Source organism: Myotis myotis, unplaced genomic scaffold, assembly GCF_014108235.1.
Source record: "Myotis myotis isolate mMyoMyo1 unplaced genomic scaffold, mMyoMyo1.p scaffold_m19_p_5, whole genome shotgun sequence".
Classification (NCBI taxonomy): Eukaryota; Metazoa; Chordata; class Mammalia; order Chiroptera; family Vespertilionidae; genus Myotis; species Myotis myotis.
Window position 1 is genome coordinate 39,803,424 of NW_023416357.1, and position 280,097 is coordinate 40,083,520.

The 280,097-nt window shown below is 41.9% G+C and overlaps 6 protein-coding genes and 1 long non-coding RNA gene across 28 annotated transcripts; 3 read left to right on the forward strand and 4 right to left on the reverse strand.

Moving 5' to 3' along the window:
* Nucleotides 1–53,051: 53,051 nt before the first annotated feature.
* On the reverse strand, nt 53,052–65,551 carry ENC1 (ectodermal-neural cortex 1). Of its 6 annotated transcripts, none has more exons than XM_036309559.1 (3): nt 65,106–65,551; nt 59,647–61,461; nt 53,052–55,634 (listed from the first exon to the last, which is right to left on the reverse strand). In XM_036309559.1, the coding sequence occupies exon 2, from the start codon at nt 61,446–61,448 to the stop codon at nt 59,679–59,681; it is 1,770 nt and encodes a 589-aa protein (XP_036165452.1). In that variant the 5' UTR covers nt 61,449–61,461; nt 65,106–65,551; the 3' UTR covers nt 53,052–55,634; nt 59,647–59,678. The 6 variants fall into 6 exon arrangements, with proteins under 6 accessions (XP_036165452.1, XP_036165451.1, XP_036165453.1 ...); XM_036309558.1 differs by lacking the exon at nt 65,106–65,551 and adding an exon at nt 64,662–64,733; XM_036309560.1 differs by lacking the exon at nt 65,106–65,551 and adding an exon at nt 64,407–64,597.
* Nucleotides 65,552–80,399: 14,848 nt separating this feature from the next.
* LOC118657081 lies at nt 80,400–88,616 on the forward strand. The gene is made up of 3 exons (XR_004967838.1): nt 80,400–80,487; nt 82,994–83,090; nt 88,537–88,616. It is a non-coding gene; the product is annotated as an uncharacterized LOC118657081 (long non-coding RNA).
* A 17,073-nt stretch (nt 88,617–105,689) lies between these two features.
* HEXB (hexosaminidase subunit beta) lies at nt 105,690–133,831 on the forward strand. 5 transcript variants are annotated; one of them, XM_036310927.1, is made up of 14 exons: nt 105,690–106,007; nt 109,855–110,000; nt 113,557–113,622; nt 117,405–117,451; nt 117,714–117,824; nt 123,880–123,981; nt 126,917–127,046; nt 128,594–128,771; nt 129,331–129,417; nt 130,798–130,870; nt 131,659–131,833; nt 132,639–132,729; nt 133,115–133,219; nt 133,563–133,831. In XM_036310927.1, the coding sequence occupies exons 1-14, from the start codon at nt 105,769–105,771 to the stop codon at nt 133,618–133,620; spliced, it is 1,608 nt and encodes a 535-aa protein (XP_036166820.1). In that variant the 5' UTR covers nt 105,690–105,768; the 3' UTR covers nt 133,621–133,831. The 5 variants fall into 5 exon arrangements, with proteins under 5 accessions (XP_036166820.1, XP_036166821.1, XP_036166819.1 ...); XM_036310926.1 differs by lacking the exon at nt 105,690–106,007 and adding an exon at nt 108,929–109,609; XM_036310928.1 differs by lacking the exons at nt 105,690–106,007; nt 131,659–131,833; nt 132,639–132,729; nt 133,115–133,219; nt 133,563–133,831 and adding exons at nt 108,863–109,609; nt 131,060–131,655.
* GFM2 (GTP dependent ribosome recycling factor mitochondrial 2) lies at nt 116,587–177,809 on the reverse strand. Of its 12 annotated transcripts, none has more exons than XM_036310913.1 (23): nt 177,607–177,809; nt 174,911–174,997; nt 173,407–173,491; nt 170,532–170,589; nt 170,017–170,114; nt 166,009–166,134; nt 165,247–165,335; nt 161,153–161,241; nt 159,582–159,642; nt 159,144–159,323; nt 156,163–156,243; nt 152,589–152,737; nt 151,156–151,296; nt 150,973–151,072; nt 149,409–149,598; nt 146,505–146,581; nt 143,316–143,454; nt 138,567–138,746; nt 136,127–136,242; nt 134,815–134,997; nt 134,047–134,228; nt 117,121–117,218; nt 116,587–117,042 (listed from the first exon to the last, which is right to left on the reverse strand). In XM_036310913.1, exons 2-21 carry the CDS (start codon nt 174,971–174,973, stop codon nt 134,100–134,102), a joined length of 2,334 nt encoding a protein of 777 aa, XP_036166806.1. In that variant the 5' UTR covers nt 174,974–174,997; nt 177,607–177,809; the 3' UTR covers nt 116,587–117,042; nt 117,121–117,218; nt 134,047–134,099. The 12 variants fall into 12 exon arrangements, with proteins under 12 accessions (XP_036166806.1, XP_036166807.1, XP_036166808.1 ...); XM_036310911.1 differs by lacking the exons at nt 116,587–117,042; nt 117,121–117,218 and adding exons at nt 128,769–128,903; nt 132,005–132,119; XM_036310914.1 differs by lacking the exon at nt 117,121–117,218.
* A 79-nt stretch (nt 177,810–177,888) lies between these two features.
* Nucleotides 177,889–184,478, forward strand: NSA2 (NSA2 ribosome biogenesis factor). The gene is made up of 6 exons (XM_036310932.1): nt 177,889–178,039; nt 179,410–179,597; nt 179,684–179,834; nt 181,468–181,647; nt 183,312–183,504; nt 184,242–184,478. The coding sequence occupies exons 1-6, from the start codon at nt 178,037–178,039 to the stop codon at nt 184,307–184,309; spliced, it is 783 nt and encodes a 260-aa protein (XP_036166825.1). The 5' UTR covers nt 177,889–178,036; the 3' UTR covers nt 184,310–184,478.
* A 2,849-nt stretch (nt 184,479–187,327) lies between these two features.
* Nucleotides 187,328–243,512, reverse strand: FAM169A (family with sequence similarity 169 member A). 2 transcript variants are annotated; one of them, XM_036310924.1, is made up of 13 exons: nt 243,246–243,512; nt 224,620–224,754; nt 223,019–223,118; nt 222,619–222,704; nt 220,297–220,468; nt 214,309–214,488; nt 211,697–211,825; nt 209,217–209,329; nt 204,684–204,723; nt 203,908–204,058; nt 200,619–200,775; nt 190,573–190,776; nt 187,328–189,435 (listed from the first exon to the last, which is right to left on the reverse strand). In XM_036310924.1, the coding sequence occupies exons 2-13, from the start codon at nt 224,749–224,751 to the stop codon at nt 188,887–188,889; spliced, it is 2,013 nt and encodes a 670-aa protein (XP_036166817.1). In that variant the 5' UTR covers nt 224,752–224,754; nt 243,246–243,512; the 3' UTR covers nt 187,328–188,886. The 2 variants fall into 2 exon arrangements, with proteins under 2 accessions (XP_036166817.1, XP_036166818.1); XM_036310925.1 differs by lacking the exons at nt 220,297–220,468; nt 224,620–224,754; nt 243,246–243,512 and having other exon boundaries at nt 223,019–223,068.
* Nucleotides 193,509–196,492, reverse strand: LOC118657025 (SH2B adapter protein 1-like). The gene is given in 5 exon segments (XM_036310923.1): nt 193,509–194,282; nt 194,285–194,425; nt 194,428–195,744; nt 195,747–195,862; nt 195,864–196,492. Coding segments are annotated over 5 exon segments (2,043 nt in total). The 5' UTR covers nt 195,959–196,492; the 3' UTR covers nt 193,509–193,908.
* Nucleotides 243,513–280,097: the final 36,585 nt, after the last annotated feature.

A 280,097-nucleotide genomic window follows, 5' to 3' on the forward strand; every position in this document is an offset into this window, starting at 1 on the left:
ATATTTCAATTTAAAAAGAAAGGAAAAAATTACTGTGGAGACGGACACCAAGGAAAATGAAGTCGTGATTGAGGAAGCATCATTCAAAAATCCGACACTGGCTGTAAGGATGGTAATGGAGGGCTGCATTTAGCTCCGGAAATGAACCAGCCAGCCTCAGGACGCTCTCTTCCTGCTGACACTGCGAATCTAATCGCCTGCGGGAAGCTGCCTAACCCAGCCGATGTCTTTGCAACACCTTGCATGGCAGAGTAGAACCCAGAAATGAGGTCTATACAAAAGGGTGAATATTGCATTTGACTCTGGGGTTTAACAAAAATTGTAGAGGGAAATCCTAAAGGGATTTTTTCCCATCTTATCACCCCATATGTTTGACAAGAACACATCATCATCATCATCAACAACAACAACATCAGCATAAGCCAGGCACTGTGCTAGGCACGGTAGGTATATAGACAAGTTAAAACAGAGTTGTTGCCCTCACAGAAGTTCTAGTCTAGAGGGGAGGGAGATTTTAATATTAAAAAATCACAAATATGAGCATTAATTGCATTAGTAAATTCTAAATATTTTACTCATTGACTTGTTTGACTCCATAACCCTGGGAGGTAGATAGAATTATCCTTAGTATTATCCTCATTTTATGGATTAGTACATTGGGATTCAGAGCAGTTAAACACCTAGCCTAAGGTTCCATGGAACTGGGATTTGACCTACTAGTTGATCTAAATTCAGAGCCACCCCACTGCATTCTAGCTCCACTGAAAAGAAGGACCTAAGATGAGCCTTTTAAAGTTGGATTATGCGATGTTAAGGCATGTTAGTGATCGTGGGAGACAGGGGAGTGATTGCTTATCCACTGAGCCTCATAGAGCCTTTTTGGGGACCCCTTACAGTTTCTGCCATCACATTCCACCAGGTTGTGAATATGAGCAACTTTTGGATTTTCTTATCCTGAGTTCTCCCTTTTTTTTTTTTTTTCTTTCTTTTAAGGAAGGGTCTTTATTTCACATAGAGGAAGAAGGAAAAAACAAACGAACACCAACACAATTTGCAGGGCTCTGTATAGCAGAGCTCCCCGAACTTTTTCTGTGAACAATCAGATAACAAATTTTTTAGGGTCCTCTATCTCTGCTGCAATTATTCTGCCTCTATTGCAACTATGAATTTGTATCATGAAAGCAGTCATTGGCAGTAAGGGAATGGAGGGCATCACATCATTCAAGTAAAATTTTATTTATGGCTACTAAAATCCGAATTTTATTTCACTTTATTTTTAGTTACAAAGTAGTATCCTAAGTTCTCCTTCAAAAAGGGATGCTTTTACAACCACTTTGATTATTCCCTTGTTTATTTGATTTTTATCCTTCTTTACTTGATTTTTTTCTTGATTATTGTCAACCAGGAAATGACCAAGAGTCTTAACATGACAAGTCCCATATGACCTGACCACTAGCATCCTCTCCAGCTCCCAAGATGAGCACACCATCCTTTCAAGACCATATCCTTACATTTAACTGCCTGGGGAATTTTTTTTTTAAGCTTAAAAGCTTTCCCTGCCTACTTCAGGCATTTCCTTTGTGTTCTGGCCTTTATTAAAACTCTTATCACCAGGTGAATCCTGAGTTTCTCCAGGTAAGAACTGAGTCACAGCCACCTGCAATTCTAGCACCTAAGAACAGGCACACAGTAGGCACTGGATAAATGCTCTGTGGATGAATATATGAATGAGTGAAGGAATGATTGAATACCCTGTGAGTCAGGGCTCTGGCATTCCTGGCAGGCACAATTTCTAAATTCCTCCTAAGCCATTTCACTTAAGCGGCTCAATAAGTAGCACCACAGAATATCAGCTCTGCCATGTTTCTGAAATACACTCTTCCAACACTTATATTTTACAGATCAGGAATGGAGGTTTATTGCCTATGGTCACTTCTACATTACTCTCCACTTACTCCTGAGTCACTCTTGGTTCAGATGGTTCATTCTTCTAACTGCGAGCTCAATGCAATCCCAAGACATTTTTCAAATTAAAATTAATGACTGATCTACAAAGAAGCCTATTAGTGTCACAATTACCCGGGGGGCACTTGAGAGACACTCTGGCGGGTGGAGGGAGGCAGAGGCAATGAGGTCATCGTGGTGTCTGTGTTTATCAATGGGGATCTCAGTTCCTTCCCTCCATGAAGACTCTCTGCACTTAATGGGGGATTTTTAAAGCCTGTGGTTTGCAACAAGATCCATCACTGTTGCTTCAGTTGAGTCTATTATTCCTTGCTGCTCATTGCAAGAACAAAGTGGAACTTGAATAAATGTAGGATGATACTGAATAAATATACATATGGTGTAGGTAACACAATTAACCCAAGCATAGATGATGCAACTAATACTCAACCATGTGTTGTAGTCAAGAATTTGGCAAAGCCTCGCCCCAAAAAGTTCTTATATTGTTGAATTCTTTACAAAGAGGTTTTACCTAAAAATAATAATGTGAAAGGTGTAAGTCTGCTTACCAATCAACAAGCAGACAGATCTCACTGGCTGTCCACGGCTGTTTGGCTGTTTTTCTTCCCTTTAGAAAGAAAGGGTTTTCAAAACAGGATTCATCTCTTTACATCTTGTATCCCCAGTGCCTCAAACATAGTAGGAGCTCCATAGATGTTTGGTGAAATAATAAGTCAACAAATAAAAGAATGAGCGTTTGCCTACTGTAGTCATTAAGATTAGGTTCAGTTGTACATGAGTGAAAACAAAATGAGAGGTTCGAACAAGATTAGGGTCTCTATCTCTTTTACACAAAAGAAAGGTAAGAAAGCCTGATTAACATGAGAGTTCCACAGCCAGCAGAGACCCAGGCTCATTTTATCTTTTTGCCTCCTCCTTCTACGCTCGAGGTTGCCTCAAGATCAAAGGTGGATGCCATAGCATTAATCAAGTCAGTGATGAAGGCAGCCAGAAGAGGGGGAAATGCACCCCACCTAGTCAAGAAGATTTTTTTTTAAGCTTAAGTAATTTTTAAATATTTTTTCTCTTTTTAAATTGTGGTAAGATATAAATAAATAGATTAGATGTAGACATAAATACCTCATAAAGTTTGCCATCTTAACCATTTTTTTTTAATATATTTTATTGATTTTCCACAGAGAGGAAGGGAAAGAGATAGAGAGTTAGAAACATCGATGAGAGAGAAACATCGATCAGCTGCCTCCTGCACATCCCCCACTGGGGACGTGCCCGCAACCCAGGTACATGCCCTTGACCGGAATCGAACCTGGGACCTTTCAGTCCGCAGGCCGACGCTCTATCCACTGAGCCAAACCGGTTTTGGCATTAACCATTTTTATGTGTATAGTTTAATGGTACTAAATACAATTATAATGTACAACCATCATCTCATCCGTCTCCAGAACACGCTTGATCTTATAAAACTGAAACTCCGTGCTCATTAAACCCTGACTCTCCATTCCCCTTCCCCCTTGTCCCTGGCAACCACCATCCTAACTTCTCTGTAAACTTGACTACTCCAGGTACCTCATGTAAGTGGAATCATACAGTATTTGTCCTTTTGTGACTGGTTTATTTCACTTAGCATAATGTCTTCAAGATTCATCCATGCTGAAACCGGTTTGGCTCAGTGGATAGAGCGTCGGCCTGCGGACCGAGGGGTCCCAGGTTCAATTCCGGTCAAGGGCATGTGCCTGGGTTGCGGGCATATCCCCAGTGGGGGATGTGCAGGAGGCAAATGATCAATGTTTCTCTCTCATCGATGTTTCTAGCTCTCTATCTCTCTCCCTTCCTCTCTGTAAAAAATCAATAAAATATATTTTTTTAAAAAAAGATTCATCCATGTTGTAGCATGTGTCGGTATTGCCTTCCTTTAATTTTTTTATTTTCACTGTTGACGCTATTACAGATGTGCCCTACTTCCCCCCTCTTTGCACAGCTCCTCCTCCTTTCTTTTTTATATTCCATTGTATGTATATGCCATATTTTGTTTAGCCATTCATATCAATGAACATTTGGGTTGTTTTTATTTTGGGCTATCAAGAATAATGCTGCGATGAACACAGGTATATCAACTAGATCTCTTTTAAAGAGCTTGACTGGCCATCCTTAACTATAAGAGAGTTTAAGGAAAGTGGCCTTTATGTGGACACATTTGCCATCCAAATAATGTATTTCCCTAGTAAAAAGAGAGAGAGGATATTGGGTGGGCAGCTAGCAGACCATGCCACTCTGCTGCAAAGTGACTGCTTTTCTCAGAATAATCCCATCTGCTCCCATGTCTGAACAGTTTGTCTGTGGGTTAAAGGAAAGCTCCAGAAATCCTCTCCCTGGGAAAGAGTGGCATGTTCAGCTCGAATAATAATTCTGCTGAACCATTTTCCGAGCATTTTCAATATCTATGCTCTCATCTCCAGACCCACACACAGTTGCAAAGACCTATTTAAGCTGGAAATTCACTGGCATTTCACTCAACAGATCAGGAAGGGTAATTATCCTCCCATTGCCCACCAGCCAAGCAGCTCTCCCTTCTCACTTCTCTTTTCAACTCAAACAGGTGTTCTTCCTGTAACCATTAAGAATTTTTAACGTGATCATTTGTATTGTGGCGCTCCAAAGGAGAGGTATAGACCAGAGCACTTGCAAATGTGTTTGTCCTTGGAACTCTTTCCGTCTTTTACGGAACAACTCCAGATAAGGGTACTGAGCAACATATAATGGGAAAGAGCCGGGAAGCCTGGACACTTATAAACACCTTCAGGTCCCTCTTACCTTTGCCGCTCTCCAAGTCATCTCAGTTCTGCCTCACGAAGTCTCTCATCTCTCCTTTCCTTCCCTTCTCGCCTGTTAAATTAATTAAACAAGGACGTCATTAGACTGAGGTGGTTCTAGTAAGTTTGTTAGCAGCTATGACATAAGCAATCCAAAACCTAAGCCTGTAAATGCCTCAAGGTTAGGAAACAGAAAACTATGGCCAACCAATCACAGTCAAGTAGGCCTTCCCCAATAGGCAAACGCCTAAGCTATAGCCAATCAAATGAGTTTCTTGCTTTGCCTCCTTCCCTTTTTACTTTATAAAAGCCTCTCTCCCCCAGCTCCTGTCCTTGGACTGCTCCTAACCACTTTTGGTTCCTCATACCTAACTGCAGACCTTGCATTTAGTAGAAGATGTCCATTAAGTTTGCTGAATTGATTTGCATTAGATGACAGTGGCTATGCCTAAAAATTGTAAAAAAATAAACAAATGAACCCACAAATAATGGTCTAAAGAACTTTTTGACTAATTGCTATAGTTCAGAACACTCCATATGGACCATCAAACAACAGTCATAGTGATCAACATCTCTTGTAAAGACTGGAAGTGAAAAATTATTTCATCCCACTCATCTTCTGTCAGAGATGCTGAAGAAAGTTCTAGACTCAGGGGTCAATCGTTGCCTTATTTTTTTCATTGCTGAAGCAATTCTATGCCAGACACAAAAGCCTCCTTGTCTTAACTTGTTGCCCCTTCACTCTAAGAAACACTAGTGTTCTTTTCACGTCTTAGCCACTGACCCCACACCATACTTAAAACCCAATCTGAAATTTTCCCAGAGTTCAATGACTCTCACCTAAGTGATAGACTTAGATATATAAAAATATTTCCTTTAAAACACAACAATGCCATCAATATCTGTGAGGGTTTGATGAGAGAGCAGGGGAACAGAGATGGTTTGGGAGAATTACAAAATAGTAACTGATCACGGAGATAACAAAAGGAAAAGAGGATGCCTGAGGGAAATTGCTAAATCAGGGCTTTTTCTTTTTTGCTTTTTCTCTTGCTCTGCATTTTCATTAATTGCTGTCTGGATTAGAAAAGGTCATAGGCCTAATTATACCTGTGGACACCACATAATAGAGGCATTAACATGGTGCCCAATGACCCGCCAAGAGCACCTCCCCGCCAGCCTGAAAGTTCCCTAACCAGTCAAATTAAAAAGTCCATGAAATGTAGATGACATTTGAGATGTTTTAGGTATGAGGATGATATGTTTTAAAAAGACAAAAAGAGAGAAAGCCCATAGCTCTCAGAGATACACATTGAAATATTTACAAATAAAAATATGATGTCAGACCTTCATCAAGCTACTTCTGTGGGGGGGAGGGGGGCAGTAGGGGAGAAGGAATAAATGAAGCACAATTGCCCCTTTACTAATAATAGCTGGCTCCGGGTGATGGGAGAATGGGGTCCGTATACAATGCTCTCCTTGTGCATGTGTGTTTGAAATTTTCTATAATAAGAAGTTTCTAAAATACCATGGGTGTCTTCTTTTTTAGAGACCCCCTAAGAAAGCCAGACTTTTGATACCCAGAAACCTCCTCCTTGAGGCCAGGAAACCAATATAAGTATGTTGGTATTATCACACGCTCTTTGTTTCTAAAACATTAAATGTTGAACTCTTTATCTCCAGAGAAAGAGAAGCTAGGAGTGAGGTGGAGAACCTCTTTCACACCATAAAAACATTAATCACATCAATGTTTTTTCCTCACTTCTAATCATGTACCCCATGGCCTGCCAGATGTTAGCCAACTGATTAGTTTCAGAAGAATTTGTAAAAGTTTACTACTGTTATCATCAGCACAAGGCCCTGTGGGCAATGCATTCTAAATAGGAACAGACTGAGATCTGGTTATAATTCTATGTTCAAAATAGCTTCTTCTCAGTCACATCCACAGGCTTCCTAGGAAACGTCCCTGTTTGGGGTTTAAGGATTTCCTTGTCCAGGAATCTGGCTCTTGAGGTTCCCTTAGTTGGCTCACTTCTCAGCCCTTTTTGTCTTCTTTCACAGCAAGCAGGGGAAATTACTCTTCTGGAAATTTCCTCCAACCCTTCTGGTTTCTCCTTCCTTTCTAGAGCAGCACAAGACACTGTCCTTAGAGTCTCCTGCTATGCCCACTAGTCAAGTAGGGCACTCATCCCCTGTCAATCAGGAGTTCTTGCCAATCAAATCGAGTAAGATTAAAAGGTATCGGTGTGGCACTTTCTGTGCACCCAGAACTTTCCTATGTCCTGGAAAAAAAGGAGAGAGAAGAATGAGCTATAGACAAAGGGGTCGTGGTGGGGAGTGAAGGGAAGAGAAAGGAAGGAAAAGGAAGAGAAGAGGATAAGGAGAGAACAGAGGGAGAGGAAGGAAGGAAGAAAGAGAAAAAGGAAAAAATGACCTCCTAATTAACTATGTTCCATAACTTTTAGACATGAGAACATGTTTTTTCCAGAAACTACTTCCTCAGATTCACTAACACAGAACTTCAAGAGAGAAAGAACTAAGCATAGTTTTCAAACTATGCTTTGTGGGGTTTTGGTTTTTTTTTCTTTTCACCTTCAGTCACCTTGAGTTCAGAAGGCTGCTGCTGTAAGTTGGACTGTTGGTGGAGGCAGCATCCACATTTGATGATTCAATTGACTCAGTGGGTGACTAGATAGTTTTAAAAGCCCTTTGTGTCAGCACAGGTCATTTGTATATATCAGATGCAGAAGGAAACTCTGCAGCCTCCTCAGACCAGCCTCGAATGCTCTCCCAAATGGACAGAATGCTGTGATTTGTTAAGAAAATTTGAACATTACCTGGTAAAGTTCTTCCTGAATAATGGGTCTGGATGTCGGTTTGAAAAATGTCCCATGTGCTTGTTTCATTTTAAAGTGTGTGGTTAAGAGACTTTGGCATGATTTATTTGTTGGTTGGGCGTGTGGTGGAGTAGAGGGAAGGGGGCAGAAATTATATGACAATTTAAAACATAACAGATTTTGTTTGGCACTCCTTGGTGGGAACTTGAAATTGAATACAGTAGCAAAGTCATCTGTCAAGGGCAGCTTGCTCTGATGTCCAAGAGAACCTCCTTAAAAACTTATACGTCATCAATGTAAGAAATAAATGACATTTTCATTCCTTCCATTCTTCATGTCTTGGGGATATGAGATGCAAGGAATGAGATCTTGGATTGTAAATCATGGTGACTGGCTGTTAAATCTGAGACCAGGCCCATCGGTTAGTCTGCATGTTCAGCATTGTTCATTTCCAGCTCCCTCTTCCCACCCTCTCTCAGCTCCCAGCCTACCTCCACCCGAGGCTTGTTATTCACCTTCATTTATCTTGGTAAGAATGACATAATGGGAAATTGTTAAAGCTTGAAGGAATTGCAAAGAAATGGTCAACCCAAAGAGCCAACATGGTCCTGCCCCCTTTTGGGGACTTGTGATAAAACCAAATGATAAATGAGGGAGAGGAGGAGGAATTGAATTAAACCAGCAAGTTTCTTGCACATACTGGGAAAAAATAGATATTTTTTCACAAATCTGACTGTACACTGGCAACTACTTGAAAGATCTTAAATAACCTGCTGCTCAACTAAGATGAATTCCAGCCTATGTCTGTCCGTTCCCCACCCGTAAAAGAAGTCAAGATTATAAAGGCATACCTAGGTTATGGAAGAAAAATAAAGTTGCTTTATTTTACATAACACCAGCATAAATGTGGTCTTGAGTCCTATTTAGAGAAGTGTGTGTATGTGTGTGTGGGAGAATGTAAGGAGAGGAATAAGTTGGGTCACCCTGGCCTTTTCCAATATGTGCAGCTGGAGCCCTTTTCCAGCTGCCGGGGTCTCTGCTCCACTCAGTCCTGGACACGGTCAAGCTCAGAACCCAGGAAGGGCAGTGGTAGGAGGAGGAGCCATTATCTCTTTCTACAGTGTCAGAGGGCACATTGCTAGTACACCTCCCCAGGGCACAAGCAGGGTGGGGCTGACTCCTCTGAAACCTCTTTGCAGACAGAAAACAAAGTTATTTCAGTGAAGAAACTGACACTGACTTACATTGGTTCCGGCAGGAAACTGACAGGAGAGTCAGTTTTTACAAATGAACAGTGGGTGCTGTGGCCCTTGAAATGGCCTGGAGCCATCAGTCATTCACAACCTCCGCATCTGAATGTGACATCTCCGTGAGCAGGAGCTTTGCAGAAGTTTTATTTTTACATGTGATTTTTCAGCTACTCTGAGAATAGCAAGAGGTCAAAGGAACTCAAAATAATGGGTGGAAAGAAATGACAATAAATTAAAATACACATGAAACTGAAGCACAGCTGGTAGATGATTGTGGAGTCACTCTCCAAGTCCAGTCCACAGAATCAGAGTCCTCAAAAGTCCCCAAGAAGCTGAGCAGCCCCCAGACCCACCAACAGCCTGTTCTCAAGACCAGGAAGACTCCAGCTACAGGAGTCTTCACGCCAAAGAAAAAGCACATTTCTCTACAACCCATTATTCCATCTCTCCTTGTTCTGGATGCTCACCTTGTCATGTCACCAAAATCATAAGAGATTGTCCAACCATCCAAAATTCTAGTTTATTCCTTTAGGGATAAACATAATGGCCAAGATAACTGGACTTCTCATGTCAACCTCTTAGAACCTTCTGTTCTCAGCAGGAAAATCAAAATAACAGCAAAAAAGCCTATTGGTGAGTATAATCATCACCAAGAGAGTTGAACTTAAGGAATATTTTTATCAAGATATTACAACTTCCAGCATCACCTTTTTCCTTTAAAGGAATTTATCTGATACTTGGACTAGAATTGGTCTTCCTTCCTTTGAGTTAACAGCCAAGAGAATTGTGGTTAGTATACCCCAGATCATCAAGCTGAGAAGAGTCAGGGATTTGGAACAGACAATCAATCTATATAGCCAAAAAATTTCTCTCAGAAGACCAAGTGAGAACAATGTACAATGTGAGTGTAATCACGATTATCATTAAGAGTTCACTCTCTGGATGCAAATCCAGGCTCCACCACTTACCCAGCTGTTCATAAGTTTCTTTACCTATAAAATGGGATATTAAGGTTGCTGGGGAGGTTCAATGAGCTATAAAACAGCAGCACACAATGCCTGGCCCACTGTAAGTGTTCAATACATGTGAGCTAATATAACCATCATCATTTGCCATCTTGATTTTGCCATTTTCACCTTATACACTCTCCAGCTTGCTTTGGCTTTCTCTCTTTTATGAAACTATTCCCTCGATTTAAAAATATAGGTCCTACTGACTCATTACACTACCTAAAATTTTCTTATAAAATATAAAAATAATTAAAATAATCAATTGGAAAGGAGAGGAGAAGAGACATTTTCCAGCACCGTTGGCTGGTGCCATGAGGCGTGGGTGTTTCACCCAGTGGCGTGGAGGAAATCAAAAACCATCCTCTGAGTAAGGTCTCCATGCTTCCCGGGAGCCAGGGAGTGCAACCTGCCTGCCATCACGTAGGCCTGATTAGCTCCTAAGATTATACCTGACTTGGTCTTATCATGGCTTCATCCTCAGTCGCCTCTGCAACTCAAAGCGGAGAGAAACATTCTCTGGCTTTCTCCAAGTCGGGGGTAATTTTATTCAAAGGATCTTTGTTTCCATAGGAACCACTCTTGGGTGTCCCTGTATGTTGCTTGGTGTCTTTACTCTTGAGTGTCCAAGACCCTGTAACCCATATGCTCCTGGGATAAAATTATTTTGAGTAGTGATGTGCTTCAGGTGCTGATGAGTACAAGAATAGCCCCGGGGGGGACTCGGGAAGGATTCTGAAAACAGAAATGGGAACCAGAATCTCTTTTACCGCAAACAAAATAGATAGTCATCGCCATAGCCATCAAGTACTTATTACTACCTTTACCTTTGCCTCTAAAATAAAAATCTCCATACCTGTCTATGCAAAATGTCCACTTACGAATTTGGCATGTATAAGGATATTCAGTGTGGTATTGTTTCTAATGAGAAAAAATTGGAAGAAGTCTGAGTAAATTATAATCAACTATTATACAACCATATTTTAGAATACCATCTAGCAGTTTAAAAGAATGACATAGAGCTTCACATAGTGACTTGGAAAGATGTTTAAAACATGTAAGAAGAAAAGCAAGTTACTGAGCAAATATAACCCCATTTGTGTTAAAATATGTATACACATACACCAAACAAAAACAAACATATTTTATGTGCGCATATCCTATATAATAAAAGGCTAATATGCAAATTGTCCCCTCGACCGGGCGTTCAACTGGGAGTTCTACCAGGGGCGAGGCAGGCCGGCCAACCACTACCCCCCCTCCCAGGTTGGCCCCGCCTGCAGCCCCTTCCCCCAGCTGGCCCAGGCCCACCTGATCAGGGCAGACCAGCTGGACCTCACCTGTGCACAAATTCGTGCACTGGGCCTCTAGTATACACATAAATATAAATGCATAGAGATAGGAGGGAAAGGGAGTCTGATTCATTGGAAAGAGAAGAATGGTACAATTTGGCAGGAGGGCTTTGATTTTCCTGTATTATTTGATTATTTTACATAAGAATGTATTTAAATATGGATTTATTCTCAAGTAGTTGTTAAGGAAATTTAATTAAATATATAATCTCAGTTGGATAAAAATACTATGTATAGTCTCAATGTCATTTACAGCAGGAGAATTCTCCTGGCATTTACCAGCCCTTTTACAACCAAGAGTCCATTGTGTTTGGCATAGGAGAAAAGCCTGAGGCAAAGATTTACAGGAAGGGAATCGGAGGATCACATATTTTAAGGAAATAAGGTTTAACCATCTGGTCAAATTATAGATAACCCATCACCTGTTGAGAGTCACAAATTATTTACTAAATATGAATCTACCTACCATGCAGGCAAAGATTAATTTGCCAATCCCAGAAGTGGTTCAACCCCCGTCACTGCTCTCCCACTAACAATGCCTTTATTGAGTAGCTTTCCTGTTCTCTTAATGTTTATCAAATGGAAGCGAGGAGCATAAGTCATATCTCACACAGCAGGGTAGCCAGCAGGCAGTAGGGAAGATGAACAATTCACATAAGGTTTTCATAAACTGAGAACGGTTCATTCAATATCCTGTTGTGGAATACAATAAAGAGATGATTGAGGCTGTAAACACAGAACTAACTGTTGTTAGATTGTAACATTTATATTGATTAGCTTATTTTTTAGGCCATTCAGCTGCAAAATCTCAAATATTTTCAAAGATAACTCTTCTTGATAAAGTGTTAAAGAGACATTCTGTATAGAGTTCACACTAACGTCTGAAGGATACAAATGTAAGCCTTTCCACCCCACACACCCCCAAACAAAGAAAGCAGGGAGTGAAGAAACATCACTTCCATGGTGAGTAGCAAGCTTCTGAAGCTCATTAACCCAGGATGCTGTCAAGAAAAGTCTGAATAAACCCTAAGGACACAATGGGCATAATTGCTTTCATTATTTCCAAAGTATTTTAACATTTTCTGTTGTTGATATAACAACCCTATGGGATAAGCAAGCAAATGATAGTGTTCCTATTGCACAGATGCAGAAATTGTGATAGATTGAAAGCCCAGTATCTTATGGCTAAACTGACAGGGCCAGAGTTAGAATCCAACTAAGTGCATTGACTCCCAAGCAAGGTCTTGAAAATTACTTAAGTAAAATATCAATTTCCTAATTGGAAAGGGATGCTTATCCTCCAAAAACAATGTGACTGGTCATTTAGTCAAGTCCTGTAAAAATGACCTCCTGCTTAGCGTGAGCCTTCAGACGCCCTTAAAGAGAAATGGACCCAAAGCCCCATTCTGGGCATGCGCTTGTTGGGCAGGTCCATGCTGCAGCTTCAAGTTGTTTCAATGAGTTCCAGCAAACAATGGTCACAGCCCATGATGTTTCCACGCAAGTCATTTCAAGGTCAGGACATGTGGGCACCAGAAGCACATCACACAGTGGGTACTGCCTGCTTTCTCATTGTAGGACCCCTGGGCTGCTCACAGGCTCTCCAATAAATCTCAGACTAAGAGCTACGGACTGTACTGATTAACCTTTCAAACTTTTCCACCAAGATGACACTCCACATCCTATTAGTCATGTTTATCTAACTCTCTAGACCTTAGAAATGCCCACTTCCTGGCTTTGGAGAGGACTAGGGTTATCTAGTGACATCACCCTTCCCCCTGTTCAGGAAAGCTTTCCTTCCTGGGAGAAATGACTGGAGGTTGTTATTGCAGGATCAATGACCTGAATATAGGGGAGCAAAACTCCCTGAGAGAATTAGATTCAAGAGACTTGAAGCTTCCCAGGAATCTGAAAGAAATGGCATTTAGGTTTTCATGGCCCACTAGAGCTGGCTAAAAGGTCAGAAATAAAAGGTTATTGACCTGGGAGATTTTTTTGAGAGGAGGAGGCCCCTGGGTCCCTCCAACTTGGGGATCATAAAGGAGCTTGCAGGTCACTGACCCTGGAGAAAATAAAATGAGAAAATGACAGGAAAATCTACTCTACATTTTATTTTTATTAAAGTAAGTTACTAGGTGATGCAGAATATACTAGCTTTAATTTTCATGTAACTATGGAGAAATGGAGACCTCACTATGCATATGCCACTGAATAATACAGCATCTTCATGCCCATTATTTTCTTTCATTCTCTGGGATTATTTCCTCAGGATAAATTCCCAGAAGTGGAATTTACTATGTCAAAAGTATTAACATTATTTTTTATTCTGGGTACAGAACATTCTATTGTTTTACTAAAGAGTTTATCAATGGTAAGTGCACACACACACACACACACACACACACACGTATGCACACACACATATATATGTACTAGCTTCAGAATAAGTTGTTGTATTGATTTGTCTTGGGTCTTATGTTCAATTTAATAACTTTTTCATTGGTACTTCCTGAGGTCCACACAATTCAGTTCCTGGTCTCCAAGTAAGTAAAGAATTGTATATTTGGCTGATTCTCTGTTAGCTCCTAACATTATCCCATTGTCTCACAACCAGGAAACAGCAAACATAAAATTCTCCTTAGCTTTGATCAAGACAAAGTGCCAGTCATCTGAAACTGCATTTGACAGAGTGGATGTACAATAGGAAGTGAACTAGTAAACTGGGTCATGAAATTGGAGAAAAGGAAAAAAGAAAAAGTTCACTGATCAAAAAGCCGTCACAGCAAGTAAGATTAAACGTCTCCAGACATGACACTGGACACCCTTTCCGAAAGATTAGTCTTGCGGAAAGTGTAGTTGTATATTCCCCTAGAACGTCTGAAAGTCCTCCAGCTCAGAATAATCAGGAGGCTGTGAAAATGCCACTTTCCCTCTGAATCCCCAACAACCTGGAAAAGCCCTGTTCTTGACAATTTATTACACCCAGCCTGGGCCATTAACATGCAGCTTCACACACTTCTTGGAGTTTGACACTGGTTGAACTTGTTTTTCTGGTCCCCTGGGGCAAAAACAAGCAATAGCCAACAGTAATTTCACATTGTAAAATGTCCTTTCCTCTCCCAACGTCTCCCCCAACCACCAGGCGATACCTGAGCTCATATTCCGAAGAGGAATGGGAAAGGGGATTTAACACAGCTCAGCAGCCAACACTTCCCAGTCAAACAATGGGGCCATTGGTCATGGACAGTTGACCACCAATAACCGGACAGAGACCAACAAATAACTTTGCACAGACCTCTGAGCAACTGTTCTGGGGAAATGACTTGGGGCTGAGTTAAGCTTCAATCAAGTGACTTGTTAAGGCATCTTGGTCAGCCACCATTCTCAAACCTGTGCCTTTTGATGGTTTCTGATCACTGCTGAGTCCAAATTCAAGTTCTCCCTTCAGCACGTTAGAAATGCCAAGGGGCAAAAGGTAAATATACTTCATGTAGCATTATACAAACAACCTATCCGCCATGCAGGTATCGTTTCTGCAGCAGCCCATCCAGGAAACTTGGTGAGACAAAGTCATTATGTGTTTGTTCACAGAATCCTTTTCTTTCCTAGGGGCTTAAAAAGAAGTGGTCTTTGCTCACCCAGCTCTGGTCTCTGTGCTTTTATGATGCAGAATGAGGGAAATCCATAGAGAACTAGAGGGAAGAAGGAATGGAAGAGACAGGAAACAAAAAGGATGTGGGAGTTTTTTTGTTTTGTTTTGTTTTTTTAAATATATTTTATTGATTTTTCACAGAGAGGAAGGGAGAGGGATAGAGAGTTAGAAACATCGATGAGAGAGAAACATCGATCAGCTGCCTCCTGCACACCTCCCACTGGGGATGTGCCCGCAACCAAGGTACATGCCCTTGACTGGAATCGAACCTGAGACCTTTCAGTTCGCAGGCCGGCGCTCCATCCACTGAGCCAAACCGGTTAGGGCAGGTGTGGGAGTTTTTGCTTGTTGGTGTTTGGGGGTATTTTGTGTTTGGGGAGTGTTTTGTTTGTTTTCTTGGCCTGGGAATTAAGACTCAGGGAGAGAGATGGGGAAGGACCACTCCTTTCTGCAAAGATTGCTGTAAGTGTGGATGAAAGGAAAAGACAAGACTTTGAAGATATTTAGCATAAATTAAGAGTATATTTCCCTGTGTACTTTTGCAGTTGCTCTAGATATAAGTTAAACATGAAGTTGCTATTGGTTATATTTTTCTGTTGAATGACTGTTTCTTTAAACCACCCTTGAGACTGGGCCACATGGGGCCCCTGTTATAATCAAGTTATCCTTGAAACCAGTAGTGGCAAAGCAAAGCTCAAATAGGATCCTACAGTCATGACTAATCAGAGCCCAATTCAGTACAGAGACCTATATTTTCCAACATTGCTCACTATTATCTATTCTTTTTTTAAAATATGTTTGTATTGATTTTTAGAGAGAGAAGAGGGGAGAGGAAGAGCGAAAAACATTGATTAGCTGCCTCCTTCACCTCCTGCATGCCCCCTAATGGGAATGGAGCCTGCAACCTGGGCATGTGCCCTGACCTGGAACTGAACCAGCGACCTCTCGGTGCACAGGACAATGCTCAACCAACGGAGACACACCAGCCAGGGCCATTCTACTGATAAGAAGGACACCTGCATTATTGCTATCCCTTGATGTACTTGGAAGATAAAATTATGCCAGCCTGACATTGACCATATCATTATGCTGATAAAAGTGTTCAATCAACCAGCTGTCTGCCTTGGAGTAAACAGAAGATCAAGATGATTAACTGGAATTTTCTTTTCATCTGGACATTTGCTGTGAGGGGTCACTGACCTTTCAAGTGTGAAAACCCTAGTAGGTTAGATATAAGGCATGCTGGTACCTCAGTAGGAAAATATGCTAAAACTAAAAGGACTAAGAAAGAGAGATGATGGGATGGGTCCCTTGGGGGAAAAGATGGCCTACTGTCCAAATCCGTGCTCCCGAAGCACTGTGAGCTCAGACTCAGTGTTGTATCTGGAGTATTTGACGTCCTGACTGAATCATTTTTAACACCTTCCCTCTTCTCCAAACAACAAAATTATATTTAGTAATAATTATTAAATAAATCAAATAACAATAGCCATAAGAGAGTAAGCATATGTCTGCAAACATAGAAAATAGTAAAATACATTAAAGTATATAAAAGGGAAAAATTAATGTGTTAATACTTTCTAGTGTATTTCTATTTCTAATTTCAATGTTGTTTTTTTTGAGAAAATAAAAAAAGTTCATATTGATCTGTTACAGTAATGAATCTTGCAGTTTGCACTATTTTATTGGTTAAAATTTTAAACACTAATTTAAAATTCCAAGTGATCATGTTCCTTCATGTTTACAATCACTATGCTATCATTTTTATTTTGAATCTACTGTTTAAATGTAGGAATATATGGTACCACAGGGGTTAACTTGTGCCCTAAGGGAGCTCAAATGACTCTGAATCATTGCAAATTTGGGAAACAAACATATGTCTGATTCCAACTGTGTTGTGGGCCAATTGTATAACTAGGAGTCCTCAGAATTAAATTCCATTTTCATGGAATGCATATTAAGGACAATAATAAGATGTGTATTACAATTGTATTGAATTACAGTGTGTATTAAAGGACAATGATGAAAATGTGCCCATTTGACACTTACATAAGATTATTAAATGTCTATTGTTTAGAATTTACTTTTTGCACCCTGGGGGAATTGCTCCCAGTGGCCTCCCCTTAAATTGCAGTGTGCAGGCTCAATTCGGTGCTAACATTGTCTGTTTTGATGACAGGAGCACAGCTACAGAAATCTCCAGATTGTTTCAAGGTGAGGGATGCAGAGTCTAAATCAGAAAGTGGACACACATGATGGGAGGGGGAAGGCTGCAGTTCACCAGGCACTCAGGACTGACTCCACTCCTTTCCTGCTCACAGGAATAGAACGTTTATATGAAAAGATGAGCATTGTCACTAATTATCCAAGAAATGCAAGTTAAAATCACAATGAGACACCAACTCACACCTGTCAGAATGGCAATCATCAATAAATGAGCAAACAATGTGTTGGCAAGGAGGTGGAGAATGCTGGTGCAACACTGGTGGGAATGGAGATTGCTGCAGCCTCTACAGAAAACAATATGGAGGTTTCTCAAAAAATTAAAAATGTAACTGCCTTATGACCCAGCGATTCCACTGCTGGGAATATATCTAAAGAAGCGCAAAACAGTAATTCGAAAGAATATATGCACCCCTGTGTTCATTGGAGGATTATTTACAATAGGCAAGAGGTGGAAGCAATTCAAGGACCCATCAATAGACGTGTGGATAAAAAAGTGATGGTGCATATATTCAGTGGAGTATTCTTACCATTAAAAAAATCTTACCATTTGCAACAGCATGGATGGATCTAAAGAGTATTATGCTATGTGAAATAAGTCAGAGAAAGACAAATATCATATGATTTCATTTATATGTGGAATCTAAAGGACAAGATAAATGAACAAACACAATTGAAACAAAGTCATAGATACAAAGTGCAGACTGATGGTTGCCAGAGGGGAGGGGGTTGGGGGATTGGGTGAGAAAAAGTGAAGGGATTGCCCTGGCCAGGGTGGCTCAGTTGGTTGGAGTGTCATCCTGTGCACAAAAAGGTGGTGGGTTCGATTCCCGATCAGGGCACATGCCCAGGTTGTGGGTTTGATCCCCAGTTTGGGTGCATGTGGGAGGCAACTGATCAATGTTTCTCTCTCTCTCTCTCTCTCTCTCTCTCTCTCTCTCTCTCTCTCATCTTCATCTAAAATCAATTTTCTTTAAATGAAGGGATTAAGAAATACAAATTGGTAGTTACAATAGTCATGGGGATATAAAGTACAGCATAGAAAATATAGTCAATAATATTCTAATAACTCTGCATGGTGCCAGGAGGTACTGGAAATACTGGGGAACACTCTGTAAAGTGCTTGTCTAACCACTATGCTGGACACTTGAAACTAACACAAAATAATATTGAATGTAAACTGTAATTGAAAAATAAAATTAAAAAAGAAAAAGAATTGGGTATTTAATTTTCTGCTAAGTTTGATCCAAACAGCTCAGGACCACGTGGGTGGGGCCTGCCTCTGGGGAAAGTCCTTTGACCTGATGTCCTTGGAATGTCCTTCAGGCGGGTCATTAATGCCTGGTGATCAGTGGAAGCCTGTGGAAGTCCTCCCAACCTTGCAAGGGTGTTCACATGGTCACTCTAAAGTTGGGTTATTTAGAAAGTGAATGTTAATTTGGGGAAGTCCTTATCTGCCTTTTTCAGGGAAGAATTGAAGAAGTGAAAAGATGCTGTGGCTCACCATTTCCTTGGCTGCTTTGCCTTGGGTTTCTGATGTGGCCACTTTTGAAAAGTTTGCACGCATTTCCCAAGTTATTATGTGACTGTAGTGCTTCAAAGATCACCTGCTCAGCAGGTTCCGGAGCAAACCTTGAATTTTAATTAGTATAACCACCATTTATTGGGCACTAACTATATTCTAGGCCCTATGTTAAGCTATAGCTATAAAAGTAATAGTAATAATTGTTCTTTTCGGTGCAGATTTACAAAGAGAGAGTTCCCCGTCACAAATAAGAACAGAAAATAGCTTAAAGGAATTAGTCATCATCCCAGCTGATAGATATAATCATACCAAACTATGTCGGAGTCAGGAAGTACCACAATGTTAAGAAGATTACAAAGGACAAAGATGACTATAATTACTAACATTAAGTATAATTGAATCGCATAATTCATTCTCATTACTTAAGTTCCTGGCTAGGAATGGGATGCTACTAGAATCAGGAATGGCCTATTGACTCCACTCTTTCCCAGTCAAAGATCATTTGGGAGCCAGGGGGCGTGACATTCAATGTGGCAAATAAGACTCTCCTGCATCCCCGCTCCCCCCACTTCCCCCGGCCCCACTCCCACCCACCCACCCCCACCCCCGCCAGAATTCTGGGACAAAGGAAGACTCTGACATTATAAACTACAATAGACTTCTCCTGGGTGAGAAGAATTGTAGGAAACAGCTAGAAAAGCAATCATCTGTATGAAGATGCACTTAAGCAAGGCTGTGTGTTAGGAAGAATGTAGGATCCAGCAATAGATCTGAATTTGAGTCTCCATTCAGACCTAACCGGTTTTGGCCCTTAGCAAGGTCACAGCCTCACAGATTCCTGTCTGTGGGATAGTGATAAGGACACTGTCCGGCTAGCTTGCAGTTCACATGTGAGGATTCTGAGATGATGCCTGTGAGCGGCAGGCCATGGAGTCGGTGCATTCTGCCTGCCACCCCAAGTGCAGGTTCATGACCACAGTTTTTTGAGCAATAGATAATATCAAATTCAAAATACACTTTATTATAACAATTATTTCAACCAATGCAATCTGCTTCATTTTTTAATTGTCTTTATGAGAACTGGTTTAGTCATTTCGCTGTCATGCAATCTGCTTTTAATCTTGCTAAGATATTCCACTGGGCCGAACACAGACGCTAGAAGGCAGGCAAGCAGTGGGAGGCTGGACAGACCCCGGTGCCGCTTCAGTCCCACAGGACTCTGAGAATGAGGCAGTAGGGTAGAGGGGGCGGGGGTGGAGGACAGTGAGGGGGAACAGGAAGGGATTTCCAGCTCTGAAAATACCCCTGGCCAGGACAGAAAGCCTCAGGGCCTTGGATACCAGCAGAAAGGCATCGATTCAGTGTCAGGTGGAGCCCACCACCAACTCAGCCCCCAGCTCTCTGCTCTTTCCCAGGAGGCCAGTGGGAAAACCCACCTTTTGGGCCATCGGACGTGGTGCATTTTGCTGCAGCCCAAGGCCTGGAGAGCAGTGTCAACACCAGAAGAGCATGTTTACTTAGGTCGTGGCAAAGCTGGCTTCACCACAGAGCTGATATTTGCTTAAGCCTCAAAGCTTATTAGATAGATTGGGAGGCAATTCGCTTGCCCTGTTTACCACTAGGCTGTCATTGTTTTGGTGTCTGTGTGCCTTGTTGTCTTCTCATTTGTTTGTGTGGCCAAAGGGAGATGTAGAGCATGTGTGTGGGAGGGGTTTCTCAATCAATTATTTAAGAATGGATCATTTCAGCCCTCACTGGTTGCCCAGTGGTTAGAGCATCAGCCCACACACAAGGGCATGTACCTGGTTGCAGGTTCCATCCCTAACTCTGGTCAGGAGGCAACCAATCAATGTGTGTCTCTCACATTGGTGTTTCTCTCTCTCTCTCTCTCCCCTCCCTCCCTCCCTTCTACTCTCTCTAAAAATCAATGTGAAAATATATCCTTGGATGAGGATTTAAAGAAAAAAGAATTGATCATTTCAAATAATCTATCCTATATAATAAAAGGGTAATATGCAAATTGACCGAACAACCAGTCACTATGACACACACTGACCACCAGGAGCAGACACTCAACACAGGAGCTGTCCCCTGGTGGTCAGTGCACTCCCATAGGGGGAACACCGCTCAGCCAGAAGCTGGGCTCACAGCTGGCCGGGCACAGCAGCAGTGGCAGTCGGACACCCCCAAGGGCTCCCAGACTGCACCAGGCCTCTAGTTGTTAATATAAAAACAAACCTTTGTTTTGAAGGAATAGGCCATTAGCTAAATTGTATTTCTGGTTCTAGCACATCGCAGCTTCTGAGAATTTCAACCACATTCATATTTTCTGATTTCCATTTTGCTTTGATTCCGTTGAAAGGAAAAGTCAGCCAGGAGATCACTGGACTTTGATTATTCATCCAATACTATGTGCTCAACACAGGTATCCTAGGAGCTCAACAGAGGCATTGGATTTGGTGGCCCCCACGTTTTGGGGAAGCCCCACTGTGATCAGCTACCTGAGCATGGTCATCTCTAAGAGCCTTCTCGGGGGCTGGGACTGAGGAGAGAGCCTGGAGGGCTGAGGACACTCTCACTTTCATGCTATTAATCAAGCTCCAATGAAACACAGGCTCTGTCTGCAGCATGGAACCACGGTCATTTCCCAAAAATGTGTAAGGCACAGTCCCAATCTCAGGGAGACTGAAGTCTCCTTGTGGGCTACAAAAGAAATACCTATAATTGAGAGAGAGAGAGAGAGAGAGAGAGAGAGAGAGAGAGAGAGAGAGAGAGACCATGTGGTAGGAGGCTTATCACACTCTAAGTCAGAATGTTTTATAAAGGCCAGTTGCCATATGAGCCATAGAGCATAAAAAGCTTCCAGGAAAAGGTGGGGCTTGAGCTCGGATTGTTTTATGTGTCCCTGTAACTACTGTCCTCCTCAAAGTTCACTTTCTTCTACCCACCACCTTAATCCACTAGAATCCGCCTCTCAAATATTGTCTTAGCAACCGTTTACTGATTAACACCAAACAGGCTGACATGAATGCTGCCGCCAGAATGCACGCCTCTGGCTCTGGACTGCTCTTACACCATCACAGAGTTGTAAGGTCAGAAGAGTCTATAGAGGTCACCTCGTCGAAACTCTTCCATTGCTCGGGAAGGAGACATCTGGGGACAGGTTCTTCAACTCCTAGAAGCGTAGACCGGTGCCTGAGGAAGTCTGGCCAGCACATCAGCCCTGTGCCCGTGAACAGGCAGGGATGCTAGGACACAAAGCACACCTGAGCAGTCTCTCTGGTGCGAGCAGAACACAATCACCGCAAAGATTTAGGCTGTGCTAATGCCAAATTGTGTTACTACGGCCAGACATCGAATTATCCCTCCACCAGACCAGCCACACTATAGTCTGCAAGCCTAATGCTCAAATTCAGTGTGGAGGTTCGGTAGTTCTTACCCAAGCCAGTTCCAGCCCAACTCAGAACTCAGGGGCAAAGATTGAGCCTCATTCATGTGTGCATCTCTGGGCCTAAGACAACACCTGACACTCTATACACAGCTCCTGTGGCTCCGGTGAACTGAACTGAGTTGCATGAACTAAACTGAACTGAGTGATACAGAATGAGGTATCCTGAGTGAGAGTAACGTCAGCGACAGGAAATGTGACAATGGCTGGAGGAGAGAAAAAGATGAGTAAACCAATTCCCCTCCTCGGGATCTCTCCCTCCAGAGAGAAATATCCATTCAGAGATATGGTGAGATAAAGATATTGATTTCATCTGGAAATAATCATCTCAATATAAAATAATAATATTAGAACAATTAAGTTACAACCAGTAAGTTTAGAAATGAGATTTGATTTTTTTTTTTTTGGAAGAAGTAGAAATTGAGCTGGTTTCAAAGGATGGATAAGACTTTGCAATCAATACATGGGTAGAAAAAGCAGGGAGCAGTGTGAGGGGACACTGCCAGAGGGGGAGGAAGAGGGTCAGGCCAGGGCAATATCACCGCACTGAGAGGAGATGGGTTTCCAACACATAAATAGAAGAATGTTGATGGCAGCAGACTAAAAAAATTAAATAAGGGCTGACTTTTTATTAAATTTTCTTTTCTTTTTTTTAAATATAGTTTCTATTTATTTCAGAGAGGAAGGGAGATGGGGAGAGAGATAGAAACATCGATGATGAGAGAGAATGATTGATTGGCTGCCTCCTGCACGCCCCACACTGGGGATTGAGCCCCACAACCTGGGCATATGGCCCGACCAGGAATCAAACTGTGACCTCCTAGTTCGTAGGTCAACACTCAACCACAGAGCCACGCCGGCCGGGCCTCATTGAATTTTCAATAAGGAGGCCAGAGCTGACCATAGCAGGGGAAATATAAGTGGAGTAGTTGGATCGAGTCCAGACTGCAGTGGGTGGAACAGGAGCGGGGTCAGAGTTGCCCAGAGGAGACCTGCTTTTAGGTCACTTGGTGCAAGTAGCCTGAATCATCCTACGGAGGAGGAGGGGCGTGGAGCAGAATGAAGGAGGGTTCTCTCCCGTAAGAGAGCGTTGAGTTCCTTCACAGGTGGCACAGCAAGAGCCAGTTCAGTGGGAGAGGTTGGGGATGCAAGAGGAAGAGGGACGATTTGTCTTCGGAAAAAAAGAGGAACAAACCTATAGCAGCACATCCTGCACCTCAGCAATCATCCTCTAACCACATCCCACACATCGATTTTCAGGAAAAGAATTAGTTTTGTATTTTTGCCGTTCAAAGAATGTCAAGACAAGAAAACTCACACTTAGTGAGTGGGTATTGTGCGTCAGGCTTTGTACCAGGAACTTTAACACTTAGTGGATCATTTAAATGTCTCAGATGCTCCGCTGGCTACAGGGGGTGAGCTGCCAGCTGGGCGACATCTGGTCCCAGCTCTGTGAAGCTGGAGTTCAGGGCATCAGAAATGCTTGCACAGAAGGGTCCTGATGGAGCAGGCAGCACACTGCCATCTGCCCACTGAACTTTCTAAGATGGTAAAGAAAGAATAATCAAGTCCCTGGCATTCCCCCAGGAACTTCCTTCTCCAGTTGTCAACTTCTGTTAGACACCTTGACCACAAATAGTATCTTCCTTTCTTTCATGTTGTAGAAGAAAGTAAAATACCCTAGGTATTCACAACTTGCTTATTCATTGAACGCTTATTAAGCACCTATTATATGCCAGGCTGCATCCAGCTTGCTTTTGCTGCATCCCAGTTCACCCCAAAACAACAAGCACACATCATTTCTCACAACTCTGCACGCCCAGCTACAAATCACGGATTCTGATGAAGATGGTGGTGGCACAGAGCCAGGAGAGGCCTTCCACTTGGGGAGCTCAGGAGAGGGTCTGAAAAGAGAAGCACTTGGTGGAGGTCTCAAACCTCAAGGGGAAGATGTTCATCAGGCAAAGCGGGGGAGGGGGGGGGCACTTAAAGAAAGGGAAACAGCAATGTGAAACAATGGGGTGATTTAGGGGAACTGCCTAAAACTAGTGAGACAAAGTACAGGGTGAGGTGAGGCTGGAAAAGTCAGATCTTGAAGGATAATAAGCAAGGCAGGGCTGTCTTTGCAAACTAAGGGAAAGACAGTGGAGGAGAGAAAACATCTTTGAGAGCTATTCTGAAATAGGAGAGAGGGAGAGGGAGGGAGGGAGGGAGGAAGGGAGAGAGAGAGAACAAGAAAGAGAGAGAGAGAGAGAGAGAGAGAGAACAAGAAAGAGAGAGAGAGAGAGAGAGAGAGAGAGAGAGAGACCCAGGTTTTGGCCTGATACAGTACCACTAGTCGGGATGGGGGATGTAATCAGAGAACAGGAGTAACAGTGATGGATTTGTGGTGCATCCTGGAATGGCTGTTCAGTGGGTGGTTGCACACTTTGGTTTGGAGCACAAAGGGAAAGTTCTGGGCTGGAGAACTCAACTTGCAAGCTGTCGGCATAGGCAGTGCTTTAGGGATATTAAAAAGAATAGAGATCTTAAATCATGGATCATCCCAGCTGGTAAAAAAAAATTTAAGTCATTTATTTTTTAAAACAAACATCATTTTCAAATTCTTTTCTCTCCCAACAAAGGAATTAGCCAAGGGTTTGTTTCAAGACCAAACAAACGGGGAAGCCATTGGCTTTCTTCATGAATGCAATGGGCAATTCCTGGGGCTCTGAAAAATACAGCTGCCGTTTTGCCAATAATTTCCTGTGCCTGTGTAAACAGTGCCATATTCTCTGAAGCCCTTTCCCCTTTCAAAAAGGTAAACTTTGCTTTGCCAATAAGTGGGGGGCAGAACAATGTACTCAGCCTGCACATTCTTTCTGGGTAAGACCAGGGTCTTCTAGCAGCCTTCAGAGAGTAAATGAATTGGTTACTTATTCGCTGGAGAACTGGGTTAGAAACATGTTAAGTACAAGCGGCCAAACATAATTAGCTGTTATTACTGATGTAGCTAATGAAGACTGAGGAGGGGAAGGCAGATGGATCCTCGCCACCGAGTTCTCACTGTAGCATTTCCCTACGTTGGCGAGACTGTTCGCTACTACTGCTTCAGGCACATTCTGCGACTCCACGAAAAGGGAAAACAGAAGCAGTAGCTGGCCACTGAGCGGACGCTGAGTCTGCCACCCCACGAAGTGCCTTTTAGGGATTTTGATTATTTTAAGCTGGTTCTTTTTAAGAAACAAAAGACTCAAAAAGAAAAGTTTGACCTTCCCTGTTACCTGCCAAAAGGAATTTAGGTAGAAAACCCGCTCAAAGGAAGGGAGCTATCACCTCAGCATAACCTGAACCAGTGGTGCAGACAGGAAGGAACCCAGCAGCTGTTTGGTAGACTCCGCCTCTGTGCCCATTGTTTCCCAGTGGCCCCAGCAAGAGTTTGTTTACCAAACATCTGCTCTTTCTCTCTCTCCGTGAACGGTCTACTTCCCCTTTGAAGTCCCAGACTCCTGCCTCCCTCTCCTCAGTCCAGAACAGTGTATAAGCCTCAACTGCCCAGTTTGCCCGGGTCCTGTAATCTTATGGAACCCCTGCATGCACATGTGTAATAAGTTTGGTTATTTTCTTCTATTGATCTGTCTCGTATTCATTTGATTATTAGACCATGCAAAAGAAGTTAGAAGGGTAGATGGAAAATTATTTTTCCTTCGTGACACCAAAAAAGTTTGGAGAATACTGAAAATTAACCCCCTTTTAGGGAATCACAGTAGTAAAGAACCTTATTTAACTTTATTTAAATCAGTGTTTCCCCACATTTATTTGACCGAGGAAACTTCGCTTCATAGCGTTCTAATTATGATCTTATGGTCTTATGAAAAACCAAAATGCATTTGGGGAAACACCGTCTTCTGGGCTTTTGGATACCGCTCTGCGGAGTTACTAGAGCCTCCTTCTTGGCATTTCTCTCAGGGCTCCCTTGGGTTTGTAAAAAGAGGCAGTGCATTCTCCCATCCCCACAGACCTGGAGAGAAGATAGCAACTCCGGGCCGTCCTTCCCAATGTAAATTCTGAATGTGAGTGGTCAAAAGCAGCTGCCTCTCCTCCCCCCGGACTTGCCCTGCTCCGGGAGAGGTTCCTATTGAGGAGGAAATCCACCATTTCCTGCCCAAGCAGTGCTTTCGGTGAAGTGGGCCTTTGACCTACTGAATTGGGGGTCTGTCTTTGGAATTATTCCAGGACCCAAGAGAAACTCCTCTCAGAAAAGATTCTTTGTCTTTGAGTAGTATCCCTCCCGGGAAAAATAAAAAAACAAACGCAGTCAGATTTTTGTAGCCTTATTTTCTATTCTATTCTGTATATTAGATCAAGAGGAAACACTCTTTAAAAAAACACACACACACACACAAGCCAGTTCAGGAAAAGTAAAAATGTTTATGGCAGTTTTTTGCTCTTAGATATTACATCGCATTTTAATTCAGGAAATGCAACATCTGCGTCTGCTCTTAAGGATTCTCTTTTTATTTCCTCATCACCAAAGTTTTTGAGGCGGGGGGGGGCGGGGGGGGCGGGGGGGGGGGGCGGGGCGGGGGGGGCGGCTAAAATGTCAGGCATAAATTTGCTTGTACCTTGGAACTAACGTTGTGTAAGATGAGACCAGGTGCTAAGGGAAAGTGCTTAAGAAAAATGAAACTGTGAGGGGAACCGAGAAGGGAGTGTCAGTTAGATCAAAGTTCAGCCGTAACAAATAAACAAACAAGAAAATAAATCATCACAATGACTGAATCGGGAGCCCAGGTGCTGGAGAAGTAGGAAGAGGAGAGGGAAAGAGGGGTATCTGAGTGAATCGGAGATGGGCCTGTGATGCGGGGAGGTGACAAACACTATATGAAGAGCTGACCTTTCATTTTCACTCACCACATGTAAGATAGATGGCAACATTCTTATTGCATCACTTACCCATGTGTGTAGGGGAGGCTGGGAAGTCATCTTTACTCTTTCTTCTTGGGCCTTTGACTTGTTGCTTCAACTCACGCGATATCATCCTCCCTGTGCTCACTTTCCAGACCTGCTTGGATGTCCCGACCCACGGGAGACCCAGGTGCCACAGCGGAGGAAGGTTGATTGGGTTACTCAACTCAGGAAGGCCTTTCTCAAAGCACATACAAGTGTATAGGGTTTATAGTGAGTGGTTACAATTGCTCTCAGCTACAAGTAACCAATAAAGCAGTTTAAATAGACAGGAAGAAGTCTAGAGCAGCAGGTTCTCAACCTTGGCTGCACATTAGAATCATCTGGGAATCTTTTTAAAATCTTGATTTCTGGGCCTCATCCTCTGGAAATTCTGTTTCTTTGTTACTAATGTTGTGGCCCCACCCAAGAGGTTCTGGGTTGGCTGGAGGTGCTCACTCTTACACCCCTGTCCTTGGTAGCTTGCTTGCCTGCTGCTGCCATTGTGGCCCCACCCCATAACAAAGAAACAGAATTTCCGGAGGATGAGGCCCAGAAATCAGGATTTTAAAAAGATTCCCAGGTGATTCTAATGTGCAGCCAAGATTGAGAACCACTGGTCTAGAGAGAGGCAATTGTTGGTTTGGTTCAATACCTGACCCAAGTGAGCTTGATGCCTTCAATTGTTATAGGCTTTCCCAATGTAGACCTCATATCTACATTCAATCTTTCGTTTAGGGTCTAAGAAGAAGGAAAAGGACATAGGTGCAGAGGTGTCTTTCCCTTTGATCAGAAAAGAGAAGTGTTTTCCAGAAGCCGCCAGCAAGCTTTGACTTAGCATTCATTGGCCAAAACCACGGGACATAGACATGTCTACCTTGAAGGAAGGCTGGAAACAAGGGTGAAGTCTTTTCAGCTTAAAAAATGGAGGCAACAAGAAGATTGGGTAGGTCTATTGGTTGAGCCAATGATAAGCATCTGCCACAGAATTATTATCCATTAATTTTATTTTCACTGGAATCTCATTCCTGAAATTAGATAGAGGGCCCCCTCCCGAGGCTAGTAAAGCCACATTCTGCTCATCACTACACTTGACCACTTACAGTTTAGTGATGTGTTTGTGAGTCAGTGGTATACACTAACTTTGTTCCCACTTAAAATAAAAAACCTTTAAATTAGTTTAATTTTTTAGGCCCACTCATGTGCTCCAAAAACCCTCAAGTTTCTTTGGTTTACATCAAAGTCCCATCTAATTTGCTCCCAAGAGGAAACCTACCACAATAGTGAAGTTGTATATTTCCACAGGGATTTTCCCTAAACAGTTAATGAGTTGTGACTTCCTTATATGTACATGCAGGCGAGACTGGTGCACTCCACGCAGGTAGACAGAATTCGAACCAGATGGTTCAAGGAAAGGAAACTGGATTAGCAGATCATTTCAAACACCTCCACGTGTTGACTGAAACCCATAAGGGGAATGACAAAACATGTAGCTTATTTTCTCAACAAACTGTGCACCATATTGAATGTTGAACATTAAATTGAGGGAGGGGTAGAGCAAGCCCTGGTTTTTCTTTCCTTGAAAAGAAAAGAAACCATAAGCCTAGTTTTGCCTGATTCATGTATCCAGAGGGGGACAAAAAAGAAATAAAGAAACGCATGGCTGATTCATAAACTCATACCACTGAGGGACCCTGTGGTAATCCTATAGCAATGGCATTTGAATGAATCAGAGGTGGCAGGGGTGTGTCTAATTTCCATGAGTTCCTGTATGGAAAGCAAATCCTATTTTGCCTGATTTTCCAGTTTAAACAATAAACCATAGGAGTCTCTCATCCTCACCCTTAAGCCAACTTCATTGAAAGGGGTGGAGGGGGGTGATGCAAATTGAGGCACTTTTCAGTACTTCAGCCCCCCAACCCCAGTTTAATTAAAGCCCAATTTGGTTGAGGAGTAAACTAGTATTTAAAAATCAGGAGAAAATCTAGTTCCAGTAATTAAAGGGATTTTCTAAATCTTGTCCTCCATGTTAGAACACCCATTTTAATAGTTAATTAAAGACTCCTTAACCATCCTTTGAAGGAAATTTGAAAAAGAAAAGATTAGGGACCCGCCACAAAGACATCACTGACAACGGGGACTGAAATTCTTTGTTAGGCCCTGTAGGGAAAACCAGGTCTTCCTTCATTCACCTAAAATACTTTGGGCATGCAGACCTTTTTTTTCTTTTAACAAAAAGACGTACTTATTTGCCATTGTGTTGCTGTGGGTAGCCTCGAAAATGTCACTGCTGTTCCACAAATATAAGCCAGCTGGCAAGTCACCCGTCTACCCCTGCCATTGCAGTTAGGGTAGCACACTTGTTTCTTTGGTTTCCCAAGTGGTGGCTGGTGCCAAAATGTCAAACTCCTTATGCAGTCTCCCTGCTTCCCTCCCCGCCCCCTCACCCCCACCAAGTACGGAGAAGAGCAACAGTCCCCTTGCAGATTCCACATGCCTCTCATATACTAAATGGGTTTTAACTGGTTAGATCAGTGGTTCTCAACCTTGGCTGCACATTAGAATCACCTGGGAATCTTTTTTAAAATCCTGATTCCTGGGCCTCATCCTCCGGAAATTCTGTATCTTTGTTATGGCCCAATTTGTTATGGGGTGGGGCCACAAAATTAGTAACAAAGAAACAGAGGTCTTCAAACAGAGGTCCTCACACCCTGTGGATCCACCAAGACTTTCCAGAACGTAAATATGCTAAATGGGTCATTGGAGGGAATCAATTTCTGGATCCTCAGCTTCTTTCTATATGTGTGTCCTTTTTTCTAAAGCTGCCTGATAAACCAAATCACACTTGGAAAACAAAGCCATCCCTTCACCCTTGCCAAATCTTTCTATGGTGGGTTATTGATTCATCAAGCATCTTAGACATGTGGGTTTCGTCTTTGCTTGGTGTCTTGGTTCCTTCTGTTAAGAATGAAACTTGATCTTTGAGGGAGGTTCTGAATTCAGAATAATCAATGCAGTATAAATTATGACCCTTGGATGTTCCCTAGAATTGCCAACTTTCATAAGATAAAGCCCAGAATAAAGAATTCTATTTAAATTCTTTCTGATTCAAACAGCATTTCAGGAAGTCACTTAAAACCTATTTGAATCGGGCAAAAAGGAGACATATATAAAACCTTAGAAAATAAATAAATAAATAAACAAACAAATAAACAAATAAATAAAAAAAATATTTGAGCCAGGCCTGTGTGGCTCAGTGGTTGAGCATCGATCTAAGAACTAGAAGGTCACAGTTCAATTCCATTCAGGGCACAGGCCCGGGTTGTGGCTCAATCCCCAGTGCCGGGTGTGCAGGAGGCAGCTGAACAATGACTCTCATCATTGATGTTTCTCTCTCTCCCTTTCCCTCTCTCAAATCAATAAAAATGTATTTTTAAAATAAATCTATCATATTTATTTTAACTACAGCCAATTCTCATCTTATTTCAAACTATAACATGCATGATATTTCTACCTCCTATTAACAAAGAATAAACTACTTTAAATCCAGAATAAAATATTTTAGATGTCTGTTTCACTTGGTGTATCTTTCCAACATAATTCAGAATGCTTACAAGTTTTGTCTTTGCTCTTCTTGAATAAGATTCTAAAAGTATACTTTGTCTGTATAATGCCCTGAAACACCTCTAATTTAGTTAATTCTCTGAATAAAAAGATGTCTTTTCAATTCCAAAATTAATAAAATTTCTTGCTTGATATAATTTTAACAAGTAACCTATTGATTGACTGAATCTTTGACTTCTCAATTGCATAGTTTGCCTTTCTGCCTGATGATGCCATGTGTCATTGTGCAGAATGGAGAGGCCATCTGGCAAGAGCTGTCCGGGTAGATAAGGAAGAATGCCGGTATTCTTACAGCAGCGATGCTCGATATTGAGTTATGTTGAACGCTGTAAAAATGAAAGCTTCTCCAACAACAAAAACAGTCTCCTTCAGATGCAAGTTTCATATCTCCCTGTCACATCTGTGCCGTCTCTGCACGATGGCGAGTGATTCTGACATAGCCTTCCTTTGCCCTCGGAGTCCTCCCGGAGCTGAGTAAGGGACGTGGATAATTCTCTAATGCAGGGTAAGCAACATATAATTTCAGAAATGAACTGGAAGCCCCTTTTCAAACGACAGCACAATTGTCTATGAGCTTTCTTTTATTACAACACATCATTACATTATTTTGTAATTACATCTTTTCCAAGCCTTCTGTTTTGTCTGCTTGGCTAAGAGCTCCTCAAAGGCATGGGCCGTGTGGGCCTTATTTATCGTCATATCCCCAACAGCCAGCACAGAGACCGACACAAAGCGGGCGCTTAGTATACATTTGTTCAATGAATGAATGGAAAACTGACTGAATGAATAATGAAAGAAGGAAAGAATTCAAGATTTGAATCCCTATCTTCTTCTGGACAAGGGAGTCTGGTAAATCTAAGAACCATCCTAACATCATCTCTCGGTCCCACTGGTTATCATGACCTGTCTGCACCCCAGCGTGACAGGCAACGACTGGTATTTCTAGGTCTTAGACATTTGCTCTGCCCGGTATTTTCTGAAGAGTTGAACTAAACTTTATAGCACATTCAATATTGAGCTTAGTTTCACTTTTTATACTTTGATGTTTAACATCCCCTTCTTCCAAAGACTAAATATTTTCCTTCTGGTGTGATGACCTTCCTTAAATGTGCATTTTTTCCCCTACTTCTCTTTGCTGTCACTTTTAAAACACACCAATACTTCTGGTCTTTACTGCACACTATAGTTCTAATTAAATTTCACTTTTAAAAAGTACATATATTTATTTGTTTCTTTTTTTCTCTCTCTCTCCCTCTATAAATTTTTTCCAAGACTTCAGGTCTAAAAGCTGTCCTTGACCCCTAAATCTACACTGAGTCCCCATGCCACTTCCTCAGCTGGCCTGCCTTCCACTATCTTTAAAACATTCCTCGAATTGCTCCTTGCTGAGATAGATACCCACTCACACACCTTAATCTTGACTTATCTTGACAGTTGCAATTTTCCCATATATGGTCCACATACCTCCCTATTGTCTGAAGGTCTACAGATGTAAGTCCTGTCTGTTCCACATCCAAGACGTGCGCAGATCACTTCCTTGTTGTCCTTATCTCCTCTGACATTTGGGACTTCTCCAGCCCAGCTTCTTTCTTCAAATCTGAGGTGGCTCTTCCAGTGGTTTCATTCGAGCCAGTGACACGTGTGGAGACTTGTGTTTTGTTTTGTTTTTCCCCTGGCTCTGCTACTGACATGATAAAACGCTGGAGAGAAGGTATTGAAGTTGATTCTCTCCGTGAGTATAAAGCAAGGATTTAAAATACTTGGCATTCATCCACTTTGGAGCATAGCTCGAAGGATGAATGCGTCCGTCTATAACCATAGTAAAGAATTTATTATTATGGCTCTCTTTTAGCAGTACTATAATTTTACTGATGATGTTAATGAAGCTTATAATAATATAAAGAAATACATTAGCTCAGAAAGGCTCCATTATCATGGTCTTTAAGAACTATCTGCCTGGTACGCTCCCTACCTTCTCTAAATCCTACGGGACTTTTTTTTAAGCAAGTATCAAACTGCCCAGCAATTAAGTTTTCTCTTACTCCCTGTGAGTTCGCTCAGGCCAATGAGACTGTAAGACCCTTGGAAACAAGGCTCATGCTTGCTCCTCCTCCTGAACCTCCGCAGCACCAGCTCGGAGACACTCAGGTTGGTTCCCAGCAACACTTCTGCAGTATTTCATTCGCATGGTTCTCTTTATCGTTGTGAATAAAGGATGTCTTATGACTTTAATGAGATTGCACTGTCGAAAAATTATTAAGTTTAATCCCCTTTTTTGTGGATCTCTGGATATACAAAAGTTACCCCAAGCCCTCCGAAGACCTTGAGCTCAGTTCCCAACAATCCCTGTGTATCCCGTGGGATTTCCCGAGATTTCCCTGCACCTGCCCGGCTCCTGCTCTCAGGTGTGGGTGCCCCCGGAGCAGGTCTCTTTTCCACTCACCTACGTTTCCTGGCCACATTCCTCGCCACCCTTCTCACTTGTGTAGGTCAACCGTGAACGGGCCACATTTATCTGAGACGATAGGCACTAGGACACCCCCACCCACCGCCGCAGGCCGCAGGACCGCCGCGGGGTCGCACTCCTCTCGCTGCCTCCCACCCTCTTGCTCCTTCTCTCACACGAAGGTAGGCAGGTCGGGGAAGTAAATGTGTAGCCACCGGAGTGGCGGAGTGGCGGAGGGAGCCCTGATTAGTAGCGGTGGCTGATCTTCGCGGTGTCATCAGCACCACCAGGGCCCGGTTCAGGTTGGTCACTGAGCGGTGAAAAGAGGTGTGTGCAATCCGCTCCTGCGAGCAGGGTGAGGCTGGCCCCGGTTTGGGGTAAACATAGGCAACTCAGAACTCTCCCAACGCTTCTGTGAAAACAACTCATGCAAAATAAACATAGATTGGGCATTTTTTATTTACGTATTTATTTATTTTTGCATCTCACTTTAAAATTTTGACTTGGCTCCCTGGCTATATACATGAAGGACCAACTATCTCCCTCAAAGGGTAGCAGAAGGTCCCTTTCCGAAGACGGTCTGGCTCCGCTTGTGAGAGCATTTTTCTCCAGTTTCTTCCATGCAAAGCATGTGGGGTGGTTTTAATGAAAGGCGCTTCATAAAAAAATAAATAGTACCTTCAGACCATTCATGCAGGCGACTTCCTGGCAATCCCTGGAAGTGTGGACTGGCCCATAAGCTAATTATCCTGTAAATTTCCTTTTCTTCCCAGTGTGGAGGTGAGATCTAATTTGAAAGATTAAAATCTTTGCATGATTACAGTATATAGTAATTGTTAAGCTCTGTAGTTACATGCTCAATAGCTACTAAGTACAAAGAATTACAAGGTGATTTGTGCCTGTAAGATAAATTCCAAGAATTTTGCTTTTATAAAAGGCAAGGAAGTGGAGGTGGCAGACCTACAGATGTGCTAAGTGAAGCAACTGATCCTGAATTTCAGGAAAGAGGGACTTAGGGGGCGGGGGTCTCTCAATTCACAGACAGGCCAAGTGGCAGAATGCCTTCCGGTGCATTTCTTAGGTTGTGCTAAACGTTATTTACATAAAAGCACTGCTCAAGTGGGTGAAGTTATCTAAGGAGTTTTTAGCCTAAATTCCTGGAGGGTTTCCAGATGTCTGCTATTCTCAAAGCAGAGAACCAAACTATGAGTTCATCACTTTCAAACACACAAAAAAGCACAAAAAGCCAAGTCTGATAAACACGACAGCAGTAATATGAGATTATATATCTGTAAAAAAAAAAAAAAAAAAAAATTAAAGGACTGAAGAAATAATAAAGCTTCCAGTATCTATGTTTCCAACTCCACTACTATTTGGTTTTGTGCCAGCCATTCTTTCTCTACCTTAGTAGATCACACCGGAAAATCCACTCATTAAACAAATATTTATTCAGCACCCAGTGCATACCACGCTCCTGTTCTTGGCACTGGGGACATGACGATAAATAAAACGGATAAGGCCTTTGCTCTCATGGACTCAGAGTCCAGCAGGAAATAAAGATTACTAATACTTTCAAGTATGAATTATGATTACTAATACCAGCACTACTTACAAGTCCTGGGAAAGAGAGTGGCAGCACACCATGGAGTGTGTGAGCATGTGGGGTCTATCGTAGCTCAGGAGTCAGCATCTGTGAGGAAGTAACGCTCAATTGGAGACCTGAGACCTTAAGTATGAGTAGGCATTAATAGCTCAGAGACGGCGGGGGGGGGGGGGGGGGGGGGGGAGCAGTCTTTTCTCCAGGCAAACAATACAAAAGGAGTCTCCAAAGATATTGCCTTTTAATGCCTTTCTCCCTCCAAACCATGAAGATCCCCACATCAGTTAATTTGTTGTAGCTAAGATTTCTTTATTTTTCTGGTTATAATGTTACTGGTAGCTGCAGGTATAATTCTAAGAGAACAAGAAATATCAGACCTGATAAAACTGGGCCTAACTGAGTCACTAGAAGGAAAATGCAGAATGGCCTGGGAGTGGCTGTTCCAGCCTCCATTCTGTGGAGGCGTCCAGGAGCCTGGCTTCCCTGGTAAAGAGAAGGAGACACGTGGGCAGGCCAAAGAAGGCGGGCTGGTGGACTGAGGCAAACTGAGCTCACATTGCTTTAGACTCCTCAACTGAAATTGCCTTCAGAATTGGTTTCTGAGTCTCCTTCGTTTTTACTGCAAATGACCTTACCCAGGTTGATTAAGAATCTTATTCACCTATTTGAAGAGCGTTCCAATGATAAAGTTTCTCTCACCTCAAGGACTAAAGGATTGCCACATGCATCTGTCCATATCAGTCTGTATTCCCAAGACTTTAAGACTCAAAACCAAAGTAGAAAGGAGTTTTGGGGTAATAGAACATTCTTGGGAGAATTATAGGGCATTTAGGCCCGACCAGTGTGGCTCAGTGGTTGAGCGCCGACCTATGAGCCAGGAGGTCACAGTTCCATTCCCAGTCAGGGCACATGCCTAGGTTGCAGGCTTGATCTGCAGTGGAGAGCATGCAGGAGCCAGCCGGTCAATGATCCTCTTTCATCGTTGATGTTTCCATCTCTCTCTCCGTCTCCCTTCCTCTCTGAAACCAATAAAAACATCTTTTTAAAAAATAAGGCATTTCGAGGGGCCTGCTTTGACAGAGTCCAGGTGCATCTGCATACGTTGGTTCTGGTGGGGGTCCCTGTGAGCAGGTGTGCCCTCCACAACCAGGACCACCGAATTCGATGGCCCTGCTTCTCAAATGTGCATTTGAAAGTCCATTTGGAGCCCTTACTTGAAATTCAAATACCCAGAATTGCTTTTATTTTTTTAAACAACTAAGAAAAAGTTGCATAAAATCAAGGTTAAACTAAAATTACTGAGGCTGTGCCATATGAGCTTTAACAAAGTTTTGTCATAATTAACTATGTGCGCACAATTTTGAGCACTGCTTTTTCTGATAAAATGTGAACTAGTCAAATCTACAAAGATGTTCTACCACTATTTAGAAAATTACCACACTGTGATCCTTTGAGTATAGAATAGCGCTTATATCAACATACATTTGTTCAGAAATTCCTAAGGTGCTCATTTTCTGAGGTAGAATCATGATTAATAGTTCATTTAAAAAAAAAAACACTTGGGCATCTCAGCAACAATGAACTAATGTCTTTGGTAGATCAATAATTTTTCTAATCACAAGAAAGCCAGTGCATCAGAAAAGTCGTCAGCAAAAGCATGAAAAGATATATGCCAGCTGTTTCTGGCAGCCCCTTACAGAGGGGACAGAAGAAAACAATAAGAAATCTTTGCCATATGTTGGGAGATGAGTGGTAATGGAAAATATTCATAAACAAATGACTAACACTTGTCTGTATGTTATTCAGGTGCACAGCTAAAACACATCCATCTCCTTAGCATCGACTTTTCTGGATGCAAATTACTCTAAGGCGCAGGCAGCCATTTCTAGTCTTGTCATTCCTTATGCAGGCTGGACTGTCATTGATGTCAGCAGTTTTGCTGTATAAGCACTTTAAGATAAAATCTGAACATCTGAATTAGCATAAAACATTCTGTACAAAGTAATTTACATTAGAGGCTTTCCTTGTCGATTTCCAAAATGGCGTTGCTGTTGTCTTGTATTTGGAATCAGCTTAGAGCTCTTTCCCCTTCTCTCTAATCCCATTTCCTTGGTCCTTGGCCTGGCATTGATCACCATCCCCATCAGGCCGGCTATTTCTGCTGTGCTTTCAAAGGTCCAGTGTTAGGTCTGATCAAATAATTGAGTTGATATATCCTCCCCTGGGAACTGACCTTTAGACCACTTCCCAACCAACATTCCCTTTCGCTTAGTCCACATTCCACTTGCTGAGACCATTATCTTTCCCCTCCAGACTTTCCCAGGATCCTGACCTGCCCAGAGAGTTCCCTGCTGAAAAAGCCCGCCTGGAGTCCTTTAAAGCCTCTGGCTCCCCACCCCTGGGGGCCGGTGCCATTTTGAGGCTCAGCCCATCTGGTCTCCAGATGACCTAATAAACTTATACTCCCTAACCACCTTGACCTTGTGCATTCCTCCCTCGGCCATCCTAACACCCACTGTTTGATGCAGGAGGAAAGGGATCACAAAGTCTGACCCCCCCAAGGGTCAAATCAATCTCATGAAGAAATAACCATTTCTTTTGCTTGTATTTACACAGGTATGATAGATTTATTTCCCCCAGGAATTCACTGTCTTCTCCAGAAATTCAGTTTTACCAGAGCAAGAAGCAGCTGAGCAGACACAGTGGGCAATAAAAACCCTGGTAGGTAAAGAGAGCTCAAGATGCACACAGCCCTTCCTGGATGTGAGTCAGGGTGGAAGTTAGTCAGCCACAAACCACACTGTGGCTTTCACAATCTGGTCGGGGTTCAAACACCTGAGGGAGACATCCCAGGCCTTCTGGGTGAGCCAGGGGGGCCCACATTCGCGGTGGTGGGATCCCAGGTGTGACTCTGGGTTTTGCCCATGTGTGCAGGTAGCCATAGCTGTGCAGGCTCTTTAATTTGTGCTGCTTCGCTGAATAGGGACCTAACACAGCTTGCCACATCTCTTGCTTTTAAAAAAGTTTTTTTTTTTTTCTTTTTTTATTAAGCTAAATAACTGAAGCCCTCAACAATGTCTATAACTAGGTTTGTGGTTCACGAGGCCACAGCACTGTGATTGAGAGTTTGGCTGGCTTTTGTCTGTAGGCCAGCCTTAAAAACTTGTCACCCAGATGTTTCTTTTTTTTAAATTGAGTTTATTGGGGTGTTAACATTGGTTAACAAAACCATACAGGTTTTAAGTGTACAACTCAACAAAACATCATCAGCACACTACATCGCGTGCTCATTACCCCAAGCAAAGTCTCTTTCCGTCCCCATTACCCCATCTTTGCCTACCTCCAACCTCCAATCTTGAGGTGAGACAGCAGTTCTGTTTAGGTTAGCAGAGAATTGACAACTCAGTTCTCAGAGGAAGGGATATGACCCACTGGGGAAGTATGGAAATTTATGGGAGTATTTTTGATTGTTGCTCTGACTGGGAAGCACCATTAGCATTTAGAGGGGAAGCCCTCTGCAGAGTGTGGGGTATGGTCCCCCTGACAAAGGATTTTCCCACATCCTGCTCTGATTTTAAATGAATGCCCAACTGCATAAGTGAAAAACTTGATAAAATTATTTGAGCCTTATATCTAACTCCATTTAACTTATAAGCACAAATTATTTTTTGACAGCTTTAATATACATTGAATTTTTCAAGAATAAAATTACTGTGTGTAAATACTTGTTTTGTTTGGAATTTTACCAAGAATTAATCAACTTTCTGGTAGACCTCTGATGACAATGTATCAGTCTGCATATGTAACTGTCACATTCAAGTTTAGATAAATACACTTACCTAGCCCTTATTTCTTTTTTCTTAAAAATATTGGGGTTTTTTTTGTTGATTTCAGAGAGAGAAAATGAGAGGAAGAGAAAGTTCAATGATGAGAGAGAATCATTGATCAGCTGCCTCCTGAACGCCCCCTACTGGGGATTGAGCCTGCAACCCTGGCATGTGCCCTGACCAGAATCAAACCACGACCTCCTGGTTCATCGGTCAACGCTCAACCACTGAGCCACACCAGCCGGGCCACACTCTTTTGTCATAAACTAGAGGCCCAGTGCACAAAATTCACACACGGGTGGGGTCCCTAGGCTTGGCCAGTGATCAGGACCGATCGGGGCCAGTCCAATCAGGGCCGGGCCGGAGAGGAGGCGACAGTCGCCGGGCCAGGTGCAGAAGGAATGGACACTGGATGCCGCCACCATCATCAGCACCCCACCACCACAGGGTTCCTTGCCTCCCCCACTCCTCCTTCCCTCGCTACCACCCCACTACCATCGCAGCTGGGCAGCGGGCCGATCGGGGCCTGCCAGCCAGGGGGAGGAACAGAGCACAGGGGCTGGCTGCTGGCCCCAAGGAGGGAGCCAGCCCTCGGCCCCCCTAGGAAAGGGGCTGCATCTGCGGCCACCCCCTCCCCCCCCCCCGGTTCCCCATCCCAGCCTGGGGGCTGGCCCCGATCAGGCAATGGGGGCCTGCTGGCTGGGGGAGGGACCGCGAGAGATTGGCCCCTCAGGGGAGGTTGCTGTGGGAGCACACTGACCACCAGGGGGCAGCTCCTGTGTTGAGCCACTGCCCCCAGGTGGCCAGTGCACATCATAGTGATCAGTCATTCGGGTCATTCTGGTCACTTAGGCTTTTATATAGAGAGATTATTTTCCTTTCTATTATAGTTTGTACTGGATCCCATGTGCCCCACCCAGATCCCCACTGCAGGGATCCCCAGATGCTAGAGTGTTGACAGCTGACAGCCCACAGCTGAGTGCCAGCAGCCGGTCCCAACACTCCCTCTGGTCCCACGTCATGGCCGTCCCTAGGAGCTGTCTGCATCCACTGACTGGTCACCGGGGGGTCCTAAGGCTCTGATTGGGCACGATTCTGCAGGATCACCCCAACTCCAGAGCGCCTGTGGGATCTTGGAGTCCTTTGTGGGACTGCTCAAAAGCACAGCCCAACCTCTTCTCTGCCCAGTCCTGCTTCCCTCCCACAGTGTGGATCCTGAAAGCAAGGTCAGTCTCCTTCTGCCCCCCTGATGCCACCATAGTGCTTTTTCCTAGGGTGGCTGGCCCAATTAGAGTTTTGAACATTGGGTGGTATATTATCTGGGGATTTTAATTTAGGATAGTAAAAAGGGAAAGTATAGAATATTTGTAATTAACAAAAGAGACAGTGTATCTGATGGGCATGAGAACCTGTGTGCTAGGTGATCCCTTCAAGGCCCCTCCACTTCAAGACCTTCCCCTTTAGGGCAGACACGCTGCTTGCCCCCAATGGGCTGCAAATAGCTCGAAATGACACTTGATGCAACTGTTTCTCATGCACTTGACTAAAAAAATAAAAAGAAAAAGCGGTCCTGTACAGTATCACTTCATATCAGCACTTTTTTCCGTATCACCCACCCACCGTGCCATGTACTCCTCATAAGTACTTGCTGTATGTGAAGCGACCAGCAAACCCAGCAGTGTGTGCCTGTTGTACATTCCTGAGGCCTTACTTGCAAACGGCCATGTGCATCCTTAGCTCTGAGAGACCATAATAAGCCGGCTCCACGGCACCAGGCGCTTTGTCCTTGGAGATTTTTTAGATGAAATACAGTTTTAATTTAATCCTTAATATCATAGAATTGCAGTTCTTCTTCAACTGAAAAAGATTCGCAAAGCTGGAGGGTATGTGCATGTGGGGGGTGTGTGTTTGTCTGTCTGTCTGTCTGCGGGTGCCCTGTGTGTCTGTGTAGGAGAGGGTGCTTGCTGGGACCATAGAGGGGGACAATCCAAAAGCAAGAGCAGTGAGTACTTCTGTCCCTCTGGTCTAACCTTCTACACAGGCCGCTGTAAAGCGATGATTCAAAATGCTCTGAAAGGACTTAATTTCCCCTCATGCCAAGAAAGTGTTTTTTATACTCAAAAAAGCAGAATGAGACTTGCAGTAGCCCCCCCTTCTCCATGATTTTGCTTTCCAAGGTTTCAATTAACCACGGTCATCCGTGGTCTAAAAATATTAAATGGAAAATTCCAGAAATAAACAATTCATCAGTTTTAAATTGCTTGCCGTTCTGAGTAGCATGATGAAATCGCAAGCTGTCCTGTTCTGTTCTGCCGGGGTGTGAATCAACCTTTTGTCCAGGTACCCACGCTGCATACGCTCCCACCCATTAGTCACTTAGTGGCCGTCTAGGTTATCAGATCAACGGCTGAGACGGGGCAGTGCTTGTGTTCAAGTAGCCCTTATTGCACTCAATAATGGCTCCCAAGAGTGCTGATGCTGGCAATTCGGATATCCCAAAGAGAAGCTGTAAAGCGCTTCCTTTAAGTGAAAAGGTAAGCACAGTACAATAAGGTAGATTTTTAAAAGAAGAGGGACCACATTTACATAATTTGCAGTATGTCATTATAACTTCCTATTTTATTACTAGTCATTATTGTTCATCTCTTACTGTGCTTAACTTACAAATTAAACTTTACCACCAGTATGAATGTGTAGGGAAAAAACATAGTGTATATAGGGTTTGGTACTATTTAGGATTTCAGCCACCCATCCACTGGAGTTCTTGGGGGCCAGGATAACAAGGGACTACTGTATTTAGCTGGTTCTGTGACTCCATTCAAATCAATTATTGATATACTTCAGTGTGCCGAAGTGTCATTAACTATCTTTTTTAAATATATTTTTAGTGATTTTTTAGAGAGAGAGGAAGGGAGAAGGATAGAGAGATAGAAACATCATCGATCAGCTGCCTCTGCACACCCCCCACAGGGGACCAAGCCCAAAACCCAGGCATGTGCCCTGACTGGGAATCAAACCAGTGACCTCTTGGTTCCTGGGTCGACGCTCAACCGCTGAGCTACACCGGCCAGGCGTCATCAACTATCTTAGTCACTGGACATTCAGCACAAAAATACAGATCAGTGTCTGGAAGTTTGAGCCCACTCCTTACTACTGGCATGCTGCCTCCAGGCTGCCCAAGTGGTAGAGGCCGCCGAGACACTCAGTGTCTCTTCTTTAACTTCTTCACCTGTAATACTGGGATACGGGCCAGAGTTTCCACCTCTGTTCCTCCTAGGGGTGTGGTGATAATTAAAGCAATAATGTTTTTCAACTACAGAGACATTCCAGATTAAAGACACTACATAATTGAACACATTCTGCTTCTAGTGACATAGCTTGATATAATTGCAAGCTAGGAAAATAAGATTAAGCCAGGTGTCCCTATTACAGGAGTACAGTAATGCCATATGCCTCACTCTCCCTGACTTAAGGCCTGCTGCCTCGGTGTAAAAAGCAGCCCCAGTGCTCAGGAAAGAAGGCATCAGGTTGAGAAAGAAATGCTTTCATCCATTCAATTTCCATTTTATCGACCAATGTGTATAATTCTATTCAAGATTTAAAGATAAATGACACAGCTATTTGCTCATCATGTCACTTGTACTTTGAGAGAGCATTTATAAAAATATTCATGTTGCTATTAAAGAAAGACAGGAAGACTATGTAAGGTCCACCAGTTAACCAGCTAAATGCTATCTGTGTTCATTTTCTTCCCTCCCATGTATTATTGACACATATATAATTGGTGACACTTCTGTTCTGCTGACCACCACATCAGCTCTTAACTGAACATCTTACATCTGACATGGATCCCAGCACATCGCTGCGAGAGGTTTAGCAGTGCCAAAGCTACAAACCGCAATGGTGGTATCAAATACATTGCAAAAGATATCGAGAAAAATAGTTTGGAGGTCTGAGCTCTTTGCGAGCAGAATGTACTTCTGTTAAAAAAAAAAAAATACTTATGAGAGATTATATTAAGATGTTCTATTCATTGCCAAGCCACTGAGAATATGTTTTCTGATTTCATCCATTCAAATGTGTTTGGAGTTCCAGGTCTAAACTGGCAAAGGAACCAAAAAAGGCAGTGAGAAGTGAAGTCAAGTGTCTATTAGGCAGCTTGGATTCAAGAGGCTAACAGAATGTGAAACAGGAAAGAACAAGGACTGGTCCTGGTTGGCTATATCTGCTGAGTGAGTGATACGTAAGCGTGGTCAGGGTGCCTACTCCATGCCTAACATCCAGCTCCCTTCCAGAGAAAAAGAGAACACAATTAGAAAAATATTCACATGGCGAGAACTCAATGACATAGGAAGAGAAAAATGCAAGTTTCAGATTAACAGGTGGAGTACGCTTAATCCTCCTTGCTTCAGCCTATGACCAAATTCATCAGAAACCAAGCAAGTATGGCATTGTGGATCAGCTACGTTTGGACCACAAAAATGTAGAGGCCATCACAGGAACGTCGCTCATCAAGAATAACACCCTCTCTGCGGAAGATGTCTCCCAAATTTCAAACAATTCTTGCTTAATAGCTCTTAAGCATAAGTCATTCTTAAAGGCTTTCAAAAATTTGGTCCATTATAAATGGCTTAACTGTGAAGCTACCTTGATCGTTACTTTCCAAAAGCTGGGTAGTTTAAAAAATTACCTTCCAGTAGGGAGTTAACATGTTCTCATCATTTTTCATTTGGGCCTTTGGCACATTTCTGGGGGACCTTCTACCCTAAGTCCCCCATGATGATCCAAACCTCATCTCCAAAAATGCTTCTTCAAATTCCCTACAAAATATTCTCATCCAGAACTGTGACTACTAGGTTAAATAACAAGTTGAATATTTATTACTATTTTAATCAATCTAGTTTTACCATCGCACTATAAAAGGAACAGCCCAGTTACTTAGATATTTTAATTTCAGTGAAAAGAAGTTTGAAATTATTTTTATCAAGCTGAAACATGAAAACTCTCCAGTCAACTTTTTCTGGATTTAAAAAAAAAACCTTTTTCTTCATCATCTGTCATTTCCCCTGCACTTAAATTCTAAGGATGAATTTGCAAGAGGCATGAGGCTGTCAGTGGTTCTATTTTAGCTCTTCAGTAACATTTCAAGTGGATGAAGGACAGCACAGTGATAAGGTTTTACTTCATCTCCTGCTGTTAACATTTCCACAGAAGGGGCTCTTCGTCATTTAATAACTCTCAATCACAAATAACTTTATGACATAAACAAGGAGGCTTCAAACTTTTTTTTTCCTGTGACTAATATGGTTTCTTCTCCTCCTTCCTTAAGACCTTTCAGTGAATCACAGAGACGAGCTAAAGGCTGAAAATAATGCGTCAGCTTTTTAATAAGCTTTTATTGTCACCACAGAAAATTAAGCATAGGTTGAGAGTCAGGATTCCAGGTCAGCTGTAAAGCCCTGACTGGTAATAGTTCTGATCCCATGATATTGTGAGAGCTTTGTGTTCAGGCTAGAGCAGTGGTTCTCAACCTTCCTAATGCCTCGACCCTTTAATACAGTTCCTCATGTTGTGGTGACCCCCAACCATAAAATTATTTTCGTTGCTACTTCATAACTGTAATTTTGCTACTGTTATGAATCGTAATGCAAATATCTGATATGCACGATGTATTTAGGCGACCCCTGTGAAAGGGTCATTCGACCCCCAAAGGGGTTGTGACCCACAGGTTGAGAACCGCTGGGCTAGAGGGAGAGTTCACAGAAAACCTGTGTCTAGCACTGACCGGGAACCTTCCACTTCTCGGTTGTCCCCCGTTGAGACTATTTTCAGTCATTTCCTGCCCTCTTCTAATTGGGTTGAGGGACCTGCAGGCAGGATGGAAGCTGTGTAGCCTGCAAAGCTGGTCCGACGGAAGGTATCAAGATATTGGCATCTATTAGTGGTCTTTTCCAAAGCAGTGTCCTGTGGTCGTCTTCCAAAAGTATATACCGGAAGCAGAAAGCTGGCCTTAAAGAAAGGCATCGCTAGGGAATCAGGATATTAATAAACCAAAAGTGACCCGTGTGGGTTTCCTGCTGCTTCCAAAGCAGGAAGTTGCTTGCAGATACATTCAATCAGCATACTTTCCCTGAGTAACATTATAGCAGATGGGGGGGGGGGGATCGGGGGGGGGGGAATTGGAGAAAAAATAACTGTAGAAATCAGGTGCTTCATATTTACTTCATAACAATGCTCAAAGCCCTCCTTTGGGCAGCCTTGAATAGATGCAACAGCCATGTTTGTTCAAATGATCAGAAAGGACGGGCCCTGGTGCTATTACGGAACCACGTTATTTTAAAATGCACGTTAAATGGCTCCCAAATCCTTTTATTGAAAATCCGCAGATAAAAGAACTAATTTCTTCTTAAAGAAACCAAGACTCCTTTCTCCTCAGAGAATAAGCTATTAGAGCTGGTAAAACATTAGCAAACAGCCCATTCGAGCTACAAAGAGAAGTAATGGTTTGGTGTTGTTAGCATGGAGAAGTGCCATTACCTTTAAGGCTTTGTTATGGAAAGCTGCAGGATGCGTGCTGTTGCTATTAACCGGAGGGTTCTAATTGGATATTGGCTCATTTATGAGGCAGAGTCAGGAAGAGCTGTTGCCCAGGTGACTTGTAACAAAATGAAATAAGCAGATGCAATGCGTCCTGAAATTACCACCAAGTTTTCCTGAGCTGTTCGAGGCTGAGATGCTCTGAAAATTCCGCCTAAAATTGCAGCTTTGTTGTGAACGGAGCAATCATATCCCTATGCTCCTGGAGATTGTTGCCAAATACTAAGGAGTTTTCAAAAACACATAGTCATCTCCCCAAATATAAAAAGGAAAGCGAAGAAACTAGCCATCTGAAACGGAGATGCTAAAAGCTGGGCCCTGGGGTGATCGCTTCCCTTCTAAACCCTTCCTGCCAGCTGTACCTACCTGCCTTGCCCACATGAAATCATAGGGCCATCCAGTGAGCTGATAAGCGGGGGTAATTTCCATCTTAGTCTTCAACTGTCATCCTAATGAGTTAGTTTGGATTCTCCAGGAACAGATATCAGTAGAGGATTAGACAAGCAAGAGGTGCTCGGGGAGAAGGGCCCTGAAGACTAAGTGGAGAGGGCCAGAGAAGGGGGCGAGCATTCAGCCCACAGTGCGGGTCTGAGCCTTATGCAGGAAGGGAGGAAGGATAGAACACACTTTTCTAAACACGTTTCCCATTGGTAGTGAGGCTCCTGCGTTGGGCATGAGCTGCTCCATCTACTCACCTGTCTCGCCTCACCTTTCCTGTAGGCTCTATCCAGGTTAGTGTCAGAGACCCTCTCATGCCTCTCTAGGCCCACCTGTAAACAAGGGTGTCTGTGTGTACGCCAAACCCAGAGAGAGGAGAGATGGGCAGATCTCCTCCTTTCTCTGGCTCTAATTTCCCTCTTTCTGCTCCCCACCTGGTCCCTACTTTCCAGGTGCAATTACAGCAGCCCCTCCCACCCTCCTTTCCTCTGGTTCCAAGAAAGCACCTACATCTCAGAGACGCAGAGGGAGGAGTCATTCGGAACTCACCCAATGTTGAACATCAGAGCATGAGCAGTGCCATGCTCTGCTTTTGAATGTGGTTTTGGGGGGATATTCAAAGATTGCACAGGTAGTCACTGCCCTAGACCCCTCCTCCTAACAGCCTTCGTTCTAGTTTGCTGGGTAGCACAGAGCAGCCAGCAACATGTACCCTCATGCCCACCCTCATTGTGCTTCTGTACCCCCGGCTTCTCCACCCTTAGGAGTCCCAAAGGTGAAAGGTGCCTCTTCACAGAAAATTCGAGGAGCGCCCTGACTGGTTTGGCTCAGTGGATAGAGCATTGGCCTGCGGACTCAAGGGTCCCGGGTTCAATTCTGGTCAAGGGCATGTACCTTGGTTGTGGGCACATCCCCAGTAGGGAATGTACAGGAGGCAGCTGATCGATGTTTCTCTCTCATCGATGTTTCTGGCTCTCTATCCCTCTCCCTTCCTCTCTGTAAAAAATCAATAAAATATATTAAAAAAAAAAGAAAAAGAAAATTCGAGGAGCCCTGCCTCAGCCCAGACAAGCAAGGCCATCCTTCTGTCACCTAAGAGGAATGTTCCTCCCCCCAGCTCCCTTTCATCGGCTCTAGGAGAACATTTTGAAAGACCCGTTGTTCTTCCCAGATTGTTGGGTTTATCTCTTTAAACATTTCCACTTTACACCTGGGATTATTACCCCTTCCCTAATTTTTTTTTTTCTAGCAAGTAAACCAATGAATGAAGAAATGAATTTCTAGCCACATATGGGCATTTCTACACCCACGCTGCCATTTATAAAGTAAGCTTTCTGCTCAGAGAAATCCCTGGAAAGGAAAATAAAAATATATTAAATTTTGAATGCTAAGTACTGTGGAGGAAAAAAATTTGCAGACATAAAAATCTCTGAGTCAGCACTTACACTGTGAGTGCAGATAATCATGGGTAGGTATTTGCCAAGATCCAGACTGTCATTAAGTTATGAATGATTTGTTTCTGACAGTGTGAGTAGTAAGTTGGTGGTTTGGAATGTGGGACATACATCCTCCTAGTGACGATGTTTTAATTGGTGGTTGGGTTCCCCTGTTAGCCATCATGACTCCACTACCCGAGCCTTCACTGGTGCTCGCCTGGTTCCAGGTCCTGGGACAATGAATGCAGGAGTGGGAGGAAGTCTCTCTTTCCAGCACACGTCCATCCATGATAACATTTAAAATATATATATACACACACACACACACACACACACACACACACTAGTGACCTGGTGCATGAAATTCATGCATGGGGGTGGTGTCCCTCAGCCCAGCCTGCACCCTCTACAATCTGGGACCACTTGGGGATGTCTGACTGCCGGTTTAGGCCCGATCCCTGTGGGATTAGGCCTAAACCGGCAGTCAGACATCCCTCTCACAATCCAGGACCACTGGCTCCTAACCGCTGGCTCCTAACCGCTCATCTGCCTGCCTGCCTGATCACCCCTAACCACTCTGCCTGCCATCCTGCTCACCCCCAAGTGCCCCCCCACCAGCCTTCTCACCCCCAACTGCACCCCCCACCAGCCTGATCACCCCTAACTGCCCCCCTGCCAGCCTGCTTGCCCCCAACTCCCCCCTACCCCCGCTGGCCTGCTCGCCTCCTACTGCTCCCCCCACTGGCCTGCTCAGCCCCAATTGCCCCCCCCCACCAGCCTGCTTGCCCCCAACTGCCCCCACCCTCCGCCAGCATGCTTGCCCCAAACTGCCCTCCCCTCCTGGCCTGATCACCCGTAGCTCCATTCCTTGGTCGCTGGGCTGACCCAGGAAGCCAAGTCTTCCCACCTCCTCTCCCGCTCTCTGGCCAGGCTTGGCTTCCCGGGTCACCCACTCTCCCGCTCTCCGGCTGGCTCTGCCATCTTTATCACATCAATTTTCATATTCCCTCCTTATTGGCTGTGGGCAAAGTGACGGTTAATTTGCACATTATTCTTTTATTAGCTAGGATATGTATTTATATATACACTGTATGCTTTATTAAAGAATTTATTTGAGCCCTGGCTGGTGTGGCTCCATTGGTTGGGCGTTGACCCATGCACTGAAAGGTTCCGGTTAAATTCCTGGTCAGGGCATATGCCCTGGTTGTGGGTTCAATCCCGGGTAGGGGGTGCAGGAGGCAGCCAATCAATGTTTTGCTCTCACATCAATATTTCTCTCTCTTCCTTTCTCTCTAAAAAAAAAAAAAATCAATTAAAAAATATTTTTAAAAAACGTATGTGATATCCCAAAGAAACTTATTTTTAATGTAATTGGGAGTTGGGGCATTTAATAGACATTTTTAAGGAGCAGTTTTAAGTCACAGCAAAAATGAGAACAAAGTACAGTTTCCCCTCATCCCCCACCCACCCCCTGCCACACACACACACACACACACACAGCCTCCCCATCTGCCAACACCCTGCACAGTGGTGAATTGACACATCACTATCACCCGAAGTCCCTAGTTTACATGAGGGTTCACAAATGTATGGGATTACAAATGTATGACATGTACCTTCCGTTACAGGGACACAGAGAACAGTTTCATGCCCTAAAAGTCTTCTGTTCTCTACATATTCATCATTCCCTCCTCAACCATAATATTTTGAAGTAAAATTTTGCCTTTCTCGTTCTTCTTCCACTTGCTACGACCCACCCACAGGCCCTCTAACCCCTGGGGTTCCCCTGAGTGTGCCTCAGCGTCCCTCAGTGTGCCTCAGGTTCCCCCAGGGTCCCTGATGAAGCTTATCAGCATTCCCAGCCCCACCCACCCTTCAGAGTGGCCCGATGATGTGGATGTGTGCATGACCAACAGCCCCCCAATGGGGCTCAGGTATTTCCATTTTGAAAAAGAGGTGGTTGAACCCCCAGCAACCCTTGCACAGGTGCACTCTCAGGAAGTCCCAGGAACGGATGTGAGGTGAGCCCCCCAAAATACCAGACACATCTCCCTGAGGGTATCTTCGGCCGGCCTTCCTTCCTTCCTTCCCTTCCGAGTATGCAAAGGATTTCAAAATTCCAAGATTTGTTCTCTCAGAATGGTCCTCCTCCTCGCAGCAATGCCTTGGCTAGAATGTATGTGGGTGGCTGAGTGGAACAGGGCTGTTTGCCACTTAGAGGTGATGTACATGTTGGACCCTCAGAGAGAGACATTTTAGTTCTCACTTTGCAGGTGCCTAGTGTATGACTACCAAGAGGCTGATTTCATCTGCCTTGTGGTTACAATGTCAGCGTATCTTGTGGGGGAAAGATCCTCTCAGCCTTGCTAGGGTGTCTGATACACACTCCCAGCACCGTCTAAAAAGTGGGTGCAAAATAACTTCCCATAACAAAACAAATCATCTGATAACACAAGAAGGATTAGAGACTTTGCTGAAATTCCAACTGCCTTTCCGCGATGCAGTCCCGCATCTTTGTGCAGATAAAGATTATGGTTGCCAAGGAAACAGACGAGAGAGAAAGGCAGAAACTTTGTCTCGTTTGGTTTCCCCCAGACTCACAAAGCAAGACCGGCTGTAAGCAGAGCTGCATGAGATTATGGTAGATTTATAATTTACTTAGTCAAATTGCTTTTAATTCATAGTCAGGCCTCCTTGTACATGTTTTTTTTCTCTGAAAGTTAGGTCCTGCGCATAGTTGTCCAATATCTGACAAATAACAGAGCTTTAGCATTCATTGTCTATGATTAAACTCAAATGCAGGACAGATGGCTTGTCTGAGTATGTGTCAGACAGGCAAAGCACCTAAGATTTGTGACAAGCAAGACCAGGAATTAACTGCTACGTTTTTGCATTTATTCATACAATCATGTGCGCCATGAATATGGCTGTAAAACTTATTTAAGTGTTCTCACTTTATTCAAAATATTCCCAAACAAAGCAACTGCTCTCCTTTTGGCAAACCAGATGCCCTAATCTCAACCCCATTAACTCAAAATCCATTTTTCTCATACTATATGTATTGTGTATATTTCATTTACTCTGACATTTGACATGAAAACAGTATCCTCTGAAAACCCAGCTTACCCAGAGCCCACAATGTTGGTCCCCGTTTCATTTTAATTAAAATAATTTAAAATAATTATTTTATTCAACAAACATTTGTGGAAGTAAAGACCAAACGAATGAGAACGGGCAAAGGCAATAGTAAGAGTCAGCCAATGTCACTTGTGTTTTGGCCAGAGACTCAGTGTCAAGCAGAGGGATGGGGAAGCTTTATGGTGGGGGGAAGAAGGGGCAAGCTCCAGGTGTGCCCTGATTGGAGGTGGGCTAAGGGGGGCTCCTATGATGGCCAGGGGTGCATATTTAGTTATTAATCAAGTCCTGGCTGTTTCGTGCTCATTGTTTGGGGGGTTATTGTGTGGCTTGCTGGACCAGTTGTTAGAGACAGTGGTCCGACTTTCTGCGCGTCTGGCTGGTAGATCGCAGGCTGACTTCCTGGGCTGGTTTCTGCATGTTGTGGGTCAGATTTCTATTTTTATTAGGGTCTGTCCAGTGTGCATTTGCATATTCAATCTCTTAGCCCATAGTCATTCTACATACAAAAAAATTACACGAAGCATCAGTGTACAGTTCAATGAACGATTGAGGGTAACAACCACTCAGGGGCCCGCATTCATTTTTAAATTCTGCACATTCTTTTCTTCAGAAACCCGTGGTCAGGGAGCATTTTGAGTTGCTGAATGGACTCTTCCCATGTGCTTCTTTAATCCTGGTGTCCGGGTGGGGCTCACCAGCTGCAGGCCTCCTTGGACCGTCTCAATGACGTCCAGTCTTCCCAGACACAGCGGACGGCAGCCCAGTTCCCACAGTCAGCCCCTGCCCCGTGAATCACCTTCCTCCACATTCCTGGACCGAGAGGGGCAAGTCAGAGGGCATGCCTGGAAATCCAGTTCCACCACTCTCTTTGGGCAACAATAATCTCCCAAAATCTGTTCCTTCATCTACAAAATGGGGCTAAGACTCATGCCAGCTCTCCGAGGGTTGCCGTGAGGATGAAGTAAGGCAATGGGCATACAAACTTTTAACACAATCCCTCTCACAGAATAAACACTCAGATTTAGCTATATTGGGGGTATTTCTCCCCATGTTTAAAAATGACAGCTGAAAATTATTGAAAGCCCATGATGTGCCAGGCACTGAGTTTGGTGCTTTCTCTTAAATTTATGATATTATTAAATCTTTCTATTAGAGAATATTAATCATCCTTATTTTACAGAAGCTGAGGCTCAGAGATGCTAAGAAACTTCTCTATCCTCACCTCCATTGGTTGTGAGAATTAAATGGGATTGTAAAGCATGTCCTTAGTATAGTCCAGAGCACTCCGTACTCACTCTGTCAACAGGGCTATTATTGAAAATGGCCCTTTGGTTATCCACCATCACAGACCCCATGCAGCAGTTGCCCATCCAACATCTGTTCTCCCTTTCATCCTTACAAAATCAGTTTCGTGTGAGTTGGCAATGGGCCCCATTTTCCTCAGTCTCCCTTATTTCTTTGGAAGTTCATGTGGCCTAGTTCTGGCCAATGAGAGATAATGGGAAGTCTCCTAAGTGGGCCTTTTGGGAAAACTATTATTGTCCCCCCAAAAATGGACTTCATCTGGCACATGCCTTTTCCCTTCTGTCTCCATCCTCGCTGCCTGGAAAGTATAAGGACACCACCAAGTAGAGCTGCCATCCTGCAGGCAATGAAGACCAAAGGCCCATGTCCAGGAGGGCAAAGTGGAAAGAAGATCCCAAGCCCCAAATGGCCCACTCGGGGTCCTGCCCCAGCCCTGGATCACCAGCCTCCAAACGGTTTCCCCACTGTGCTTAAGCCACCATGGCCAGCTTTCTACTACGTGCAGCTGAAGGCAATCCAAACTAATACAGGCACTGTTTGGGTGATCTGTCTGAATTAAATAAAATTTCCAAATGAATGGAAATTAAGAATTTGAAGTATCTTCTTTCCTTCAACCTGTGTACACGTTTCAATGGAGATGACAAAGAACTCCAGAGAATGAAAGGTTGGTTCCCAATGGTCTCTACATGAATCGTTCTCAGTCCTTCTGAGAAATAACATCAAAGCTTTTCCTGAACATCTGAGGGTCCGATTCCCATTTGCACTCTCCCTTCTTCCCCGTCACACGGTGTCATACATGGTGTCACCAACAGGGTTCCCATGGGTCCTCAGCATTATGCACTTGTGGTCTGAGGACACGTGTTCCCAAAGCTTGGCTCCAGGCCAGCCTTACCCAACACGGAACTCAGCAATGCTTCCGTAAAATCTGAGGCATCTGTCTGTCTGGCATCTTGGTCAAAGTTCAAAGGCCTTACTTGCACTTAGCCTACTTGTGAGCTCTCCCCAAGTTCTAATTAGGTAGTTTCTTTTCTACCCAAAAAAGATTATGCCCAGCATTACTCTGCATGTTAGAACAGCCAGGGATCTGACCCAAGTGATAAAGGAGCATCTCACTGTGACACAGTGATCACAAGGTGGGGGCTGAGGCTTCATCAGCTTTAGGCTGAGCCAACTGGGATGGCGGCTTTCAACTTGGAGGAAGCTAAGTGTACCAACGGGGTTAAACTGGTGGTTCTGTGCTGTTATGGGGAAATAATATGTCCACATTTCCACTTACTTTAAATGATTTCTAAGGCAAGGTCAGATGAAGAGGATTGAACTCCAGTCAAAATATAATCCACGAGGAAGACAAAAACTAAATTCCTTCTAACATAAAGTAGGCTGCCTTGATACTGCATGGTACATGACTTTTTATATTCTAAGCTATGAATAACCCATATTTTGCCCTGCTTAAAGAAATATCCTAAATGGCGAAAGTGTTTCATTATTTAACGTGTAAAATTGCTTTACTAAAAGTATGTGACTTGATGGTGAAATAAAGGACACTCAAAAATATTTGAAATAATCCTTCTTTCGATTAAACTAGAAAAGGTGCACATTTTCAATGGCTACAATTATATCATATTCAAATAACGATACACACACACAATGAAGAGAAAATCTCTAATAATTTATTTGACCTTCGGTTTCACATTGTGAAAAAAAAATAACAGTTTTACAAAACCTCAAAAATGTAGTAGCAAGAAACAAGTACATATGAACGTGAACACTTCACTTCTTCAACTTACACAGAGTTTTGTACGTGAACCACATACTCAATAGCCGCGAGAGGGATATTATTCAGCTCTAATCACTCTTATTCAGACAGGTGTCAGGCCCAGAGAAAAGGGGGCTACACAATTATACCAGAAGTGGAAGGCTGCCCTTTGTTATCTGTTTCCACAGCAACCCGTCCACAGAATGAGAAGAACCTTCTCTGTCTTATGCCAAGGTTTTTGTGTGCACTGTGCTGTGAATTGTATTTGCTTCAAAGTGTGGGACGTTTCACAGGGCGAGAATGGTCAAGTAGTGAGCCCAATGCGTACATCAATCCAAAGAGCAGGAGTCCAGAAAGTTCCCTGCGGGCTGGGGGCCCACCCCGACCACGGCTCCCTCTGGCTCACACACAGTAATTAATAGAGGATTCAAGGACAGACCACAACTCTGAAACAGCTGTAGAAAATTCATCCTGCTTTCAGAAGCCATGCAGCGCCACACATCTCAGCCTATTTGCATCATAAACTACAGAGCTGTAACTGCTACATGCATGCCGCCATTGTACAATTAGACATTTGCATTGCTTACAACACATCTAGGAGCGAAAGACCGCCTGCCGGAAAGTACTGTGATGCTTTTATTCCAACGGCTCATTTATTTTGGTCCAACGATAGCCCACGTACTCATGGCATGGACGGACATGTACAATTAGTCTAAAGTTTTCAGGTGCAGAGAAATGTTAAGGATTTATCTGTCATTAGACAATGCAAACACACAATGTAAAGGGTTGTTATCAGTCTTAAACCTTATTTTCTAAAGTACAGTAACGTGAGATACATCAGTGAAAGCAGTGCCAGAGTTACAAGCTCCGGCCTTCCCCAGACACCTGAGGAAGTGCCTCTTGGAGTCTAATACTAACACCTATCACAGCACATGTTTAGTTTAGTAAACAAGCCCACAAACTAGCAAAGAATGTATTCACAACCAATTCCCAACTATCCCGGAAAACCTCACCAGCGGCTACTGCTCACAATCGTGTGGTGTTTTGTGACCAAATGTGTCACTTTTGCGCACCAGAGTTCTTTCAGAGACTTACCTGCAGGTGAGCACTAGGGCATACATTGTACCAATGTTCACATTTGTCTTGGAGAACTTGTCACCCTTGCTGAATTGTTCAGCAAGAATAACAACGAATCCAGGTCCAGCAAATCGGGGGACTGAATTAACTTACGTCGGTGACAATGCAGTGTTTCCCCCGTTAACTGTGGTTATGGCAAGGCCTTCTCGCAGGGTAATAAATAAATAAATATATAAACTTTGGACTATGTCTTTACCTGTGCCCTATATACAGAACTATTCCATAGAATTTTCCAGGATTTCAGGATATTACACAAAGGAAAAAAAAAGAAAAAAAAAAAACCTGCGAAGCGATTTGGTCCTTTCCAAATTTCAGTAGCCGAGACTGAAAGAGGTGACGCAGGTGGGAAGAGAGGGGATGGAAAGAAGCCTTCCATCGCCCCAGGAGCCATCAGCATGCCCAGAGCCCATGAGACCCCATGAAAAGTTGGCGAGTCTAAGAAATGTGACCTCCATGCCTTCCCTACCTCTGGGGTGTAATTTAAGTTTCTGTTTTGTAATCCTTCCCTGTCTTGATATCTACAAAACCCCTCCCCTTCCCATCCCACCCTCCAGTTATATTGCAAACTGTAACTCCAAAGTTTTCCTTTTTGTGCAGCAGAGCACATCACAACAGCCACGAAAATTGTGCAAAACATACAACCATCACACACGTCCATACACGTGAACACAACTGTAAGCACTGTTTCAGCATGCAGGCATCACACAATAAATAGCTAAATCTAGAACACACTCCTTACCAGCCTGGGGAAGGTTTAAAGTCACTTATAAATAGAAGAGATCGTCTACCAACAGCTACCAACAACGCCCCCATTGTTCGGAACCTTCCCGGGGAGCACAACCCCTGGGAGACTGGCGGAGCCCAGGGCTCCTCTCTGCAGCCAGCGCCAGCTTCCCTCCCGGCCCTACAGCTGGCTTTCAATCTCCAACAGCAGCTGGCGAGGAGGCTTCAAGCTTGCTTCTCAGAGAGAGGTGACAACCATTTCAAATTTTACACATAAATGGTGGAGCCCATGGAAATCAAATGCTGAATATGGTACAGCACGGGAAAGGGCCCGGCTTTTCTCTCCCTTTGAGGGGTTGATTAATGCTGACATTAATCCACAATTACAAGACAAGGACTAGATCACAGGTTCATTCATTCATAGTTAAACCATGTGCTACTTGCACTGAAAATCCCACCCCTCCCCCAGCCCCTTCCTTCATGTCCAGTTAGAGCATTTACAAGGTGCAGCCAATCATACAATCCAGGTCTTGTAGCAACTTCTTTTCCTTTTTGTTTTCTTTTTCTTTCTCTTCATTAAATTTGGCCTCTCCAAAACAGAAATCATTTCTTGAGCTAAAACAGAGGGAAAAGATTTTTGTTAGTAACCTCAAAATCTAAAAAAAAAAAAAAAATTAATTAAATTAAAACTCAGGACAGAGCTGGCCAATATTGCTTCTAAAGGTCTTAATTACATGTTCAGTAGGAACTGTGCAAAGATATGTGAGGTGCTTGTCATAAATGCACACACACATGCATGCATGCATGCAGATGACTGGCCCAACAGACACAATGGTGTCAAAGAAGGGCCCCTACTTCTGTCCTAAACATGTATGTTCAAATTCAAACCTATACGTCCAGGTGCTGCTATCCGTTGCCATCTTCTGCTTCCAACACCTGCAATTCCTCTCCATGGCAAAAGAGAGCCACCGTGCAGCAATCGCCAGAGGGTCAAGATTCCTGTGCAAACCCTCCTTTGCCCATTTACCGTAAAGAATTCCAAATTCAATTTATTCACCATATAGACGGCAGACGTATTAATCCTCTCATTTAAATGCATCTCTGCTATTCATTATGGCAGAAATCAGTCTCGCTTCTTTTCGTATGACAACATCCCTGGCTTCAATAGCCCAAGGCTGGCGTTTATTCTCAAAATGCATCAGTCCACACTTGGGAGGCACCAGCTCTGGTATGCAGTGTTATTACCTATGGAATCTACCAACGTCAAGTGTGAATACAATCAAGGTGCCACAACCAGGAAGCCTGCACTTTCATGGGAGCTGGCGTTTCCTCGCACCACCCACCCTCCCCATTCGTTCATGTCTAATTTGATACAGGGGAATTTTACAGGTGGTGCGTCTTTCACAGGCTCACCCTCATGAAGCCCATTTCCAGCCCTGGCATGAATCTGCATCCCGACTGCTATCACTCTATTGACAAAGGGAACTCAGGAGGGGCCACTCATTACTTGCATTAAATTCTTCTTGCTTTTGTGTGTTTAGGGCTCTGATTCATCTCTTTAGCTGTTTCTTTAGGCAGTTTCATAACAGTGATTCAAGCTTTCAAGGCATTCTTTAGACTACGGTGTCATGCCCCTACCCCCACCTCCTTATAATCTATATATCAACATCAGGCCAAAAGAATGTATCTTGAAATAATATAAAATTTCAAGATGTTGCCTACGGGGGGGGGGGGGGGGACTTAGGGTGGGGGAGGAAATAACAAAAGAAAAGGAAAACTCTAAAAAGGGAAGAAACAAAACAAAGCAAAATCTAAATGCTCTCAGGTTGGGGCCACACAGCACCATGAAAATGCAGACTAATCAAAAGTAATTTCCTCTTTGTCCATCCCACCCGCTGTCAGAGCAGCAGGAGTCAGTTAAAATCTCCTTGATGGATGAGCTTTTAGACCAGGGCAAACTTTCTGTTAACACTGTATTAATTCCTTTAACACCCCCATTTGGAGAGCAAAGAAATGTCCGGAAGTTTTTGCGGCTTAGGACTGGTACCTACACAGCACCTCTTCTCACTCCGTGTACCCTAAGTGGTTTAACACTGCCTGCCTGCAGTAACCTTTAGCAATTTAAACCAACGCCCTCCCTGTGGGAAACTGCAAGGGTGGCTCTGATCAGGCCCAAAGGCGACCCCCTGGCCCTGTCACATTTCGTTGTTATATGCTGGACTCTGGCTGGTAGCACCAAGGGTGAAGAAGATATTATTTCGCCTAGAACCTAACACTCTATTTGCTCCGTTTCTCTGGGACCAGAAGTGTGTGACAGGGTTCGAATGTTCGGGACAGGAAGAATTCAAGCGTCTGCATACTCTGGGCTGAGAAAAACAAGGCACCAAAAATGAAGTCTAAAGAGAACAAGAATATAATAGTCAAAGACACCTCATCTTCCCACCACACACCAAGCTAATTCCATTGCCAGCTGAGGTCTAAATGGATGGGAGGAAAGAAACCTAAGACTATTGACTTGGACACTGAATATATGCCAGGCACTGGGCTAGGTATTTTCGGGTCCCCCACCCTGTTTAGCAATTTACCCAAGCCTGAACTGGGAACAGATCTTAGGGGAAGTATAATGCAAACCACTCATTTGACAAAGGAGCCCAATCCAGTAAGGTCCAGACTCCAGCGCAGAACCAGAACCAGAATGCACCTGTGATCTCTTTCTGCCTCAGCTTCCTTACCTTGCTCCAAGGGTGCCAACCATTCCACCAGTTACCATTTTTAAGTACCGCCACCGCTGGCAATTTTTATGGCTCCCCTGTGCAAACAGAATCGGTTCTGGACTAACACCCAACTTAGTGCGCTGTTAATTGATGCTTTACCCTCGGAGGTTCTTTAAAACCAGCTTTAGAGGTGAGTCATGCATTCGTATCACAAATGAAATAACCACTTTCAGAGCATTTGTTTATTCAGGATTACTGAGATGCCAGCACGGCTGCAAAAACCAGTTTGGTGTGGGACGCTGTTAGCCAAGTCGCTCCCCAGAGAGGCTCCTGACCGTCTCTGCGCCTCTGAAGGAGTTTCATTCCGAGGAAACATTACATTGCTAAGAACTCTACTAACTGGAATAGGCTGGAGGAGATAACTGCAGAAATGAAATAAATAGAAAGATTAAGTGTGAAAGCGAGGCCAGTTTTCACAGTGTTTTTAAATGAGCGGTGAGAGATGAGGAAAGGAAAGACAAATGAGTCAAAACCCCACTTTGCTTAGCTTGCCACGACCCCTAGCTTCTTCTTTTTTCCTTTTGAAAGTTCCCTTCAAAGGTGTGAAACCTGCTAGAGAAAACAGAGCCAAAAGTTTCCAAGTAAGGAGTTAGTTTTCTGTTGTAGTCCCGCCGAAGCAGAGTTTTAATTTTATTCTATTATTAGTAATTGTAATGAATGAGCCCATGAATCACCAAAACAAATCAACACAGTGTGTGCTCTGTGCTGCCCGTAGACCTGCCAAAGTCATTCCTGGGGCTGATCCTAAGGCTGCCTAACAGCAGCAACACGGCCATTAGCTTGCGAACACTGAACTGTGTAGGCCTATTAATTATTTGAGCCAAGAGTATTATATACTCTTAAGTACACAAGACAACCATTATGTACTCAGATATATGACACAGAAACACAACTTTTGTTGGCGCTGACAATAGGGTCAGCCTGTCTGATTAACTCTGAAAGGCTGCTGCAAGAGCAGTTTAGATGGCTCAGAGTGTCCACACATCAGACCAGCGCATACAATGCAGGTGCAGCCTTTTACAAGGGCAGACCTAAATTTCCCTCCAGAGTTAACAAATTTGAGAAAAAATTAAATAACCTAATAAATACTTTTGGAACTAAGAATAAATTTAAACATTGCATTTTTCTTAAACCATATTTCATTCCAGAAAGGGTTTGAGGAAGTAAAACTTACATCAACAAGTATCTCCTGGGGTGACACCGATATGGAGTCAAGTTTATGAAGTGGCAGATCAGCATGATGCTCGCGTACATACACTCTGGAGTCAGGCTGCCTGGGTGCGTTTCTGGACCAAGTCTTGCGCCTACTAAACTCTATGACCTTGGACTCTAATGACTTAACCTCTGTGCATGAGGTGTTTTCATCTATGAAGGGCTCTAGTAATATCTCACAAGGTTGCTTTGAGGATTAAATGAAACGATCCATGTGAACACAGCCCAGCTCCAGACACACAGCGAGGGCTCCCTAGATACTAGTTGGCATCATAAGCATAGGTCAGGGTTTCTCAAACTGGTGCACATTGGAATCACTGGAAACTTTCTAAAATGCTGATCCCTGGGCTCCACTCAGATCACATGAAACCAAGTCTCTAGGCTGGGCAGCTTTTGCAAAGCTCTTTGGGAGATGCTGAGGCGCAGTAAAGGCTGAGAACCACTGGCTTACGTATGTTAGAGTAGGAAGCTGGGTGCAGCTGTGGCCAATACAAGTGTTTAAGTTGTAGGATACAAGTTCTTCTATTTTTATAGTTTTTGGAGTACTTCTATAGGATAGGCTATATGGACCATGCTTCACTCCACATGCAAACTTGCCAGCTCGCTTAATTATACGCATACTTACAACTTAACTGGCTTACCTCGTGCTCACTTTCTGTAAGATGTACTGCGCTTAAGAAGGCAGGTGCTTCCAGGTGCTGACAAACGCGGTCGGTATCAGGGAGTATGGGACTGTGGTTATGCTGTTCCACACATCCAACGTTGGATCGTAGCAGTCCAAAGTTTTGCATCGCTGAATGCCAAAGTATCCTCCCACCACGTAGAGTTTGTTTCCGGAGGCCACAGCGTGACAGCTCATGCGCTTTGCTGTCACGTCTCCCACCTTGGTCCACTGGTAAGTCTCACTGTTGAATTTATAAGCAGAGCAGGCGGAGAACTCTGTATCTCCCCCCATAATAAAAATCTGGTTACCCAGCACAGCTGCTGCCGTGTAACGCCAGGGCTGGGGACAGGTGGCCGGCACCGTCCACCTGTTTTCACATTGATCATAACACTGGACCTTGGGGAGCTTGTCATGACTGACGCTGGTACCTCCGAAAGCAAACAGCTTGAGCTTAGCGCTCACTACTGCTGCATTGCTGACGCCTTCTCGGAGTGGGGCCACCATGGTCCATTTGTTGGTCGTGGGGTCGTAATGTTCCACTTGCTTCAGAGAGACTGAGGGGGAGGCTGGGAGGCAGCCGGTTGCGGCTGTGTGCCCCCCGACCACATATAAGCAGTGCTTCAGTTCAGCAGAGCCATGGCCAAACCTGGCTACCAGCATGGGGGCGGCTTTGGACCACTCCTCGTGCAGGGTGTCATAAACCCAGACATCTTTCGAGACTCCGTTTTCAGACCCCCGACCCCCAGTAATGTACACTTTGCAGCCAATGGCGCACGCACTGAACTCTTTTCTTGGGCTGGGGATGTCGGCCTTAGGGATGATCTCTTTGGCCTTCTGGTCTACTAGGTACAGCTTGTCACACATGAAAGTCTGCCCTCCCAAGAGGAAGAGGGCATGGCCGGTCTTCCGAGGCCGGGCACAGAGGCTGGTCACCACGCCGTCGTTCTGCAGGATCTTCAGCTTGCACCTGATGGCCTCCTCCACAATCTCCTTGCTCTTCCTCTGCTTGGTGATGAGTTCCTCCATGGCCACGTTCTCCATGAGATAGATGGCTGGCAGGAGAGCCAGCCTCACCGTCTGCAGCAGCTCCGGGAGGTAGCAGTAGCGCTTCTTCAGGTCGTAGCTGATCCAGTTGATTGCAGACTCGTACACGAGCCTTTCATCTTCCGTCTCCAGCTCTTCGCTGGACAAGAGCTGCACTACCATGTCCTGGGGCAGCTGGAGGAAGTCTTCATTCTTCCGGATGGTTTGGAAATTGCTGAGACACATTCTCCAGGAGAGCTCGTAGAGCTTGGTGCACTGGTGCGCGTCGGACAGCAGCAGCATGCCCAGGCAGTTGGTGGGATGCAGGTTCTTTTCCAGGAACTCGGCACAGGCATCCCGGATGTCTTGAAACTCCAGCATGTCGCCAGCTTCCAGGAGCGACTCTGCGTTTTCTTCATTGATGATGACCCGGGAGGAGTACGCATAGTCGAGAAGCAGCTCCAAGACTTCTGGGTGGATGGAGTTGTCGAAGTTGACTTCACTGTCCTGGCTCTCCTTCAGGCCGCCACTGAACATGGCTTCAAAGTAGCGGCTGCAGGCAGCCAGCACGGCCCGGTGACAGGGGAAGGTCCTATTTCCCGCATGGAGAAGGACATCGGTGAAGAGGCGCTGCTGCCGAAGAAGGTTCAGGTGAGTGAGGACGCTGTCGGCGTAGGAAGACTTGTGGAACAGGTAGATGTTGATGGAGCCGCTGCTGGCCCTGGACTTGCGGTTCTCATGCACACTGACTGACATTTTGTTTCCACTCCTGGAAAACAAAACAAAACCACTGAGGGGTGCTCCCCACGTGTAAAACAGCAGAACAAAGTAGCGATCCTTTTGGACAAAGAAAACAGAACTGTTTTGCTGTTAGCTCTGCTGCCTCCTGTTCTGAATCATGGATGGCCATTCCTGTACCAAGTCAGAGACAACTACCTATAAGGAGAGGCATTCACGGCCATACTGTTGAGCTATTTGAACTATACACTGTTTAAAAAAAAAAATCACTGCTTGAAAGCAGGTTCATCTTGGAAAACCTGACTGCCAACTTTCAGGATATTGAAGTCCTTGAGAACTGTGTGTCAGCATAAGCCAGGAGGAGCAAGGTCTCATTCTCCCAGCTCCCTGTCCCTGTCCAGCTGATTCACTGCGGGCCGCTTCAAATGCCAGGCCTCCAGCTCTCGTAATGCCAGGAGAGGCACCAGCTATAATGCCCTATGCAACATAAAGCCATGTGTAAAACAAATACCTGCTAATTAATTCCATTAAGAATTCCTTTGGTAAGATCCGGTCTCCCTGCAATATACAATAAGTAGGAAATGTAGTAACATTAAAGTCACAGGCTTAGGCAACTTCCCCAATGATAGGATCCCTATTTAAAGTTACAGATCATTTCCAACCAGACAGCTTTACCAAGACAGAATGCTAAAGGTGGCCTAGTAGACACATTACCATATATTGATCAGCAGGCTTTAGTGAAAACACAGCATAGATTCCGACCACAATCACCACCCATCTTTCTTGCTCTGGACAGCTTCCAAAATGAGGGTATAAAATGAAGAATATTTTTTAGCATACTCATGAGTGCTGTTTTTCTGTTCTTCCTGCTTTGTATCAATTCTTGGAAAACCAGTTGCAAGAACAAAGGAACTATCTGCCCCTCTCCTTTTCTGTTTGTTTGTTTTTGTTTTTTGATTTGGTAGTGCATCACCAGGACCATTCTTATGTATCTGCTAATGCGGCATCTGCAAATAGGGATTTCGAGATGCAAACATTGCCTTATCTAAATCAAAAATACACACATACACACACACACACACGTGTGCGTGTATGGACTATGCACGTGTATTTTGCCAACCATTGTTAATTTGGGCCACCCTAGAATTTATTTGCTGACTAAAGTGCTCTTTTCCTCAGTATCTAAATTGAAAAGATAGCAGAATCTAATGCTATCTTTGGCTTACCGCAGTAAGTAAATTGCAGGCTAAAGATATAGGAAATCCCTATCACCAATCTTCAAAAATTGAACCACATGCTTAAAACACACACACACACACACACACACACACACACACACACACCACTGTACCTCTCTTTCACTTCAAAGGAATAAAGGCTTTAAGCACCTGCCTGTCAAAGGATTCCTAAGGAAGCTGTTTATTCCAGGAGAGTAAACTGGGTGGTTACAGTATCTATTCCAAGCTCAGAACAGCCAGTCCTTATAGCACAGCTGAAACCCACGGCCTGCTTATTTCCTTCAACCATGCAGATATTTATGTTTAATTTATATCCCAGGAATTATGAATAAATGCAAATGAGTAACTTACCCAGACACTAAGCTGCCACTTCCCTGACCAGCTGTGTCACAGAAAACAAAAGCAGGTGCCTAACTTGCCCTTAACACACAGGCCACATACCACGAGGTGATGCAACTTGTTTTCCTTTATTTGCAGCATGTAACTTTTCATTATGAGAAACACGGGCTCGGTGGGAGAAAAGCAGCAACCAAGTCCCGGGCTCTGGTGTTACAAAGACTTTACAAACACCCATTAGTCTCCTATTAGTCTCCTAGATATAACAAATGGTAAGGAGCCAAGTTTCACCCCCACCTCAAGCCAAGCCTCTACAAGTCTAGTCCTTTTTCTCACCAGTGTTCAATGCTGCAGAGAACAACCGGTATGATCCTATGTGAATGCACCAGGTTTCCAAAGAGTTAAAACATCTACGAATTAGTATCACTGAAGCTCTACCACTGCAGCTTGTCATTTGAATTAGCACATTCCATCTGAAGCACGTTGAGGAAGATTTTAAGATCAAAAGATGCTATAAAAACTTACAAAAATTCCAAATGAGTAGCTATAGCTTTGGTGTTTTTAAGCAAGTGCTTCCAAAGCAACCTCAAAAGCTGTCTCCATTCAGGCTAAGAGCAAATGCAGAGAATGAGGGACCTATACACAAGGTGCATAAACACCAGAAGCACATGGGGCAGGAATCCCAGGAGCCCAGAACACGTTTCCCTGAGCATTAAATACCTGATCATGTCGAACACGACTCACAACCAGGCCCACACTTAAGAAAACTGAAGAAGACCTTAGGATCTGCATCTTTATGCATCCCGTGCTGATGCACCTGCATTGTACAGGTTGGCCCATAAAGCCAGAGGAAGATAACATCCAGATGGAGAAGCATGTCACAATCAAAACCTAATATCCTTGCAGCAATATTTGATTAAAATAAAAAGTATACCTGAAGACCCACGGGGAAAGTTGCTTTCTGGTTTAAAATTAGCAAAGACCCAAATATCATCAGGAATCATTTATATAGTCACTAAGCACACCTTCAACATAAAATGAATCATCCTTCCGGCATTTTCTAAGCCCCCAGAGAAATATTTGCATGCCAACTAAGTGTCCAAAAAATGCACACATATATTTAACCTGCACCTACAAAGACGATGAGAAAAGGGCTGCCATTACCCTGAACATCAAAAGGGCTTCTAGGTGCAGGAACTTCAGTTCACTTAAAGCTCCTGACCCGTGTTCTCTGCCTCCAATTCTGTGTCCGTCCTCCGCCGCCAACCCCGCCAGCACATCTCTTTTGGTTTTGAACCTGATCTCAACGCAATCAAAGGGGAAACTAAGCAGATTTTGGGGGCATTTACGTTATTGGAAACAACATTATGAAAAGATCTTGTTAACAAGAAAAGCATCTCACCATGCAGTCCCCTAAAACACTCGCAATGCTCTTTTTCACAGGCTGGCCGGGTTTCAGAGCGACAGCAAACTACAAGCGGAACAAGTTCAATGGTTCACCTCCACCCCGCCCACCAACTCCTGTCCTTTGGAACTAATAATGGTACACTAATGGCCAAATACTGTACTTGCATGAGAAGAAATTAATTTTTCAGGAAAAAAAAATCCAGTTTTCATTCATTTCCTAGACATTTCGCGAAAGTGAACGTGTCCTCACTTCATGTCTGCGCGTGGCCCCAATGTTCCCTCTGCCGGGGAGGGCGCAACGTGGGCCAACAATTCCGCACGCTCGGCCCTGGAGACTGTGAAGTGCGAGGCAGCGGGAAATCCACCCCCAGGGAAGCACCGCTTCCGAAGGCGGGGGGCGGGGGGCGGGGGGAGTTATCATTCCCAGGCCGCGCTCCTTGATCCCCCACCGGCTCTCCCGGGCGCTGTGCCGCCAAGAGCAGGCCCTTCCGGCGGTGCCTGGCTTCTGCTTGTTGTGGGAGGGCATCGGAAAACACGGAGGTCTCCACCCCAACAAGAGCGCCCCATCTCCGCCTGAGTCGGAGCTCCGAACTCGGGGAGTACGCACACCCCTCGCGAACACACCCCCACGGGCCAAGCGCGTCCTGAAACCCGCGGAGCCCGCAACAGGTCCGGGGCAGTGGGGGAAACTTACAGCAGTGGCGACCGGCCTCAGGGAACAACTAGCTGGGTTCTGGCCTCGGCCACCGGACGGGGAGGCGACGAAGCGGACGTCTCAGCCCCGGGGAGCGGGAGCGACTGCCCGGGCGAAAGGTCTGCGTACCGGGCGCCGGCCGTGGAGGGGAACGCGCCCGGGGCGCTGGCTCGGGCCGGCGACCGCTGGCGGTTCGCCTCGGCCTCGCGATCCCCACGCCGCGGACTCTGTGTCCGCGACCCGCGGAGCGTCTCCCGAGCGAGTCCCGGGAGGGGAGAGCAAGCCCGCGGCTGCAGGCGCCGCGGAAGGAGGCGGGCTGTGCGCGGGGGGAGGGAGCTAGAGAGCGCCGAGCGCGCCGGCAGCCGCCTGGCGTCTGGACTGGTCTCCGCACCGCACGGCCGCCCGCCTCCCCGGCTGCCCGAGCAGTGTGCGCCGGCCGCGGTGCGCCGGCTATAAGTGGGGCGGCGCGGAGGGGCGGGGAGGGGCGAGGGTGGGTGTGCTGTGAGTGACACCAGGAGAGGGAGGGAGGAAGCGCTGGGAGGCAGCCTTCGGAGGTGGAAGAGGAGGAGGAGGAGGAGGAGGAGGTGGAGGAGGTGGAGGAGAGAGCTGGAGAAGAGCGTGTCGGGGGAGTTAATCGAGAAAGGAAGCGGGGGTGGGGCACTGCGGAGAGTGGAGACAAAGCGGACGCCGTATCTCAGCCATTAGCGAGCAGCTGCAGCCCTCGGGGCCCGCGAGTGAAAAGTTTTCCCGGGTCGGAGTGTCTGAGCCACCTCGGCCCAGCCGGGTGAATGGAGAGACCCTCGCAGGGGAGCGCAGCCCCGGGCTGTGCGTTCCGCGCTGCTGGAGCCCCCGAGATGCTCTAGAAAGGGTGGCGAGGAGCGAGCGGGGGCCCGCGGCACGCGCCCTGGGCGCGCACAGCCCGCGCGCCGGAGGGGACACCCGGAGGGAGGGCAGTGGCGTGAGAAGGGGCACAAGTTTGGACTCTCCGGAGACCCTGTAGGTGGGCAAAGCCGGCGGTAGAGTTTCTCGCTGGCGGCAGGGCCAGACAGACCCGTGCCCCAGGCGTTTCCCCGGCTCCCCCCCCCCCCCTCCCCCGGCTCTACCCCTGACCCGTGGGGCAGCCACAGGCGGACTCTGCCCCACGCGGCCCGGGGCCCGGCGCGGTCCGGGGGGCGTGCCCACGCGCTTCGCAGCCAATCGCCGAGGCCGCTTGATTCAAAGCGAACGGCTCAAAGGAGCCGCGGCGCCGCCCCCTCTCACTAGCGAGGAAGCCGGCATCGCCCTCTCGGGCTGGACCCTTCCTGTCTCCTATGGCTCAGTTATGTTAGTTTGGAGTTCAGCAAACAAGTGACCCGGCACACACGTGTCTGAAGCGCCGCGGGCCAGGAGAAAAGAAGGCTTGTCTTTCCACTGGGAGCTTAAAAAATCCCTTTAAAAAATTAGGATTTGGAATTAAATCTCTAAGTGAATGGTAGAGGTGACCAGTCCAGCCCCCTTGTTTTACAGGTTAGGAAGCGGAGGCCCAGGTAAATGGAAATCGTCCAACCCGAGACAGCACAGCCACTCGGCGGGGGCCCAGCCCTGCAGCTCAGGCTCCCACACCCCCACCTCCCAGCTTCCTTTCCGATGCGAGGCGCAGAAATGAGCCCTACAGGCTACGGCGGCACCGCCCGGCTCGCCCAGAGCCCAGAAGCTGCTGAAACCCAAACTGTCGGTTCTTGATTCTAACCCCACTTTTCTTTCCCCGCGGTTTCTCCTGGTATTCGCGCTGAGAAATTTCGCTCCTTGCAAACAAAGAAAGACAGTGCCCTCTGAAGTCCTTTGTTAGCAATAAGTCAGCAGCCTCACCGTGAGCCTTTACAAATCTGTTTCGTATTTTAAATGTGTACGTAGAGTCGCAGCTCGAGGCTGCTTCACAAAGCCAGCGGCTGCTGGATCAGCTCGCTGTGAGAACCACGTGCGCAGACCCTGCTCCTGACGGAGCCGTGGATAAAATCCATGGAGACCAAAAGAATGGAAACGCTGTGGACTCCGGAGATAGGTGCTGGAAAGGCGGGAGGTGGAGATGAGCAGCTATTGCACAGGTCTTTTAGAAGCTTGCTTCTGTGGCCTGCGGCAAGGTGTGGGAGAAGCAGATCAGGGTGGCCTCAAGGCGCTCTATAGGAAAGTATTGTCTTCCTAGGACTCAGTGATGGCGAACCTATGACACGCGTGTCAGAGGTGACACGCGAACTCATTTTTTCGGTTGATTTTTCTTTGTTAAATGGCATTTAAATATATAAAATAAATATCAAAAATATAAATCTTTGTTTTACTATGGTTGCAAATATCAAAAAATTTCTATATGTGACACGGCACCAGAGTTAAGTTAGGGTTTTTCAAAATGCTGACACGCCGAGCTCAAAAGGTTCGCCATCACTGGAGGTGGTAGGTCAAAAGCAAGCCAAATGTTATCGTCTTCGTTTGGGAGGAAATATTCTGTTTAAATTAAGAGATTAACATTTTCTCTCTGTAAGAAATATTTCCTTCTACTGCAGTCTGGTACCATATCTACCTAGAACTTCATTCACCGTCCTAAGGTGACCCTGCCTAGAAATAAACGCAGCTCAGGCCTGGCTGGTGTGGGTCAGTGATTGAGTGTGGACCTATGAATGAGGAGGTCAGGGTTTCATTCCCCAGCAGGGCACATGGCCGGGTTCTGCCCCCTCCTCAGTAGGGGGCATGCAGGAGGCAGCCTATCAATGATTCTCTTTCATCTTGATGTCTCTCTCTCCCTCTCCCTCTCCCTCTCCCTCTCCCTCTCCCTCTCCCTCTCCCTCTCCCTCTCCCTCTCCCTCTCCCTTTCCCTCTTTTTTCCCTCTCCCTTCCTCTCTGAATCAATAAAGATATATTTAAAAAAAAAACAAAACAGCCCAGCCAGTGTGGCTCAGTGGTTGGGTGTTGACCTGTGAACCAGGAGGTCACAGGTTGATTCCTGGTCAGGGCACATACCAGGGTTGTGGGTTCTATTACCAGTTTGGGATGTACAGGAGGCAGCCAGTCAATGATTCTCTCTCATCATTGAAGTTTCTATCTCTCTTTCCCTCTCCCTTCCTCATCTCTGAAATAAATAAAAATATATTTAAAACACACACACACACACACACACACACACACACAGCACACAGCGCAGGTGGTGGAGTGGGGATTTTGTCAGAGGAGGCCACTGAGCTAGGAACAGGCCAATCTCTGTTGCATCTGCACCACCTGGGCACAAAGTGTCTTTAACCAAGGAGACCACAAAGTTTGCTTCTCTTTGAAAATAGCTATGCCTTGTGTCATCATCCACGGATGCCAGTTTCCTGTGTCTACTTCTACCTAATGTTGCTACCTCTCTGTGCTTCAAGGAAAGAGAAGGAAAAAAGTTGTAACCTGGAACATCTTGAAATGTACTCAGTGACCATATACATTTGCTTCATCTGCCTCGGGGAGATAAGCAACATGAGGCAGGGAAAAGAAATTAGTGTAAGTAGGTTTTAAAATGGGAAAACATTTTCCCGCTGAAACACACAGGAACTAAACTTGCATTTGGGGGAAAACGTGTTTGCTGCCAATGACCTCCGACAAAGGGCACACTGGTTGGCTTGAACCAACGTGTGAAAAGTTTTCAGCCAGGATGCGGGGGCTAATGTTTATTTCCCAGCTGAAAGTGATTTGCAATTTAGCATATTTATGACCACAGCAACAAAACCTGTGTGATTTCTCCAGCATTTCTCAGCCAATCCTAAAAGGTAATTTTTGTCACTTCAGCCACAAGGAAGAAAAAATGAGCACGTCTTATATCTGCGAGAGAAGACCTCTCTAGACAGGCCTGTGGTCAAACTGGATGGCGGTAGTCATAGCAGATAGCTGAGTCACAAACAACTCAGGAAATGCTACAGACATCCGTGCTATTCAATGGCCACCACCTCACGCAAGATGTTAGGCCAGTCCTGTACGCCCCTGGGAGCTGGTCTTCGGCTCTGCCTTGTGACACCAAACCAATGTCTCATTTTTAATGCTATTAAGAAGCTGTGCCCAAGGCTTTGGCCTTGTTATCTCCCCTAACAACGTTATTTTGTTAGGCTGCAAAATAAGCAGCATGGGGTTAAATGTATTAGCTGCCTTCAAACCTAATTTATCTTCATTCTTTCCTAATTTACACTCGGGCTGAATTAATGAGAATGATTTAATTAACATGGTGCGACCATGGTACCAGGGACAGACAGCCCGAAGAGTGGGCTGAGCAGCTGCCGTCCTGCCTCCCTGGGTCTCCTGAAGCCCCACCCGAATTTCCAACGTGCTCCCTGCCCGTCTTCCAAGCGCGTCCCTCTTTGTTCTCCGATCAGCTTCCGGCATCTGTGCGAGGAAGGTGGCACAGCTTTCCTTCCTTCCTTGTGTTATTGGTGAGATGGGCTTCAAGGCCGCGGCCCATGGAGTCGGTGTGGCCGAGGGGCCAACTGCCCGCACAGATCTGTGTTCTTCTCCCAATGAGGAGGCTAACCCCTATTTTGTAAAACTACTGTTTGGAATTCTCTGCTATTTTTTACACGGCCTCTTATTCTTAAAAAATAACTTTGCTTTCTAGCCTGCTTTAGCCTGCTTGAATAATGAGGAAGATAAACGTAGCTGTCTGACCTTGTAGGCCAGAGACTAGATACGCCCATACTCTCCATGCCATGCCAGGTGCATTTTTTAATTGGATAGAACTGTGTAGTTTTCAAGGCCACCAGCCAGATAACCACTAAGCACACAAAGGGCTGGATCTTTCATAAAAAGGGAAGTTCTGCTTGTAGCTCTGCTTAGAATTTGAATTCGTTTTCTCTAAGCCCACCGCGGTGAATAAAGTGTGACTCCAAACTCTCTGAGCATTGCTTGATTTATTCCGGTTCTCTGTAACACCTCGAGTCGGGTTCGTGCTGGGAAGTGGACACCCAGCCAGGGCCGACATCCCTCCGGCTGCACTTACGTCCTGGGATCCACACGTGTGGAAGGAGAGGGAGGGGAGGAGGACGGGCAGAAGGAGGAGCCGAGCCCGGGTCAGTCTCAGCCAGGTGGGACTGACCCTGCAGAGTGTCCCCAGAGCAGGCGAGGCCAGGTTCCTAGGGCAGTGGTCCCAGTTTCTGAATGCAGGCCGCCCAGGAGAGGGACAACCTTCAGAGGCGGTTCTAGAGAGGGCAGACAGCTGGGTGTCTCCCGCTGCCAGCACCCCCAGCAGCTGGGGGAAGAAGCCCTTCTTTCTCACAGGAATACAGGTCTGGGGGCCCAGCGGAGGACCCACTGCCACACCTCACCCTAGCACAGATGCACAAATGTGGGGAAATGAGACCTCCGTTCCTATCAGCAAACCCCTGACTTTCAAAAAGAGGGGATTTTTTTAAAGATAAGGATAAGGGGGAAAGTAAGATAATTGATACAAGAAGTCATGAGCAGTGTGTAAGTCAGTTACTTTTCTCTCTGGGGACAAACAGGGGAGCTTAACTGATAGTTTTCTAAATTTTAGTTTTCCACCTTCGGTATTTATGCCTTTTTAACTGTACTTGTGTGAAATATCTGTTATGATACACCTCGAGAGTATTCTTACACCTGTATCCAAATGGGCTTGGTCAGATTTAAATTTTTCAGTTGCTTCCTACATCCTTTACATGCATTGTGTTAATTAAATTGGATTATGGCATGACTTTTAAATTTCAAATTCCAGTTGTTCAGTGCTGATAGCGTATACAATGCACTTCTCTATCGTGACTTTTAATGGAAAGTTTTGTGTATTTGTGCCCTGTCTTTGCTAAGCTCCACCGTTGTATGGAACTCCTCTGTTCAGAGCTGTTGGGGCTGGAAAACCCACTCTTCCTTTGAGACTGTGTCACCTTTCACAGTCCCAGGTGGCCTGGCAAGGGGTGGGCAGGTTACTGGCTGCTCACAGGACTGCAGAGGGACACACTGAGTCGCTTTCCCTCAGTGACTATTTACTCTGTGAAGTCTGGCCATTAGTAAATCAGTCCAGGCTGCTTATGTCATTTCTACCCCAGGACCCTCAAGACAATGATCTTCACAGCCTGTCGTAAGTTTTAGACTTTAGGGTCAGGATTTTAAAGCACCACGTATTATTTTCTCTCTAATTACAAAAGCAATGTGTGGTGCAAATTTGGAGTAAACAGAAAAGTAAAGGGAAAAAAATGAACCATGAGCCCATCACTTGGAGAGAATGACACTTAACATTTAAACTCTAGTCTTTCTGTGTCCACGTAGTATTTTTATTTTTAGCATCTACGTGGTTAAGGGCAGAGTCTCTAAAACCAAGCCAGAAATCCTGCTTTTACAGTTACTAGCGGGGTGTTTGGGAGCAGGTATTGTTATCTCTTGGTGCCTCAGTTTGCCAGATTGTAATATGAGACAATGACAGTATCAGGCTCAGAGGATTGCTTTTCAGGTGAAATAAATTAGCATATGTACAGCACATAGAGCAGTGCCTGGCTTGTGCTAAGTGCTATATGATGCTTGCTTCTATGATTCCTTAGTAAGCTGTTTAAGGAGAAGGATCCTACAATCCCATAACTATTTCCTAGTAACTCCTAAATAAAAACGACTTGAGCCCTGGCCTGTGTGGCTCAGTTTAGTTGAGCATTATCCAATTCCTGGCAACCAATCGATATTTCTCTCTCTCTCTCTCTCTCTCTCTCTCTCTCTCTCTCTCTCCATATATATATATAACTGGAGTCCTTTTCAAAGTTCCCCTTCCCATATCTGCCCAGTAGCACTGAGTAAGGGGCACGTCCTGCCCTGAATGATTTTACACTCTGGGAGTGTGTATTTGAGAGGCTCTTCTTGCACACCCATGAGCCTGACAGCCTGTGCAGTAACTGTTCAGATTCATGCAATTAGCCTTTGTTTCCTTCCATCTCTCACGGATACCGTCTTCATGGTTTGTCCTGGGGCCTTGGGTCTTCAATTGATGATGGAGAAACGACTCTTCATTCTTCATTACCTTACAAAACCAAGCTGCTGCGGAGGGGAAAGCATTTCAGAAATCGTGCATTTACAAAGGAAGGCGCCACCAAGGCAGGGCCTGCCAAGACACAGACATGGGCCTGTTTCCTGCCCGATGTCTTGTAGGGCGCTCTTGGTAAAAGCTCACTCACATCCATCCGAATCGTACCAGGGGTGTGGCCTTTCACAGCCCTGGGGCATCTTAAACCATCTCCCCACTCCCCCATTTTCCATAATCTTTTGGGTGCCTGGAGGCTCCTGGATCTAAACTCTTAATTTGCTCTGAGTAATTACATTAAGAATTGACCCTTGTTCCGAGCAGTGAAAATGAAGGTTTTGTTTGGCCTATGTGCTTTGCTTCCAGGGCAAGATGCCAAGTCTCTGAGCATGTCTGGGCATGAAGAAGGGACCAGAAGAAGGGACCTTTGTGGTCCAAGAGCTGGTACCTTTGAATGAATATTAAAAGGATTTTATGGCACTCTGGGAGCACAGATTTGACTCGCTGCACACAGTTCAGCTCCGACGGGAGTCTGAAAAACAACCTTAGGAAGCTGCCCATTAACATTAGCAGAATGAAGAGAATGAGAAAGAGGGGTGCTGATGTGTGTGTGTTGCCTTAAAGTTCCCAGGACTGTTTCTCCTCATCATTTTGAAAATATAGCATGAGCAAGGATAGACTCACATACACAAGAGTTCACAAAATTCCCTCAGCCTCGTGAGTAATTTTAGAAAGCATTCACTATAAAATCCCAAATAAAGACTGGCTATTTCTGTATCCGAGGATATTTGGAAATATTAGGAGGAAATGGTAACATTTCTCAAAATTATGTATATTCAAATAGTTATAAATCAGTTTTTCTACCCATAATTATCTGAAAAGTTGTGGTTTTATTCATTCATTCGCTCAGCCAATCAATCAGTCATTCACCGAGCAAATATTTATTTATTGGTATCGTATTAATACTTGGTGCCGGGGTCTTCCCCAGTTCCTTTAGGTTTCTTGCAGCCTTTCGCTGTGATTTTACAATGTGCAGGCTTGGCGAGCCATCAGCACACATGTATTTGCATTTCAAATGTGTCTCCTTCCAACTCTGAAACCATGGAAAGAAGTCATATATAGGGAAACTTGAGAGGAATGAGGAGAAGAAAAAAACATAAACATAGGGGAGAAAAAGAGCTCCATGTCTGTCACCCTCCTTACACTGTTCGTCTAGAAGAGGACCAGGAGAATGAACGCAGACCGCCTGGGTGGTGAATTGGTCTTCAGTTGCCAGGTTTCACCCAAGGATTATAAATGAAGCCATTATTGCCTTATTAAAAACGTGCCTGTTAAAAATGGCACCGTGGCTCATAAGGACGTTGGCCAAGAAAGGAAAAGGTAAACCTCACGGGCAGGAGTAGGGGGTGAGTGTCAGCATTCCACCCTCCTTCTCCTTCACAAGCACTTAAGCTTTCACCACGGTCTGCACTTTGTGACTGTGGGGGAAGCATCCCAGGGTTCTCAACACTGTGGCAATTTCTTCGGTGTCTTTTTAACAGGAACACCAAGTTACACTCTAATCCAGCAGTTCTCAACCTATGGGTCGCGACCCCTTTGGCGGTCGAACGACCCTTTCACAGGGGTCGCCTAAGACCATCCTGCATATCAGATATTTACATTACGATTCATAACAGTAGCAACATTACAGTTATGAAGTAGCAACAAAAATAATTTTATGGTTGGGTCACAACATGAGGAACTGTATTTAAAGGGCCAGAAGGTTGAGAACCACTGCTCTAATCTTTCAGAAGGTGGCTTTCCAGGCAGGTCCTTGATCAATTTTGGCAGAATGCCTTTCAATTTCAGCAGAATGCCTTTTCTCTGTCTCAGCTGCATATTTCAGAATTCCGTGCACAATTTTGCATAACTTAAAAAAATATAAAACATTTCTCAAGTCTCAATATTTTTGTATATGTCCTGCCACAGACAAAAGGTTTTCTTGCTTGTTTTTTTTCTGTTTTTTCCCTTGCTGATTACTAAAAAGTGAAACCGCTGCCTTCAACAAAGCCAGAAATAGGACACTTGAGCATAGGACCCAGATACAGGGTTCTACAGGCCACAGTGCAGAATTTGGGTGAAGCAACAGTGCCCTCTTCTGGCTACAAGAACCAATTACAGAAGAATTTGACAAAATTCAACGTAAGTCCGAGATCTGTATATTGTGTGCTTAAAAATTTGCCACGAGGGTAGGTCGTATACTGTGTTCTTATCACAATAATAATAGTAAATAAAAATGTCAGGAGAAAACTTAGAGATGATGGATATGTTTATGGCATAGGTTGTGCTGATGGTCCCACAGATACATGCTTATCCCCACACTCATAAGTTGTATACATTAAATCTATACAGATTTTGAATGTCAATCATACCTCAATAAAGTGGTTTTTTTTTTAAAGTAAAAAGGTAAAAAATAAATGCAACCTATTGAAAACGAAAGAACATGGTGTATAAAGCCCTATGGAGTCTTTTGAGTCATTATACCGCCTAAAGGCTATGTTTCAGATGAGCAATGTCAAGTGTAATCTTGGGTCTAGCCCAGTGATGGCGAACCTTTTGAGCTCGGCGTGTCAGCATTTTGAAAAACCCTAACTTAACTCTGGTGCTGTGTCACATATAGAAATTTTTTTGATATTTGCAACGATAGTAAAACAAAGACATTTTTGATATTTATTTTATATATTTAAATGTCATTTAACAAAGAAAAATCAACCCAAAAAAAATGAGTTTGCGTGTCACCTCTGACACGCGTGCCATAGGGTCGCCATCACTGGTCTAGCCAGTCTGCAACAATGTGATGCCACTCCTTTGCTCCACAGACTGGCAAGCAGAGGGCACACCTGGACCATCTGTCTCAGCACAGATGGGTCCATCCCAACCGGCTGATCCAGTGCCAGGCCTCTTCTGCATACGATGCTAATACAAGTTGTCCTCCAGGGCTGCTGGACAAGACTCATTTGTCCACCAGGATAGTCTTGGAGCTATTAAAAATGACTAGAATCCCTAATATTTATGTAGTCTGATCATGTGCTGATTTCATTTAATCCCCACAGAACCCATAGTGGTTTTTATTTCACTAGAGTTGAGATTCTAACCACTGACATACACTGCCTCCTCTCTTTTCCTGATTAGCTATGGCCTCTGTCTCTCTGTCCCCTGGAATGCCCGCTTTGGACACCTGGCACCTATGTAGTGAATTTACAAGAGGAGAAGCTATGAATTGCTTGGTTTATTTTGCTTCACGCTGACAGGTCTGATAAAAGTGTGACAAATGAGAAGCTGGAATTAACTAACTAAAATTAGGAGAGTTTTTTTTGTTTTGTTTGTTTGCTGGCAATTAACTGTTTTGTTTTTAAGGTCAACAAGACTTTTTTTCTAAGCATTAGTGCTAACACTTACCTTCTAAATACTGCTTTAGCTGCATTCATACCAATGTATTGTCTTTATTTTCATTCAATTGAAAATACTTTCTAATTTCCTTTTTTAAAAATAGGTTTTGGTTGATTTGAGAGAAAGAGAGTAAGGGAGAGGGAGAGAGAAACATCGCTGAGAGAAGAAAACTATCGATCGGTTGCCTCCTAGGGATCGAGCCCAAAACCCAGGCATGTGCCCTGACCAGAGTCCAACAGGCGACCTCTCGGTGCATGGGCTGAAACTCAACTAACAGCCATGCCGGCTGGGGCTCTCGCAAAGCATTTTAAACAGATTTTCAACTTGAGTAAAGTCCAGATGATTTGGTTTACATAACCTGGAAATCCCCGTTTCCAGAATATTTTGCTTAATCAGAATTTCTCTGGATGCCTCACGAAGTAGAACCGCATTGAGAGCCATGGATTAGAAGAAAGTTTCCCCAAATCTCCACACAAGGAGAGCCATCAGAACATGATGAATGAAGCTTTTGCAAGCAGCTTGGGTCTCCTTGGAAGCAAGGACCATTCCATTTGTGAACGAACCAGCATCTCTGTGCTTTTCCTCTCGAGATAAGAAGTGTTAAGTTACCTCCAAACCAAGTCACCCAAAGGTGAGTTCATTTATTCCTGCTCCTTGGTGATTAATTGGTCTGTGTTGCTTGGTCCTGGAAATAATGAGACTTAGGTAACGGGAAACCAGAGGCTGTCTCCCAGTGGGAAGGGTCATGGTCGGCAGTGGGTTGCTCATTCTTACCGGCCGGCACAAGTCCTCCTGGCCTGTGATTGGGTTGGCAAGTCTGTTCCCCAGCTTATGTAAAACTACCCTTATGCCATAAAACTTAGGCACTTTCTAAAAAGTCTAACCTTAGCCCTAACCGGTTTGGCTCAGTGGGTAGAGTGTCAGCCTGTGGACTCAAGGGTCCCAGGTTCGATTCCAGTTAAAGGCATGTACCTTGGTTGCAGACACATGCCCAGTAGGGAGTGTGCAGGAGGCAGCTGATCAATGTTTCTCTCTCATCGATGTTTCTAGCTCTCCATCCCTCTCCCTTCCTCTCTGTGAGAAATCAATAAAATATATTAAATTAAAAAAATAAAAAAAAGACTAACCTTAAATTATTTTGCTTGGTCTAATACTTAAGTCTGGAGTAAGGAGTCTACACAGAAATTAAATGAATGCTCACTTTTATGTCCACAGTTAATACGTGTACATGAATCAGCTATAAATAATAATTAATGTCCATTTATAATCACTCTGTGGCTTCCGGAGTGTGTTGAATCCTCTTGATCATGCTGTGAGGTGGATTCTATCATTATCCTGTTTTCTTAATGAGGAAACAGGGGTAACAATGTACTGTCACTTGCCCGAGAGCCCACAGTGGGCGGCAAACTCCAAACCACAGGCTTTCTGATTCAGAACCTGCTTCCTTCCTCGTTTGTGGGCCTACTGATCAGGAAACCCACATGGGCACAAGCAAGCAGCTCCCGTGGGCAGAATGGCTGCTGGCCTCCATGTGTTTTCTCAGTCGAAGGATATTAACTTTAGAGCAGCTCAGGTTAGGGGAGAGCCTGCACACTGTTTTGCATTGAAGGGGGTCCTTCCACTTGGTAGTGATTATGAAGCTTAGGACACGAACTTAGAAATGTGAGAAAAGCAATTCTATTTTTCTAGAATAAGAACTTCATCCTATATAATAAAAGGGTAATATGCAAACTGACCCTAACAGCAGAACGACTGGGAATGACTGGTCACTATGGCATACACTGACCACCAGGGGGCAGACGCTCAATGCAGGAGCTTCCCCCTGGTGGTCAATGCGCTCCCACAGGGGGAGCTCTGCTCAGCCACAAGCCAGGCTGACGGCTGCCAGTACAGCGGTGGTGGCAGGAGCCTCTCCCGCCGCCTCAGCAGCGCTAAGGATGTCCGACTGCAGCTTAGGCCTGCTCCCTGCTGGCAAGTGGACATCCCCTGAGGGCTGCCGGGCTGCCAGAGGGATGTCTGACTGCCAGCTTGGGCCCAATCCCCCAGGGAGCAGGCCTAAGCCAGTAGGTGGACATCCTCCGAGGGGTCCCAGACTGCAAGAGGGCATAGGCCGGGCTGAGGGACCTTCTGAGTGCACAAATTTTTGTGCACCGGGCCTCTAGTTTTTATTATAAGCCCCTAATCCACTGGTTGGTGGAAACTTAATTTGCAACCTCCCTTTCTCCTCCCCCTACTTTTCCATGAGGTTGTGTGCAGATTCCAAAGTGCTCTGAGGAGCCAAAAGGTCAAGGACGGAGGCCAAAGTGGTCCTCTTCATCATATGATCCACGATGGCACCCCCACCACGACACCCGTCACCCCTTCTGACTTCACTGGATGGTTACTGAGCTGTCCCAACCTCCCTGCCCCTCGGTGTCACCGTGCTGTCCTGCTCCATGGCAGGGGGCTCTGCTGGGCTGTCTAAGGCCTTTCAGCCTGAGCACACCGCACAGCGCTCTCCCTCTGAGGTCTGGCCTCAGCGCCGGGCCCGTCCCGTTAGGAACAAGGGGGAAAGCCTCCTTCTCAGGAAACGACCCACCTCTACCCCAGGGACACAATGTCCCTTTTTCCGTCAATCATTTCTAATGCCCACTTTGCTTTCCTGAAGTGGAACTTATAGCTAACATAGTCTACTCTATTGAATATAACTTCACCACGCTCAATAAAATCTCTTAACTGGAATATAAAGGAGAAAAAAATGGAAAATTGTAATAGAATCCTATGCCCTTAAATGTGTAAATGTCCTAGCAGGGCTACACTAAAAAGCATTCCAAAGGAGCCAGGTGGTTGCACACGTATGAAGAGTCATTGTGAACGTGCATTCCCAACTGTAGACTGGAACTGGGTGATGCACTGGCCACTCAAGTACCGCGACTCACATTGCATCGGCATCATCATTTTACACCGTGATGAGAATTCTTGCTAAGGTCCCAACAAAACACAGAAGAGCTGTCCCTCAATTTTAATAGTAGCCCCACTCCTGGGTAATTCAGTGAGTACTGAGACACCATAAAAATACTGTGTGTTTATAGATAAAGTGGGAAACCTCCACTCCTGGCCAGGACAGAGTAAAAGGGGCCAGATTCACCTTCCCTCCTGAAATAGCTAAAACCAGACAAAGTATATGAAACAAGGGTCTTCAAGACATTGGGTCATTAGGCAACAGAAGCCAACCCAGCAGGCCAATATCCAACCTCCCAGCAGGACTATTCCTATAGGACTTCCATCTAAAACATTAGGTACATCCTTTCTCTTTGCTTGAAAGTCCAGGTATATATTTACAATGTACTGAGTGAAGCTTCCCAGGAGTTGTAGTAATGTTGATGTTGATCTTGTAGATACTTTTGGCTAAAACAGCGGTTCTCAACCTGTGGGTTGCGACCCCTTTGGCGGTCGAACAACCCTTTCACAGGGGTCGCCTAAGACCATCCTGCATATCAGATATTTACATTACGATTTATAACAGTAGCAACATTACAGTTATGAGGTAGCACCGAAAATATTTTTATGGTTGGGTCACATTATGAGGAACTGTATTTAAAGGGCCAGAAGGTTGAGAACCACTGGTCTAAAAGAAATAACTTTAAGTGCTGATAAAGTTCCTGGAATTCTGTCATGATTAAGTTGTCCTGTTAAAATTGGTGGGATTACACACTGTGCTGACCTGGGAGGCATGGGAAAGCACACTATACATCACCTAAGCCAAAGTCCGACCATAAACATTTATTGAGCACCTGCCATGTGTCTGGTTATGGACGGTCAACAGGACACACCTTCAGGGAGCTCAGAGAGTAGGAGGGGGTGCTCTAGTCTAAGGGTTCTTAATCAGCAATAAGACCACCCCAGCCGAAACCGGTTTGGCTCAGTGGATAGAGCGTCAGCCTGCGGACTGAGGGGTCCCAGGTTCGATTCCGGCCAAGGGCATGTACCTGGGTTGCGGGCACATCCCCAGTAGGAGATGTGCAGGAGGCAGCTGATCGATGCTTCTCTCTCATCGATATTTCTAACTCTCTATCCCTCTCCCTTCCTCTCTGTAAAAAATCAATAAAATATATTTTTTTAAAAAAACTTTTTTTTAAAAAAAAAAGACCATCCCGTGCCGAACATCTCAATTTCCTCTGAGACAAAAGATGGAGCCCTAACCAGTTTGGCTCAGTGGATACAGCGTTGGCCTGCAGACTGAAGGGTCGGTCCCAGGTTCAATTCCGGTCAAGGGCATGTACCTTGGTTGCGGGCACATTCCCAGTGGGGAGTGTGCAGGAGGCAGCTGATCGATGCTTCTCTCTCATCGATATTTCTAACTCTCTATCCCTCTCCCTTCCTCTCTGTAAAAAATCAATAAAATACATTTAAAAAAGAAAAGATAGAGATGTCACATCCTGTGGACACCCGCCTGGATGGCTCCAGGGAGTAGAGGGTGAGCTCCCCCTGGGTCCACACTCAGGCACATGCTTGTGGACCCAGGTGTCGCCAACTCACACTGGAGCCGGGAACTGAAGGTGAGGAGCCAAGACACCTCCGGAATCAGGCCCATTAAACACCTCTGTCCCCAGGAAGCAACAGGGTTTTATACTTTGTATTTTAACTCTTGATATCAATAACCCTTACACCAATGCTTCTTAAGCTTACATATGCACACAAACTATTTGGGGATCTTGTTAAAGTGCGGATTCTGACTCAGAGGTGTGGGGCGGGAACAGAGATTTGCATTTCTAACAAGCTCCCGGGTGTTGCCCTGCTGCTGAGCTGCAGGCCATACCTGAGTAGTGAGTGTGGCCTTTCAAGATACAGTATTAGCGAGGCCATTGGTAGCCACAGAATCACAAAGATGCTGCCATGAGTTACAGGAACAGCTCTTTCCTCTCCTGGGACTGTGGCTCCTTGGAGAGAAGGTTAGCTCTCCTTCCTTAGGTAAGGGGATCAAGGGGTAGATAAGTGCATTGCATAGACTGTAAGAGAATGATAGGCTCTCTAGGGAGGTCAGGGAAGGCTTGGGGGGGGGGGGGTGACTTCTGAGCTGGGGGTGTCAAGAGTTCAGAGGGTGGAGCGGAGGAAGACACAGGAGGTGAGTCGCTCACGCACAGCACGGCCCACGCTTAAAGGTGAACTGGAAAGACATGACTGAGCATATATTTTAGACGGAGTCCTCTGGCTGCTGCGTGGGGAATCAGCTAGAGGAGGAGGGCCAGGGAGACAGCTGAGTCCAAAGCAGTGGTTCTCAACCTTCTGGCCCTTTAAATACAGTTCCTCATGTTGTGACCCAACCATAACATTGTTTTCGTTGCTACTTCATAACTGTCATGTTGCTACTGTTATGAATCGTCATGTAAATATCTGATATGCAGGATGGTCTTAGGCGACCCCTGTGAAAGGGTCGTTCGACCGCCCAAGGGGTCGCGACCCACAGGTTGAGAACCGCTGCAGTGGAAGAGACAGTGAGGGTCTGGGCTAAGCAGAGAGCAGAAAGCAGGATACCCATGACCTGTGGATGCGGTGCCTCATGCCCTTGATGGACAGTCGCGGGAGGGGGAGATAAGAACATCGCCATGCAGGTGCGAGGCTGGGTGGGGTTGATGTCTTAGAGGTGGGCACCAGTGATCTGAAGCTGGAGTTTGACCTGGATGATGGATCTGGATCCCACATGTGAGTGCGGGGGAGGGGAGGAGGAAGTGGGGGGTCCTCCCAGGAAGGCTGGAGGTACAGTGGCACTGGATGCCCTTTTAAATCAGCACCAGCACCAAATATCTGTTAACGTAAGGACATAAAATCACAGTTGTTTATGCCAGGCACTAATAAGGGCTGTGATGAGAACATCAAGCTTTTAAGAAGGTTCTAACCAACATCCAGATAAGCGTTGGAGATACAACCGTTAAAGCGCTGGAATTTTTTAAACTTTGAATAGAGTGTTAGGTGATTGACCATTGATTTCTCTGAATCAATAAAAATCTGCATTCATTATTGTGTAGCAAAGCCAGCTAGAACTAGTCAGCAATCAGACTTTATGCTAATTCACACAATTAGGCACTGCACTGTTATTAAATGCAAGTGACTTGAAGCAATGAAAAACAAAATCAGAGTTTTAAAGGGGCCGAATTTCCTTTCCACAGCAAAGCCAGCTTGTACAATGATTACTCTTGTGGCTTTGTGTGTTATTTTCCAGAACTCCTACCTAATAGATTGTTTTTTTGTTTTGTTTTTTAAATATATTTTATTAATTTTTTACAGAGAGGAAGGGAGAGAAATAGAGAGTTAGAAACATCAATGGGAGAGAAACATCGATCAGCTGCCTCCTGCACACTCCCCACTGGGGATGTGCCCGCAACCCAGGTACATACCCTTGACCGGAATCGAACCCGGGACCCTTCAGTCCGCAGGCCGACGCTCTATCCACTGAGCCAAACCGGTTTCGGCAAATAATAGATTGTTTTTTCATGGAAGTACATATCACACTGATGGCTTTCTTGTTGTTGTTGTTGTTGTTGTTATAATTTCAATAACTACTCTGTAACTTGAGATATGCTATAGTTTGGAAGAATTTATTTTGAATATTAATAAGGGAAACGTCCTCAAGGCTGCATGCATACTCTGAAATAAGAAAGAGAAGCAACACTTCCTGTCTATCTTGACTCATGTAGGATAAGATATTCCAGCGATGTAATCACAGTTACTGCACTCTGATGTGTACATTCTGTCTCTTCTGGTCAAATGCATCATCTACTGAACTTATGAGCAGCTAAGTTGATGTTTTATGGAAGCATTCATTTTAATGATTTCTTAAATTCATTCCACATATATGTAGTGAGAACATGTTCATATCCAAATTGGTAACTAAAAGAAAAATGATCAGTTAAAATGATGACTGTCATTTGCATTATTTTTACATGCACAGTGTCATTTAATTCTCAAAATTCTGTGTAGAGCCCGGCCAGTGTGGCAGGAGGTCACAGTTCAATTCTGAGTCATATGCCCAGGTTGTGGGCTCAATATCCAGTAGAGGGCGTGCAAGAGGCAGCCAATCAATGATTCTCATCGATTTTTCTGTCTCTCCCTCTCCCTTAGTCTCTGAAATATATATATATTTTAAAAGAGCAAGTGAAACAGTTGCCACTTATAGATTTCAATCTTCTATTTGCTTTTAAAAAAATTATGTGTAGAAAAACAAATTTTTTTTTATCTCCATTTACATTCCTGCCCCTGTAAATGGGGTCACTGGTTCTATTCCCAGTCAGGGCACATGCCTGAGTTTTAGGCTCAATCCCCAGTAGGGGGCGTGCAGGAAGCAGCCCATCAATGTTTCTCACATTAATGTTCTTCTCTCTCTCTCTCTACCTCTCTCCCTTCCTCTCTCTCTCAAATCAATAAAACAAATTTTTTTAAATCAACACCCAAATCATTAACAAAATATCTCCATTTACAGATCAGACCACTGGAGCTTAGAAAGATCAAGTGACTTACCTGAGACAACGTAGCTGTCAACAGCAAATTTGAGACTCCAGCTGGTTGCCTGCTGCATGGTGACAATTGCATAAATATTCTAGGGTTAAACAGAGGGTTGTTTTTAACTGTTCAAAGAAAAACATATTTAGAGATAGATGACTAGAAAAAGCTACTCAATAGCTAGTTCATTAATCACTTCATGGATTCTGCAAATAGAAATGAAGCCTGAGTGAAGCTGGGCCACCTCCGGGCTGGTCTGGACAGAGTATTGTATGCAAAAGAAACAAGAAACCAACCAACTCCAAAAACGCCTCGCAACTTAACGCAGGAAGTCTCTCAGAGAAGCAGCCAGGGGGGCCACACTGATGACACACGGTGGAACATTCTAAAGTCTTTCCCAAAGTTGCCCTCACCTCAATAGCTGCTCCCTGACATTGCTCTTCCCCCAAAGACCCCTCAGCACCCCTCTCTCAGCCCCACTGCCCCTTTGCTGGCCACCCCACCTCCAGTGCCTTCCAGGGTTCACTTCTTGCCACGGTCACTGCACATCCCTCTACTCCGAGTCGCGTTAGCCTCGCTCCCTCTAAGGCTTTTCACAGTTACCCCTGGTCAGGACAGTGATGGGACCAGGGGCAACACAGACCTCAGGCTGATGTGGGGGGAGCGGATGCATGGACTTTTGTTGTCCTTGTCACATAAACTTATTTTATGTCCCCCAGTGGCTTCCGTCTCCTTTCCACATCCACATGCCCTGTTTATCCAGCCTCATCTCCGCTCTAGCCACTTAGCTGCCTTGTTCATCATCAGCCAATCCCCAGCCTCAGGCCCTTTGCACGCCCTCTCTTGCATACAATCCGTACTTTTCCATAGATAGCCACACTACCAGGCCTCTCCTTTTATTCAAATCTCAGGGTGAATGAGGCTCCTCTTCCTGAGCTCCTAGTCTAAGATAGCAGCTTCTCTCTCTCCATCCCTTCCCCCCCCCACTCACCACCTTACACTGTTGGTTGGATTATTTATTATTTATATCTCCCATTAGGAAGCAAATTTTGGGAGCAGAGGGACTTTGTTTGGCTCTCTGTGAATCCTCAGCGCCTAGAATGTTGCAGGGGACATGCTAAATTCTCAGTAAACATTTGTTAAATGGATGGGTAGCAATTATTCATCAAAAATGTTTTAGAAGGCTAATAAACCCTCCAGGTAATGAAGACTATATTGGCCTTTTCAAACTTGACTAATTATTTGTGTAGTCACCTGTTTCCTAAGGAATCTCGGTGCCTATGGGCACCTTCGGCTGCTCTGGCCACTGCCTGCGCCTCACCTGTGCTGTGGTGCCTTCGCCCCCAGCCTTCCTCTCCACGTGTTGCATCTGAAATCCAGCTCTTTCTGTCCAGTCTCCAGCGCAAGCTGCTCGGTCTCTTTGAACCTTTTCTCCCTGAAATCTTTAATTCAGATATTTACAGACTGTCTACTTAGCTGATGGCAGGTCCTTAGTTTCCAGAAATGTCAACTGTCTGTGAGCCTCCAGGGCCTGGTGCCCTGAAACACAGAGGACCCCAGGGCCCTGGCCAGCATCTCCAATATCTGTGAGCAGCGGGACCTGCTGCACTGGGGGCTTTGGTACAGGCGCCCCCAGTATCGTTAGGGCATTTTTGTGAGCGAGAAAATGGGCCCCCAAGGAACTGTGTTTAATGCCAGCATTCACAAGCGAATTGCTCCTCCAGAGTGTCCCTGATGCCTCTCCCACTTGTACTTTCCTGGGGGCAGCGCCACCTATATCAGTAATGTACGAGAAGCAAAGCATCCTGTGTGGTAGGGAATTTGGCCTTGCCCTTGCCCTTGTCCTGAGGTCATCTGTGTCACTCTGGAGAGAAGGGAGCCTTCCTGTTGCACTCCGTGTGCTTGGTCACACATCCATGTCAGGGTGGGAACGCCTCCCAAGGAAGACGGAGCTCTGTTTCCGGAGCCCTCCCAGGCTCGTCTCTTCCTCTGGCTGATTTTAATCCGAATCCTTGTCCTTGACATACCATAACCATGAGCGTGTCACAGCTGTCTGTGGGCTCTGGCAGTCCTTCCTTCTAGGGAATTATCAAAACAGAGGGCGGCTTCAGGAAACCCCTCCCACAAACTTGCAGTTAGTGTCAGAAGTGAGGGCAGTCCCGGGGACTGTGCCTTCCAGCCCTGCAGTGTGCCACCTCTGGGTACACTCGCGCCTGGCGAAGACTGGGATCTGCTCCATGCTGTTCCAAGTCAGTGCAACATGCATCCTTCTTTGTCCATTTAACTTTTAAAAAATACTTGTTTATTCTCTTAATTTTTCAATTATAGTTGACATATATTGTATTAGTTTCAGGTGTACAACATAGTGATTAGACAGTTGTATACCTTCTGAAGTGATCACCCTGATAAGTCTAGTACCCACCTGACACCACGCATAGTTATTACAATATTATTGTTTATATTCCCTGTGCTGTACACTACTGTTCTTATCATTGTAATCTTAATCCCTTCACCTTTTTTTACCCATCTCCCCCAACCCCACAACCATCAATTTGTTCTCTGAATCTTGTTTCTGTTTTGTTTGTTCCTTTATTTTGTTCTTTAGATTCCATATATAAATTATATTATCTGGTATTTGTCCTTCTCTGTCTGGCTTCATTTACTTAGCATAATACCTTCTAGGTCTATCCATATTGTCACAAATGGCAAGATTTCTTTTTTATGGCCAAGTAATATTCCATTGTATATTACACTTCTTCTTTATCCATTTGTCTACCAATGAACACTTAGGTTGCTTCCATATCATGGCTATTGTAAATAATTTTGCAATGAACATAGGGGTGCATATATATTGTGGATTTCTTTGGATAAATACCCAGAAGTGGAATTTCTGGATCATGTGGTAGTTCTATTTTTAATAGTTTTTAAAATATATTTTTATTTATTTCAGAGAGGAAGGGAGAGGGAGATATATATAGAAACAGCAATGATGAGAGAGAATCATTGCCTGCTGTCTCTTGCACACCCCCTACTGGGGATCGAGCCCGCAGCCCAGGCATGTGCCCTGATCGGGAATTGAACCATGACCTCCTGGTTCATAGGTTGACACTCAACCACTGAGCCACATTGGCTAGGCTATTTTTATTTTATTTTATTTTATTTTAATATATTTTATTGAATTTTTACAGAGAGGAAGGGAGAGAGATAGAAAGTTAGAAACATCCATGAGAGAGAAACATCGATCAGCTGCCTCCTGCACATCTCCTACTGGGGATGTGCCCGCAACCAAGGTACATGGCCCTGACCGGAATCGAACCTGGGACCTTTCAGTCCGCAAGCCGACGCTCTATCCACTGAGCCAAACCGGTTTCGGCTAGGCTATTTTTAATATTTTGAGGAACCTCCATATTGTTTTCCATAGTGACTGCACCAATTTACAATCCCACCAACAGTGTACAAGGGTTCCCTTTTTTCCAAATGCTTGCCAGCATTTGTTTGTTGATTTATTGATGATAGCCATTCTGACAGGTGTGAGGTGGTATCTCATTGTGGTTTTAATTTGCATTTCCCAGAGGATTAGTGATGCTGAGTATCTTTTTATATGTCTGTTGGCCATCTGTAGGTCCTCTTTGGAAAAATGACCATTCAGGTCCTCCACCCATTTTTTAGTCAATTGTTCTTTTAGTGTTAAGTTGTATGTTAATATTTCTTTATATCATATTTAAAAGCTTTCATGGATGAAAGCTACTTTTAGAACAGGAGGAAAGTATGTCTTTGGTACTTATGTAATATTTATGTAAATCCCAAGGTACTTGAGAAATATTGAATTTCAAAATGATTTCCTAGCACAGTATTAATTTTGTCAGCATAATTAAGTCACCTGCTAAGACCTCACAAAGTTCATAGCAAAAGTAGGAACAGAACATGCAATGCCTGATTTCTCCCTCTGCCCACTTAGCCATGGTCAGGGCTAGGGGCACATTAATCCTAGAACACACTGGAAAGCACATGGTCCCCAGAAGGAGCAGGTGGAGGGGCTGAGCCAGGAAGGAACAAAGGAACTTGTCTGTCTCAGGAAAATTACAGAAATGACAAAGGGGGTGCCCCAGGCAAGTCTGAACTCAAAGGGATCACAAGGTGCAATATGAGGTCCTGGCCAGCAGGAGATGAGAAGCACAAAGAAGAAAGCAAGGGTGAGGAAAGACACTGAGGCCCTTAGTAAATGTAAATACAGAGAAAAAGTGCGGGCGGGGATCCTAGCAGTGAGGTATAAGCGTCTGAGAACTGTGGAATAAGCCCAGCTCACTCCTGCTCTGGGAAAAACCAAGATTGGTACTAAATCCTTTTCTTCCTTATCTTTTCAATCAGCCAACACTTAACACTCAAGACCTTGACCAAAAGCCAGCATTGCCTCATTGTCATCTGAGCATGAACAGCTCTTCCTCAGCCCAGGAAATTGCATTTTGATGAGAATAAGTGAAATCTAAACCTTAAAAGCTTGATAAATATCTGGAATTTAGTATCATACCTCCAAAGTCAAAGAAGGCTCTTATCTTAGGAATAATGTTCTTTTGCCCCCTACGGTGAAGGGTGGGGTGGGGGGCAATGCCCAGTAATTTTCTGAGCATGATTGATGGAATGGAGAAAAAGGTGAGAGCCCAAAGGCAGAGAGGAAATTGCCACAATGCAGAAGCAAAGGGAGAGGAGAGGCTCTGATCTTTGTCAAAGAAACCAGGGTCATTTGAGACGGAAGCAAGAGGAAAGGGCACGTGTGGTACAGAGGCCTTCACCTAGCTGGGCCCACACTTCCCCAACAGCCATTAAGACTGGATTTTTGTCCTGGCCAGTGTGGCTCAGTTAGTTGAGTGTTGTCCCATGCACCAGAGGTCGACGACTCAACTCCCATTCAGGGCACATGCCCAGGTTTCAGGCTCAGTCTTTAGTAGGGAGCTATAAAGGAGGCAGTCATTGGTGTTTCTCTCTCATCAATGTTTTTCTCTCTCTCTCCCTCTCTCTATTTAAAAAAATCAATAAAAGTATATTTTTAAAAAGCCCTGGATTTTGCCCTAGCTGGTCTAGCACAGTGGCTAGAGCGTCGGCCTGCAGACTGAAGGGTCCTGGGTTTGATTCCTGGTCAGGACACATGCCCAGGTTGCGGGGCTCAATCCCCAGTGGAGGGCGCGATGTTTCTATCTCTCTCTTCCTCTCCCGTCCTCTCTAAAATCCATAAAAATATGTGTGTTTTTTTAAAAAAAGACCTGGATTTTATTCCAAATGGTGTGTACAGCCCCAAGTAATGAGTTGTGATCAGTCGAAGCCAATCATAGCTACTCTGTTCTTTTTACCAAGCAGTTGATTTCCCAGCCCCCTTCTTAAATAGGGTAGCTATGTGACTCAGTTGGTGCCAATGGAATGTAGAAGGAGGCCTGCTAAGAGGTTTCTGGGAAATGTTTTTCTTTTCTGTTCAAAGAGACCAATATGACTGATGCCAGCCCCCTCTTTCCCTCCTCTTCCTGCCTCCAGCACAGACCTTGATGCTGAAGCTGCTGCTCCGAGGGACAAGACCAGAGAGTCGCAGAGACACCAACTCTGACCTCATAAAGCCCTGAGTTGAGCCAGCAGCTGCCATCTCCAGGCTTCGTGCATGGTAGGTGAGAAAAAGTAGAACTTGTAGCTCAAGCTACCTAGGTTGTGTCTGCTCTCCCTAGCAGCCACTGAATGCAGCCTTAATGCAAAAGTCTTTTTCCAAGAACATGTCTTTTAATCTGAATTATTGCCTCTATCACTGGTAAAATCATATTTTACATTATCACTGAAAAAACACCACAAACAATTAGTTTCATTGTCTTAGAGCTTATGGATCCTATCAGAGAGGTCTCTGATCCCCCAGGCTCCATGAACTCCAGTGTGGGAACTGAACGAAGCTAGAGATGCAATCACAGCCAGGGCAAGCATGACGAGGCATTGCCTGGAAGAAAAGGGCCACCTCAAGAAAGCAAGACCATGGGAAGCGGAAAGGCAGCTGGGCAAAACCAACATCCCTTTAGCAGCGGGAAAATGGTGGCGAGAAATCCATTTCTGCTCGGCCTCCACCCTTCATGCCAGGCAGCGGCAGACTGAGCTCGGGTAGCCATGTCTGTTGGTGCTGATGGAGTAATCGGTCCCCTCTCTGGCTCTCAGCATGGCAAGCCCAGGGCTTTAGTAGAAGCCAATTGCACTTGTAATAATACCGTTAGGTTCCCATGGTCTCCTGGAAGCTGAAACTGAAGGCCAGTTCTTGACCCCAAGAGGTATCCTCTGAATGGGAATGAGAATGGGGGGACATGAGCAGGGGTGCACAGGGGTGGAGGAGCAAAGCCGGGAAGGGCCAGTGCTAGACACACCAGCTGAGGACTCGGGTCTCCCTCTACCTTAGCAAGTTTTTTCTCTTTGAGTTCTGAACCCCATGACATATTTTGAAACTGACCTCTAGTTAAAGGAAATTCAACACATAGAAATCCAAGCCTACAACACAAATGGGAAGATCATGCACATTGTAGATGGAGAGTTCATTTTACATACAGCAGGGTTTCTTCATAACATGAGCTGTCTTGGTACCTTTACTCCAAGATTTGAATTCAGCAGAATTTTTCAGCCACATGTCCGTGGGCAATCATAATACTTTGCATGCATGTAAATCACTTCATACCTTACAAAACATGTCCACACATGTTGGCCCTCAAGACAACGCTACTTAGTCCTTACAACAACCCTATGATCTAAAGGAATAGACATTCCTTTCATCATCATATATTTTTGTTGGAAGAATAAATACTCACTTCAAGAATAGTTTTACTCTTAGCTGAGTATAAAATTGATATATATTTATTGCAGAAAATTAGAAAATACAGAAAAATAGAAAGAAGTGGGAAAATTTTGAAGCCCCCCAAAAATATAATTTTAAGCTTCCCTTTTTAAAAAATAATTTTTAAGTTGAAATATAATTGACATAAAACATTATATTAGCTTCAGGTATACAACATGATTTGATACTTATATATATTGCAAAATGATCACCACAATGTCTAGTTAACATCCATCACCATACATAGTTACACATTTTTTCTTGTGTTAAAAAATTTTTTTTAAATATATTTTTATTTATTCAGAGAGGAATGGAGAATGAGAGAGAGACAGAAACATCAATGATGAGAGATAATCATAGATTAGCTTCCTCCTGCACACCCCACGCTGGGGATCGAGTCTGCAACCCCGGGCATGTGCCCAGACTGGTACATAGGTCAATGCTCAACCACTGAGCCATGCCAGCCAGGCTTGTGTTGAAAACTTTTAAGATCTACTCTCTTAACAACTTTAAAATATACAATATAATATTATTAACTTGCCGAAACCGGTTTGGCTCAGTGGATAGAGCGTCGGCCTGCGGACTGAAAGGTCCCAGGTTCGATTCCGGTCAAGGGCATGTACCTGGGTTGCGGGCACATCCCCAGTAGGAGATGTGCAGGAGGCAGCTGATTGATGTTTCTCTCTCATTGATGTTTCTAACTCTCTATCTCTCTCCCTTTCTCTCTGTAAAAAATTAATAAAATATATTAAAAAAATATATATTATTAACTATAGTCACCATGCTGTACATTACATATCCATAAACTTTTTTTCTAGTCTTTGTACTGTGCATGCTATTTTTACACTAGAAGCCCAGTGCACGAATTCGTGCATGGGTGGGGTCCAGCCGGCCTGCCCCTATTGGGGCCAATCGGGTCAGGCCGGCAGGAGGGGGAGGGCCACGGGCGATTGGTGGGCGGGCCCCATCCCTTATGGGGTGGAAAGGGTCGATCAGTAGCAGGGCTGGCCAGGGGGAGGGGCCATGGTTGGTTGGCTGGCCAGCCCCAACCCCTGGTTGAACTCCCTGTAGAACTCCTGGTTGAGGGGACAATTTACATATTAGCCTTTTATTATATAGGATATAGATGATAATACTGATTAGACAATTTATTTTCTGGGTTTTTTTCACTTAACATAAATATTTTCTCAGAATATTGTTGCTCTTACTAAATGTTATTTCCTGTTATTTCCTCTAGAGTCCTCACTTAGCCATTCTAGTCTCTCTGTAACTTTGGCTAGTTTTTCCCCCCTTGTGAGTAAAATGAGGCCTTTTCTGACATAGGACCAAATCATTCAGAAATAAATCTATGAGCGTAAACACATTTAAGGAAGACCTACGTAGAGAAATAACACACCTTTGCTTTTAAATGTAAAAGTTGGATTATTTAAAAATGCAATATTGAATAAATGGTGCTGACACAATCTGTTAACCATTTGGTAAAGAATAAGAGAGAATACCCATGTCAAGAAATAGGCCAAAATCAGTTCTGGATAGATTTGTGTTAAATAAAAAAATAAAACCATTAAAGAACTAGGAAAACACAAATGTAAGTAAAGCCAAAATCCAGAATCTGATTTCAAGCTGGGAAAACTTAAAAGCCGAAGAGGACTCCATAAACAAACAGACTGAGAGAAACGGATTTTAAAACTTCTTTTTAAAAAAATGGGGAGGGGAAAAGAAAACTTGGCAAAACAACTGAAATTTTCCAGCTCATCATCCAAGTTAAAAGGTAAACATCAAACTAGGGAACAATGCAACTTGGACGCAGGCAGAGGGTTCTTTGCTCTGGAACTGTTACTAATGAGAGAACCCAGCGTGCATGGAAGCCAAGACGCTTACATCTTCATGGTGGGAGTGTACGACATACACCATTACACCCTTTTTGAAGAACACTGGGGACAGTATGTATTAAAGTCTTAAAAATAGCCTGGCTGGCGTGGCTCAGTGGTTGAGTGTTGGCCTATGGACCAGGAGGACACGGTTCGATTCCTGAAGAGGGCACATGCCCGGGGTTGTGGGCTCAGTCCCCAGTGTCGGGCATGCAGAGGCAGCTGATCAATGGTTCTCTCTCATCATTGATGTTTCTGTCTCTCTCTCCCTCTCCCTTCCTCTATGAAACCAATAAAAATATTTTTTTAAAAAATATATATTTTATTGATTTCTTACAGAGCGGAAGGGAGAGGGAGAGAGAGTTAGAAACATCAATCAGCTGCCTCCTGCACCCCCGTACTGGGGATGTGCCCACAACCAAGGTACATGCCCCTGACCGGAATCGAACCTGGGACCCTTGAGTCTTCAGGCCGACGCTCTATCCACTGAGCCAAACCGGTCAGGGCAATAAAAATATTTTTTAAAAAATAAAATAAAATCTTAAAAACAAAAGCTCATGTGCTTTTATCCGGTAATTTTACTGCTAGAAAAGAATCAGAAACCTATAAAACGATTTTTACTTAAAATTTATCATATTTATAGTGGTAAACATTTCTGAAAGTTTTAAATGTCCCAAAGTAAACTAGTTCAGTAAACATGGTCTATCCATCAAGACATATTTTAAATAAATATTTAATAAAAGGGAAAATGTTTCTGGTATTTGAAGTGACAACAGTATATATATAGAGCAGGATTGTAATTTTATGCAATCAAAAGTACATACATAAACAGTGGTAATAACTGAATATAGTTACAGATGTTTTTAGGTTGCTGTTTTTTTGTACTTTTCTGTGCTTTCCAAACTTTATTTAAAAAATTGTGTGTGTGTGTGTTTGTGTGTGTGTGTGTCTGTGTCTTTGTGTGTGTTTGATGTGGTGTTTGGGAAGATTTGTAGAATAGTAGCCCAGTGGACTATGTTCTAGATCTCCATCAACCCCTCCCACCCCACTCCTCCCGACACACATGTTAAAAACATCGTGTGGGAACCCCACAAAGGACTATAAAATGGAGACTACACAGGTGGGTTACTAGCTAAGCTTTCTCAATGGAAATTGGGAAGAAGTGAATAGCCAGTCTGATGAAATCATTTCTTCAGAAAGCCATAAATATTACAGAAAGAGATAAGGACATAAATGACCACAAGATCAAAGGCCCCGTGGAACAAACCCACTAGCAAAGAAGGGGAAATTTATAGTCTGAATTCTGGTTCCTAAGCCAGTTCCCTGTGAGTGTCCAGTGTAATGGCTGTTTAAATTATATCTGCAATTTTCTGAGCGGTTCACTTACTTTTCAAGTTTGTAAACCAACACATCAACATTTCCCAGTCAATGGGATAGCGTTCTCCAGGGAGCTATGAAAATATACCTTGCATTTTAAATGCAATAAAAAGCATGACAAAACATGCCTCTGTTCTTCATAGCAGTGAAGTACCACATCTGCTCATAAAAAAAAATGCATTATACAGAGTTGTAAGGATGCCAGATACTTATTACAGAGGACTGTTTTATTCATTTAGCCCAATTTTCCAGATGTTTTATTACTTGGAGACAGGAGAATTGCTGAAACTGATGATTGAAGCCCATTTATTTCAAGGAGCTTGTCTGCAAGCCATAGGAAACATTTGAGGGACAAGTGATTTATGACAGGCCACGGGGCAATGCTGAAGGGAGCTGTCTTCTAATCAGGTCACAAATAATCCCAACAAAGGACAAAATGCCCAATTTCAGTAACACCCAGCTTTATTTACAAAAATTGCCTCTGAGGCAAGTGCTTAGTTGTCATTTCACATGCAAATGTTATGGTCGTAATTGGAGCAATTTCCATAATAGTGGGTCAAGTTGGCAGTGACAATGAACATGGCCCAGGTTGGCTGTGATTGGATGCCTAGTTCTCATTGTCTACAGGGAGGAAAATTCTCCCTTGGACCAGTTGGAATGCTTGTCCTCATAAAGACAAGATCAGGGTCAGCAGGAGCAGGTGTCGCTTCCCCTACCCTTTCCCCAACAATATCCTCCCTCCTCCACCACACACAATAGCCCTGGGGCATGAGGGTAGCTGGCCCTCACAGCCACAGTCATTGCAGCTAACTAGAAGGCACCTCACTGTGGCCAATTCTCTCCTCCTATCAATCAAAGTGGGGATCTGAGCGGGGAGTGGAATTTTTAGCTTCCCATCTCTGAAATCAGCATCTCTGTCTTTGCTTCACACATACATGTAGGAAAAAGCTCTCAGGGCATCCTGGAGATGGGCTCTCAGGCCAAATGGGCCACCTTGGCAACTGACCTAAGCCATGGGTCCACATGAGAGTGTCACATAATGTGTGGTTGCTGTTGTTCCTCCTAAATGACGGCACTCTGGGCAGTAGAGACAGTGGGGTCCGTACATCATCTCCATGACAACCTTGCTACCAGGTTTATTGCAGTAAAAGAGAGTCTGAGACCAAATTCTAGCAAATATGCCCGTGTGTGTGAAAAGGCAGATGTAAGCATGATCATACAGTTCATTCTTGTGAGTTGGGGAAAGGCCCCATCCCTTTCAGGCATTCCAGCCGGCTCTTGGCTCGAGAGTCCCTCCGAGGAGGAACAGTACTTTCAGGGCAGGACTAACCACCTTTCTAGTCGGGTCAGGAAGCAGAGGCCCTGGGGAGGAGGAAGAACCCAGGTCAAGTGGGCGTCTGGGGGTCCAGTGCGGCCCCAGAGGCTTCGGGCTGGGCTTGTCGGTTCTCACACTTGTGTGGGGAGGGCAGCAGGGCCCGGAAGGTCTGTCTAGTTCTAGCCAGCCACAGGGTTCAACTCTGCACTTCACCAGTGGGGAATCATGCTGGTCATTCCCTCTGCTAGTTAATAGCCCTCTGTTGTTAGATTGCAAAACCAGTATCGACATCCCTAGTTTTGGGGGGGTATCTTTTCGATGGGGGTACTTCAGAGGCTCACAGTCATCCCTGAAGGGGGGAGTCCTCCTTAGGAGTCCTCAAATACTAACTGCCCCCACACGTGTCACTCTGGTTAGTGGCCACAGGTTACAGGACATCCACTGTCCACAAGGGGTGGGCTGGGAAGGGACAAAGGCCCGCGGAGGACAGACAACCCTCCCGGTGCTCCACGAAGGGGTGGAGCCTGGCGTTTAGGTATCCAGCTGTAAATGCCTTGACGTGACCTGTTGGGAGGCTGGGGAAACAATCACCTGGAGGTGGTGTGTGTGTTTGGGCCCGGGGGTGGGGGTGAGGGTGGGGGTGGGGGGGTAGGGGGCCGGGGGGGGGGCAATCCCAAGAGCTGTAGGGATGTGCCTCTTCCAGCAGCTACTTTTGGTTTTCTCTGAACTTTGTCCTTTGGATTCTGCTTTTTCCTTCTGGGTCCTTATTCTGCTTTCTTATAGCTTCTTGCTCACCTTTCTTCTGGGTTGGGGGTTAGGGAGGGAGGGGAAGGGGAAGGGGAAGCAGCTCTCTCAGATTCAGGCCTACAGTAGTAGCCGTCTCCTTTGCCGGATGAGAGAATTTCACAGAGGCAGCCTGCCCTGGTGGGATGAGAACAGAATGTGTCGTTAGGCCAAGCGGAGTTTAAATCCTGGCTGTCGGACTTCCTGGCCGTGCCTTTCTGAGCCTCACTCTCCTCATCTGTGAAATAAGACCAACTCTATGTGCCTTGCAAGGCTGTCATAATGGTTGCAGAACCTGTGTGTAAGGCGGGGTGAGGTGGTATATAGCAGGGCTTTTAAAAGGATAGCTCCTCTCAGCCCTCAGGAGCCGCCTGCTGTAAGCAGAGTGCCTGCAGAGACACAATACACACAAGTCATGAGCAAGCATAGGCAACTATAGTGTCAGTCATTAGATGTTCAAATTGTTTTTAATCTTGAGTAATTTAATCAACAAAGGGTCATGTCTCATTTCTTTTTCATTGTACACATATTTGAGTGCAGAAAATAAGGTTGAGCTTTTGTCCATATGTTCATTAACCAACTGCATCTCCTTATTTGGACACATCCTCTGGCAATTTTTCTATAAAATGTTTATTGGTCTATATGAGCACTTTATATAGGAAATACCAGTATATTATGCCATTACTAACTGTATTTGCCAAAATATTGTTTTAAAGTTCAAAGAGTACATTTTAATTTGGGTTACTTTTTTGACGTGCAAAAGTATAATAGATTTTTTAAAACTACTGACTTTTTCTTTTTATGAGCATCACCCAAATCTAAGCTGAGAGGGAGACAGTGTCCTCTGCAGAAATTTAATAACATTCACTTTTGATTTCTTCTAGGTTTCTAAAACTTACCTCATTAATAAATCTGGAATTCATTTTGGAAGGGCTGAGATAATTATCTGAATTGATTTTTCCCAAAGGAGCTCATCTATTGTTCCTGTGTCATTTATTGACTATCCTTCTCTTCTGCCCCATCCTGTGGTGCCTCCTCCAGCGTGTATTAAATTCTTCTATCAACTAGGTCTGTATCAAGCTATCAATTCTATGGCATCGACCTGTTTGCCTCTTCCTGGACCAGCACCATGCTGACTGTCTAGTGTTGATAAGCAGAGTTGGGGGATGGAGAGTGCCAAGGGAGCTGGCAGAGAAGAGCGGGAAGGACTTTCAGGATAGGCAGTGGGGTCTGAACAAAAACAGGATAAAGGGGAAGTTCTAGGCCTCATACAAGGGTCACAAGTAACTAATTTGGAGTCTGGGGAAATGAGTAAGGGACTGAGGAAAAGAAGAATGAGCAGGTGGTGGGGGATGCAGAGTGTGATGGGCTGGAGGCCCAAGTAACAAGAACTTACCTCTGCAGTGCTGGGCGGGATCTACAGCTGTGGAGGTGTTTATTACTGTCCCCAAGGGCTCGGGCAGCACACGGACTCGCTGATGGTAAATGCCAACTGTAAGAAGGGATGACAGTGCCACGAGAGCTTCACCAACCGAGTGCGCCAGGGCCAGTCGGAATAATAAGTGTTTCCTCATTCATCCTGCCCAGATGGGACTTCACCTCTGTGACCCCCTGGAGGACTGGCAATAGCCCAAAGGTCCATCCAGTGGTAAATGAATAAACACATTGTGGTATATCCATACAATGGAGTACTAGTCAGCAATAAATAGGAATGAACTATTGATACATGCTGCAACACCATGAACCTCAAAATGATTATGCTAAGCAAAAGAGCAAGACCAACGTAGAGAATGTATGATTCCATTTCTATAAAATTCTTGAAAATGCAAACTAATCTTTGTTGATAGAAAGAAGTAGGCAGTTGGCTGACGAGGAGGTGAGGTGGGGTGAGATGGGGATGGGAAGGGCAGGGACAGGAGGAAGGGGCAGAAGAAACATTTAGAGATGAGGGAAATGTCCCTTTTCTTGCTTGTAGTGATTGTTCCACGGTTACTTAAAACTTACCAAACTGTACAATTTAAATATATGCAGTTTATTGTATGTCAATTGAGCTCAACAAAATTGTAGGAAAAAAAAAATCACCCTTCTCTTACACTTGCTGATTCTTATTGAATGATCTGGGTCAGCACACAACCATCGGTGTTTTCCCTAAGCTCCCAAGGTGAGCCTGATACAGAATGAGGTGAGAACCCCTGGACCTGGTCATATCAGAGCTGCTTCTTGGTTCTCAGAGTCCTTCAAGGGGTTGACCAGAGGGCTATCTAGAGAGCTAGTGTTTGTCCAGATGTGTATCCAGGCAACAACACAGGACTGGAAAGTTCAAAAAGTTTAAGTCCCAGGCTAGTTAGAGCAAGAACAGAATCTTTCCTCATGCCCCAACCTTCATAAGGTTGACTAAAGTGACTCCATTTTATATGGTCCCTAACTCCACTCACTCCACACAGCCTTACCTTAACTATGCACAAAAAGCAGTATCACCTGGAGTAAAGCATGCAACTCAAAAACAAACCAGTAAAAGGATTAGAATAAAAGGAGAATTTTTATTGTATTTGAATACTAATCAAGATAATTTTTGAAGCCATAAAAGGAAGATTGACAAGTTAGATCTCAAAAGAAGTTAAAATTACTGTAAGACAAAATATCTACACTAATAAAAGAGAAACATGCAAATTGGTGTCACTCCGCTACACCCACCAGCCAATCAGATGAGTATGCAAATTAACCCAACAAAGATGGTGGTTAATTTGCATATGCAGGCACGGAACGAAGACTGAAGACTCCAGCTGGAGTGAAGACTGAAGACTGAAGACTGAAGAGGTTTGGCTTCTCCGCTGCGGCCAGACCAAAGGCCTGGGTCCTGGGTGCTGGAGAAAAACCGGTGCTGGCAGTCAGGGGAAGGAAGGCCTATTGAGCGAATCTTCGTGCAATGGGCTTCTAGTCATATAAATAAAGATAAAAGAAAATTGATGGCCCAAGAGGAAATATTTTCAATATATAAGACAGATTAATATCTATAATTTTAAAATCACCCATACAAATTATTAGAGAAAGTAAACAACCCAAAAGATACAAAGAGGCTCTTACTGGAAGATACAAAGTAGTTATTTTATTCAAGCTGACAAGTAATTAAGTACAAATTAAAACAGCCTATAGGGGTAGTGAACACACAATACAATATACAGATGGTATATTAAAAAATTGTACACCTGAAAACCTATTTAATTTTATTAACCAATCTCATTTCAATAAATTTAATGACGAATATGTTAAAGTCACAAAAAAATAAATAAATAAATAAATAAATCCTATATAATGAAAGGCTAATATACAAATAGACCAAATGGTGGAACAACCAAACAACTGAACAACTGGTCACTATGATGTGCGCTGACCACCAGGGGGCGTGTGTGGAACATGGTGGGTCAGGGGAAGGAAGGCCTATTGCGCGAATTAGGCAAATCGGCCATGGAAGGTGGTGGAGCAGGTGAGCCAGGGTGCCAGACCAAGGCAGGGCACCGGTCACTGTCATCAGGGCAAGCCTCTGGTGGTTACTGAAAATTCTTTGCTGCTGCGTGCCACACTCCCACCTGGTGCTCGCACCTGCTGCCAGCGCTGGCCCCACTGGCACCTGCAGCCAGTGCCGGCGCCACTGCTCGCACCTGCTTCAGTGCCCAGCACTGGTCCCGATCACTCGGCACCATCAGTGGGTGTGAGTGGTGGCTGCTGGCCCTGATCACCCCTGAAGGTTTCTCCAGCTCCCCCTGCTCCTGAGGGGCGATCGGGGCAGCAGCCACTGCTCGCACCTGCTGCTGATGCTGGCCCCAATTGCTCTGCACCGGCCTGGCGCATTCAGCATGTGGAAGTGGTGGCAGCGGGAGCAGGGCTGCCAGCAGACAGGGGACAGGGGAGGGGGGGCCGTGGTGGGAGGGGCCAGGCAGGGGAGTGTGTGGAGGGGGGGCAGAGACATCCTCTCCATGCCTTGAGGCCCCAGTTCCTTTCCAGGTGCACGGATTCATGCACTGGGCCCCTAGTAAATAAATAAAGTACTTAAAAAGCAGCCTGCTAAATTGAAACAGAGTAATAATATTGTGAGATGAGGTTGTGGAAAATGGACAGTCTTACACTTTCACTTGTTTTGGAGGGAAATTTGGCACTAACTATCAAAATTTTAATTGTATACATCCTTTAAGTGTTTGTAATTTGTTGCACAGCAATAGATAATAAATACCAATTTTGATACCTGGAAGTGGGGTGCTGCCATAGCAAACACCTAAAATGTGATGACTTTGGAATTAGACAATAGAGGCTGGAGTGATTCTGAAGACAGGATTGGGGAAGCACAGAGTACCTTGAGAAATGCAGAAGCATGGACTCAAGGAAGCTCACCTAAAGAAGAAGAGTGAGGAAAGCCTTACTGGAAACTGGAGCACATGAGATCCTGTTCTTTCTGTCATGGAGGAAATATGAGCAACACAATGGCCTGCAGCAATGCGTAAAGTACAAGCTGTGCATTTGTGTCTAAGATTTCCAGCTAGAGTGTTCAAGGTGCCTCCTAACTTCATCTGTCTGCTCTACTAAAATGTGAAAGAAGCAAGGTAAGCAAACATAAAGGAGCCATGACTTGATTTTTTTTTTTTTTAATTTCCAGACTCTCTAGGCAGCCAATGAAATGAAGATGTAGTCTTCAGGCGAAGACCAAGTTCAGGTGCTCTCAGGAAAACCTGGTCTAAACTGAGGTTGTGATTGTAAAATCACTTAAGACCTCAGTGTGAGTGTGAGAACAAGAAAAAAAGGCCTTTCTTTTTCTTTGTTGCAGCCTTCCACAATTTATGGGAAGCATCTGGTAATTAAGCCCCAAGATTGTTACCTCCTCTGGTTCAAACAGCCCCTCTATTCAAACTGCAAAAGACAAGATAAACTACTTTCAGGCTACATTCTTGTATACATACCCCTCCTCCCTGCTGGTTTTACAACTCAGGGATAATTAGTAGAACGTTCCCTTCTCCCCACCCCTTCAAATAGGCCTCTTTCAAACTCTTTGTAACTTTCACTCCAAGAATGTTTTGGCTTGTGAAGATACTGATAAAGACACCTCCCTAGGACATCTGCCTGGACTGAAAAAGCAAATAAACTTTTCAAAGACAACCCCTCTGATGTCTGTTCAATATCAGCCCCCAACCCCCCTCCCTCCCTTGTCACCTAGCAACAGCAGCCAAGGTTTTAAAAGGGGGAGCAGCTTTTGTTCTTTGCTCTTGTATTGATTAGCAATGCACTGGCCCCTTCCCTTGGGGAAAGTAAAAATAAACTTCCTCTCTGCATCTATTTCTTCTCTCAGTTGTGAATTCTTTCACAGCCTGGCCAGGAGCCAAAACACCCTAACACTCCAGAAGCTCTATGGTGGTGCCTCAGAGAATCTGTCAATGAGACAAGTCATCTAAATATTTTAAGGGTATGCCTGACAGATTCTTTCATCTAAAGGGTTTCTAAGGATGCTATCCCTCAGCAGAAGCTCAAGGTAGAGAAGGGCATACCCTGAAGATATTGGTGGGTGTAGTTTTTGTCCAGAGGCCTGAACGTCAGTGAGATGCACAGGGAATCAACAGTTTTTAACAGAATGATATCAGCAGAAACACTGCTAGTTTGAACTGAAAGGGATAGGAATAGTACCAAATGAAAAAAGGTCTTTGCATCCCCAAAATTCACAAGTAGAAGACAGACTGAGAAATCTCAGCTGCAAACACATACTACTTTTCATGAAAAAGGAAAGATGAATCAGAAGGCAGAACCAAAAGCCCAGAGAATGGGGTCAAGAGCCATAGAGATTATTTCCAGGCTTTGTAACCTAATCAAGGAACTTCCAACATTTGCCTGGCTGGATTCTGGAATTGCTACAGACCCCTTGACGCCTCTGTTGAGCGGAACTGTCTGTCGTGGTTATCATCTGTCTGTCCCATGTCGTATTTTACATGCATGGGGGGCAAATAACTTGTCTCTTTAGTTCACAGGTCTTCAGATTAAGAGAACTTTACTGGAGGATAGTTGATACATCCAAGGAGACTTATCCATACCAAGAGCTAAGCTAGAAGCCAACATTCTGGACTTGAAGCCAAGGTTCTGCAGGGATGAGACGTTGGGGGTTCTTGAGAAGGGAATGTGGTTTGCATGTGGGGGGAATATAAATAATTTGTGGTCAAAGAATGGACTCCTCACTTGAAGGTGAAGCCTAATTTCCCTCCCCTGAATGCAGGCTGTGCTTAGTAACTCGTTTCTAAGAGATAGAAGGTGGAAGAAGTGCCACTAATGATATTAAGTCTTCCTCTATTCTTTCTCTCTCTCTCTCTCTCTCTCTCTCTCTCTCTCTCTCTCTCTCTCTCTCTCTCTCTCTCTCTCTCTCTCTCTCCCAGAAGCCAGTTGCATGTTCTGAGTATCCACAAGAAGCCCTATGGAGAGACACATGTGGCAAGTAACTGAGGCCTTCAGCCAACAACCAGGAAAATAAAAAAAATAAAAAAAACAGGTCTCTTGCCAACAGGCATGGAAGTTAGCCTAGAATCAGACCCTCCAGCACCAGCCAAGCTTTCAAAGAAAATCCTTCAGATGACTGCAACCTTTGGAGAGTTTCTGAGCCAGAGTCACCCAGCTAAGACTCCCGAATCCCTGATCCACAAAAACTGTGAGATATTGATCATCTTATAATTTATTATTTGTTATTGTTTTAAGCTCCTAAGTTTTGGAGTCATTTCTTCCACAGCAATAAGTAACTGATGCGCAGGGTAAAATAATTTAACATATGGTAATTTCATATGAATTGGAGATTGAATCTTGGAAATGTGGGAGGCAGTTAGACAGACATAAGCAGAGCAAGTGTTACCGGGAAACCCCCTGGTGGGCCCCGACTGCCTGTCGCAATGTCCAATAACGATCATATAAGGCGTTAATTGAGCAGGCCAGCCAACCAAGAAGACAGGGAGCTTACAAGCACCCAAAACCTGTTCTACAGTAAGGTGCAAGGGACAGGATATAGGAAAAATGGGGCTGGGAACAGAATGCAAATGCATGCAGTCCTGGACGTCAGCAGGCGTCGGCCATTGCTCTTGGTTGTCAGACAATGAGATGACAGCTTGGCTCCTGGTGGGGTCGGCCTGGTCATGCTTTACAGTTCTGCTTGCGTGTTGGGTACCGTATCCATTGTCCGCAGTTGAATCACCTCCTCCATCACATTGTTTAGGATCAAAGGGAGTACAGTGGGGCCTTGACTTACGAGTGTCCCAACTAATGAGTTTTTCGAGATACAAGCCGTCTCTCGGCCGATTTTTTGCTTTGAGTTGCGAGCTAAAATTCGGGTTACGAGCCAGCTTCAGATACCCCACCACTAGTTGGCGCAGTGAACGTCACAGTGAACGCCACAACATCAGCCCAGCATCGTGTGTCTCACTCGTTCACTTTTGACTTGACATACGAGTAATTTGAGTTACGAGCTCCGACACGGAACAAATTAAACTCGTAAGTCAAGGCCCCACTGTACGAAGGTGCACTGGCCTGAGAAATGAAACTTAGGGGGAAAAAACTTAACCCTCTGTTCCCACACAGATATGTATTCCAGAATTTCAAACTGATGTGATTATCCTTTAGATTAACTCAGAGGCTCTATCTATTAGATTATGAGTCCCCCCTATCACCCGGAGGATGGGTCAGGTACAGAAGGTCACCAGGGTGGAAAGTCCCAGGTGCCTAGCAAAGGACAATTGGACAGGGGACCTCACCCCCAGCGTGACTTTTCCTCCCCTAGCATATGGCTGGGCATTCCGCGTGGACCCCCTGACCTGTCCTCCCTGGAGATAACATCTAGGCCTCAGTTGTTTTCAGGTCCAGAAAAGCAACAAAACCAGACCAGTGACCCCATGGCTGACCTCCGGACCAGCTGTATTGAATAATGACCCCAGCCCTGATGCTGACCAATCAAATCAGTGGAGATCTAGACCCTGAAAGGACACATCTGGAAAACTGCTGAATATTCTATTGAGATCTTCCCCTGGGACCTCCCCTAAAATCTCCATCTTAAAACCCTTAGGATGGAGGACACCTGAGCCTTTTCCTCCCTCCCCTCCCCCAGGTGAATTACCATTACCTTTCTCACTCCCAAGTTCCTAGGGCCCCTCCTTTGGCTCTATAACTTGTTTTCTCAGCCCATCTCTTCCATGAACTACTTATTCTACCTCTGTAATTTATAAATAAACTAGAGGCCCAGTGCACAAATTCATGCACAGGAGGGGTCCCTCGGCCTGGCTGGCGATTGGGCTGATCAGGGCCATCTCGCCTAGTCCCGATAGGGGCTGGCCTGGGGGAGGGGCCACGGAGGTTGGCCAGCTGTGGGAGGTTGGCTGTGGGAGTGCACTGACCACCAGGGGGCAGCTCCTGCATTGAGCATCTGCCTCCTGGTGGTCAGTGTGCATCATAGCAACCAGTCAACCAGTCGTTTGGTTGACTGGTCGTAACGGTCACTTAGGCTTTTATATATATAGATGTTCTCTTATAGTTGGAGTCTTGGCTCTGAATTCTTTCCTAGCCAGAACTCAAGTACCAAGGTTGCTGAACCCAGGTCTAGTCCAACCCCATGGTCTAACACCTGGTGCTGTTTCTGCCACCTACTAAGAAACACTATGCTGGGTTAGCTTCCAGCTAACAGTAAAAATTGGCAGTAAATGGTTCTGCAAATAAAATATATGAAAAGGGAAACAGAGTGTGACATGAAGCCTTGCTTTTATAAAACTTTAAGCATGCCCCATAAAGTTTATTCGAAGTCTTTTCTTACAGTTTTTCCTCAACATTTCAAAATACGTGCTAACAGTAGTAGATCTGTTGTTTTGGCCTAAGATCAGTTTCTTTCTCTTGAGAAACAAAATACCTCTTCTCCTGTTGGGGAAGTTGGGATCTCTAGTTCATATTGGTCATGTGACTCCACTAGCTCTGCCTTGGGGTGGGAGTGAAATCAAGCTTGGCATTTGGGATCCTTTACCAGGACCAATATGGTTGAATGCGGGACATAAGCTTTCTGGAGGGGTTGTACTTGATACCCAAGGAAGAAAGAGCCTGTAGGAGAATTAAGCCAATGCAGGAAAACTGAGTTGAAAAGTAAAGGAATATAAGGAGAGGAAATGAAAGGAAAGGGGTTGGCTGGGGAATGAGGGTGAGGGAAGACTGGAATAGAGGAAAGAGGGAAAGAAATTTTTTATCCCTGCCACATTGGATTCAATTACATTGTTTCTGCGTGCTCTAAATATGCTGCTTTATCTCCAAATATTATATACTAGAGGCCCAGATCATGCAAGTTCATGCACTTGGACGGGGGGAGTGGTCCCTCAGCCTGACCTGCACCCCTCTTGCAGTCCAGGACCCCTCTGGGGATGTCCACCTGCTGTTCTTGGCCTGATCCCCCATGGAGTGGGCCTAAGCTGGCAGTCAGACATTCCAGCCCAGGAGCCCTCAGGGAATGTTCAACAGTCTGCATCCTTAGTGCTCCTTAGTGCTGCTGTGGAGGCTGGAGAGGCTCCCACCACCACTGCTGCGCCTGCAGCCCTCAGCCCAGTTTGTGGCTGAGCAGAGCTCCCTGGTGGGAGTGCACTGACCACCAGGGGGCAGCTCCTGTGTTGAGCATCTGCCCCCTGGTGGTCAGTGCGTGTCATAGTGACCAGTCGTTCCTGGTTAGGGTCAATTTGCATATTACCCTTTTATTATATAGGATAGAGACCTGTCTGAAATACATACTTACCTTGCTCTTGGGAATTTATTATAAACAATTTCTTTTTTTCTGGAGTGGGGATGGGAGTGCCCAGTTTCAGACACATAGGGCTGAGTCACTATGAAACTACCCAATTTTAAAACTATTTTGCTTTATTAAATCGCCTTTAAACCAGGCATCATTATAATAACTGACTAATTAATGAGTTGAATAAAATATTTGACACATTTTCATTCTGTTGTGTAATAGAGTCATGGTCATAACTTTTTTTGAAAATTATACTGACAATATGAGTCCCTCATTACAAATATATTCCCTCTTTGTATCATCTATTAACTTGGTCCACGGTGTCCTTCTGAAGTTTTAAAAAGTCTTCTACCCTCACCCCCAAGATACTCTCTCCCGGAATACCTTCGGCATCGTTTTCAGCCTCCCACCTGTTCAAAACGCTGCCCTGGGGAGTTCTGGTGGGAGGCTTTAATGAATGCGTATGGCAAAGCCTGGGCTTATGAACAAGTACATGAAAGCACCGCCGCAGGGACCTGCTGCTCGCGGTGGGGTACCCGGGGCGGGGGGTGATCGCGGCTTGGGCGCTGCAGGTTCAGGGAGGACCTGACCGCAGGCGCAGGGTCCGGGCTCCGGCTGCGAGGAGGTGGAGCGCGGGCGGCGGCCTCCCGGGTCCCACCCTCGGGGGCGGAGTCGGGGCGGGGCGCGCGGTCAGCTGACCCGGTGACGCCCGCGCCGCGCTTCCTCCTCGGGGCTGGGCCGGGCTTAAGGTGCGGCTGGGGCCGAGCCCGGCGGACCCCGGGGAGATCTGCCGAGCGCCATGGAGCTGTGCGGGCTGGCGCTTCCGAGGCTGCCCGGGCTGCTGGCGGCGCTGGCGCTGCTGGCGGCGCAGGTCCCCCGCGCCTTCGCCACGCGGGGTCCGGCGCTGTGGCCCCTGCCGCTGTCGGTGCAGATGGCCCCGCGCGTGCTGCACCTCTCCCCCGACGACTTCCACATCGCCAACGACCCCTCTTCCAAGGCCAGCTCCTCCTGCACCATCCTGCAGGAGGCCTTTCGGCGGTGAGTGCCCCTGCCCCGCGCCCAGCGGCCGGGGCGCCCGGGACCGTGCGCGCCACCTTGGGGCGCTGTGCTGGGCGCGGGCGGGGGCGACACGGGCGCCTCTCAGCACCTGCACAGGCGCCGAGCCCCGAAGGCGCTCTTGGCCCCATTTCACAGATGAAGAAACGGTCTCCGAGCCGGTGAGACTTGACCAAAGTCTACTCTAGCAGGTGCAGAGCCAGCTCGGAACCGGAACGACGCCCAAGCTCTTCCCCACCCCCCCCCCTGCCTTCGCCGGGTCAGCCTGGTGCCCGGGGACCCTGGTTCGCGTGTGGGACACTCAGTGGAGCAGGTTGCTCAGAGTCTGTGACCATGTTCCCCTCGGAGGGAAGGAAAGGGTGGATGGAGGCGGGGAGAGGGTGAGAGGAAGGGGAAACGGCAGCTTCGTATCTGAAGCGAGTTCAAGAGGAAGAGGAGTGCTTAAAGCCTGGGGACCCGGGTTCCTCAAAGTTGGTTGTTATTTATAGGCGGCTCCCCAGCCACCCCCAGTCTGGTAACAGTTGGGATGGCGGAAAGCGCTTAGGTCGGAGCGCACTGCCTAGTACACCCCTTCCCTTCCCTTCCCAAAGCCCTGTTCCAAGACGCTTGATGTTCGCACCTAATGACTTTGGTCAGCGCGCTGCGGCATCTGACTTTTTGTTTCCCAGCAGCTGTCACGTGCTCCCAGCTGCCGCGTCCTCCTTTAGCAGCTCCCAGGCCGGGTGAATGGTGTAAAGGGGAGGCCGCCCACAGCCTAGCTTTGCTAACAGCACACAAAGCAGATTGCATTTGGGGAGATGGTTCATGCCACATGCTGTCTCCTCACTGCGGGGGTGTGTGTAGGTGAGTTAGTGCCCTGAAGGGTTGTAACCACATCCTCTAGGTACTGTCCCCACCCCCCCTCACCCCCCACCCCCGCATTTTGTGTCTGTTTCCAGTGGGTATTGTAGCCGAATTGTACCTGCAGGACACCAAACAGTTGGTGGAAAAACGCAAAACTAGCTTAAGAACACCTGCTGGCCCCAGATGCTGATAGCAGAGGGGCCTCATTCTCTCCTTCAGTTTCGTACAACTGGATGGTATTGTTACCTTCATTCTAGGCACACCCTAATGAGCCTTTACGGTCATAGTGGCTAGAGACCAGGTGAAGAAGTAAAAACCAGGTGGTTGGTTGCCTTGGGGGGTATTGAGACGGAAAAGAACCTGAAGGTCATCTAAAGGAAGATCACGGCTGGGCACACATCCTCATACTGGCTTTGGGACTTGGTTTTTAAGGTTGGAGTTTCCTCTGGGCCATACCACTAGTCAAACAAGAACTTGGTGATAGGCTGAAGTGAGGTGAGCATGCAAGAAAGCATGGGTGACAAGTCAGCAATGGTGAGGTGACCCGGACTTGAATCAGCTGTGAGATGGTGTAAAAACAAGGCTTGGCATTCAGAGGCAGGGCAGGAGTTTGCCTAACTCGTCGTGCCCTGGGTGTGAAGCAGCTGTTAATTATACCCTGCCTTGTTAGGAAGCAGCTTGTAAAACAGCCCTGTGGCTAAGACTTGCAAGCATTCAGGTGAGCGTTCTAGGAACTCAGGAGGGGCAGTGTCTGTTTCAGAGGAAAAGCATGATGGGTTGGAAAGATTTAGAGGAAGTGATCCAGAGCTTCCAGCCGTCAGGAACACACACAGCCTGGCCCCAGATTGTTCAGAATCCCGTGGCTCCTGTCTCTGCAAGCCTGACTTCTGTAACAGACACTGCTTTGGAGCAGTCTGCCGGCAGAAAGCTTGGTGCTTGCTCAGCTTCTGGAACCAGGTCCGTCACATGCTAGTTGTTTTTTAAAGATATATTTTTTAATTGATTTCAGAGAGGAAGAGAGAGGGAGATATAGAAACATCAACAATGAGAGAGAATTATTGATTGGCTGCCTCCTGCATGCCCCCCACTGGGGATCGAGTTTGCAACCCCGGCATGTGCCCTGATTGTGAACTGAACCCTGACCAGGAATGGAACCCTTACTTCCTGCTTCATAGGTTGATGCAAAACCATTGAGAACCACTGGCCAGGCCTAGTCATTTTTTAAATGAACAAATAGCTTCACTCTCAGTTCCTAAAAGGCTGGATTAACCCACATACAGGCACACCTCAGAGATACTGCAGGTTCAGTTCCAGCCACAGAAATAAAGCCAGCCTTGCAATAAAATGAGTTGTAATCTGTATGCCTTCAATTTGTAAAAAACAAACAAAAATGAGGTATGCCTATACCTTGGATGCCACTGCTTCTGAGCCCTCTGAGTTTGCTGCTAGAGTTTTAATACCCAGGGCCAGTATTTTCCTTATCTGGGACAAGCCAACACCTAATTTGGTAAAATATACATAAGATTACCATTTTAACCATTTTTAAGTATAGATCAGTGATCTCAGTTTCCTTTTGAATCTGTCCAAGCCTTTCTATGAAAAGGGCCCTCAGCGCCTTCTCCATTCCCTTCGCACTGGTTACCTTCCATACACTTCCAAATTCATCGGAACTTTCCTGCCTCTCCTCACTTTTGAAAAACACAAGACGTTCTTACACATAGATAGCATACACAGCCTTCTGGCTTATCAGCACCTATACAATATTTAGCCCTGGCCAGTGTGGCTCAGTTGGTTGGGTGTCATCCCATTCACCAAAAGGTTGCTGGTTCGATCCCTGGTCAGGGCACATGCCCAGGTTTCATGCTCAATCCCCAGTCGGGGCCGTGCAGAAGGCAGTCCATGGATGATTCTCTCTCATCATTGCTGTTTCTATCTACTCCCTTCATCTCTCTGAAATCAACAGAAGCATTTTTTTAAAAGCGAGATGCCCTTAAAAAAAAAGCCACAACAAATACTTAAACAATCTAATCTTTTATCATAGTTAAGTGTTTATTTAATATCCTCTTTCTCTGATACTTAGTAATAGCATATGTTACATTTTCAAGGCCCTAGTGAGCATTCTGTGGTCTGGCGATGTTTCTTGGAGGTTTATGCATTTGCATACTTTTGTTGGATGATAACAGGACCCTGACTCAGTCTGGCTTAGCAAGAAGAAAGCCTATTATCTCACACATCAGGAAGTCCAGAGGCAGGGAGGATTTCAGGCACAGCTAACTGGCCCACCAGGATCCTTAGGAAATCAGTATTCTTTCCACCTGTGCTCTGCCGTCTTTAGTGTGGGTGCAACTGGTCCAGGTATCACATACAAAGTTTTCTTCTTGTGGCTCACAGAGGAGAGGAAACTTCCTACTATACCTCCTCCCCACCCCATTACTGGTCAGAACTGGCTTGTTCATGCCAGTTTGGATTACCATCACTGGTTTGATAATTGGCTCTTATTGGGGACTTCTCATGAGTCACCTGGGAGTGTGGGGAACTCTGCAAATTCCCATGCCTGGATCCTACTCTCCCAAGACCCTGATTCTGAAGGTCTGGACATCAGTATTTTCAAAAAGCTTCCTCGGTGATTCCAATGTGCAGTTTGGGATGAGGGCCTCTAGTTCAGGGGTGGGGAACATCTGGCCCGCTGGCCATCAAAGGCCCTCGAAGCTGTTTGGTCTGGCCCTGCCAAGGCATTATAGGTGAGTTAATTAAATGTTTGTCCAAATATAGCAGGCTAATTTTTAAGTTGGTAATTTTGTGTGGCCTGAGAATGGTGAAATAAATATCCAAATGGCCCTTGGCCGAAAAAAGTTTCCCCACCCCTGCTGTACTTGGACTAATAAGGAGTAGCGTGGATTTGAGGGGTCAATGACAATGTCTGCTACCACATATGTATTTAAAGCTTCAGTGGTTTACAGTTTGTTTGAATTTATTTCTCACACAGATATCATAACTATATTTTTGGAGACCACCTGTTGTATCACCTCCCTGCTAAATTTCACGTTAAAGCGGACATACAGCAACTTCTCGTCTCAGTTGTCCGTGACTCAGAATGTGAGATGTATCCCAGTGTTTCTTCAGATGAGTCCTGTGAGTACCTGTGTAATGTGAATGTGCATTTAAAGCTGTTACAGATTTAAGTGCCAAAAGCAGTCTTCATGCCATGAACTATTGTGAGTTATTGGTTAGTGCACTTATAATTCCTATTTTTAAAATTACCATTAAAATCTGATGATAAAAGTGCTGTAAATGGAGGAAATAAATCCCGCATAACTCCAGCACTCAGTTTACCACTGTTATTTCAAATTTTGTAAAAAAACAGTTAAACATTTTACAAATACATAAACATGTTAATGATATGAAAATGGATTTTGTACATGTGATTTTTGTATTTTGCTTTTTTTATATAACATTATAAACATGTATTTTACTAATGTTTTTCTATTTCTGAGACATCGTTTTTAATGGCTAAGTAATGTCCTGTTACTGGATGTGCCATAACTAACTTGGTTAATCCCTTATTTTTGGACATCTAATTTCTTAACTTTTATTTTGAAGACAGATCTATGCTTATATTCATGATCTCTATTTATAATATAATTTGACACAAAGATAATGCAGAACTCTGGGAGAGGGGAAGTATTTCCTTTGCTCAATAATATAATCAATATGTAGCTACATGATTTTTTAAAAATCATGTTGTTAATCCTCACCCAAGGATATTTTTCCATTGATTTTTAGAGAGAATGGAAGGGAAGGGAATAGAGAGAAAAAAGAAATCAACGAGAGAGAGACATATTGATTGGTTGCCTCCCACAGGAGCCCTGACCAGGGCCCGGGATCAAGTCTCAACTGAGGTACGTGCCCTGGACCAGAATCAGAACCTGAAATCCTTCAGTTCGCGGGCTGACACTATCCACTGAACCAAACCGGCTAGGGCTAGCTACGTTATTTTTTTGTTGCCTAAAATATTCTCTATGGCTTTTCCGTAATTGTTTTAGAAGCAATTGTGCAGACCTTTCCCGTAGGGTGTGCTGAATGGGAATAGTGTGGAATTATATCAAGGAATCAAAGAGGAGCAATATGAGGACGTGGGTGACACAGATTAGTGCAGAGAGAGCAGACTGGTGAGCTGGGTATAAAAATAGAAAGGATACTGTATATGAGAAAAGAGTGACTCCTCTGTCCTTAGACTGCCCCATCCTCATGGTATAGATTTCTTAATACATTTCTCTTCAATGCTGCAGCCGTTCTTGGAAGAGATAAAGGTAATTTGCCAACATTAGCCATGTGATTTCATTTAACAGACAGCACTCAGACACTATATATGAATTAGGTTTTGCAATCTGAAGAAGATAGAAATGGTCATTAAATTATCAAGGAATCTTTGCTGACTGTTAGTAATACAAGGACATACATTCCAGAAAATAGAGACTGGAGAGTTACAGCTTATCTTCCATTCAGTTTTGCAAACCCTTTTGATTCTGAAAAGGGAGTTTCTTGAGACAAGCTGGTTATGAAATTTCCTCATGGAAGGATAAACTAGTTTTAAGTTTAAACAAGGTGATGATGATGATAAAAGTAACACACACAAACGGAAATAAGTTATCAGTGGTTGTTCCAGTGTGAGGAAATGTCAAAGGAAGTGACAAGTGTTACGGCATTCTCTCCTAGTAAACACTGCACTCCCTCAGAAACAGAAGTGGACTAGTTTCTACTGTAGAGAAATATTTACATATATCAAGGGTGTTTGATACAATTTACTTGTGTGTTTATGTGTCAGTAGGAACACACATTAGAGCAGTCCTATATTTTCATGTTATAGGTATTAAAATGCCTATGAAAAGCCTGATGTTTCTTCTGAGGACAATAGAGGGAGTTGAGTGGGCATCTCAAAGGAGACCTATAACATTTCAGAGTTTTTAAAGGAGAATATATTGATGTTCTTTGTATGTACGCCCTTTAAAACCAAAGTGCAAAAGTACAGGAAAGGGCCCTGGCTGGTGTGGCTCTTTTGGTTGAGCGTCTTCCTGTGCACCAAAAGGTTACTGGTTTGATTCTGGTTAGAGCACATGGCCAGGTTTCAGATTCGGTCCCTAGTTGGGGTGTGTGGGGGAGGCAACTGATCAATATTTCTCCCTCTATCTCCCAAAAAAATTAATAAATACATATATTTTTAAAAAGTACAGGAAGGGATAACTGAAGAGTCAAAGATGCCCCTCCCATTTCAAATCAGGGAGGTAATCATTGTTAAAACTAAAAATTTGGTTTTGAAATAAATATTGAAATTCTGTAGCTTATGTGTTCATTTAGAAAACAGTTTCTCCTTCTGCTTTATAATTGTGGTTTTTGCATTGAGTTGAATCAAAATCCTTTTTAATATCAGCCAGTCCTCAATTTATTGGAAAATAATTGGCATCAAGTACATGCAACATGATAATGTTTTTAGATGACTGTGCTATTTCTGGGAGATCTCAAACTATACATAACATGGCAAAACATGTTTGTTTTTTAACACAGTGACCAATGGAACTGTGAGCTCTAGGTCAAGATTTGATATAGCTGGAGAGGAATCAAGATTAGATTGTAGTCATAATAGTGGTACTGTACTTAGCTTGGACTTTAGCTAACTCATCACTTGGTCTTCTGATAGAAAAGGCTACCTTGTCAGAAGACTGTCACCTGAAAGGGTCACATGATTATTGGCTGTTGATAAGCCTCTTTTGGTACCTGCAGCCAACTATCTCGTCTTTGTCTGGATGGTGGTGGTGGAGGAAGCGGAGGGTGAGGATGTAGCCCAGATACAATATTGAGTCATTAACCTGCAGCCCTGGAGTTCTTTACTGTTTGCATCAGTCACCCTTTAGTTTTTTGTGCTGTCTGGTGCTTTACTTTACCTGCGGGGGCTCCACCCCAAACTGTAAAAACTATGATGACCATTGGGGCCACCTTTGGCAAAGTATGATTTCAAGGACTGAAAGATTTAGGCCCCTCTTCCCCGCCCCCAGGCCTAGTAGCAGCCAATTGGAGCCCCTAGATGAGTGTGAGCTTTTTATTGTGTGGGACAAAGCTGAATTGAGCTAACCTTAGTTAGGAAGTGAGTCTTAAGGCAGATTTAGGGTGTTATTTGGGAAAGGTCAGTGCAGGGCAAGCAGAGAAGCAGAAGGAAAGGAGTAGAGATAAGTCTGGTCTTGTGGGGAGTGGAAGATTTGAGTGATACCAGAGGCTGCACAAAGGAATTATGGGTATTGAGGAACGTTTGCACTTTTGACAAAGTCTCAGCTTAACCATAAACCCTACTTGGTTGACGGGCAGTTGGAGGTAATAACTCTCCTGGAGGGAAAAATGAGGAATCATGGAGATAACACCCAAGATCCCAACCTGAACAACTCAGCTGGCAAGGGTGGGTGCTGTGGAGACAGGCTGGTGGAGTGTGTGGAGCAGGACCGAGGGAAGAATTCAGTTTGGGGCATGTGGCGTCAAAGGAATCTAGGAGACATCTAAGTGACAATGTATGCAAGGCAGCTGGAGAAACAGGTCTGGAGCTCAGGAGAAAAGATTGGTTAGAAATACCAGTTACTTGTTTAGAAAGTTACTTGTGTGTCTTTGAGGGATTAATAAACTTGTTTTTTAATTCCCAATACAGATTCTTTAGTTGTAAAAGAACCAGTGGCTTTGCTCAAGGCCAACAGAGTCTGGGGAGTATTACGAGGTAAGATCTATGTAGTTTCATTGTTACTTTCCAGTAAAGAAAGATTTTCAGTTGGTGCTTTGGGAAAGTAAGCACAGCAAAACTTTGCTTCCTTAGACACTTGAAGGAATGGCTTGTTGAATATTTCCAAAGTGATTTCAATTTGACCTTTTAAAAAAGCTTGAGGATTATTACATGCAGTGCTGTAATTCATTGATGCTATCAGAGCTGGAATGTTCCGGGGTTATACATGGCCCCAACCTGATCTGATTAGGGGACTTTGTTTCACTGTCACTTCTTGCTGCCTTTCCCCTCCAATTTTATTTTTGGTTGTTTACTAAAATAAAAGTTCTCCTATATTTATTACTGAACCAACCTACTAGTACAGTAGCATACAAAGAGAAAACCATATTCCCAATAAAAATATGTCCAACTGTCCATATAGTGGTGATGTTTTCAGCTTGATATGGTAAGATGCTAAAGATTCTGACACAGCATGAATACATGTGCCATCTCACGTGGGAGTCCTTATAGCTCAGCCGGGTTCTTCTCCAGTGTCTTCTCTTGGGAGTCATATCTGATCTTATTACCAATGTTTATCTGAATGCCCTGGGGAATGGGACAGTGCTGCTTCTCTCTCTTAGCCAGGAATCACTTGATTCTGAGGGTCTTGTGAGAAAACATGGTAAGGAAGAGTCACTGGCACACACCAGGAGCCACACAGGCTGGGCCCAAATAGTAAGTTTTAAAAAGGATCATTGTCTTTAACGTGAGCTAACCAACCAAAGTTACAGTACTTAAAAATAAAGGCAGCTTTGGGTTTGACTCAGGTTGAGCATTATCTCAAATACAATAATCACATATAAATAATCAAATAATCATCATGTTTTATAGTCATAATAAAAATGGCATGATCATCTTACTTCAAAATAGAACATAAATATATCAGTATATACTTACTATAAATGTAACTGCAATCATTACCATCTAGATCAGTGGTTCTCAACCTGTGGGTCGTGACCCTTTCACAGGGGTCGCCTAAGACCATCGGAAAACACATAATTACATGTTGTTTTTGTGATTAATCACTATGCTTTAATTATGTTCAATTTGTAACAGTGAAATTGGGGGTCACCACAACATGAGGAACTGTATTAAAGGGTCACGGCATTAGGAAGGTTGAGAACCACTGAAGATCATATATATATATATATACTAGAGGCCTGGTGCACAAAAATTTGTGCACTTGGGGGGGAAGGGGGGGCCCCTCAGCCTGGCCTGTGCCCTCTCGCAGTCTGGGACCCCTCGGGAGATAACGCCCTGCTGGCTTAGGCCTGCTCCCGGGTGGCAGAGGGCAGGCCCAATCCCTAGGTGCAGCCCCTGGTCAGGCTCAGAGCAGGGCTGATTGGGGAGTTGGGGCACCGCCCCCTGTCATGCACAGAGCAGGGCCGATTGGGGAGTTGGGGCGCCGCCCCCTGTCATGCACAGAGCAAGGCGGATCGGGAGGTTGCGATGCCACCCTCAGTCACGCTCAGGGTAGGGCCGATTGGGGGTTGGGGCACCGCCCCCTGTCACACTCAAGGCAGGGTCGATGGGGAGGTTGTGGCACCATCCCCTGTCACACACAGAGCAGGGCCCGTGGGAGGGGTGGGGGTTGTGGCGCCGCCCTCTATCACCCACAGAGCAGGGCCGATCAGGGGGTTGGGGCGCCGCCACTCTCACACTCAGGGCAGGGCCGATGGGGAGGTTATGTCTCTACCCTGTCACAGAGCAGGGCCCGTGGGGTTGGGGGGGTTGGGGCGCCGCACCCTGTCACACACACAGCCGCAGGGCAATCAGAGGTTGGGGAGCTCCCCTGTATCAGGCACAGAGCAGGGCTGATCAGGAGGTTGGGGCGCATTCCCGTCACGAACAGAGCAGGGCGGATAGGGAGGTTGTGGCCCCACCCCCTGTCACACACACAGCCGCAGGGCGATCAGGGGGTTTGGGTGTTGCCCCCTGTCACGCTGATCCCGGTGCCGGGAGGCCTCTCGGCTCTGCTGATCCCGGTGCCGGGAGGCATATTACCCTTTTACTATATAGGGTAGAGGCCTGGTGCATGGGTGGGGCTGGCTGGTTTGCCCTGAAGGGTGTTCTGGATCAGGGTGGGGGTCCCCACTGGGGTGCCTGGCCAGCCTGGGTGAGGGGATGATGGCTGTTTGCAGCTGGTCACACACCCTTCAGGGTTGGGGTCCCCACTGGGGTGCCTGGCCAGCCTGGGTGAGGGGCTGAGGGCTGTTTGCAGCTGGTCACACACCCTTCAGGGTTGGGGTCCCCACTGGGGTGCCTGGCCAGCCTGGGTGAGGGGCTGAGGGCTGTTTGCAGCTGGTCACACACCCTTCAGGGTTGGGGTCCCCACTGGGGTGCCTGGCCAGCCTGGGTGAGGGGCTGAGGGCCGTTTTCAGGCTGACGGGTGACGGAAGCTCCCAACCGCTCCTTTTTTTCTTTTCTTTTTTTAATTCTGGGCCAGCTTTAGCTCTGAGGCTCCAGCTCTTAGGCCTCTGCTGCTGAAAGTAGGTAATCGAAACAGTGTATAACTCCAGCTCTGACTCCAGCTCTGAGATCCCAGCTCGCTGAAAGCTGGTTTCTGGGTTTTTTTTTTCGCTTCTATATTTGTTAAAATGTTTCAAACTGCAGGCTCAGAGCTGGGCAACGCAGGCGGGGAATGTTGGAATCCTCCGTCACTGAAGCAAGCAAGCCTCATGTTAGTTTCAAACTGCCTGGCTGCCGGCCGCCATCTTGGCTGACAGTTAATTTGCATATTGCCCTGATTAGCCAATGGGAAGGGTAGCGGTCATATGCCAATTACCATGTTTCTCTTTTATTAGATTAGATATATGTAGTGGAACTTTGGTTCTTGAACTTAATTTGTTCCGGAAGGCTTTTGAGAAGCTATTTGTTTGAAAACTGAATCATTTTTTCCCATTACAAATAATGTAAATGGAATTAACAATGAAATAAAACTTTATTTATAGCAACAGGATTTTTTAAAAAAATTGAGCTTTGATTTTAGAAAATATGTAGAGGGTAAAGGTATAACACTATATACAGGGTGTCCCCAAAATGTACACACATGTTGAATGATTATAAAGTGTTTGTTAACATACAGTTCATTTTCAAAATTTAAAAGAATCTACAGAAAAGAATAATGTTTTTGGTCAACGCCTGTTTTCAAACTGATGACCGTTCTGGTCCAGGCACTGCTGATAATTCAAAGCAATGGAATCGCAAATAATCAAGAATTATTTCATTTGGTATTTGTGTGCCCTCAGTTCGTCCACTGTTGCTGTTTTTGTGCCATAAATGTTATCTTTTATGTATCCCCACAAAAAAGTCTAGTGGATAAATTTTCTTTGTTCAAAGTTTAGTCTGGCTTCGTCCATTATTTCAAATCAGTTAAACCTGAAAAGGAATGAAAATTCAGTGAGTTATCATCTGTTAAAGTGTGTGTATTGTGTCCCCCCCAAAATGTATACACACTTTGAATAACTATAAAGGCCTTATTTGCGCTTCAACTGGATTTTCAAACTTTCAGTAGCATTTTAGGATGAATTTCCTTTGTTCAAAGCTTAGCCTGGCTGAAAAGAAAGAAACATAAATTGAACTAGCAGCTGTAAAGTGTGTATACATGTTTTGGGACACCCTGTATTTAATTTTATTTGCTTTACCTGGTCATGGTTCTGTGTTTGGATAATACAACTTTTATTATTTCAATTTGTTATTTTGTAAATTATGCAATAAATTATAAATTTTACTTTCCCTAGGTTTAGAGACCTTTAGCCAGTTAATATATCAAGATGCATATGGGACTGTAAGTATGATTATCATATGTTAACATTTTTGGATAGACAGATTACTACAAGAAAAATGCAAGCTTTTTAGCTATTTATTACCTCTTGAAGATTTCTTCTCCCCAAATATTTATGTTAGCTGGTAAATGTAAATTTCACACTTTTTGGGGGGCTTTAAATTAATATATTTTATCCAATACTTGCATAGATAGATGTAGTCTTTTTTGAGCTCATGTCAAGAGAAATTTCTGAAAATAAGTCAAAATTTATTTTGTCTTACAGTTCACCGTCAATGAATCCACCATTAGTGATTCTCCAAGGTTTCCTCATAGAGGAATTTTAATTGATACAGCCAGACACTTTCTGTCAGTTAAGACCATTCTTAGAACTCTGGTAGGTAATTCTTTTAATCCATTGTGCATTCTGAAGATGTGTCCTTTTATGTTGTTACTTTATGTCGGTTATGCTATTATGTAGGCTGCAGTGGGGGATTCATTTTTTATGTACTAAGTGTAAGCACGGGGCTCTCCTCTCTCTCCCTTGTGAAGTATATTTCCTCAGCTGAAGTAGAGACTCCCCTAGGGAATCACCCTATTGTTTTTATGGGGGGAGAGTAGGAGGAGGAGAAAAACTCCCCAAGTTTAGCCAGGATTAAGAGAAAGACAGTTTTAATACTGCCCGTTGGCTCTCTTTGTGTACTCCCATTTGTCAAACCGTGGGTCCAGACTTCTGGTTAGGAATATGTAGTTACTACCATTTTGTGACCTCCACTGACTCTTTTTATAGTGACATAGAAGTCTGGGAACTGCATTGTACCCAGGGAAATGTTCCAAAGCAATACGGAACCTCGGGTGGTCAGAGCTGGGTGCCAGGCTGACAATAACTGTTTTCTCCTGTGGACTTTTTATTGGTTCATCCCTGTCATCACTGCCAATTTGTAGCAGTGGGAGGATTTCCTCCCACGTTTTTCTGCACCTTCTCTTGATCATTTACAAACACACCATATTATTATTATTTGTAAATATATTTTTATTGATTTCAGAGAGGAAGGGAGGGGGAGAGAGAGAAACATCAATGATGAGAGCGAATCATTGATTGGCTGCCTCCTGCACGCCCCCTACTGGGGATCAAGCCTGCAACCCCGGGCATGTGCCCTTGACTGGAATGGAACCTGAGACCCTCTAGTCTGCAGGCCGACGCTCCATCCACTAAGCCAAACCAGCTAGGGCCACATACATATTATTAAAAAGTTATTTTTACATTTATATTAATACCCTGATTTTTTTCCTCCAAAAGGCATTAGTCACTTTTTTAAAAAATATATATTTTACTGATTTTTTACAGAGAAGAAGGGAGAGGGATAGAGAGTTAGAAACATCGATGAGAGAGAAGCATCGATCAGCTGCCTCCTGCACACTCCCCACTGGGCATGTGCCCGCAACCCAGGTACAACATGCCTTTGACCGGAATCGAACCTGAGACCCTTGAGTCCGCAGGCGGACGCTCTATCCACTGAGCCAAACCGGTTAGGGCATTAGTCACTTTTATGGGAAAAAACAGTGCAGTATAAAAACTTCACCCAATATAGATATTAATAAGATAAGTAGTAATCCCATAATTTACCAAAGATCAACGTTAAGTTTTCATGTCTCATTTATCTCATTTTAGACTTAAAAAATATACTAACAAATAATGTGACTTTTTAAAAAACTTAAATGGGATTATACTTTGCTATCTTTAAAATACAGTTATGGACATCTTTCAATGAAAGAATATATAAGATCTATATCAGCGGTTCTCAACCTGTGGGTCGCGACCCCTTTGGGGGTCGAACGACCCTTTCACAGGAGTCGCCTAAGACCATCGGAAAACACATATGTAATTACATATTGTTTTTGTGATTAATCACTATGCTTTAATTATGTTCAATTTGTAACAGTGAAATTGGGGGGTCACCACAACATGAGGAACTGTATTAAAGGGTCGCGGTATTAGGAAGGTTGAGAACCACTGATCTATATCATCTTTTTAAACAGTTGAATGTTCCATTTTATATACTGTGATATGTGCATTTAGTCTCCTGATGGACATCTAGGTTAATTTATTATTATCACAAAGAGCACTGCAGAGTAAGTGTTCCTATATTTGTATACTCATCAGGATTATTTCTAAGAATGTGAATCTCTGGGCTTAAAGACTATACATTTTATATTTGGTACGTCAGACTGCCTTCTAGAGAGGTCGTACCACTGTATGCTTGGCCAACACTGGGACACACCTTTGCTACATTCTTTGCTAATCTGGTGATGAAGTCTATCTCCTTGTTTGAATTTGCACTTCTTTGATTTTTAGTTATTATAAGCCTCTTTTACTTACTAGCTATTTGTACTTTTTGCATTGCAAACAAGTCAATTTTCAATGCCTGTTTTGTCTTTTAGAACATTAATTCCTTGTTGATTTAAAAGCTCTTTAATGTTATATTTGTTTATAGATATGTCAATGGTACTTTTATATACTTGCTTATATTTTAATATTTTTATCCATCATATATTGTTAAGTTTTCTAAATTTGTTTTTTAAATTATGTTAATAGTATAGTGTCTTTTGCTTGTAAGAAGTTTTAATTTTTTATGAAGTATTACCTTTCAATCTTGTCTTTATGTTTTTGACCTTGGGAGGCATTCTAAAAAAAGCCTCCAAAACAAGGGTATAAATATAAAAAACAATTTCTTTTAATATTATATTTTTTCCTTATTAAGTTTTTGATTCAGTTAGAATCTAGTGTATTATGGGTGATTATTTTATTTTCATTCCCCCTCTCCCCCCAATGGTTACCCTGTAGTCCCAACATCATTTTTGAACAATCTACAGTTTCCCCACTGCCTTCAATATCATGACGAGCAAATACTAAATTTCATAAATGCACAAATCATTTTCTGAACTCTCAGTCTGTCCTACTTACCAGTTTATCTTCTTAGGCCAGTATAAATGGTTTTAATTTCTATAACTTTAGAAGTTTTTTTCTTTTTGACATAATTTTAAACTTACAGAAAAGTTGTGAGAAGAGCGCAAAGGACTCCCATATACTGTTTACCCGGACAACTCAATTTAAAAATTGTATCAGATTTGCCTTATTCCAAGTTGCATAGAAGATGCCCCAGTACCCTTTAATATTTGTTTGGATTCCCTAAAAAATAGCACTTATCTCAATAACAACAGTACAACCATCAAAAACCAGGAAACTGACATAGTACTACCATCTAATCCCCAGGCCCCATTCCCATTCCATCAGTTGTTCCAATAATCCTTTATCAGTTCAGCATCCAATGCAGGGTCAGGGATTGCATTTATTGGTCATGTCTCTTTAGCCACCTTTAATTTAGAACCATTTATCTATCCTTGTATTTCCAGACCATGACATTTTTTTAAGAGTATAGGACAATTACATTGTAGAATATACTTCAGTTTGTCTGTTTTCCACATATTAGATTCAGGCTGTGCAATTTTTAGCAGGAATAAGGCAGAAGTGATACTCTGTTCTTCTCCCTGCATGTCATTTATTCCATTACTGGTAATGTTAACTCTTATAACTTGACTAAGATGTCATCTGCCAGGTTTCTCCAGGGAAAGTTAATTAAAAGGTATTTTGTATTTATTAATAAGTAATTTAGTATCTTGTGGAACAGTATATATTTTTTAAAGCTTATAACTTTAAGAACAGAGAATATTTTTTTAAAAATATATTTTATTGATTTTTTGCAGAGAGGAAGGTAGAGGGATAGAGAGTTAGAAACATCGATGAGAGAGAAACATCGATCAGCTGCCTCCTGCACACTCCCTACTGGGGATGTGCCCGCAACCAAGGTACATGCCCTTGACTGGAATCGAACCTGGGACCCTTGAGTCCGCAGGCTGACGCTCTATCCACTGAGCCAAACCGGTTAGGGCTGTGGAACAATATTTTGAGAGTACAAAAAATTCCTGTTCTTCAACCAGCATTTACCCACTAGTTTTAGCACCCAGATGATTCTTGCCTAAATTAGTTATTACTAAGTTGGCTGCCAGGTGGAGATTTTCTAAATTCCATCATTCCTCTATGTTTATTAGTTGGCCTGGCATCTATATATATAAAAGCCTAAGCGACTGGCCGACTGGCCGTTGGCTATGACGCACACTGACCACGTGGGGCAGAGACTCAACGCAGGAGCTGCTGAGTGACAGCAACTTTGCAGAGTGCTCTCTTGCACTCCGGGACCCCCAGGGGTATGTCAGACTGCTGATGTTAAACTGCTGGTTTTGGCCCGATCTCCACAGACCAGGTCAAGGGACCCTACTGGTGCAGAATCTGTGCACTGGGCCTCTAGTTTTACTGTAAGATAGAGTTTCTCTAAAAGTATTCATTTTTAAGTCAATCTGTACTCAGGGATTACTGTGTTGTTGTTTTTTGAAGGGACTGGAGTCTGTTACTATCCCCATTTAATAGTCAAGTTGTCTCAGTGTTGGCCAGCAGGAATCCTAACTGGTTCCTGTAGCCTAATGGCATGTCTTCTTCAATCTTTGAGCAATTTCTTACTTTTTAGCACATAATATCCCAGGCTTACCTTTTCTCTTTCCCAGTTCTGGACTCAGACTTTTCTCTAAGCAATACTTTGTGAATGTATTTTGAAACCAAGACCTGAGCTGTAGGTGTATTCATTGCTTCTAGGCCCTCTCAGCAGACAGAGCTATAAAACATATGTGTGTATGTTTATGTTCATTTATGCGAACAAATACATCTTTACCTATTTATATACTATATCAGAGGCTGACAAACTATAGCCCAAGGACCAAATCCAGCTAGTCACCTATTTTTGCAAATGAAGTTGTACCGGAATAGAGCCATGTCCATTTGTTTATATATTGTCTTGCCTTACAACTGCAGGATAAGTGGCTCCAAAATAATATTTACTATCTGGCCCTTCATGTAAAATGTTTGCCATCTCCTGATCTTTATTAAAAACCACAAGGAACTCCCTTCTGACAATGCAAATCCTGCCATTACTCTCAACATATTCCTTTGTATAATTCCCTTGTACGTGAGCTATTTCCCAGATCCACCAGCAAATCCCTTCGGCCCTGATGAAGGAGAAGGCAATCTTTAAATTTGATTATCTGACAGGGCAAATATCCCACTTTATTGTTTTTTACCTTTTTAAAATAATCTATTTGCCCTGGCTGGTTTGGCTCACTGGATAGAGCAGTGATGGCGAACCTTTTGAGCTCGGCGTGCCAGCATTTTGAAAAACCCTAACTTAACTCTGGTCCTGTGTCACATAGAGAAATTTTTTGATATTTGCAACCATAGTAAAACAAAGATTTATATTTTTGATATTTATTTTATGAAATTAAATGCCATTTAACAAAGAAAAATCAACCAAAAAAATGAGTTTGCCTCTCACCTCTGACATACATGTCATAGGTTCGCCATCACTGGGATAGGGCGTTGGCCTGGGGACTGAAGGGTCCTAGGTCCAATTCCGGTCAAGGGCATGTACCTTGGTTGCGGGCACATCCCCAGTAGGGGGTGTGCAGGAGGCAGCTGATCGATGCTTCTCTCTCATTGATGTTGCTAACTCTCTATCCTTCTCCCTTCCTCTCTGTAAAAAATCAATATTAAAAAATAATAATAATCTACTTATATTTTATATAAACACTATAGACCTGGTGCACGAAATTCGGGGGTGGGGGGTGTCCCTCAGCCCGGCCTGCAATGACGCCAGCATCCCGCGCCCCGGCCGGCCACTGGCCAGAAGCCCGCCCAACCTCCCTCCCTCCATGGGCCGGGGTGCATGGGAGGCTGGGGCTCATCGCCGGGGTGATGCTGGCAGCGTCCAGCACCCCGGCCACTATGGACACGGCCATATTTGTGATGGAGTGATGGTTAATTTGCATATTACCCTTTTATTAGATAGGATTATTAATTCCTCCAGAGTAAATATGTCAGTTTCCCCTAAAACTTCTGAGATTTTGATTAGAAGTGTATTGCATTTGTACCATATTTCTCTTATTTCTAAGGAATGGTTTGGCACTCAAATCTTAGAATGGTGGGTATTACAAGCTTGGAACTTGAATGAATGCCTCCTTTTTCTTCATAGCAGTAGGAGCAGCCAAGAAGTATTTCCATTCTTGGCTGATCCCCAAATACTTATTGGGAATGTATAAGCTTGCTCCCTTCTCATAGAGCTCACTATTTAGAATGAATACAGATTCCATATTGGCTTTTCTATTTGAAATATGGCATGCCACATAAAGTATATAAGAAATAGGGTTTATACTGCTTCCACACTCTTTCTTCACTGAAAATTTTAAAAGGAAGCAGACACATTGGGAACAGTCCTGAGTGGAGATATATAAATTGGATTGTGTGTTATATCTGTGATATATAATTTTTTAACCTTTTTTTTTTGCAGGATGCCATGGCTTTTAATAAGTTTAATGTTCTCCACTGGCACATAGTCGATGACCAGTCTTTCCCTTATCAAAGCACCACTTTTCCAGAGTTAAGCAACAAAGTGAGTAATTTATGTTGTAGTCTGTTTACAAAAAGTTTTGGTAGCTTCATTAGAAATTTGTAGCTTTAATGTTTCTGATGGATAGAATTAAAGTGTAAAAGTTAGATATTTGTGGTTTTAAATGTTTTTTTACTAGGCTGTGACTTAGCATTTTATTTTTTAATTTTTATTTATTTTAAAAATATGTTTATTGAGTTCAGAGAAGAAGGGGAGGGAGAGAGAGAAACATCAATGATGAGAATCACTGATCAGCTGCCTCCTGAATGCCCCCTACCGGGGAGCAAGCCCACAACCTAGGTATCTGCCCTTGACTGGAATTGAACCCAGGACCCTTCAGTCTACAGGCCAATGCTCTATCCACTGAGCCAAACTGGCTAGGGCTGACTTAGCATTTTAGATCTATAAAACTGTTCCATTTTTATAATAGTTATTATAAATGTAAACAATCTGAAGGGGCTATATAAATAAAATTTTAAAACCTTAATGAATATAGGAAACCTTGACACATTTCATGATTCTCATACGGTTAAGAAATTATATTTATCAGGTAGTCCAACTGTTTATTTGTTTTAAACAATTATTTTGAATTCTCTAAATGACTTTCTTTTTCTCTCTGAAAAACTACCAGAAGTAGAAAATTGTAGAAATCAGAACGCCTTCTTAGAAAATAATGGTAGTCTCAGAGTGTTCAAACTGATTGTATTATAGACGAGTGGAGATGGGAATGAGCTTCAGTATCATCTACTTTAATCCCATATAATCCAAAAACAGTAACTGAGAAGCTATATGCCTTTGTCCCAAATTGTAGTTAGGAAAGGGCAGAACCAAGACTCAAAATTTCATTCTCTGTCCCTAATTCCAAAGCTTTCTCCAATGTTACAACACAGTATAGGCTGAAATGCTAGCAGCACTCCTGTTTGTGTTTGCTTTTGTCTTACGTTTTATTATGGAAATTTTTAAACATCCACAGAAGTAGAATTTAATGAATTTCCATGTCCTCATCACCCAGCTTCAATAGTCAGTACAAGCCAGTCTTCTATCACCTGTACTTCCCCCGCCAGTATTCTGAAGCAAATCTAAGACATCCTATCTCATTTGTGCAGGGGCTGTTTAAAAGCAACAACAAAAAACACCAAAACATTATTGCAGCTAAAAAAAATTAAAAATCTAGACAGCCATTTCCCAAAGCCCTTTTTCTTAAAAAGAAAAAAAAAAATTGCATTGAGGTACAAGTAAGGTCCATACATTGTGGTCAGTTCATATAGAAAGGAGAACAGGAGTGGGATTGGGGTGGGGTGGGAAAGAGAGAGAGAGGCTGGTTGCCTCCTGCATGAGCCCTGATGGGGAGCAGGGAGCAAACCACAACCCAGGTACAAACCCTTGACCAGAAATTGAATCCACGACCTTTTAGTAAGTTCAAGGGCTGATGTTCTAACTGCTGAGCAATACCAGCCAGAGTCTATCTCTCTCTCTTTTTTTAAATATATATTTATTTTTATTGATTTCAGAGCGGGAGAGAGATAGAAACATCAATGATGAGAGAGAATCATTGATTGGCTGCCTCCTGCATGACCCATACTGGGGATTAAGACTATAACCTGGGCATGTGCCTTGACCAGGAATAAACCATGACCCCCTGGTTCATAGGTCAGTACTCAACCACTGAGCCACCCCAGTTGGGCTTTTTTCCCTTAGAATTTATTTTTTGATGAAGAAATTAATTTGTCCAAATAGTTTCCCATAGTCTGGGTTTTGCTAATTGCATTCCCATATTGTCAGTTAACATGTTCTTCAGTATTTACTTTAAACTGGTGGACTAGATATTAGATCTAATCTTGATTAGACACAAATTTGATTTGGGGGACGGGGCAAGGCTAATTTTAGGAGTTGAGCATTTATATTTATATATTACATATACATTTATATATTACTAGAGGCCCGGTGCACGAATTCGTGCACCAGTGAGGTCCCTGGGCCTGGCCTGCAGGATTGGGCTGAAACCGGCTCTCCAACATCCCCGGAGGGGTCCCAGATTGCAAGAGGGTATAGGCCAGACTGAGGAACCCTAGTGGTGCACGGAGGGATGCGGGAGGTTGGCCAACCTGGGAGGGACCTTGGGAGAGCTCCAGGATGTGTCCAGCCCATCTCACTCAGTCCCGATTGGCCGGACCCCAGCAGCAAGCTAACCTACCAATCAGAGCGTCTGCTCCCTGGTGGTCAGTGCATGTCATAGCGAGTGGTTGAGTGGCCTTAGTATATTATTGGCACATTACACTTTGATTGGTTGAACAGATGACTGGACACTTAGCATATTAGGCTTTTATTATATAGGAGGATATTTATACCTTGAGAAATGTGCTACAGTAATACCTTTAATGGACCTTTATCTTTAGTTACAACCAGTGTTGAGTTCTAGTTTTTCAAGTGACCTATAAAGAAACTGAGGGTAACCTTAAAGAAATAGCTGGTCACTTACCAGAGTGTTTCTGGGGGAATTTTTAAAGCTGATAGCAATTAAAGTGACTTTAAGAGAAATAGTTATGCTTTGTAGTAACCTGTAAACTTTTATTCTAAGTTGCCAAGGGCAGTGTATTTCATTTTCAGAGGTTTCACTTTGGAATCAAACATTTTATTTCTGTCTTGTATGGGTTACATGAGATTGACACAGAATAATGGAAGACATTCCTGAAACAAGAGGGGTTGTTTTAGATAGATCTATTAGTAAATGTGGAATTAATCTAAAGTATGCTGAAAGCTTATGGAGATAAGATATGGTAAGTAATTTAAATGAGTCATGCAAAGTCACATGGAACTATTTAATACATTGTGATACTGAAAAAAATCAGCTATGAGATATCAAATTGCAATCAGGACTGTTAACAGTTTTCAGGATGCATTTCATACATTTAAATTTTAATCAACGTGGTTTTTACAGGGAAGCTATTCTCTCTCTCATGTTTATACACCAAATGAAGTTCGTGAGGTGATTGAATATGCCCGATTACGGGGGATTCGAGTCATACCAGAATTTGATAGCCCCGGACATACACAGTCTTGGGGAAAAGGTACGTGTTTTATGAGTTGCAAAAAGTGAACATTTGAGGTCCTGCATCTCTTATTTTATGACTTGGTGTTGGCTCATTTTGTTCTTAGTTGTGATTTACACAAAAAGTAGCACTATTGACAAATAACAATTCAGTAACTATTATGTGTCTGTTGTGAGCAAGTTCCTGTTATCTAGGCATTGCCCACAGTATAAAAACAGGATAAAGGAAAACACATAAAGTGACTATGACAAGTAGAAGTAAGTGAATTCAAGAAATGGTTTATCACCCTAGCCAGTTTGCCTTAATGGATAGAGCGTCGGCCTGCAGACTGACGGGTCCTGGGTTTGATTCTGGTGAAGGGCACATGCCTGGGTTGCAGGCTCAATCCCCAGTAGAGGGCGTGCAGGAGGCAGCCAATCAATGATTCTCTCTCATCGTTGTTTCTCTCCCCCCCCCCCCCCCCCTCCCTTCCTCTCTGAAATCAATAAAATACACACACACACACATACACACACACACACAAAGAAATGGTTTTATGGATGAGCTAACACTTACAATGCTTCTGAGAGATTAAAGAATATATTTGTGTTTCTGGTGGAGGGAATCACATGAGAAAAGGCAGAGTAGGAGGAATTTTTATTACAGGGTGGTTAAGAACGGGCTCTGGAGCCAGACTGCCTGGGCTTGAATCCTGCTTCTGCTGCTTATAACTGAGTGACCTTGGACAAATTACAGAACATCTCATCCTCAGTTTCCCCATCTCTAGAATGGGAATGTTAGCAGTCCTTACCATGTAACTTTTTGAGGATTAAATAATGAATGTAAAGCACACAGTACAGCCACTAACATTTATAACTGTTCAATAAATACTATTAGGGTAGACATGGAGTAGACATGGAGAATAGTGGAAAATAAATCTGGAAAAGTGCAATGGAGAGGTCTTGCCTGAGGAATGTGGTCTCTTCAGGATACGTAGAAACCAGTGAAAGTAATAAAGCAGAAGAGTGACACGAGGGAGCCACACTTCAGGAAAACCGAAGTGAAAGTGACAGATTGGAAGGGGAAAGATACTGAAGTCCTAATGGAAAATAATGTACAGAACTGGGAGACATTTTGGAAAAATAATCCATAGAATTTGGCAACTTACTGACTTTAGGAGGAAGGGGAAGAGTTACAGACTGGGAGGATGGTGGTGCCCTTACCAGAATACAAAGATCAAGAGAAGCTCCTGAAGGAGCTTAGGGAACATAAATTTAGTTTTTGTTGGATTGTATTTGAAGTGCAGATAGGATAGTGAAGTTGAACTTTTAATTGTGTTGAGCAAGGAATCTGAAATATGGATGGAAGCCCAAGAAAGAGTTGGGGTAAGCTGAAGATTTGGGAATCATTAGTCAAGATAATATGTGAAGTGGGTAAAATCTCAGAGGCTGATGCAAAGGAAACAGAGGTACCGGGATAGGATTCGGGAAACAGTTCTCCAACAAAAGAAAGTATGGTCATGTGCTAAGCCATATCTTTGTAATCAAATTACTTTTTAAGGAAAGAATCTTCTTGTTTTTCCCCAGGCCAGGAAGGTCTCCTGACTCCATGTTATAGGTCCTATCAGCCTGAAGTTTCTGGACCTATAAACCCTACTTTGAATACAACTTACAGTTTCCTGTATAAGCTCTTCAAAGAAATCAGTTGGGTTTTTCCAGATCAGTTCATTCATTTGGGAGGAGATGAAGTGGAATATGATTGTTGGTATGACGATTCTTTAAAACCCTTATTTTCTTTAACCGTTGCATTTGAAGTAGGTTTAAAGGCCTCCACATGGAAAGGAAAGATTTGGGATATCATCTCTGCTTGCACGGTTTTCATTTGGCAACACAACTCCTGAGATGGTGAATTTGGGGTGGTATGAGAAAACAAAAGCTTTTAGGAAGGAGAATCAAAATGCAGAAGAGAATGGAGACTTAACAAAAAAAGACTATAGTGAATGAAAACAGCTTTAGTGAAAGAGGGCAGTAAGTGAGGGGGATTTTTCAAATAAAAAATCCTCTTTGCGAATAGCCATAAATGGAGGAGAGAGGCAGGAGGTAGGGAAAGCCATTTTTACAAGAAATCAGCTTCTGGAAAAAATTATTTGTTGTGGAAAACAAAGATAACTCATAACTAAGTTTTTAAGCTTATTTTTACTCTACAACTTTAACAGTTTTAAATTGGCACAAATGATGGTAAGATGTACGCTGCTTTAAATAGATTGGGCATATCAAACTAATGAAATTTTAATTGTTCTTTTTTTTTTTTTTTTTTTTTTAAGGGAGTCCAATCCAAATATCCAGACTTTCATGAAGCAGAAAGGCTTTGGCACTGATTTTAGTAAACTAGAATCTTTCTATATTCAAAAGTAAGTTACTTGAAAGCCTACTTCAATCAATGCCTTTTGTAAAAGTTTTAGCTATGACTAGTACTGCTTTATTTTCTCTCCACCCCTTGCTAAAGTGTAAATGTTGTATACTTTGCATGAAAAATCATAAAGAAGGAAGCATGATCCACTGCTTTCTTCAAATCAGTTAACATGGTAACTCTAAGCCTTTTGCAGTAACGATAGGACAGCAGTCATGTGTTCTAGGAACTCCACTGAAAGCCCTTGGCTACCCTATGAAGTCCTCACCACCATCCAGCCCCTGTAATTCATTTCCAGGACCATTTCTTTTTACTTTATATCTGTCCAGTACGGTAGCCATGGTCGCATGTGGCTATTTGCATTTAAAGAAATTAAAAATTCAGATCCTTAGTCACATTAGCCACATTTCAAGTGTCCGATAGCTGGATGGGGTTAGTTAGTGGCTCCCATATGGGAAGGTACACAGACAAGAACCCTTCCACCACTGCAGAAAGGTCTACTGGGCAGTGCTGTTCTATACGAGGGACCAGTACACTTTTCTGTAAAGGCCAGAAAGTAAATATGTTAGGCTTTGTGGGCCACATCTGGTTGCACTTTTTTTTAAAATTTTGAATACTTTACAAATGTAAAAACCATTCTTGGCTCATGAGCCACACAAAAACAGGCTGTAGTTTGCCTGCACTGGGCAAGCCCATATTCTAGTCTTTTCCTATTTAGCTTTTTGTATGATACATTCTATTTTTTTTTTTTATCCTGCAGAGTTCATGGCATTGTCTAAATATCAGGAAATACTTATGGACTGATTGTCAGCAACTGTTAAGTGTTATTTAGGTGACATTATAGTCTAGATCAGTGGTTCTCAACCTTCTGGCCCTTTAAATACAGTTCCTCATGTTGTGACCCAACCATAAAATTATTTTCGTTGCTACTGTTATGAATCGAAATGTAAATATCTGATATGCAGGATGGTCTTAGGCGACCCCTGTGAAAGGGTCGTTCAACCCCCAAAGGGGTCACGACCCATAGGTTGAGAACCGCTGGTCTAGATCATAGTTTCTAAGATACCCATGAAATTACTAAAGATTGTTGTTTGTACATTTCCCTGTTAGCTTCCCTGTCTTCCTGTTTTGGGCGCATACTTATTAGCTCATTTATTCAGCAAATGACTGTTAAACCCCTCTGCTGTGTCAGCTTCTGAGCCATGTTCTAGGAAGGAGGAGCCACATGGCTTACCACCAAATTTAGCAGGTTCTGCTATAAAGCTGTGCTATATTGAAAGGTACCTCTCAGTGTTTCAGTCCTTGGTAGAAAATATGCATGCTTTCAACATATTGTTAAGCTTGTGATCTGAAATAACTTTTTTCCCTCCCACAATGGCAGGCTTTTGAATATTATTTCAACTCTAAAGAAGGGATCCATAGTCTGGCAAGAGGTTTTTGATAATAACGCAAAGGTGAGAAGTATGAAAACTACATTTGACTCTGATACTATGACAGGCTTCATGTTCTAATATCTCCATTCCCCAACACTATAGGGAAATTAGCTTCCTGTTCCATTTAAACTTTTATTAGGCAGTAGCTGTGCACTGAGGCCAATATTAATGGTGTTTGTTTCTTTTCTTCCATTTACTTCACTCTTTCAGGCCTCCTCCTCCTCTTTTCCCTCATCCCCTGCCATCTCATTAATCACAAATGGGAGTACTTTGAAGCTCCTTTTTTTTTTCCCTCAGGAAAGGGCAGAACAAACAGATAAGAACAAATGAGTCTTCACTGCTATTAAGGTAGTTTTAGGTAAAATTGCCAACGTACACTTTTTATTTTACATGGCATCTCTCTAATTCTTAGTCAGAATTCTTTATTTTCCTTTGGGGCAACTGAGAATTTGCAACTCCAGCAATTAGTATGAACTTTCCCGAGGGCTGTTGGCAACCTCACAGTTTGACAGTAAGTAAAACAATAGTGTGGTAGGATGGGACTAAAGCCTTGGTTCATTACACCTGTATGGTGTCATAAATAGGCAAAAGTTAAGTATCCAACCTGAAGGTTAATGCAACTTCTAAATTTAAGTCTCTATAAGAAATAGCATTTGACACTAACTGAAGAGGAAGGGTAAAGATGACAATGTTTTAAGTTTTTCAAGGATCTTAAAGTTAGTTTTCTAGTTACAAGTCTTGGACTTTAAATATCACCTACTGAATTTGCTAGACCTAATAATATATATTGCAATTTTTAACTTTAATAGCTTCAGTCAGGCACTGTAGTTCAAGTATGGAAAGAGCAAAATTATGCTAAGGAACTGAGTTCAATCACAGCAGCTGGCTTCCCTGTGATCATCTCTGCTCCGTGGTACTTGGACAGGATCAGTTATGGACAAGACTGGAGACTATACTATGCAGTGGAACCTCTCAATTTTAGTGGTAAGTGAAGCAACATCATTACCCCTCTTCACTACCCTCCCCTCTAGGAAATCCTTACCTCGGTATTACCTACTAACTCTCCTCCCTTTTATGTTTGATCCTTGGTTTTGTGTTTACTTAAAAAGGAAGGCCTCAGTATTATTTGAAATGTGAAATAAACCAAATCCTTACCTAAATAAAAGAACTTCAAAAGTGGATTCCCTTAGATTTTATCTCAATTTTCACGGATGAGTCTTGTTACTCTCTACCCACATTTTTTCAGTCCTCACCTGAGGATATGTTATTACTGTTATTGTGAGGGAGGAAGAGAGAGAAACAGCGATCAGTTGCCTCCCGTACACACCCTGACTGGGGATCAAACCCACAAACTAGGTATGTGCCCTGATTGGGATTCGGTGTTAGGTAGTTGGTCTTGTTTTTACTACCAAGAGACAGATCCCAAAGACAGGAGTGGTGGTCACTAGTATTCCAATTTGTGCTCCCTGGTACACTATTCATAGGCAACCAGGGGAAAAAATGTTTCTGGTGCCCAAATCAGTTTGCAGAAAACCAGTATAAAATGGTATCTTTAATACTGGCCACCACATAGTTGGCACTTGCTAAAAAGCACTGTGTGAACCACAGGGTCGGGGGCAGGAATAAAGTTTGCCAAGTGCCACTACCATGAAATCTCCCAAGATTCTGCTGACACAGGAGAAAAATGCAGCCCCAGGATAAAGATAGAGGCAATACTGACTTATCCTTCTGTTTCTAAGCCTTAAGCTGCAACTGCTAACGTACATCAATCCAATGATTTTTAACGTAGGTACTCAGGAACAGAAACAACTTGTCATTGGTGGAGAAGCTTGTCTGTGGGGAGAATACGTGGATGCAACTAACCTCTCTCCGAGACTATGGTATGGAATTTAAGTGATCACATTTGAATTAAGGTGCCTTAGTTTTTCTTCTCCATCCAAGTCGGAAAGCATTAGGAATCCCCCCTCACCCCCCCCACCCCCCCGGCCACATAAGACTTAGATCAGGGGTCCTCAAACTACGGCCCACATGCAAATACAAATATTGTGTTTATTCCCGTTTTGTTTTTTTCAAAATAAGATATGTGCAGTGTGCATAGGAATTTCAGTTTTTTTTTTTTGAACTATAGTCCGGCCCTCCAACGGTCTGAGGGACAGTGAACTTGCCCCCTGTTTAAAAAGTCTGAGGACCCCTGACTTAGATACTCACTTCTTTAAGAATGAATGAATTTAAAATGCTTTGGGAGACATATGGTTTACATTTTAGGCCTCGGGCAAGTGCTATCGGCGAGAGACTCTGGAGTCGGCAAGATGTCAGAAGTTTAGATGATGCCTACAGAAGACTAACAGTTCACCGCTGCAGAATGGTCCGGTAAGTCTGCTTTTCAAGCTGGGATATTATTAAGTCCAGGGTGACTTTTAACCTTATACACTGTTAGTTTGTTTCTTGGGTATTTTTGCTATAAATAGAAATGTATATAATCTAAGAAGTAGTGACTTAATTAGGGAATAATACCTATAAGAAGAAGATATATTTGGACTTATATATATAGCTATGTTAAATTTGGACCTCCATCTTGAATCACTTTTAACAATCTTTTAAAAATAATGAATGCTGTGGTTGGTGATTCTGATTTAAACTACTAAGTTTTTAAGATGGAAATGAGTGATATCAATCTAAAACATCTTTTATTTATTCTCTATCTGTTCTACAGACGCGGAATAGCTGCAGAACCTCTTTTTACTGGATATTGTGACAATGTATTGAAATGATTTGAAACTAGGAGGGGAAAAGGCCCAGAGCTGTCTACTACAATCAACTTGGTTTGGAAATCATGTAAAATTAAGATCTGGTACACTGTGTATAAATAAAATATCTTTGTATTGATTGAAATGCTATCTTACACATTACATATACAAGGCTGGCATATTTTTGTGAGAGAAGCTTAAAAAAATAAAAATATAACTTGGTGATATTACTCAATATATTCCAAAGGGCTGTGTCTTTACTGACAGTAATGACCTCGGTGTAGTTCAGGTACATTAACTCTCAACATCAAAGCACATTTCTCATGACATAAAGTAGAATGGCAGCTATGATGCCACTGTCAATTTTAAGTAAGATTTTTTCAGTCACTTAAAGAATGTACTGAAACAATTTATTTGCCCAATAAAAAAAGCAATAAAAATTGTTCTTACTAAAAACGAATAGGTAGGTGCTCCTGAACTTCTCCCCAAGGACCTCGAAGCACTTAGGTCAAGCCACTTCTTCGGTTGAGCAGCGTGCTTTGGTCTTGAGGATTCATGGCTTGGTAATTAGAGAGTTCTAAGGTAAACGTAGCTGAGCCTGATGTTAGCGTTCGAAGCACAGTTGAATAACCCTAATCAAAACAATTTAAATCAGTTACTTCTTCTAATTTAAGCCTCAAATTTCTCTTCCTGCCACTTATCTTTTGACCATTACCAGAAAAGGTGATTAAGTAACTTAACCATATCATTTCTTCAAATGGTCATTGAATAATTTCTCAGGAAAAATTTGAAACATGGACAGAAAACACTGGTGTGTTTCAGGTGTCTTCCCTGGTTCCGGCATCTGGTAAGATGCCTGCCAGCACTCAGTTGCTTGTTCTGGAGCAGAGAGGCTGGTGGTGGGAGAATTGACACTTGCCTAAAAACTGGCAATTGAAGAAACAGGGTAAGAACTTGGAAGGGGCAAAATGGTAGGCTGGTGCCATGTTTTGGTTCAACACACATCTACTACCGTGGAGGACTGGAAAGGACCCCCATGCTGCTTGAATCTCCTACAATTTAAATTCAAAGTCCTAATAGTTCCCGATGGCTGAAACGGGACATGCAACCTCTACCTCAAAGCCCTGATGCTTCTTTCAGATGTCACTGATTCTCTTTTTGCTCAGCCTATCTGTTCCTTAATGAAGAACATGTACTTTTCAGTGACACGGTACCTACCATGGTCTCTGCTAAAGGAACAAACCCAACAACAACTCTGTTGTCCTGACGAGTCTGGATCTCCTGGATGCTCCCTCTTCTCTGTGCCAGATCTGCCAGGACAGCGCTGAGGTGGTCTCTAGTCACGGTGACCTCCAGGTTCATCAAGGGCTCCAAAATTTGCTTATCAGCGGTCTTCAGAGCCTAAAAATATTAAAGAATGCCAATCCATTTCTAAATTGGAAGTCAAATTTCTGTTTAAAAGTTTCCTTAGCTCAGCCTGGTGTGGCTCAGTGGTTGAGCGTAGACCCAGGAACTAAGGGGTCACCGGTTTGATTCCCAGTCCAGGCATATACCCAGATTGCAGACTTTGTCCCCAATAGGGGATGTGTAGGAGGCAGCTAATCCATAATTCTCTCTCACATTGATGTTTCTTTGTCTCTCTCCCTCCCTTCCATTCTCTCTGAAAATCAATGGAAAACTATCCTCACGTGGGGGTTAACAACAACAAAGTCTGAATTTTAACTTCTAGAGTAGAGATAATAAGTTCAGCCTTCTTAAGTCAGGAGCTTGGGGTTAATTTATAATTACGGATTCAAATAAGTTAATTTTATAATTATGGATTCAAATAAGACTATAGAAAACCAGGTCTCACAGTGTAAAATATTAGAAGATGGTTATAAAAGCAAGTATTTTAATGCAAAATCAGTCACCTACGAGGCTAAAGCATCCCCACACTGAGGAATGCATGGAGCCGTTTCTTGGCATATCAGGACCCTTGGGGTTCATCCGGCCCCGGTAGGTATTGGGTAACCATGCCAAGACGACCAGATTGCTTGATGCTTTGAGAAGGGAAGATGCTTATCCTGAATCTATTATGCAGCAATTCTTGATTAAAGTAATCTTACTTGAATAAATAGGAACTCCAATATTGGAACCAATATTAGATCCTCAATGTCCTTTAGATTATAGTTCACCTTTGGCCAAGCTGACCCTGGAAATGTCTTCCACTCAAACCTACCATGGCTGTTTCTACCGGCTATGTGTCTGAGGTAGGGAAAGCAGAGCTGCCACTTAAGGAAACTTGACTATTTGTCAAAACCAAGGGATATTTCATAGCTAACTATGTTAAACAGTGATTCCTTAGATCCTCTTGCAAATAAAACCCAGTGATTAAAAAAATCAAAAATTCTCCATGGTAAAAACTCTCACTGACTACAAGGCTCAGGAAGCAAAGACAAGGCTGGCACTACAAGTACAGCTGCCGCGGATCAGAGTCCACTACTGTCAGAAGAGTCACCTTAAAGCAAAAAGGATTAGGGTAGTTATATACCTTCTGTACACATCTTGAGACACAGGCAGAAATCATAGTTGAGGAGGTACCAGGATGAATCATCAGTGAATGTAAAGTAATTGCCACATCTTGAATTGGGGATCCAAGCAATGGTCCTAGGCAAGGGGGAACATTTGTATTAGGACTCAATATGCAGTGAGGAGTAACTGAGAAATGCAAAGAAACAGGGAGAGGCCCTAACCGGTTTGGCTCAGTAGATACAGAGCGTCGGCCTGCGGACTGAAGGGTCCCAGGTTCGGTTCCGGTCAAGGGCATGTACCTTGGTTGCGGGCACATCTCCAGTGGGGAGTGTGCAGGAGGCAGCTGATCAATGTTTCTCTCTCATCGATGTTTCTAACTATCCCTCTCCCTTCCTCTCTGTAAAAAAATCAATAAAATATATTAAAAAAAAAGAAAAAGAAAGAAACAGGGAGAGGACGTCCAGTTTAGCACATAAAGAGCTTCCTTGGAAGTCACCACTCTGTCCTAACAACAAGTAGAAGGAAACCAGCCTGACAAATCAACAGCTCTTCTTGGATCTACAAGGTGGGAGGACAAAGGACAAACTCCTGCTCCCAAGAATGGAGCGAGGGCAAATGCAGAGGGTCATGGCTTCCTGGAGCAAAGACTTACTAGAGAAAACGCCCCAGGAACCAGCACCAGGGTAAGAAAAACGGAGCTGTCATTGACAAGTGGCTGGAGGCTTGGTGTGGACAAGCCTGGGGGGAGCTGTCATGAAGGGGACACAATTCTGTGAGGTCTGCCTCTAGGAGCTCAAGCACGTTCTCACAGCAACTATCAGAGAAAAGCCTCCTGGTGCTTCGTGGGGGAAGAAGAAAAATAATTTTGAAATACAGTTGACCCTTGAAAATGCAAGGAATTTAGGGGAACCGACCCCCAATCAGACAAAAACCTGTGTGTAGTTCTTGACTCCTTCAAAACTTAGAGTTGGCCCCGTCCCCTTTGCATCCTTGGATTCCACCAACTACAAATCAGAACAGTGCTTCAGGCCCTGGCTGTGTGGCTCAGCTGGTTGGAGTGTTGTCCTATACACTGAAAGGTTGCAGGTTCAATTCCCGGTCAAGGCACATACTACGTTGCAGGTTCGATCCTCAGTTGGGGCATGTGTGGGAGGCATCCAATCAATGTTTCTCTCACATCGATGTTTCTCTCTCTAAAATCAATTTTAAAAAATCCTTGGGTGAGGATTGAAAAAATAACAGTACTTTAGACTTCAGAGCACTCTTTTCATTTCTAATTTATTGATTTTGAGAGAGAGGGAGAGAAAAGGAGAGAGGGAGAGAAGAAAGGAGGGAGGGAAAGAGAGAAACATCGAATTGTTGTTCCACTTAATGCATCAATAAGTTGACTCTCGTACTAGTATGTGCCCTGACTGGGGATCAAACCTGCCACCTTGGTGTAGCCAGACAATGCTCTAACGAACTGAGCTAACTGACAAGGGCCAGAGCGCTCTGTTCCTAACAAGGTCTGCACTCAGGGGGACCTGGTTAACCAAAGCCTAACCTGCAAGCGTATCATCATCATCAGAGCCTGATGGGCGAAGTGCCCTATTCCAGTGCACTCCAGCCATCCTGTCCCACTTGAGCGGAGTGAAAAAAACGAAAACACGTGTGCAGCTGACAGTCCAGAGGCACAGGATCACTAAAGGACGGAGACCTAATCCTAGGACTGTAGAAGGCTGCCCATCCCCATACCTCACTACATCACTACTAGTAAATGCCTGTTTACAGCAGTTCCTTTTACCCAGTATACCATGACTGGCTATCAAAAAATTACAAGGCATATTAAAAGGCAAAAAGCACAATTTAAATAAAATAAGCATCAGAACCAGACACAGCAGGGATATTGGAATGATCAGACCTGGAATGTAAGTCAACTATGACTAATGTGCTAAGAGCTCTGACAGATAAGGCTGACAGCATGTAAGAATGGATGGGCATGAGAGCAGAGATAGAGGGAAGTCCTGATTAAGACCCGAACAAATGCTGGAGCTCAAAAGCACCATCACAGAAATAGGGATACCTCTGATGGGCTTACAAGTAAGTAGACAGGATAGGCTGAGGAAACTAGTCTCCGAGTCAGCCCTAGCCAGGTGGCTCAGTTGGTTAGAGAATCGTCCTGTACACCAGTTTGATCCCCAGTCGGGACGCGTATGGGAGGCCACTGATCGATGCGTCTGTCTGTCTGTCTCTCTCAACCCCTATTTCTGAGTTATATATCAGCAGAAGCCTCCAAAACTGGAAAAGCATACTGAACATAAGACTAAAAAAACAACAACACAGAACAGAATATTCAAGGACGATGGGATAATTATAAAAGGCATAACATACACATGATGGGAAGAGAGACTGAAATAATCGGTAATATTGGGAGTGACTGATTGTGATATTCATGCTTACTCTTATCCAAGATACCTTACCTTGGAGGCATGCACTGTGAATTCCATTTTCAATGGCCTCTTGGGAGCCCTTCAAAATGTCTTCACTAATACTTGCAGCATACTCAATAACTGGCACAACAGATGATGTTTCAGTTGGCTTTGCTTCCAGTTCAACAGTCACAAGGTGCCGTTTATCTCCTAAAGTTCTATCTAAGGTATCTGTAAACGAATATACAGAGATTTGTTCTGAAAAGGTGTCAAGGTGCCACAACTGGGAAAACTGCAATCAACAAGTTCAAACTCTCATGGAAGACAAAGTGCGAGAAAATACTAACAATGGCACTAAATGCAGTATAAACATGTCAAAGTACTCGTAAGTAGTTCCACCAAGAAAATACCTGCTTTCACGTTTATCAATGCTATAAGCCTGCTCTGAATCACCAACTAATACTGTTTTAGTTAAGATGCTCTGAGGCAGATGATCACACAAATTTTGATATGCAGATTACTCAAACTTTTTGAAACATCTCTTATGTGACTGAAATTCTAATCACAAAAGTTTTATTTAAAAAGTCATCTAATGAAAATTAAAAGGGCATTAACCCTGATAAAACGTACAGTTAAATTTCATATATTCTTCTAATAATATAATATGTATTTGAAGTTTATGCTTCCCCCCCCCAAACTAGTGAAATGTCTTTTTGTAAAACTGAAAATTTCAGAGATACTAAAAATATTATCTCTCATTAGCTAACAACCAATAGCTGTCACTAATCTGCAGTATTTTATTAAACAAAACTGATATATTTATATGACTATGTAATGCAGTGATTCATGGTCCAAATTCAAAACAAGTAATTATAGTATACAATTCCTCTTCTTAATTCCTTTTTTTTAAAAAATTCTCACCCAAGGGTATTTTTCCATTTATTTTTAGAGAGAGTGGAAGAGAAAGAAATATTAATCTGAGAGAAGCACATGATTGATTGCCTCCTGCGTGAGCCCTGAACAGGGCCCCGGGCCAGGAAGAAGCCTGCAACCGAAGTACAGGCTCTTGACTGGAACCGAACCTGGGAACCTTTGGTCCGCAGGCCAATGCTCTATCCACTGAGCCAAATTGGCTAGGGCCATAATTCCTTTCTAAGCTAACTTTTATATTGTGAATTATTTTATACTTACAGATATGTGCATAAGCTAAAAATAAAATGAACATTCAAAAAACCTATAATTACTAAAGAGAACATTACCAGTAACCTAGAAACCTTCTGAAGCAACCACTATCATGACATCATATTTAATCATTACTATGATTTTTTTAGAGTTTATTTCTGCTTCATTCTGAACTTGTTTGTTATGTATACTGCAACTTGCTTTTTTTTGGCTTCACATTAGTGGGTCATACAGGCTGATATGTGTTGATAGAGCCCATTATTTTTTATTGATATATAATATTTCATTGTCTGATCATGGTACCATTTATTTATCTATTCTTCTGTCCACAAATAGTTGGGCTATTTTTTCACTTACCTTTTTTTTTAAAAAATATTATTATAGCGCTATTGTGAAGATTTTTATGTCTTTCCATGCACATGTATAAGCATTTCTCTAGGGTACATACCTAGGAGTAGAACTGCTGAATAGTATGGTATGAACAGGGTCAACTCACAAGAAGGTTGCCAAATTGTTTGCGTGGTGGTTATACAATTTAGACTCCCATAGGAATTTCCAAAGCACAACATCTCACCACTTTGCATTGTCAGATTTTAATTCCTCCCAATTTTGTTGATATAAAATGGTGTCTCATATTCTTGCATGATCCTAATCATTACTGAGATTGAGAATCTTTTATTTAATATGTTCATGGGCCTTTTGGGTATCATCTTTTGTGAAATATCTGTGCAATATTTTTTGCTCACTTTTCTACTTTGTTGTCAGGTTTTTCTGATCTTTAGAAATTCTTTATACATTTTGGAAACTAATCTTTTATTAATTTATATGACGCAAATATCTTCCCTTAGCTTTTGGTATATCTTTTTGCTTTATCATCTATTCTAATAAACAAATTATTAATTTTAATAACATCAAATTTAGTAAACTTTACTTCAACATTTCAATGTTTGGTATTATGTAAGTCCAACCCTATCTTGGTTAGTAAAGTTATTCCCCTATATTTTCTTCCCAAAATTTGAAGGTTTGCCTATAATAAAGTTTATGGCTTTTAATTTTATTTTGGTATATATTAGCACTTATTTCCTTTATATTTTGTGCTCTGAGGGATATTTTGCAGCTCTTCTTTCATATTTAGGTTTTTACACTCATTTGGAATTGACTTTTGTGAATGGTATTAAGTAGGAATCAAGTCTTTTTCCATATGGATAATTATCCCAGGACATTACTGAATAGTCAGTCCATCCTTTCCCATTGAGCTGCAATATTACTCTGACATAAACCCAATTCCCACATTATGTATGAGTCTGTTTCTAGGCTTTCTGGATTTGTTCTACTGGTCGATTTATAGCTTGATTAGTATCATGAACTATTGGCTTTATAATAAGTATTAATGTCGGATATATTTCTTTGGGTAGAATTGATAGCATCATGGTATTTAGTCTCCTTGTCTATGAACAGTATGATTTTCCATTTTCTGGATGTACACAATGCCCAACTGCCCTTCATTATCAATAGTAATTTGATCATCAGTCAAGGTGTGGTCCGATTGTGCAGCATCCAGTTACTTTTTTTTTAACCTTGTAACTAATAAGCAATCTGTGGGTATTTTAAAACCATGCAAATATGCTACTCAACCATGTACCCAACATTAAGCATTCACAATAGTCGCAAAATGACTATTTTCCTGCCTCCTTGACAACTAACAGCACTTGGCATTCCAGTATAAGGAAGAACCCTCTCTTCTTCCCCACGTATTTATGACTAGAGATTCCTGAATTCCTACTTTTCCTCAGTGGTCTATAATTACTGTATTTAATTATTCTGGTATTCAAATTAACCCAGATTTGGCCAATGGAGCCTCTACACGTTGGTTCCTGTGTCCTTATGACATGCCCTCATAATTTTTTGAGCATTTCCTTTCCTTCTTACACAAGATGATGTTCCATTGCCTGTTTATTTTTTATAATGTCTTGTTCCTTATCAATACTTTCCTTTCACTTTTATTTCTTCAAAAAACAATATACTTATTTTATATTCTGCATCTGATAATTCCAATTTTAGAGGCCTTTGCTGGTCTGACGAATGTTTGTTGCTTCAATTGCCTTTTTGCTCATTGTGCCTTTTCTCATGATTTTATGATTTTAAAACTGTGACTTCATATTTGTTTTTCTGTGGAATTTTCTTTGAGGCCTGGGCTGAAGATACATTTATGTAGAGAAGTCCTTTGTTTGTTGTCACCAGGTTCCTGGGAATATTGCCAACCCATGAGAGCACTATACACTAAATTCTTCTTGGTTTGGAGGTTTTCAGGTCATTTTGATTCTATAAATTTAGGCTGAAAGCCCCATCAGAAGCCTATGGTTACACATTCTTAGAAATTCTGTCCCTTGCCTCCAGAGCCAGTTAGACAAGTTTTCTTTTATGAAGGAGATTTTCCTTGTTAATTATTTCCATGAGGACGTGGCCCTCATATCTAGTGGCGTTGGTGCTAACTTATTTTCCAAGGTTCCTGCTTCAGTTTCCTTTCAACCTTGGAAATTTCCACTAAGTTCTAACCAGCTCAGACATTAATTTTAAAGGTGTTATTTATATTTCCCAGCATTTTTAGTTTTTCCAGGTATTAAGTTCAGAAACAGAAATACATGTGTCATTTGCTCCTTTATTCTATTCATTTAGTTTTTAAAGTTTTTGTGAAAAGTAATCATTTGCTCTTTTTAGAAATCACTGAGTGGCTAAAAGCACCTGGTATATTAAACATCTTTTCTGTATATATTTTTTAACAAACATGTCCATGTTTTCTCCTAGGAAGAACAGCAATAATGTCACGTTCTTTTGCTTAAGGGAAACCAAATTAAAACTATGAATCATGAATTCTTTCATTCTGGGACAGAAATATAAAAACTGCATTTTCGCCCTAACCGGTTCGGCTCAGTGGATAGAGCGTCAGCCTGTGGACTCAAGGGTCCCAGGTTTGATTCCGGACAAGGGCATGTACCTTGGTTGCGGACACATCCCCAGTAGGGAGTGTGCAGGAGGCAGCTGATCGATGTTTCTCTCTCATCGATGTTTCTAACTTTCTATCCCTCTCCCTTCCTCTCTGTAAAAAATCAATAAAATATATTTTTTTAAAAAAACCCTGCATTTTCATCAGTATAGGATTACCATATTTATTAAATAGTGAAAATTATTTTCCACTCACTTTATAGAGTAAAAATAACACATCAACTTCACTCTTCTATTTCCTCCTTTTTTAAGCTATGTGCTTCAGTTCTGGGTTTTGGGTGTGTGGTTACCATTAGGTTTATGCAAAAGAAAGCTTCATCTATACAGTAGTCCCTTTCCTTTGGAATGCATCTGATCCAACTACTCATTTTGGAAGTGAGGACTAGGATAAGCCACCAACTTCCATGGCTCATTCTATTCCATGACACTGAAAATCACATCTGCTTGATGAGTCACTTATCCAGTAGATGTAGTGAGTGATAATGGAATAGGGCTGTTTAAAAAAACCTGTCATACTAGTGACTGTGAATCCTGCTTACAACTAAACAAGAGATTCAGAAGACAGATCCTGGAGAGAAAGAGATAAACAAAAACAGAAGATGTTTTATTTTTTACCTGTAGCACGAACTGAATTTAGGATGGTCTCTCGGTATGCCACCTGAAGAGGTCCTAGATAGGTTTCCAGTCCATATTCCCTCTTGATTCGGTCATGAATAATATCAATATGTAACTCCCCCATTCCACATAAGACAGTCTTGTTTTAAAAAAAGAAAAACAAACATCAAGAAAAAATGTTTACCACAAAATACTATATAAAGGTATATCAGTCTAAGTTATTTTTTCATTAATTACAAACTGAGTTTCTTCTGCAATTTTTTTTTTTTTGCTCCTACATCAAAACACTGTTTTTAACTTTTCTGATTAGAACTATTAATTAAAAGTGAATTACTAGGCCATTCTCTTCCATTATATTACCATTCCATGACACTTATCAGCTGAGCAAGTGGCATCTAGCGAGGCCTACATTTCTCAACCATAGAGCTAAGCTCTGGCCCAGGGGTCCTCAAACTTTTTAAACAGGGGGCCAGTTCGCTGTCCCTCAGACCGTTGGAGGGCCGGACTGTAGTTTGAAAAAAAACTATGAACAAATTCCTATGCACACTGCACATATCTTGTTTTGAAGTGAAAAACCAAAACGGGAACAAATACAGTATCTGTATTTGCATGTGGCCCGCGGGCCGTAGTTTGAGGACCCCTGCTCTGGCCAATGGGATCTGAGTGTAACTGATGTTGGCAACTTCTGGGCTGTGCTTTTAAGGAAAGAAAAAATTCTCTTAAGAAAAAGGTAGGAAACTGTCTTGAATGTGGATGAGGGCAACATCTTATAAAATGGGGAAATACCCTTTCTCCCAAACATCCCCAACCATCCCGGCCATCTTACAGCTTATTGGGCAGTCCAAACTTCCAGACTAGTTTCGGCCTTTATGTGACAGAAATTGACTTTTATTTTCTATGAACCAATGTTATTTTGAGCCCTTGCTAGAACAGCCAAATTTGTATCAAAAGCAATCAAGACATGCATTTTTTTTTTTTTTTTTAGCAACAATGGCTATTCCTAAAGAAGGTTGCAAGAAGCCCATATTTGCTCCATTTTATTCATTTGCCATCTCTGTAGTGAAGAATTTACCCAAAGAGAGATCTGGCCGTTGCCCTCAGTGACTGAGAGATTATCTCTAGGTCAAGATACTACCTGATAGAAATATCTTTTCCTGTTAGGGGGCTCTGTCTACCAGCTAGTCAAACTGTGATTTACAGACAGTCCTCGGGTTACGTCAGACTCGACGTACATCGTTTCATGGTTACGTCGCCATCTCCCACTTATTTATTAAAAAAAAAAAAGTTCCTCATCTCGACATATGTACATATGTGCTTTATGTTTTTTATTATTTATTTACCATATGTAAAGGTCAGGAATTGTCTTTCTTTTAATTTTTTTTTTACTGTTTCACTTCATTACTGCTGTGTATGTGCTCCATGTGAGTGACGTAGGTGCTTATGTAGGTGGGTTCCGACTTACGGCGAAAATCGCATTACGTCAAGCCGTAGGAACGGATCTCCGAAGTAACCTGAGGACCTACTGTATAATGCAGGTTTTGTAATAGCCTATCAGTTTCAACCTGGAGAGTAAAGGTACCAACCCAAACCTACAGGAGGTGCTGTAGACTAAAGGTCAACACACAGGTAGTATGTGATTGAGCCAATCAGAAAGAATACATGCATCCCTATGTTCACAGCAACACAATTTACAATAGCTAAGATTTGGAAACAGCCCATCAGCAGACGAGTGGATTAAAAAACTGTGGTACATCCACAAAATAGAATATTAAAAAAGAAAGAACTCTTACTATTTGCAACATTATGGATGGACCTGAAGAACATTATGCTAGGTGAAATAAGCCAGTCAGAGAAAGCTAAGTATCACATGACCTCACTCATATGTGGAATCTAATGAACAACATAAACTGATGAAAAAAAATAGATCCAGAGACATAGAATCATCGAACAGACTATCAAACTTCAGAGGGAAGGCAGGGGAGGGTAGGTGGATGGGAAGAGATCAACCAGTGAACTTGTATGCATATATACATAACCCATGGACACAGACAATAAATAGAGTGAAGGCCTAGGGTAGGGGGTGGGGGAAGGCTGGGACAGGTCAATGGGGGGAAAAGGGGACTTTCAACAATAAAGACTTTAAATGAATGAATGAATGAATGAATGAATGAATGAATAAATAAATAAATAATAAAAGCTAATAGCTAATGTAAGAGAAGAAAAGAAAAAAAAAGAACTGTCCCAGACTTTGCATCTCTTCCTTTAGTTGATTCTAATTTGTATCCTTTTGCTGTAATAAAACTACAATGGTAAGGAACAACAACAAAAACGACAGTATGTGATTATTATACTTTAATGTAAAGTTAAAGAGGTAAATTATTTGGAAAAAAGCAAGTTGTAGAATAATACAAATAGAATGACTTGTTATATATATATGTACATATATATTTAGAAAAAATATACTGTGCTTTATAAAACAGAACCAAAGGATGTTTAAAAAAGTGTGAAAGGCTATACAGGTATTCATCAAGTTTTTAATGGTTACCTGTGCAGAACAGGATTGAGAGACAGGAAAACTTTAATTCTTTAACCTGTATACTTGTGTGTCATTTGATATTTTTAAAATATATGTATCGGCATTTTTTATCTTTTTAAGCAACTTTTTCTAAAATCTTATGTAAACTTTACCTTGCCCACCTAAAAAGATACGGAATAAACATCTGTTCTTCTCCAGATACAGCCCAATTCTGTACCTACTTTAGAACTCTATTTCCTCCCACATTGCTGGGTTGAAATATATCACTTCTCACCCATCTGTGTCATTATCATTAAGAGACCCTTTGTACCCTCCCTTTACTTTGCTGCTTCTATAAGCCTTAGTATATGAGATTCAAGGCTTTGTCTTGGGGTTGAACCTCATTTGAAAATTTCACAAAAGGCTCTCTTCTGGATGGTCTAAACGTTGCAAAGTAGTTTATACAAGTGAGGTATAATTATTTTAAGGAATTAAGGAGAACTTATCTATTTAGATTGGTAGTCAACATAATAATTACAAGTTTATTATTATGAAAACCAAAAAAGAAAGTTTCTTTTTCAGGGGCATAGACCTATCAATGTTTCAGATATACTTACTTCAACACGCATGCTACATTACTGACAGATATCGGGATTAAGCAACAATACACCTACCTGTCCAGAGTCAGGATCAAGCCTGACTTTTAAACTGGGATCTTCACGTTGAAGGCATTTCAATGCATGATCCAAATCTGGTGGATAAAAACAACATGGTTGTCTTTATGTTTCATTTTCTAGATAATGAAATATCTAGTGAGGAAACATTATAGTGAGGAAAACATATGAACAAGCAAACAAATTTTGAAAAAAGAAAATTTCCAACAGCCATACATGCTTTGTAGAGAGTAAAATAAGGTGGTAAGATAGAGATGGGAGGTTACTTGAGATTGGGTGATCTGGGAAGGCCTCTCCAGGATGATTTGGGTAAAGACATATAAAAAAAAAAGCAACCTTATTAAAAAATGGTGAAAAAGAATCCCAGACAGAGGAAATGGCTGTGCAAGGAATAACTGGCTTTTGGAAAAACAACAAGGAGGCCAGTGTGTAGTGTGACACTGGTGAGCAGCTGGAGGCCATGGTGAAGAGTTTGGATTTGCAATAAGAAGCCAGCCACTGAAGGGTGTAAGTGGACAGTAGCATCATCTGATTATACTCTGCAAAGATCAATCAAAGAGCTGACAAAAAAAGCAAAATACCTTCAGAAAAATAGGCAATAATGAGAATCAGATAAAAGGAAGCTAAATTAGATAATGAATAAAGACATGGTAATGTAATCACTCTATGATAATCACAGCCAAAGAGATGAAATAAGAACGTATTATTTTCATTAAATACACGATCAAAAGTGATACTTTAGTTCGGGCGCCATATGCTGGGGTCGAGCCCCAGCAGGTCCAGGGGTCCCCAAAGGTGTGGATGGAATTAGTGAAGAAGGAATGACACGGAGAGGGCGTTCAGATGATCATCATAGCGAGGTTCTCTAGCTAAGTTCTGGTTAGGATCTCCAGAGAGGTTCTTCTTAGGATCACCAGGTTCTAGTCTGGATCTCCAGCAAAGTTCTGCTTAGGATCTCCAGCCAGGTTCTGTGTCCATGTTCTCTTGCTAGGTTCTCCAGGTTCTCCAGCCAGGTTCTCCAGCCAAGTTCAGTCACCAGGTTCTAGTCAGGTTCTCTTGCCAATTTCTGTAGTCAGGTTCAGTCCAGGATCTTTTGCCTGTTCTCTCCAGCGAAGTTCTTCTGTCTCTAGAGAACGTTCTGTGTAGGTTCTGTGCCTAGGTTCTGTCTCTCTTGGTTCTGTATTCTAAGTTCTGTGTTCTAAGTTCTCTGTTCTTACATCTGTATTTATACCAGTTGATTCCAATCCTATCAATCTCTATTACAAAGGTTAGGGCGTTTCTTATCTCCACTCCAGGGAGTAAAGATTATGTAGCTTAAGCATGATTGTTCATAGTTAAAGTGATTAGTTACCTGCCTGGCACTTAGTTAAGAGGTTTTATTCCCTCCCTAACTTCAGGGGAAAATCCCTACCTGGTGAAACAACCTTTCTCAGAGACCTTGGTTAAAACACATAGTGCCAAGAAGGTGAGCAAACATATTAAGAACAGTATGCCATATATGCCAGGTCCCTTGAAACAGCAAGGATGGACCGGCTCCCGGCACTTTAATACAATCATTAAATGATGCATATATCCTACCTCTTTATAAAAGATGTTAGAAGTTCTACAAAGTGTAGCTGAAGTGAAGAGCTGAGCAATGGATTCATGAACTACCTTATTCCACACATTTAAACTGTTATTCTGTTTTTATTTTTGTTTGGGTGAAAGATGAGGGTTCAGAACAAAGGAGGAAGATCCAAGAAATGAGGCCAGGCAAGAAAGGTTCCAAGTAACCTCCACTCTATGCTGCTGCCAAGCTAAAAGATTGCGTTTACCAGACTCCTTTGCAACTGGGTAGCCATATATCTAAGTGATGGCCAATGACGTATAAATCTTAAAAGGGCCCTAGCCAGTTTGGCACAATAGATAGAGCATCGGTCTGTGGACTGAAGCTTCAGGTCCCGGTTCGATGCGGGTCAAGGACACATGCCCGGGTTGCGGGCTCGATCCCCAGTAGGGAGCACACAGGAGGCAGCTCATCCATGATTCTCTTATCATGGATGTTTCTTCCTCTCTGTGTGAAATCAATAAAATTATACTTTAAAAAAAAAGAAAGAAATCTTAAAAGAGAAAGGGGCACATCTTCTTCCTCCCTATTCCTCCTTTCTGCTGCCGGGAACTCCATGATGCCCAAGGCTCCAGCAGCCATCCTGAGATGACTAAGGACAGGAGTGATGCACTCAGAAGCCAAGACAAAAGACTGGAGGCTGGGTGCCCACTGTGGACTCTAAGCCTGAGGCAACCAACTCAAGGCATATTTCACTACAGAGAGAAACAAACTTTTGTCATTAAAGCAACTGTTATTTGGGGATTTTCTGCTATATTCAACCAAATCTAATTGAAAGTGACATAACTGGAATAATGAGCTAGATATATCATACCAAAGAGTTTAGGTTTCTGCTTTAAGTAATGAAAAGCCACTGAAGAATTCTGAGCAAATATGCTAAAAAACAAAGTATATAACGATCAGAAAGGTCAACTGACATTAACAAAGTTATAAATATCTTCACTGACTTTCAAAGGTTGATCAAGAAAAAGTAGCAATTTTATAAATGGAGTTGAGAAACTGAGCCAGTTATGAATTGGCTACTAACTAATTTAATACACTGGAAGGGCAGTCCTGAGGTCATAGAGTCCCATAGGTAGCACTATAAGAACAAGACTAAGGACTAAGAATATGATATGAAAAAAATGGCCAAGATATAAGAAAAGAAAAAATAGAAGGAGTTTGTAAAAATCAAAACATCTTAAATAAAAAGCTAGGCCAATCACAAGAAATACTTACCAATGAATGCTGATAAAATTAAACTATTTTATCTAAATTACCAGGGCATTCATTAATTAATACACCAACACTATTTGTACCTGGCTGCTTAGCTACCGAAGGGGGTTCTATGGTACAGAAGAAAACAGGTTCTGGAATCTCCACCCCAGCCAATAAAAGTCTCTCTGTTTCACTGTTGTGTCTCTGCTTCTTTTCTCCCTCCCTTTCAGCTCGACGAGTTGCAGCTAGTGCGCTGGACTTGGATGAGACAATGGTATCTCCAGTGGCCGTCTGCAAACAAAGAAGATGCCTTGGAATAAAACAGGCTGTAAGCAAGCACTCAGCTTCCACCAAGATTCACGAAATAAGAAAAAATTTAATGTGGCACTTTATTTTCATCAGTACTTAAAAGAGAGACAAATTCCTAAAACTCATTATAACTTTGCACAGGTAAATCTAATTTAACCTGTATAAGAATTCTATCCAAAACACTGCTGTAAAAAGTCTAACAATAACACAACACACCCACAATATATATCCAAAATTCATTTGACAAAACAAATGTACCTTCCTAAATTTTCAATCATATGTAGACAAGTGAGGTAGAAGTCCATTACTGTGTTTTACCACCAGTAAAAATGTTTCTATTTTACAAAATCCTTTAGTTAATTCTTTATTAACTAAAGTATGCAATTAAACAGAGTACCCTTGACCATGCAAAAGTGACAGTAGCTTCCTTATAGACTTCAGTTCTTTTTTTAAACTATAATTTTACTTTTAAACTTACCTATTTGGGAGTTCTGTGCCGGTTTTTGTCTCTGTAAAGATATTCCTACTGAACACTAGCCCAGATTTCTGTAACTCTCTCAAATACATACAAGTTCTGCCTTCAGATAGACAGAGAAGCCACTGTGATGCTAGAAGTCCAATTTCCGGACCATGGGAATTTTCTGTAAAGGATTTTACATCTTGCAATTTCATAAAGAGTTTAAAATGTTAAAAGTAGCAATGTTTATCCTAAGTGCCAAATATACCAAAGTTTCATGAGTAACTGCACTTGATTTAATACATATAAAAGTGAAATGTCCTTAGTTTTAACCCATATAGACAGCATATATAGACAGCATCACATATTTTCATCCTATAAAAGTCATGGAGTGCCTAAATTCACTGGTCTAAGGACTAAGAACAGAGAAAAAGACAAAAATCCTTGCCCTCATGGAGACTTCATTGTCAAAATATCCTAAGTTAATACCTCACCAGTTATAAGGTTAGATGAAATTGTGTGCAGTGATCAAAATAAGAAAAAAATCCAATAGCAATAACAATGTTTTATATAATCTTAAAATATATGTATGCATACATGGATAGTATATTATTTTACTTGGATTTGAACTTTATATGAATACAATCCATACCGTTAATAGTTTTCTACAATTTCCTTTCTTTCTATTAAATGTATAAGAGTCAACCATTTAATAACTATGCTACACAATATTTATTATTCCACTACTACTGATGGACATTTAGATTTATGGGGGTTTTGCTATTATAAAATGCCTACTTTCAAAAATCTTTATTGCTGAGAACATTACAGATGTCTGCCCCGCTTCCCCCTATAGTCCCCCTCCACCCAATTCCCAGAGAAAGCATTTCATCACTTACATGTTTAAGTCCAACAGTCAAAGCAATGTTACCAGCAGTCAGTGAAGGGATTTCTACATGTTGGTCAGCAAATGGCAAAAGCAGACGACTTATTCTCTCCCTGTAAAACCATGATTTATATTAGTAGAAGTATTTTTAAAGAAACAAGTACAGTTTTAGAAAATAATCTAAGCTTCTACTTACGTGCAGTTTCCATTAATATTATGGACGGCCAACTGGGGTTTTATCATGCCTGAGTAAATGCGCATGAACACCAGCGGTCCCCGCTGCTTGTCATGGAGAACTTTAAATGCCAGTGCACACAAGTCACCCTTATACCACTGCCTGTAAAAGTTAAGGAGACATTCCAAAAAGCCTTTAAAATACACTTCCAATATATTTATCCAGATCAGATCATAGTCGCTGCACAAACTTAATCTTGCTGTCCTCCAAAGAGCCTTCACATCTTCTAATTTAGCTGCCCAGACTGACTAAACAATGTCAGTTCCCCACTTCCTCCAATGAATTATTAATTCCTCAAAACTAAAAACAATGGGGTCTCTTCCAAATATTACCTCAATTTGCAAATAATTCCATAACCAAGAGTTCCCTCCTCAAAAAAATATTCCGAGGAACATCACAGCACTTTCTCAAAAAACCTGTACAGAGTAAATAGATAAGGACTTTCCAATTGCTGTTTGTACACTCTCCTCCCCCTTTCTCTCCAGTCACATAACCATATAAACATATACTGCAAATCTGAACTTGTTTATAAGCCAACATTCTTACAGAATAATGTCCTTAAGTTGGTGCTCATTGATAAGATTTTGTGTACATTTTTCTTAGGAAAAGCTCTCTATTTTCATTACTTTCAAAGGAGTCCGTGGCTCAAAGTAGGTTAGACATTTCTATTACAGAAATTCTCCAATACGATTCCTCCAGTTTGTAACTTTATTCAATAAATCCTTATATAGAAAGCTTACACTAGGCACTGTTCCATGTACTTTTTAAACATTGACTCATTTGATTCTTGTAACAATCCTCTGAGATAGGCCCTACTCTCTGCATTTCACAGATAAGAGGTTAAGCAACTTGGAAGAGGTGGAATTTAAATCCAGGTAGAACACAGTCCACGCTCACAATCTCTTCGTTGTAATGCCTCTCCAACGGAGAGATATGAAAAGTGGTTAATTTCCTAGTTAAACGTATTAAAGTCCAGTTTCACCTGCCATTTTACACAACACTCAGATTTTAGAGGATTTATTAGTAAGTACAAAGTTGTTAGTGGCAACAGGAGTCAAACAATGATCTTCTTTATAGCCACAAAGTATTTTGAGCTTTTGAAAAATCTTGAAATCTAGAATAGATATAAAATATATTTATCAGACGTTCCCAGTATACTACCTTTTTTTTAAAAACTCAGTTGGCAGGGCCAACATATGTTTACACAGCAATAACTCCACATTCTTAGCTCCACCTGTAAATGCAGCAGGTTACAAGAGATAACAAATGTCCCTTCCAAGTGAAAATTACTATGACACTATTATTATATGATTTACAATGATATTTTTCACCAATGTTATTAAAAAATGGTGATTCGAGGCTATACATTTTAACCTATATACCTGCATACTTACAGAAATTCATAGTTGCGCTCTTCAGGTGAAGGCAAGTACATAGTAATAGCATCTAACAAGGGCTGGACCCCTTTGTTTTTCAGGGCACTTCCACAAAGCACAGGTACTGCTGTCTGAGCAAGTGTTACTCTGTGTATTGCAGTCTGTAGCTAGAAAGCAAAGGTATAAATAAGTATTTTATGTGACCATAAGATGGTCACATATATGCAGTATACTTGTCTCAACCAAAATATCTCAGAATTAGATGTTTTTCCTAACCAACCACATAAAACATACTTCCATCATTCTTTATGGCCTTATTCTTTGTTTTTCTTTATAATATTAATTACTACCTGGTATATTAGATACATATTTATTAGTGTATTGTCCATCTCCCCTTCTATTAAGTGTAAAATTTATAAGAATTATAGTAAGGTTCAATGAAAAAACTGCTAAATCCCAGAAACTAGAAAAGTGCTTAAAACAAAGTAGGTATTTAAAAATATTTATTGAAGTGAAAGGAGAGAGGAGAACCAAGATGGCGGCATAGGTTAACGCCGGAGTTTGCTGCTTTGAACAACTACTTCAAAAGTGAAACCAAAAAACGGAAGGGACATCACCCAGAACCACAGGAATGCTGGCTGAGTGGAAGTCCTACAACTAGGAGGAAAGAGAAACGCATACGGACACTCAGAGGCGGCACAGTGCTGAAGTCAAATTCTGAGGTGCGGAGTGCGCGGAGCGGGCTGGCAGCGGAGGGCGCGGTTGGCGTTTTCAATCGGGAGGGAGTCGCAGAATCTGAGCTCCAGATCCCGGCGAGTCTTTAGGGACCCAGACTCAAACGGGAGAAGCGGGACTGTCTGGCTTCGGTCAGAGCGAGTGCAGCTTTCTCTCTGAGCTTTGCAGCGGGTGCTGGGACTCAGAGAGGCAGAGCCCCTGGGGACAGGACTGAGAGCCGCCATAACTGCTCTCTCCGGCCCACCCTGTTGATCCTGTGCGACCCGCCCCGCCCAAGCCCTGCACACAGGCATTTGCCGGATAGCCTCAGGCAAAGGCTAGATTAGCACCTCCCTAGAGGACAGAAGTTCTCTCACTGCAGACACAGCTGATTCTCATAGCCACTTGGCCTGGAGGTCAAACCCTCCCTGGAATTAGCTACAACAATCAAGATTTAACTATAAGACTTCGAACAAAGACCACTAGGGGGTGCACCAAGGAAGCATAACAAAATGCGGAGACAAAGAAACAGGACAAAATTGTCAATGGAAGATATAGAGTTCAGAACCACACTTTTAAGGTCTCTCAAGAACTGTTTAGAAGCCGCCGATAAACTTAATGAGATCTACAAGAAAACTAATGAGACCCTCGATCTTATATTGGGGAACCAACTAGAAATTAAGCATACACGGACTGAAATAACGAATATTATACAGACTCCCGACAGCAGACCAGAGGAGCGCAAGAATCAAGTCAATGATTTGAAATGCGAGGAAGCAAAAAACACCCAACCGGAAAAGCAAAATGAAAAAAGAATCCAAAAATGCGAGGATAGTGTAAGGAGCCTCTGGGACAGCTTCAAGTGTACCAACATCAGAATTATAGGGGTGCCAGAAGATGAGAGAGAGCAAGATATTGAAAACCTATTTGAAGAAATAATGACAGAAAACTTCCCCCACCTGGTGAAAGAAATGGACTTACAGGTCCAAGAAGCACGGAGAACCCCAAACAAAAGGAATCCAAAGAGGACCACACCAAGACACATCATAATTAAAATGCCAAGAGCAAAAGATAAAGAGAGAATCTTAAAAACAGCAAGAGAAAGAAACTCAGTTACCTACAAGGAAATACCCATACGACTGTCAGCTGATTTCTCAACAGAAACTTTGCAGGCCAGAAAGGAGTGGCAAGAAATATTCAAAGTGATGAATACCAAGAACCTACAACCAAGATTACTTTATCCAGCAAAGCTATCATTCAGAATTGAAGGTCAGATAAAGAGCTTCACAGATAAGGAAAAGCTAAAGGAGTTCATCACCACCAAACCAGGATTATATGAAATGCTGAAAGGTATCCTTTAAGAAGAGGAAGAGGAAGAAAAAGGTAAAGATACAAATTATGAACAACAAATATGCATCTATCAACAAGTGAATCTAAGAATCAAGTGAATAAATAATCTGATGAACAGAATGAACTGTTGATTATAATAGAATCAGGGACATAGAAAGGGAATGGACTGACTATTCCTGGGGGGGGAAAGGGGTGTGGGAGATTCGGGAAGAGACTGGACAAAAATCGTGCACCTATGGATGAGGACAGTGGGTGGGGAGTGAGGGCGGAGGGTGGGGCGGGAACTGGGAGGAGGGGAGTTATGGGGGGGAAAAAAAGAGGAACAAATGTAATAATCTGAACAATAAAGATTTAATTAAAAAAAAAGAAAAAAAAATAAAAATATTTATTGAATAGATGAGTTCATATATTTGTGATTTTACCTTGATAATCTAATAAGCTGGTAAGAAATTAAAAATATAAACATGAGTAACAATTTTTTCAAATGAAATAGATCCATATTAAATAAAATCCAAAAGAAAATGAGAAATCAAAGTAGAAAGAAAATTTTGAAAGACCTCAAAAACCAAGAAAAGCTTGGGTGTACCTGCAAGCTACTGATAAGAGAAATGGTGGGTCAATTCTACTTTAGACTGTAAACTCTTTGAAAACAGAAGTCATGTTATGTGACTGTAGGGCAAAATAACACACTTAAGCACTCAAATACTACACAATAAAATATGTCAAAATTATGCCATTTCATTCAAAAGAAAAATATTTTTTTCTACCTCAAGTAATTTCAAATGGCTCAAAATTAATCTATAGATCTTGTGTTTTTCTTTAATTCTTTTTGGGGGAAATAAGTGAATTTGCTGGGCTCATCTTGGATCCCACTATACATATTACCACTTAAAAACACTTTCTTTAGTAACTCTTATGTTTCATCAAGGAAAATAACGAGCAAGTTTGCCAAATTCATGGGGGAAGATTCCTGGCAGGAAAAAGAAACAAACACAAAAAAACAGGAATGCCTTAAAGAAATCTGTCATAATTCAATTATTATCTGTACTTTACTTGCCTAGTCTCTGGTTTAATGTTTTTCAAAACAAAACAAAAGACCTGCAATGAGTTTCCACTAAAAATTAAAAGAGATTCAGAAAAAAATATTCTGATTAAAATGATTATTGTAGATTGAAAAACCAGGAAATTTTAAATAAAAAATTTCAACCTCTGATTTCCCTAAAAATACTTATTAAATGGTTACAATGAAGAGAAAAGGTTGAGAATTAACAATTAACTTCTCCTGAATCAATACAAGTAAAAAAGATTCCACTTCTAATTTTGTAAAATATAACCAAAAATAGTTAATCATGCCATTATTAAGTAGCTGTGTTAGTGGCTTTATCTCCATGATCTTCTAATTTTTGTTTAAGTCAGCATAGTTTCCAATGCTATTCAAAGTTAGAAAAACAAAAACAACACAAACACAGAAAGCGAAGTGCATCCAATTAGTAAAACTTGGTCAAAGTAAATGAAAAATAAAATTTACCTTTTCAGCTGGGAGCAAATCAAAATTTTCACTAAATTCTCCTAAAACCAAGTCAGCAAATTCATCATCCAAATCTGCAACCTATAAAGAAAGGCTTTAGTTCTATGACTTGTATTTGTTGTCCAACTATTAACTTAAGCCAAATACTCTAAATATACATTATCCAAATATTTCAAGACAGTTCCATGGTCTAACTTATCCACGCCAAGGACGTCTTCCTATCTTCTAAAAGAGAGTTTTCTTTCAAAGGAAAGGAAACTGAAAATTGAAGACATGCTATTATGAATTTCCTAAATTCATGGGAAGCCTGAGCCAGATTAAGCATAACATTAAATTGCTATCTACTCAGAGTGTTCAAAAGAAAATGCACAATTTGTAGTCAATGATAACATATACAATGGGTTGCTATTTTTAGCTAAATTTGGGGGTCTTAGTTCATAACAAAGTTTTATTTGAAACTCCTCTAATATTCTGAATGCTCATAAGATCTGAGAAAGTCAAACAAAAAAGACTAATCTTATTATAACTAATCCTGTGCTGAGGAAATATATTTAAGTTGGGATAGTAGACATATTTCAATAATAAAAATGTATTTATCTAATTCATGTCCTTTTCATAATAATTTGCCATTATAAAACAGAATTCAGCTGACAATAAAATAAAACAGTTTCAAAAGATTATAATAGTATAAAGGAATAAAACTTGCAAATTTGAGAAAAGCAGCCTGTTAATAGCCAACTACTGTAAAAATGTACCAAACTACTAGAGCTATCTCATATAAATGGAATCATACAGTATTTGTCCTTCTGTGATTGGCTTATTTCAAATAGCAAGTTTAATGTCCTCAAGGTTCATTAATAATGTATCATGTCAGAATTTCCTTCCATTATAACACTGACTACTACCCTATTGTGTGTATATACCACATTTTATTTATCCATCCATCTGTTGATAAATACCTTCCACCTTTTGGCTGTTATAAATAATGCTGCTATGTACAAGGATGTACAAATATCTCTTTGAAACCTTGCTTTCAATTCTTTCGGATATAAACCCAGAAGTGGAATTGCTAGATCATATGTTAATTCTATTTTCAATTTTCTGAGGAACCACTATACTGTTTTTCACAATGGCGGCACCATTTTCATTCCCACCAGCAATGCCTGGGGTTACAACTTCTCCACATCCTTACAACAGTTATTTTGTTTTTTGATAGAAGCCATCCTAACAGGTGTGATGTGGTGGTACTCTCTAATTCTACACACACGTATGTATTCCTTACAATTAGCTCTTCATTACCTATTGATAGAAAATTTGAGCCTTTAATGTCCTAGAGCATATGCAAGTTTATGTTGGTATCTCAATGAGATTATAAAATCCTCCTTAGGTTTATTCTGATAGCCCTTTTGTATAAAACAAAATAAAACCTCAAAGGAGAACCAATTATGTACCCAATTATTGATTAATAAATGTTAATTCCACTTTTATCCTTTTTATGTGCTCCCCCACCTCCCCCATTAGAGAAGCAGTATGAGCTCCAGCTCTAAACAGACAGATTTGGGTTCAGATCCCAGCTCTGCTATTTATTAGCTATATGACAACTTATTTTACCATTATAAGCCTGTTTCCTCATCTGTAAAATGGGGATAATATACACTGTTCGGAGGGTTAAATAATATATGTAAAGCACTTAAGTTAGATCATAAGTCTTCAATAAATATTATCCATTAATAAAATTAACAATGACCATTATCATGTTCATAATAAAGTTGAAAATTACTATATGATGGAAAAGAATTACTTCAAAAATAACTTCATACAAAAGATGAATGAAAATAATTAATTATAATTTTGACCAGTTTAATTTAGAAGTAAGGAAATCAAAGAGTTCAGACTCAAATGTTCGTCTTTACCATAAAATTCAGGGAGTTTATTTAAGATATGTTTTACTTACTGTTTTTTAAACTAACAATATCATATAAATATTACAAATAATAACATTACTATTTTCTTTTAAATTTTGAGGGTGACATGAGGTCTAAAATTATATATCAACTATAAAATGATGGTTTTAAAATTTTCTAAATAATTTGACATCTGGTCAAGTAAAAGACGGACATACACTTTGACCTGGCAATTCCACTCCTAGGTTTCACTCTAAACAAATTCTTACATATGTGCACAAGGACATACATACAAAAATGTTCACAGCAACACTGTTTGTAACAGCAAAAAAAAAAAAAAGAGGTAACCACCTCAAAGTTTATCCACAGGAAAACAGACAATAAATTATGGTATAATCATATATTGGCACACTACTAAAGACTGAAAACGAGTGAAGTATAATCACACGTAACTACATGGAAGTATCTCCAACACAATGTTGAACAATGTAATAAAATACAAAAAGTATCATTCTATTTATATAGAGTTCAAAACCATGAAAAACTATGTTCTTCTGTTTTATATTTTTTTTGATTTCAGAGAGGAAGGGAGAGGGATAGAGATAAAAGCATCAATGATGAGAGAAAATCATTGATTGGCTGCCTCCTGCACACCCCCTACTTGGGGATGGAGCCCACACCTGGGCATGTGCCCTGACTGGGAATCAAACTGTGACCTCCTGATCATAGTTCAACACTCAACCACTAAACTACACCAGCTGGGTGAAAAACTACGTTCTTTAAGGATATATACATTTGTGGTAAACTATTAAAAAAAGCAAATGAAAGATAAACTCTACAGTCAATACAGTGGTTGGGAAAATAGATAATTAGTGGAAGGGGGAGAGACGAACAGGAAGTGGCACATGGAGATTCAAGAGTATTGCTAATATTCTAATTCTTAAGCCAGGTGGTGTTCATCTCATTATTCTTGTATCTTATATTTTCCAAATGTAATTTTATATTACATTTCACAATAAATTATTTTTTAGAGTTTATAAATATTTATGCAACTTTAAACTCAAAGGATTATTTTACTTGTTCAATTAAGGCATTCCTTGCTTCAGTAGCCTCCTTCAGCAATTTAGGATCACTCTTTTCCAAGAGGGGTTTTCTCTCAAAGTCTTTTCCATCATCTGAATTGGGATTCCAGAGAAGTTTTTCTTTATTTACTACATCCACCACTCCTTTGAAAGTTTTGGCTTCACCAATTGGTAACTATAAATCAGAGTAAAATTAACATTATTAAATGATTACTCAATTAGAATGGCATTGGAGATAAATCTTATCTTTCCCCACTTCCCCCCAAATGTCCATTATTATTACCACAATCTTACCTATTTTTTAAATTTATATTCCAACTTCTTCCAAAAATGATTTGAAGTAGCTTCAGAAATGTGTATGTCACAATAAAACAAACTGATGAGGAAACTGAGGAGTTGTTACTATTGATTAACCAAATATTAATCAACCAACCTGTAAAAGCAAAGGTTTTGCCTTCAACTTCTCTCTGATGCTTTCAACTGCATAATTAAAACTGTAGAAAACAAAATAATTAAACAGTAGTTAAAAATGTTAAAGTTTTAAAAACAAGTTTAAGAATGTTCTCTAAAAGTATAACCCTTTCCATGGCTTTTAATGTTCATCACTTCAGTTTCCATAAGACATTTTGAAAAAAATTTTAATGTCAATTCCAGATAAATAGTAATTGAATATCTACCAGAATCCTGCCACATGGGTATTTAAGGTATTATTTTTGTTAACTTCACCTTAACTAAAATTTGAGGTTAAGGTTACCTGAATTGATCAAGTTCACAGATAATAAATTTCAGTTTGGATTCAAATGCAAGATTTGTTATTACAAGTCAAGGATTCTTCTAATAACTGCATTTGCTATTACACACGGCTACCAGCTTTCTTCCAAAAGCCAGCCTTTCTATACTTTTATCTCAGGTATTCTTAATGTTAGCTGCTATGCTGTTCATTTCTGTGCTAACAGTGGGTTGGCTACCTATGGCACATGTCATCTTTGGCACATGCGCTGACGTATTCTGGTCCCAATGTCTTTGACAACCAGCCTAGTATCCACTCACTTTCCTCCCTGTCATCACAGGTGCTATAAGTCAGGAAAGGCATCTACCTCAAGGACCTCCAAACAGAAAAGGGTCAGAGCTTAAGCCTCACACATTTTGAAGGTTGTACTTTTACTAATCGAGACAAAAGTTCTTTAAACCAACAGCCTTTAGAAATCCTTCAAGAGTTACATAAACAGAGCATACGGTGTGGTTTTAGGAAGAAATAGTTTGTTTTGTTTCTGCCACTCTCACACCACAGACCAGCATCTCCCTGTCAGATTTCCCTAGAATCCCTTATATTCTTGATTGTCTCCCTTTTACAATTTCTCCAAATCCTTCATATATTCTTGATTCTCTGAATTCTGAATTCTGTTCTCAGAATAATGTATCATTTTGGATTACCACCCTGTAAGTCTCCGAGCATTATCACAACATTTCAGCATTCACTCTTTGCACTATATGCAGGTCTTAAACATCTAATTCTCCTCTCCCAGTTCCCTTCAATGGAGAGCATTTTACCCAGTAGGAGCCAAAGAAAATCAGGGGACAAGGAAGAACGCTGTTCTCTGAGGCAACTACAAGAAACAATTTGCCAACCTCTACCTTTAGCAAAGACAGGGAACACCATAACTTTCAGCAGAGTACATACAGGGACTACACCATACAGCTCTAAATAGAACCAATGGAATCAGAAGACATCACTGTCAGGATCCTAGAAAGTACAGTCTCCCTACATTAGAATCAGGATGGTTCATCATCTATGAGCTCTGTATTAATCTCACAGTATTCCTTAACCTAGGAATTAGCGGCTTTCACTTCTTTTTAAGGGGACTGAATAGATTTCATGGAATATTTATACTCTATAAGGAATAGGTATTTCAAAATTTAAGTTACAGTCCATCAGAAGCTCAAATTGAATTCTTACTTTAATAAGCCAAAGAAATACACTTTAAACAAATTTTAAACAAATACCTTGCTCCAGTTTTGTCCATCTTGTTTAAAAAACAGATTCGAGGTATTTTGTGTTTATCAGCTTGCCTCCATACTGTGAGGGTTTGTGCCTAAAGCAAAGAGCACATGTGGGAAAAAATAACTGTTACTACACATGGAAGAAAGAGATCCAAGACTCTATTATAACATGGAAATGGGCCTTATTCTAGCATGGAATTACTGCCACTGCACTTATACTTCGAGACTCCTATCAGGTTAACATAGCTAAGAATGTAAGGAAGTGTGATGAAAAAAAGTAAGCTTCAAACTTAGAATAATGCTTTAGGTGACCTAGGTTACCACACAAAGAGAATTAATGCCTGGAAGTTAACGAGTGAGAGAGAGAGCGCGCAAGAGAGAATGGGAGCTGAACCATGAGAGCAAGTTGTAGATATCATGGCACTTAATTTCCAATACTTTAGCATACATTTCCTAAGGTAAGACATTCTCAGGAGAACCAAGATGGCGGCATAGGTAAACACAGGAAATTTCTGCCTCCCACAACAACTTCAAAAATACAACTAAAAGATAAAACAGACATCGTCCAGAACTACAGGAAGGCTGGCTGAGTGGAAATTCTACAACTAGAAGGAAAGAGAAAAGCACACTGAGACTCAGAGGAGGTGCGGTGCAGAAGTAAAGTGCAGAGGTACGGAGGCGCATGCAGCAAGGGCTGGCAACTGAGGACGCAGCTGTCTTTTTGAATCGGGAGGGAGTCACAAGCTCCCAACTGCTCTGAACTCCAGTTCCGGGAAGTCTCTGGGGACCCAGACTCATACGGGGATAAACTGGACTGTGTGGCAGTGGGCAGAACTCGGAACTCGAGGGCGGCTTTCTCTCAAAGGTGCTTGCAGCGATTACCGGGATGCTGAGACGCGGGATCAGCCATAGCTGCTTGCTCCGCCCTGTTGATTCCTTGAGATCCTGCCCCACTCAGGCTGCGGCAGAGGCTTTTGCATATGAATGCCCTGGCCCTTTGCAATCTGAAAATTACCTAACAAACTGCAGCTGGGCCAGACAGACCCAGAACTTCCAATAGAAGGCCCAAGGTCCCACAGCAGCTTGCATTGCTTCACAGTTGGGCCTCATCTGGGCACCTCCAAACCCCAAACAAGGAAGGGGAATCTGCAGATCTCTTTGTAGCTCCTTCTAGGTAACCTCAGGCAGAGATTAAATTAGCACCTCCTTAGATCCAAGAGCTAGTGTACCCAGTGGTCAGAGGGGGACCATCCAGACTACAACTCCTCAGATCCATAAGGGACACACTCAGGGGGCAGACTCAAGTGAGCACCAAAGCCCCACTGAAGCAAGTTTTGCCCCAGAAGGGTGTCTTTAGCACAGAAGTTCTCCCACTGTAGACACAGCTGATTCTCACAGCCAATTGGCCTGGAGGTCAATTCCTCCCAGTGATACCTACAACAATCAAGGCTTATCTACAACCAGACTGTGCACAAAGCCCACAAAGGGGTGCACCAAGAGTGTCCACCTCAGGTAATTGGGGAGGCTGAGCCACTGGGCCCTATAGGACACCTAGGACACAAAGCCACTCTACCAACACAGAGAAGCATAAAAAATGCAGAGACAAAGAAACAGGTCACAAATGACAGAAATGGAGGAAAGCAAACAACTGGATATAGAGTTCAAAACCATAGTTATAAGGTTTTTCAAGAATTTTCTAGAAGCTGCCGATAAATACAGTGAGACCCTGGAGGATATGAAAAAAGACCAACTAGAAATTAAGCATATACTGACTGAAATAAAGAATAATATACAGAGATCCAACAGCGGACAAGAGGATCGCAAGAATCAAGTCAAAGATTTGAAATACGAAGAAGCAAAAAAAAATACCCAACCAGAGAAGCAAAAAGAAAAAAGAATCCAAAAATATGAAGATAGTATAAGGAGCCTCTGGGACAACTTCAAGCGCACCAACATCCGAATTATAGGGGTGCCAGAAGAAGAGAGAGGGCAAGATATTGAAAACCTATTTGAAGAAATAATGACAGAAAACTTCCCCTACCTGGTGAAAGAAATAGACTTACAAGTCCAGGAAGCGCAGAGAACCCCAAACAAAAGGAATCCAAAGAAGACCATACCAAGACACATCATAATTAAAATGCAAGGGCAAAAGACAAAGAGAGAATCTTAAAAGCAGCAAGAGAAAAACAATCACCTACAAGGGAATACCCATACGACTGTCAGCTGATTTCTCAACAGAAACTATGCAGGCCAGAACGGAGTGGCAAGAAATATTCAAAGTGATGAATAGCAAGAACCTACAACCAAGATTACTTTACCCAGCAAAGCTATCATTCAGAATTGAAGGTCAGATAAAGAGCTTCACAGATAAGAAGTTCATCACCACGAAACCAGTATTATATGAAATGCTGAAAGGTATTCTTTATGAAGAGGAAGAAGAAAAACGTAAAGATAAAAATTATGAACAGCAAATACATATCTATCAACAAGTAAATCTAAAAATCAAGTGAAAAAATCTGATGAACAGAGTAAACTGGTGAATATAATAGAACCAGGGGCATAGAAAGGCAGTGGACTGACAATTCTTGGGGGGAAAGGGGTGTGGGGGTGCAGGAAGAGACTGGACAAAAATCGTACACCTATGGATGAGGACAGTGGGAGGAGTAAGGGCAGAGGGTGAGGTGGGATCTGAGTGGAGGAGAGCTATGGGGGGAAAAAAGAGGAACAACTGTAATAATCTGAACAATAAAGATTTAATTAAAAAAAAAAGACATTCTCTAACATAACCAATTATAATGATCACATTCAGAAGAATTTAAGTTGACACAATACATATACTCCATATTCAAATTTCTAAACGATATCCTTTGTAACTTTTTTGGGGGGTAGGGGGGCATCCAGGATCAAGCTGAAGATTAAGCTCTCTCCTTGGTGTCAATTTGTCCAATTTTTAAAAATATATATATTTTTTTTATTTCAGAGAGGTAGGGAGAGGGAGAGAGAGATAGAAATATCAATGATGTGAGAGGATCATTGATTGGCTGCCTCCTGTATGCCCCACACAGGGGAATGATCCTGCAACCCAGGTATGTGCCCTGACTGGGAATCGAACCCTGACCTCCTGGTTTATAGGTTGACACTCAGTCACTGAGCTATGCTGGCCGGGCAATTTGTCCGATTTTTAGGGATGTTAATTTTGATCACTTCATTGATACTATTTTTAGTAATTTTAAGATTAGAAAAAACAATGTGAGTTCTATATTCAACATATAACCGTTCTTGACATTACAAGACAAATGAGGTACCAGCTAAAGATAGCATAACTGATCCCAATAGCAGTAATTTAAGTCCATTTTCAAGGTTTATTCAAGAAGTTTTATATTAACTTTTGGGAGACAATTCTTCATGGGCCTCTCACATTTCTGCATGTTTTGTTCCGAACGGCACTGACGGTTTTTGTTCTAAACTAGATTTTCAAGGATGTTTGTATAACGAACATTAGAAAGATAGAAACAGTGTCTCCCACCAAAGCAAAAGGCAGGTTTGCTTACAACCCTGGAAGGAATGTCTCTCTTCAGCTAAGAGCAGGCGTGCTTACTGCCCACGGTAATATAGCTGCATTTTCTAAGCATGGGTTCCTCTGTGGTGCAGCTATCACCTTACTCCCTTTGGTCACTCGCTGGGACTAAGGGCTTGGGGTAACAGCACAAGAAAGTGCTGGAAGAAATAGCTGCAATGGCTATTACTATTTCTGTGACTAATAAAGTCTTTTGTCTCTAACTCAGGAGTCTTGTATATTCTGCCAAAATCCATAAAACTATGGCAAGCTAACTTGTTAGCATAAAAATAAGGTAGAATCTCAGACCTTTCACAATTCAACACTAGCTTTGATATTTCTTATGGAAAAGCAAACATACTTTCCTTTGTATAAAACAGCTGAGGTCACATCTCAATATTAAATTCCAACTTCCTTTAATTATAATTTGATTTACATCAGCTTACCAAATAAAGGGTTATACTAAACTAAATCTGACACCTTCTACTTTTTAAAAAAATCATGCTGTTCCATTTTTATTTTACTTTGGCATACTTTTTACCTCTACACCGGCTGAGGCATCAAACACAGCCACTGCACCATCGAGCACCCTCAGGCAGCGCTCAACCTCCAAGGTAAAGTCCACATGACCTAAGAAAGAGATGGAAAATATAACACTTAAAACCTTAAAACAAACAAACAAATGTGTTACTCAGCAATCCCACTTTGGGGATATATCTAAAAGAATTGAAAGGAGAGTATAACAAAGATATCTGCACACCTATGTTCATAGCAACACTATTCACGATAGCCAAGAGGTGGCAGCAATCTTTATGTCCACTGATGGATAAATGGTACAGATACAAAATTTTGTATATATATAAAATGTGTTATCTATATACAATGGAATACTATGCAGCCTTAAAAAGAAAGGAAATACTATCATATGCCACAGCATAAATGAACCTTGAAGGACTTTATGCTAAGTGACGTCAGCCAGTCACAAAACAACAAATATTGTATGATTCTACTAATATGAGGTATGTAGTCAATTCCATAGCTATAGAATTAGAATGGTGGTTACCAGGAGTGGTAGGAGACAAAAAGAATAATTGTTGAAAGGGTACAGAGTTTCAGGTCTACAAGATGAAAAAGTTGTGAAGATATGTTTCACAATAATACCAATACACTTAACACTACTTAATTGTACACTTAAAAATGGTTAAGATGATAAGTTTTATAGGTTTTTTATCACAATTTAAGAAAACACATACACAAACAAAACCCTGAAATGATACAGCATCACTGCTAGAACAGCACCTACCTGGTGTATCAATGAGATTGACTCTGTACCCCTTCCAATCAAATGTAACAGCAGCTGATTGAATAGTAATGCCTCTTTCTCGCTCTTGAGCCATGAAATCTGTCACTGTGTCTCCGTCATCAACATCTAACCAGGAAAAAGATGACATACTTAAGCTTAACCACAAGAGCATTTTCTTGGTATCTGATGTCTACCTAACAATTTAATTTTGCTTTAAAAAATTGTTCATAAAACATTTGGTTTAATATTTAGAGTCCTTAATCCTTCTCTAAACAAATCCTTATTTTAGAAAAAGCTCTTTCAGCATGATTAGCAATTTTCCCATAAAAATAATTTTTCTGTAACAATTGGGTTTAAAATATACTAAATATTTTAATTTTACTGAACCATATACTTCTTTCATTTTTTCCTAGTTTATTTTTTAACTTTTTATTTTTTAACATTATTTAACTTTTAACTTCTAGCTCAGTAAGTGTTAAATGGAACACTGTAGAGAAAAATTCCTCCCAAGTGATCCTTTTTAAACCCTTCTTATTACTAAATTTTCTAAAAAGGGGGGTGGGGTTGGGTAGGAGGAATTTATTTTTACAAATCCAAATAAAGTCTTGGTAGAACTTCTATAGCATAAAGTCATGAATAAAGTTCATCCTGATAATCGAAAAGTAATCTGCAGTATAATAAATTAATAAATTAAAAATAAATTATAATTTATTTTTTAAATTACAGTTATATTCAATATTATTTTTGTATTGGTTTCAGGTGTACAGCATAGTGATTAGACAATCATATACTTCACAAAGTGTGCCCCTCGTTATTTCCAGTACCACCTGGCACCACACACAGTCATTACAATATTACTGCTATATTCCCTGTGCTGTACTTTACATCCTGTGACTATTTTGTAAGTACCAATTTGTACTTCTTAATCCCCTCACCTTTTTCACCCAGCACCTCAAACCCCTCCCCTAAAATTCTTAACATAATGTATTTTATCCTCATTGAATTTATACAGTAAAATAAATGAAAAAAGGACTTCCAGTCAAGATGGCAGAGTAGGTAAATACTGTTTGCCTCTTTCCATGACGTCAAAATTACAATTAAATTCTAGAACAACCATCATTGAGAAGCACCTGAAGACTAGCTAAACAGAAGCCCTATAACTAAGGATATAAAGCCATGTTGAGACGAGTGGGTGGGGAAAGACACAGAATGGGCAGGTCCCACACCCGAAGTGGTTCCCCTGAGGAGCAAGGAGTCCCAGCTGAACACGACTCCCTAGCCCAGGGCTCCAGTGCCAGCAATAGGAGTCCCATCAGAACAGCTGTGAAAACCAGCAGGGACTGGGTCCGAGTGAGGAGGACAGCTGGAGACCTAGGCGTCCTCTTGAAGGGCCCACTTCCACTCACTCACTCAAACTCATCTGCCCTGGGCTCCAACACAGGGGCAGCAGCTGGAAAAGCATCAGGAACGCCTGGGAGGAACTGAATTGGCTAGCTTTAGGGTCAGGGCTGAAGGAGCTGGGGTCTGTCTGGAAAGCTCTTGGAGATGCAAGCGCTGGCAGGCGCACTGTTTCTTTGTTGAGCCCACCCCCAACCAGCAGGTATAGCGCAGGCAGGAACCGTATCTGTGCTCTCCATTAACCTGGCTAACACCGCTTGCCCTGCCCTGGTGATTACCTGAGACCTGCCTCACCCAACTGGTGCACCCAACCAAACCTCTTCCAGCGGCTTTTTTAAACGAGTGGTTCTGCCTTGGTTCGACCTGCAGACTTTCCTAAAATCTCTCGAAGGTCCAAAACCCCAAACAAGCAGCAGCTGGCCTTGGTGTGCCTTAAACCTCTGGCTAAGTGGCCCCAAGCCCGGCTTAAATGGTGCCTCTCAGCTTGCTCTGTAGCTCCCATCCGGTGACCACAGTCTGGCATAAACAGTGACCAGTCTTGCTTTGGAACACAGCTCCACTAAATGACCACAGCCCAGCACAAGGGGCAGCTGGCCTCAGCTCACAGCGTAGTGCCACCTAAGGGCCCCACGCCCAGACGTAAGCCCAGACTATGGCAGACAGCCTAGGTTCACAGCACAGCCTCTCCAAAATGCCTCTAAGCCCAGCACAAATGCCAACCAACCACAGATTAGTTTGTAGCTCCTACCAGGTAGATCCAACCTGGGCACAAACTGCAGCTGACCTTGTCCAGCACCAAAGTCTCTCCCAAGAGCTTCAAGAACCAGCACATCTGGTGGCCAGCTTCAGAACACACCAGAGCACTACTCACCCCGCTCCACAAACAACACACAAGAATGGTGGGCTCGGCCATCACCAGAGCCCCACTAACATTTCACCTAAAAGAACTAAAAAAGAACAACAAAGCCCAATGTAAAAAAAAAAAAAAAAAAAAAAAAAAAAAAAAAAGCCCAATGTCAGAAGGAAGAAATAATAAAAACTAGAGAAGTAAATGAAACAGAGAACAAAAAGATAATAGAAATACTAATGCAGTAGAGAGCTGGTTCTTTGAAAAGATGAATAAAATTAACAAGCCACCCTGACCAGTTTGGCTCAGTGGGAAAAGAACACTGAGGAGGACTGGAATCTTCCTTTGAAATGCACTCTGAGAGAAGATTACAAGAATCCAGAGAAATGGTTCTCAATACAGTGTACTTCAAAATCACTGCAGAGCTTTGGAAAAAGGTACTCATTTCCACTTCTGGTATTAGAGACCTGATGACCTCCATTGTAAATTTCAAAACAAACTGTTTTACCAGTAATAAAGAAAGGCACTTCATAATGATAACAGGGTTGATTCATCAGAGAAACGTAACAATCATAAATGTGTATGAGCCAAATACACCATCCAAGCATCGTACCTCAGACTTGCTGAACATCCAGGCCATACCAGACTTGTTGAAGCTTAATTTCCAGAGTGGGCATGGTTATTTAAAAACAAAAAAAGCTACATGGGGTTTGAAATGTGAATGCCTGATCAAGAACAACAGTTGTTTTTTTTTTGCCCAACCGGTTTGGCTTAGTGGATAGAGCATCGGCCTGCGGCCTGGAGGGTCCCAGGGTCCCAGGCTCGATTCCAGTCAAGGGCATGTACTTTGGTTGTGGGCACATCCCCAGTAGGAGGTGTGCAAGAGGCAGCTGATCGATGTTTCTCTCTCATCGATATTTCTAACTCTCTATCCCTCTCCCTTCCTCTCTGTAATAAATCAATAAAATATATTAAAAAAAAAAAAGAACAACAGTTTTCGACATGTTATAATTAAAAAATAAATCCAAAACTTAGGTAAAGACTACTACTACTGTGGAGGGAAAATTAACAAAACCCTTTATTTCTCGGCACGATCATTTGACCTCTGGTTAACTTTTTGGTTCTTTTCTTCTAGAAAACAGAAGTATGTCAACTACGTAGCTAGGCACACAACTTTTAGGAGAAATTTTGATTGGTAAGCTACACCTGAATTAGAGGAACTATAAATGGATTATATATACCTGATGGAGATACATAGCTTTAGGTTTCCCTGAGTAGGCCATGGCATGTCCCTTGTGGGAAACCCTGAAGGTAGTCCAGGGAGCTGTAAGAAGAGAGATTCATTTCTAGAGGGCATAAGTCTTCTAAGCCAGAGTGGCTCCTATAAATCTTGTTACCTTGCAATTAAGCAATCACTGTTGGCCAAAGACGACAGTTCCCAGATATCCATGTAGGCTGCTTTTAGAACTCCTACAAAAGAAACACCTTTTGCTGGTCTGCTGGTAAGTTATGGTTTCTGCCCTACAGCTTGAATAGACCAGTAGCCCACATTGTGGCCTAAGACAGTCTCATGAGTCTGAATATTTAGTTGAACCTAGAAAGACCCTTTTGTGGGTGTAGCAACTACCTTATTTGTATGTTGTGGTTTAGATAATAGTGCCTCCATGCCATACTCAAGATCTCTGGGTTGACTTCTTAATCAAAATATTTTCCAATAATGTTTTTGCTAATGGGGGATAGGGAGAGGAGGAATCCATTCTAACCTCCCAGTGATCTTGTGTATCCAGAATAGTACAATATTCTTTCTGTGGTGGTAGTTTTGCCTGCATCAATATGAGCCATAATTCCAATATTACGGATTCTGTTTAAAAGGGAGAAAAAAAAGACATGTGTTATCAGGTGGACATTACTAAAACTGTAAAACCCAAATATGCTGTGCAAATTTTGAAGCTGGTATAAATACTAGAAAAATAGAAAATATATCACGACCACAGTATTCTGACAAAATGAGTGTCAAAAGAACTAACTACAATCTTATAAATATCTTATATTTATTTCTATGAAAAGTGTGCTCTTCCTACATTAAAATTTTTTTCTTTCAATTGTGAAAATAGCTTCTAAGATACATAACATGTACTTATAATAAGGTAGGGCAAAAGTAACAGAAATGAGAGCATTTACTAACAATGCTGATTAATGATTAAACCCATGAGAGAAACCTGTAACTTTTCATGGTAGCCTATGTAAAAGACAATATCAACGAAAAGACAATACTTACTTAGCTATAGGAGGGCTGATGATGGAACGAAGAGATTTGATATCATTTCCTATTAAACCTAATGAAAAAAAGGTTTAAAATTAAACTGTTTAGGAAATTTTCCTTTAATTTACAGATGAAAGAAATTAAAGTAATTTTAAGCAAATACTGTAATTCTAATTAAAGTAAAATCTAAGCTAAATAGAAGTCTCATTTACCTAAAAATTATTTTCCTGAAATTTCTAAAGGCTATATATGCAATAAAACAACGTAAAGTTTTTAAACATCAATTTCTAAATCACATCCTTCGAAAAATATAGATTTACCCCAATCTCTGCCACACCTACAATTCCATAATAGAGCTTCAGATTAAGAATTAATGCTCATAAAAATTATCTTAAGGCAGTATATCTTGAACTAAAGAAAAATATAAAATGCAGTCCTATAAGCCTGCATTGTCAAGAGTTGAAAAGATAAGCACTCCTCATAACAGCTGATGATGAATTTCTATACAACTTGGAACTACCTTCCTTCAGCAATCCCAAGGACAAAATACCTTTAGAGTCAGGCTGGGAGGTGCTACTGAACAGAAGCTACTATAATAATCTAACACTTCTAAAAGGCCAAGTAGCATTTCTGGAATAAACAAGTCCATAATGACTTACTCTGTTTAACTCTATGTTAACCAGAAATGCACTAGAAAATCAATTTACAAAGTATTATATTTTATTGATAACATTAAAACAACAATGCACTTACATTTATAAATTTAATCTAGACCTTCCTGCTGTTTAAACCAGTTTTCCCAAATTTCTATAGTAAGAATTGTATTATATTTTGGAAACCCCATGGAGATTTGAAGCTGGAAAGATAATCTGTATTGCTACAGATAATTTTGCATGAGCAAAATACAGCAACTTAGATTCACATCAATAATGCAGGCCATTAAATTCACATGCCCTTAGAAGTAACAAAGACAGCCGAAACCGGTTTGGCTCAGTGGATAGAGCGTCGGCCTGCGGACTGAGGGGTCCCAGGTTCGATTCCGGTCGGGGGCATGTGCCTGGGTTGCGGGCACATCCCCAGTGGGGGATGTGCAGGAGGCAGCTGATCGATGTTTCTCTCTCATCGATGTTTCTAACTCTCTGTCTCTCTCCCTTCCTCTCTGTAAAAAATCAATAAAATATATTTAAAAAAAAAAAAAAAAAAAAAGAAGTAACAAAGACAATCAGTATTTTTACTCTATTTTTCTCACGTGACAAAGATGGGTAATGAGAAGAACAAAAGAATGAAACTAGTTTCATCAAGTCTCCCATATGCTTGCTTACTTCAAGCATAAGAAGAACTTTCAGAATTGGGAGCAGTCAGTTCCTCGGGCTCCCAGCTTTTATTTTTTCTATTTTTTATATTTTTCATAGAATTTTTATTTTATTTTCAATATACAAAATATATCTATTACCACATTGTAGATACAAAATAATTAGCCATTTACATGCAATAAACATTAATATTTCAAGAAAAATGATTTTAAATATTACTGAGACTATACACACAGTATAATATCACGAAAGTTGTAGGCAATATTAAAAATCTGCAAATAACAGGATTACTTCTATTATATTCTAAAATATTTTTTTCTCTGGCTCTATTTTTGTTCATCAGTTTATGTTGTTCATTATATTCCACAAATGAGTGAAATCATGTGATATTTATCTTTCTCTGACTGGCTTATTTCACTTAGCATAATGCTCTCCAGGTCCATCCATGCTACTGCAAATGGTAAGAGTTCCTTCTTTTTTTTACAGCAGCATAGTATTCCATTGTGATGTACCAGTTTTTAATCCACTCATCTGCTGATAGGCATTTAGGCTGTTTCCAAATCTTAGCTATTGTAAATTGTGCTGCTATGAACATAGGGGTGCATATATCCTTTCTGCTTGGTGTTTCTGATTTCTTGGGATATATTCTTAGAAGTGGGATTATTGGGTCAAATGGGAGTTCCATTTTTAACTTTTTGAGGAATCTCCATACTGTTTTCCACAGTAGCTGCACTAGTCTGCATTCCCACCAGCAGTGCACAAGTGTTCCTTTTTCTCTACATCCTTTCCAGCACTTGTCGTTTGTTGATTTGTTGATGATAGCCATTCTGACAGGGGTGAGATGTTGTTTTGATTTGCATTTCTCAGATGATTAGTGACTTTGAGCATGTTCTCATATGTTTCTTGGCCTCTTTCAAAAAGTGTCTTTTTAGGTCCTTTGCCCTTTTTTGAATGGATTGTTTAATCTTCCTTTTGTTAAGTTGTATCAGGCTCCCAGCTTTTAATAGCCTATTAGCTACCCTAAACTATCCCAGATAGAGAGTTAACCAAACTACTTCTCAAGAACCTTCAAAATAAATTATTCTGGTAAAGCTCTATTGACAGAAAACACTTTTGTATAAAAACTAGAAATGTACTAGAAAATCAATTTTCAGCAAGAGCACTCTACAAGTAGACTCACCTGCTAAACTTTTGAGCCAGCTACTAAAGCTGACTCAACCCTTCCCTTCATTCGGCTTATTAGGATGACCAGCAGATGAGGAGCATGAAGAAGTCTATTGGTGTTCCCTCCTGACATCTATCAGAATACTCCCTACTCCTGATAATCTCAAGGAAATAGCCAAGAAGTAAAAGGAGCCACTATTTCCAAAATGGTTGGAGCCCCTGAATAAGGGAGACGCTTACAAATGAGAGAGAGACTGAGGAAGGGGAGGAGAAAGGAGGAGAAGGGAGAGGAGGAAAGGGAGAGAGGACGAGGAGGGGTCAATGAGAGAAGGAGGGAGGAAAGGAGACGAAGAGGGAAGAGGTAGAGAGAAGCAAGCAATGTAAGTAAAATGAGAAGAATCTAACAGTATTACCTGGCAGGGAACTGTAACTTCTTCCAAGAGGCACAAGTGGCTTTATTCGTTTTAAACTTGCTCTCATTCTAGAGCAATACATATTCTAGTGAGGAGAAAAAGAAACGACATTAACTTTGTCAGCATGACTCATTACAGTAGTTTTAACATCGTAACTATGCTTTGTCAGAGGACAAAATACTTTAAATCTCCTTAAAGCAGTCCCAATTTATTAACTCCAATTCTTTTTAAAAGTGACAACCCAAATTATACTACAGGAAAGACAAAGAATAAAATTAAGACTAGTTTGCTATTTTAAGCTGACCTTAGATGCCAGTTCTCCTAGACCTGCAGCATTTATCATCACAGAGAACTTGATAGAAAGACAAGCTCTCAGGACCCACTCCAAACAACGGAACCAGATGCTGTGGAGATGGGGCAGAACAATCGGTGTTATAACAAGCTCTCCAGGTGATGCTGATAGCTACAGTTTGAGAACCAAGATCCTGAAGTTTCCAGAGACTCATTAATATTAAAAAGGTCTCTCACTGGCTACTCCTTCAACTGCAAAGAGATGGTGGGGGTCATGAACTCTAAAACTATTGGATGTTTTCAGGATTTAAAAGAGTGCCTACAGATTAGAATCACCTGGAAAGCTTTTAAAAAACATTTGGGCCCTAGGTTTCGTTCAGTGGATAGAGCGTCTGCCTGTGGACTGAAGGGTCCCAGGTTCGATTCCGGTCAAGGGCACATGCCCGGGTTGCAGGCTCCATCACTAGTTGTGGGGGAGTGTGCAGGATCCTCTCTCATCATTGAGATTTCTATCACTCCCTCTCCCTTCCTCTCTGAAATCAATTAAAAAACAAACAAACAAAAAAACATTGGGGTGGGGGAAGCAGGGGCTGGCATTTTAAAAAGTTGCCCAGGAATCTTCGAATGGTCCCACGTAGATACTGAATATTCTCCATCCCAATTTATACTTGGACCACTAGATACACATTTAATGGCTGACAATGTATTTGGAATTGTTACAGTTAAGAGTATGTAATGATTTGGGGCTGCCACAAACTGCCTTTTATATCATCATGGAATATAAAAGCTTGTGCCTTCTATATTATTTCTTCATTAGTTACCAAGTTTCTAGCAATAAAGCACTATTATCCTAGGAAAATATTTTAAAAGTAAAGAAGAAACTCAAAGCTATTAAAATTTTCACCAAGGTAATGATCAAGGTAAGACAGTGTGTGTAGTCTAAAAGCATTAGCAATGAAAACACTAGAGAAAAACTGTAATTGTTTGGGCCACTAATGACCTCAAAATGGAATACAGAAATAGATATTCTTCAAAATGCTGCAAAGGTGGTTTTAAAGCAGTAAAATGAATTTATAAACTAATGATAAGGCATGCTTCTTCTTGGTTACAGGTTCTCCCATACCTGTAAAAAAGATATATATATATCTATCTATCTATCTCCTTTGGGAAATAAAGTAAATGAAGTATATTTAATTTTACAAGAAAAACTTACACAAATGTGCAAGCTGGATATTTTCTTATGATTCACTGCAAATATCCTCAAGTTGGACAACATCTTGGCCCTCTAAACTGTTATCCTCTGAAAAAGAAATATACAAGATTATAAAACTAAGTTTACATATTCCATGTCAGTAATACATATGTAAGGCGTATGTAGATATGTGGTGAAAATGTATTACTTTTAAAAAGTAGGAACAATATTTTTAGCTATCAAAAACAATGCATTTTTCAGAAAATGGAAATTCTGACTAAACATGAGGAATACAGTTCCAAGCTTAAAGTGTTCCTTGTTCTTTTCAACATGCTTTTAATTCTTCAAAAAAATATACAAAGATAGTATAGAAAAAGATTTATTTAAATTATAAAAATATATCATACCAACCAAAATTTTTATGTAAAATGTATAGAATTAAGTATAGAAAGGTTAAACATCTACCTACATGTCGGTAATTTTTCATTGGTAATATAACTTTTTTAATTATCCGTATATTCTGATTTTTTCTACCATAAATATGTAAAAAAATATACAAAAGCAAGTCCTCTTCTATAATTATAGAAACTAAGCATCTTTAGTTTTAAAACATTTACTAAATATGTTAGTAAATGTTCTCTATGTTTCGAGTACACTAACAAAGCTATGAGAAATGCATGGAAGCATTTGATTGGATGGAGAGACAAAAACAGATAGGGTTAAACCAGTGTGCCCAATATTATGTAAGAAGCCATGTCAAAAGATTATTATTCCTCTTAAATTTGCTTTTTTCTGTATCTTAAGACAGAAATATTCACTATCCATATTCAGGAAGTCACCAAATCCTTTTGATTTTACTTCCTAAATATATCTTGAATCCACTCCCTCTTCATTTCTAACGCCAAAGTGCAGGATGTTTGCAAAATCATGCACGTTAGATCTCTTCTAAAATAGAACAATGGATTCTAACATAACAGAACAGAAAAAGTTCACTAGTATGATTTGCTTTCCCATGGCAACTAACCTTTAAGAAACTATCACTAGTCAAAGCCTACTACAGCGTCCACAATTTTCTGAAAAGATAATTAAAATAATCTTTCCTTTCCCAATCATAAATACATGTATGTATAAGGCTGAATCTTCTTACACTTCAACCAAAAAATTTTTAAAAAGATATATAGTAACAAATACAGAAGCAGGAATGAGATGCCAGCTGTTTTCTACTACATCAGACATTAAAGCAGTGGTTGTCAACCTTGGCTACACATTAGAATCACCTGGGAATCTTTTTAAAATCCTGATTTCTGGGCCTCATCCTTCAGAAATTCTGTTTCTTTGTTTTGGGGTGGAGCCACAACATTAGTAACAAAGAAACAGAATTTCTGGAGGATGGGGCCCAGAAATCAGGATTTTAAAAAGATTCCCAGGTGATTCTAATATGCAGCCAAGGTTCACAACCACTGCATTAAAGAGACTTACAAAATTGTAAACCAAAGTAAAACACTCTTCAAACTATTTTTGTTTTGGAAACTGGGCATTTTTCATAAAACTTATTACTTACATTAACATTTAATGGACGTATAACTTTTTAATGAGTGACTAAAATATTTTAACGTTTTGCTTTAATTTCTAATATTTGAATATCAATTATAACCCATATAAACAAACCTCTCTAGAGTTCTGAATCATTTTTAGGAGTGTGAAGGGTTCCAATAGACCAAAAATTTTGAGACACTTACTCCAACACCGTGTTTCCCAAAGAGAGTGCCCATCATTATTTTAGGTTATAGACCAAAAAAAAAAAAAAAATTGTTTACTAAATAATTAGAAAAAATAGCCAACAAATCCTGTGATTTTATACACAGTGTTGTTTAAGGTGATGTGATGAAGTTAAATTAGTTTACATAAGACAATGTATGGGGAAATGTTAAGTAAATAATATAACATAGTAAAATATGAAGTAAATAACACAGGTGACATTCATCTATGACCAGTCTTACAAGGTAGTCCTCAAATCACTCAAGTGGGAAATGCTGTTTTAATCCATTAACACATACCTTCAAATAAACCACATCTTGTCACTTCCTTCCTTAAGGTTTTTATCATAAATCTACCCCAGCTCCCTTCACAGCTCTGCACTCTCCTATTCCCTGCTCTACGCTGGGGAGCTGTACCAGAATTCCCCAGCACGCCGCGCTCTGCCACCTTTACACCTGTGCGGTCGCCGCCGCCTGAAAGCGTCCTGGAGTTCCCAAAGCCCCTCCCCGGCAAATTCCTACTCAACCTCCAAGCTCCTTGGAAGCCTTTCCTAATTCCCCACAAAGTTTTAATACTACCCTCTCGGTGTTTTTATAACACTTGGAGTTTATATTCACTCATGACAAATAGGGTATTTACACGTTCTCTCCACTACTGTGAGCTCCCCCAAAGCAGGGCTCTTCTACCAGCAGTGCCTGGCACAACGCCTCGTTTTTCTGACCTATAGCACTTACGGCACCTCGGTGGTTTTCTTCTTCCCCGTGGGCAGAAGAGTGGTATCTTACCAGGGTTAACCATTGAGTTATTCATCCTTAGACTGGAGAATGCTTCAGTGCTCACTAAAAGCTGTTTAACACCCGATGGCATAAGAAGGGCTGTTGCATCCTTGAAGGTCAGCGGTGCCCCAGGCGGGCAAGGTCTTAGGCACGCGGAGCCGCGCCAAGCGGTTCGGTACCCACCTGGCGTTCAGGCGCATCACGGAAGCCAGCGTTTTCCCTCCAGGCTGTTGTGAGCGGGAGTCCGGGCCGCGCAAAAGTCTGCACAGACAGCAAGCCGCAACGTCCGCCTACCTCGGGGAACGCCGTGGTGCCTCTAGAACCGATCCTATATCCTCTCGCTTCTGCCCCCACTGCCCCGACACTTGCAGCACACTACTTCCGGTGGTGCAACACTCAAACGCCTCCGACCAACAACTTCCGCTCTTCTCGCTAAAGGCGGAGAACAGAGCTCGGAACGAATGCGTCGAGCTTTCGCTGGAGTCGGTCGTTTGAGAAGTGCCCCTTTCCTGTCGCGAGTTGCGAAGAGGTGGTTCGCGTGTCTCTGAAACCCGAGAATTGAGAGCTTCTTCGCGCCCGGGGGACTGCACCCGGCGGCCCGGCGGCCGTCACCATGGTAAGGAGGTGGCCTCGGGCGCTCGCTACGTGGGGCGTCAGAGATGGTGGGGTCTAGGGTCCCTGGGGCGCTGGGGCTGGGGTCAGAGGTGGTAGGCGGAAGTGAGGTTCAGCTGGAGGGAATGAGAATAGACCTCGAGGGGTCGGCTCCGTGGGATGAAAAGAAACCTTAACACTGGGGACACAGAATGGGGTATTTGCCAGAGCACAAGCTTGAGAGCAAGACGGGATCACTCTTTTAAATTTCTGGTTTTACCATATGTTGCGGGGCCATCGGTGCCAGAACCTAGCGATAACCCTACGCTGTAGGCATTAAGCCCGCCGCCACCTCATTTCACTGCTGAGGAAGCTGAGGGCATGCCTTGGCACTGGCCGGCTCACAGCCACGCCTGGCTGCCAGGTCCTACTACAGCTGTACTCTGTTTCTGTGCAACATAAATTCCACGTACCTTGCACCTGGTTGCTGCAGTTTGTGTGCTAGCAGTTGAAAACACCACACCTGATGCATAGTACCCTGCTACTTAGCATTATTCTCCGTGGAGTTGGCTTTGTGTCATTATTTTATTTTTGCAGTATTAAAATCCAAATGGACTGGGGCTTCATATTGAAACAGAATTGGCATATAAAATAGGCAGTTAAAAAGCAAAGGGGATCTCAGACATTGCTGGTGAAATGCAAAATAGTACAGCCACTTCAGAACATTGGACATATGTCCAAAGAGGTATATGCATGTTTATTCGCTAAAAAGTAGGAGGAAACAGGTATCCATCACTGGTCCGTGGATAAACAAATGGTGGTCTGTCCATACAATGGATACTACTTGGCAGCGAAGTAAAGGAAGTGCTAATACATGCAACATGTGGGGAATCTCCAAAGCCTTATGCTAAGTGAAAGAAGCGAGATGCAACAGGTAGATATTGTAGATTCCATTTGCATTTCATTCTGGGAAAGGCAAAACTAGAGCAAAAGAAACCAGATTGGAGGCAGTAAAAGAGGAATGACTGCCAAGTGGCACAAGGCAACTTTCTGGGGGTTGGAAATATTTTCTATCTTGATTTTGGTGCTTAAACAACTGTATAGTTTGTCAAAACTGACAACTGTGTGAGCTCCTGAATCAGATCATCCCTTTGGTATAGTTAAGTGGATTTTGGGCAGTTCCCTTCAGTGAACAGTAACTTTCACTGAGATTATTAAATGTATATCCTGATGCCTAATATCATCCACGATCAAAATTTATTTAACATATATCATGATAATAGATAATACTGCAAGTGTTACTTAAGGAAGAGAACATTTGGGTGAGATAGAATCTTCTGTATCTCATATGTTGCTCAAAAGAAATTAAAGTTAACATTTCTTGTATCATGATAGCCACAAAACGAGTATATTGAGTTACACCGGAAGCGCTATGGATACCGTTTGGATTACCATGAGAAAAAGAGAAAGAAGGAAGGTCGAGAAGCTCACGAACGTTCAAAGAAGGCGAAAAAGATGATTGGTCTGAAGGCTAAGCTCTACCATAAACAGCGCCATGCTGAGAAAATACAGATGAAAAAGACGTAAGTGATCGTTTGTTGTAGCAAGTTAACATCTTTTGAGTAAGTTATTAAAAATGGTAATGTTGAATCTTTTCCCTTTTTGGTAGTATCAAGATGCATGAAAAACGAAACACCAAACAAAAGAATGATGAAAAGACTCCACAAGGAGCAGTACCTGCATATCTACTGGACAGAGAGGGACAGTCCCGGGCTAAAGTACTTTCCAATATGATTAAACAAAAACGAAAAGAAAAAGCGGTAAGCAATAAAAAATTAAGTCTTTACCTTTTTTTTGTTCAGGAGAATTAAAATCAAATTTGAGGGGCTTGATTTGTTTTTTCAGTTTAATTGTAACAGACTGTGTACAGTTGTTTGTGATAACTCACTACATTCGGACCAGTGCCCAGTTTAATTGTAAACATGAAGTCCAACTATTCTCACTTAGATGTAGAAGTCTTTGTAAATTTCATTTTGTGTAAAATGTTTAAGTAATATAATTGCTTTCTCATCAGCCAGCAAGCACATTTTAGTATTAGTTTTCTTGAAAATTTATTAGAAAACAACGAATCTTTAGTTTTTAAAAAATTATTTAAAAACAAAAAGTGAGTAAGCAGTGAATCTCAAATTTAGTATTTTAACAGCTTCCTAAACTTGACAGCTCCTAATACTGTGCTTTTGTGGAGAAGGAGACAACCGCTGCTTGTTTATGCTGCCGTGCAGTGTGTTAAAATTGGGTTAAAAGTTAGATAGTGGAGCCCTAGCCAGTTTGGCTCAATGGATAGAGCACTGGCCTGTGGACTGAAGGGTTCGATTCCAGTCAGGGGCACATGCCTGGTTGCGGGCTCGATCCCCAGTGAGGGGCGTGCAGGAGGCAGCTGATTAGTGATTCTCTCTCATCATTGATGTTTCTGTTTCTCCTCCCTTCCTCTCTGAAATCAATAAAAATATATTTATTAAAAAAGGAAAGGTTGGATAGTGAGAAACATCCCCAGGTGATTGAACACAAATAAAAATTCAGCAGTTCTTAAAAATTTTTTCTGGATTGTGCTTAGTGTTAAATTCTGCTAAAAATGGAGGAAAGGCATAGATGCTACTTACACATTTGGTGGTAGATCAGTAGAAATCCAGGAAGCAGTAGGATATGTGGTAACTATATTTAAAGAACTTTCACAGTCTCCAAATTTCATTTTTAAGATGTTACTGCGGGTTTTTTGTTACGTAATTATCCAAAATGAGAATGGTAGAACTTTAGCACCGAAAGAAACTTTAGAGACTATCTAGCTATCCCCTCCGTATTTTACAGATGAAGAGATTGGAGTCTGGGAGGTTGTAAATCATCTGCATGGTCACGTGTCTATGAATTGGTAGAATAACCTCTCAGACCTTTGCATTAGTAATAAGTCCAGAATTCTTCCTACTGTCTTTCACTTCTTCAGTTTTTTCACAGAATTTAATGTGCATTCTAGGGAAGTACAAAATATCTGGTGATGCATTTTGTCTAGTAATGCATTCTAAAAATCCATTTGAGGTAGAAATACAAAGATAGGTTAAAAGACAGTCTTCCAGTTTTACACTTTAGTAGTAAGCACATATACTGCCTAAGAAGTCATTGCCTTAGTACAGGTGGTATTTTTCATCCATAACAAAGCTTTAAGATTTTTAGCTTAAGCAAACCATTTTATTTAATAACGTACCTATGATATGTAAACTAGTTTCAATTATTCGGGGGTTTGTAAGGAAACAGTGCAGACCTCTAGAAAACATTGGAGCCATGATCTTGTTGGTTAAGGAAAAAAGTGAAGTACGGCTTTGTACAACTAAAACGTGCATGACTTCTTATTCCCATTGTCTTTTACTAACAATGTAAATTTTAACTGTGGTCTATTTTTAGGGAAAATGGGAAGTCCCTTTGCCCAAAGTTCGTGCCCAGGGAGAAACAGAGGTATTAAAAGTTATTCGAACAGGAAAGAGAAAGAAAAAAGCATGGAAGAGGATGGTTACTAAAGTCTGCTTTGTTGGAGATGGCTTTACTCGAAAACCACCTAAATATGAAAGGTTCATTAGGCCAATGGTAAGTCCCTTGCAAGAGTGCAGTGGCTTAAATATTAGTTCCTGTATTAAACTAGATAAAGTACATTCGTTTCCTGAAATTCCTAAATTGATATAAAATACTAGTATAGCTTGAAAGACATTTTAAGATTGTTTTTGTTATTTTAAATTTTAAAGGATTGCTTAGGACTTTTCCACTATCATCAAAATCTTGTCTTCAGTTTCATAAGAGATTTGAGATGAAAAAAAGAATTTCCATTACGTTGTCAGTGAATCTTCACTTTTAAAAATGGCTTATTAGGATCTTCATTTTCCACATGAAGTAATTTTATTCATTCAGTAAGTGATCTATATGCCTGACTCTTGTCTGAGAGCAGTTAAAAAACTTGAGTAGGGCTGTTTTCAAGAGTCAATTCTGGTTTACTAAGGTGAGTAGCTTAATGCTTGAAAACATTCAGTATGCAAACATTGCATTAAGCAAGTTTAATGTAAAAGTGGGACTTTACTTTCTTATTGACAGCAGTAATGGTCAAAACCAGTCGACCTATTTCTCCCCTTCCCCTCCAATCCCCTCCACCCCCCACCACAACCAAATATAATTGAAGATACATTTTTACAAAAGCCTTTAAACAGACTGAATTATTCTCCCAACTGGGTACCCAGCCTGCTTAGAGAAACAAAGAATCAGAGGAAAGTTGGCAGTGTCACTCTAGCTCTCAACCTGAATTTTTAATGGATTAAAATGTCAAACAGGCTGTTTCTATAAATAAAGTTCTATTGGAACACAGTCATGCCTGTTGATACTGTCCATGGCTATTTTTTTTCTGCAGAATTTGAGTAGTTTTCAACAGAGACCATATGGCCTGCAAAGCTTAAAATGCTCAATTTAGGTCATTTATGGAAATCATCCCATCCACCAATCTCTAGATTCCATCATGGACTCCCCTTAATTGATTTCATATTCATAATCTTCTAAATACAATTTGGTGATCTTATCTGTTCTACAGAGAGAGGACATGCCAGTCAGGTTGTTCTAGACTCAGTAGCTTGGCAGATACATATTTTGTGAATTAACCAGATGGCATTCTGAATGGTTCCTTGCCAGCTTGATTAATGAGTCCTTTACTAAGAACTTGATTTAGTATCATTTGCTGCCTACCTCTATTTAGTTAATTATCGCATTCAAGAGACTGCAAAGTGTTGTGGCTTTTTAACATGCCACATTCCTAAAGACCACATCGAGGTGACTGGGTGACTATGGTCTCTTCCAGTCCTTGACCAGTGTTACCATCAGTGCAAAGAAAGCTAACAACTTTCATCATGGAAGTTAGCTGAGGTACATAAAGACTTGGAATCAGAATGCTTAAATTTGATTGCATCCATACACCATTTAACCTGTGAACAAGTCATTTAGCCTGCTAATCTTTTTTTTATTGTTTTAAAAAAAGTAGGGTAATTGTATTTATCCTGTAACTGAGATTTTTAGTCTGTAGAATTAACTATAGGGAAATTTATTCTGTAACTGAGATTTTTAGTTTGTAGAATTGCATTTTTATTTGATGCCTTAAGATTTTACTTTCAATTCTTTTGTTTTTTGTTTTTGAGACTTGGAAAAGATAAGCAAAAAAAGACCATTACTCATTGTTAACCTTTTGGACTCAAACATCCTTGCATTTGACTTACTAGGGCTTACGTTTCAAGAAGGCCCATGTAACACATCCTGAACTGAAAGCTACCTTTTGCCTGCCAATACTTGGTGTAAAGAAGAATCCCTCCTCCCCACTTTATACAACCTTGGGTGTTATTACCAAAGGTACTGTCATCGAGGTGAACGTGAGTGAGTTGGGCCTTGTGACACAAGGAGGCAAGGTTATTTGGGGTAAGTAAATTTGTTAGTATGGGGATGCTGCTCTTGTAATCCTAAAAACAAATTTTCAAGTTGACATAAAGTACACAGCAAACTGTAATGTGGAAGACATAGATAAGTTCACACTTGATGTAAAGCAGATTTATATCTTTAGGAAGAATACTTTTTGTAGAAAAAGTAGTTATGAATATAATTTAACTTAGTTTCAGTTATATGAGATGTACTACATTGCTAGACTTTGATGCTATATTTAAAAAGAAATTAATTACCAGGGAAACAGATGCCAAGATATGGTTATAACTAAAAAATATTGGAATATAATAAATTAACCGTGAGTGGAAGAAGGAAAGCATATATCAAACAGCCACACTCTTTCAGTGGTAATGAAAAACTAAAATGTCATGTAATTATAAATTCCTTTTCCTCATTTTCTTGCTTTTCTGCTTTTAATGCCCAGATATTCCTAAACTTGAATGTTCTTTGAAAGGGAAGAATCCTATATAATAACAGGCTAATATGCAAATTGTCCCTTTGGCCAGGAGTTCAACCAGGGGGTGGGGCCGGTCAGCCAACCACCTGGATCGGGGGTGGGTCAGCCAGACCCCACCCATGCACGAATTCATGCACTGGGCCTCTAGTATCTTCTATAACTCTTAAAAGTAGTAAATTAGAAATATTGGGGCAAAGGTTATATTTTTTAAAGTTTTTATTAGCTAACATCCCTCTTTTTCTTCATTTTGTTTCCTTAGGAAAATATGCTCAGGTTACCAACAATCCTGAAAATGATGGGTGCATAAATGCAGTCTTACTGGTTTGACAGCAGTTTCATACAAGTAACTTTGTAATTGTTGAAGATTATGCACCAATCAGGAAAATTCCTTTACTATGATGTTTCTGAGTGCTATCAAACAGCTAACATGTCTGCAATCATCAAGAGAATTATTTATTCTATTGTAAAGAACATTAAAATGGCCCAGTTTTACAAATTGGTCTTTATTTTGGGGTCTGTTTATCACTTAGGTGCTCATGAAATTGAATGATTAAAAAAAGCAATTATAACAGTTTCCTACTTCATCAATAACTATCTGTTTTAATAAGTGGGTATTCAGCATGCAGATCTAACATTTCTGGAAAGCCAGTGTAGTTAACACCTTTTATCCTAAGAGTTAATGCACACTTAATATGGGGCCTACGCTATAAAACTGTCATATCTAAAACCTCACCTCATTATTTATTCATCATTAGTCCTAAAAATGTAGCATTAACACACCTGGTAATGTTAAGTTTATAAAGTATTCACATTGAAGGCATACGAGAAAAGGTACACTACAGTAAGTCGAATTCAGAAGAAATTTAGATAAATCTTTTCTCCCGTAATTCTTAATTTCTTCAGACAGTAAGTCAGTAGTTAGTATGTTAAACATTTTCTTCTCTTACCATATATAGTAACACCTACTTGGAACTGTGCTTTCTACTTGCAACATGAAAAACACCAAAATGTTTATACTTTTAGCATTTTCTGTATTCTGAACTCGGTAGTACAGTGGGGCCTTGACTTACGAGTGTCCTGACTAATGAGTTTTTTGAGATAGCAGCTGTCTCTCAGCCGATTTTTTGCATTGAGTTGACAGTAATTTGAGTTAACGAGCTCGGTCTCGGAACGAATTAAACTCCTAAGTCAAGGCCCCACTGTATATTTCTATTTTTAGAGTCTGAAATTTGTTTAAATCCAGAAAAAATGGTTTTAAAAAGAAAAAGACTGCACTGATGCCCTTAAAAGAGAAATATATTTGTAGTCACATAAAAAAGATCATGTTTTAGGGTAATTGTCAAAGCACCTTTGTGATATGAATTATGTTGGTGGCTTTGAGCTTTAGGGTGTCTATATATTAATCTATAGTTGTTTTAAATTGTTTATTTTTAAAAATCTGTTCTGAAGGTACAACCAGTATGAACACATTCTGTATCCAAATACATCATCAATGAAATTAGGGAAAAAAGGGAAAGAATTTCAAAACACAGACCAAGAACAATCACAAAATATATGTTTAATTACTACTTTTAAACTAAAAAAACAACTACCAAGAAAATTTCAGTAAGACCTGCTATTCTAAATATTGTAATATCTTTTCTAAGTTCTATAAACAATAAAAGGTTTAGAACACAGGAAAAGAAAGGCTGGCTAGTCCTTGGGAATGACTATCCAGTATAATACAATTACTTCACAATGACAGAAGCTTAACCTTTCTTACAATTAGTTTTAACATGATTTTGCCACTAATAGAAATGAACGACTTAGGTTTTGGAAGGTGAAAGAAAACACTGACTAAAGGTAAGCCCATGATGCTACAGAACTGAGATGTTTTTTAAAATAAGCAAATTAACTTATACAAAGCCTGATATTGACAGAAACGTAACTCATCGCATCCATGAAATACCGGATAACACCTTGAACAATACTGATGTTAGTGGACATACCAGGCAGAAATATATTTGTAAAATACTGTCACATGGATGAGTAATGTCAATATAAATTCTTTATTTACACTTTAAGATTCTGTTTCAGATTGCTGGTGTGACCAAATTTAGAAGGTAATCCCTAAGGGTAAAGCAGAACATAAGAGCAGATATCAGATGCTACGTAAACTCTCAATCTGATGCAATCACAACCCACCAAGATAATTTTCTAAAGTCACTAAAACCATTTTAGGTAGCATGGTGTTCTGGTGGTCAGCAAAAAGTGAACCATTAATCACTGTAGTTGTCTTTCCTGTGATAATTCTCTGTACTTAATGGAAAACACCATGAATAGAGACACAATTTAAGCAAGTGACTGATAGTCTGTCATGCTATTTGATTTTATAAAAAATCATAATAGACCCTCATCTTTAAAAGCTGTAGAAGAGCTTTATAATAAATTCTTAAATATACTTATTTCTGTGATGTCCAGCAATTGAATAAACTTAAAAGAACTAAAATTTTGTTAATAACTGCTCTATATTACACAAGGAAATACATATTTACACAAACTAAAGTGAACTTCCTTCTCCACGAATAAGACTTCTAAACAAAACAATCCACAAAGAATTACAGAATGTGACTGGATACTCAACAACTGGACTAGCTGTTTGAAATCAAATTTCTGTCCTCTAGTTCTGAAAGTTTTACTAACGATTTGCAAAAACAAGTATCTGATTAAGTTTTATTTAGTTTTCTAGTTGATATATTTTGTTATAAATTCTATACTCACTGAGTATAGAACTCATTTACTGAAAAAAAAAGCATGTTACTGAATGTGAATGTTAGGGTTTTTCATGTGACTCACTTTTCCTCCTTTACTATCTATAAGCGCCAAAATAACATTTTTCTGCCAGACAACATGTAACAAGTTTTCTTGTGTGCTGAACAAAAAGTTTTGAAATTGCCTAAAATGCACATCTTGTTTAAGAATAAACCAAACAAGTTCAACTGTTAGTCCCTGGCAATCACATGAATAACCATTTCTTTTTGTAGACTCAGTAACCATATTCACACATCAAGAGTTGTCAGTGATTTCAACCTTCTTAAATTCCACCTTTTTATAGAAAGTATTTTGAAGAGAAAATAATCCCAAGTAAAATAAGTGTTGGATTTTTATAAATTTAAAATGGAAAGGTTAAGAATAAGAACTCACTAAATCTTAATCTTTAATTCCCTATTTGTGGTTTTAACAAATGTTTTTCATACAACATGTAAGAACGTAAACATTTGATAGGGAATTAGTACTACTCATACTTTTTTCTTTCACTTATTTAGCATTTTTATTTTTTGAGAAAACAGCCAAAGTGCTGTAATTTTCATTTAGCCCTAAATCTGGCTTATCCCAACCAATAATTAAAGAAAATTTGGGGATACAAGTACTCAAAATTTTACAATGAATAGGAAGGTTTGCCATTTTGCCTGCTTAAAGAACTTGGATCTTTCTAAAATACCAACATCCCCCTGAAAAATGTAATGACATAACTTGACTGTGGACTAAAAAACATTTAACATCAATCCTTAGCATTATTTGTCAAATAATGACAAAAAGTTCTAACTCATTTTTTCATAATGAACCAAGCCTGTTTTAAAAACAATCTAAGTGGTCTCAAAGCATTCTTCAACTTAAGTACACATCTGAGTACACATAATACTTCCAAAGAGCGGTATTATTTCGAATTTCTCTTTGGATCCTAAGAATAACCATTTTGTTCATATCTAAATAAATTACTCTACAAAAATTAACAATTGAGGGTTTTGTTGTTTTTAAGTTTTCCTGGGCAAAGGCCTTTGCTATGGCAACACAATGAACAGGCTGGCTTGTAACCTGTCCTCAAAACAAATCAAGAGTAAAAGCAAGACCGAAGGGACAAAGCCTCAATTTGACTTAAGCTCTGGTAACAGTTCCTAGGGCAGCGTTACTGCTGTCATCCAGATCTAAGTGGGGCGTAGTTTCATACCTACCCAAAGTGATGCTGAGGGCATAAGCTGGCAGGCAGGCAGGCAGATTTTTTGACAGGATTCACTCTGTGAGGGAAGTGGATGAACGCTGAGAGGAATATAAATAAGATTCTAGAATAAGGGCAATAGCAGGATTAAGAAGAACTCTTAGGAAGGGGCCTCTTCTAATGTATATGTGTTAACTAGGTGAAGACAAAAGTATAGTTCCCAACTTCAAAAGAAAATTTAAATAATTATATTAGTACCTACATGCCAGAGTTAAATCCCTAGCACTACTGTTAATATTAGATGTTATAAGGAGTGAGTTGGAAAGTTTGTACCTATTCGGAAAAGTCAAATGAAGAAACTGCATCTAAACTACAATGAATTAAGAGGCCAAAATACCGCCCTCATAAACCTTTGACCAAAAATTTATGTATTTGTGCTCTCATTTAGTCGAAATTATTCTAATTTACTGCCATTTTTGTTTAGGCATGCCTACATTTTTTAAAATGGTGATTAGTTTTGATAGTTAAGCTAAAACTTCTAGAACACTCCCCAAGTTTACTATTTAAAACTCAAGTGTAAAAGATTTCTGTAATCCTCACAATGAAAAGCCTACTACTTTGTTTTTTAATTTATATATCCTGAAATATTAATAGTCAGATGGCCCCAACTACTAAAGAAAATACAGTATGATCTGGTTTCCCCAAATCAAAACATGGTTAATAAAAATTAAAAAACTGTATTTACTCAAAGTAACCTGAAAATTAAAAACAATGGTGAATCCTAAGTCCTAAGAAGGAGGGAAAAACAGCATCATAAATAAGCTCAGAGTGAAATTCTGGAATTTTTGTCCTGTGCCCCGTGCTATTTATTACCATATCTTAAAAACAGTTATGTTACAAAGAGGATTTGTGATCTGCGTTTCTTCATTCAGGTCAGCTTGGCTTTCTTCTTAGCGGGTCCTTTGTATCCTTTGGCCTTTCTTCTTAAATTCCGCCTGTCTACAACAGGCACTTCCACTTCTATTTCCTCTGAGCTGCTATCCACAGTTTTTTCTATTGATTGTGTAAACTGATCCAGTTGCTCAGAAGATGCTTCCGACTGCTCTTCTGACTGGTTCTTCTGTCCTGCATTCTGTGAAAACTGCACATCTTCAAGTTCAACTTCTATCAAAGAACTCTGAGGAACAGCTGGAGATGTTTCCTGGGGCTCGGACACCCCCTCTTCAACCTGGTCTTCCAATGAGGAAGTAGTATTGGGTGACAAATTTTCAGAGATCGGTTCCTCAGAAAATTCAGCTACCGCAGAGTTTGGAAAACCACTGTCAGATTGCTCTTCATGTGGGATAGTGGCAGCATTGTCTGAACTCCCAAAATGTGCCTTCTTTCTTGGAACTTGTGGCAGTTTCTCTTCTGTGTGCCCCTTTCCATCAGATGGGCCTTCGTTTAACAACACTTCTGAGTCAGTTACATTTGAGGTCTAAAAATAAAAACCTGGTGAGCAAACTTGTGCAATATAGACCTTATGTAAATTATTCTTAGAAACCATTATGTAATGATACTAAACTGCATTTTAAAGACTTCAGTATTCATTACTTTACTTAACCATGTGTACATATTCTGAGTACAAGTCAATTTCTTCAAAATTGTCTTTGATAATTTGCATACATTAAGTTCTTGCTTTAAAGATATCATAAAAAGAATAATTTTAACTCAAAAAGTACTTAAGATGTTTTAAACTTCATATCAAGATTTTTCAAAACTTTTAGCTCAAAAGTTTTTATTTTCTTGGTGTTACTGGAGCCAGAACCAAGAGTCCCTTGGAACTTGACACTGTGCCACCCCACTAAATTTGACTACGGTTTTGTTAGATGACACGTAAGGGGAATGGAAATTTTATTCATTTATTTATCCTAGACGCTAATAAAGTAATTCTATACAATAGTTTTTTAGCTTTACATTTAAATATTCAAAATAAAAAATTAAATTTCTTTTAAAATAGTCCAAGTTTTTCCCACTAATCTGATGCCTCCTTAATTAAAACAAATTAAAATGATCATGTAAGCAAATAGGTACTCAAATATTTGGCAAAAATTTTTTTAGCCATTTTTCTAAGCTTTTACCTACAAAGTAAAACTCATTTTGTAAACATAAATCTGGTAAGAATGAATAGGTTATAAAGATTTGAATTTATGAAATATTACTGATTGCATCTTTGTAAAATACTGAATCGAGTATAAAATTTAATTTTTCTAAAGAAACTGTACATGTTAAAGGAGGAAAATATACATACTACTCTGCCCTTGCCATGTCACCAACACTAGAATATGTTAACTATAAAATGTTAGGTTAGCCCAACCCAGTTTTCTCAGTGGTTAGAGCATCAGCCCACGGATTGAAAGGTCCAGGGTTCAATTCTGGTTAAGGGCACGGCCTCGGTTGCAGGCTTACTCCCAGGGGCTCATGTGAGAGGCAACCAATCGATTTGTCCCTCTCACATCGATATTTCTCTCTGTCTCACCCCCTTCCTTCTACTCTGTCTAAAAAATCAATGGAAAAAATATCCTTGGGTGAGAATTAACAAAGCAAACAAAATATTAGGTTATTTCCCTCTTACCTTATCCTGTGCAACAGCCTCGGGGGGTTTTGAAGATTCTACCACCAGCGGAACTAGATTTGTAGGGTCTTCACTGGAATTAAAAGGCTGCAATTTAAATTCTTCATCTAAAACTTCACTAGTGGAGTCCTCCTCTTCAATTATAAGAGAGGTCTTAATAGTATCATCCATTACTTCACCATTCATAGGCTCTACTTCAGATTCCTACAGGGGGCAGGGGAGGAATATGTCAGGACATAATTACAGACTCACTTATTTGTCATGTAATGTGGGTCCATTCTCAGTCCTATCTGTCAGGTACCAAGACTCAGGATAAATTCTACCACATTATAGGGCAGGGGTTAAAGAATAGTGTTATCGGGGAAAAGGGGAAATGTATGAGGCAGGGTCAATAAAGAAAAGAATCCACAAGTCCCCCAAACTCCTCCTGTTCTCATGGAGAGAGAGGACAGGAACTGGATACACTATGGACAGTGTGGGTCTGAGATTCAATCATGAAACCCTGCCCCTTCTTGCTCTTCCTTCTCAAGGGCAATCATGGGAGGAACCTTTTCAGTAAAAAGGCACCAGAGAGGGTCTAGATGTGGTGCCACCTCTTTACAGAACACCAGCTGCTCAGCACTTACCATCTTTGGAGCCTGTAGGAAGTGAGTTTACCCTGCCAGGGGGAAGGAACACTAGCAATCCTGTGGGAAGCTGAGTTTGGCTACAGGTTCCTGCAGGGATAAAACGAGCCCCCAATCTCAGTTCCCTGTCTAGTTAACTTAGCATCATTTCTGAACAATCCTCCTCCTTACCTCACATTAAAATATAGAAAAGTGATCTGATAACACAAACCCTGCAATTTCTAAAAATCTTCCAATGTTTATCAATATACAAGACTTCTATTTAATGTCTAATATTTCTAATCCTACTGATATTCTCGTAATTAGAAGGCATCTTATTACCATTTTAATAATAAGAAAACTGACGCACTCAAGTGTTCAGAAATAGATTTGGCTGAATTATATAGAACCCCTGAAATCATATAAAGAACATTTCCAAAAGGACTATTGAAATCAGGGCCTTAGATATACAAAATAACTTGCACAAAGAAAACAATTATAATAAAACTCATAAAAGAACCAATTAAGGCAGAAGACATATCAAAAGGAAGAAAATGAGAAAAATAGAGCAAAAGCTTTAAAAAATAGAATTCTGGTAACTAAAAGTGAGAAGCAACAGAAGAGAACAACTCAGTCCAGCCAGTTTTAGTTTTGGGAACTGAATGAAAGATAAGACATTTTTTACAAGGCTCAATACAGAAGTGATAAGAAAGAATAGCGATTGTGCTAAATTTGAGATGATAAAAGACATCTGTCTAAAGAGAAATATTCAGAAGGCAAGTAACATTATGAGACTACACTCTGGATCAATATTGAAAGTCTACAGTTATTGGTCATCCCCTCATTGAACCATTAGATTGGATGCATTTTCAAAAGAGAGAGGATGAACCAAAGAGCAGAAAGTCAAGAACTGAGTCTTTTAGATGAAAAAGCAGGACAGTCAAAAAATAAATAAAACAAAACAAAACTTAAGAGATAGGAAAACCAAGAAGTTAAAATATAGTAGTGTTAAAAAGCAAGGGAGCTAGAGAATCTTGAAGAGAGAGTAGTCAATCTAGGTCAGAAAATCCACTGGAATTCAATGGAAGTGGCACTGGTGACCTATAACAGTATGTGCTCAATGTATTGTTGGACAAATGAAACTGGTTAAATGAAGTATGTACAGTTAATATTAAGTTTTTAAAAGAGAAAAAAGCACAAATATATATATATGCCCATAAGCATCTAGGTCATGATGGCGAACCTATGACACACGTGTCAGAGGTGACACGCGAACTCATTTTTTTGGTTGATTTTTCTTTGTTAAATGGCATTTAAATATATAAAAAAATCAAAAATATAAATCTTTGTTTTACTACGGTTGCAAAGATCAAAAAATTTCTGTATGTGACACGGCACCAGAGTTAAGTTAGGGTTTTTCAAAATGTTGACACGCCGAGCTCAAAAGGTTCGCCATCACTGATAGGTGCACATAAACCTTTTTTATGTTTCAAATATAATTTACATTCAATATTATTCTATATTAGTTTCAGATGTACAGCAAAGTAGTTTTAAAAATCATGTACTTTACAGAGTGGTCCTCTGCTGTTTCAAGTACCCACCTGGCCCCACACATATTTATCACAATATTATTGACTATGTACCCTATGCTATAATCTACATCTCTGTGACTATCTTGTAACTGCCAATTTGTAGGGGTTTTTTGTTTGTTTTTTTGAGATAAACCCTTTTATTTATTTATTCTTCTCCATTTTGTTTAAAACAACCACCACCACCACCTTAATATTTACTGATAGCCCTTCCCCCTCACCCCTCCTTGGGCTGGGGATAATGGGGAAATGGCCGCCAGGGGCGGGGCTGACCATAGAGCCCCTTGGAGAGGTAATGGAACCCAAGTCCCCTCCCCAGGGGACGGGGCGCCTGTAGTGTATGAACTGGGGAGTTAACGGGACTCTTGAATCTCTTCTTTTTTTTTTTTTTTTAAATATATTTTATTGATATTTTTACAGAGAGGAAGGGAGAGAGATAGAGAGTTAGAAACATCGATGAGAGAGAAACATCGATCAGCTGCCTCCTGCACATCTCCCACTGGGGATATGCCCGCAACCCAGGTACATGCCCTTGATCGGAATCGAACCTGGGACCTTTCAGTCTGCAGGCCGACACTCTATCCACTGAGCCAAACCGGTTTCGGCTTGAATCTCTTCTTGTACCAACATATATGCCCTTGGCCATTAAGGGTAAGGAAGCATATGGGGAGGGGATTCCTACTGCTCCTCTATGTCCCTGCTCAGCCACCATCTCAGGAACTGAGGGCTAAGGAGCAAGAAAGTGGAGAAAGGGTGGGGGCAGGGTGTCACACAAAGGAGTACTGGTTATCAATGGCTCTGGGGTGGCCCCCTTCTTTTCCATCGCCTCCTAGTGGTCACTGCTGGAGCTGCACCATCGGTGTTGCTTTAGGGACCCCACTAGATCCAGGGCCTCCCTGGACCTCCATGCCTGGTGTCATGGCCTCTTCCAATTCAACCATGGGGACCAACTCAACCACGGGGACCAGCTCTTCCTGGATCCCTCCCCTGCCCACTTTCTCTTTCTCTTGCCTCTCTTTGGCTGCTGTGGCTGTTGCTGCTGCTACTTCTGACATCCCCGACGCCTCTTCTGCCCCAGGATGTGGGGGATCTGTCCATGAAGGGGGTTCAGGGGGTGGGGGTGGGTCGTGGGAGGTGTTCGGTTACACAGTCACTCGCTCCAAAGGGCATGAGGGTGCAGGAGGCATCAGGGTAGCGTCAATCTCCCTCGCACACCCCTGCATGGTTCCCGGCCTGCTCTCGGCCTCCTCACTTCTTGGGTGCACGGGCACCTCCTCCCCTGCAGACCTGCTCTGCTCACCCTGCTGCTGCTGGGAGGACACAACATAGCTGCCAAGGACAACATCACTGGGGCCTCCAGACTCCAGAGGGATGGGGTGCACCCGGAAATGCTTGAGCATATCAAAAATGGACTGGAACCACAGGTGCTGGACCCGGCACTGGCCCTCCTCATTCAGCGACAGACGCAGGTGCTTGGCCTTGCCCTGGGAGTTGAAAGTGAGGACATATTCGCCCGCCTCGTCTCACTCTGACGTACCAGGAAAACACCATGGGAGTCGGTGCCTCCGGCCAGTACTAACTGGGCAGCCTTGAGTCGAGAGAGCATCCCGTGGTACCAAAGATATCCTGAGAGGGGCTGCTCCCCCTCACCTCCCTCTATTCCCCCTGGAACAGGAATGACCCTGTGGCTGTTTCTGGAATGTCCAGTGGTGGGTAGTGGGTTGAGAGGGGATGAACTGTCCCAGCTGGGGGTTCCTCTTCAATGGGGATGCGGGGTGGCAACTCTGGGGGAAGCAGTTCCATTGAGTCAAAATGGGAGGCAGCAATGGAGGCGGAACTAGGGGAGATGGATGCTGAAGGGCGGTCTGAGAGGCCCCCATATGCCCCCTGGGACAGGCGGTGGTCGTTGCTCTCGCTGGGTCCCAGCAGTAGATCCTGGCTGGGCAGACTCTCTGAGTGATTCAGGCAGGGCAGTTCCAGGCTGTCTGTGTTCTCTCTTGTAAGAAATGAGGCCCCAGGGGCCAATGGGAGGGTCATGGTGTGGGGACTGGTAGCAGGGCAGGGCCCCGGACTCAGGCATTCTTGGATGTCAGACACCCAGGCCTTCACATGTAGAGCATCAGCTGTCTCCAGGATATACTCTGAGGAGCCTTCCACCTTAACCACAAATGTGTTCTCCGGATCAGGCATCTCCAGCACTGTGGTCGCCCGCACATCCGTGATGGTAGAGCAGGGAATGCTGAGCCAAGGCCGAGATGCCTTGGGTGGTACAAAGAATTCCAGGTGACTTCCTCCTCCTCCTCCTTCTCCTTCACTTTGAAGCAGTAAGCGACACTTCTGCCACCGAGGTTGCCCTCCTCCCCCTGAGGTAGGCCCAGCTGCCCCTCCTCCCCGGCCCACTCCAGCTGGGTCAGGGGCTGCCTCTTCAGCTCCCATGAAACTCAGCAGCTCTTCCCTCTGCACCATCCCTGCTCCATCCTTCAAGGTCCCTCCTCCCCGACTGAGTCTCAGCCTCTCAAAACGGTGAGTCCATCTGTCCCCCGGGGATGTTCCACCACTAACCAGCCCCCTGCCAACAGTCCCAGCCCCACCAGAGGAGTTGGAGGTGCTGTTTCCACCTAACACTGGGGGGCCTGATGAGGTCTCCAGGGGCCCGGCTGGGGAGGGAGGGTCCACGGTCCCCCGCCACTGCAGGACGCCACGGACTGAACCTCGGGCGGAGCGACCCACTGAACGGAGGGAGAAGCGTTTCTTTAGCTTCGGCTTCCAGGAGGAGGTTGTAGAAGAGGAAGAGACCGAGGAAGGGAGGAGGCCGGCCAGGTCCTCAGATGATGGAGAAGGGCTCGGCACAGCCAGAGGCCCGCCCGCCCTGCAGCTCTCAAGGGACAGGTCATGTGGCGGGATCTCCACACCAGGACTCAGAGGGGCCTGGACGGGTGGTGAGAGGGAGCCAGAGGCCCGGGCCACCTCAGCTTCAAATGCTGCAGGAAGAGCTCAGCGAAACGGCGGGAGAAGGCAGCCTCGGCCCCGGGCCCTGCATACTGGGGGTGGGAGGCCAGGTACAGGCGAAAACGGTGGGCAAAATCCAGGGCAACGGGACTCACAGAACTCCCGCCAACTAGGGGGAGGGGGTGGTGGCAAGGGAGGAGGAGAGGGGAAGGCCCCGTCCTCCAGGGAAGGGGCACCATTCATGACAGTCCCCAGGAGGTGCAGAGGGGGAGCCTGTGGGGAGGGGCAGCAAAGAGGGAAGCAGCCAGAAGACACGGGGTGAGCGGCAGCAGCTTTCCCCGTGGGAGTCTTAATAACCTCTGTAACAGATGCGGAAACTGAAGCTCAGAAAGGTTTCAGGGACTCGCTGGACCAACCTCAGCCACAGCCTCTCACTGCCTCAGCTCTAGGAGGAGCTAGGCCTACAGAGCTCAGAGACCCTGCCTCATGTATCCAACTCTTAGGGAGGTTGCTCCTTGAGGAGGGTGGATGGATGATGGATTGAAACAGCAACTGTCTTGGAAGCTGACCCCAGGGCCCAGCACCCAAGCCCTGTGTGAAGAAGGCCTGCAATGGTCACAGGCCACTTCTTTGCTGCCCCTTCAGTCTGGAGCTCAGAGGCAGCAGCACCAGGTGAGGAAAGGCTAGGAGGTCGGGTCAGGGCAAGTCTTTGCTGGCCACGAACTAAATAAAACCTAACAGGGAGCGGGGGGTCCTCGAACTTTTCACCTCCCTCTTCTCTCACTGGGGAGTGTGTCCTAAAGGCTGGCTAGCCTGCTGGTTAAGGCCATGGCTTATGGAGTCAGACTTGGGATGAAATCCAATCTCTGACACCTATTAGCTGTGTAATCTTGAACAAATTATATGCCCTCTCTGAGCTTCAGTTTTTGTATCTATTGGGAGAATTAAGTGGAACACATCAGTGCTTGACACAAAGTAAGCACAAAATAAAGGACCACCATTATTGCTATCTTTGTGGGTTCCAATCTTCTAAAAGAGAAATTAGAGAAGGAAGAGATTTCCCGAGGTCTTACAACTGGCAAACAGCAGAGCTGGACATAGAATTTAGCGCTCCTCCCCCCTATTACACTGGATAAATGACTGGCACCAGGACTGGGGTGAAGATAGCTCAGGAAGGTCTCCCCAAAACCTCAGACTCCTATTGCGACCCACAGTCAGCCCCCCTCCCCTTCCTCCTTGGCCTAGGCCCTGCACACTCAGGTGGCTCCAAGCACAGGAACCATCCCAAACCAACGCGAAGAAGCCAGGAGATGCCGGAGTCATGGAGCACAGGGGACCCGAGCCAAGAGGCACGGACACAGAAGAGAAACCGATCTCCAGACAGAGGCCACCTCCACGCACAGGCCCACCCCACCCTCCGCGCCACAGGCGGACCCAGCACCCTCGGGCCCGCTGACCCTGCGGCTCCTGAGCTGGTGACTCAGTTTCTCTTCTGTCAAACAGGACTCAGACCATCTGCCTGGTGCACCTGCCTCTTGGCTCAGTTCTGATAGTCCCCGAAGGGCGGGCAGCGGAAGGTGCAGGCTCTGCGCCAGGCTCGGACCTCCGGACCCGCCGCAGCCCACCGACCCGACCCGACCCTACCCCCCGGGCACCCTCCACCCACCCATTCCTCGGGGCCGCAGTCTCCGGGAGTCACCCCGCCTCCTGCACTCTCCGCACCGAGCGCCCCCCCTGCCACAGGGGCCCCCACGCCCGCTTCCACGCAGGGCTTCTCGGAGGACCCAGCCAGCCAATTTGTACAGTTTGACCCCATCACCTTTTTCACCCAGCCCCCTCACCACCCTCTCCTCTGACAACTGTCAGTCTGTTCTGTTTTATTTTTGTTTATTTTGTTCGTTAGGTTCTGCATATAAATGCAATTATACGGTATTTATCTTTCTCTGCCTGACTTATTTCACTTAGCACAATACCATCTAGGTCCATCCATGCTGTCACAAAAAGTACAATTTTGTTCTTTTTTACGGCTGAATAGTATTCTATTGTGTATATATATGTCCACAGCTTTTTTTATCCACTCATGTATTGATGGGCACTGGGGTGGCTAGACCACCTTCTTAACCACAGCCTATATAATAAAGAAGGAATATGCAAATTGACCGTCACTCCACCACAATGATTGCGGCACCCACAATGGAGGGGGCGGGGGAGAGAGGGGTCCCGTAACACAAGATGGCTGTGCCCACAGCAGAGGCTGAGTTCCCGTAATAAGCCTTAACGAGCAGTCAGCAGGGACCTGAGGCTCCGCCGCCCCCCCTGCCCCCGTGGGGCTTGACAGGGGACCTCAGGCCACACTCCCCACCCAGCAGGGCTTGACAGGGGACCTCAGACCGTGCCCCCTAACCTGGGACAGGGGACCTAAGGCGACGCCCCCCGCCAGCGGAGCTTGATGGAGGACCTCAAGGTACACCCCCCACCCCGGCACCAGGCCAGGGGACCCCAGGCTACACCCCCCACCCCAGCGCCAGGCCGGGGGACCTCAGGCCGCACCCTCCGCCCAGCGGGGCTTGACAGGGGATCGCAGGCCATGTCCCCCACCTGGTGGGGCTTGACAGAGGACCTCAAGGTGTGCCCCCCTCCCCGACCTGGGCTGGGGGACCTCAGGCAGCACCCCCCACCCCAGTGCTGGGCCAGGGGACCTCAGGCAGCACCCCCCACCCAGCAGGGCTTGACAAGGGTGGGACCGGCTGGGTCTGGATCTAGCCCAATGGGGGAGGGTGCCCGGCCGGGTCTTGGTCTCGCATGATTTTGAGGCGCATGTGGGTGGGCGGGGACTTGACTCTGGGTCCCATGGTGCGCCCCAGACTCTGAAAAGATTTTCATATACATTTTACTAATTTTCTTTCATCTCTGACTCTTCTATTATAGAGAAAGGGCAAATAGCATTATTGAAATACTTCCTCTAATTAATCCCCTTTTATTGTGCACGAATTTCCTGAACCAGGCCACTAGTATAAGAATACTCGAGCCCTAACCGGTTTGGCTCAGTGGATAGAGCATCGGCCTGTGGACTGAAGGGTCCAGGTTCGATTCCGGTCAAGGGCATATACCTTGGTTGCGGGCACTTCCCCACTGGGGGGTGTGCAGGAGGCAGCTGATAAATGTTTCTCTCTTATCGATGTTTCTAACTCTCTATCCTTCTCCCTTCCTTTCTGTAAAAAGTCAATAAAATATATTTTTTTAAAAATGTGACCGTTGCCTAAGTGAAAAAGAGTTAAAAAAAAAAAAAGAAGAAGAAACTCGAAATGGATTAAAAACTGAAATGTAAGACCCAAAACCATAAAACTGCTATAAGAAAACATAGACAGTAAAATATCGCACATTTCTCTTAGCAATATGTTTTCTGAAATATCTTTTTGGGTAAGGGAAACAAGAGAAAAAAATAAATGGGACTACATCGAATTAAAAAGGTTTTGCACAGTAAGGGAAACCATCAAGAAAACAAAAAGACAACCTACTAAATGGGAGAAGATATTTGACAATGATATATCTGATAAGTGGTTAATATCTAAAACTTATAAAGAACACAGATAACTCAACACCAGAAAAGCAAATAACCCAATTAAAAAGTGAGCAAAAGACCTGACTAGACACTTCTCCAAAGAGGACATACAGGCCAATAGATACATGAAAAAATGCTTAACATCACTAATCATCAGAGAAACACAAATCAAAACCACAATGAAACACCATCCCACACCTATCAAAAAAGTTATCAATAAATCAATAAACAACAAGTGTTAGAGAGGACGTGGAGAAAAAAGAACCTTCTGCACTGTTGGTGGGAATGCAAATTGGTGCAACCACTATGCAAAACAGTGGAGGTTCTTCAAAAAATTAAAAATGGGCCCTAGGCAGTTTGGCTCCATGGATAGAATGTTGGCCCACAGTCTGAAGGGTCATGGGTTCGATTCTGGTCAAGGCACGTACCTCAGTTGCAGGCTCGATCCCCAGCCCTGGTCAGGGCACTTGTGAGAGGCAACCAATCGACGTGTCTCTGTAACTTCAATGTTTCTCTTTCTCTGTCTCTCCCCCTTCCTTCCACTCTCTAAAAATCAATGGAAAAATATCCTCAGGTGAGGATTAATAAAACAAAAAATTAAAAATGGAATTGCCTTATGACCCAGCAATCCCACTTCTTGGAATGTATCTGAAGAAACCTGAAACATTGATTTGAAAGAATACATGCACCCCTATGCTCATTGCAGCATTATTTACAAGAGCCAATATATGGAAGCAACCCATTAGTCTCTTTTTAAAATATGTACTTTGTTTTCCAAATTTTCTACAAGAAAAAAAGTTATTTAAAAACAGAGTTTCAAGAAATAGAGGGAAGCTAAATTGGTGTAAATTAAGAAAATAAAATGGGTAATGTTGTTTCACTTGTTTAGCTGCTGGCTGGATTAAGCAAGCAGGTAAAAGATTTTTAAAGAAACTTCAGCACATATGAAAGAAGAAATAAGGAATCTGTAGAGAGAAGATTAAAGCTATTTAAGAAAAAGAAGAACAAGAAATTAATAGAGAAGAAAAAAGAAGGTACGGATAAATATTTGAGGAGCTGAAGAAAACAAGTGAGATAAAGAGTTTACTTAGTCACAGAGAATTTTCCTGTATGTTTTCTGGTGTTTAAAAAAATGAATTAGTTATTTTAGCAGGAATTTGCAGTCAAATATGTTTCTTTTTCTGGGAAACTCATTCATATCCTCCTAACCAAATTAGGATTGCAATTGAAGACCTGTTGGACCTTAAAGTATTCCAACTAGTTCCATAAGGTAGATTAAGAAAGTTAAAGTTTCGCTTACTTCCATTCATTTTATTTATGGAATAAATAGTGATCTCCTACCTTTTCACCATCTTGCTTCTCCAGATGTGACTGGATTTTAGGTGTTGAATGAGCATCTTTATCACTACTTCCGTCCTCAAATTCAACCACACTCTGTGAATGTTCTTCTTCTAGTAATTCTTCTGAGCTCTCTGATGTGTGTGAAGTAGACTCCAATCTAAAAGCAAAACAAAATTCTTACATGTTTTCTTAAGGATGAATATAAATTTCAGGAATCTGTTAATAAAGTAACACTTCAGAGAATCAACTAAGTGTTGTTCAGTCAACAATTTCAAATTTTACAGGTCCAAGACCAATCTCTTCATCCTATAAATTTGTTCTTTCCTACCTTGTTCTCCAGTTCAATTAATAACATCACTATATTTTCAGACATGTAAACAAGACCTTTCCTTTATCCATATCTGATAATATCTTATTCTATTAAAGTAAACCCACATCCTAGTATACCTGGGACCATACAGTTTAAAGCTTTTATCCCAGCATTGGCATATTATAAAGCCCCTTTTCTTTCTCAAAAAAAAATCAATTTGGACCATAAATGATACGGTTTAGTTCTACCTCCGAAATGCCTTTCAAACATATCCCTAACTTACTATTACCATTTTCAGGCCCCAATTCTCTCTGGAGAATTCTCACAGTAACTTCTCCCCAATTCATCTTTTCTAGATAGACAGATGATAGATGATAGATAGATGATAGATAGATAGATAGACAGACAGACAGACAAAGAGTTGGGGAAAATAGTGATGTGAAAGAAACATCTATCAGTTCCTCTCATTCACACCTCGACCAGGATTGAACTCACAACCTGGGCATGTGCCCTGACTGGGAATCGAGCCGGCAACTTTTCAGAGCTCAGGACAACACTCAACCAACGTAGCCACACCAACTAGGGCACCCAATTCATCTTAACACTTACTCTTTAGTTAAGTTTTTCAGAGCTGTGTTTCTCATATACATATCTGTACCTGTGACAGCCCCACTCAGAAAACTCTGATAGTTCTCTATGGCTTAGAGAATAAGGGATATCTCCCTTTAAAGCCTAACAAGACCAGACCCTTATGTTCTTACCTCCTACTAGATACTACTGAAAGAGTGAGAAACTGTAACCCACCCCACCGTTCTTTTTGACACTGTTCCTGTAAATGCTGATTCTGACTAATATGTAGCTTGCAGATGAAGAGCATGTTTGTATAAGAATCCTAGAAACTAACTGCAGACGAAGCAGACTCTGCCCTTCAGTCTTCCCAGTTCTGGGAAACTTGCTAATCTTTAACCAGAGAACCAGGATGATGCAGAACCAGAACGATGAACCAGGATGATGCACACCAGACCATCACTTCACCAGTTTCGAGATTCATATCGGAATGGACTGTGCTGGCCTGCATGTACAGAACTACTCAACTCCCTCACCGTGGTTTCTTTGTTCTACTTTCCCTGTTCCTCCTTATAAAAACCTCGGTCTGCATTGAGGTGTTGAGATGGGCTTTTGACAAAGAATCCCCTATCTTCTCAGATGACCAGCACTTGAATAAACCCTTTTCCTTTTCACCAGCATCTGTCTCACGAGTTTGGCTTCTGTGGCAGCAGGCAGTTGAAACTTGGTTTCAGTTACACTACCATTTACCTTATATATCCGTATCAACATTCCTCTTCGTTTTGTGCCTTTGTTCATGTTATTCCTGTAGTCTAGTTCTGCACATGCAATATGGTAGCCGTTAAGACATGTGTTCCTATTTGTTATTAAACGTAAATGAGATAACAAATTCAGTTCCTCAGCTGCACCAACCACACTTCAAGTGCTCGAATGGCACATGGGTAGTGGCTGCCACACTGGGCAGGCAGACACAGGACATTTCCTTCATTACAGGAAACTCTCTGGACATCCATGGCATAGAGCCAGGCTCAGCAAACTTTCCTTTATGTTTTGTGGGACATATGGTCCCTGAATAACTACTCAACTCTGCCACTTAACTCAAAAGCAATCATAATAAACCTGTAAACTAATGAGCATGGATGTTTTACAATAAAATTTTATTTATATTGGGTAGTGGGCCTGAATTGACCTATGGACCACAGTTTGTGAACCCTTGGACTAGAAATCTTCTCCCAACTCTGCTTATTTAGTTACCACTTATCTCTGAAGCCCTGGCCCAAATACCAAACGTCTCCATCCCCTCCATTAGAGGCACGCTCCCCTCTGCATCACAGCGTTTGCACTTCTATTATTACACCATCACAATCTACCCTGCAGTGCCCTTAACCTGAGCCACAGACAGATACATGCATTAGAAACCACTAGGCATTCTTCAAGGGCAAAGATAAAATTACGTTCTTCGTAGTATCTGAGTAAGCATTCAAGCATATAGCCTCACTGTTACTGTTCTGTTTATGAAAAGCAAACCGAATTCCACATCATTCTGAGATGTTCAATTTAAAATACATTGTTGCATTTCCTTCTAAAAAGGATATTACATCAAAATGTGGCTCCATGAGAAAACCATAATTATCTAAACTCTTATTATTCTTTTCACAAATTACTAGATTTAAATATCTATTTATATTGTCTTTAACATGAATTTTTTACAAAAATAAAATATTTACATGCTGATGCAATTACACAAATGAAAAATTATTTACATAAGGAAATTAATATAGACACAAAATTCTCTACCTGAGTAAAATAATTTCACAGCTAAAATGGCAAAACTATGAATGGCTGATTCAGGAACAGTTGGTAGGACTAGTAGGGCAGAAGAAGTGTACTTTAAATATAAAATTAAAAATCTTGTTTTCTTAAGCTTCAAAGGAAGATAGAGGAAAAGCTCTGACCCATGTGTTCTGTTGATTAGAGGAGTTGACTGCACCATTTATAGTTACCACTAACTTATGTTATATCCAATACCCCAGTGAAATGAATCCGTTATAATGTAAAACTGAGGGTTTCCAAAATTAACCACACCCAAGCATTACTAAAAATTACAGCTACTGTCAAATTCAAAGCTGGAGATAATGACACATTTGGGATAATCAATAGAATATTCTCCTGGATTTTCATGCCTATGAGATTAAATTATGAGTTTATTCCACTCTCTTATTAGCAAATTCTCCCTATAACATTGTCAAAGTGACACCACTGGTAAGTGTAACCAATTATCTTGTAGAAAAATTCAAATACAAACTCCTATACCAAGGTCATTTGCTACATGAACAATATAATAATACTAAATATTAATAATACACAAATAAAATAAACAAAATAATGAGGGTAAAATAAACAATACTTTACTTAATTACTGAAGCTGTAGGTGAAGTCTCAGCTATCTTTTCATCTTCCCCTTGAGAACCACTAAATTCAGAATCCTGAAACCGCTTTCCAATCTTTGGCCGCTTCAGATGACTACTTCGAGTCCGAGTGGAAACTGGTGTTTTATCATGACCTAAGAAAAAACAGCAGCCATGCAAGAACTATGCTAGTTTACATATATCCCCACCATTACACACTACCTTTCTCTCATATCAGACTTTGTTAATATTCGTTTCTCACATTTCCATGGTGTCTTGAGTTTTTGCATTTTCATTTATATTCTCTCCCAATAATCTCTGCCAACCTTATGACATAGTGTAATTTTAATATATTCTCCCTACATGATACATAGAAAATTACTTGGCTTAATATTAAAATAAAATATTAGTTGCATTGCATATGTGGGAAGATTAGATTTTTCTACTTTTCCTGGTTTCATGATATCTGACCACAACTAAATGAATCTGAGTATGACTGAGGAATTTGGACTGCAATATAGTAGAAATGGGGTTTGTTTAATCTTGGGAAATAAACAAGGCAGATGTTACTGTCTTGTATTTTATAGGTAAGAAAATGAGGAAGAGAGGTACTATAGCTCTCTCTGTTCACACAGCAAAATCAGTGGAAATGGTGGCATTAGATGCAGAAGTAGACTTTAGAGCTGGGTCAGTCTTCACTTGCTCTAAGGAACACACACACACACACACCTAATTCCAAGTGTCTCAAACACTTTCTAATAGATCGGCTGGATTTCTTACCTTCAGAAGTGCTTGCAAAGGCATCTTTTAGAGAATCAATCTAAAATAGAGATACAGATTAAAACCAAATGTTGTAGAGTATTTTTTCTCCCTGTGGATCTACTTTATTCAGTGTCAAAGAAAATCTTTAAAACATTTTCAAATAGCACTTTTTGTACTCACTATTCAATTAAACTTACGTAAGAAATAAAAAGGCTATGTTACAGCCCAGTTTATTATGAGCCTAAGAACTTATCAAGCCATCTCATGTCTTAGTGGTAAGCACTGGAGTTTCCAGTATTGTCTTCAGCTACCTTCTCTTTTCAATCCATGCTTTCCCTTTGTCATTTTATCTACTACCTTCACTTCAATATCTATACAAGTTAATTCCCCCAACTTCCAAAGCTCTATTTCTAAGAAGATATCTCCCCAGTGGATGTTCCATCTAATTTCACATCCAACCTGTCTCAAACTGAACAATATCATTTTAATCATCTTTTCCCAATAGTATTCCCTATCTTGGTTAAGTGACAGTAATAATTCAGTCTAACCAGAATGGCTGTGAGACAGTAATGACTTCTTCCTATCCCTCATTCAATCAACCACAAAGCCTGTCAATTCTGACTTTAAGAATCTCTCAAAACTGCCCCCTCCTTTGTATTTCCAATGCTTTAGTTCAGGCCTTTTACATCTTCACCATGAACTGTTCTAATAGCCTCCTTGCTGGCATCCCTCACTCGAGCCACACGCCCGTAATCCTCTCCACCCTGATGACAGTGGTGCTTCCCATCTGTAAATTGTGCTACTCCTTTGCATTACAAAAAATAAAATGTAATAGTTTATCGCTTCCTGAAATACAAACTCCCAACTTTTCCAATACCAAATGCTCTTCCATTCCAAACATGCCATTTTCTTTCACGCCTCTGTGTTTTCATCCATGCCATCCCTTGGAATGCCCTAGCAACGTTTGGCACAGAACTCCCACACACTTCTTAAAGGTCATCTCAACTCAGTTACTACTTCACCAATTCCAGTCCCTGCATAGAGTTAGTCATACATTCTCTTTTATGTACCTGCAATCACTTGCTGTATGTATGCTCTATTAAGGCCATTATTATCCTATAGTGTAATTGTTCACCTATCTGTTCTAATAATGGACCATCTGCTTTACCCAGGCTTAACAGACCCATAATTTATATGCCTAGCACGTGCCAAGGTACCCACTTTACTATATAAACTGCTATCCAGTCACACAGTTATCAAAACTCTACAATATTATAGGCACCTACACTTCAAGGTGTGTTTATAGGACACACACAAAGGAACAATTGTGATGGATAAGATAAAGATCCTGTGTTCGAGAAGCCTATAGTTCAACTAGACAAGGTTAAGACATAAAGATAAATAAATAAAAGGTACAAAAAGTGAAGTACATGTAATGTTTTCTGTCCAAAAATAGGAAAAAGCAAATAGAAATACCATCATCTAAAGAATAAATCATGTAGTGATAATCATTTCACAATGTATATGTATATCAAAACAAAGTTAGACACCCTATGCCGAAACCGGTTTGGCTCAGTGGATAGAGCGTCGGCCTGCGGACTGAAATGTCCTGGGTTCAATTCCAGTCAAGGGCATGTACCTGGGTTGCGGGCACATCCCCAGTAGGAGATGTGCAGGAGGCAGCTGATCGATGTTTCTCTCTCATTGATGTTTCTAACTCTCTATCTCTCCCCCTTCCTCTCTGTAAAAAATCAACAAAATATATTAAAAAAACAACAAAGTTGGACACCCTAAAGATATACAATTATTTGTCAATACCACCTCAATAAAGCTAAAAAATACATCATGTAGTAAAAATAAACAAATAAAACTACTTCCCCGTGTGGTTACTGATAAAAAGAGAGATGTAATAAGTAGCTTAATATGAGAAATATTTTCCTTGAATTATTAAACCAGTACTATAAAGAATATGAAGTTCTAAAATAAAAAAATCTAATTCATGCTGCCAACCTTGACCTAGTGTAATTTTAATATATTCTCACTAAATGACACATTTAAAATTGTTTAATATTAAAATAAATAATTAATATCACTGCATATATGGGAATATTAGATTTTTCTACTTACCTGGTTTCATGATATCTGACCAAAACTAAGTGAATCTGAGTATAACTGAGGAATTTAGACTGCAATATAATAGAATTGGGGCATATTCTAAAGTTTGAAGTTCCAAATGTAGAAAAAAATTTAAAAACTCTAATTCTTTATATATAGTTATTATTCATATTATCCTTAAAAACACTTTGAAATTCTTCACTTATGCTAATTAAAACAGGAAATAAGAGGAACAAATAATTCCCCTAAGCATGTGTCTCTGAAATGCACCTGACTTTACATAGGCAAACTCAACACTCACAAAAGATATATCAGATAGTGTGTACAAAACAAATATAGCTGTAATAAGCGCCACCACAAAAAACACTACATAAAAACAGACTTCTAGAATCCCATCGATAGACCCATATCTTAACTAATATCAAGGAAATTCTAGGAAAGTAGAAAGCCACAGTAATGGGAATTGCCCTTCTAATTTCAGGTTACCTAGTATTTGCAAAGTGCATTTCATTCTACAAAGGCCTAGCATACACTTATTGAAACTTAGCCTCACAGTTCCCACATAACTTCATAACCTTTGGCCTACTACTTATTCCACTTCTACAAACCTATCTGTGCAAGGAAATAATAACATATGCACAATGATGCATGTACAAATGTGTACATACTATATAATAAAACCCTAATATGTAAATCAACCAAACAGCCTAACAACCAGTTACTATGATGCACACTGGCCACCAGGGGGCAGATGCTCAACACAGGAACTGCCCCCTGTTGGTCAGTGCACTCCCACAGGGGGAGCGCTGCTCAACCATAAGCCAGGGTCATGGCTGGAGAACGCAGCAGCAGTGGCGGGAACCTCTCCTGCCTCCATGGCAGCACTAAGGACCCGTAGGGTGATGTCTGACTGCCCCTAAGCTGGCAGGCGGACATCTCCTGAGGGGTCCCGGACTGCGAAGAGGGCACAGGCCAGGCTGAGGGACCTCCCCCTGGCAGTGTGTGAATGTCATGCACCAGGCCTCTAGTGCCGGGAGCTGGTCCATGCTTGCTGTTTCAAGGGACCTGGCATATATGGCATACTGTTCTTAATATGTTTGCTCACCTTCTTGGCACTATGTGTTTTAACCAAGGTCTCTGAGAAAGGTTGTTTCCCCAGGTAGGGATTTTCCCCTGAAGTTAGGGAGGGAATAAAACCTCTTAACTAAGTGCCAGGAGGGTAATTAATCACTTTAACTACGAACAATCATGCTTAAGCTACATAATCTTTACTCCCTGGAATGGAGATAAGAAACGCCCTAACCTTTGTAATAGAGATTGATAGGATTGAATCAACTGGTATAAATACAGATGTAACAAGACAGCAAGACACAGAACTTAGAACACAGAACTTAGAAGACAGAACTTAGAAGACAGAACCTAGAGACAGAAGAACTTCGCTGGAGAGAACATGACAAAAGATCCTGGACAGAAACTGGCTACAGAACTTGGTTGGAGAACCTAGCCAGAACCTGGCTGAGGAACCTGGCTACGGAATCTGGTGACCGAACCTGGCTGGGGAACCTGGGGAACCTTGCTGGAGAACCTAGCAAGAGAACATGGACACAGAACCTGGCTGGAGATCCTAACCAGAACTTCACTGGAGATCCTGACCAGAACTTGGCTAGAGAACCTCGCTATGATGATCATCTGAACGCCCTCTCCGTGTCATTCCTTCTTCGCTGACTCCGTCCACACCTTTGGGGACCCCTGGACCTGCTGGGGTGGAACCCCAGCACTCTAGTTACATTATAAATGTAAAACTTAGTATGTAAGGAAATAAATGATGGCATCTATAATAATAAAAGCATAATATGCTAATTAGACCAGACAGCCAAACGACCTTCCAGACAAAACCAGGGCTGCGAGGGCCGAGGCAAGCTGCCTTGGCTGTGAGGGCTGAGCCCCTTGCACAAGTTTCGTGCATCTGGCCTTTAGTTTACATATAATAGGCTAGTGTGCTGCTGTTTAACAATCATATTTAAAAACAGTAGAAAAATAGTAATGCCATGAAAAATGCTTAACATGCTATGTTATGCACCCTTGCAGCCTCCAAAAAAATGTTGTGAGAAAAGCAGTTAGAATTAGCATAAAAGAAAACAAACATAAAATGTATGCAGATACATGTATATTATATGCAAGATATTAACATTTGCTATCTCTGGAGAAGTGGGATTACAGATTTTCATTCTCTTCTATATTATTTTATGTGAATTCCAAATTATTTTTCAAAGAAAATTAAGTCCTTAGTAACCAATTAAAAGATGCCAGAAAACATATACAGTAGAAATTACATGTCTGTTGAATGAACAATAACATTTAAAAATTTAAATATTCACTGAATCTATTTTAAAGAAACAAAAATTATTTCCTACAATAAATATACAGTGTACCTACAGTTAGCTGCATCTCACTAGACTGACTATCTTCAGTTCCTGCTTCATATTCTGGAACAGATGCAAGACCATATCCTCCAGACGTAGTTCTTTTAGCTTCATTTGGAGGAATTGCTGTGTGTAGAAGAATTTTACAAATTGTAACCCAATCAGTATTCGGTTTTAATAACATTGTTCTGACTTTCACAAAAACCCTCAGAGCAGCATGAATAGAAGGCTGTTGAAAATCTAGGTGTAGGATATCCCCTTCACCCCTACCTATCCTATCTAATAAAAGAGAAACATGGTAATTAGCCGTACCTCCGCTACCCTTCCCATTGGCTAATCAGGGCGGTATGCAAATTAACTGCCAGCCAAGATGGCGGCCGGCAGCCAGGCAGCTTGAAACTAACATGAGGCTTACTTGCTTCAGTGAAGGAGGACTCCAATGTTCCCCGCCTGCCGCTGCGGGCCTCTGAGCTTGCAGTGTGAAACATTGTTACAAATATAGAAGCTAAACAAAACCCCAGAAACCTGCTTTCAGCCAGCTGGGAATCTCAGAGCTAGAGTTGAAACAGTGTTTCAATTATAGAACCCAAACAAACCAGATACCTGCTTTCAGCAGCCGAGGACTAAGACCTGGAGCCAAGCCTCAGAGCTAAAGCTGGCCCAGAATAAAAAAAAAAAAAAAGAAAAAAAGGAGCGGTCGGGAGCTTCAGTCACCCGCCAGCCTGAAAACAGCCCTCAGCCCCTCACCCAGACTGGCCAGGCACCCCAGTGGGGACCCCCACCCTGATCCAGGACACCCTTCAGGGCAAACCAGCCGGCCCCCACCCATGCACCAGGCCTTTATCCTATATAGTAAAAGGGTAATATGCCTCCAAGCACCGGGATCAGCAGAGCCAAGAGGCCTCCCGGCACCGGGATCAGCGTGACAGGGGGCAGCGCCCAAACCCCCTGATCGCCCTGCGGCTCTGTGTGTGACAGGGGGCGGGGCCACAACCTCCCTATCCACCCTGCTCTGTTTGTGACAGGGGAAGGCGCCCCAACCCCCTGATCGGCCCTGCTCTGTGTGTGACAGGCGAAGGCGCCCCAACCCCCCTCCACGGGCCCTGCTCTGTGTGTGACGGGGTAGAGCCATAACCTCCCAATCGGACCTGCCCTGAGTGTGACACTGGCAGCACCCCAACCCCCTGATTGGCCCTGCTCTGTGGGTGATAGGGGGTGGCGCCCCAATCCCCCCCCCCCACGGGCCCTGCTCTGTGTTTGACGGGGTAGAGCCATAACCTTCCCATCGGCCCTGCCCTGAATGTGACAGGGTGTGGCGCCCCAACCCCCTGATCCGCCCTGCTCTGTTCGTGACAGGGGAAGGCACCCCAACCCCCTGATCAGCCCTGCTCTGTGCCTGATAGGGGGAGCTCCTCAACCCCCTGATGGGCCCTGCTCTGTGCGTGACAGGGGGGAACTCCCCAACCCCCTGATGGACCCTGCTCTGTGCGTGACAGGGTAAGGAGCCCCAACCACCCTGATGGGCCCTGTTCTGTGCGTGACAGGGGGTGGCGCCGCAACCTCCCCATTGACCCTGCCTTGAATATGACAGGGGGCAGTGCCCCAACCCCCCAATCGGCCCTACCCTGAGCGTGACTGAGGGTGGCATTGCAACCTCCCAATCTGCCCTGCTCTGTGAATGACAGGGGGCGGCGACCCAACTCCCCAATCGGCCCTGCTCTGAGCCCGACCAGGGGCTGCACCTAGGGATTGGGCCTGCCCTCTGCCACCCGGGAGCAGGCCTAAGGCAGCAGGGCGTTATCTCCCGAGGGGTCCCAGACTGCGAGAGGGCACAGGCCGGGCTGAGGGGCCCTCCTCCCCCCGAGTGCACACATTTTTGTGCACCGGGCCTCTAGTATATATATAAAAGCCCAGCAACTAAACAGTAGAACGACCAGAATGACTGGTCAACCAGTCGCTATGGTGCTCACTGACCACCAGAGGGCAGACACTCAATGCAGGAGCTGCCCCTTGGTGGTCAATGCACTCCCACAGTGGGAGTGCCGCTTGGCTGACCGGAATGAGTGGCGCTCCCACAGCGGGCTGATCCCTGCAGGCCGCACCACTCATCAGTGCACAAATCTGTGCACCAGACCTCTAGTCTTATAATAAAACCTTTCAATTATAAAGAGTCTTAAATAATCATCTGTATTTTGTGACTTTGAGGAGAGATACATGAGACTGTGGACTATCTTTGATCTCCTGATGCCTATTCTATACTGTTTCAGTATCTCTGTTTATTTCGTACACAGCAATTATTACATTCTGCTGGGCTATTCTTAGTGACTCAAATGTTAATATTAATACATAACAAAATATCATACTTTAGGAAAGAGGGTCTGTTACTAGAGAGATCACATCACAGCACACCACTGCTCTGGAGTATAAGGCACCATTACCATCAGGCACTGCTATTTTTAAGTGGGACATGTGTTCAAACTAAAACATTCTTACCTGTAATTTTAAGTGTTTCTCTCTGTAATGCTCTGGTGACAGGTATTCTCTGGTACCAATGCCCAACACCTTCAACTTCCCAAAGGAGTTCATGGTCTCCTGGATACTTTTCAAAGTACTGCTTGCAAGCTGAAAAACATATTTAGAATTTTCTAGAAATCCAAAATATCAATTATTTTAGAAAACAGAAAGATAGAAAGCTGCCAACTCACTTAATGGGCTAGCATAACTTTTTGATACCAAAACACCAAAGCAACTCAAGAAAATTATACAGTCATCTCATTTACATAAAAATTCTAAATGAAATTCCATATTAAAGTTTTAATGTGATCAAGCAATAAAAATCCAAATAAAAGATGTGTTTAACCTTTAAAAAGAAAATTATTAAATTTTATTGAGGGACATAAAAGAAGAACTAAATAAAAGGATTGTTAGATTCAATAGTGTAAAAACACCAATTCTCTCCAAATTATTTTGTAAACTTGATGCAATCCTAAACAAAATCCCAACAGTTTCTTTTGAATGGAACTTTACAAAACTTGGTCCTAAATTCAAAATGAAAGAACAAAGAGTGAAGTACTGAGGAGTTCTTCCTATAGTGGATGAATTTCCATTCCTCCCCAAAGTTAGTAAAGCAGTAATCTATGTTCAAATTATCAAAGGGGATACAAGGATTCATTCCATTCACATGTATGGGTCTAGAGAAAAACTGTAATTCAAAATGGGGATGCAACATTTGGTTCTTGTTTTCTAGATTTTTAATATTAAAAAGAGAGAGGAAACCTAGAAAATATATTTTTAGTGAAAATAAACATCTGATGGTAAATTATATTTTATTGAAGTTTTCAAATAAATTACTTTCCAGGATTAAATCTTACTACATGAAGAAAAAACAGTTGTTTGGCCTTTATACAAATGCAAATATAAATTTATAAAGATAAATATGAATAGTTTTTAAAATATCACCACATAGTATAGCCATACAATGGAATACTAAACAGCACTGAAAATGATAGAGCTATGTAAATCCACATTAATGAATCTAATAAACATAAAGATGAGTAAAGAAAGCAAACTAAAGAAGAATTCATACAGTACCTTTCATTTATATAAAGTTTTAAAATATTAAAAATAATATGACATATTATTGGAGGATGTACATATATATCTTAAAAGTCTAAGAAATGCATGAGGAAAAATGCCAAACTGAGGACAATGCTTATTTCAGGGAAGGGAGTAAGCTAATTAGGTAGGAGTGCAACTGTGTTGGCAAAGGATCCATTTCTCATAGATGGTACATGCTAGTGGTACATAAGTATTTACCTTTTTATACTTTCATATATGTCTGAGGTTTCTTTCTTTCTTTTTTAATTTAAAAGCTACCACAGACAAATAACCCCCCCCAAAAGTGGTCAAATAATATAAATAGACATTTCTCCAAAGAAGATATACAAATGGTCAATAAGCACATGAAAAAATGTTCAACATCAAATGCAATCCAAAACTATTGGCGGCCACTTCGCACCCACTCAGATAACTCTTACAAAAAAGGCAGATAAGCCCTAGCAGCTAGTGTTTTAGTGTTTACTAGGTAATGGAGAAATGGGGGAATGGACAGTGCCTGGGTCTGTTTACTGGTCAAGGGCACATGCCTGGGCTGGAGGTTCAATCCTCAGCCCCCATCAGGGCGCATGCAGGAAGCAACCAATCTATGTGTCTCTCTCTCATCAATGTTTCTCCTATCTCTCTCTCTCTTTCTCTCTTCCCCCTTCCCACCCTCCCTTCCACTCTCTCTAAAAATCAATGGAAAAAATATCCTTGGGTGAGGATTAACATTTTAAAAAGGTGAATTTTATGGTATATAAGTTAAAGCTCTACCTGACCAGTGTGGCTTAGTGGTTGAGTCTTGACCTATGAACCAGGAAGTCATGGTTCCATTCCCAGTGAGGGCACATGCCCGGGTTGTGGGCTGGATCCCCAGTGGGGGGTGTGCAGGAGGCAGCTGATCAATGATTCTCTCTCATCATTGATGTTTCTCTCTCTTCCCCTCTCCCTTCCTCTCAGAAATCAATAAAAAAAATATTTAAAAAACAAAACAGTTTAAAAAAAATTAAAGTTCATATCTTTTAAAAAGCTACCATACCCCCCAATATATATATAATATATATAAAAATTATATATATAATATATTTATTATATATATATAAAAATTATATATATAATATATAGTGAGATAAGGACACATTTGCAAAATTAAGCCATAGGGCAGTGATGGCGAACCTATGACACGCGTGTCAGAGTGACACGCAAACTCATTTTTTTGGTTGATTTTTCTTTGTTAAATGGCATTTAAATATATAAAATAAATATCAAAAATATAAATCTTTGTTTTACTATGGTTGCAAATATCAAAAAATTTCTATATGTGACACGGCACCAGAATTAAGTTAGGGTTTTTCAAAATGCTAACACGCCGAGCTCAAAAGGTTCGCCATCACTGGCCTAGGGTATCAAATAATCAAAATTTATTTAATATTGTTATATGCACATTTACAATATTCTACAGAAACTAGTCAGAGACAAGTTTAACATTTTTCACTTATTCCATTTACCTGTGTACATTATAGAGGACAGTGGATACCGCAAGCCAAGTGCATCTTCTGTAAAGGAATCAACGAAGTCCTCCAGCATATGAAGCCCAAAATCTTTGCCTCGATAGCTCTTTCTTATAAACATTGTATCAAGAACTGGCAGTTGGTAGCTTTGGGTAAGAAATGAGGCACATATGCTTCCTGCAATCATAAGAACAGAAAGCCAACAATTTTTCACACTGAAAGACCTATATATATATATACTTTTAGAAAACATGAGTTAACAGTCTTTCTAAAAATGGTTTTTCAGTGGATATAAATGGAGTGCTATCCCAAAAAGTTCCCTCCATCCCTTTTACGGCCAATCCATCCCTCCCGGGTCTCTGATTTCTGCCAGTACAAATTTGCTTTTACTTTTCTAGAATAACATAAATGGAATCATACAGTATGTTTTCTTCGTGTCTGGTTTCTTTCTCCCAACACAATGATTTTGAAATCGAGTACATGCTATGTCTATCAGTACTTAATAGTATGCATGATATGGGTTAACTGAAATCCATTTATTTACTATATTTAAAATTTATTTTTGTTGTTGAGGTTATTACAGATGCCCCCCATTTCCTCTCCCTTTGCCCACCTTGGCCTGGCTCCTGCCATTTGAGTTGTTTACAATTTGGGGGGCTATAAATAAAGCTGTTTCAATAATCTCTTTTTAAACACTTTTAAAGGGGGTGCTATAATAACACTAACAAAAAGTAACCTCACAGGGTGATCTGATCAAAAATTCCAAACTGGGCAGGTCATGGTGGGTAGTCACACCCCAGGCATATAACTTCTCTAGTGAGAGGTCTATCTTTGCCTTAAGCAAGCTCTGTCCATCGTTTTTTGCGCATCTATATTAACATACCTTTGAAATGCTCATTTTCAGAGCCCTTAGAAGCCTCGCTACCCTCAAAAGAACACATAGTCTTAACTAGCCTATAGCTCAATCCCCAACTTGTTTTTCATGTAATCTTCCTTACATTCCCTCCTTAATCCAAATGCATGAAAGAAGCTGCAAACTATCATACTGGGAAGCATTATTTTTTGTTGAGATCTTGCTTCCCAGCACTGTCATCAGTTTGGAAAATAATGCAATAATTAGTAAATTATAATACAAGAATAAACTGTTTCATGTACTCACAACTGTAAGCCTACTTTGGCTCCACCTGTACATATTCATTTCAACAAACCATGCTGATTCTCTTCCTTGCCTACACCTTAAATAGTTATACTTTGTATATGGGTTATACAAAGGCAATCAAATAAAGGGAAGAAAAACTTCACGTTACCAGAGATCGTCAGACACGTCAATAGCTGTAGACAATAGCACAATTACCTAGTACAGCAAAACCACAACTGCTACCTTAGGTGAAGTCTTCATTACATTAAATTTATTGCACATGGTAATTAAATATTTATATTCCTCTAAGTTTCCTCTTTGACTACCTTCTCTTTCTATATGCTCTCTCTGGATAATTTCACCTACTCCCAGGGCTTCTACCATTTATCCAAATACTGATGTCCACTAACCTTTAATTTCTGTAATTCCTGAGATTTACTCCAAAGGAAGACCTCATGTAAACGTACCAGTAAATAGTACAAAAACCACATGATCATTTCAATAAGTGGAGAAAAAGTATTTGATAAAATCCAATGCCTTTCATGATAAAAATACTCAACATCCTCAACCTGATAAAGCGATTTATGAAAAACCCACAGCTAACAACACACCTAATGGTGAAAAACTGGATGTTTCCCCTATAAGATTAGGAACAAGGCAAAAATGTTCACTCTCACCGCTTCTATTCAACATTGTACTAGAGGTTGGGTAATAAGTCAAGAAAATAAAATAGAAGGCACCAGGTTGAAAAGAAAAAAGTGAAATTATTTTTGCAGATGCCACAACCTTATATATAGAAAACCTTAAGGAATCCACTAAAAATTCATTAAAACCGACATGTAAGTTTAGTAAAGTTGCAGGATCAACATACAAAAATCAACTGTATTTCTATATACCAACAATGAACATTCTGAAAATGAAATTAAGATAACAGTTCCTGCCCACTGGTGTAGCTTAGTAGTTGAGTATTCACCCATGACCAGGAAGTAACGGTTATTCCAGGTCAGGGCACATGCCATGGTTTAGGGCTTGATCTCCAGTGGGGAGCATGCAGGAGGCAGCCGATCAATGATTCGCTCTCATCATTGATGTTTCTATCCCTCTCTCCCCTCTCTCTGACATCAATAAAAACATACTTAAAAAAAAAAGATAATTCCATTTACAATAGCATCAACAATAAAATTCTTACGAGTAAATTTAACAAAAGAAGTGCAAAACTTGTAAACTTAGAAGTATAGACATTGTTAAAAGAAATTAATGAGCACCTAAATAAATGGCAAAAACATCTCATGTTCATGAATCAGAATATATAACACTGTTAAGATGTCAATACTCCCCAAATTGATGTATAGACTCAAAATCCCAGCTGGATTTTTTTCCTGAAACTGAGAAGGTGATCCTAAAGTTGATATGGAAATGCAAAGTACCACCACAGGAACTCAGGTTCCTTCTATCTGTGGCTTCCCCACCCCCTAGGTCCTCGAATCCTTTACATTCAGCAGACAAATTATGAAGAGGAACGCATCTTAACCACTTTGACCTGATGTCATAAATATCATTTCCTTAATTACTTTGGGGAGAACTAATCACACAGCCCCACCCAACTGTGCAAGTGACTAGAAAATATCATCTCTAACTGGGCAGCTGCTGACCAATGACTAGAATACAGAAGAGGAAGCACAACTATTTGGTTAGCCAGCAGCCTCCGCTAACTTTCCTCTTCTTTTTATCTCCCAACAGACTAGCACTTCCTTTTGAACGTAGTGTATGTGCTGCAGAAGTGAACACACCTCCTTTTTAACTTTTAGGAGACCAATGATCACATCTGAGCAGGTAGCTGGCAGACTCCCTCCACAGTTATGTTTGTTTGGTTACCTCAGGCTGACTTCAGTAACTTACGTACATCCCCATGCCAATATTCACAAACACATATACTCACTTGATACGGTTTTGACAGATCTCATCCTTACTTTAAAAATGTGTTGACTTCTGTGGCCCACATAAACATCCACACCTCCCCCCATGTGACCCGACCTACATTTCTAACTGTGTACTATCCCTACTTATGTGTTCCACAGGCACAATGAAGTTCACATGTCAAACTGAACTCAAGTATTACCAAGTCCACTCTTCGGTATTCCCAATCTTAGTTCACAGTTTCCCACCTAAGCATCCAAGCCAAAACCCTCAAGTTTCATCACTGGTTACTCTTCTATCCCTTCCCACACAGGCAATGGAGTCACCACACAAAAAGCTCCCTCAAATCAGTTTCCTTCTCTATCACTACTGCCACTTCCCTACTAGAAGTACTTCTTTCAGCTGGAGTACTAAGCAGCTCTTTTAATTGACTTCAGAATACAATACACATATGCCAAAGATCACACAACAAACTAGTGTATAAAACTATTTTTTAATAATCTGACATCTACCTAATCCAAAAAATAAATAAGTCCCTCATAGCAATCTCTTACTTCAAGCAAAAAAGAATTTATATAGTTTCTTAAATTTCACTGTACTGTAATAAGATTTAACCTCATAAACAAAGCCTCCTTTTTTATTCCAAGACTATTTTTATATCCCAACTATTATCCCCATATACTGATTTGCTATTTAATTAAAATATCGTAAGTAATAGCATAAGGCTTTCACTCAACTAGACCTGTATTTAATAAAGATTTTATCACTTTGCTGGTACACTTCTTTTTCCTGATATGTAAAAAATATTTCTATCACAAAGTGTTTTAGTATATGTTATGGGATGTTTTTCCAAAATATTTTATGTTTGGGTTTTCTTTGTAGGAAAAAAAAAAAATAGTTGCCCTAACCGATTTGGCTCAGTGGATAGAGCGTTGGCCTGCGGATTGAAGGGTGCCAGGTTCGATTCCGGTCAAGGGCATGTGCCTTGGTTGCGGGCACATCCCCAGTGGGGGGTGTGCAGGAGGCAGCTGACTGATGTTTCTCTCTCATCGATGTTTCTAACTCTCTGTCCTTCTCCCTTCCTCTCTGTAAAGAGCCAATAAAATATATATTTTTTTAAAAATAGTTCCAGACTAAATTAACTGGTTACTGATTCAAAGGCAAGTATAGTATAAGCACAACTAATTCCATTATTATGGAATTAGCATAAAGCAAGAAAGAACAAAAATTAATAGTCAGGGTGGAAGGCAATCAGCAGAGAAGCACCAGAGGATCATGGGTTCAATTCCCAGTCAAGGGCATGTACCTGGGTTGCAGGTTCTACCTCCTCGGTCTCTCTCTCTCTGTCTCCCCCCTCCCTTCCACTCCCTCTAAAATTCAATGGCGCTCGGCCGGAGTGACTCAGTAGTTGAGCGTCACTCTATGAACCAAGAGGTCCGGTTGGATTTCCAGTCAGGGCACATATCCGGGTTGTGGGCTTGATCCCCACAGTGGGGCGTGCAGGAAGCAGCTCATCAATGGTTCTCTCTCATCACTGATGTTTCTATCTCTCTCTCTCCTTTTCCCTTCCTCTCTGAAATCAATAAAAAATAAAATTAAAGCCAATGGAAAAATAATCTTTGGATGAGGAATAACCAAAAGAAAAAAAACCCCAAAAACTTAACTAGCAGAACAAGCAAAAATAAAGGCCAGGTCTCAGAGGAGAGGAGGAACCCGAGATGCACATAAAATGAAGAGGAACACACTCCTGGAGTCAAATACTGACCAGAAACACTAAAAGGGGAATGCTACGCCCGTTAACTGTGTGTCTTTCATCTAAAGCAAACTGTAAACAAAAAAAGCATAAAGTAATATGTGATCAAAATATCTATGAGCTCATTTCAGACAGGAAAAAACCCTGGAGCCAGTGTGAAAAGGAAAAAGCCTCCAATTCCCACAGGAATGATCTCACATAAAATAAAGCATAACGAAATGAAAGCACACCTCAGCCATTTTAAAACATTTTAAAAACAACATGATGCCTTTTATGCAATGCAGCAGTAAGCTTCCATTTAACAGACATTATTATTCTGCCCCTATATAATGACATCTTTCTGGAGTTAAATGAATCACTGATTCTATTTCAAATTTATACAAGAATAAAATAGAATATTAAAGGAGAACCACAGTATTTACTAAATAACAAAACCGTTTTAAACTCTAGATCATAATATTTTATTCTTGAGAAAAAGTGACCTTCCTTTTATTGATGGTATGCATAATCTCATGATAAATATGTATTAACTATGTGATTAAGATAATGGTCATAACTGTTCTTCAAATCAGCAGTGAATTTCATATGATCGTTACACTGGATCTGACCAGATGAGCTAAGTCTGGAAGGGTTGAAATGCAAAAATGACAGAAAAATAATACGAGCGTTCTCAGTGAAAGGTCTTTTGGTTAAAGTACAGAACAAGACCAACTTTGTTATTTGGTTATTTATTTACATGGAGTAAGCAGGTTAGATCTTTCTGGCTCCAGTACAACTAGAGAGCAAATGAACAGGAAAACAGGTAAAACAAGATGAAGCTGCTCTAGTCACTTAGGAGGAGGGTATATTTGGGTCTTAGGATCAGAAATCCAAACTTTAGAAGATTTCACAATCTCAAAGCTGTTTGGATTCTCTAAATACTATATACTGAAGTACTTTGTTTTTCATGGTAATTAACAAAGCTGCCTTTAATATGTCAGGCTAAATCAGCAGCACTGAGCAAAAAGGGCTATGCATTTGGTCCACAGGTAAAGAAGAATTAAATATTCCCCCCAAAATACTAAGTAAAATCACCTCAATTTGCACTCGAGATTCATTTAAAAGGATTGTTGATACAGTTGGGGTTTGAAAAGGAGGTTTCCATTATAAACAGTTTAAATAACTTTTAAAGACTCACCTGTAGGCTTAACTGAATAAAACCCAATGGCCTCTCCTTTCTTCCACAGAATCTTAGCATAATCAGTACTGCTATGACACAGGAATGGGATCTCATTTCTCTCCATTTCCTGTTTTCTATAAATAATTCGATTCAGAACATACAGAACCACTCTCTCCCCAAGAGTTCTCACCTACAAAGAGAGTCAAACACCAGGCACAACAGTTATAATATGCATCAACTGAGAGATGCTGTTTACCTTGCTCCCTGCTTCGTACCAGCATTCGAAGCACTTTGAATATGTTCAAAATGATCTGTAAAACATTTTATTATCACAAAGGCAAGGCTAATCATTCATACCAATAACAATCCATTTCTACACACATATTATGCATGAATACTGCCTCTCAACAGAATTCTAAAACTGGCAAAATGAGTTTCCAGTGCACCAATCCCCAGCATCTCCTAGTTAGCAGTGTTTTCTTTCTGCTTCCAGCTGCCCATACCAGGGCTCTCAACCTCCCTAATTGCTGCCTCCACCGCTTCTACTGCTTCAACCCTTTTCACCCCTTTTCAGCTTCCACATTAAAAATAATAATGGGGGGTGGGGGGAAGAAGGCTTCATGTTATCCCCTGAAGATTTTAAGACCAATTACCTCATTTGATGAGCAAAGACATAATAATGCTCCTGGGAAAGGAATTTGTCTCACCCTTTCCAGGTAAAATGTTCATTTAACAGTTGTGTTTTTGTTGTCTAACTATAAGGAATACCCGCCTGCCCCTTCGGCCACACACACATATACAGACCAGATGAGGGATGATGATAGTGGCACCAGGGAAGTCTAGTGAAAACATACTTGGGGTAACCACAGAATGGAAACTGAGCCTCACTTCTTATAGGCAGGGCTACATGGTCACCAGGACCCCCCTTACCAACTTTCTGGCATCAAACAGTGGGGTTTTCCCAACAGACACCTTTCACTGCTAAAAACAAGAATTATATCCATAAAGACTCCTTAAAGAAAACAAGAGTACCTTTTAATTAAGTGGAGAGAGAAAACATTAACATACACTCTACTCTCAAAAACATCTCTAGTGGGAGATCTCCAATACCAAACACATGACATGACAAAGCTTGTTAGCTTGCAAAGTAGGGAACCTTTTTTCGGCCACAGGCCATTTGATATTTGTAACATCATTCGAGGGCCATACAAAATTATCAACTTAAAAATCAGCCTGCTATATTTGGTCAAACATTTAATTAACTCACTCCCAATGCCTTGGCAGGGCCAGACCCTATGATTTCACAGGCCTTTAAGGCAATCTTTTACTAGCTTGAACAGCTCTGATCAGCATAAAATTCTTCCTTAGACTGAGCTAAAATTTATTTCCCAAAGGTATTCTGGAGCCACACAGCCTACAAATATCTGAAGACAACCGTAAGATTCCCCTACATTCCATACCAACTCTAAACAATTGAAGGAAAAGACGAATGCAACTTTGGGTGCTTTTGCCATTCCTGTCCTCCTCCTTGAAATTGCTCCAGTCACCTGATACCTGTCTTCATGATGGGCATGCAGATACTACAGATATAAACATTAAAGATATTGCTAGGACAGTGGGGCTTTTCTGCATAAACTTAAGGTTTTTAAATTAGCTTTCTTGCCTACCTTCATTTGCTTCTAATTAACACCCACTCTTTTTCCTATGTGCTGCTGTTTCAGTTTGGGCCTCATGGTATACATGGTGCAGTTAATTTTTTGAACCTATGGGTACTACTCTACATTTATCCCTATTTATTTTCATCATGTTAGATCTTCCCCTTTTTTCTTAATTCTGCCTTTCACAGATTGGTTCTCCCATTCAGCACTGTGGCATGCTGAATGGACATGCATGCCATCTATGTCTTCCTCTAAGTATTTTTATGAAACTCAGTGATTAGGACAGAAAAAAAACAAAACCAAGTTTTGCGGTATGCTGCTGAGAACCTCCCAAAATGACCCTATTGATAAGCAAGTTTCCTTCCTGGTCAGTGTCTTCTAGAGACAGAGAACCTAAGCAACCTCACACAGAGAAGAACTAGCTTTATCTCTACCTAACAAGAAATCAGAAGCTGAAGTCGATATGGGTAGTCACTACAGTTCAACTAACCCATAAGCATTCAATCTTCCTCACCCAATTCTCACATACCTTTAGCACAATGAAACTCTAAGGGTTTAATAAAACCTGGTTACAATAAAATGGAGAAGAGCTCAATAACTTCAAAAACTATCACTGTTTATAGGAAACATAACTGTGAAGTGGCCTCAGAAAAAAACTTTTAAAATTACAAGATCGTATTACCTGCTTAAGCCCCTCTCTAGAAGGGACAGATGTTTTTACAATATCATCAACAGCCCACCACTGATCAGCCAGGTAAAGTGCCACAGCTAAAATAGAATAAATGATTAACATTTAAGTTTTAAGTCTTACAGTGTATAACATTACTATTTGGTAAGGTTATTATATAGATACCCTTAGGTATACCCATACTTTTATAATACAATATGGCCCCATTTACACTATTTTTATTTCACTCATTAAACATTTAATAGTAAGCAATTAAGAATTATATTTTCCTAAATTTAAGTTTGAAACACGTTTTCTTTCTTTTTTTCAATTCCTTCATGTAACTACCTTTTAATAAATTTCTAATTGTTTGGAGAAAAACTCCTCAATTTTAAAGATTAAGCAAAAAAGAGACCTGTGAGTGAGTCCTCGGGTGAAAAAAGAGCAAGAATTTTCTGGGTCTGATCTCCACCATAAAGAGGTACAAAGCCTACATTTGACAGGCTAATAGGAATCTGAAATGACAATTGATTAAACATTAGTGAAGAGTCTGTGAAGAAAATATCGCACAAAAACACCATGATTCTACCAAAATATTAACTCTTTCTACGTTAATGTTAACTATATACCTTCATTTCACATACAATAGTTCTAGTCTCAAAAAAAAAAAGTAGCCCTAGCTCAGTGATGGCGAACCTGTAACACGCGGGTCAGAGGTGACATGCGAACTCATTTTTTTGGCTGATTTTTTTTTGGTTAAATGGCATTTAAATATATAAAATAAATATCAAAAATGTAAGTCTTTGTTTTACTATGGTTGCAAATATCAAAAAATTTCTATATGTGACACGGCACCAGAATTAAGTTAGGGTTTTTCAAAATGCTAACACGCCGAGCTCAAAAGGTTCGCCATCACTGGCCTAGCTGGTTTGGCTCAGTGGATAGAGCATCAGCCTACGGACTGAAGGATCCCGGGTTCGAACCCAGTCAAGGGCACATGACTAGGTTACAGGCTCGATCCCCAGTAGGGGGCAAGCAGGAGGCAGCCAATCAATGATTTTCTCTCATTGATGTTTCTATCTCTCTCTCCTTCTCCCTTCCTCCCTAAAACAATAAAAATATATTAAAAAAAAGAAAAAAGAAAATCAGAATTCCCTTTTGTGAGAAGTTTATTATGTTGGGGGGGGCAGGAAATGAAAGTTTATTTCAATAAATATTACTGTGTTCTAGCCAAAAATCTAAATAAAAACAAAAGAAAGATATGGTCCATAAAGTCACTAAAAGACAACTATAGTTTACATCTGTTATTTAGACTATTGGAGGGGATGGGATTCTATTTTCTAGTAAAAGACACCAGATAGGTAATTTTTTTAGAGAGACATACAATACTTTAAATTTTTTCTGCCTTCATTAATCCAATGCTAATTCCTCATTTATAGAAAATATTACAATTCAGAGAATTATAAAATATTGGTACTACAGGAGACTTAAAGAATCCTTTAAATCAACATAATTTTCCAGAAGAAAAATCTGAGGCCTAGATGTTAGAGAATTTGCCTACCATCAAGTTCACAGTGGAATTCTAACAACATACACAGCTTGCCAATTTGAAAGTTTTATTTTAATATTTTAGAAAAGGGGAGGTTTGTGACACAAAAATGTATAATTTACTGGTTTGCTGATATTTTTATTTTAAAAAATTCTTATATCACAAACTATAAATCTAAAGAAAATTTGAGTTAGCTCAAATTTGGAAACCAGTCTTAGAAAAACTGATAAACTACTTAATTTTAAAGGCACAACACAAATATTAAACAACAACCTGTAGAGTTTCTTTTTAAAACCTGATCATGTTACTATACTAACCAATCATTATTTATGCATTTTACTGATGTCTTCTCATACAAATTTTAAAAATTTACTTAACACTTTAAAATGACAAAAAATAAAAGGATATTAATTCCATGTATGAACTCAACTGAAAAGACTCATAAGAAGCACCGCAGAACACCTTACCGTTACATTGAGAAGAGGAAAACACTCAGGATTTTCAGGGTCTCCACACCTTAGGTCTGACATATAATCTTCAGCAGAATTTTCCAGTTCCTCATGACTGCAATTATCCAGCACATCCACAGGGAATGCCATCCTCTTTAACAAACAACACGGGACAGAAATGTTTCAGAATATGAAATGCTAGCTTCCTTTTCTCCTAGAAAAACTTTATATTGTAATGTTTTATTAGAAAGAGTTCTTCACTATACCATGTCAGACTACAACTTGGCCTGCTGATTTAACAATGTACATCAAAAGAAAACTTTTAAACATTATTCATCTGAATTAAAAATAAAATAGGAATTAATAGTAATTCTTTTTTTTTAATATTTTATTGACTTTTTACCGAGAAGAAGGGAGAGGGAATAGAGAGTTAGAAACATCGATGAGAGAGAAACATCGATCAGCTGTCCTGCACACCCCCTACCGGGGATGTGCCCGCAACCAAGATACATGCCCTTGACTGGAATCGAACCTGGGACCCTTCAGTCCGCAGGCTGATGCTCTATCCACTGAACCAAACCAGTTAGGGCAATAGTAATTCTTTAAATGATATAAATGTATTTATACAGGCATAGGATATACGTATTTGCATATACGTACACCCACATAAATATATTCTCATACACCTGCCAACATTATAAGTCACTATAAAAGGGAAAAAGGGAACTTTTTGGAATAGAAATGTTCTATAACTGCATCATAGTGATGGTTGCTCCACTATATAAATTTACTAAAAAAAATAAAAAATTAATCACTGAATTATACAATAGCAATGGGTAAATGTTGCAATATGTAAATTCTACCTCTCATACATAGAGCTATTTAAAAAAAAAAAAAGCCAGCACTTTAGTGAGGAAACACTAAACACTTTCCCACTAAAGTCAGGAAAAATGACTCCACACTGTATAACATTATATAGGTACTTGCCAATGCAATTAGCCTAGAGGCATAACAACTGGGTATGGGTGTATGTGGAAGGAACTATACCTCAATTTTCAAATAATATATTTAATTGAAAAACCCAAAAGAATCAATGGAAAAACTATTCCAAACAGTAAGAAAATATACTAAAACAGGATATAGATACACACAGAAATTAAGCCCTCATACATACAATAATAACTAGTGAAATCAGTAATGGAAAAAATGCAGTAAAAATAGGTAAAAGACCCCATTTACAGTGGATAGAGCATCAGCCTGGGGACCAAAGGGTCCAAGGTTCAATTCTGGTCAAGGGCATGTACCTCGTTTGCAGGCTCCTCCCTGGCCGGGCCCTGGTCAGGGCTCACACAGGAGGCAACCAATCTATGTGTTTCTCTCACATCAATGTTTCTTTGTCTTTCCCTCTCTCTTCCACTCTCTAAAAATCAATGGAAAAATGTCCTTGGGTGAGGATTAAAAAAAAAAGTAAGCTAAGCAGAAATATGCATCTTAATGAGATACAAAAAGAAAAATCAAACCCAAATCTAATGAAGCCATCAATCAAGTGAAATCACATCTTAAGTATAAAGCCAGTCAAATTTAGAATAACCCAGTTTCTTCAATACGTATACAGCATGGAGTTTAAAGAGTGGGAACTATTGTAAATTAAAAGACACTTAAGAGAAATACTAATCAGATGCATTGTAGAGAGGATTCTGATTTGTGTACTCTTGAAAATTTCCATGATAAAAAGTTAAATAAAAAATAAACATATGCTCTATATCAAAGTCTGAGCTACATAGGTCTTAAAGGAAATATAAAGTAAAATAAATTAACTTGTTATAAAAATTCCCTATTTCATATTTACCCAAAATAAAAACAGCAGAGCCCAACTGCTGTATTTGTCAATAATCTCTTCAATCTTTATTTAAAAAATAATGAAGGGAAAAGGCAGAAGAAAACTGAGAAAATAAAAATTACTTTTCTCTGAAGTAATTCTTCAGAGAAGCATTTTATCACATCAAATCTTTTTTATCACAACAAATATATTAGTAGGTAAAAAAGCTGAAAATCTAATGAAAATATGAGATAAACATGTAAAAGATAGGACATATAACAGCTACATATAATTAAAAATATATTAAAAAAAAATTTAATTTATTTTTTAAATCTTCAAACAAGGATATGTTTTTACTGATTAATTTTAGAGAGCGAGGAAAGGGAGGGGGGGAGAGAAACATCGATGTGTGAGACAAACATTGATCAGTTGCTTCCTGTACATGCCCCGACCAAGGATCGAATCCACAACTTTTTGGTATACAGGACAATGCTCCAAACAACTGAACTACCTGGCTAGGGTTAAATATATTTTTCTGAATTTTCAAGATATGATGATAATGAGAAACTTATTTTTTACCATAATCTGAAATCCTGGTCCTAAAGACTTTAAAACGTGGTGTATATGATTGGGAACCAAATTTTATACAAATATATATTTTAATCAAATTGATTTTTAAATTGTTTAAAATAAAAACCTGGAAATAGAACACACAAAAACAGCCCATCTATTAGTAAATATAAATGTCTAAATAAAAGGAGAAAGTAAGAAAAATTTGTGAAACATTTATAAAAGCAATACCACAGGATTTCCAGGCAACTTATAAAAAGAAAAAGAAAAAAACAGCAACTATGAATTTCAAGAGAGATCAACCAGGAGCTTATGTAAATCAGATGTTATAGTTAGAAAAGTATCAAAATGAAACAGCAGAGCTCTATTACGAAGCTTATTTGTTATTTTGGGCAAATTTTTATATCTCTATCAAAGTCAATATTCAAAAGCAAACTAAGGAAATAGAACATTACGTTCTAGTCAGATCCAACAATTCTAATGAAGATTAAAATTTTAGATGAAACCAAAAACAAATGGTCAACAGCAGATGAAAAAAGCATAATTAGGACACTAGTTAACTGTTTTCCTCTCTTATAGACAACAAGATCCCAGCTTTGTGTCTAAGTAAAAATTAAGAGCATTAAATATACCCTACTATTGACTAGATGAAGCTCAAGAAGGATTAATATCACAGTATTCTCCTTAAACCAACTCGAAAGACTCTCTTGAATATTAGCTACCAAAACAAGGTAGGAATGAAACACATTTAAACATTTCATTTGCTAAGAGTAATCATGAGTTAAAGCAGGGGTGGGGAACCTTTTTCTGCCAAGGGCCATTTGGATATTTATAACGTCATTCCTGAATCATACAAAATTATCAACTTAAAAATTAGCCTGCTATATTTGGTCAAACATTTAATTAACTCACCCCTAATGCCTTGGCAGGGCCAAACCAAATGATTTCAAGGGCCATATACCCCTGCCCTGAAGGATAAAATATAAATTAACATATGAGGGCTGCTGCTAAAAATTTGGTATACAAAAGCATTGTTGATTACAATCACATAAAGATAATACGGCATTCTAGACAAAGAATACAAAATGGACATATAAGGAAAAGGAGCCTGATAGAATAGCAAATTGATGGGTCATTTTCTTTTTCACCTATTACCACAACATGGTCCTTAAAAGATTTTAAATAATATCATGTTTAAATAGCATTTTTTTTAGTCTTATTTATTTTTTAGTTTTAGTTTTATTCATATTGAATAAAGAGCCTAGCAGTATAGCCCAGAATAAGAGAATGGTTGTGAATAGTCAGACGAAATGGACATATTCTTAGAAAAATACAAGCTCCCAAAACTCAATCAAGAAGAATAAAAAAACCTGAATAGGTCGATAACTACCGAAGAAATTGAAACAGTGATCAAAAATCTTCCAGCAAACAAAAGCTCTGGTCCGGATGGCTTTACAGGGGAGTTCCGCCAAGCATTCAAAGAAGAACTAAAACCTATCCTCCTCACACCATTCCAAAAAATTCAAGAGGAAGACACACTTCCAAGCTCTTTCTATGAAGCCAGCATTATCCTAATTCCAAAACTAGATAAAGATACCACAAAAAAAGAGAACTACAGACCAATATCCTTGACGAACATAGATGCTAAAATCCTCAACAAAATTCTAGCAGATCGGATTCAGCATTACATTAGAAAGATCATACACCATGACCAACTGGGATTTATTCCAGGGATGCAAGGATGGTACAATATCTGCAAATCAAAAATGTGATACATCACATAAGCAAACTGAGAGACAAAAATCACATAATCATATCAATTGATGCAGAAAAAGCATTGGACAAAATCCAACACCCTTTCTTGATAAAAGCCCATACCTCAACATAATAAAAGCCTTATATGACAAACCTACAGCCAACATCATACTCAATGGGCAAAAACTAAATTCATTTCCCCTAAGAATGGGAACAAGACAGGGATGCCCAGTTTCACCACTCCTGTTCGATATAGAACTGGAAGTGCTAGCCATAGCAACCAGACAAGAAGAAATAAAAGGCATTCAAACTGGAAAAGAAGTAAAGCTCTCCTTGTTTGCAGATGACACAATACTATACATAGAAAACCCCAAAGACTCCATCAAAAAACTACTAGACTTAATAAATGAATTTGGCAATGTAGCAGGATACAAAATTAACACCCAGAAATCTATAGCCTTTTTATGCACCAACTAGAGGCCCGGTACACGAAATTCGTGCGGGGGGGGGGGGTCCCCTCAGCCCAGCCTGCACCCTCTCCAATCCGGGACCCCTCAGGGGATGTCCGACTGCCGGTTTAGGCCTGATGCCAGGGATCAGAAGCCTAAACCGGCAGTTGGACATCCCTCTCACAATCTGGGACCACTGGCTCCTAACTGCTCACCTGTCTGCCTGCCTGATTGCCCCTCACTGCCCCCCTCTGCCGGCCTGGTCGCCCCTCACTGTTCACCCTTGCCAGCGTGGTCACCCCCAACTGCCCCCCCCCCCCCGCTGGCCTGGTCGTCCCATGCAGCCTGCTGTTCAGTGGTTTGGTTGCCTCTCACTGCCCCCCTGCCGACCTGGTCACCTCACGTAGTCTGCTGCTCAGTCATTTGGTCGGCCCTCACTAACCCCCCTGCTGGCCTGGTCGCCCCACGCAGCCTGCTGTTCAGTCGTTTGGTTGGCTCTCACTAACCCCCTGCTGACATGGTCGCCCCATGCAGCCTGTTCGGTCGTCCGTTTGGTTGTTTTGATTGCGACGGTTGCGTAGGCTTTTATATATATAGATAGAAGATAATGAACTCACAGAAAGAGAAATGAAAAAAACAATCCCATTTTACCACTGCACCAAAAAAACTTAGGAATAAACTTAACTAAGGATGTAAAAGACCTGTACTCAGAAAACTACAGGACATTGAAAAAAGATAAACAAATGCAAGAACATGCCATGTTCATGGATTGGTAGAATGAACATCGTTAAAATGTCCATACTACCCAAAGCAATATATAGATTCAATGTAATCCCCATTAAAACACCAATGGCATATTTCAAAGATCTAGAATAAACTCTCCAAAAATTCATCTGAAATAAAAAAAGACCCCAAATAGCCACAGCAATCCTGAGAAAGAAGAACAAAGTTGGAGGGACCACAATACCAGATATCAAGCTATATTACCAAGCCACAGTTCTCAAAACTGCCTCGTACTGGCACAAGAACAGACATATAGACCAATGGAACAGAACAGAGAACGCAGAAATCGACACAAGTCATTATACTCAATTAATATTTGACAAAGGAGGCAAGAGCATACTATGGAGCCAAGATAGTCTCTTCAATAAATGATGCTGGAAAATTTGGTCAGATACATGCAAAAAAATGAAACTAGATCACCAACTTATACCATACACAAAATAAACTCAAAATGGTAAAGGACTTGAATATAAGATGGGAAACCATAAAAATCCTACAAGATTCCATAGGCAGCAAAATAGCAGACACATGTCATAGCAATATCTTTACCAATAAAGCTCCTAGGGCAATGGAGACTAAGGAGAAAATAAACAAATGGGACTACATCAAAATAAAAAGCTTCTGCACAGCAAAAGAAACCATCAACAAAACAAGAAAGCCCACTGCATGGGAGAACATATTTGCCAATGATATTTCAGATAAGGGTTTAATCTCCAACAACTACAGAGAACTCATACAACTTAACAAAAGGAAGATAAACGATCCAATCAAAAAATGGGCAAAGGACCTAAATAGACACTTTTCAAAAGAGGACATACAGAAAGCCTAGAGACATATGAAAACATGCTCAAAGTCACTAAACATCTGAGAGATGCAAATCAAAACAACATTGAGATACAATCTCACACCTGTCAGAATGGCTATCATCAACAAATCAAATGACAAGTGCTGGCGAGGATGCGGAGAAAAAGGAACCCTCGTGCACTGCTGGTGGGAATGCAGACTGGTGTAGCCACTGTGGAAGACAGTATAGAGTTTCCTTAAAAAGTTAAAAATGGAACTCCCATTTGACCCAGCAGTATCACTTCTAGGAATATATCCGAAAAAATCAGAAACACCAGTCAGAAAGGATATATACACCCCTATGTTCATAGCAGCACAATTTACAATAGCTAAGATTTGGAAACAGCCTAAGTGCCCATCAGCAGATGAGTGGATTAGAAAACTGTGGTACATCTACACAATGGAATACTATGTCGCTATAAAAAAGGAACTTTTACCATTTGTAACAGCAGGATGAACTGGAGAGCATTATGCTAAGCGAAATAAGCCAGTTGGAGAAAGATAAATATCACATGATCTCGCTCATATGTGGGATATAATGACCAACATAATTTGATGAACAAGAACAGAGACAAATGACGGGGGGGGGGGGCAGTTAGAGAGCAACCACAGGACTTGTTTGCATGCATATTAGCATAACCAATGGACAAAGACACTGGGGTGGTGGGAGCTTGCCCGGGGTAGGAATGGCTGTCGGGGGGAGGGGGGTCTTTGGGGGAAAAAGGAGATATACTAGTATGTAAAACTTTAGACAATAAATAAATAAAATTAAATAAAATTAAATATTGGTTAACTTAAGAGTGCATAAATTACTAGCCCTATGGTGGTTCTGCTACAGTTTAGAGAGGCCAGAGAAGGGTGGTCAAGTTCTGGAGAAAATTATGTTGCTATGGTAAATCACGTGCTTCTCCTTTTTTGTTGTTGTTGTTAAGCTTGTATTCTATGTTACATAACTGTAAAGCTGTCAGGTCAAATTTTGTCAAGCACTTTATTCTCTGCCCATGAGATAAACCAAAAGGCCTAACTGGATTCTACATGAATGAGAAAGCTTAATGTTGCCTTCAGTGAACTCATCAAAAATGTATACAGAATGGACAATGAAGTGTAAAAAGTGTCCAAATTAATTAATTAAGTAAAGCGTATGCTCATTAATCCTGGATAACTTACATAAAAACATACTCAGACCGCTTCATTATGTAAGAGTTCTAAGATATCCATCAGCTATTTTACATCCATCTTTTAATAATTTCACTTTTCCTGAAAAATTATATAACTATTTGAAAGAATGACTATTTTTTTAAGTCCTCACCAGAGGGTATTTTTTCCACTGATTTCCAAAGAGAGTGGAAGAGGAGAAGGTGGAGAGAGAGAGAGAAACATGGATGAGAGAAAGATACAACAATTGGTTGCCTCCTGCATAAGGCCTCGCCAGGGCTGGGGAACCTGCCACCGAGGTACAAGGTATGTGCCCTTGACCAAGAATCGAACCCGAGACCCTTAGGTCCGCAGGACAACGCTCCAACTGAGCCAAATGGGCCAGGACAGGGCAGAATTACTACACTTAACAAGAAAATATGAAAACAAATTAGAAAAATAATTCCTATCATTGTGATTCATTCCCTATGTGATGTTAATTACTAGATGTCAACTAGACTCTTAAAAAGGGGGAACATATAAGTTCAATTACTAAATTATTTCAAGATTCTTATACATTATTGCTATTATTTAAGAGTTTTAGGGGAAAGGTTAGATTTAAAAAATCTGGCAATGTTAGAGCTGAAAAAGTTCTTAGAAAACAAATAATTATCTCAACCAATCCAAGTCATGATCTTACCTCTCCTGACTGCTTCCCCAACAAAGAAAATAGGTTAGGTATCCAGGCAACATAATCGTCAATGCTCTCAACCTTGTACACAAAAAGCCCATTTTTGAACCTTATTATGATTCTTCTGATTCTTCCCTTTTCTTTTCTCCCTAACATCATTTCCTCCTTAACTAACCTAGCTCCTGTACTGCATCAGGTCAACTGATCTCTATCTTACTTAGCTTCTTACTTCCTCTATCCCTATCCTACACAAGGCCCCAAATCCTAGATTAATCCTTCTCCCCATTCACAGCTCAGTTTTTTAGTACAACAAAAATGAAACCACTTCTGGAGCAGACTGCTCCAATGATCAAATCTCAGGTGGGCTCAACACTGCTCAAAAATCCTTTTGGTCTTCTGGGAAATGAAAAAGATTTGGTTACATATGGTTAAGGATTGCCTACAAGTTTATGGGTAATGGAGCAAAACGTTAAATGGGGTTCATACCTGCTGCCTGTTTTTATTTCAAGTAGAAGCCCAAATCATCTTTTGAAGTAACCATCACTGAGCCAACAGTGCTATATGTACTTTATGACCCAGATTACTGAACACTGTTCATAATCCTACAGTTTACAAACACAGGAAAGCCAAACTAAGAACTATTTAAATGAATACACCATAAAATTTTGTCCATTTCAAGATTAGACAATCTAAAATTCATTTTTTTTTTACTTGACTCATCATACAATAGAGCTGATTTTATAGTGTTTTATCAAAGTTAACATGGGTTTGATACAGTAAACTTCAAGGATACAGAAGTCTAAACAATACGCAATTATAGACTAGGGGCCCAGTGCACAAAATTCTGGCATTCAGCGGGGGCTCTCAGCCCGGCCTGTGCTCTCTCGCAGTCCAGGAGCCCTTGGCTTAGGCCCGCTCCCCATGGCTTCTGGCACACTGACCACCAGGGGCCCGCTCCCCATGGCTTCTGGCACACTGACCACCAGGGGGCAGCTCCTGTGTTGAGCATCTGCTTCCTGGTGGTCAGTGTATATCATAGCAACCGGTCATTCCGCCATTTGGTCAATTTGCATATTGGCCTTTTATTATATAGGATATAGGATAATTTTAACACAAAGTATCACAGAGGCTTGTCTCTTTTAGAACCCTGAAGAAAAACTGATTTTTCTTTTAAAAACTGTTTTTGTTTTAAAAGAAATACATCTAGCTCAAAACAAAGCAAAAACAAAACACAACTTGGTGCTTAATTTTCACATAATGTTTAGGAAATATTCCCTAATATTTTCACTACACAACTAAGACATGTAACCAAGGGCTGCCGGTATCATATCAACTGGAAAAACAGCAGCCTCTGAGCCACAGGCTAACCCAGTGGTCAGCAAACTGCAGCTCGCAAGCCACATGCGGCTCTTTGGCCCCTTGAGTGTGGTTCTTCCACAAAATACTGACTTCTGCGCATGGGCCACGAAGTATCAATCACATGGTACGTGCGCATCCGCACGTGGTATTTTGTGGAAGAGCCACACTCAAGGGGCCAAAGAGCCGCATGTGGCTCACAAGCCGCAGTTTGCCAACCACTGGGCTAGCCATTCTCTTTCCTTTCAGGTCCACTCCAACTCTGCACTTCCAGCTGTGGCCCCATACACTTGCCCTTGCAAACTTAGGTGGGTTTGCTTACCCAGATCAAGTAAAATTCTTTTCTTACCTCTCATTGGCAGCAGTAATATCCTTCTTATCTGACTTCAATACATATTTACTAAGCAAATGAATAAATAATGCATGACAGAACAAAAATTTGTATGGTGGGGGTTGGGGGTGGGTGGAGTGATTGAGCAGAAGAGAAAAAACGAGAAAGAACTCATGGACCTGGCAACAGTATGGTGATTGATGGGGTGAGGGTGGGGATTTGGTGGGTGAGTATAGGGGGGGATAAATGGTGACGGGAAATAAATAAAACCACACACTGTTGCTAGAAGGAAGCACTGCCACGTAAAGTTCTGCTGCTAGATGAAAAGCAATGGACTGTCTTTCAACAGGCAGAGATAGAGGAGAAGGCCCTCTAAAAAGAAAGAATATGCTAAACGAAAGCCAGAAAGCAGGCTGAGAATGGCAAGTAGTTGGATTTACCAAGAGAATTAAGAGCAGTATGTGAAGATAAGTAGTGGAAGGGATGCTAGGACAATAAACTGAGGACAGAACATTAAAGGCCAATAAAACAGTATAGTTTTACGAACCAATGTCACTCCAATAAATTCAATTAAAAAGATCAAGAATACAAACTAAGAGTTGGGACTTTATTTGATACTCAAGTAGGATTCAATTTAAGGAAAGAGACTTTCAAAGTTTTCAGACAATTTAACCAACAGTGTGTAGAATGTATTAATAGGAAGAACTGACAGGAGACAAGCTGAGAAGCTCTTAAGATAAATATCTTGTGCGTACTTCTTTTAATATACTTATCATGACAATACGACTTATTTTTCTTCATCTTTCTCCCCTACCAGGCTCAGACTCCAGGGAAGCATAATCCATTTTTTCCAAACATATAAAAAGTAGGGATGTGCCAAAAGATCTCTGATGTCTCTCCTCACTAATAACTTATGTGTCTACACTTGAAGAAGTAATTTACAAAGAGGTGGTATCATCAAAAATTAATTTATAATCGTTTTTTAAAACTCAGTATGTTTTATGACACCATTTATTCCTGGATTAACTTGCACCAGGTATTATGCTCAGCATCTACACAAATAAAAGAGAAACATGGTAATTGGCGTACGACCGCTACCCTTCCCATTGGCTAATCAGGGCGATATGCAAATTAACCGTCAGCCAAGATGGCGGCCGGCAGCCAGGCAGCTTGAAACTAACATGAGGCTTGCTTGCTTCAGTGACGGAGGACTCCAACGTTCCCCGCCTGCCGCTGCAGGCCTCTGAGCCTGCAGTTTCAAACATTGTAACAAATGTAGACGCTAAACAAAACCGCAGAAACCAGCTTTTAGCCAGCCAGCCGGGATCTCAGAGCTGGAGTTGATACAGAGTTTCGAGAACCGAAACAAACCAGATACCTGCTTTCAGGAGCGGAGGCCTAAGAGCTGGAGCCTCAGATCTAAAGCTGGCCCAGAAAAAAAGAAAAAAAAAGAAAAAAAGGAGCAGTTGGGAGCTTCAGTCCCAGCCTGAAAACAGCCCTCAGCCCCTCACCCAGACTGGCCAGGCAACCCAGTGGGGACCCCCACTCTGAAGGGTGTGTGACCAGCTGCAAACAGCCATCAGCCCCTCACCCAGGCTGGCCAGGCACCCCAGTGGGGACCCCCACCCTGATCCAGGACACCCTTCAGGGCAAACCAGCCAGCCCCCACCCGTGCACCAGGCCTCTATTCTATATAGTAAAAGGGTAATATGCCTCCCAGCACCGGGATCAGCGGAGCCATGAGGCCTCCCGGCACCGGGATCAGTGTGACAGGGGGCAACGCCCAAACCCCCTGATTGCCCTGTGGCTCTGTGTGTGACAGGGGGCAGGGCCACAACCTCCCTATTGGCCCTGCTCTGTTTGTGACAGGTGAAGGCGCCCCAACCCCCTGATCGGCCCTGCTCTGTGGGTGATAGAGGGCGGCGCCCCAATCCCCTGATGGGCCCTGCTCTGTGCGTGACAGGGGGGAGCTCCCCAACCCCCTGATGGGCCCTGCTCTGTGCGTGACAGGGGGGAGCTCCCCAACCCCCTGATGGGCCCTGCTCTGTGCGTGACAGGGGGGAGCTCCCCAACCCCCTGATGGGCCCTGCTCTGTGCGTTACGGGATGGGGGGGAGCTCCCCAACCCCCTGATCGACCCTGCTCTGTGCGTGACAGGGGGCAGCGCCCCAACCCCCTGATTGGCCCTACTCTGTGCGTGACAGGGGGTGGCGCCACAACCTCCCCATCGACCCTGCCTTGAGTGTGACAGGGGGCGGTGCCCCAACCCCCCAATCGGACCTACCCTGAGCGTGACTGAGGGTGGCATCGCAACCTCCCAATCGGCCCTGCTCTGTGCCCAACCAGGGGCTGCACCTAGGGATTGGGCCTGCCCTCTGCCACCCGGGAGCAGGCCTAAGCCAGCAGGTCGTTATCTCCCAAGGGGTCCCAGACTGCGAGAGGGCACAGGCTGGGCTGAGGGACCCGCCCTCCCCCCCGAGTGCACAAATTTTTGTGCACCGGGCCTCTAGTACTATATAATAAAACCCTAATATGCAAATTGGCTGAACAGTGGAATGACTGGTCACTATGACGTGCACTGATCACCAGGGGGCAGATGCTCAATACAGGAGCTTCCCCCTGGTGGTCAGTGTACTCCCACAGGGAGAGTGCCGCTCAGCCAGAAGCCAGGCTAACGGCTGGGGAGTACAGTGATAGTGGTGGGAGCCTCTCCCACCTCCACTGCAGATGGGGGTAAGGAGCGAGGGGTCCTGGACTACGAGAGGGCTGTCTGCCTGCTGGCTTAGGCCCAAGGGGATCGGGCCTAAGCAGGCAGGAGGACATCCCCCAAGGGGTCCCTGACTGCAAGAGGGCACAGGCTGGGCTGAAAGCCCCCCTCCACCCCCCCTCCCTCCCAGTGAACAAATCCGTGCACTGGGCCTCTAGTTCTACAATATTATCTCATTTAGTCTTCAAAATGACCCTATAAGGCAGGTATTCTTTTTTTCTTATATTTTTACTAGAGGCCCAGTGCACGGATTAGTTCACTGAGGGGTGGGGGGGACTTTCAGCCCAGCCTGTGCCCTCTTGTGCCGGGAGCCGGTCCATGCTTGCTGTTTCAAGGGACCTGGCATATATGGCATACTGTTCTTAATATGTTTGCTCACCTTCTTGGCACTATGTGTTTTAACCAAGGTCTCTGAGAAAGGTTGTTTCCCCAGGTAGGGATTTTCCCCTGAAGTTAGGGAGGGAATAAAACCTCTTAACTAAGTGCCAGGTGGGTAATTAATCACTTTAACTACGAACAATCATGCTTAAGCTACATAATCTTTACTCCCTGGAATGGAGATAAGAAACGCCCTAACCTTTGAAATAGAGATTGATAGGATTGGAATCAACTGGTATAAATACAGATGTAAGAAGACAGAACACACAGAACTAGAGACAGAAGAACTTCGCTGGAGAGAACATGGCAAAAGGTCCTGGACTGAACCTGACTACAGAAATGGGCAAGAGAACCTGACTAGAACCTGGTGACTGAACCTGGCTGGAGAACCTGGACTGAACCTGGCTGGAGAACCTAGCAAGAGAACATGGACACAGAACCTGGCTGGAGATCTGAAGCAGAACTTCGCTGGAGATCCAGACCAGAACTTGGCTGGAGATCCTGGCTGGAGATCCTGGCTAGGCTGCTGATCAACTGAACACTGTCTCCGTGTCCTTCCTTCTTCGCCGACTCCGTCTACACCTTTGGGGACCCCTGGACCCGCTGGGGCTGGACCCCGGCACTCTTGCAGTCAGGGACCCCTTGGGGGATGTCTGCCTGCCTGCTTAGGCCTGAACACCTTGGGCCTAAGCCAGCAGGCAGACATCCCTCTCGTAGTCCGGGGCTCTCACAGTCCAGGACCCCTCGCTCCTTACCCCCATCTGCAGTGGAGGTGGGAGAGGCTCCCGCCGCCACCACTGTACTTGCCAGCCATTAGCCCGGCTTCTGGCTGAGCGGCACTCTCCCCGTGGGAGCACACTGACCACCAGGGGGCAGCTCCTGCATTAAGCATCTGCCCCCTGGTGATCAGTGCACGTCATAGCGACCAGTCGTTCCACTGTTCAGTCGATTTGCATATTAGGGTTTTATTATATAGGATTGATTTTTAGAGAAAGAGAGAGAGAAACATCAATATGGGAGAAACATTGATTGGCTGCCTCCTGCACACTCTCTACTGGGGATTGGGCCTGCAACCTGGGCATGCACCCTGACCAGGAATTGAACTCGCAACCTTTCAGTGTACGGGACGATGCTCAACCAACTGAGCACAGCGGCAGAGCTGAGGCAGGCATTCCTAAACACGTTCTCACAATGAGGAGTCTTGGGTGTGGAGAGGTTAAATGAGTTACCCAAGTTCACCCAGCTAGTATGTGGCAGTCAGGCTCTAACCCTAACCAATCTGTCTAGCGAGGGATTTAACCTGCTGGTCAGTTTCCCAGGTCAGGAAATCCATGATGCATCTAATGATACAATTATCATAGAATATATCAACCTTAGGAGTTAGATTTTTAAGTCTTGCAATATCCATCCGGCCAGTGTGCTCAGTTGAGTGTCGTCCCATGCACCAAGAGGTCACCACTGGTTTGATTCCTGATCAGGATGTATGCCGGGTTGTGGGCTCAATCCCCAATAGGGGGCATGAAGGAAGCAGCTTGATTGATGTTTCTCTCTCATCAATGTTTCTATCTCTCTCCCACTCTCTTCCTCTCTCTCTAAAGTCAATAAAAACATATTTTAAATAATATTTTGCAATATCCTCTCTTTAGACTTTAGATGCCTGTTCTAATCACTATGATCCATTTTCTTCAGCATTGTTAAATGGTTACTACACAATAAATACAAAGACGATTGTTTTAAAGTTAAAAAATAAAAGAGAAACATAAAAACTGACAAAGTAAAATGCCTACCAAATATTTATTGGAGAGATTACTATAAAATACAGCTAAGGAAAAAAATGAATCCACTAAATTGCATTATAGTTTTTAAATTATCCATTACTGAAGGACAGAGACAAAGAAAACCTTGAAATTCAGATGATACTAAACTTGATATGAACCATGGGCAGTCTCCTATATAAAGTGGTGCAGACAATGTATACGGTCTTGATTTGCATCCTTGATTCCCAAAGGCCAATCAAAAACAGTACACGTATTTACAAAAAAAAAAAAAAAAGTAGATTCTCTTAGTTCAAACCTGTGTTGTTCAAGGATCAACTGTATTCTTTTACAAAGGAGGAAGGAAACTGAGGCCCAGAGAGATTAATTACCTTAGAAGTCAGGCAGCTACAAAAGCTAGGGTTCAAACCTATGTTATGCCTATTTGGCTTGAATTGTGGAACTACACTGACTTTGAACAACTACTGTTAATTTAAGAATCAAAATCAGTCCATCAGGAATATGAGGATCTGATCCAAACTTGAAAACACTGGCCCTATATGTGTAAAAGATTTTAGACTCTCAAATTCCTTATTAGTACCACTTACTACTTTATCAATCATAGTGTAACAAAGAGTCACATTTATTGACTTTTGCTCTGCTCCTATTCGTTTGTAAGTGGGATTCTTCCCCGACTACTATACCATTATCACTCCTCGTCAGGCCTCCAATAACCTCTCAATGGATTATTTTCATTCTCACCCCCGATCTTGACAGGTCAGCCCAAACTGACCACTTTCTGCTGCTTCCAAGTTCCTCTCCTTCCTTGGACAACACTCTCTCCCAATCCTACTTCTTAGTAGTTTCCCCCTCAGTTTATTTCAAGCAACTGAACCCTCTCCTCCGCACAAACCATAAATGTAGCCCCCAGGCCCCCAACAATGCAACCTGGCACTTTGTTAAAAAAAAGTAAAATTTGCTAAATGAATTTGTTCCCAATTCATATTTACAAAAACCTTTGTGCACTGATGTTTTATGGAATCTTTAACATTTTAATCCACGATACTTTAGTAAACTATAAACTCCATGAGGATGGGGTGTATTTGTTTTTGTGCCCCATACATACTACAGACACTCCATGCTTACTGAATAAACGAAAGCTACCTTTTGTGTAGCCTAAAACTAACATTTATTGGTGGGAGTAGTAACTAAAGTGACATTATTTTTTCAAAAACAAAGTATATGGTAAGTCACAAACTTTCTGGCCCAAAGAATGGGTTGGGCTAGACCCCTCCTACAGAGCAGATAAATCCTGTATAAAGTTTCACATAGCAGCTCTAAAATTCAACGAGTCTAATAATTATGGTATGATGTCTTTAGCAAATGATCAGCTTTTCCCTGATTCTTTTTAAATCATCACACCTTTTCCTTAATAAATTCAACCCTCAGTAATTTCATTGTTGTTGGAAAGAATTGTGAAATACCTTTACTACCAAAGAGCATACCAAATTTAGAACTTAATTTCAGGGCTAAATATACAAAGGATCAGAGCCTAATGACTTGTAAAAAAAAATCACCTTAAATACAATCGTGCAACTTTTTTCAATTTAGAATAAAAAAATCTTAGAAATGAATAGAAACATGAAGGTTTTGTTTACCTCCTTACCTAATCAACAGTCCTTTCTACAGAATCCTTGCTATTCTTCAAACATCTGCCCTAATACTCAATCCTCTTATGTTCTCACCTTTAAAAAGTAAATCTTTTTGCATTTTTAGGCAGATGACTGAACATAACACACATAAGGCTTAAAAGGGTTATGTAGGTAGGTGCTAATGGATAAAAATGTTAGAGATTTTTTTCTTTTCAATTTCTCAACCACTGGAAAAACAATGCTCAAAATCTCAAGCTATGGTAAAGATAAAAAACACAGCAAGATCACTTACAAACTTAATTAAATACAACAGTACCAATTCTATAAACCTCTCTGATGTGTGTATTAACAGAATCAACGTAAAATGTGTTTGACTCAGTGGTGAACTTGCCCAACAATCTCATTCCCCATCGACTTAGCATAGGTCCAATCAGGGCACCTTCAGTCTGTAGCAGACAATCTTCGCTTACTGAATTTCTCTAAAACATGACTCATCTCTCAATGTGCAAGGCCCCTTTCACCTCCATAATTCTTCCCACAGAACAAGCATGTCATTAATGAGAGGCATAACATTTCTTCGAAGGATGGTACATGACATGAATCACTTTGTTCGCAGAAGAAACATTGGAAGAGTTTTCAACTAATCAGAAAAGAAGTTTACAGTAATTTAACTAGGAGGGTAACATTAAAATTTTACTCTCAAAAGCATCTAATTATAAATATTTTGTTTTCTCCAAATCAGTTAAGCCCTTTGTTTGATGTATTTTGTACCTTTATTAAAGAAACGATACCATTTATAATGATTCGAATCCTATTTCAAAGGTCAAACTAATTCAGAACTTTTTAGAATCTAAAGTCCACAGGTAAAGCATTTTAGGTTATAATTACTCATGCAGCAGGATAATGTTGCTACGCCTAGAAGATATTTCTAAATTCCCTAAGCCAATCCTCAACATAAATTCAAAGAGAGTAATACAATGTATCAGCTACGAGCTTTCTGTGAAAGACTGTGATGTTTTATCTTTGTTTGCGCTGGAAATCTTCACAAATAGACTTCCCAGGTTCCTCTCACCATCTCATTTCCTGGTCCTCTCCCCCTTACCCTCCATTAAAACACACACACACACACACACACACACACACACACAAAAACACCTTAGTCTGGTACATATTAGTCACTAAAAATATTTCCTCTTGTAGGAGGAAAACAAAATATTGTTTGCAAAGATAACCTGCACATCTTACGTGCAATAAATAAAGATGTGCAAGCAGAGGATACACTCATCAAAGCCAGATCCGTTTCGGTGAACTCCTTCCAGGGCCCAGATACGAGTATTACGCAACAGCCACCATCCCAGCTTTTAATCCCTGTCTGTGATGCTGTGGCAAAATACAAATGGCACGACCATAATCCGCTAGAGGTACTTACGTACACGTACGACCTAAATTAAAACAGCAATTGCCAAATTCTCAGGAACCTTGAAAATGACCAATGGTGTCACAGTTCAGAATCATAACTACAACTTTTCCTTCCTGGTAGCCCAATGCCCTCCAAAACCCTCCCAGGTGAGCATTTCCATGGAGGTTTTGAAAGGATCCCCCTGAGAGGGGGGAGGGGCAGGCATCAGGTGGTTACCCTCAAATCTCCTCCTTGCGAGGCACCCATCCCACTTTCCAGAAGCTGAAAAGCGAATCCGACGCCTCATCATTTCTCCCAAAGGACGATCATGGGAGTGAGTGTAGGCAGACCCCCGGGCCCTAAACACTCCATCGGATCTCCCGGGGCACAGGCCTGGAAACACGGCCCAGGGGCAGCTAAGAATCAGACAACATTGCAGCGAGCTGCATTCTGGAGAAGCCACACGTAGCCAGCAGCTACGGGTCTGGGAGGGGTCAGAGCATCTCGGGAGGCCGCCTCCGCGCGGGCAGCGCCGAAAAGCCTCGGCTCCGCACCTGAGCAGGTCGGGTGCCCCCGAGCCCAGGATCCGCGCGAGCGGAGAGGCGCCGGTGGGGAGGCTGCAGGGGAGGGGGCTCCGCAGGCACCGCCGGGCCGGGAACGCCTCCGGGGCGAGCGGAGGAAGGAGAAGGAGGGATCCATCCCCCACAAAATGGTGGCGCCGACGCACCTGGGCGCCACACGCCCCCTCTTCTCCCTCCGCCCCTCGCCCCCGGGACCCGGCCGCCGCGGGCAGCAGGACGCGCGTCCCGGGCCCCGGAGGCCAGCGTGGGCCGGCGCCAGGCCGAGCCCGCCGATGGCGGTCGGCGTCGCTGTCCGCGGGGGCGCGGGGCCGGCGGGGGCCGGGGCCGGACGGGACAGCTCGGCCTCAGCCCGCGGCCCCGCCGGGCACGGGCGGCACACTCACCTCGGACGCGCCCGCGGAGCCGGGAGAGGAGGCGGAGCCGCGGGAATGAATGGAGCCGGAGCCGGCTCGCTGGCGACCCCGGCCGGGCGCTGGCCGCCAGGGAGGGTGCGGCCGCCTCCCCCTCGTCCGGGACGCCCGGCTGCTGGTCGGCGGGTCGGCCGCAGCCCACCGAGCCCTCCGCGGGCGTGACGCACTCGCGCCGCCGCGCCTCGAGCCTTCGCAGCCGCGCCCACCGCGGATCCCCCCGCCCGCGCGCCCGCGCCGCGCGGCCCCTCCTCGGCGCGGGGACGCCGCCGGCCTCCCTCCGGGCCTGGCCGCGGGCAGGTGCGGGCGCGGGCTGCCGGGAGGGGGGCGCACGCGGCCCGCCTCGCCCCCTCCCCGCCCCGGCCGCCGTCACCGCGCCGAGCGGACGCCCCCACCCGGGGCGATGGCTCGGTGGTGAAGAGTGACCTTGGCTTAGAGACCCAAATAGGTGCGGGGGAGCTGCGGGGCCGCGGCGGCGGACTTGCGTGTCCCTTTAACGTCCACCTTTGCAGAACCCGCTCGCACCCCCGGACGGGCGAGACCATCCCGGCCTCGGGTCAGGGACGCGGCCTTCGCCCGCCACCTCCTTCCTGAGCCCCTGCGCCCCGGGGGGAGGCACCCGGAGGGACGCGGAGCGCTCCATTCACCGTGGGGACGAGCCCGCGAGCCCCGATTCCATCTTGAGCAAACAAGGACCCACCAAATGCCGGTGTCCACCTTTCCTCTTCCACGATCTAGTCCACGCGCACGAGCCCAGAGCCAGGAGGACGCCGGCTCCACCTTCCTGCCCTCCCCTGTCTCTCCAAGGCTCCTGCCAGCCCAGCGCCGGAGGCCCTTTGCTAATGACACCCCCGCAGATGAAAAGATTCGCTCTCAAGTATTTAAAGCAGTGGTTCTCAACCTGTGGGTTGCGACCCCTTTGGGGGTCGCCTAAGACCATCGGAAACACATATATAATTACATATTGTTTTTGTGATTAATCACTATGCTTTAATTATGTTCAATTGGTAACAATGAAATTGGGGGTCACCACAACATGAGGAACTGTATTAAAGGGTCGGGGCATTAGGAAGGTTGAGAACCACTGAGTGGATTTCTTAGAAGTAATGCATGTCATGGGTTTAAATGTTTAATAAATGTATTGAGGAAGAGTATTGTATGTAAGGATTTTAAGACTTCCTTTCATAGTGCATAAACTCTGGAAAATAAACTCAGCTCATCCAGTAACTTGAAATTGTTCCTTTCATTCCTAAGAAATATTTAGCGATCACAATACCAACCTTTTACAAATTTACCTCAAACAATACTTGTTGATAGAGGTTTATTTGACTCAGATATTTTTTCTTTTTTTTTTTTAAAAAAAAGCCAATAGGCCTTTCTGCCCTGAGTTACTCAGAAGAATTAATCTCACATGTTACAGGATGCGGCTTTACATGTTTAAGAAAAACCATTTACTTCCCTCTTTGTCTGAGATACATTAAATCTTGCTTGTGTGTTTACCCATACTCAGAATCCATGAGCTCTTAGTGGACAAAGAACTAAAAAAAAAAAAAGTCTTTATCAGATTGATACATGCTGTAAATCACAACCAAAATATTTTGAAATAGGTTTTGAACCTTTTGTCTGAAAAGTTTTGCAGAAAGTTCTTAAACTTAAAAGTTAAAAAAAGAACAACAACAAACAAAAAAACTGAAGTGAGAGGCAACAAGCTTTTATTTGAAATCAAAGAATAGCTATTCCAGAAGCACTGATTCAGGCAGAAACCCAAATAGTGTTTCAATTACGGGGTGAAGAAGGCAAAGGGTTTTTGTGAGAAAAGGAAGAGAAATAATTACATGAATAGAAAGAAGGAATTTCTAGTTGTGCTAATAAGCTAAGTTATTCTTTAGCTATACATGGCTGTTTACTGATTCTGAAAAATGTCTTTATCAGTCCTCATAGTCAGGAGGTCTGTTTTCTTGGCAAACAGTTGTTTGGGATACAATGTTGCTTTAGGCCCAGTTCAAACATTCCAAAAGTGCAAGGAGTTAGAGGTGCAATGCAGTTCCTCCGGAATGGCTGCCCGGACTCCTTTTTGAAATGGCCCCATTAATGCCAATTTCTCACAGAGTAAAAGATTATGTTTCATATGCTTGCTTTATTTTAAGTTACAAGTAGAAGGAAACATGTTAAGAGTTCTCCTTGCATTTTTTAATATATGTTTTAAGGCGATTGGGACCATCTTAAGAGAAGCTTGCCACAACACTACGCTTTGGAGGTCGCTGGTACAAATGACCCAGAAGAGAGTCCTTAAATTGCAATGGAAAGAGGAATTCCTAATGGCTAAATAATGGCTGTTTTTGACTGCTAACACATTACCAAGCACTTTATTAACTTCTTTGTGGAAATTAATTCATTTAATCCTTACAACCATCCTTCGAGGTACTTACTAATGTTATCCCCAGTTTACCTAAGAGGAGATTGAGGCACACAGAGAAACTAAGCAATTTGCCCGTAGTCACGTAGCTAATAACCTGGCAGTTCGGCTCAAGCGCACACTCCCTTAATCAGTATACTATACCACCTTTCATGGGCACAAAATCACATGCCATATGATTGAATTTTACTTTCAAAGTCCTAAAACATACCAAATACCCAGTGTCTTCATGTTGAAAAGGTTTCCTATATTTAGTATTATTTTCCTGGACACGAAGAGAGAATTAAACCCTAAGAAAGAAAACTTGTAAGACTTCCTTTGATATATATTAAGCAAAATTGTATAATCTGTTTTTGAAAACCAAAAAAAAAAAAACACTTTTTTTTTTAATCCTCACCCGAGGATATTTTTTTCTATTGACTTTTAGAGAGAGTAGGAGGGAAGAAGGAGAAAGAGAGAAAGAAAAAAAACATCCAAGTGAGAGCGACACATTGGTTGCCTCCTGCATGTGCCCCGACCTGGGCAGGGATGAACCTGCAATGGAGCCCTTAACCAGGAATTGAACCCCTTTGATTTGTGGGCCAACACTCTGACCGCTGAGCAAAAGTGAGGGCACTTTTCACGTCATTTAAGGGTAATTGCTCTTTAAGTTTTTTGTGTGTGTTTTTTTTAGGTTCCGGAGCAGTTAGAAGTTTTATGAATATTTATTTAGTGAATGGAAGAAACACATTTCCTTAGAAAAGATTCATCACCACCTTTGACCCTCCATTAGACTTAAATGGGTAGAACTAGGATCCAATATATACAGCATATGTTTTAAATTTATAAAATCACAGTGAGAAGGTTTTAATGACGGAGGCAGCCCAGGTACTTCTAACTAGATCTGAACTAATAGTCAGTTAGTTAACTAATTAGCTAATGATGTCAGCCGTAGCAATGGAGAAATGAGAAGGCAATCTTTTTTACTTTCACTGAAGGAAGAAAAGGGACTCCATATCCTGGAATGCTTTATTTCTTCCTCTGATATATAAAAAGTCATAGAAATGCTTTGGGGATTAAAAGTAGTATTAACGGGGGTTTTCTTTGTCTGCAGATTTCAAATTCCTGGGTGATACTACGCACTAAAAAGTACCCAAAGAACAAGAGAAATAACAGGTTTGAGAAGACAGTTACATTTGTTTCCTCTGGTTTAGTTTGGTTTCCTACGAGGCAGAAGTTTAAGGACATAGTATTCAGTAAGTTTAGTTTGGGTTTAAGAGAAATAACATTGTATTTGTCATATTACTAATGAAAAATTACATACAGCCCTACCCGGCTTGGCTCAGTGGATAGAGCGTCAGCCTGCGGACTGAAGGGTCCCAGGTTCGATTCCGGCCAAGGGCACATGCCTGGGTTGTGGGCTCGTTCCCCAGCAGGGGGTGTGCAGGAGGCAGCCGATCAATGATTCTCTCTCATCATTGATGTTTCTCTCTCTCTCTCCTTCTCCATTCCTCTCTGAAATTAATAAAGAAATATATTTGAAAAGAAAAATTACATACATATTACATAGATGGCAGATACTGCAAGTTGCCTAGTCAATATCCACCCTACCCTGTGTGACAGACCCAAATTTGCTCAGGGTGGCGATGTGCCGAGTTAAAACTGTTTCCTCCCAGGCTCCTCTTGCAGATGGGGTAGCCAGCCATCAGATCATTGTGGCCAGTGAGATGGATGGCTTCGAAGAAAGCTGAAGGAGAAGCTTGGCTATCCCTTTGCCTTTTGCCATTTGTACTGTTTTCTTTCTTTCTGCCTGGAAGGAAGACTTAAGTTTGGGATCAGCCTTCTTGTAACCACGAGCTGACAATGAGAATGAAGTCCATGTGGTATGAAGTATGCCAGAGCCAAGATTAGGAACCTGGGACAACACTGACTTCATGGAGCTGCCACATCAGTCCCAGGCTGCCTACCTCTAGTCCTCTCTGTGACATGCTATCAAACGCAGCCCTAACTAAAGTTCAGAGTTAAACACTGTCTCCTTGAGATAGCTAGTATATATACTCTTGTAATATTGCTATACTATAAAAGTGGTATTCTTTGATTTTGCTGCCGTCTTAAGTAACGGCACTTTGCAGAAATCAGTGCTCTCTGTGACTTGCCTTCTAGTATTTGGTGAAGAAAACACACCAATTCCTGACTGTGAAAAGAATATCTTACATTTAGTCACACAGTACATTTGACTGTACACATTTCACATATCACCTCAGTGAGTCTCTAATATCACTGTGAGAAAGGAGGATAAGTAGCAGTAGCTGTCTAGGAACAAGTTACTGGCCAGAGCTATCACCATGCCAAGTACATAAAGATACACAGGAAAGTATAATTCTGTTTTTCATTTTTAATGAAAAACAAATAGAAGAATCAGGTTGCAGATAGGCATTCTAAAAATAAAATAAATAGTATGTAATGTATAGAAAGCAACCTGCCAAGACACATCAAAAGTGATGAAAATGTGAGTCTGTTACCCACAATACTACTACTGGGAATTTTCTGAAGGAAACTTTTAGGAAGAAGAAACAGGTTATGTGTGTGAAAATGGCACTGAAGCATTTTTTAAAAAGAAAGCCAAAATATATAAATCCCATGAATGTCTAATAATAGGTACATTACGAGTAACCAAAGAAATAACACATTTTTGCATATCTTATTGCAGGCAATCAGATGTGTTCTTTCTTCATTGCTAATGGCAACTGGCCAGACTGAGCAGCTACACACTCTCTCATAGGCTGGCGTGGGACACCCATCCTGAGGCAGTGTATCCTGGTCACTGTTGTCACTGCTGCTGGATTAGATTTATCCAACATTTATATGTCAGACATTGTACTAAATATTTTACGTTACCTTCTTTAATCCTCACAGTAGATACTATGAGGTCTCTACTATGTCCTCATTCCAAAGATGAGGAAACAAAGGTTTAAAGTGGTGGAGCAGGAATTTGACCATTGTTTTGAATTACTCTAGACTTTAGAAACTGGCCTACAGACTTAACTTTACTGCTTCTCAATTAATATGTAACCAGCTCCGCAGACATCTTCTGAAATGTTGGTTATGCCAGGCACTGTGCTAGATAGACCCTGTGGTGTGATCATGGGAAGAATGGGACAGGCAGAGATAACAAGAAACGTGGACAAGGACTCCAGAACAATGGCTTACCGGCAAAACTGAGAAGACAACTAGGGCTTTTCAGCAGTGTGTGGGGTGTCCAGAAATGAGGTTGGAGAACCTAGTGAAACAGGCAGGACCTGTTTCTAAAAGTTATTCTTTTAAAAAAGGACTGATCAGCCATGGTAAGGCGTATGGGCTCAATCCCACACGCAATGGAGAGCCATTTAAGGAGGTTAAGTTTCAGAGTGGCATGACCACATTTGCATATCCGCAAATTTTCTCAGGCTGCCATGTGGAAAATGAATTGAAGAAAAATAAGACTGGAGGCAGCAAGCCAATTATGGAACTGATGAATGAATCTAGGTGAGAGATGACAATCTGGTCTAGAAGTCACAGTGAGGATGAAGAGAAATAAATTTTAAAGCTCAAAGGTGGAAGTAGAATCAACAGGATTTGGCAAAATGTGCAATGTGATGGAGAAGGCAAGCAAGACTCGTTTCTGGTTTGAACCACTGGGTAGATGGTGGTGCTGCTTATTGAAATAGGAATCACTACAGAATGAGGACTTGGGAGGTAAAATCATGAATTCCATTTTCACTATTTTGAGCTGTATGTGCGGGAGACACCCACGTGGGGACATCTGAAATAGTGAGATGTTTGCAAATTGGAGTTCAAGGGAGCTATCTAGATTGAAGGTTTAGACCAGGGTCCTCAAACTTTTTAAACAGGGGGCCAGTTCACTGTCCCTCAGACCATTGGAGGGCCGGACTATAGTTAAAAAAAAACAACAACTATGAACAAATTCCTGTGCACACTGCACATATCTTATTTTGAAGTAAAAAAACAAAACGGGAACAAATACAATATTTGTATTTACATGTGGCCCACGGGCCATAGTTTGAGGACCCCTGGTTTAGACAGTCATCAGCATAAGATGGAAATTGAAGTCATGAATGAGTGAGCTTGTTTACAGAGAATGATAAAACACACACACACACACACACACACACACACACACACACACACACACAGCAAAATGTAAAAGGGACCTTAAGAAAGTCCTGTATGGGAAGCAGAGACATGGCCAGAGAGGAGAGGGGAGATATGGTGTCATAGAAGACAAGAGAAAGGGGAGTTGAGTCATCAGTGGAGTTAAAACACTACCTTCAGAATTTATCCAAAGGAGATAATTAAGGATGAGGACAAGGATTTGCCTACAGGAGTATTTCATTACTAGAGGTCCAGTGAACAGGATTCATTCACTGGTGAGGGGCATGGCCTGAGGGGATCAGCCCACCATGGGAGCACCACTCATCCTGGTCAGCCGAGCAGCACTCCCACTGTGAGAGCACACTGACCACCAGGGGGCAGCTCTGTGTTGAATGTCTGCCCCCTGGTGGTCAGTGTGCATCATAGCGACTGGTCGACTGGTCATTCTGGTTGTTCTGCCATTCGGTCGCCGGGCTTTTATTATATAGGATTGTTGGTAGTGGGTGTGGAAAGGACAGAGAAGCCTGACGAGATAGGTAAATAAATATTGGTACATCAATACAATAGAATGTTGTGTAGTCTTTAAGTCACATTTCTGAACAATATTTAATGACATGGGGAAATGTTAAGTAAAAAAGACATCTATTTAAAAAGTATGATCCCACTTTTGCTTTAAAAATTATGCTTAATTTTACAGGTACATTCAGAGAATATATAGACCATAAGGAATTATATTGAAATATTAACACTGAAAGTTGGAAAATGGATTAGAAAGAGGCCAGACTGGGTAGTAGGACAACTGGCTAGTAATTTTGTATTTTGTTTATAATATTTTTCTCATTTTCTATGATGAACATATAGTTCTTTCACAATAAAAAAAAAGTGGTGTTTGGTTTTGTTTTTTGGTTAAGAAATTTATGGCATATAACCCATAATATGTAGTGATTAAGGATTATATTATGGGAGCTAGGTAACAACATGGAATAATATATGTGCTAGAACATTAAGTTATAACACATTATATTACTTTTTAGGAAGAATCAGGTTAAGAACTGGAAAAAAGAACTCTCAAAGCTAAACAAAGCCACACACTAGTTAAAATGGGTAGAGACAGATATTAAGTAACTACCACAGTAGGGGAAAGAACTGAGCTCAATTCTGATCTGTGCAGTGGAGACTGGGTGTTTCAAAAGTAGATCAAGGGGGAGGGGGGACAAAGGAGGGGATTTGAGCAGAATTAGGAAAGCAGAAAGTTACAGAGAGCAGGTAAGAGGGTTGGTTTAATGCCTGCTAACTGCAATGTATCCAAGTGAGGTTTCCACCTTCCCACAGAGACTGGGAGACAGAGTCCCTATTCTTCAGAGGAATGGCTTCCAGATCTTTGAGGGACACTTCTGGGTTGTCAGCGATACATACACATTTTAAAGGGACAGAGGAAGAATGTACAATTGTAAGTTTTTTTAAATAAATGCTCTAAAAATGGGAGGTCGAGAGCCTTTGGTCTGGTGTTGCTGGACAAATGGCAATCATTTTGGCAGCCTTGAGCTTTTCCAGACAGAAACATAAGGAGGCTAGGTCATTTCAGGGCCTCAGGTTGCTAGAAGCCACGCTAGAGTTTTGCCAAGTCTCTCAGTGAAGGGGATTCTGCTGTTCTCAGGGTGAACATGTCCAAGTTCAAAAAGTGGAAACAGAAACAGGAGATGCTGAGCAGGTCCTCTTCCTGCACAACTGCGTCAAGGCCTCTGCCTCTTCAGTCTCATCGTAAATGAGCGCCTGCACTTTAGTCCTTGCCCACTGCCTGAAGAGTCAACTCACGGAGGAAGGGAGGGCGTGGTAACACGGGCCATGGTGTCCTTGCTGCTGGTCTCTACACCCAGCAGGACCTTGCACAAGGCCACCCACCCATGGGGACCATAAGAAAAGGCTGAGATCCTGCCTGGGCTGTGTGTGCAAGTCAAGCACCTTAACTCTAGGCTTCACCAGCCAGAGGGAGGGGCACCTTTTTCTAATGTGTCTCTTTGAAGGAGCACCTTTTTAACCAAACAAAGTGCCCTTCTACGCTAAGGTGTCCTAACCACATTAGGTAAGGGATCTTCAACACTGAAAAGTAGTGGAGCCAGGATAATTTGAGATCATTCTTTCTGGGGCCCTATAAGAAGACATAACCCATTTTAAATGAAAATTGTATACCATGTTTCCACTTGTGTTTACTCAGGATAGAGAGGCATGCCCCTCCTGTGGCTCAGTCGTTGACTATGAACCAGGAGGTCACAGTTTGATTCCTGGTCAGGGCACATGCCTGGGTTGTGGGCTTGGACCTCAGTAGGGGGCATGCAGGAGGCAACCAATCAATGATTGTCTCACATCGTTGACGTTTCTATCTCTCCCTCTCCCTTCCTGATATTAAAAAAAAAGATACATTTAAAAAATAGAAAGAGGCATTATAGTCACACACACATACCCCCATCCACCCTCCTATGCACCAATCCAATACCCCCAACCCTACCGCCAGCTTCATTTGCTGATTGAGAAAAATATCACAAAGCTGAAGGCAGCAACATTACCCATTGGCTTTCTTCATGTCCGCTTGGCTACCTGAACAAGGGATTTGATGAACAGCTAAATTCTCTCCTGCAGATAATGCTAGAATTAAAAATGCTTTCAAAGTAAAAATAAGCATATGGAAGCAATAGGCGTCCTAATGAAGAAAATAAACATAAAGCAAAGACTCCTTTACGTCACTTTCAAAACCAAAAATCAAACAAACAAAATTCTGTGAAACTCTAAATACTCCAGCTCCACTAGGATAACTAGACTTTAAAAAAAAAAAAAAAGATCAAGAAAAACACTTGATTTCTTTTATATTGAAAAATAACAGAAAAGAGATGAACTTTCAGTCCACATCCAGCTTTGAAAGGCGTGTCCTGCCAAGGCTTAGAAGAGGGACAGTCTTCTGCCTCCCCCACATCAGGCTGGAACAATGCACAATGTCTCTCAATTCTGCAGCCTGGCCTTGGTTTGAAAATGCTACAGTGGGCCCGATTAGAGATGGGGTGGGGGAGGGGGTGGGACCTGGGTGGAATGAGGTCTTCAGTGTGGTACAGGCTCCCTGAGCCCGTCCTACTGCAGTGCTTCTCCAGCTTCAGAGGTTTTTTTAAAAAGATTTCTTTCTTTTTTAATGCGGAGTCCTGACACTCTTCCCTCTGAAGATTCCAATCCAGATCTAGAATGGGACCAAAGAATCTGCGTTTTGAATCAGCACCAACGGTACTATCTTTATCAAAACTCTTGATAAAGTGAGATGATCAATGAACACAACTGAGAAACTAAGGCAGCGGTTCTCAACCTGTGGGTCGCGACCCCTTTGGGGGTCGAACGACCCTTTCACAGGGGTCGCCTAAGACCATCGGAAAACACATATATAATTACATATTGTTTTTGTGATTAATCACTATGCTTTAATTATCTTCAATTTGTAACAATGAAAATACATCCTGCATATCAGATATTTACATTAGATTCATAACAGTAGCAAAATTACAGTTATGAAGTAGCAACGAAAATAATTTTATGGTTGGGGTCACCACAACATGAGGAACTGTATGAAAGGGTCGCGGCATTAGGAAGGTTGAGAACCACTGAACTGTGAGACAACAAAGAGTGTCCTACAGCTATGGCAAAATAAAGGCACTTAAACTTCTGATTTTTAATTTTATAGTAAGGTTTAACATTTGCAGGAAAGTTCATAAGGTCTCTAATAGTCATCGCACAGTTCAATGAATTTTTAATGAGTAGACACCTAGGTAACCACCACCCAAATCAAGATATGGGCCACTTCCAAAACACCAGCAGGCTCCCTCATTTCTCCTCCCTGTCGATACCTCTTCCCAGAAGTAACCGTTATTCTGTCATCATTGATTTGCCTGTTTTTGAATTTCATGTAAATGGAATAATATAGTGTGAACTCTTTTGTGTCTGGCCTCCTTCGCTTAACATTATGTGTCTGAGACTTATCATGTTGTTGAGTACAGAAGTAGGTTCTTTTTTTTATTTCTGTGTAGTATCACATTGTATAAAAATGCCATGATTTTTTTGCCCCTTCTATTGATGGATGTCAATCATTTCAAGATTCTTTGGTATTTCCATATAATTTTAGCATCATCATGTCCATTTCTGCAAAAAAGGAAGTTAGCTGAATTCTTGATAGTGATGGCATTGACTCTGTAGATCAGTTTGGGAGGTATTGCCATCTTAACAATATTAAGTCTTCCAATACACATCATTAAATTGCCTATTTCTCCACTCATTTCTGTCAAGTTTTGCTACATTGTACTTTGGGACTCAGTTTTAGGGAAATATATGTGCATATTTATTATATCTAATTGATCCTTATATAGTTATAAAATGTCCTGTTTATCTCCAGTAACTTTCTTTGTGTCAAAGTCTACTTTGATATTAGTATAGCCACTCCCGTTCTCTTTTGCTGTTTGCATGGTATATCTTTTTTCATCCTTTTAATTTCAACCCACTTACGTGTTTGAGGAACAAAATCTTTTTATATGCTTATTGGCCACTTGAATATCTTTTTTTCTGTGCCTGTTCAAGTCTTTGCCTATTTTTAAACTTTTTGTCTTTTTCTTATTGATTTGTAGGAGTTTTTTATATGTTCTGGGTACAAGTTCTTTGTAGGATATATTATGACAAATGTCTTTTCCTAATCTTAGATTCTCTTTTTACATTTTTAATAGTGCTAGTGAATAGTAAATGAAGTTCAATTTATCAAAGCTTTCTTTCATTTATTTTCATTTTTCTTTTGTGTGCTGTTTAAGAAATCTTTGCTGCCCTGGCTGGTGTGGCTCATTTGGCTGGGCATTGTCCGGTGCACCGGAAGGTTCCTGGCTTGATTCCCCAGTATGGGGGCCTGCAGGAGGCAGCCAATCAATGCCTCACATCTATGATTTCTCTCTCCCTCTCCCTTCCTCTCTCTCTAAAAATCAATTTTAAAAATCTTTAAAAGAAAAAGAAATCTTTGCTTACTTGGAGTGTTTTGTTTTGTTACACAGCATTATTATGGCAACGGCTGATTAATACATTACACACTGCCAGCTTGTTCTCCAAAGTAGTTGTACTCATACTCAGATCAGCATTCCATTGCTCCTTATCCCGCCCCCCCATCACACTTTTAAGCTTTTTACAGGCTGATGAATACAAAACGTGTGTTACTGTGATTTGAATGTGCATTTTTCTAATTACATGAGATTAAGAATATTTTCATATTGATTGGTCTTTTGGATTTATGCTTCTATTTATTGATTATTCATTTCTTACAAATAATATTCTTCTGTATGTTTGAAAGACCCCAGAACAAGTTTAAAAAGAAAAGCAAGGTGCAAGCAATGGATATAGGGATAAGCACACGTGTGTGCTCACATATATGTAATACACCCACATCTATATGTTTTTATAGGCATAAGTTATTTTTTGAAAAAAACATGAAACAATAAAATTGGAAGAATTATTTAAAAGATAGTTATAGTGAACTATAAAGCCAAAATGACAAAATTCATTTTTAATTTGTCAAACATATGAGGGAAAATTTTTTTTACTGAAATAAGCATAAAGCTCTTGACTTTCGTGTGTGATGAGGGGGAGTGGAGGCGTGGTGGGTGGGGATGTTTAAAGATTGCTAGAGTTCTGGTGGAAATCAGGGGAACTCAGAGTCAGTCAGACGGCCAAATGAGATCACTCAGGCAGATTCATGTGAAGTCTTTGATCTCTGTCTGGTAAAGGGTTTCAAAGGAAATGCCCCTGGGGCATAAGTCAATGGACTAAATCAGTAAAACTTCTACCCTGAGTGCCAGCATCACCTGAGAAGCTTTAAAATAAGGGCCTAGGCTCTGTCTCAGACCAATTGAAACAAAGTGTCTGGAAGTGGCTCTGGGAACTGTAGTGCTTTTTTAATGAAAATATAATTGACATATAATAGTAGATTAGTTTCAGGTATACAACATAACGATTCAATATTTGTATATATTGGGAAGTAATCACCACAATAACTCTAGTTAACATCCATCACCACACATAGTTACACTTTTTTTTTCTTGTTACGAGAACTTTTAAGATCTACTCTCTTAGCAACTTTCAAATATATGATACATGGGAACTATATTTAATAAACAAAATTCCTCTGGTATTCTTACTGGCAGACAAGGATGAAATCCCATAAAGTAGCTGCGGATATGGAGAACATCCAGTTACACGGTTTAGAGAAATACTTTTTATTTTAGGGTGCACTGTTATTACAATCAGTTTTTAAAAATGTAAATGTGATGAAATTAGGAAAAAGGTGATTTATGATAAGTGACATCAATAGAGACAAAAGTATAGCTTTGAATGGTTTGTATCTCAAAATATGGTTATTTTAAACAATTTTCATTCCAAGAGCATTTATTGAGACTCTATGACATGCAAAACCTTATCCTAGAATTGTGAGATTTCTTTTTACTCGCTACAGAAATGGCTCTTACCCTCGAAGTTGTGACTGTCCAGTTGAGAGACATAAATAACAAATAATAGAACCAGGCAGAAATAACGCTAAGGGAACCCTGAGAAGGTAGCTGCAGAGACTGGGAATAGGAGGCTTTTACAGGGAAACCAGGGTTTGCACTCAGCTTTGGAGGATGAGCAGAATTTCAGTAGGTGGGGAAGTTGGGGTGAGGGCAGATTCCAGGTTTTGGAAGAGGAGCAAAGCCTAGCAGTGAAAGTGCATGTAATTTATTTTCTCCTGGGTCGCTGCAGTGATCGGTCGCCTGGCTGATCTCCCCCCTGCTGCAGCCCAGGCCTCTCGCCAGCACCTCCCACCACATACGTCTGCCACAGTTCTCTTATTTTCATAGAACATTGGGCATTTCAATGAGATTTTAATACTTATTAAGCTGTACCTACATAATATTCCCTAAAATTTTTATGAGATTTTTTTATTATGAAATCAATATATGCTTTTGTATCAAATTCAAAAAAGAGTATACAATAGGAAGTGAAAGACCCCCCTCCAATCCAAACCCTAAAGGTAAGCACTGTTAACAGTTGGTGTAGATATCCATCTCTGTCTGTCTGTCTGTCTGTCTATTTGCTTCTCTCTGCATCTAGTACATGTGTATAATACATATATACATACATGTATATTATAGTCTTCATATTTATACACATACCAGACTTTTTATATGTACATACATATATATTTATGTGCATACATATATATGTGTGCTCATACAAACCATATATGTGAGTATAGTAAACTAAGCAATTGCTTATATATATTTACATATGTACTTGACATATTTATAGCGAATTTAATGTCTCTAAAAAGAGTGCGTCTATTTCTCTACACATGTACATATAGGTTTGTATGTATGTGGGCATGTGTGTTTACTCTCAAATGTGTGTGGATTTTTTAATTCAAAAATTAAGTGCTCCTTTTGCTGATTGCCCATCACATACCAAGTTAAGTCCAAGCTCTTGGCATGTTGTCCCAGGTCCTTTGTGGCCAGTTCACTGCCTGTCTCCATCTCCAGTCTCCTCTTCAGTTTCTTTGGCCACTTTTCAGAAGGATCTACAGTGGGAGAGCAAAAGGAAGAGTGCTGGGGTCCTTTAGCAGTTATTTTCAAGATAAATATGTTGGCATGACTTGTTATGGTGATAATGATAAGACCAAAGGGGAAGCAGTGTGAAAGCAAGACAGTGAACATGCAGAGAGGAAGTCAATGCCTGTGTTATGTGCTCCCTAACCCACTCCCAAGAGACAAGACCCTGCTCATCCCAGACTAATACCCCCAGGCCAGGACTTGGCCCTGACACGGCTGCAGTCACACTGAAGGCTTTATAAAACCCTCATAGTTCCTCACTAAGCCCAGCTGTTTCACATCTCTGTGCTTTCACACATGTTCATTCTTCAAGCTGGAATGCCCTTTGCCACCACAGTTCACTAGGTCAACTCTAATCATCTTTCAAAACTCAGCATGTGTGAGGTTGTTTTTTTATATGCAACTAGAGGCCTGGTGCATGAAATTCATGCACGGGTAGGGTCCCTATTCCTGGTCAGTGATCAGGGCCAATTGGGGCCTTCCTTTGTTCTGCACCGCCCCCTGGTGATCAGCGCACATCATAGTGAGCGGTCAAACTCCCTGTCGGTTGAACTCCTGAGGGAACAATTTGCAAATTAGCCTTTTATTATATAGGGTGATTTAGAAATAAGGCTACCACGGGATAAAACAAGCGAACAGTGCCCACCATGGATGTGATTAACCTCCTGGAGGAGAAAAACAAGCAATTGTGTATAAATGTGTGACTGAAGAATTTGGGAACTCTCCAATTTCAAAAAAAGGAGAAAGTAATGTTGGGTAATTTCAGGGAGAAAACATGAAAATAACTGTAATTTAATAAATACAAACACAATTGTATTTGCCTTGTTCACAGTAAGCTCATGGGAAGAGAAGGATCTGGTAAACCCAGGAAGCTGTGGGGAGAAGGAGAGGAGGTGCTGGCCGATATATACCATAACTTTCACAGGTGACTATTAGTCTAGCATATGAACCAGTTACAACTTGTCTTCTATTGGTAGAAATTCAGATGGTTCCCAATAGCTAGCCATTGTAAACACTGCTCAATGGGCATCCTTGTCCATGTCTCCATAAGCTTGTATTTTCTAGGGTACATGTTTAGGAGTGGTTACTTATTTTTCAAATTCTGATAATTTACATATATTCCAGAATTATTCTTCCTTCACTCTCATGAAATGTACTAGGCCCCAACAAATACGTGAATGTTTAGCAAAAACATTGTCTGTGCAGTGAACTGAGCTGATCTGTTCTGTGAAATAAAACTTTACGCATCACATTAGTGAACTATTATCGTCATCTTGCAGGGTCATTCAAAGCGATTAAAATCACTTCCAGGCTCCTCTGTGGCCGGTTATTCCCTTCTGCTCTGCTGACGACATTATAATACTTGTTGGGAAATTTTTGTGGCTACAAAAGCAGTAGCAGTCGCTATTCAGGGAAGATGCTGGCAAACACAGAGCTGCACTGTCCCAAGTCTAGAGATCAAGATGGGCCATCAGCCACAGAACTGGACTTCACAGTACAGGGCCGCGTCGATTGCAAAGCAAATGCTGGAAAGGCTCCAAAGCTCCTTCCTGGGGAAGTCTGCGTTGCCTAGATGCCCCCGGACTCCCATCCATCTGGAGCGCCTCCGAAAATATGTACTGAATTTTCTGCCATTCAATTGGTGTCAGAAATCTGGCCCAAAGAAATGATACTCAGGGGAGATCACCTCTAGTTCTCCAATTTTTTTTATTTACTGGCCATGAAGGTCTTACTCTGAGACAATATTATTGATAAACTACTCTGGTTGGAGTGGGAGGAGGACGTTTAGAACTTTAGTTTCTTGAAGGAACTGATATCCTTATTTCTTCCCAATGGTGAGAGCCATGTAATAGAACATGTTTCCCTGCCAGGAAGCTCAATGCCCAATTTAAATTACAATCATGGCATCTGTGCTACAGATTACCATTAGCACATATGCATTCTATTTCTCCCTTGGCCCTGATTTATTCCTCTTTTCCTAATGTACTACTTACAACTCAGATGCCTGTCTCTAGCCCAGATCACTCTAAAGAGACTCAGAATTAATCATCTTATCAATATCTCAATTTAGATTCCCACAAGAATCTCAAGCTCAAAATGTCTAACACTGCACTTTATTGTTCAATAACAAAACAAACAAAAACCCAGCTCTTTTTTTCACCCTCTGTATCTGTCAGGATCTGCCAGGATATACTGCAACAGCTAACGATCCCCAACTCGCCGTGGCTTAATGTAACGAGCTTACTGCTCACTCTGTCTAATGAGTCAGGGCTGGGGTTCTGCTCCACTGGGTCACACTGACTCTAGGTCCCAGGCTGACAGAGCAGCCACTATCTGGAACATTCTTGGTCACCACAACCCAGGAAAAAGAGCCATGAAGGGTACCATCCTGGCAATTTGATGCACATCACCTTTGCTAGAGCTGAGAACTTAGCCCTATCACCCAACCATAGAGGGCAGGAAGCACAACCCTACCATGTGCTCAGAAGACAGAGAGTAGAAAAATGAATAAGCAGCATTAATAACCACCATGCTGTCCGTAGGATAGACTCCCCAGAAACAGATTCTGAGATGAGGATTTATGTGCAACTGGATGAGTTAGGAAAACACAGTAAGGTATGTGGAAGAGATACAGGAAGAGAAGGAAGCAAAGCAAGAATTTGACATCAAAGTCCCATGGAGGGCAATTTAGGCTCCACTCCATGGGGCTTCCTGAGACAGTCATACCTCAGAGCAGTCTGGACCAGGGCACGGAGGCTGGCATACTTCTACTTCCGCACCAGGAGTCCTTTGCTAGGACTCTCCCCGGGAGATGTAAATCCCGGGTACGTCTGGCTCTCCTTGCAGGTGTTGGCTGTTGGAAGTGAGCCTGGCCAGCATGGCTCAGTGGTTGGGCATGGACCTATGAACCAGGAGGTCAGGGTTCGATTCCCAGCCAGGGCACATGCCCAGGTTGCAGTCTCCATCCCCACTGGGGGGCGTGTAGGAGGCAGCTGAGCAATGATTCTCAGCATTGATGTTTCTATTTCTCTCTCTTTCTTCCTCTCTGAAATCAATAAAAATATATTAAAAAGAAAACACAGCTTGAGAATGGTAGAGGGATCCAGAAGCCTAAAGGTGGAGCATTAACATCTGCCCTCCTCCCCCTGCGAACTCGTAAATCAGAGCATCCTACAACTTCTATCTCCCAAGTATTCCCCAAATTGTCCTATTTCTCTCCACTCCTAGTTGCCCACTCCCTCAGGTAGCCCTTGATCCCATCACCCTTGATCTTCTCTGCAATCAGGATACTGAATTGCAGCCTTGACATCTCTAACCTCGTCTTCACACTCGAGCCAGATTGCCCTATCTGAGTCAAGTGGCCTTTGCCTGGAGACATCTCAAATTTGTCACGCCTCCTTTCTAATCAACGTGCAATCCCCACTTTGCAGATGAGAAAACTGAGCCTCAGAGAAATTAAGTAACTTGCAAATGGTCCTTCAGTTAGTAGCTGGTAGAGCCAGGTTATAAATCTAGTGCATATTAACTCTAAAACCTTTCCCATGTATTTCACTGTTTCTAGATGATGATTAATCTGTGTGCTTTACCCCGTTATTTCCCAATTCTATTAGCTTCAAACTCAATTTGTTTAAAGCCAAATTTATCATCTTTTTTACCGCCCTTACCAAATGTCCTGTTCTTGAGTTCCCAATATCAATAATGGCCTCAACATCTTTTGGCGTCACCTCGGACTCCTCTTTCTGTTTCTTGTTTCGTAATTTCCACAGTTATTTTACTTCAGACTTCTAATGCCCTTTGCTGCAGGTAGGGCTGGCTTTATGTGCTCCAAGCTGCAGGGTACAGAGTACCTGACAAGTACCCATACATGGGAGGTCCTGGATCCGGGCCCAACGAGGGCTCATTAGCAGTGGATATCATTCCAACGATATTCTGTGCCAAGAAATGAGATCAGAACCCAGGGAACGAAGCCAACGTTGGCCAGTCAGTGAGCAAGGCTGGAAGTTCTTGGACACAGTTACACGCAAAGGGAAAGAAGCCAGTGAAGAGGGAGAGATTGACTGATGATGGAGATGAAAGAAGCAGTAATAGATGGAGCAGGGTCCTGAGAGGCAATAAAAGGGACCACCAAATGGCTCTTTGGGGGGAGGGGGGGCTATGCTGATTGAGGTATTGTGGAGAAGGAGGCATATAGTAGGTGATAAAACAGTATTGAAAGCTCTTAAGGTCTTAATGAAACTTCTGTCCCCTATACCCTGGAGGAAACCACTTTGAACTAATTCAGCTTAAAAAAAAAACACACACACACACACAACAAAAAATAAACTGGCATTTATTTTCACATTTCTAAGCAATATACTTATACTTATACTTCTAATTCTTGATTTATCAACTTGAAACTATTAACTTCCTATCACGTTGATGATGATTTAGTCTGTTCTTTTTTTTAAATATGTTTTTTATTGATTAAGATATTACATATGTGTCCTTATCCCCACGTTACCCTCTATCCCCCCACCCCCCGCTCGTGCCCTCACCCCCCCCCCCTTGTCTGTGTCCATTGGTTAGGCCTATATGCTTGCATATAAGTCCTTTGGTTGATCTTTCCCCCTTACCCCCACCCTCCCCTACCTTCCCTCCAAGGCCCGACAGTCCAATCAATGCCTCTCCGTCTCTGGATCAGTCCTTGTTCATCAGTTTATGTTGTTCATTATATTCCACAAATGAGTGAGATCATGTGGTATTTATCCACTCTCCAGTTCCATCCATGCTGTGACAAATGGTAAGAGTTCCTTTTTCTTCTTCCTCTTCTTAAAGAATACCTTTCAGCATTTCATATAATGCTGGTTTGGTGGTGATGAACTCCTTTAGCGTTTTCTTATCTGTGAAGCTCTTTATCTGACCTTCTATTCTGAATGATAGCTTTGCTGGATAAAGTAATCTTGGTTGTAGATTCTTAGCATTCATCACTTTGAATATTTCTTGCCACTCTCTTCTGGCTTGCATGGTTTCTGTTGAGAAATCAGCTGACAGTCGTATGGGTACTCCCTTGTAGGTAACTGACTGTCTTTCTCTTGCTGCTTTTAAGATTCTCTCTTTGTCTTTTGCTCTTGGCATTTTAATTATGATGTGTCTTGGTGTGGTCCTCTTTGGGTTCCTTTTGTTTAGGGTTCTCTGCGCTTCCTGGACTTGTAAGTCTATTTCTTTGACCAGGTAGGGGAAGTTTTCTGTCATTATTTCTTCATATAGGTTTTCAATATCTTGCCCTCTCTCTTCTTCTGGTACCCCTATAATTCTGATGTTGGTACGCTTGAAGTTGTCCCAGAGGCTCCTTACACTATCTTCATATTTTTGGAATCTTTTTTCTTTTTTCTTTTTCGGTTGGGTCTTTTTTGTTTCTTCGTATTTCAAATCTTTGACTTGATTCTTGGGATCCTCTTGTCTGCTGTTGGATCTCTGTATATTATTCTTTATTTCAGTCAGTGTATGCTTAATTTCTAGTTGGTCCTTTTTCATATCCTTGAGAGTCTCACTAGATTTCTCGAGGGTCTCACTAAATTTATCGGCGGTTTCCATAAAATTCTTGAAAAACCTTATAAACGTGGCCTTGAACTCTATATCCAGTCATTTGCTTTCCTCCATTTCTGCCATTTGTGACCTGTTTCTTTGTCTCCGCATTTTGGCTGCTTCCCTGTGTTGGTAGAGTGGTTTCGTGTGCTAGGTGTCCTGTAGGGCCCAGTGGCTCAGCCTCCCCAGTTACCTGAGGTAGACACTCTTGGTGTACCCCCTTGTGGGCTTTTTGCACAGTCTTATTGTAGTTATGCCTTGATTGTTGTAGGATCACTGGGAGGAATTGACCTCCAGGCCAATTGGCAGTGAGAATCAGCTGTGTCTGCAGTGGGAGAACTTCTGTGCTGAAGACACCCTTCTGGGGCAAGACTTGCTTCAGTGGGGTTTTGGTGCTCACTGAGTCTGCACCCTGAGTTTGTCCCTTATGGATCTGAGGAGTTGTAATCCGGATGGTCCCCCTCTGACAACTGGGTACACTGGCTCTTGGATCTAAGGAGGTGCTAATTTAGCCTCTGCCTGAGGTTACCCAGCAGGAGCTACGAAGAGAACTGCAGATTCCCCTTCCTTTTTTGGAGTTTGGAGGTACCCTGATGAGGCCCAGCTGTGAAGCAATGCAAGCCGCTGTGGGGCCTTGGGCCTTCTCTTGGAAGTTCTGGGTCTGTCTGGCCCAGCGGCAGTTAGGTAATTTTTTAGGCTGCAAAGGGCCGGGGCATTCATATGCAAAAGCCTCTGCTGCAGCCTGGGTGGGGCGGGGTCTCAGGGAATCAAAGGGCGGAGAAAGTAGCTATGGCGGATTCTCAGCCCTGCCCTAAGGGGCCGTGTGTCTCAGTGTCCCGGTAATTGCTGCAAGCACCTCTGAGGGAAAGCCGACCTCAAGTTCCGAGTTCTGCCCGCTGCCAGACAGTCCAGTTTCTCCCCGTATGAGTCCTGGGTCCCCAGAGACTTCCCGGAACCGGAGTTCAGAGCAGTCGGGAGCTTGTGACTCCCTCCCGATTCAAAAAGACAGCCGCGTCCTCAGGTGCCAGCCCCTTTCCGTGTGCGCGAGCCTCCGTACCTCTGCACTTTACTTCCGCAGCTCCTCTGGCTCTCAGTGTGCTTTTCTTTCCTTCTAGTTGTAGAATTTCCACTCAGCCAGCCTTCCTGTAGTTCTGGATGATGTCCGTTTTGTCTTTATGTTGTTTTTTTTGAAGTTGTTGTGGGAGGCAGCAATTTCCCAGTGTTTATCTATGCCACCATCTTAGTTTCTCCGATTTAGTCTGTTCTTACCACCTCCTACTTTCCCTGTCCTCCAGGGTAAAAAAAAAAAAAAAATCCTACATAAATCAATAGTTAATGTATTATGATTGTATCGTGCACAAATTATTTATTTATTTATTTAGTGAGGAAGGTAAAGGTCATGTGCCTGGGGGGGGGGGAGGAGGAGGAAGGAGGAAAAAGGCTCTCAGGAGGGGGAGGAAGAGCAATGTATCTTGTGCAAATTTTTATTTTTCCTGGAATTAATAATTTTTAAAATTCTGTTTTTTACGTACCTATCTTTAATGTTTTCCCAAGTAGTCCATTCACTCTGGCAAATATTCTCAGGTTTTTTTCTTCCCCACAGGGCTCAAGCATATTAAGTAATTTTTCTTTTTTCTTGGAGATTTCCCTTCAGTAACACTCCACCCTCCACTGCAGTCTGGGTGGGTTACCCTAAAGCCTGCACACAGCTGTCACCCTGAGAATCCCCTTTGCTACCAAACGATTTCTCTTCTGTTGGGTTTCCTTTTCCTGGATCCAGTGATTGCTTTTTGAGTTTATGTAGTATCTTTTAAAAATTAAATTTATCGGAATGACATTGGTTAACAAGATTATGCAAGTTTCAATGTATACTTCTATCACATCATCTGTATAGTGCACTGTGGGCATGATATTGTTTCCCTTAGTTTGCTCTCTGCAAAGCTTTCAAGGGAGGAGAGACTCTTCACCTACCCCTACACTTGACTCATGGTTTGCCTGGGTAATTTCAAAGGCATTACTCCATTATCTTCTACTATCCAGTGGTGTTGACAAGTCTTATGGCACTCTGATTCTTACTATACTATATGTAACTCGTTTACCTTTCTGAAAGCTTTTAAGATTGCCTCTTTATTCCTGATGTTCTGAAATATCGGGGATGTACCTTCTGGTGGATAATTTGCTATGCATGACGCTAGACACTTAGAGGGCTCTTCTAATCTGGAGCTCTGTGTCCATCCGTTCTGAGAAATTTTCTTGCATTTCTCCTTGGGAAATTTTCTATCTTGCATTTAAAAAAAAAATTATTCCTGATCTTCTGAATTGATGCCCTATGCCCAGCCCCTTTCTGTTCTATTTTCTATCTTTTTAATTGTATCTTCCACTTGTTGGAAGATACCCTTGACTTGACTTTTCACCTCTTCCATAAAAATGTTTAATTTTAGCTTTCATATTTTATAATTTCCAAGTGTTCTTTGTGGGTCTCTGTTTACTTTTTCATAGTATTCTATACTTGTTTTATGGATACAAAATCTTCTATTGCTTTTCCAATGTTAGTTATTGGTTGGCTTTGTTTTCTTCTGTTCTTGTTCACTTCCACCAGGTTTCTTCTTTTCTGTTTGTTTTGGTCTATATTTTCATGATGGGGGCTTCTTTCGTTGTTGTTAATCCTCACCCGAGGATATTCCCTCCATAGAGAGAATGGAAGGGAGGAGGAGAGACACAGAGAGAGAAACATTGATGTGAGAGACACAAATCGATTGGTTGCCTCCTGTGAGCGCCCCCAACCCAGGATTGAGCCTGCAACTCAAGTACGTGCCCCTGACGGTAATTGAACCCAGGACCCTTCAGCTCGAGGGCCGACTCTCTCCCCACCAAGCCCAACCAGCGAGGGCATGATGAGAACATTCGCCAAATGTCCGTTGTTTCTGCTGTAGCCAAATGCCATTTGAATATCTATATGAGTCCTGACCTGAAAAACAAAAACAGAAAAAGAAAAGGTACTCAATGATGAAGTTGAAAGAGGATTAGTACGAATAATATATTTGTGGGAAGATTCCTATGCAAAGTCATTAAACCAACTTTTGAGCCATACAGAAAGATATTTCAGTATCTTAAGAAAGGTAGAGAAACACACCATCTAAATAAGGAACAAATAACAGGCTATAACTAACGAAGGGGTCAAGTGGAGTCACAGCTTCAAATCAGACAGAATAATATAGGAGACATTAGCCCAGGACCAGCCCCTTTAAGATGTAGAACTGAATTAAAAGGGCTCATAATGTTTCACTAGGAACTTATGAAAAAATCAAATCCTAAGTCCCAGTAAAAAAAAAAATCTCTCTGGTTGATATATACCCTTCAATGACTGAGATAAAATAAGAGCCCAGTTTGCTTAGACGGTAAAATTGTTTTATGGCTGTTCTTTGACCTAGAAAGATTGGAATTAAGGTGTGAGGTTTTTTTAAGTAAATCTGATCCATAATATTAATATTTTTTGTTCTAAGATTAAAATATATTAGTTTTCTAATGTTTTATAATGAATTACCACAAACATAATGGCTTAAAACACACATTTTTTATTTCACAGATTTTGAGGATCAGGAGCCAGGCTGGTTCTGCTCCAGCTTCCAAAAGGCTCCCATTAAAGTGCCAGCCGGCTGCAAGTTCAACTGGAGGCTCCACTGAGGAAAACCCACTTCCAGGCTCATTGCGGTTGTTTACAGAAGTCATTTCCTTGCTATGGGGCTTATTTGGGATGCTGTAACAAACTACAAGAGACTGGGTGGCTTATAAACACAGACATTGCTTCCTCACAGTTCCATAGGCTGGAAGTCAGAGCTCAGGTGCCAGCGTGGTCGAGTTGAGTGAGGGCCCTTCCCCAGGTTGCAGACTGCTTCCTTGTAGTCATGTCCTCACATTTCAGAAAAAGGGCAAGAGAGCTCTCTGGGGTCCCTTTAAAAGGTACTAATTCCATTCGTGAGGGCTCCACCCACTCATGACCTAATGAACTCCAAATGTCCCACCTTCTAATCCACGTGGGGGGTTTGGATTTCAACTTATGAATTTGGGTTCGAGGATACAAACATTCAGTCTATAGCAGGCTTCGCCAACAGCTGCTTATTTCATCAAGCCCGTTGCTCATGTTTTTTGTCACAGAACATCATCATGGGAGTAACATCCCATCATCTTTTCCATGTAACACAGCCTAACCAAGGGAATGACGTTACACCACCTTTGTCATATTTCTGCGGTGCATTGGTTTAGATTTGAAATTTGAGTTAAGAGGCATAAGAGAGTTTTAATAAGTTTGAAAACTACATTGAAACATTTAAAATAGCTTAACATTTATCATACATATATATTCAATGTGTTACAAATATTAGAATTATTAAAGTACTTGAAAGGGTGTCAGCCAGCCTCCAAAGGTAGCCATAATCAATTCATGCCCGCCCTGTAGGTGCATTTTGCACCTCATAACAAGAAGGGGAGCTTATTTCCTCTCCCTTTAAATCTGGTCTGGCCTTGTAACTACCTCTGACCACAAGCGTGTGGCAGAGTGACATTCTGGGACTTAGACCCAGGCTGGACAAGGACTGGCAACTTTCTACCTCTTAGAAGGCTCTTTATTGGAACCCAGCTGCCAAGCTGTAAGGAAGCACATCATATATGGAATTGCAGCATATATAAAGAGCCCTTAAAACTCAATAAGGAAAAGACAAAAATTAAAATGGGCATATTTTTGAATAGATATTTCACTAAAAAAGATATACAATAGCCAATGAGCACGTTAAAGGATGCTCAACATCATGTTATTAAATTAAGACCACAATGAGAAAGGCATTCCACACTTGCTAAAACAGCTATAATAAAAATGTCAGACAATAACCAGTGTTGGTGAAAATGTAGAAAATGAAACCTTTGTGCATTGCTGAAATACTAGTAAATGTAAAATGGTATTCGCCCCATTTTACAGGTTCTTAAAAAGTGAAATGTGCACTAAGCATGTTTTTTCCCCTGACATTTTGACACCCTCGGCTTATGGACCGAGGGAGTCTGCTCTTCCCAGGTCCAGCAATTCCTGAAGAGAGTAAACAACTTTTCCACATGAAAACCAACCAACCTGAAGCATTGCTACCTCCTTTATGGAGCCCTCACATGCAGCGCCGGTACCGTCCTGCTCTAATGACCCAACGCCAGCTGCCACACAACCAGAGACAGCCCCTCTGCCCCAGAGCCCACCAAAGTACTTCAACTAGCCAATCCCGAGCCTGCTTACCTGGCCTCTCCTGTTCCCGCCGCAGAAACCGCAGTGAAGGCTTTGTCCCCGTTCCCCTCTCTGCCTCCCGACCAGCACGGTGCTGGCCTGTGTGGCCCTGCATGGTGTGGCGTGACCTTTCCCCTGGGCACTGTACAGACCATCTTCCCAGTGGAAATCACCTCTTGATCATGAATTTAAAATATCCAGCTTTTCAAACAGTAAGCTCGCCACATGATCCAACCATTCCACTCCTCTGTATCTGCCCAAGTGAAGCGAAACTATTTCCCCACGAAGATTGGTACATGAGCCCAACCAGCGTGGCTCAGTGGTTGAGCATTGACCTATAAACCAGGAGATCACAGTTTGATTCCCGGTCAGGGCACATGTCCAGGTTGTGGACTCAATTCACAGTAGGGGGTGTGCAGGAGGCAGCCAATCAATGATTGTCTCTCATCATTGATGTTTCTATCTCTCTCTCCTTCTCCCTTCCTCTCTGAAATCAATAAAAAAATATTTTTGAAAAAGATTTGTATATGAATGTTCGTGGCAGCATTATTAATAATAGTCAAAAAGTGGAAACAACCCAAATGTTTATCAACTGATGAATGGAAGCACAAAATGTGTTATATATATATATAGCTAATATGTTAAGTGTCCCTCCTACCGTCCAACCGGTCGCTATGATGTGCACTGATCACCGTTGGGCAGACGCTCAATGCAGGAGCTGCTGAGCTGCAGTGACTTGGTAGTGGCGGTTCTCGGGTGACACACCCCAAAACCAGAGAGGAGGGAGCCTGATTCCTCACTGGGCTGCGCGATCCCACTTTTGGCCATGGGTTATGTTGTTGCTGGGGCACTAGCACCCTGAATCTGGTTTACTGCACACTTGCGTTTGCGTTTGACACCCTGTACGACAGCAACATTGCAGAGTGCCCTCTCGCACTCTGGGACACCTGGAGGGGTGTCGGAGAGCCAGTTTTGGCCCAACTGAGGGAACCCACCTGCCGGAGGGACCCCGCAGATGCCCTTCCAGCCACCATGCCACCCCAAATGTGGCTGGCCAGGGAGGAACCGCGGGAGGTTGGCTCCAGGGTGTGTTCAGCCCTTCTCGCCCAGTCCTGCCCTGCCAGCCGCCTTCTAATTAATTTCCTTTCAATGTGCATGAACCCGTGCACGGGGTCACTAGTAATCATATAATGGAATACGTATTCAGAAGAAAACAAGGTTTGAACCACTGATAGACGCTAAAACACGAACAAACTTAAACATAATTATGCTGAGTGAAAAAAGCCAGGCATGAAAGATCACATACAGTATGATTCCTTTTATAGAAATGCACAGAAAAGACATTGTATATATATTTTTTAAAAGGTAGTTCATGATTGTCTGGGGAAGAGACAAGAGCAGACTTTATTTTCTTTAAAAGAAGGAAGACCTGGAGGTAGATAAAGGGTGGGTCACTGGTAGGATCTGCCACCGCTGCCTGACTGGTTTTACTGTTGCTGATCCTGCCTTCTCCCCGTGACTGCCAGAGCCCTCATTCTAAACTCAGAGGGTGTTACTGTCTTGCTCAGTACCTCAGTGGTCACCCATGGTCATCCATGGCTTTCAGGACAGAAATCCAACACCTGACTCAGCACCAGGGCCCTTCAGGCACTGGGCCCACCTCTTTCTCATTGCATCTGCCTCCCCTCTCTGTCCTGTACCCCCCACTGCTCCTGCCACCCCTTCAGGTCCCTGAATCAGCGATGCTGCTACAAACCCACACACTCGATGTGTTGTCTTTCCCCTTTCCTTCCAAGCTTAATCTTAGTTTTCTTCAGACTCCAACGGGTTATAATTTCTTCCCAGAAGCCTTTCTGGGTCCTCTTTTCTCTCCCCTAGTTTCCTTCTAATAGACGTAAACTTCTCACTCTAAATTCTTGTCACTGATTTGCTGGGCCATGGGTCCTCAAAGGCAGAGGCCATGCTCACTCAACTCCCTCTTCTCAGCAGATGAACCATCAGTAAATGCGTCCTGAATGAACCAGCCCCACCTGGAATTGTTGCTCCTTTGTAGAGTAGATCAGTGTAGAGAGGGGTCCACGTATTAGGTATGAAGAGAGTAATAAATATGTGCTGAACGATCAAAATGAATGATAAAACAGCATCTCAGATTTAAGGTCATTATATGTACTTTTTGCAATTTAATGTACCGTATTCCATAACATATATCATTCCATATATTCTCCTTGTGAATATATCTAACAAGAAGAATCAAGTTATAGGAGATTTTTTCAAAAAAGTGAAGGAAGGTGGGGGGTGGAGTGCAGAGGAGTTCAACTCTTCAATGCCTAGCTTTCCGAATTACGGAGCTAACGTCGTTCTCTTCAATATTTTTTGTCAATTTCAGAAGCCTGTTCTTATGAGGCCAGTGAATGTTTGGAAGCCCTAAAATGAGAATTGATGAAAATCTGATTTGTTGGTACTTAAGCCCAATACTTTTCAGATTTTGGTGTAATTTATGTGTTAGCGACCTCTTGTGGTAAACTCTGTGTACTTGCTCCCTCAGCACCTAAAACACACCCACACTCACACACTCACACATGCTATTTGGGGAATAAGTACTAATGTTAAATGTTAAAAATGTAGAAATACGGATGGCCAATAATTATCTAATTTTAATGTTTAAGTAATTTTAAATACTAAAGGTAGTTTTTATTTTAAAAGACATTAATAATTTAAGACATTTAAAGGATATGTATGTGTTTGTGTGTGTGTGTGTGCGCGTATGTTTACTACAAAGTTTTAAAGAGAGTTATACCCAATTTCAGGATGAGAAAAATAGGTATTTCTGTAGGTTTGGTGAGAGTGGACATTGACACAACAATTAGTACAACCACTTTTTGGAGAGAACTTACACGTTAAAGTTGCTTTAAAATGTCCACATTTCCTGACTCAATAATTCTACGTCTAGAAAATCCAACAGAAATAGTTGAAGATAACAGACAAATTTTGCATATTAGGATTTTCATCAAGTTGTATAGCAGAAAAAGGAAATGTGCAAAAATAGGAAAGTTAAATAAATTATACTATTTCCATATAAAGGAATATTACTTAACACTTAAAATTGTGTTTTCAAGAACTATTTATTGACATGGAAGAATGATTATAATATAATGGTAAGAGTAAAGCAGAGTAATACATATCTATTTATTTATATTCACATAACTATGAAAGACAGATGAAAGTAGGAAAGGAAAAAAAGAAAGAAAAGAACAAGAAAAAGAGAGAAAGGCTGGAAGGAAATCTACCAATATAGTAACTATTTGAATTATTTCTCTGGAGAAGTGCTATGGTTCATTTTCAGTTTTTCTTCCTAAAGTTTTGTTTATTTACCATTAATGTAGACAATGAATGTTATTTTAAAAAATTAAACAAATAATATAGTTATATATTTACTATAAAACATTAGCTTGGACTTTAAATTTTTTACCTAGCCAGAACCCAATATTATATTATATATATATTGTTCTAAAACTAGCCTTCCCATTGTATGTTTGGATATATTTCTATGCTAGTACTTAGACTTATGCATAGGCAGTTTAGACAGATGAGCAGAGCAAGGACGATGGGCCAGGTACGAAGGTCATCAGGGTGGAAAGCCCCGGTGCCCAGCAATGGACAATCAATTGTAGGGTGGGACCTTGCTCCCAGAGTGACTTTTCCTCCCCTAGCATCCCCCTAACCTTTCCTCCCTAGAGACAACATCTAGGCCTCAGTTGTACTTCAGCTCCAGGCCCCATAAACAAAACCAGCCATGGTTGACTGTCAGGACCAGCTGCATTAAATAACGACCCCTGCCCTGATGTCGGCCAATCAATCCGTGGAGACCACAACCCTGAAGGACACACCTGGAAATCGACTGAATATTCTATTAAGATCTTCTCCTGGGACCGCCTCTGAAATCTCCGCCCTTAAAACCCTTAGGATGGAAGACCAGTGCGCTCTCCTTCCAGGGAGCACACTCTTGCCTTTCCCTTCCTCTTCTCCTTCCCCCTCCCCAGGCACATTAACCTTTAGCTTCCTCACTCCCGAGCTCCAAAGGGCCCTTCCTTTACCACCATAACTCATTTCCTAAGCCCATTTCTTCTAGGAATTACTTCTTCTACCTCCATAATTTACCCATTAACTGTTCTCTTACAGTTTGGGTCTTGCTTGAATTCTTTCCTAGCCAGAACCCAAGTACCGAGGTTGCTGAACTCAGGTTTAATCTGACTCCACCGGTCAGACACCTGGTGCTGCTCCCCACCGCCTATAACACTGACAGTTTAAACTCACTCAAACGAATATGCATTTTATTTGAAGAAAAAGATCACCATTTTAAATTGAAAATGTATTTGCTGTTATCAGTTCAGATACATCCTTTCAGGGAAATATCTAGTTCCACCGAGGAGGATATGAGATGTTTGATGAGTCAGCCATTTCCTCTGTAATGAGAATGTAAGATTACATCGTAGAAAGCTGTTAGAAAGAACAGCAGATAAAGGCCTGGAGAGCAGGTTGCTTCTGCCTGTAGCTGCTGTGGCTCCTTGTTTGGGCTCAACTCCTTGAAGCTTCAAGGTTGGAATTCAGCAGTTAAACAAGTTCCTTAAAGGAGAAGGTTGTATAAACCCAAAGCAGTATGGTTGCAACTGGTAAATATATATATATATATATACACACACACACACACACACACACACACACACACACACACACACACACACATATATATTATAAAATATATATAATTTAATGCATTTTCAGTGGAAAGGAGAAGTAGGAGCTCCTCAAAAATTTTAGGTAGATTTTAAAAATTAAAAACCACACACACACACACACACACACACACACACACACACAGAGTAAAATATTCAAGCAACACAAAAATGTTGCCCTCCTACCTCAGAACCTTAGTCCCATGCTCTCTCTCTCCAGGGGAAGTTAGCAGTTATGGATGCATTATTCAAGTAATGAACATGAACACGCACATATCTGTCCCTCTTTACTAAAACACAAGTGACAGTATACCACGTGTATGCATATTCTTTGGCACCATGTGACTTTCTTAAATCAAACAGTATATCTAGTATTGGTGTATATATATGTGTGTATGTATATATATATGTGTGTGTGTGTGTATATATATGTATGGTGGGGCAAAAGTAAATTTACAGTTTTTTGTATGGAAAATAATACAATCATTAATAAATAATAATACAAAATAAATTCTTTCCCATACCTCACAACTATAAACCTACTTTTGCCCTCACCCAGTATATGTATTTATATACATACTAGGGGCCCAGTGCACAAATTCGTGTGCCTCGAAAGGAATTGTGGGCTGTGAGGCTGCAGTGGGCACAGGGGTGGGTCTCTGCTCATCCTCCACACCCCCATCTGGCCCCTCCCGCTGCAGCACCGGGCCCATCTGCTGGCAGCCCTGCTCCTGCCATTGCTGCTCCCACGTGCTGACGGCACCAGCCCTGCTTGCAACCAGTGACAGCACAGAGCGAAAGGGGCCAGTGCGGTCAGTGGGTGTGAGCGGCAGCTGCTGCCCCGATTGCCCCTCAGGAGCAGGGGGAGGTGGAGAAGCCCTCAGGGGTGATCGGGGCTGGCAGCCACCACTTGCACTGGCTGACGGCATCGAGCGATCAGGACTGGCGCCGGGTCCAGCAGCGGGTGTGAGTGGGGCCGTTGCCGGCTGTAGGTGCAAGTGGCGGCTGCTGGCCCCGATGGCCCCTCAGGAGCAGGGGCAGGTGGAGAAACCCTGAGGGGCCATCGGGACCAGCAGCCACCGCTCGCACCCACTGACAGTGCAGAGTGATCGGGGCCAGCACTGGGCACTGGCAGCAGGTTGAGCAGCAGCTCTGGTGCCAGCAGTGGGTGCGAACAGGGCCAGTGCTGGCAGCAGGTGCGAGTGCCCAGTGGGACTGCGGTGCACGGGAGCAAAGAATTTTCAGTAACCACCAGAGGCTGGCCCCAATGACAGTGACCCGTTCCCTGCCTTGGTCTGTTGCCCCCGCTCACCTGCTCCACCATCCCACTGTGGCTGATGCCTGCCATGTTCTGCGCGCGCCCCCTCATGGTCAGTGCACATCATAGCGACTGGTTGTTGGGTTGTTTCACCGTTCGGTCTATTTGCACATTAGGGTTTTATATATATAGATATGTATACATCTGAACCTACAGTGTGTATATGTGTGCACATATTTTGAAAAAACATAATGGTACTTCAGTAGAATTTGAAAAGATAAGTTGGAAAATTTGACATTTCTGGCAAATTTATATATATATTAAAAAATACTTCTGCTATAGAATACTTATAAATGCTAAATAAAATACAAACAAATTCTTAATGCATGCTTAACAGGTAAAAGTGAGGGAAATAAAACAAGGGCAGGAATCCTGAGAAACAAGTGAATGCTGAAGATGGCGGCTCTCCTGAAGGCATCTGCTCATCCCTGTACCACAGGACACCTGTTTTGTTTGGTTTTGTTTTTAAATGTGGTAAAATATATATAACACAAAATGTACCATTTTACAATTTTTAGTTTACAACTCAATGGGATTAAGTACATTCACAATGTTATGTAACTATCACCACTATTTCCTAAACTGTAGCACCTAAAACACAAATTGCAACTATTAAGCAATAGGTCCCCGTTCCTCCTCCCTGACTCTATGAATTTCTCCATTGTGGCTACCTCATATAAGGGGAATCATACAATCTTTGTCCTTGTGTGTCTGGCTTTTTTCACTTATCAGAATATTAGCATGTATTAGCCATGTATTCATCCATGATGCAGCACGGTTCATTCATATTGTGGCATGTACAGAACATCAATCCTTTCTTATGGCGGAGTTACATTCCATTGTATGTGTGCACCACATTTTGTTTATCCGTTCATGTGTTGATAGACATTTTGGTTGTTTCTATGTTTTGGCTTTTGTGAATAATGCTGCTATAAACATTGGCATGCAAGTATCTGATTAAGTCCCTGTTTTCAAATCTTTGGGGTATGTACCTGGGAGTGGAACTGCGGAGTCATATGAAAAGTCTATGTTTAACTTTTGAGGAACTGCCAAATATTTTCACTGTCACAGATTACATTCTAACCAGCAGTACACAAGGGTTTCCATTTCTCCATATCTGCTGACATTTGTTACTTTCATTTTTGTGTTTTTTAAAATAATAGTCATTGCTTTTCGGCCTTTTAGCTAAGATCAAGTGTAAAAACAATAGCTATCCCAGAGGGTGTAAAGTGATACCTCATTGTGATTTTGATTTGCATTTCCCCCCATCATTAATGCTGTTAAGTATCTTATTGGGCATCTGTATATTTTCTTCAGAGAAATTCAAGTCCTTTGCCCATTTTAGATGTTTGTTTGTTTTTTGCTGTTGAATTACAGTTCTTTATGTATTCTATATATTAACCTCTTATAAGATATATGATTTGTATATATTCTTTCCTATTCTGTGGGTTGTCTTTTCACTCTCTGGATAGTATCCTTTGATATACAAAAGTTTTTCATTTTGATGAAGTCTAAATTATCTATTTTTGTTGTTGCCTGTGCTTTTGGCATCATATTCAATAAATCATTGCCAAATCCAATGTCTTGACGATCTTCTCATTTTCTTCTAAGATGTTTATAGTTTTATGTTTTACATTTATGTCTTTGATTCATTTTGAGTTAATTTTTGTATGTGGTAGAAGGGTCTACCTTCATTCTTTTGCAAGTGGGTATCCAGTTTTCCTAGCACCATTTGTTGAAAAGAGTGTCCTTTCTTTGTCAGATGGTCTAGGCACCCTTTCCCTTCTTCTCTGGAATCAATAAAAACATATTTACAAAAAAACTCCTCATATTTGTGGAGGAGGAAAGTCCCCCATGAAAATGTTTCATAACAATTTTTAAACAATCACTGTCATAAATAATGTTCTTGCCAATTTAAATGTGAAAGTCCCAGCCTCTCTTCACCGCATTCAGCCTTTCCAAGATAATAATCCCAAACTCATTTTATGAGGCCAGCATTATCCTAATTCCAAAACCAGATAAAGATACTACATAGAAAGAAAATTATAGACCAGTATCCCTGATTAACATAGATGCAAAAATCCTCAACAAAATATTAGCAAAATGAATTCAACAATGCATTAAAAAGATCAAATACCATGATCAAGTGGGACTTATTCCTGGGATGCAAGGGTGGTTCAATATCTGCAAATCAATTAATGTGATACAGCACATAAACAAAAAGAGGGATGAAAATCATATGATCATATCAATAGGTGCAGAAGAAAAACATTTGACAAAACCCAGCACCTATTTGTGATAAAAACTCTCAGCAAAGTGGAAGAGCAGAAAATACCTCAACATAATAAGGGCCTTATATGACAAACCCACAGCTAACATTATACTTAATAAGGAAAAACTAAAGCGTTTCCCTTAAGATCAGGAACAAGACAGGGATTTCCATTCTCGTCACTCTTAATCAACATAGCAATCAGACAAAAAGTCCTAGCCATAGCATCAGACAAAAAGAAATAAAAGGCATCCAAATTGGAAAGGAAGAAGTAAAACTGTCATTTGCAGGTGACATGATAATGTATATAGAGAACCCTAAAGATTCCAACAAAAAAAACTACTAAATGCATTCAGTAAAGTAGCAAAATATAAAATAAATATTAGAAATTGATTGCATCTTTATATACCAATAATGAACTATTAGAAAGAGAAACTAAGAAACTAATCCCAGGCCAGTGGGTGTGGCTCAGTGGTTGAGGGTGGACATATGAACCAGCATGATCCTAAGGTCATGGTTTGATTCCCAGTTGGGGCACATGCCCAGGTTTCTGCTCAATCCCCAGCAGGAGGCCTGCAGGAGGCAGACAATCAATGATTCTCTCTCATCATTGATGTTTCTATTTCTCTCTCCCTCTCTGAACTCAATAAAAAAATATTAAAAAAAAGAAAATCCCATTTATAATTGCATCAAAAACAACCTACAAATAAATTTATTTTATTTTTTATATATATATTTTGTTTTATTGCTTAAAGTATTACAAAGAGTATTACATATGTCTCCTTTTCTTTCCCCCTTAAATTTAACCAAGTAAGTAAAAATCTCAGAAAATTATAACACATGGATGAAAGAAAATGAAGATACTAATAAATGGAAGCACGTACCATGTTTATGGATAGGAAGAATTAACATTATTAAAATGTCCATACAACACAAAGCAATCTATAGATTCAATACAATTCCTATCAAAATACCAGTGAGTTTTCCAAAGAACTAGAAGAAATAAACCAAAAATTTGTATGAAAACATAATTGACCCCAAATAGCAACAGCAATTTTGAAAAAGAACAAAGAAGGAGGTATCACACTACCTGATATCAAATTATACTACAAGGAGGCCATATAATCAAAAAACACAAAATTGACATAAAAACAGACTCAAAGAGCAATAGAATAGAATAGAGAGCCCAGAAATAAGCCCACACCTATATGGTCAATTTATCTATAATAAAGAAAGCAAGAACCTACAATGGGGTAAAGACAGTCTAGTCAATGGGAAAATTGGACAGATATATGCAAATTACACTAGACCACCTTCTTACACCATATACAAGAATAAACTAAAAATGGATTAAAGACTCAAATGTTAGACTCAAAATCATAAAAGGCCTAGAAGAAAACATAGACAGTAAAGTTTCAAACATTTCTCATAGTAATATTTTTTCTGACACATCTCCTTGGGCATGGGAAATAAAAGAAAAAATAAACAAATGGGACTACATCGAACTAAAAAGGTTTTGCATAGCAAGGGAAACCATCAACAAAATGAAAAAAGAACCTACTGAATGGGAGAAGATATTTGACAATGATACATCTGAGAAGGGGTTAATATCAAAAATTTATAAAGACAATTCAACACCAAAAAAGCAAACAACCCAATAAAAAAAATGGGCAAAAGACCTGAATAGACACATTTCTAAAGAGGACCTACAGAAGGCCAATAGATACATAAAAAGATGCTCAACTTCACTAATCATCAGAGAAATGCAATTCAAAACCACAATGAGATACCACCTCGCACCTGTCAAAAAGGTTTTCAATAAATCAATAAACAAGTATTAGAGAGGATGTGGAGAAAAGTGAACTTTAGTACACTGTTGGTGGGAATGGAAATGGTGCAGTCATGATGGAAAACAGTGTGGAGATTCCTCAAAAAGTTAAAAATGAAATTACCTTATGCCCCAGTGATTCTAATTCTGGGGATTTATCCAAAGAAACCCAAAACACTAATTTGGAAGAATATATACACCCCCATGTTCATTGCAGTATTATTTACTGTAGCCAAGATATGGAAGCAACCCAAGTGTCTATCAATAGACAAATGGATAAAAAAGCAATGGTACATATATACAACGGAATATTACTCAGCCATAAAAAAAGAATGAAATCTTACCATTTGCAACAGGATAGATGGATCTAGGGCAGTGGTTCTCAACCTTGGCTGCACATTAGAATCACCTGGGAATCCTTTTAAGATCCTGATTTCTGGGCCTCATCCTCCGGAAATTCTGTTTCTTTGTTATGGGGTGGGGCCACAACATTAGTAACAAAGAAACAGAATTTCTGGAGGATGAGGCCTAGAAATCAGGATTTTAAAAAGATTCCCAGGTGATTCTAATGTGCAGCCAAGGTTGAGAACCACTGATCTAGAGGGTATTATGTGAAATAAAATAAACCAGACAGAGAAAGACAAATAGCATATGATATCACTAATATGTGGAATCTAAAGAACAAAATAAATGAACTAATAAAATAGAAACAGATTTATAGATACAGAGAACAAACTCATGGAGACCAGAGAGGAGGGGTAATGGGGGATGGGGTAAAAACAAGGTGATGGGATTAAGAAGTACTAATTGTAGTTACAAAATAGGCATGGGGATGTAAAGTACAGCATAGGAAATATAGTAAATAAATATAGTAAATAAATATAGTAAATAAATATTGGAATAGCTTTGATTGGTACCAGGTGGGCACTTGAATTATTGAAGGGAACACTTTGTAACCTATATGAATGCCCATCCACTGTGCTACACACTTGAAACTAAAACAAAAAAGTGCTGAATGCAAACTGTAATGGAAAGCTAAAAAAATAAAAAATAAAAATAAGAAATATGTCAAAACAACAACCTACCTTTATACACTAAGGAACTAGAAAAGAAAAACTAAACTCAATGCTAGCAACAGGAAGGACGTAAAAGATTAGAGACAAACAAAACAGAGAAGAGAAAAATCAATGAAACCAAAAGTTAATTCATTGAAAAGCTCAACGAAGTCAACAAACCTTTAGTAAGTGGACTAAGAAAAACAAAAGAAGACATATTACTAAAACCAGATACAAAAGACACATTACAGTCATTCTACGGAAATAAAGAGGATTATAAGAGAGTACCGTGAACAATTATATGCCAACAGATTAGATAACATAGATGAAATGGACAAATTCCTAGAAACACAAAATCTACCTAGACTAAATCATAAAGAAGTAGGAAATCTAAATAGCCTATAATTAGTAAGGAGATTGAATCAGTAATCAAAAATATCCCTACCAAAATTAATTAATTAATTAATTAGCTAATTAATTAATAAAATAAATGCCTGTGCCTGATGGCTTCACTGCTGAATTCTACCAAAAACTTAAAGAATACCAATTTTTCTCAAACTTTTCAAAAAAATTGAAGAGAGGGAACATTTCTAAACTCAATCTATGA

Coding starts and splice junctions, on each gene's coding strand:
- NSA2 (XM_036310932.1), top strand. Junction 179,598..179,683: donor AAAATACAGATGAAAAAGAC/GTAAGTGATCGT, acceptor CCTTTTTGGTAG/TATCAAGATGCATGAAAAAC. Junction 181,648..183,311: donor AAAGGTTCATTAGGCCAATG/GTAAGTCCCTTG, acceptor TTGACTTACTAG/GGCTTACGTTTCAAGAAGGC.
- FAM169A (XM_036310924.1), bottom strand. CDS start 224,751: ATGGCATTCCCTGTGGATGTGCTGGATAATTGCAGTCATGAGGAACTG. Junction 220,469..222,618: donor CTAGAGAGGGGCTTAAGCAG/GTAATACGATCT, acceptor CTCTCTTTGTAG/GTGAGAACTCTTGGGGAGAG. Junction 209,330..211,696: donor AGAAACACTTAAAATTACAG/GTAAGAATGTTT, acceptor TTCTACACACAG/CAATTCCTCCAAATGAAGCT.
- HEXB (XM_036310926.1), top strand. CDS start 109,323: ATGCCAGTTTGGATTACCATCACTGGTTTGATAATTGGCTCTTATTGG. Junction 113,623..117,404: donor AGTCTGGGGAGTATTACGAG/GTAAGATCTATG, acceptor TACTTTCCCTAG/GTTTAGAGACCTTTAGCCAG. Junction 131,834..132,638: donor GGAACCTCTCAATTTTAGTG/GTAAGTGAAGCA, acceptor TTTTTAACGTAG/GTACTCAGGAACAGAAACAA.
- GFM2 (XM_036310914.1), bottom strand. CDS start 174,973: ATGTTGTCCAACTTGAGGATATTTGCAGTGAATCATAAGAAAATATCC. Junction 159,643..161,152: donor ATGGACAAAACTGGAGCAAG/GTATTTGTTTAA, acceptor TGTTTTCTACAG/TTTTAATTATGCAGTTGAAA. Junction 134,998..136,126: donor TCTCAAGATGTGTACAGAAG/GTATATAACTAC, acceptor TAATATTTTTAG/GCTCTGAAGACCGCTGATAA.